This window comes from Lepisosteus platostomus, chromosome 13, assembly GCF_059453375.1.
Source record: "Lepisosteus platostomus isolate fLepPlt1 chromosome 13, fLepPlt1.hap1, whole genome shotgun sequence".
NCBI lineage: Eukaryota > Metazoa > Chordata > Actinopteri > Semionotiformes > Lepisosteidae > Lepisosteus > Lepisosteus platostomus.
The window spans coordinates 37459719-37748076 of record NC_142623.1 but is presented as its reverse complement, the minus strand read 5'-3'; the positions used below and the strand labels follow the sequence as shown (position 1 = coordinate 37748076).

The window sequence follows — 288358 nt, the reverse complement described above, 5'->3', positions numbered from 1 at the left end:
ATGGATGCTTTTTCTCTGCACAGTTTTCAGATAAGATGGTTTCTGCAAATTTCACACCACAGATGTCCCTTTGGGTTTCAGGTGAACTTGCAGTATTAACAATTTTCGAAAGTCTGATTTACTGTTGAAGGATTTAGAATTAACAACCTATGTGGTGTAAAACCTTGACTTTTTTGCTAAGCTTTGTTTCTTCTTTTTACAGTTCTGTTCTCCACCGAAAACTACCGTGGCTGCAAAGCTTTTTTGTTTCTGGCTACTAGGTTTTTGGGAAGAACCGTTTTCTGTTACATAGCAGAACATCCTTGTTATTTGTCTGAATGTTTTCCTTCCCTAAAAAGTAATAATAATATGTACAGTATATCAATGATATTTACAGTACATAAAACATAATCATCGTTTTTGAATCACACAGATGTTCTTATTAAAATTTTTGCATACGTAAGGTCAAATGCAGCAGTTAGGAGAAGTTAGTACCCTGCTAGCTTTGTATTCATACCTGTATATCCAATGCAGGCAGAAATGGATGTCATGAGACCCAGGTTTCTTCCACAAAAGAGCTCAATAAAACTCTTAATTTTTATTATTCTTTAGCTCGTAGCAATCAAACAGGCTAGACAGTCTAAATTGCCTCCTCTTAGTTTGCAACCTTTCTTTATATTCTTATGCCTCCAATATCATGAGACAAGATAATTAATATTCATACCAATTCAGACTCCATGCTCTTAACACTTTCCCTAACCTGGAAGGTTGTTCCTTCATAAATAAATATACAGGCAGAGAGCATGCAAGATACATGCATACCATCTATATTTTTTTTCAGTTAAAAAGATTTTCGGCTTGTTCAAGTATACAGTATGTCACAGACTAGTTATCTTAGTATTTTAATGTTCTGCAGGGATATCCTTCTCTATTCAGCAATGACAAAGACTGACATTGTCTAACTCAGCCAGGGTATTTATTATTCTTCCTATATGCTGTGCTTAGTTTTTATCTGGTATTTAAAAATAATGAAAGAAGAGGGACAAGATAACCTGAAAAGGCTCATTAAGAAAGACTGCATCTAACATGTGTTTGCAACTGGACTCATTCCCTGCAGCAGTCTAATTATTTTTCCAATATGCTGACCAAAGCGACTCTTATTCTTGCCTGTGATTTCAAACACTTAACAGCTTTTACTGGGGCTCTACTTCTACTGAAAAGCAGGGTTTGCAAAAACAACAGCCTCACAAAAAAGAGCTGGATGCTTGTTAGCTTCTAGAAGTGTTTATATTAAAACAGAAAAAAGAGATGTAAAGGATGGAAACCAGCTACAGTACTTTTCAGGCAGTGAAATGCTATCTTGGTACACTTGAAACAATGGGCACATTAATTAGATTGCAGGTCTACTGAAGTTAAAACTTCTTCCAAATTATAACATATTATACAAACTATTTAACATTTCCAGATATTAGAAATAGCTTTATACTGTACAATTATCTGGTTGTGTAGAGTCCACTGATAAATCTCTTAAAAATAAAGCTGTGTCATGAATAACCCTGTTCTGAAGAAATTGTTTCAAAGAAATTGTTTTTTCTAAAAGAGATTTGGAAACTATAGTTATGTGCAAAAGTATGGTTTGAACACAAGAGAGCTTAGTTGTAGCAAAATGTGTTCTTATTTCACAGCATTATCATTTTAGCACTTTGAGCAGTGTTTGCAAAAATTTAATATAACCATCTGTCTCTTTACACTAAAATTGTATTGTGAGGAATATGGGCAGTGTTTCGGAGGCAGTGTCACCCTATTTTTCAGGAGTTACATTAGTTGCCAGATTTGAATGGAACCATCCACCATATCATGGGTTCTATTTTATAGAATCACCATTATATATCATAGAGAGTCTGTGGAAGATAATACTCAAAAACACTTACTCAGCTTTTGAGTTGAGTGCTCAATTGGATTGAGTATCAATGGTAAGAGAACTAGCATTGTTCCCAATGGTATATCAAAGAAAGGAAAACTACTACTTGGGCATTGCTAATGTGGTGTAGTTTCCCTATGTACTTTTTCAGTGTCTGCAAACAGCATGGTCCAGCCCAAACAAATAGCATTTCATCTATGAGTGGACAAATTGAAATCACTACCGCCTGCCACAGACTGCCACACTCCCATGGTGCTTTTTTTTGCTGTATCTGTCTGCTCATTGATGGGCTATCTCTTCTTGTTAGGTGCCAGAGATCTATTTCTAGAAAGTAGATCCTTGGAGTATTAAACAAACATTACCAGAGAATAGAATATGAGTCAAGGGGTTGATAGGAAAAGAGATAGAGGAGAATGGAAAGTGTTTTAAACTCAGACAAAGAGAAAAGTAATTCAGTGTCAATTTTCCTGAAGAGACTATTCCTCTCCTTCTGCCTTCAAAGCACCCACTGTGACGGACTCTGTCAGAACAAAATATATTTCACAAGAGGAAGAATCTCATGTCATTTTGACAAAGCTTTTGTGGTAGAAAATAAAAATTATAGTGTACAATAACTAGCCCTTTTCCCCAAGCTCTTCTTTACTTAATCAAAACATTTTTTCTACTTTTTCTACTAAAAAAATTGTTTGCAGACATAAATTGATATTGATAAAGACATCCTTAATGTTGGCAGAATATATTTACTTGGACTAACTATACTATAAGAAATTTATTTCAAGTGAAATAGAGGCTATTAACTTCCAAAAATCTGTTCTTTTCAAATTCTGTATTTTGTACCCATTATACTATATACAGTATGTCACACATTTTCATGCTCAGCCCATTGCTGTCTGACCAATGACATAATTCTTAAACAGAAATTAAAGTGAGAAGCAGCATCCATGTGTGCACTGCAAATGGGAATGCAGAGGTTAATTCCATATTGAAAGCTAAAAGAAAACAAATGTGTAAAAAAAGACAGAGAAAGGGCAGGAATAAGAAGGAGAGAAGTGAGAATAGGGAAAAGGATAAAAAACAAAAAATTAGAATGACTGGAATGTACTAGAAAAGAACAGTGAGACAAAATCCAAGAGAAAGTGTGAAAAGCAGCAATCTGTGAAATGAAAATTTAAGACATTAATTGAAGGAAGAATGTGTAATCCCAGTCTAACAATGATTTTGATCTTTGATCTCTATCTTGCACAATAGCCATCGAGCCGCTGTGAAAGACACTGAGAGGCGAGTGTAATCATGATTAGGGATGGTAAAATACTGGATTATTCTTTGATAATCAGTGTTGTGAAATGCAAATACTGTAAATTTATGAAACATTATAATCTTAAAATGTCCAATTAGAGCATTCCATTTACAGAATGAATTTATGTTTTTTCTGGGCAACTTGGTAATATAGCACTTAGCACTTCAAGGTCCTGGGATGCGTTTTGGCCTGGGTAACTGTATGTAAAGGATTTGGAAGGTCTGTCTGTGTTCATGTGGGTTTTTCACTGGATTTTCAAGGTTAGATTGTATTGACAATTACAATTGTCTCCCGATTACCTACAGTACTGTATGAGAAAGGAGTTACAGGTTATCTGAGCTATATTCCCTATTGGTTAGCCCATTCAGGACTTGGTCTGAGCCTTTGAGCTACATGTTTAGGTTTGACTATGATTGGGTTAGAATGTGATATTTACCAACATATCCCCAGAGTAACTGCTTAGAAAATTAATTTAAGCAACCATCAAAATTCCAGCAGCACCTACTACAAATGTCCTATTAATATAGTTGTATTGTGAGTTGTTCTCTTGTCACATTGTAGGATTTATCCCTTATAAATTATTTAAGTAAATTATACTTTTTTTTCTTTTTAACTACTAAATGTCAGACATCAAATTACTTTGAAATGTAGGAAAAGCAAAAATAAACTTCCCATTTTTAAAATGATGAAATTCGTTGCTTATTTTTCTTATTCATGTTCAGTTCCATTTAAAGAATATGCTTATAGTATTTCTCTGTACATTTGTACTTCCTGTCAAATACTGCTTGAATAATTCCAATGCAGTATCACTTCTCACAAGTTATTAACACACATCCTGAAACCAAACAATGTAATTTGTCATAATCAGTTCAGCTGGGCTTCAGCAGCTCTTCAACACTTTGAAATGTTCTCCTTTCCAATATCCTCCAAAGAATCAAAAAGTGTTTATCATACCAGCATGGTTTGTGTATATACCCAAATGTTCACTATTCACTATAGTCTTCAGAATATAGGCAAAAACGAGACTACCTGGAAAAAATCCTGACAGGAATAATATGCCCATTTCACTTAGAAAAGAACCTATTCCTGTCTGAAATCAAAGCCGAAATCTAAGAGCTGAGAGACCGCAGTGATAAACACCATGACCCATATTTCCCAAATCACAATATGTGTGCATCTATTAATCCTGATCATCTCAGCTTGACTAAATATTGAGTCCATATTAGTGCAGGTCTGTAAGTTGAGTAAAAAATGCAATAACAAAATGCAACTACAAAAAAACATAACTCAGTACAATGTTAGAGTAGCTTCTTATTTGCAGTTTGCTCTTATTACAAGTCAAGTACAGATGTACAAGACAAAAAAAGTAAACAGTAAAAGGATAATGCCATTATATGAAGAACAAAAGTATTTTATTTCTGAGACACACAATATTAATGATATAAGTATTTTTTGCAGTGAAATAAGTTACTTATAACTGTTATAAAAAAGGAGAAAAACTTTTTTTTATTCAAAACAAACACGGCACTGAAAAGGAATTTCAAATCCAAAAACTGGTTACCAATATGTACAAGAGTGCTGCTTGTACAATATTTACAAAATCTTCAAGAAAACACTGATTACTTTATTATTTACATATTTATGCAGCTGTAAAAAAACACTTCACGATGGCACATTGAAGAAGCAAATAATGTTGTTTACGCCATCCATGTCAACTTTGATTTGACAGTTTTTAAGACGACAGCCTATATAACAGAGTAGAATTATTTCAAATTGTTATACTGTACAATTTGGGAACAGATGGCTTGGCTTCTTTGATCTCAAATTCAGAATTTCTTTGACTTTTTTGAGTGGATTTGTTAAAGACAAAGTGTACAGAAATACCCTATATTCAAAAATTCACAGTTGAAATGATTAATGTTGGCATAAAACAACATTCTAAAGCACTTTTCCTTTAACGTTCTCAATGTCTCAAGTCCTCGGTGGTCAAAATATTTCAAAGTAGAGGTGTATTTTATATATAAAAATATCTAAAATACACAAACATAAGGTTTATATATCTTGAAATGTTTGAAAATATATAAATCTTTGTTAATGAACAATATATGTAAAATACAATGATGAATTTAGCAAAAACCCAGTGTATAACAATTCACCATTGTCTTTACACTTCATTTACATTATTGGCAAAAATGAATAATATTCAGCAAAAATAAATTCTTTCAGCACATTGCGTGCCAGAAGCAGAGATTTTCTTGGATCTTCAGATGAATGCTTCTGAATGCAGTTAAAGGAACAAATCTGATCAGTATCCACTAATCTTTGCATACTATCAGAAGAAATAGAAATGCCTGAAATGTGCTTTGGGTCTGATTTTAACTCAGGATGTTGGCTGTTAAGGCAGAATTGAAAGATTCAATGTGGGTTTTCTTCCTCTTCTTTGTTATCCCTCAGTCCTTCAGGATTTATTAACACTTTTTCGCTGCCAAGCTCTAAAGACTATATAACACTACCAGCCAAAACACTGAAACTGTATCAAATCAGAAAATGGGAACGACAGTTTGCAACATGTACTTTAGCTATGATCTTGCTGCCAAAATATACTGAGATTTCTATCCAATTTATTTAGCACATTTTAGTACTGTGTATATAATAGCATGCATTATAAATAAAACAGATAACTGATTTTGAAAAATAAATAGCATAATAAAAGCATCACCAAAAGCTGCTTTTGGAAATTTCACATAAACAAAAAACTTGAGTTCTGGTAAATAAGGGAAAACAAACACTGAGTGAAGATCTGCAATGAATTAATGCAATTTTTACTATGGGCTCACTTTTAATTTTTTTCCTTGTTGAATAACATATACTGTTATACTAGACATGCGTGGCGTTCAAAGCTAGGCAGTAAATGTAGTTCATAAGCACAAGTGTTGCATTTCCATCTACATTAAGTACTGTCCTGTTGTAACACAATTCAGCATAGTACTGTACTGTAAAGTTAAATGGATATTTTTCAGTAGACATTTTTTTAAATAATTTCCACTTATTTCAATGATTCAATGAAAAAAAAAATGAATTATGAAAGCTTTTCACTAGTGCGTTGAAAGTGAGGCAGCCCTGTCAGAAAACAAAATCACATAGAAAGCCTTTGGCTTAATAGAAAAATAAAAAAAAAGTACATGAGAAAAGTTTTACAGTACTCACAGTACCTCCATTTTACTTTGGTACAAGTAACACTGTATTTCTATTACTGTGAAAGAACTCAAAGAAAATCTTGGAAGTAATTTTAACAATTCAATCATAAACACACTGATTACACATGGCAGCTAATACCTAACAGCAAATGACCTGGGCATAATGCAAAGATATACTTTGTGTATCACATTCAAATGCTGCACAAGATGCAAAAACATAAATCAACTTCATTCTATTTGTCAGAATTGGCATATATAATCCTGGTTTCAGGAACAATCACAGACTTGAGAAAAACCATGTCATTTTCCTTCACAGTTTCTCAAGTGCATGTTGTTCTACATAAAGTTAATTTTATTAAATTTAATTTTTAAACCTCAAATTTCTGCAACAAGGGTCAATATTTCTGCAACAAGAGTCAAACGATTTTCTCATATTTGTATTTTATTTTTAGCTTTGAAAATTTTTTTCACCACTCAAACACATACATTTTGCAAACAAGCGCCCATTCAGCCCAGCAAACTCGGCAAACTTTGGTTTTAAGAAGTAATTCATCTGAGGATCCTATTCAGCCACTTTCTGAAAGAAGCAATACTTTCAGCTTCAACACGTTACATAGGCAACTTATGATAAATAAGATATACATGATGTGTCAACACCTAAGTTGTTTTTAATGTTCTCACATTTAGTGTTTGACTTCATATTTTATTATTACATTATTTTATTTTATTTTTTTATATTGTTCAACAAATGCTGTTTTATTTTGTTTTTCTTGTTGATAGTATAGCAACGTTTCATTTTTTTGTTGAAAAGGCAGAGCCATTTCATTTGTAGCAACCTGTCAAATAATGGAATTCCTAGAGATGTGATGGAGTGGCTATTTATAATTTTAGCACTTTTAAAGTCATAGTATGAGGGCTGTTTCTAAAGCATTTGCACACAATTCCACACCACTGTCTAATCCATTTTATGCTGTGCAATATTTCATGGGTGTTAAGTGATTTAAATCATGCATGTGTGGATTCCTTGTAAGATTTATGCATTTTAATCTAGGTAATGTTTTAATGTTTCATTAGTCAAATTATTGTTTTATTGCATGCGGTGTAGTTGAATTTGAGGCTTGCAAAGAAGACATTTCAGTTAATCTGTTTGTATAGCCCTGGAATGTATTGTGCTGAAATCTTTACATTGTCTTCCATAGCATAATTTTTTCCCTAAATCTAAGGATTGAGAATTCCATCTCAATAAAACCTACTGAACACATTTTTTGGTTAGAAGAGTAGATTGTTTTATGCAGAAGTGTTTTCTGCATAAAAGTCCATAATGAAGAAATTCGCCCAAGGCAACTGACATTAAGGCTCTGGCTCACCGGAAAGTTACTAGTGGAAATAATTGTACAGTAGTTCTTTTTTTACAGTTTAAAAGACTAGAAGCCATTTCTGGGTTAGAACCTGGTACAGGGAAGGTTAATACATTATGATATTTGAAAGATATAGTCAAAAGAGGTTTGGAATCAACCAAATGAGCCTAAAAGGCTGTTTCATAGGTTGCAAGCCCAGAAAATGTTGAGTCAAAGAACTACAGGAAATTCCAAAAGGTTGAATCCTTTTTTCCAGAAGGATCCCAGAGGAAATCTGGACGCTTATCAATTAAGACTGTTCTTCATCAAAAGACAATGAATTATTTCAGAAATCATAATACTTCAGTTTCACTTTTAACATGAGAATGACCAGCTCTGCACGTTCATGCTTACCATTGTAGTTCAACAAAGGTCATTAATGACACTATGCCTTAAAACATAAATAATGACACTGTTTAGCCTGTGGACAATGGTTCTGGAGAGTGACAAGGATGTTAAATGCACTGACAATTCAGTAAGGAAACAATCCATTGACAAATTTGGAAAATATGGACACAGTGGGGCAGAGGTCATGCCCTGGACTTTCTCTATACAAATAAAACCATAATTCCTTATTACTTTCAGCATGGTTTTGGACAAACAATCAAAACAGGTATTACAAAGCCTAACCCACAGGTCATACTTCAGAAATAACCAACACAAACCGATTCAGAAGGAAGCTTTCATACTAACATAATTCTCAGTTTACAAGTAAATGAAGAAGTGACCTTGTATTTGTAAGGGCTTGAGCTTTGTTTCCATGACTTTGACTACAGAGAATAAGAAGTTTAAAGTGTATTTTGCTGGTCTGTTTTTATATTTCCCAAGAAAAAGTATCCATCTAAACATTTCACAACAGCTTGTGTAATTTAATTCGAATTAAATGCCACTTCATTTAAAAAGTTTAATGCCAAAAACATTTTGCTGTAATGCTGAAAACATTATTTGCTCAAATAGTCACTTTTTCCTGAAACAAAACAGGACTAAATCTGTTTTATTGTAATGAAATACTAAATTAAATATGATTTTTTGTATCATTGCACGTTTTGTTTGGATAATTATACATGCTAAGCAAATAAATCATATTAATATTAGTGTCTCCTGTAAAATAAGTTGATTGTTAAATCTCGGCAAATACTTTTAGAGAACAACTCAACAACTCATATTTAGAGTATTTGTTATTTTTGTTTAGTGCAAGTTGTACAGTGAAGTTAAAATTGTTTGACCAGACTGCTATGAATGTGTGTATTCAAATGTCTTCCATATTTCAAGCCAGTTCAACACTATTCATTGACAATGGACAGAAAATGTCCATGTTTTTTGTTTATACAAAAAAAAAACCCAAAAATTAGAAAGTGTCAAAATGAGAGGATGACATTCAACTTATCCTTTGCATTAGTTTCTTTTCCTCTATAGTCTTATATCCAGATCTTACTGTACTGTGAACAAACATCTCAAATATCAAGCCCTCTTGAAGAAAGAGAGAATTTAGAATAGCCAATCAAACCTAAACCTGTATGTCTTGAGGAGGTGGGTAGGAAATTGGACAACCTGTACACATGTGAGCATGAAAACTTCACACAGTTGGACAACCCAACTGGAATCGAATCCTTACACTATGCCACTCCAAAAAACTTTTTAGGAATACAATTAAAATAATTTTGTGGATTAAGTTATTTATTTTCAAAGCTTTTGCTACATTTCATGTAAAATGTAAAATGAAAGTACAGTACCATCTGTTTTGAAGGATTTAAATATGCTCTAGCCTTCATCAGTGAAGTTCAAGGGTACTGACCATGAAGTATAGGCCAGATGTCTCTAGGCAACATCACAAACTCATCCCAGCATGCAGACAGACCCACCAGGAAATAAACATGCATTTTCATAAACATCATCCTCAATGACTGACTTCAGAATTAAAGTGTTAAATACAAATTTGCTCAGTAAGTGAAGCTTGTGTTAAAAACGTTAAACAAGAAAAATGCTATAAATACTGTAGAAGCAAACCATTTTCCATCAATTACAAAAAAACAAGCTAGAAAATACAAAGCAAAATCTATTTTAATTCCTATTAGATTGAAAAGCAGTACAATATTCCTATTATGTTTAAAAAGGGTAAGCACTGCACAGTATATCAGCTCTGTTTTTTGACCTGCTCTGAAACTGTACTGATTGAGATTGAGATTACAATGCTTGTAATCAATCTAGTCTTCAGTTCCTGAGTGTAAGCATCACTATGTTTTTCTCACTGGTATGCAACACCATCGTGTGCACCTCAGAGTGTCAAATCCATCTGTCTTCACATCAGAAGCAATCAGCCTGATTGGCAAATTACATTATTAGGTTGATCTGCTTCTGAAGTATTTGGCACATGATGATGGAATTTTATGTTACAGTAGTTTTTACAATTCAACAATATTCGCAATAGGAACACACTGCAGCTTCAATACACATGTATCATCTGTATAAGCAAGTTTGTTTTTAAGCAACAGTTTCCATATTACATATGCTTATTTCATTCCAGAGCCATCAGGTTGTATCGTTTATACCAACGTGTGTACTATTGACAAATATTTTTATAGTAAGTTATGACAGAGTGCCAAGACCTGACAGCAATGAGAGCAGAAGCAGAGTTTGAACTGTCAAGTCCCTGAGGAGCATATATCATAGAAAGGGTGAAAAGATATGAACCCTTTTTTAAATTCAAAGTCAATAGGATTTGTAGAAAACAGAGCTGCAGTAAAATAAGGTTAGAAAATGTCTAATACAATAAACTATCAATGTTACACTACTTCTGAAAAGGAACAAAGTGTAATATTTTATCAGTTATTGGTCAATCTACAAGACAAACTGCCCTCCCACACAAAATTAATTATAGTGCATTTTTTAGTTTGTAAGCAATTTTAATCACTGTTAAAGGTAAAGAGTACGCATATCTATATTCTAAATTTCTGTTTCAGTTATATAGTGTTCTTCATCTCTTTTTTTGTTAATCTTAAACATCAATTCCAGAAGGATATTCTGAGTATTATAGCATATGTGGGGAATCACCGGTGAAAATCCTGCAGTCCCTAGAAAGGTGTACGATACCTTGGATTTACAGTACCTACTTCCCCTAGGATGAATTTTATAGTTAAGATATTATCAGAACATACTGTAATGTAGCTTCATAAACACCCTGTGTAGAATAGTTAATTTCAATAGAAACACATTTTCCATATGCTTCTGTATCCTAGAAGGGCAAGTTCTATTAAAATAACATAACATTGATGGTGGGTGTATTAAGTGACAATCTTCCCCAATGGGGACATTCAGCCTACTTAACCACACTAAGCACATGACATATACTGTACAGAAACAAGTGGAGGTTAATTCTGTACGGAAACAGAGAAAGTAAAAAGCCTTCTTTAGGTTTGAATTGACCTGAAGAAGTCTCCAAAATTTAAACATCTCTACTCTTCAGGGGGGGAATTAATCTCTGTTAGTTGTTCTGCAGCTCAACATTGTTCCCAGGTTTAACCTATCAAGAAGTGTATCGTTAATGAATAACATAAAACTTAGTGAACTTGTAACACTGTGCCAAACTTGTGCCTCATTTTCTAATTTTGAAAATGTTCCATCTCATGCCATTATCACGTTGTAGGAGAAGTGATCCTTATGCAATATATGCTTGCTGTTTAATTTATGAAAATTGATCTATCTAATATAAATGAAGTATTTAGCCAATATGTCTGGTGATGATACATTAAGGTCACATAACACTATAAAAGTAAAAGTTAACTCAATGCTAAAGACGGTTTTTATATATGCAGTATAAATTAAAAAATCAAACTCTGTAGCAGGACCTCAGAAACAAATGTTGAAGAAAACATACCCTAAATTATCTGCTAAGGTGTAATGACAGACAACAAGATCTTTCTTCCCAGTGCCCTGCTGATGTGCATCCCTTCCACCAGGTCCATCTGTCTGCTACTCTCGGATACCTTAAGAAGGTCCAGCTGCCTTGTCTTCATTGCTAGAATCCTGTTCATTAACACAAGAAGATTCAGCCTCTCTTTGTAATTACTTTAATTATGCACCAACAGATCACTAAAATTAATTAAGTAATAGTGTCTTGTATCTCTTGAAAAAATATTTTGATAAAGCAACATTCATTCAAAAGTGTTTTTTTTTCTTCTCACTTTTTTACAGAATTAATCTGTCTTGCTGGCATCCCCAAAAGCATGGAAGCAATCAACTTGGAACCTACTGAAAGACTCAAACAGGTCTCCTTATACTTATGTAAAGTACTTTACATCTTGGCAAATAACATTTTAGTCTTAAATATAATTAGGGTGTATTCTATGATGTGGTGAAAATGATTTTGCCAATTGAGATTTACAAGGAAAACACAAGTTCAATCAAGATGGAATTGCAAAGTAACACTTCCTAGAAAGCATCCATAAATTACACCATCTGTATCTCAGAAATTGTATTTAATTTGAATATTGAACAGCTATGTCTAATTAAAACCAAAGGTTGAATACCAAACAATGTGTACTTATGCTTCCTGTAAAATCCTGATGATAATACAAGAATATTAAATGTGATCAAAAAATAGTTTTTATTGGTTTATGATATATACAATTATTTACATTACCTGTAGATGCGTGATTATTTAAAAACTTACTACTCAATTTTTTACCATTGAACTCAATTATTATTGAATTTAAAGAGCTCAATACACAAGTAAAGCTCTCATAGTGGTTATGCAATAGCCCTGAGGTGCAATCTGACTGAATTATGGGTCAGCTTCAAGAAGCAATGTTGAATTTTCAAGGAATAATGAAGCCCCACTAAAACTATTTGTCATGGCGCTTACACCCATACTCGGTAAGAGAGAGCACTCTGCTGCATTTGTATATACAGGAGATCAATACACCTCATGGTCACTGATCCTCTTCAAACATTATTTGTCATCTAATCCAAGTCGGGAAAGGCCCAACGGGAGCAATAGTGCTTGCAATTAAAGGGACAATTAGGTTTCCCAGCTCATAATACAATGTTCTGTCACACTGAGTGCAGAGATACACTTAAACAGCATTAATCTTTCAGATGAATGTCAGTAATATGAGGGCCTGTCAGGGAACACAATCGTATTTATGAAGAAAATTACAGCATGTTCACAGTAATGATCTCTGGAAGATGAACCCTCTGCAAAAACTAACCTACTGCCTAGAAAACATCAGTCATGCAAAGCAATCATGCAGCATGTAAGACTCCCCTCATGAAAGTACATTTAGAGGAAATATCCTCACAGTTCCTTTTTTTCCCTTCAAGCTGATTTGCTCCTATAATGAAATTAATGTTTTGCAGTTTGTAGCACAGTATCTTTTTCAAATGTAAAACTTCTTATCGGTTTAATATTGCAAAATAATGATGAAGAATAAGCCTTGCTTCATGTGATATTCCTTTTGTCAAATTGCGCTATTTTTGGAAAATAGTACAATTAAGACTGCAGAACAAAGCCCTAAATGAGGCCAATATTTTCCAACTAGCTGAACACTATTTGCCGACAATTATACTTCATTGCGTAAATATTATGCTTAAAAAAAAACTAGCCAGTTCATTAGATATGTTACCATGCCAGACCCGTTTGAAGCGCAAAAGGAATCAGAAACTTGCTGGTTTACATAATGACCTTTTTAAATTCTCAGGTTTGTCCACCTCTCCATGCACTGTGTAACACTGGTGTCAGGTATGGGGTGGCGATGGTGGAACTTGGCAGAAAAACAGGGGATTGAATCCTTATCAGGAGTCAAGCCATCCATGTGCCTCTTGTGGCACGAGTCACATCACCATGACTAATGTTTGCAATTCAGGTATCTCAGTGAAGAAACAAATTAGAGAGAGAATGCAAGAGAGAGGGCTTATTTAGTGTGGGCCTGCTGTGGTGGTGTAGCCCACTGGGAGTTGAAAGGTCACTGGTATGTCAATGGACTGGTTATTTGGCTTGCCTGTTTTTGCACCATATGGTTTTGCATGCTGGGAGACAGTGGATCAAATCTAACCCATGAAGAAATCACATGTAGAAGCAGCAATGAGTCCTAGTTTAAATCAAATTCAAGCCTATTGGATGTCAGGAAGTGAGAAAATTGAGTGGACAAAAAAGCATGGCGCAATTAGATTACATCTAATTTCAAATCCAAAGCACATTCACTTTTACAGTACTTTTCATCTCCCATTTCATCTCAGGGTATCTTATTAAGCTGTATCTCCAAATACTCAAGTTTCAACAATTTCCCATTAAATGTTCAGTCATTTAAATGCTTCTAATTTCACAATGATGAGACCGCAACACATATCTTTGTAGCTTAAAAACCAAATAACAGAAACTGTTTTCATCAGTGCTTTCTGTATTTAATGAATGTGGGGGTGTACAGGATGCTAGTCTAGTCCTCCCGTAGGCATCCTCTAATAGCAGCAATGGAAATACTGTATCTTCTAAACTGTTTTCAAGCTACTGATCTAGTGGAATTTTATATTGATTTAGTCAGAAGTCAATATAATGTACTGTAGATATGCAACATTTCTTTTTGTGGGTGGTTTGAGTGCTAGTAGATATTAAATACAGTAACTTCTGCTAAACATAAAAATGAAAGTAAAAAAAAACACCAATTAAACTTTGCTCTGACACATAATAGAATATATAGTGTGGTGCATTTGTTAGTTTGACAAAAATGTGATTATATACTGTACTGATCAACCCCAAGGATTTAAAAGACAACTGCATATGAAATTTAATATTTTATACATCACACTTAGAAATTTCATGACATGGACAAGATGTACTGTATCAATTTTGTGTTATGGACCTTTTTACAGGAAGGGTGCAATATATGAATGTGTATGAGAAACTCTATATATTCTGACGAAAGAGAAGAATTACAATCAATTAAATCCACTTTAGCTGTCAACGGCTTTTTGTATGCTTCTGTGTCAATTAAATTTTGGAAGAGAGCCTGGTGCACGTTTTAAACTTAGCCTTAAGATGAGGCAGGTCTTTGTTTTCTGAAACTACTGTATGTATAGTATAGTGTATATGTATACTGTATGTATATGTATATGTATATGTATATGTAACATTTGTATACACTATGTATAGTGTATATAAATGTTTTATGTGCAATCTCATTATGGTGACATTCTGCTATCTTATCCTAAAATATGACAGTAGTGTATAGCTTTCACTTATTTTCACTTCATAAAACACCAATATTAATTTATTAAAATGTTCTATTCCTTGGATTCAATTAAGGTATTTTCATAAAGACTTATCTGTCCACAATTGTGTCTAGTCCAATTGTCCTTGGACCTCAAGCAGCTTTTGACAAATGTTGGCCAGGTTCAGAATAAAAATTAACACATGTACTTAAAATGATTTAATTTTATTCCTAACCATGTAAAGACACAGCAAAAAACTTTAAAAAACAGTAGCTAACAATATATTATTTATATAAAAATGTTAACATATTATGTAGTATTTGTTTATAGATCTGATTTTACAGTATACGGTATGCTGTATATACAGTATACATACTCCTTCAACTAGACATCCTGCAGAGCTTTCCTTGTTTGACACACGGCATGCTCCACAGGCAGAGCAGCATTTCTCACGAGCCTGTAGGTGCTCAGCAAGTCTGAGAAAGTTTATCAGAAAGCCAAGAGAACCCTGGTCAACTAATCCCAGCAACCTATGACAGCACTGCCATGTCAGCTGTGCTTTGCCACTTAGTCACAGCTTGATATACAGGAACATAAAAAAAGGTTTCATGTAGTTTTCAATACAATATTAAAACAGTTTCATATAGGTATAGTTGCAATATTAATCCAATAACTTGAAAATGTCCTGCCATGCATTTAAATAAAACCATGCATTAAAATAGATATCTAAATAAAAATGTGTAAATAAAAGGAGAAAAGGTCATGCTCATTTTCTCTAAGAAGAAAGAGGTACAGTATATAAATTAAGGAAGACCATTATAATATTCGAAATCTGCTGTGACATCAAAGAAGTCCAGTTATTAAAACTGATTAAGATTTTTTTTTAATCAGTCATAATGGGAAACGAAATAAATATAGGTCCAAATAATAACAAAGGTCAACTTTTCTATTGCATTAAATAAAAAAATATTCCTTATTATGTATTAGTTTGATTGCAGCTATGTTTTAGCAGTATGTATATTATTATGCATTCTTCTCCCTCAACAAGAGACTCCACTATTTTTGCAGTAATTTTAATGTTAATATTTCCTTTCTTACTATTCAGAACTATTCCAATCATGCAAGTTACCTGTTTGGAATACAGTACACAGTAATCAGAATATCAGCATTCAGCATAAGATATTAAAGATACTTTTCTGAATATTAATATTCTGATTATATGTTCATTGAAACACCTTTTTTTTCTGGAACACTGCCCATGCTTATTACTAAGTGTTTATGATTCTTGCCGAGTTTTCAGTATGCGGCCATATTTTATTTTGCCCTGCCCATCGACTTATTAAATAGAATACATTTCTCAAACCTACATTAATAAGCCAGACCTTCATCATTAAAATGTCCTGTTTTTCTTCTTAATATGTGTCAAGCCTGTTAAGCTGTTCTGTTAAACTCAGTAAACCTTGTGTTCATTCAACAATAACAGTATAAAACTAGCATCAGTAGTAAATTTGACAATTAAGTTTTCATATCACTTTTGCAAAAAATCAGTTTGTGTGCTTGGTCTAAGCCTATTTTTTGCAATACAACAAAGTTAAATATACTTTAACCAGTTAGATTAAGTTTTTACATCCTTTAAAACAAGATGGAATCTAATTTTTAGAAGCTGAATTTCAGGTAAAATTTTATAAATCCTCTCAACTCAGCTTTTTTTCTGGTCAAAAGATTCACTTCTACAGTATGTGAAAAACAATATGAGTAAAGAAAACCCCAAATCAGCATCTAACATCTAACCTCTGTTAACTGCAAATGAAAGAAAGGCAGAACATGACTATACTGTATACAATACAGTATATAACTTTCAACATTGATTAAAATAAGCATACAAAGATTTGAACCAGTGCAGTGAAGTACAGTTCACTTTTTCTTGTACACAATATTTACAATTGTCATCTTATTGGATAGATATTACTACCACGTAAAACCTTAAATCTTTCTTTATTGGTATGCTCCTTTACAAGAACAGTGGCTGAATGGTTCATTAAAAAGGTGATGGCAGGAAATGATGGAATCATATTATTTATATAATTCTCATTTTAGTTAAGAAACCAAAATAACCTAAGAGTGGTTAATTTCTCATTTATTAATAGACATTTATGGAAAAATTCTGGAAACAGAAACAATACAAAAATATATTTAGCCAGTGATATTTTTGGAAGAAAAGTGCCAAGTCTATATTTAGATTCATATTCAGGTCAATAAACTTGTATTTCCTTACCCTAGTTTTTGTGACATATATAATAGAAGCCGCAAATTAATGATTGAACTGAGTTAATTAATACAGGGTATATTAAATGGGTATAATAGATATTAAAATTTGACTTAGGTACAATTTATTAAGAAAACAATGTTTTCTCATTACAGTGCAATTAGTTTAAGTGACACACAAATAAATAGTTCCAAAAGAAACTTTTATTAACTACAAAAAATTCCCATTCAATGTTATCACCACAAAAAGACAACGCAGCAGGAGCAGTGACACTGTTTTGAACAGACATGACATAGGTGATTTCATTATCCGGATTAACATTTGGCATCAACAAGGTCTACTCTGAAAGTTACAGGCTATTGGCCGTTTTGAAGTAGAACATGCTTTACATCTGTGATACATGCTTCACTTCAGGTTGTAGATACCATTTTGTGGGATTCCGCCCCTTCCCTTTATAAAGACGCGACAAATATGTACAGTACCTCCTCTCTAGCCTTGGAGCTCTCCAATTATTACTGCTGGTCACCCACAATGTGATCATATTCCATCATGCAACAAAGTCAGGACAGGAGGCATGAGGACATGCACTACCCTGCTGGAACATTGTTATGTCAGGGTGAGTCAGCAGAAACTGAGTTCCCATGACTTGATCAGTGTTCTGCAGTGATTAAACACTCTTGTCAAAACCAACATACTTTGATCTCCTCATTGATTAGTCTGCTGTACATAATTATCATATAGGTCTTTCTGTCTGAGCCATACCTTCCAACTTCGACCAGGGTGGCCTGCACAAAACTCTGGTGGTCTTTTAAACACTTAGAAACCTTAGATGAGTCTATGGTCAAATGTGATTGTGGTGTGATCATTTTTGTCAGTTTATTCTGTCAAAAACTGGGTAATATTTACAGTCAAACTGCATCTAGGTATTGTTCATATCAGAACTATTTATGTATTCTTAAGCTTAGTAAATATCACCTTGCAGAGTTCCAAGCAGATTCTCTTTAGCAACTATCTGAAATCAAAATTAATGCCAACCTCCTAATTCTAACCTCCTTGTTCTGCTCATATTTTACAGTATTCTACCATATTGTCATGTACGGTATATCATTAACATCTGGAACTGCACCTTCAACCCATAAACTTGGAAGCAGAACAGAATCCAGGCTGCTCAGTAATTACCAGCTGATACCTTTTTGGCAAAGGCTCTAGAATGGGTTTCTGTTCAGCATCAAGATGACTAGTCTGCAAATAGAGTGTGCCATTTCTCTCTTTGTTCAAAGTGAAGGATAGTACAGAAACATATCTTCTTATGGATGTGAATGATCTGCTGATAACAGCTTATTTTAATATTTTATCCATTCTTGACTTGCTCTTTTTGCTACTGTTAATCATATCATTTTTGTGAACAGGTTAGAAAATGCTATTGATTTTCTGTGGTTTAAATCATGTGAAAGAGAAAAAAAGTTAATCACACATTGTTGGTTGTTTCAATATCTGTGCTGATGACACTCAAATGAAAGTTTGCACAAAACCTGAAATTAATCAAGCACTATAATCCTTTTCCTGCAGTTCAGGTTATGTTGAAAAAGGGATGCAATTAAACCTTTTTATATTGGAAATCAAGTCTGAGATCATACAGTAGCTTTATGTTCTTTTGTTCAAAGGCTCTGGAATGATCTCCCAGAACATATCACTTTCAAATCAAATTTTATCAGCTTTTACTTGTGTTTTAACTTTATATATACCTGTTTCTTTCACTGATTTGTTTTATTGCAACATGCCTTAGGATGATGTATCATGAAAAGCAGTGTATAACATTACTAAGAGTAGTATCCTTATTAAAGCATTGATCAAAGTTAAAGAGGACTTGCCTCCAATGCTTGTAAATCAACCTGAAGTGACTTAACCCAGCCCCCAACATATCAATGAGTCAGGTGCATTGTCCTGCTGATTCACAAGGCATATCTGTTCTGTGTTTTTTGCTTAATTTTCACTAGAACTGACATTTCTAAAGGTTAAATCACTTCATCACCTGTGCCCATTCGACTCTTACTAAATGGTATCAGGTTCTTATGCAATAGTCAAATAATCAATTAACAAAAATGATACCAAAAAAGTCATCAATATCCAAAATCCAAATACTTATTTTAAGTATTAAAATATTTTCCTAAACACAAATGCACATATGTTTTTTTTTAGATTCAATATATTTTAGATATTTTTGGTACGAAACATTACAATATAATAGTTCCCACTGAGACAATAAAAGATAAATATAACTACAATTTTCAAAGAGTTGATATCTGTTTTAATCTCACAATACAATTATGCAGATGAATGTTTATTATAAATATCAACATCTAAAGACGAAAAGCAAAGTTTTTTTTTTCCGCCTTTCAAGGAGAATACAAGTAGTAAACAAGAACAAAAATGAGCAGTAATACATTTGTAACATCAATTGACCGCATTTTATTCCTTGGATGGATTGATTGGATCAATATGTCTGACCCAGTTCCATATTAAATAGACTATAGGTTGTAAATTGTATCATTAATGTACGTAAATACTGTGTTTGTGTTGATGTGGATATAGCAGGGTGAAAAAGAAACAATCCATTTGTTCCAAACCCAAGGTGAGAGCCAGAAAAAAAAAGAAGTACAGTATATCTTCTGCTCATTTTAATTTCACTGAGTGAAATGGTCTGCCATGACAAAATCCAGAGAAATTTCCTCAATCTTTAATATATACAGTGTAAACTACTGTATATAAAATATTTTCTGCACATGATTAATGATCTTGATGTTGCAGTTTATAAAGGTGCAGGATCTATGGATTACAGAGTCACTGGAACAGAACAAAAGTGCAGAATGTGTAACTTCTAGGTTGATGCTTGCAGCATATTTAAAGATGCCAATATCCCTATTTCAGTTACTAGGTAATCTACATCCAAGAGTCAAAATTTCAAGTGTGATTTACAATAGCAATTGACAGGTTATGGAGACATACAACTGATCCCAAGACAAGAGGAAAAAAAACATTTGTTACTTTATCTTGTAAATAATTCAGGGCAATTAGGAACATTGACATAAATTTAAATGGTATGCTCTTATTAAATATTTAATAGTTCACTCCTTTTCAAATTGATTAACACAACATATTAAAAAGAGAGAAAATTGAAAATGCTTGTACTATGAAATTATCGTCCTGCCTCCAACAAACTAAATTCTGTCAAGTATGCCATACAGTAAGTTGAGCCCTCTGTCTTTTTGTAAAATGATACAGCATCAAAATTTATGAGATATTATGCTGAAAATGATTCAAATAAAATACAAGCATTTTAAATTTCTATCTCCATCTCAAAAAATCATAAAGCACAAAGGAACAGATTAAAAATATTAGAAAGGCTGCCCATCAGTATGTGACATCTATTCCAGACATGTACTGTACTTTCTAAATACTTTCCTTCATTTAAGAATGAGTTTTCCAATGTCCTGATAGTTGTGAACTGGTATTGACAATGCTTCTAAATGAAAAAAATGAATCACAATTCTGAGTTATTTCGACATATCAATTTTTCCACGCAGGAAATAGTGTATACAGTATGTTTTGCCATCCTAGTATACTGTATATTGCTTAGCATTCCTTCTTAAAACATAGGCCATAGATAGCGCTGCTTACAAAAAAGTGTTTTCCTTTAACAGTTATATACAGTCTTGCTGTAAAACACAAATTACAAAATAAACAGATTACAAGAACATCCACTCCACACCTCCTTCTCCAACACACACACACCCATTCCAGTGAGCTTCTCATCTGCGTACAGCAACTCACTTTGGCTTGATGTCAAAGCACAAGCAGCCCCCCTTAACAATCAATATGCAATTTCCCATCTATATAAAAGATGTGTTCACTTAGAGGCCATCCCACTGATATGAGTAATGGGCCATTTATGTGAAGCACAGCTATAATTTTCATAACAGCACCAACAGATTCTAAATTGTGATAAAAGGTTTTCATCTTGTAGGAAGATGCATACAGAAAAGGGCCTTGGCTGATTTATTACCATTCTTATTGTTTTATCTCACGGCACTTGGTGCACAAAATGTTCTCTGATAAAAGTCATATTTTGTATTTTATTATAATCCTTTTCAGCATAATGCCCCACAATCTGAGACCTTTTCTCAACAGAAAAAGTATACAACACATATGTGGTTTCTTTCATGTATTGGCACCTCTGGCATATAACTTTAAACTACATTTGTTTTAATCAAGGTTGAAAATATTATTTTAACGACATAAGAACAACAGATCCTGTCCAACTGTTCCATATTAAAACCTTTATGTACACAAAAACACATACACAAATTAAATCTGATGTCTAGGTGGTGACAAAACTATGTAGAAATACAATCACAAAAAGAAAAAAATGAAAAAGTGCCCTTCTGTTGTATTGAGTTAACAACTAATAGAAGTTAAATGATGAGACCTAATTATTAATCTGTCACAAACACCATGCAATTAAGGGATAGATTAAGCCCTAGTGCTTCTTTATTTCCCTAATCACTTGTGAAATAGAATCACATTTCTATTATTTATACAGGCATAGTTTTAAAAAAGTTATTACTTTTAATGAGTTAAAGCAATATCTTTATTCAAATTCTTTGTTTTATCTTTAGCAATTTACCCATGTTATTTAAACGTTTTTTGGAGGGTGGGGTAATTAGTGTAGCCTGTTGATATAAACTCTATCTCTGTTCTACATACTGCAAAAATGTGAAAAATCTTATTTTTATAAAAATGTGCTTTAAAATTCTATAGTCTACAACATTTGAATTTCTATCCATGCTTAGAACTACTTTCATTTAGCAGCCATTCAAAAGATTCTGAGTGACAGATCACCTAAAAGCCATAAGGCTGATCTGCCATGACCTCACTTTGAAAACAAAGAAACATTAATAATGTCCTAATGTTGCATTATTATCTATTGTGCAGAAATGATTGCTGCTTTTATTTTCTGGTTATTAGCCTTCACATACAGAGGGAAATGTAGACCCCTACAGTTTTCTCACTTGGGATTCAAAAGGAAATAGAGCAAAAAGGTGCAGGCTAGGAAAGATGGGGTATTACTTAATGAAAAAAAAACTCAGGGCTTTTTTATTTGCATTTTTATTTAACTCAGTGTTATACACAATGCACATCTGAAAGAGTTCTGATTTATTTGAATATAATTATGTGCTTCTGCCAAAAAATTATGATAATGCTCATTCAGGAAAACAATGGTGGGTTTAACTGACAATGAACTTAGAATCAATCCATAGGCCAAAAAGTCCTAAAGCAAATAGCTGAGAATTTAGTACGCTATGACTTTGAAGCTCTGAACTGAGTCTTGCTAAAACGAACAAAACAACTGGCTGTGATTTACAGAGGATTTGGGGATCTGTAGGGCATGTCTGTTGAGTAAATATAAACTCTTATAGCAGAATAATATCAAGAGTGAGTCACTTCTGTCTCTAGCAAGTCAGAATTAAAGTTGGTTAATTATTTTTTTGTTCTTCTGTAGCTTCTTTTTTTACTATGCTTGAATTTGGAATTTGGGTATTTCAAGGTAAAAACTGATTTAAAAAAACCCTGCAATAATAGTATTAGTAAAGTAGGATTTTTATTATGGCTTGAAAAAAACGTAAAAAACATTATTGTCCAGCTTTTTAGTTTACTGCGTTTATACCACAGAACAAGTCCTTGTTAACCATACATTAAAGAAACAGCAAAGTCTGCTACATCTAATTGTGAAATCTAATCCATTTAAAAACCTACTGGATTCTCAAATAAAAACATCGGATTCTATTTGATATCTGCAGGTATCATAAGCTTTATCATTTGTCATTCATTAGTCTGGCAAATGTATACATTATGCATTAAAAGTATGAGATTTGTCCAGGTTCAAGATTTAAAATATACTGAAAGACAAATGAGGCACATGTACTCTGATCATGTTTTGAAAGCCTTCCAGATTTCCCAAGACTTTGAAGCAATAAAAAAAGAAAACTATTACAGAGCTCCTGATTTGGAAACAGCACTGGAAGATATAGCAGTAATTCTAGGGTTTTTTTCCAAGAAGCATCTGTTGGTATTTGGATGGATTTATCCATCAGCCTTTCTGAGTGATGGCTGAGGCCTTTAAAAAGTTAATTTCCTAGTCCAGCTTTCCTGTTACCGCTGCCAGGCAGTAAAATCCTAAGAGAATTTAGTCTCGCTATCTCAAATACAGCATTGTATTGGAAATCTCCCCAAAAAGATTTAGATGATGTGTGTCCTTTGCTGATAAAATACTCTATACATACAGATTTTAAAGGGGAAAAGGGCGGTGTAATCTATTCATCTTCATATGGGTTACCTCAAGTGGCCAGCAATGCTGGCTAAAAGAAATTTTCTTTGCTTTGATTTACACTTATATCAAACAAAATATGCATGCGTGCACAAAAAATAAGCCACAAAGCTGATAAGCTTGAATGATTGTGTTATATTCAGGCAGGCACCTTAACAAACTGTTGCTTCAAATGTCTCAGGTCTATTAAAATAGAGGGCTGTCGACCTACTGTATTTGCAGTGTCTACTTTCCCATTTCATCAAATTTTATTGGGAATTGAACTGATGTTTGAGTTTACATTAAATCTGTGCTAATGCTATTTTTAAAGAAATCACCCAAATGACTGCTGTATATTTTACAGCCAACTATAATCTATATGCTACCAGTTTTTATAAACAAAACCATATAAGTTCATGTTTTTGGAATGCACACAACTAACATACATGTGTCATCTGGGAAACTTGCATAAATGTTAAGTGACTAATAAAAACATGTTTCCTGCAGCTAGCAGTTTTTGTCAAAGCGATTCAGTTGATATAGCAAACAATTTATCCCTATCTTTCCCCACAGGGACTTCTCATTGCTTTTAGCGTTTCTCAAGCTCAGGAACTTCTTGGCCCAACCAGAGAGTTCCTGCTGAGATTAAACTATTACGACATCTGAGACGTACTCATTTCAGAGCCTCTTCAATAATTTATATTTCTCAGATATCAAGCTTTAAAACATGACGTGACATACAAATAATCTCACACAACATATTAAAGCAATTCTGTTCCCTAAAATCCCAAACCTAAGAAGATGTGAACAGAATTCCACATTGTAATGCTGTATTTTACTGGTATTTTTATATTTGTAAGAATAGTAACCAATAAAATATATTTTTGCACTCTACAGGCATACATTCAACAATCTTCTGCACCTCTTATTCCAGTGCATATACAGCAAATTTGTAAATTTTTTCAGCATGTAAAATTCAAAATGGATTTGTTGTTCCCATTTGTATCAACCCTTTAGCAATTTCTAGGTTTCAGAACTGCCTTAATTCATGTACCTCTACAGAAACAAAAAAAACATGGGGAAATGTGATGCAATTACTGAACCTGTGTGTTTATCAGTTGATCATATAGTAAGAGCCTTTAGTCAGACATAACGGTAACCAAGTTAAGGAGAGCTTGCATAATGTTCTGTGTGCTGATCTTACAGGATTTTACAGAAAAAAGTATTGGGGAAGTAGGATATTTTTGACACTCAGGACTGACAGAAGCAAAACAAAAAACAAGGCAGATCAATTCGGTCATCAATTAACCAACACATTTGGCAACTTGGCTGGAATGAAAGCCAGCAGACAAAGTGTTCCTCTAGGACCACTAATAATGCTGGACACTACTGTTCAGAATTATGTGCTCTATGCAGATCACAGATATTTTATAAGTACCTTTGATGTGGCAATATATTTAATTCATTAAGAAAATGAGAAGCATATACTGTACTAAAAAAAGGTGGAGGGAATGAAAACATTCTAAGCATCATTTATGCTTCTACCCCTCAAATGAGAAAATAAAGCTAAACATAAAATTACTTTATGAGTCTAAACCACCAATAATAAATTACACCTTGAGAAAAAACATTTTGGCTTGTGACACCATTATGTTTAAATATAAGATTTTGTATTAATTATTTTTATGAAATACTTTCATATTATCCAGACTCGCTTAATTTCAGATAAAATGCTATTTGCCATTCATTAATCCTCACAATTTACATATTATACATGATAGTTTTCAAGTGATAAAAAGTTTAAGTGTCTTTAAAAGTTTAAGACAGCTAACTTATCATATCAAATTATATCAAGCTTCTTCTAGGTTGAAACATTTACTCAACACCCAAATATTCACAAGAACTTAATTCATGTCACCGTGTTCTTTTAAGTAATTCTGACACTTTCAGTACTTCTATACCACATGATTGTTTGGAGTGTCTATGTGTGATTAATGAACATACCAGTGTTTGCCATCAACCCTTTTGAGGTAACAAGTGCTTTTGCAATTGAAGGACTAGCTGTCTGTTTAATGGAAAGGTAGAGATTGCAGGGTAGGTACTGTCAAGTTAGTCCCAACGGTTCAGATGGCCCTGAAAATACTAAATTATATAAGCCTATTTGCTAATGATGGTGACAATCAATTGATGCTACAGTATTATTTTCTGTTGAAAAACGTAGGTTGCCAACAACTTGTATTGTAGAAACATGCAAAACAATTGCCACCATTTCCTACAGGGCTAAACAAGAAAAAAAATGTTGTACTGTGTCTATGAAGCTTTGCACTTCTCTTCCAACAAGCCTAGAATCCCCATCCAAAAAAACTGTACACCAGCTGTATTCACTCTCAACATTATCTCAAAACGTATGCAACCTCTCAAATGAGTTTCCAAATTAAGATCACTTCATTTCTTAGCCCAGCTTGCCAGTAGAGCCCTATAGGTAATTCAAATTGGGTTTTGCCATAGCTGGTATTATGGACCCTATAGGGATTCACATATTGTGGATCCTTCTTACACATTCTACTGACAGGATTGGTGCAAACCATTGTACCTGCTCATACGACCTGAGCGTCAGTCAGTATTTAATCTTACAACACTGAAAGGTCTTACATTCGGAGATCAGAGTTCAGCAAGGACCTAGAGTTGCAGTTTCTTGAAATCTTTTGAAATTAAATTATATATAAAGAACTCACAACAACTGAGAGATGCATTCTGCAATTCATACACAGTTCATTTACATTTTGCATTATATTTGTTTGGTGTTTTTCACTTGAGTGAATCTTTTACTCAGGTACTCTAGCTGTGTAGGAAACAGAATAGTTCATCTTCAGAATATCTCAGTGTCCTTCCTAGAACACAAATGTAAATGGATTCCAGTGCTCATTATTATTAGTCCAAAACATAATTTATTTATTTCCTATATTCTATCTTCAGTCTAAATTAAGGTCTCAGAATTCTTCCAACAGAGCCCTTGTTAAATTAAATACTTGCAGTATTCCCCTGCTTAATTTTCATACTTGTGTGCATATCTGAAAATTTTAGTTGTTAAAGCAATTGATCCCAATCAGTCTGAGACACTCAGAGGACAAAGCAGAAAAAACAGGTCTGTGGCAAGAATACAAAGGAATTTCTTACCTCCTCTTCCAAAAGACTTTACACCTTTTCATCGGAAATTCTGCTATGTTGTGGCTCTGACACTGTCTTAGGTAATATGGAATATGGTCATTCTGCAATGATAACAAAGCTCCCTTTGGTGTTGATTGATCTGCATCTCTGGGACCTGAAATTTATGAGACGCTGTAGGGTTAGTGAAAAGTATAGACAAGACGCAATCTCCTGTTGAGGATCAGTCATTTCCCAAGGAACTGTCACGAACATGTCACGACTGAAATCCGTGTCAAATCTTGTAGAAGACCCTATGCGATGTGGTAAGAGCTGGAGAAAACAGGAGGCATGGTAATAGGGAACACACAGGGGTTTAATAGTGCACAAAATAATAGTGACAATCCGGGAGACAGTGTACGGGGAAGACAAAACGGCATCCAAATCCAAACGGGTCCAAGGGCAGGTCAAAGCACAGTCCGAGAGTCCATCAACAAGGAATCCATCCTGGGACGCGACAAAGTTAAAATCCCCAGGAGGGGGAAGCACAAACAAAACATGGAGGTCAAAGGGTGACGGGGTGAGATCCTCCAGACCCCGGGCTCAGGAAGCGGGAGATGTCGGAGATGAGGCCTATGCCCTCAGGAGACGGACGTAGGGTTTCCTGGTGCTAGACGGGCCTCGCGACATCTTACCCTAATGATGAGCCCCGAGGACTGGAGGAGCTGGTCTTTAAGTAATAACGCTAAAAGGGTACACCTGGAGAGCTTAATCACACGGACAAAAGTGGGAGCAGTGGAGCGCCCTCTAGGGAGGGATGTCGGGTGTGACAGGAACATCCTTATGTAAAGAGAACTTGAGCACCATAAGAAGCCACTGTCATGGTGTAAGGTACTGTAAAAGCAAGGAAGTCTGCTGTTTATCATAAGTGACAGGTGACACAATTTTTCTACATTAACAACAGTAGTCATAAATGTGACTGCATGCAAAGGGCACAGATACTGGTATTTTTTAAATTCACAATTCAGACTTTAATAACAGAGAGAAATATTCACAGTTTAAGGACATTATAATGATGCTCACAGAGAAACACAACCAGTTTTATATATAAATATACTCAAATTTTAATTACACAGAAATATAAATATTAAAAATTAAATTCTGAATAAATGCAGTGAACAGCTCACATACTGTATAGTGCAGAGCTAATTTCTAATAAGAGTAAGACAGTTTTTCTCTGTCCACTCAGTCTTTGTTAAACAAGCCTCAAACTCAATTACAAACTACCAAGTACTGTCAATTTATTAAGATCATAGCTCCAGAGTCCCAGTGCTGCCATCTTAAGAGGGTTTATAGAGCATCCTCTTTGATGTACATCAAAGAAAGATTACTCTAAAAAAATAGATTTTTTGTAAATGACTTTTAATTGCTTTTCTTTCAGGTCACAGGATTTTCTGCAACATTTCTGTGCCAGTTCTTTTTTTAGTTTGAATCATTACATTACTCTCCCCCTATTCTCGCTCCGAACCTGCACTATTCAGTAATGCCAACTATACCGAAACAATCACAAGAAAAAACACAGTTTGGTTCACAATGGTAAAGGCAATTTTCAAGCCTTGTAACGCTCAATCAATTCCATTTGACTGCCACAATACTTCTAATCAACAGTCCTCATATTTTTAATAGTGCTTCACTGGAAGGCCAACATATGTGGTCTTTCATTAACTTAACAGCATTGAATTTTTGGAAGAATAGATCTTTCATAAACTACAAATTTTAAAGACAACATAAACAAGTTAGAAATGAACTCAAAGAATATTAAAGAATACTAAAGATCAGAATTTATTTGCCAAATATTATATGCCAAACAACAGAGAATGGAAACTTGTATTGTTATAATCAATGTAGTTTTTTGCTTAGTGCGTGGCCTTATCCAAAGAGTCTTAGCCTTTTGCTAAGTTTTACATTAGGTGTAGACACAACATACTGATGTAATGATATACGAAATGATACGACATGATATACTAGATACACTGTATGTCAGCGCATCTATCCACTTGCACTTGGCAAGCCCTGGTGAGATCACAATAATACTGGTAAGGAAAATGCAGAGCAAGTGCCCCACAAAAACCAAACAAGAAATGAAGCAGTAAGTTCCAAATCAACAGCAAGTATTGTATATACAGGTAGTGTGGATAGGAGCAGGATTTTAGACAATTTGCTGGCATGTCTTCTACATTTCCAGTGAATAACTGCAGTAAGTAAATAACAAAGATGAGAATTAAAAACATAAGTGTAACGCAGTGCAAGAGTTACTGGAGGATGTACTTGAGAGGTGAGATGTCATAGGGATTTTATTAATTTTATTAAAACGTTTATATATACCCCAAAAGACACTGTAATGCATATTAACTGTGAATTTGTGTCAGTACATCTAATTCTTTATTGCTGTATTCTTTATTAAATTTTAAAAGGCTGCCAGTTTAACAATTTTCAATTGTTAAAAGAAACTCTGAAAACAACAAAAAATAGTTATTGTAGCTTTAAATACTTTGCAAAATGAAAAGGGAGACCAGAATTAACTGCAATGTTGAACAGTCATGGTGACACAATTATTGACACTTGCTGAAGCCTGAGAAGAAATATCAAGAGGTCACTGTATAAGACAAAACAAAGCTTATTCTAGGATCATATTGCACATTATTTACACGTCACATGCAAATTTTACTTCACTTAACAGCATTAAAGAAAAAAAAATTGAGTTTCCATAGTCCTCATGTATCACAATTATCAGTTGAGGGTTTATCAGCCATTGACATAAGCATTGAACAGCATCTGTGGAAAATCACATTTGTTTTGCTGCATAGCCCAAAATCCCTTACCATCAATCTCACATGCTGGAAAAGCAGTACACATTGTATTGCTAAAGCACAGAGCCGTAGAAGAGGTGAAAATCACAGCAGACATTGATCATTGAATAAGGCATAGGCTGTTTAAAGGAACAAACTTCACCATAATGTATTTTTCCTCTTTATGCTTCTAAAATAATTCATATGCTCTCTGTAAAGGTCTGGTAAGGAAAAGGAATCAATGCCAACATGCATAAATGAAAGGTTAATGTACATAACTTTCCACAAATAAAGTAAGACTTGTAGTCTTGTTACTGTCTTCTCAAAATTTATCACTTGCAGACATATTCTTCAGGATACAAATATTTATTTCATTTCCAGTTTTCTACACATAATTTATTACCATTGTTACCCAACAAAATAAACACCACTATTCCAACCATTTCTCTAAATTCCATACCCCCAGATGAGCCTGATTTATAAAATTGTAAAAAATAAATGTGCATGAAAAAGAGCAGGCGTGGCATTTAGTCATGATGCCTCACACTCAGATTAACTGGGTTCAATTTGGACACTTGTCTGTGTGGTGTTTGCATGTTTCTTCCATGCTTGAGTGGATTTTCTCCAGGTAATCATGTTTCTTCCCAAAGACATACTAGGTAGGCTTGATTGGTTGATTGAAATTGTCACTTTATTCCTGACTCTATGATGGGCTGACATCCAATTTACAGTGGTGGTGGTGGTGGGGGGGGGTCATATCAACTCGCTCCAGGATAATCAGCTTTCTGATAATGGATAGATGGAAAGTGTCAAATTATGTGAAATGGTGTCTGGGCATTTTTCTAATAACTTCTGCTTTCTAAAATCTGATGCTGCTGGTACTGAGACCTTTTATTATTATTTAGAATCCGAGTATCAGAGAAGACACTCTGTGCATGCATTTTATTTTTCTTCTCCATATTGGTGTCTGCGGTATAGATTATACAATGCTAAAATGAGAAAGAAATACCTAGGGCTCTCCTGTTGTTAGTGATTGATGGCTTATTCTGCTGTTTACCAGGGGAAGGAGATAGGCTATGGAACACTGAAGCATGGCAGGGTATAATCTTCATTTGATTAAGCCCTATTAACTGAAAACCTCAACTGGGAAGGATCTTTATCCATTTATCAGGACTGAAGCTTCCATGGAGATTGTATATCACCTATATCATATGAGACAACGGGAAGCATTTCAACAGCAGCTAATTCTTATCAAACCTAAGACAGCATGATCAAGAACATAGCAAGTCTGAGTATGAGAATGTTGTTCATGTTGAGTAGGAGAATGTTCTCAACTATTCATTCTCAACAGATGAGAATATGTACACATCAGAATAAGTACAATTTGAGGTACCAATGAAAGTTTATTTTAAATACTATTTTAATCTGAAATTATTTTCCATATTCTCATTAATGCAGAGTCAGATCTAAAATAAATAGGATTATTCTTTCACAAGCATTTCATTTAATGGTAATCAGAATGGTTTTTCTTTATTGTTGACCGGCTATTAATAAAACCTTTATCAGCGTGCTGATTTTGCAAAAATAAACGTGAAGGATGGCAAACTCTAAGAGTCACACAAACATACAGTATATTTACATTCAAACTTCACATTTTACTGACTTCGGATGCAAGTGGTATTTTTCTAGTGTCAAGTATTTAAAAAGCTGTTATTAATTGGCAGTTGTTTCGAAATCCATCAATAAATATCCACATATTTCAACTGCACTGTGAATCAGTCATGCATAAATTACACTGCTACTCATCTTACAGCAACTGGGAGCATTCAGTTTGTCACTGGCACCAACAATTTGCTAATCAACTCAGGAACGCTTATGAACAGCACAGCAGCAGCTGTTCAGTGGAAAAGTTAATGTCTTAAATGAGAACAGAAAAACTGAAGTCTTACTCAAAGCTGCAAGTTTTCAGTTCTTACTGGTATCAGAGACATTTTGGGAAAAGAATAAAATTTTCATGAAATGATTGCTCAGCTGTAGGTACATTATAACAAGGAGTATATACAGCTGATCAAGAGTACTGTTCAGTGTTTAATGCATGTGCTGTTTGGTGTTGACATGGTACAAAATTAGCATCTGAGATACTTCCATACTTGAAAGAAATATACTATGCATGATGACTTTTAAAATTATAACACCATTTACTGTGATGTGTCAAAAACTTCATACTTCATACTTTTTTCATACTAAAATGAATAGAGCTGTTAATCAGAGCTTAGTATTTTTATTCTAACACAATGTAGGTTTTATGCTAAGTCTATAATAAAGCATGCCATGTTTCTTGTGTGAATGGTATTCATTGAATGGATTTCAGTCTCATGATTTCACCCTTTGTTGCTTGGCTGTAAGTTAAGTCTCAAGGTCTATAAAGCATCTACAAATAGCTGTTTTTAAAAGACCAAGAAATATAAACTCAGACAACAGTTTCCTTTTAGAACCTTTGTGTTCACAGAGTATTACAATACATTAAATTTATAAGGCACTTACATTAGTAATATGCATTTATATGCATTACATATTCTTATGCAATAGTTTTACAGATTTTTATGTATCTACCATACTTTTGAGAAAGAAAAAAAAGTGTTTTTCTAAAGGGGAAAAAGTTACATTAAAAATAACTTTTACTAAAGAAAAATAACCGACTATCCCATGAAAGTCATAGAAGATTGTTTAGCAAGGGGAGGCAGTAAAAACACATCAGCAGATCAAACAGACCCTTGTGTTAAAAAGAACAAAACCTGCTACTATGTTCACTCAGATGGGAAGCCTGTGAAAATCAATGGAACAGAGAGGTAGACTCTCCTGCACTCTAATAATGAGACTTTGTCTAGGATCTCTTACAATCTAAACTGTGTTCCTTGTTCCATCTAATTCATAGAGATGTAATTAGTTACTTCATATAATGGCTTTTTCCCTAAATAGGCGGATAGTTTACTCATTAAGAGATAGGAGATAAGATTTGAGAGTATTGTGTTTCACAGGGTCTTGTACTGCATCTGTTCATGATAAAATACAAGGGAGCTTTATTTTACCCAGCATATCACCATTATCTGTTTTTCTTAACAAAAGTTGGGTTGTCACAGAGAGTTGTAAATGGATCAAAAGTAATCAGTCAACTCCAAGGCTGTACCAATACTAGACGTTACAGTTCTCCCTTTCTACAGAGCTTTGACAACTATGGGTCTTAATTGCATCACACTCTTTAATCAGCAAAAGAATTATCATAGAACTCTGCTACTTTTTTAGTTAAGGGTTCACAGATTGTTCACTTGATATTGCTGTGCATGAAATCAATAAAAAAACAACTATCACAATTTAAAACTATAAACATTTCTCGATAAGAGTAGGGCATTATCCCGGTGTCTGAGCCAAATTTCCCCCCTCGGCTTTTACTGTGTCCTCCAAAGTGTCCCCATGTATGACTGGCTCGCACTTGCCCTGCGATGAACTGGCATCCCACTCAGGGTGTACCCTGCCTTGCGCTTGTTGCTTGCCGGGTAGGCTCTGGCTTCCCTCAACAATGTATGGTATAAAGTGATTTGGTAAATGACATGACATAATGATCAGATTTATTCATACCTTACAAAATGCTGAAAATACATTAAAACTGGAAAATTAAATGTACACCTCAACAGCTCAACTCACGGACAGACTGCTTGATATTCTCTTCCAGAATATGTCTGGTATGACTCTGAAATCCTAGTTCCCTCAATGATGGTGAATCATCCAGGTCCATGGGCCCCAGACCATGACAGTCCCACCATCACTCTTGAAAGTGTCGGATAAGATTATTCTGGTGGTGGTTTTCACCAAAATTGCATTTTTTCTGTTGTGATCAATTTTAGACTCATTTGTCCAGAGAACATTTCTTCGAAAAATCTACATGCTCATCCAGTTGGTCTTTCGCAAATTTAAGACTTACAGTGCAATGTTCTTTTTTCTTTTGAGAGCCAAGTTTTTCTCCTGGCTACTTCCCCATTGCTATGCAGCTTGCATAATATTGCTGAGATATAAACATGGACATCAGGTGCAGTAAGAGAGGCCTGGAGATCCTTGCATGAGGTCTTTTTGACCTTTTGGACATCTTGTTGCTCTGTGGGATCGATTTAAAACACATACATATCTAGATAAAATCACCACGGTATTAAACTTTCTCCATTTGTAAACTATTTGTCTTATAATAGACTGATGAATTCCAAAACAATCGCTATCGTTTTATAACCCTCTCCAGACTTATGAACACACAACACTTTTCTTGAGGTCATCTGTGGTCTCTGTAGATTGATGCATGGTGTATTCCACTAACCTGTATGGGTAAGACAAATTGGCTGGGTTTCTTACCTTTGTATAACGTAAGAGAAGGCCTCACAAACATTTTCCTACCGATTTGCTCATTGATTGGTTACCTTAGTACCCAATTATTTTAGCACCTGGTTACACTTACTTTCAGAAACTTTCAAACAGCACTGTATTTAACCAGATACATTTCGATTTTGCTTCGTGAAATAAAAAATCTAGACCTTGATGGTGGTGGCTTTGTCAAATCTGAAGAACAGAAGGATTCCAAAGTTTCATGATACTTCAACCAAACATGATGTCTGCCTTTATGAATATTCTGCTTATTTAAAAATGAATGTAGATCAGGATTAAAATATACAGTATATAAAGCATGTGTCAGGCTCAATAACCAAAAGATAAACAAAGCATAAAAATCGGTGCTCTTGGTTATTTATCAAAGTGTTTACCAGACCATTTATCACATGAGCTGAAGACCAGAGGCATATGCTGCTAAACCTGGAGGAACTGAAAAGGTTTAAGATGAGGTTCACAAAATACTTATTGACAGCATATAATAAATCTGAACTGTAGGCATTACTAAATACATCTGTTCTTCATAGATGTTCATTTAAAAAATACAATTGAAAATTGTTTCTCTCATAAAATACTAATCAACATTGATTTTCATATTAAATCTTTGTACCTTTAGTTCCAAGTGTATGAATAACGTTGGTGGGTATATATATTTATTTTTGCTCTGGATTTTAAGGATTTAACAAGTGATAGAATGTTTTTCCATTCATTTTCAAAGAATACTAAGACTTTTGTTTTCTTTTTATTATCATTACTATTGGAAGATTGTTGTCTTGAGCTTTTTGTTGATTATTCCTTTATCTTTTTGGGGTTCTGTGTAGTATTTATTTATCTATTTATTTTTCGATAAAATATATCTTGCTTCAGAAATGCAGAATGATATTTTATAATGATATTTTATAAAGTGTTGCTACACCCTTTTGTGAATCCTCTATTTGTTCCCCTCTCAGAAAACTACATTAGCAAGTTGTACAAGAAAACTGAACTTGCCTTAAATGTAATTAGATACATTGGTGACATTTCTGAATTAATTCCAAAGTAGCCAATGATTGATTATACATGGGAAGAAGCAACAGAAGCCTTTCTATTTCATGCAAATCTCTCTTCATGAAAGAAGACTGCTTAGATAAACCACTTTAATTGCATCTTGCATCCAAGTTTTCCCTTGAGACATTGTGTGTTTTGAAGCTGCAGGAAGAATACTCTGTCTCCTAAGCTCTGTATCGCTATTGAACCAAATTGGAAATGAACTTCCAGTCTTGAGGTAGGTAAAAAGCCTTAGCATTAACAAAATTCTAACTGACAGATGCCACAACTGTGCATAGTCCAACCAAAATAATCACATTACCTCTTGCTCTAATCCAGCAGGCTACAAGTGTCATGCTCACTAGTTTAAACTCTCTGAGCTTCAGTATTGGGGTGCAAATGTGAGCCCCTTAACTGTCCACATGTTTCACAAGCCATCATAGTGGAAGGAAACACTTGGAGAACTGAACTGCAGGAATCAAAATTACAGTCTTTAGAACCCTGTGTAAGGATCTGCTGGGAAGATATCCAAAGCGCACATACCATCTGGATGGCTATAATAGCCAGTATTCTGATAGCCAACAAGCATGGTAATTTAGTTACACAATTGCTATAGAGATCCTAGAAAGGTTTGTATCCAAGTTTTTAGAAAATGCTTAAATGAATCCTGACATTTTTACATTACTGATGTTGGCTTGGTATTCATATATGGACATTGATATTTCGCTAGGCTCATAAGAAAGAAACCTCTGGGTGGATTAATCCTAGATCTTCATAGTACACAAAATTACTGCAGACACAATAAAAGTCTGTCTTGGTATCATCCAATAACGTAAATAAAAGACAAAAAGTTAATTTATCTTTCAGTTCATTCTCATAACAGTTTCAACTCTGAAGTGAGCCTTGGTTAGAGCCCTGGCTATGAATAGGGTAGAACATGTTTTCAACTGCTGAAAAATGTGGTAAACAGATAGTTACAAACATCTCTATGTGCATTGCTGTTTACAAAGTTGTTTATATGGTTTATAAACTGTGTAAAGTTGTGAATATGGGTTATTCCCATTGCCTTATTTTGGGGACAATGGGATATTGTTTTGAAAAACTAAAACGTCTCATAATAAGAAGTATAATTATCACAAATGAGAAAAAGTGAAATATTCCTCCCTGAAATCTGAGATAATTTCTATAGCTCAGAGAAGTCTTGATTTACTTTCATGATTTTTATTAAAATGCCCCGTCTACCCAGCATGTTCAAGCTCAATGGAATTTCATCTGCAGTGAGCTGTGCATATAATTGCAAAGAGTTTACAGGTTACAGATGGGTGCATCCGTCTATTGGCAGTGCTTCTTATTCTGACTTAAACCATGGTTTTCAGTCAAGGCTGGAACCTTAAATATGAATAAAATATTACACATGGTAAAGTGAACTTTCAGGAAATTACAAAGCACATACAGTACAAAAGAGACTACACAACAGGAATCTTTTCTGGGAGTTTAGTTCTTAAGATGAGTTGTGTTCTAAAATCAGGTGTTCTAACTGAATAGTGACTTAACTGACGTTTTAATGAAGCACACTTAAACACTGGAGTTCAGTGATACAAAGAAGCAAAGACAACACAACAAACTTTTGTTTTTGTTGTATTAGCTATTGTTTCCTGAAATCTGTCAGATGAACAAAATCTATAACTTTTCAATGGATCTTACACACAATAGCCAATTTAGGAGGCAGCAATACAACAAAACTCACCAAATCATCACATACTGTATCAACATCACAATTTAAAACCAGAAATACAAGGAAAAGAGACACTATTGTGAAGGCACACAAAAGAAAACGTCTTGAGAATTTCTACACTAGCTGCATGAAATGATAGCTTGAGTGATTAAGAACACAGTTATTCAACTCCGTGCAGAATTGTACTCAGTCTCCATCAGGGGATTAGTACTGTAAGCATACTACAAAAAAGTTGTGTTTTTCTTGTGTATGCGTACATGGAAAAAACAGAACACATTTAACTTTATCTTATATATAAAGCAAATTTAAGAGTTACCATTAATTAAGTATTAATTGTGTTATTAATTCACTCCATTACAAGTAAATGTATTGCTTTATTCCACAAAAGCTCCATTGGCACACACTGTAATATGAAATGTATAGCCTAAACTACTGATGTAAATCTGTGCTGGCCTGGAAGTTACTAATAAACAACACAGAGATATATCCCGACACCTGTTGTCACCAGTGGGCCATCAGTGATAACACATGATCCAGAGGCACAGTGGGCCAGATTTCTGGTTAGCTTGCCGTAAACCAACTCAGCTGGATTGGTCCCACAAAATGTTACTAGTGATCAGCACGGTAACCAACACATTTTAAAAATAGTAAAACAATTTTTCACTTACAAAATAGTTTTTCACTGTTTTTTCCCCCAGAGATTTGGATTCTTTCTAATTAAGTGTTGCATTGCACAGTTTTTTTTAATACTGTTTAGCAACTTTTACATTTTCCACATATACTTCCACTCTGCTTCAAGAAATAGTTTTTTTTTCTACAGGATAGACTGAAGGTCACATTATCTAAGTACAAAAAAGAAATAAGAAATCTAATAAAACATACAAAGGCAGGAGTGTAAGCAGTAAGAAATAATGAAAAGTTACAATTAAAATTGCTCTTTACGTAATTTTCTAAATGTACAGTATGTTTGAATTTTGTCATTCTAGATACTGAGATGCTGAGTAATCTGCATGTTTACTCAGTTCTAAGACTAATTTGACATTGACATCATTCTGTAAAAAGGAAAATGTTCATCAAAACCCTTCCATGTTTTCTTATACCAAATGTGAATCCTACAGCTCTTTTCCTAATTCATGTGTACTTCTCACATCTAGGGTTTTATATCTTTCATCAAATGTGTTACTTTTTAAATACCATATTTATTCCCTGATCCCCTTTAGAACACAATGCACAAAATGTAATATATACTGTATAAAGTGAGTTTCATATGTTCTAAAGATGTATGAACAAACAGGGCAAAACACTATCCTAACTATTTATAAGCAAAAAGGCCTTACCTGTAAGTTATTTAGCATGAAATATTAGACCTAATTATATTAGCGAACATAAAGAATTAACTGGGTGTTGGCCTGAAAAGCCCCTTGATTTTAAATATCAAGACATACAATAAGTTGAATGTTAATCAAATATGTTTGTTCTTGAAAATCATCACTCTGCTTCAGGCTATGCCCCTTATTTATACAAATAAGGGTAGAAAGAGCTGCCTTTTCAGCGGCATTAGTTGTTGCATCAAAGTAGTTTCTTTGAACAAGCATGATATGTGTATATCTCCACTTCTAACTGCTCTTAGGAGTCATTTTTCATAAAGGATGGTGCAATAAAATAAATGTTTCAATACCCTACTGTACAATTTCCATGCATTGTTTCTGCTTCTTTTCCTTTATGTAATGTAGATATATAAAATACAGTGCAGAGGCTGTCAGCACTTTTTAATTTAATTTTTTGACATTTTAGAGATGGGGACCCCATGTGATCAGTGACATAGATCTCCATCTCAGGAAAGCTAACAGGGTCTCAATCTTCAGAGAGCAGTTCCAAATGCACTTCCACTGTTAATTTAAAAAAAATCTCTGATTTATAAGGTGGAGAAACCAAAGTGCATTCGTGGCCTGTACACTTTTTTTTTAATCAGCTGTTATATCTGCTCAACCCTGCTGCTGTGCTTGTAAGTAATAAAACACATTGTTAAAGTGACATGTAATTACTAAGGCTGCCTTCTGAGTAATTAAGTCAGTAATACCTATTTTGTGGAAATATACAAGGAAGTCTAGTGATCAATAACAGTAAGAAAACAGACAGGCAATTTTTTTCCACTGTTTGGCTCACTGATTCAAAAAACTTTTTTGCAGGTAATAGAACTAAAAGCATTTACATAAATGGGGATAAGTCCCAAAGCAACGACAAAAGGCTGACTGCTCAAAGGACTTTTAGAAATTGATCATTTCTAGGAAGCATTCAGTATCACCCAACTGCCTTTTGCATTTCAAAATCAGGTGGACACAAATGTCCATTGTTTTATTTTTTCATTTCATTTTGATCTCTGCGAAAAAAAAAGTTTAGCAACCTATTTGATGGCTTTTTTTCAGTCACTGCAATTTTTGAAACTGGAATTTCAGGCTGAAAAGTAAGGACTGAGTGGAGGAGAAATGAGAAAAGAAATACACCTTGTGTGTTTTTTAAATGAAAATCCAATTTCGAAAGGCATTTGGAGTTTATGAGAAAAAAAGCAAACAAAAAATTGAGCAAAATTGGTTAGATGGCTGAAAACACTAGCACAGATGAGCTCTTGTAAAGAAATTGCAGATCCTCGGGGCCTGAGCAGAGACAATGATCTTCAATTACTATCCGCTCTGTTCTCAATTTTAGACAAGAGAGAAAGAGAGCGCAGCAGAGAAGGGTGATTTTTATTCATTTCTTCATATGAAACAGAGAAGTCTGAAAAGATTCTCCTTTCCCCTTTTTACTGCCCACTACTTGAGGGTGAAACTGTCAGCTGAGCAATCTTTCTTGCTGCAACTATACAATAATGCAATACTGTATGTAAACTAATTTGATTCTATAATGAATATAGATTACACATGCATACAATACATTTTATAAAAGAGACAGGTAAAAATTAGGTATAGAGCGTATATCTCATGAACTGTTGTGGAAGTCATCTATATAGCAAAATGTCTGGTTACTAGGTGCACTACCCAGCTTCTCTGGGCAGATACCAATATTACTCTGGCATAATGCCAGACAGACTTTTCTGTACCTAGTTTGGCATCTAACTAGAGCATCTGGCTATTTTGCTAAATGCCTACCTGTAATGTGTATATATATAGTATATAATAGACTGGTAAATGTACTGTATATCTGAATTTATGTACAAATTCACAAAGCCTTTCTTTTTACACAGCTGAAAAGGGAATTCTTCTTCAGTGTTACGTATCAGTTATTTAACCCTTGTACACATGCTTTGGACCTTGAATCTAAAATACTAAGGTACTTAAATCTAAAGTACTAAATACTTAGGCACTTGAATATAGAGTCCTTTACCTTTTTATTCTTTATTTTGTACACTGCTAGATTTCCAACTGGGGAACCACAATGACAGCTGACTGATTATAAGACTTTACGAAAGCCAGCTATGTGGAAGACTGGGTCAGCTGCAGATGATAGAGCAATGTTACACTGTGGGGAATAGTAGATTTTCCATTATGCAAAAATATAAATCCTGTCTTTAGTAGGATTTTTTTCCCAGTTTCATATTCAATGGAACTGCACAACAGCAGTCAGACTTGACATGTCAATAAGGTGTCATTTTTCTGATGTGTTAATGACATTAATAACATTTTTTCTGAATTCTCTATGGTTAGTATGCATAAGTGTTAATGAAAAAGTACAAATTTTACCTTGCATCTTCTAAGGCTCCAAATTGGTCCATGCAATGGAATATGGGAACATCCAACAAGAGTATATACTAAAATGTTCACGTAGTATTGTACTTATGATGCCCTGTTCAATTAGAAAACTGTTCATTAAGAAAAAAAACACTTTTTTTATTTTACCCAGACAATTTTGAACTGCCATCCAGGTAACCAAGAAGCACTGGTTCGTATTGTCCCAACATCAATTTTGTTGTGTATTTTTTTCTCATAAGTCTAATTCTGGCCCAACACTGTGGGTTTAAGTAGCATGCCAATTTAAAATATAAAGAATTTCATAAATATGTATGTGTACACAATTTTCTGGAGCCAAACCATCACAAGAAGCCCTTGGCTCCAACATACTGTAGACTCATTTCAGTTTTTAATATCTTACCCCTCAACATTTCAAATCACTCTGTAAAATCCTTCATTCTTATATCACTAGTCTCAAAATCAATATACTAAAAGAAACAGATCTGCAGCTTACTTACTTGTCCTTTTCTTTGAAAATGGGCCATTTCAAATTTATACTGTACCATGGCCATTGGTAGCTCAACTGCCATCAATATCTAACCACACTAGATTACTCCCATCATTGTCCCAAAGGTTGTATGCACAAGTGTTTCTTTATGTTTTGGTTCACGACTATAATAGTCGCTAGGATAGCTTAAGGAATGACACTGAGGCTTCTCTGACTTGTCCATTCAACAGTACCACTTGAATAGAATACAGGGGGTTCCCGTTTAACGTCATTAATGGAGACCCTTTTCCCCTATTATTAAAGAAATAATGGAAATTGGGGTTAAAGACCACTGGAAGGATGGAAATATTTTCCGGAGGAGGTTAAATTGCAACATATTCCTCCATAAGAATCAATGCATTTCAACTGTACTAGTGACAAGGACGTGACGACGTAAGTCTACAGTAATTTGCATTCATTGTTTTATGTGTAAATAGAATGATTACATTAATGAACCGTCAAGTTAAGGAGGAGTGAAATTTAATGTCATGTTGTTTGAAACATTTCAGAAAAAGAATTTGAAAATTATCAATGAATAGGGGCTTTTATGTATGTGAGAGAGATGAGCTTGTGGAGTATGTGTATGTAATAAATTACATTTTTTAAACGGACTAATTTAAACATTAAAATTGTCATTTTAACGCGAAGTGTATTGTGTACCAACGGTACACACAGCAAATTACATTGAAATCCAGCTACTGTACAGAATGATACTGTCATTAATGATAAAACAGTAGTAATGTGTTATGAATACACCGCGGTTTACAGTAACAATAACGGTAACAAATAGTAACGACAGGTAGCGAACAGTTATTGCATAAACGCATGCGTGCAGCCAACGGTTTTTTTTAGGGGGGGGGTTCCTTTCGTTTGTTTCTGTAAAATTAAGTTTTCTTTCTCGGACTGGAGTCTTTTAACATAACAATTTCTGCAAAAAGCTACATTAAGTCGTGGACATGAGATAATCATTGACAACTAATGCTGTACAGAGTATCATTACAATAATTTTCACTTACCTACAGGTAGCAACGTAGTCCGCTTGCCCTTCTCAACGTTTCTCACTGTAGAAGTTACATAAACGTCTCAATCACAGTTATAAAATACAGCAATATTTTTAGAACTGTATAGATCTATAATCATTTATATAATACAAAGCTATTTTACATGGTTGTAATAGAACAGTGCCATTTTCTACGCTCCATAGTCTGTTTTTACGGTGTCGTTTACTGATCGTCTTTAGACGTAAAGCAAGGGTTTTTTTTTTACTTCCAGTTGGAAAAGGTCTGACGCGGGTAGACGTTAGGTGGGGACCCCTGTACAATAATTTCAAAGCAATCAAGGTTTCATTATTTCCCTAACAGAATGAGCTTCTATGTTTCTAAACAATACAAATTAAACAGTAAACTAACTTAAGGTGCCTGACAATTCGCTGTTACAGAAGGTTAAGGTGATGTTTTCACTGCATTTCCTCTGCGATATTGCAATCTTCTCAGTATGTGAAAAAACCGGTTTCATTTCAAATCGCATATGTTAATCGTTTTATATGGAGGTCAAACAGGGCATTTAATTCACAAACACATTTTCAGTAGATATTGGAAAGCTACTGAACTTCCTTACATTTCTGATACATTTTTGAATACACAGTTATTTTGATGAGTTATTTATACACACCCATTTTCACCAACTTGCAAACATTGTTACCAGCACATATTAAAAACAGCTTCAGAATACACTAAGGATTAGAAAAGCAGTACTGTACATATGAAATGATTGTTTTTTAACCCTGAAAAAGCCTTGGGTCATTATTGCCCTAATTAAATCTGGAATATTTTTAGATTTATTTCTCAAGTCAGATAAGGAATGGTATTTATTTATTTTTTGCATCCACAGGGGTACAAACAATACTTAAGATTCATTCCCAACTGTCATTTTGTTTTCCCCCCATCTCTTTGAAACTGGTGCCTGAGGGCTTCCTTTGTACAAAAGTTCCATTTGTAGATTACTTTAATTAGTCTGTGAATGTATCAATATCCCTACATGACTAGTAACAGGTGGATGATGGAATGCAGATATTTGAAACTCACACCTAAAAATGCAGCATAATTGAAAACCCCTCATAATGTAAACCTCATTTACTGAAGGTAACTTAAACCTTGATTGGATACCTGGGCATAATAAATAATGCTCTCCACTGAAAAGCTGTGCAGATGGTATTTTAGGTTATTAAAAACATACAGTACTGTACATACAAGATGACCATGATTTTCTATTACACCACACTTTCGTACGGAAGCGCATTGCTGCCATCAAGGAAAAAAAATCCCCACCCTAATCTCGTAATTACGAGGAAAGTATCTCGTAATGAGGAGATAGTAATTCTTGCGTAGTTTGTGTGATCATGCGATAGCACCATTGTCATATAATACCTAGATCTCTAGGTATTTAGCGTTCCTGGGTTCACGTGGGTATGTGCCCTCGCTGCTGCCACCTCAGGTCGGCCACCCACCGCTGGGGACTCGAACCCAGGCCTCCGGCGTCACTGAACAGGGACCCAGCCAGTTGAGCTAAAGGGAAATCTCCCATCAGCCCAGCAGCTGCGGTCCCTCGTATTCAAAGGGAAGGGCGGTGACGTCACCACGCTGGTAAGCTGGCTTGCACAACATCTAATGTCGGCCGTATGCATTACAGTATTATATGACTTACAGTTTTAAGCAGTGGAACTGATTGCACGTAAAACTGTTCATAATGGAATCATCATTGCTTTTATCTGTAAATCCCACAAAACTGGTCCTCTTGCTTATGATTCTGTTCATACAGTATGTGTTAAAAATTGCAATATTTCATTATGACTATACCCCAGTCGAAAAGTAAATCCGTACAAATGCTGCAGCGCTGGACATTGACACAATCATTAAACCGAAAGTTCACGGCAGCTTCTAGATGAGTTCAGTGCACAGCGTAACAGATTGTACGGTACAAACACTGAAGTAATCATTGCTATCTCGTAATTACGAGATTATCCGTTACCTCGTAATTATGAAATGCTTTCCTCGTAATGATGAGATAAGGGGGGGATTTGTTTCTCTTGGTGGTAGTAATGCGCTTCCGTACTCTTATATGTGTATGATTTTCCTCATATTGTTTTGAAGACATACTCAGTGTAAATTAGGTTATTTTTGCAACAGCATATTAATAACAGAGCAATGGAGGCAAATTTAGGGAATGTTACTTTTTAGAAAATAAATCCATTACAGTTTATTGTTTTAAGCTTTATTTTATAAATTATATTTATTTTATAAAATTTTAATAACATTGTATTTTGTAAAGTGCTTTTAAGTATAAGTTCAGTTTTTATTAGAAAAAATAATCCTTTTGCCAATTAATATGTACTGTAACTGTAATGGGTTTCTTTTTCAAAACACCTCAATTTAATATAATGACATTAACACCTTTCCCCAACATTGTCTGTGTATATCTCATATAGTATGAGAGTTTTTTTTTTAAACTTGGATTAGTAAACTGACACTTTCAACTAACACTGCTTCATCTAGACTGATGTCTATTACTCTTAATGATGATATTTCCTTTGATAAAACCATAATGCACTACATCAAGTAGATGACTAACATACTGTGCTAGTTTATATTGTATAGAAATTGTGTGAATATTTATAAATCAAACCTTTCAGGAATAATAAAATATTTTGTAAACATCTGAATTATGATCTTGGTGAACATGTGCTATATGACTGGAAATCTGGCCAAATCAGTAAAATTTGCTAAAGTGTCCATGGGTATCGATTGAATAGGTCATTATCTCACTTTGTATCACAGTTTATTACACTTCCTTTTTAAGAATGTGCTTAAAAGATTGATGAAAGACTGAAAGTCTAAAGATCCTGGGATTAAATCCAAGTTTGTGTGGATAAAGAACAGTTGTAATTATACATTGTAGGTCTCGGAGTGTCATTTTATGAGCCACAATAAAAATGTAGTAATGACAACCAAGAGAACATGCAGTGTTTTGCTTATAGAAAGAGCTTAGGTTTTGAAGCATTTACCTTTCAGCATTATCCATTGTGATCTTAAAAACAACAGGCCACAGGTTCTAATATGTCCAGTAGAACTTGGGCAGGCCTAGTCATACATGATACATCACCATGTGCTGTGAGTCTCAGGGACTGTACTAATGTCTTGTGCTGTAATGTGACTTAACTTCAGTAGCAGTCATAGAATAAGAATGATCATATACTGCAAGGCAAGATGCCCACTGCTTTTGTTTGAATTTTAACACTGCAGCAGTGTAACAACATGAACATTGGACTGAAAGGACAGGTCAAAAAAGATATTTATAAAGACAGAGTTAGATATAGGGAAGAACACCATAATTGAAGGCATAATAAAGTAATTGATTTTTTGCATGTACTGCAGCAGCAAAAGTGCAGTAAAATGTGATCTATGTCTTAGAGATCATAATTGAAAATGTTTAGAAGATGAAAAAATGGCTAATATATTAAATTGATATTTCACTAAGGTGTTTACTAATGAAAAATTCATCACGCTCATACTAAGAAAAAGTGATACGTTGTTTCAATTAATACTAGTATAGGCATAGGCTCTGTGCTCACCAAATGGACAATGCAAAAAATGCATTTAAAAGTCAAACAGTATGTTAAATCAAGGGACGTTATGTTAAAATACACAAACACAAGTAAAATCTTAGTTTGGATATTGTGTAAAATTTTGGTCACCATGTTGCAAAAATAGAATATGCTGGTCTACAATCAGTTTGAAGAACCAGTTACATACATTCCCATGTTCAAAGAAACATTCTACTTCGACAGGTTGAAAAGCAAGATTTTGAGGCAATGGTGTTCCCATGTTCAGAATCATAGGCATTGACAAACTTAAGACAAAAAACAAAGTGTACACAAGTGGAAACCACAGGGTACTGCATTTAAGACAGATCAGGACATACATTTTATTCAGTCATGTTATCTACAGTGATATACTTCTTCTTTCAAGTAAGCTGGTTGGGATTCTTGGATCAATTAAGGTACAGGCTGAATAGGCTCCTCTCCTTTATAACTTTTCTTATGTTCTTTTTACAGCACATAAGCTTGCAGCTTGAGATGTCAAAGTTAACAGGACGAGTACATGCTTCCACGTGGTAAGATGTCACTAGACCTTGTGTGCAAAGTGTGCAAATTAAAAAAAAAAGTTTGACTAGGAAAGTGTTTAGTTCTTCCTTCACAAAGTGACTGCATTACAAAGTGTAAGTATTATACCACTCCAAAAATACTGCATAGACTAGATGAAAATGTTTATTCAATTGAAATCTGATGCACTCTGGGTGTGTCACTCAGGATTCAGAGTGAGACAGTGCATGAGTAGAGAAAATATTTTATACTGTATCTACAGTATTTAATTGTACAAATCACAGTGTTTGCTATTTTCAGGTTAATTTTATTCTTGAAATATGTTAATTACTTTTTTGTTTCTCTCAGCTTTCAAAAGTTCATACTGTACACTCATATACTCAAGTATTCTCATTATTCTAAAAATGCCATACCTTTTTTTGTCCTTTCTTTCAATAAGACACAGTATGAATGAGATGACTTGCTGTTGATAAAGACAGTCCCCATGATAACTGAGGAGCTAGGCATCTGCCTTAATGAAACACAGGAGATTTTCATCAATCTTCTCTGTTTTTTTTCTGGTGTCTGAGTGCAATACCATGGCTTACAGCATATTGACTCCATTAGTGTTCAAACTCTTTCAGAAAATATTTCTTACGCTACAGTGCTCTGGTTTGCGTAGAATATAAAAAAATATAGTCTTCTTCTATAGACCAAAAAAGTATAAATCAGACACAAAAAGCTATAACTGTAAGTAACTGACCAATAGAAAAAAAACAAATGAAAAATACTAACAGCAGGGACACAGTAACTAGTATTATGATGCTACTTCCTTTTTGGCCGTTTTTGGCTAATGTCCCTCTCCTAATGGGGGCAAGTAGTCACTGCTCTCAATCTGAAAGAACATTACTTCATCCAGACAAGATTTGCTAAGAAGGAAGGCTGCAAGGTGAAATTTCTTACTGGAAAAAAACTGGAAGCCAGCAACTGGAGGAAGTGTTAAGACAGACCATTTGGCTATTGAATACTTTTCACATCAAAATCAAAAAGCAAATATACATAAGCAATGGTGAAATACACTGGATAATATTGTCATTGATAAATCTTAAATCTTATAAATCTTTGTACCCTTAAAGACATCCAGTTGTATGTGTTTTACACACACACCTATTACAACCAAAACTTTTGCAGCCATGAGGTCATTAAAAAAAACTCTCAGCTTGTATTTCTTAAAATATCAGTGAGAAAATTATACTTTCAGACATTAAAGTATACAGATTTTCTGTCTGTGCAACTATACTTTATTACTTACTGATTAAAATGATTTTCATCTTTGAGATATACCAATTCCTTGAAATCATCTCATTCATATAAAGATATATATTTACAGTATGAATGAGTGCTTGTAACAGTTTTACGATCCCATATTCACTTTTTGATTGTTAACGTATTTCTATGTTTTAAAGTGCTGTTGCTCTTTAGATCAATGAGCTAAGCAAGCTTATTTTAAGGACTATATGCTCCTTTCAGCACTACAGTCGGGTTTTCAAAAAATATAACTTCCATATAAAATGGAAAAAGAGAATATACTGCCAATATCTTGTTGTAGAAACTCGAATTACTGATAATAGAGCTTGATGCTATTTTAGAACAATCTACAGTGTACATGAATGTTTCAACTTTTGTGTATTATATTTACTTAAAACATAAGGTTTCTAATGAGAAAAAAATAACAGCGAGAGATTGAATGTGTTCAGTGCTGGTCTCTTTAAGACGTTTTGCCTGCTTGTGGTGCTTTGTACTGTGCTAATACATTACTTTCCCTTTGCTGTGGAATTCACCATCAAGACACGTCTGCTCTGCTGGGAATTACCCCCATCAGCCACTGCCTTTTAAATTAGAATTCATACTCCACTCAATCATGTTGGATGGCTGGCATAGCCTTCAGGAGACCTGCCACTTCGGTGTTTTTCCATAGAAGAGACAAATCAATCCTATAAAAGAATGTATTGCATTCATAGCTTATTATTGCTCCTCCTTTACTTTCCTTGTTCTCCCTGTTCCTTCATGAAAGACTCATACGGTTTGTACTAGAGAACCTGGTGGGCAAGGATAGCAATTTTGGTAGTCTGTGAGAGGGTGTCTTATACAGTACGTCATAGCTTCACTGACTTCAATAAATCACTTCTAAAGGGGTCGACATGCTAAAAATTTCTGACATTATGGAGTACAGAGTTCCACTGGCAAGTATATCATGTCCTGTACAGAAACAAACGAGAGACCACAGAAGAAGGTAAAACAACTCCAGTTTAGTGGCTATTTCTATCTGTAACAATGCATGCATTCCACATTTATATTACTCAGCAGATTCAATGGATTTTATGTAGCTCTGAAGGATGATCATTTACTATCTATGCTTTAAAAGGTTTGGATCTCCCTATTATCTTAATACCACTGCACAAGACCTTAAGTATAATAAAGTGTATTTCATGGGCATGTAGTAGTTTATTGATAAACTACAGTAATTACATTACTGTTTTTTTTTTTCAGATCATTTTCAGTAGTGATAATGAAAACATGAGCTGGTTGTTTCTAGAGTATAATCTGAAATAAGTACTGTATAAACTTCATTGTGTTTAATCTTCCTAATTTTATTTATTTTAATATTACTGGTGGTTATTATTACCTCAAAGCCTTAAAATTGTGCATGATGAAGATACAATATTAAATCTATACATTTAGTGTTTAATTTACAGGATTTCACTGGCACATGAGCTTTCCTTTTTTTTACATTAGTCTGTAGTCCTAATACTAAACCTGACTCAGGTTTCCTTGCCATTAAAACTACTTAAAGAATTTTAGTAATCAAAGCGCATATTCAACATCATTTAACAGCAAAACAATCTAAAAGTTGTAAGTAAAGGTCAGGATTGGGGGGTAAAGGATCAATGTAAGATATCAACTGTTAGAATGCCTAGGTACAATATTCATATGATTTTTTACCTTCATTTTGGCTTTATTAAATTATAATATCAGTAAGGGAAGCCTTACAGCCATACAGTATACACAGTCACTTCTGTCACTTCAATGACAGAAGTACTGCCAAAATGTATTTGAAACAATGTAATTCACTGAATTCCTAATAATTTACTGAAAATAATCTGTTTATTAATCTTCTAATGATTACTGACTTACCAGTGCGAGTAGTAGTGAAATTCCAGAAGTCATAGCATTTTCTGTATTATTATTAAAGATAATAATGCAGTGAGACCTTGTACATTTTAAATTAAATTTCACTTGCGGCTATGATTAAAGAGCACTTTAGCACCACCATCACCTTCATAAGGAGCAACTTCTCTGGTTATCATTTGAAATGTAGCACATTGAGCAAATATGGTCCAACACTGTGGTACAAAGTATGATTTGATTTCTGCTTGCAGACTGCACCACACCAGCTCATAAAGGTGAACAACATGTCATGTTAGGTGGTTGGTCCTGCAACTCCCACCTGGTATCAGTGGTTTTCAACTCTTCAGTTCCTTTAGAAAATTCTGTCCAGCAAGCCAAAAGCAAGCAAAGGTGAAATACAGTAGACAGCTACATCTGTGCTCCAGGAGCTTCTCCTCTACCACATTCAATCCACTTGTGTTCTGATGGGACACATGAACAGGACTAAATATGTGGAAAACTGATGTGTACTATTGTCTTTGAAAATATAATGTAATATGCATGAATATGCATACCATTGTGTATGAATAAATGCATTACTACAGGAACTTCTGTTACTTTATTTATTTAAATATATATAGTCAATATACTGGATAGCTACCACTTGCTACAATGAACAATGAATTTAAAAAAAACTTGAAAGGGATATTTTTGTCAAACAAGCACACTTTCTGAACAATAAATTAGTGAATAACAATACTAAAGATAGAGGATGACAATACTTATGTCAAGAATTGCTAATTTTCATAGAGCTAATCATAAATTAGTTGAGGAGTGCCAGAAGGAAAATAATTAATGAAGAGAGAGCTTCTCTATATTTTTCCTCCTCACAGTCTGTAAATCACTATTGCTACAAAATCTAAACACACACGTTAAAACAACAGTTTTCATTTGCAATAATAAAAAGAAGATTCTCTCTGCACTTACATTTTACATATACCTGGACATTTGTTAGTTCCCTGTAGAGGAACATATTCTTAGGTAGAGGAACGTTAAGGTTGGTCTGCTTATACAGTATATGACCTATGACCACAGAAAATCCTAAATTATGAGAACTCCTCTGCAATTTTACAGAAGAGAGATGTTGATGTCTGTGAGCTTACATCTTCAATTCTTAATAACATCCATAAGTATAAAACCTTGAAAAGCCAGAATCTGTTCCTGGGAAACAGGAACTTTGTAAGTAAAGTTTACAAATAAGCACTGTAAATACTGTAAGTCATACTTTTTATATACTGTACATGTACCAGTTAAATTTGAACTTGTCCCATCACTATACAATACACTATATATGTATTGTAAGGTGCTTAGACTTAGTTCTTAATATAGCAATGTAATACTGTAAAAATTAGCAGAAATTGACTTTTATAATTAAATAAAAAGCAATCCACTAAGGAAGCAGACTAAGTGAATATAAAAAATAGTTTTTCATAATTTAAATTAATATTCTGATGAATATCACTGTCACATTAGGAATTTTGTGGCTCAAAGCGGTTAGCATAGTTAACTCTGGATCAAAAGGTCACCAATTACCATGCTGTGAAACAAAATACAGTTATAATGAGCTCTCAAGGGATATCTGGCATTGAACACTTTTGTTTTGACATGTTCAGGTAGATTCTGGTCTATAGCTGAATTCACTTCACACAGTATTTGCACAAACCAATAAGAAAACCAGTTGTTACCAAACTAATCACCTATCTTTAATTAAAATCTAAACGTTCAACAAAGTATAATTCTGTAGATCCCAATTGTTTTAAAAAATAACGAAAGTGAAAATAAAGTCATAGAGTGGAGTCTTCTAAAGCAGAGTACATATTGAGTAGAAACCCTTTCACACAGATGAAAAGCTGTGAGATCGCTTACTCTGATCAATAGTTCCTGTTAAATTTTGAATGTCTGCAATTCAAAGGGGTTTTGCAAAATATTAAAAAGTATTAAATTATCTGCCCTTATTTGTGCATTGGACATGTTCCATTAGATTCTTTTTTGTCGGATTAGGAAGTCAAATGCAGGAAAACTATATTTCCTTTCCATTTTCTTAACATATTTCCAGAACTCTTTTTAAAAGCTTTTTTCAGTTTTAGAAAATTCTAGTATTTTTCTAATAAATACTATTAATCAGACAGAAGAGACTTTTAATCAAGTGCCTTCAATAAAAAAGATGGTCAAAAACAGATTTCACTGAATGATAAGTAACTGAAACAAGAAATTGTTTTTGATACCATATTTTGCTTATTTTTTTGGACCAGTGCTAACTCAAATGCACTTTATTTTTCAGTCTGTAAATATGCAGTACTGAATGCAGACTAATTTTTAGAAAAGAAGGAGTGGACTTTTTACAGTACAGCTCAGTTGGAATTAGAAATATACAGATCAGTTATACTTCTTTTCTTAGGGGAAAGTTGAACAAAGCTCCTCAGAAATTATTTTCTTTCTGAAATTAAGTCACGAGAAAATAATATACAGTACAGTCTTTTAATGTTGTCTTCAAAGTGACATCTGCATTTTGTCACTCAATGACAACTATATATTTTGTCACCTTTCTCTTCATGTTAAGGGGTTTGATAAGTAGTAAGACGTTAACTACAAAATAAGAGAAAAAAACATTCTTAGGCAGCAGAAGATAACATCTATCTAGTCATTCATCTGTTTGTCATCTTGTCTTTACAACAGATTTTAGGTTTCACACCATTATTGGCTAATCTTCTCTAACAAAGACAAAGCCAGTCAGAAAAATGTATATAAACCATCATCAGAGTCAGACGATCAGTGTCGCACATAGATGCACAACACACTATCTACAGTATGTACTGTATATGGTCAGATAATTATAATAAATATGAAGTTTTAATACTAGCATATTTAATTTAGACTGAACATTTAGCGTTTTATGTAAACTGAACAGACCATACTGTATGTCACTTAAAATGTATATGCCATTATTTAAAGGAAAACATATTACTTCATAAAATGTATTCCACAGCTCTACCTTGTGATGTGAATATGTATCTTATTCAGATCATGCTGGAACTTGGTTGCTGATTCACAGCATCACTCAGCACACTTTTTAGTGTACTGTTATCTTCTCATAAAACTTATTGAGCAGGGTGTACTAATAGACTTGAGTGAAACTTATATGATAGCAAATCAGCGCAAAGTGGCTGTTTTTCTCCCCATTCCCATGTCTTCAGAAAACACTGGGGAATTCTTTGCTGCTTGCAATGCCACTTTTTGCATTTGATTAAACAAAACCTGGTTCTCAAAAGGCAGCCTCAAGGAGTCAAGCACTCGGTTATTAACCTTTCTGCCAGATGGGTGTCTATTTTTCGACAGCGAGGTGCGCAACTCCAGTAAGATGTGTGCTGAGAAATAAAGCAGGGCGAAGATGGAATATTAAAGGAAAGATCTGACTTTCACGCAACCGTGACTCTTTGATTAACAAAATGGACTCCTACTCCTTATCAGAAAATTAATTTTCCTAGCCAAGATATGAATGTCTGCCATTGCTGTGTGGTTCAAGTAAGACAGCTATATATACACAAAAAAAATATTGGCACTAGTTCAAAGTTTTATAATGGGACGTGAGAAGAAAATCACACAAGGCAAGACAGGAAACAAGGCACATTAATTGAATAATTTAACAATAGTTTATTTTGAATATATGTTGCATTTGTCTTAATTAGCCATTTCTATTGTGTATATTGTTTACATGTTGAAATATACGACTTTTGAGAAAAAAATAATGTTTAAAATACCCAAATAACGTTTGTATACAACCCATATTCAATCATTTACAACACTGATAGCTCCCTTATGTATAAATTAGAGCAAACTCCGTACCTTTTAATTAGGCTATTAACATTCAGTTTGTCTTTAAAGGCCGAGGTGAAGGTGTATCTAGAATAATTGAAAGAATCGACTTCAATAATCACACTCCTAGACTTTTAATATGGCCAGTAATTGCCTATTAAAAATTAAGACAATACTATAGCATTGTTTGCAGTTGTTCAAGTCGATTTCCTATGAAGGATCCCAGCAACTAACTTTCCAACCTAAAACTAGTTTCCTAATGCACACCAACAATATTTCTCATCTAACGATGAAGGTTACAGACTTTAATCCAAGACATTACACACATGGATCAGCTTAACTAGAAAATTAATATTGACATCTGAAATAAATCATTAGAGTTTATGTTCTTTATTTATACAAATGCAAGATGTTTCAGGTTTGGTGTTCTCATTAAATATTTGGAATCTAGGAATTACTATTAGAAATGTGCATGTCTTTTTTCAATGTATGTTTTTTTCTCCTTTAGTAGAGTCACAAGATTACAATGGAATATTAATTTAAGTTAGGGGCCCTTATTATGAATTAATATCACCAAAAACAAACCATGATATTTAAAAGCAAAGCATAGAATTTTCCAAAGCAATGCCATAGTACACCAAGTTGATAACTCACTTGTTGACTGGAGTTAACCTGCAGGACCTGCACCCTTGTCATGCCCTGTACTATGCATTAGTTAAACATAAGGTGATAAATAAAGAAGAGTCAAAAACTGTTGTATCAACTCAAAAATTCATGGATGAAACCCTTATAATATAATATATAAAAACATGGATACAGTCAAAATAACATTATAGTTAATTGTACAGCTACTAACAGCAGTCAGGTTTGTCATTTATAACTACTTTATTAGTGACTATTTTATGGTTAACAACTGTTCTACCGTAAAGTGTGATATGCTCCTCATTATATAATCATGACTTCTTGTCAAGTTTCTGATCACAATGTCAATAACTAAAAGTACAGCCACAAAAGCAATCCACTATTTTCATTTCTTTGAAAAAGTGCCCTTTATTCTTCCCCTCACTAGAACTTCGTGGTGTTAATTGGCTCTCTTTTTGTCAGTATAAGTCAATGCTCTGACAGCGTGCCGCAACTCCAGTTCAGATTGAAAGGTCTGGCACTCTTGACTTGCACATAGGGGCTCCAATGGCTCAGATGTATTTTTGGAATCAGTTAATGCTTGGAAGATTTAGTTCAGGTGTGAGCTAATTGACTGTTAAATGAGTCTCGGAGAGCTTTCACAGCATTTGCCGTGTTACAGCTGCAGCTGTGGCAGGAGCAAGGCTCTTACCCTTTAACGTGAGTTGATAATGAGTTTGTTTTTCTCAACACAAGTGTAAAGGAAAGCATGACTGTGGAATGTAAAATAGCCAATAAAACTCAAGGGAAAAAAAGCCCTCAGTCCTGCTTTTGGTCAGAGATGACAAGACTGTATCTGTTGTGAATTAGACAACACTAAATTCAAAATCTAGAATTTCCTACTGTAGGTCTCAGATGCTTACAAAAATGCCTTTATGAAAGCCTCATGCAATTAGAACTATTTTAGCAAAAGTCCATCACCACTGCACTTTATTTTGACTTTCTGTGCATCAGCTGACTGAGTGCTTAACCATGTATTAGTTCCATAAAGGGCTCTGTTCCTCTCTAAGTGAAAGCACAACTTGCACCAGAAACTGTAAAACAGAAGTTAAATTGTTTGTATTACAAATCCAGTAGCAAGCAATTACTTTTGAATTTGAGTCCATCATTGTGTAGCAAGAGTCTTTAAAGCCTTACAGAGACACATTAAGAAGTGTTGTTTTCTGTAGTGTCTTTTTACAAATAAAATTGAATGCTAATATTTTATGATTATAATAAGTAGGCTTTATATTGATTAAAATTTAGAAACATAATGACAGTTTCCCTTGAGAATCATTAAACATTCATTAATATGACTTTGTTAATATTTATTAATATTGATAAACATTAATTTCTTTGTACATATTAATCACTGGAAAACTTTTTCTGTTTCATAAAAAACAGAAAAAACGTTGTTTCTTGAATATAATCCTGTCTCTTAATGCAGAGGTCCAGTATAAAATTACATAGTGAAATGTTATGAAAACAGGCAAAGAGGTATGCCACAATGAAATGTGTAGTTGCTGCTGTATGTCTATTGCTTTTGTTTTCAGATTAGGTTGGAAGCTTTTTAATTGCATTGCATGTCACTGTACAGTTGTTGTACGAGGACTTAAGTTGCAATAGAATTCTTAATTGCTCCATTCACCATACCACTGACAACATAATTAAAATGTAAACAAATGACAAAATATATCTAAATGGGGTAGCCATGGTGCTAAAGTTTGGATTAAAACTAGACACCAACAATGGATGTATTAATATTTACTTTTTGTGTGTAAGATTACAACACATGTAAATCAGTTATGAGGTGACCTAAAGTACTGTATACTATACACAAAATTTGATCATTTAGTGAGATATCATCAAACAGTGAAATAATGCAAAGGTTAGAAACAACAGGAATCCAATTTTCTGTGATAAGTGCTTTGTCTTTTTTTCCAGCTGATACTTTGGTTTTGAGAACTACACACACTTTTCAGACCTCATTGTGGCTCATGTTGCCAATCACAAGGAGATGTTAGACACTGAGAACACGAGAAAATGCTTATTAACTTTTATCAGCATCGACAGAGCTACTGAATCCATAGGCCTTACTCTAACTTCAGCCAATCCATCTGTCTTGAAGACTAGATATCCACTTTATTTCTTGATTTCTATTCATTGTACATAGTAGACATAATACAAGCTAACCTGCCGGCATGAAAATGAATTAGTTACATTTGAAACCTTAATAAGGTCACTTAGAATTACTGAGTTGGGTGGTTTGTAGTACATTGCATGAAGCTACTTGGCAGGAATGCATCTGGATAAACTGCTTCAATGAATCTTAAGTGGTACTGAGGTGTGCAGGGGATCTTCTGCTTATGTATTCAAGGCAGTCATGCTCTAATTTTTCCCATTTCTGCCCAATCACCCTTTTTCATATTATTTTTGTAACTCAATGCACTGTAATGTTATCCTAACCATCACTCTCCTCTGGTCCCTCCTCCCTAGAGGCATAAAGACAGGAGGTTTCTGAGCAGGACAAAGTCACCAGCACTGTAGGGCCATCTGTGGCTGGTGCTGTGACTGCAGATCTGTGCAAGTTGTAAGCATGGAAAAATATGATTCCCACCCTTAGGCAGCCAAGACTCAGCTGTGCCTAACATCTCTGTTCTGCTATGTTAAAGTGACAGACGGTGGACAAAAGGATCTAAATATAAGGAATATTTCTAAGTCTTTATTTAGCCAGAAAGAGTCAAGGGGATGTATATATTATTTTTCAATAGATTTTTTTACATTGCTCAATTATCTTAATTTTACTACTTTTCATAAAAACATCCTTTTAGGTTCAGTGCAGGTTCATAGAATTAGCATAGTTCTGTATGATTCAAATTTTGTATTGCTATTCATTTTAAAATACAGCCAAAATTTTATTTTAAAAAAAGACATCTGACCTTGAATCCAGTAAGCTAACAACTGAGCCAAAATTCCTTACTACTGCACTAAAACATTGATCGTTGCTGGCTACTTTGTTTAGCTGTCTGCAGTTATTACTGTAGGTTGGTCAAAATTCAATAATAAGGGGGAAGAGGTCAAACTAAATTGCAATTTATTGTTTTATGAAATATAACAGGCAGGCGTTTTGCCTTCAGAGACATTTTTTTCAGTGTTCCATTAAAACTGATATAGATGTTACAGAGGCATCACATTATACTAATGATTGTAGCATACAAATAATGACAAATAGGTCACCAGAGGAAAAGAGAAAAATGCCCACAAAAAGAAAATCACACACATTTTTAATCAGCACATATTAATCGTCTTGAAAGTATATAGTGCAATGTTGCAAGTGGTTCCATTAAGAATCAGCAAGAAAAACATTTCAAAACGATGCATAACGTTTGCAGATATTCCCTAAGCAATTTACTTTATATGCACAGACAATGATATTAACTCATGTAATCAGATTAAACAGACTATCAAAACACACCTCCATATATGTTTTCAGAAAAATAAAGTATATGGACATTATTTTTTTGCCATGCAAGTGGATTCATCCTAATGTGACAACATTTCAGTAGAACAATGCAGTCTTTCTGCTCATGTAACTGGCTTTCTTGAAAGATGAGAAAGTGACCTAATGCCATGGATGTCCTCCTTCCAAAACATGAGCCCCATTTTTGGGATGATTTTGGTTGACAGGGTATTTAAGGCTCACAGTTCAGTGAACAGTCTGGACAAGCATGTGCCTAGGAGAAGAATAGGACAGAATCCCACAAGAGAGCATCTGCAGCTTGGTGCAAAGCATATGCTGCAGATGTACAGCTTGTAATGCATCCAGCTGTACCTACAGTACACATGACTCTGGCCTGCAACTTTCACAATGGGCACAGTTGATGAACCCTGTCGATGACAAATGTAAATTAGCATAATGGATTTACCCATGACATGTTTGTTCAATAAAATTTCAGTGCACCTGAGACAGCTAAGATCAGGAAAATGAAAATATTAACTTTGTGAAATGTTTGCAGTTATGAGTGATAAGTTCCTTGTGATGCTCAGACTATTAAGCAAAACTGAGCAATATGCAAAATCAACAAGACCAGATTTTTTTCTAATTTTGCATTTTATCTGGTACATTTGCTTGACAAATATTTACAAATTTTGTAACTCAATGCACTCTGTTCCATAAGATAATCATATCGTGTAATAATAAGGTATACTGGCATTTACTCAGTTGTAACAAGTGTAATCACATGGTCCATCGATTTCAGCCCTACTGAGTAGACAAGACTGTGACTAGACCTCTTTTTATTTGAAAAGGACTAATAAAATTGACATGAGCTTAACATTTGCACCACAAGTAGGATTATATTAAAGTTGAATTTATTCTAAATACAGTACCTTTACTACCTTACTTACCACAGTACTATCACTACCTTAGTGAGAAACACAATTAGTTGAGTGGATTCTGTATACAATGATAGTGGTCCACATAATTTCAGAATAAATATACCTATTTTCATAATACTCCTCAGTCAGGCAGTTAAGCAAATATTCAACCATAAAGACCAAGAAGCTTTCAAAATAACTCAGGCATAAAGTTGTTTTACAAAGGCACAGATCAGAAGAGGGGTATGAAAACATATTTCTTTGAGAATTGTGAAGTTGATAATTAACAAGTGAAAGGCACCCAGACATTGCCTAGCTCAGGCTGTCTCTTCAAATTGAGCAGCTTGTCAAGGAAGAAATTTGTTAGGGAGGCCACCGTGAGGCCAACTGCAACTTTGAAAGAGTTACATAGTTCACTAGCTGAGATGGAAAAAATCCTGTATTGTTGATCCATGGGTCAACAATATCCCAGTCATTCTACAAAGGGGTCTTGTATGAAATTAAAAAAAAACCATCCTTGCATCCTTGTTAACAATCAGCATGCATACAGGAAAGTAGAAGGCAAATATGATGGAACAAGTTCTGAGCCTCTGCATGTGCATAAATGTAAATCAATGAAACACAAAAGATGGTAGACACTGCACTTGATGTATGAACAGAATGCTTACGTGTTTTATTATTTATAGGTGCTTTAATACTCTGAGGAAACTGCAGTTTGGAAAAAAACTTCAAGGATATTCTTAAAATGACATTGAAGGTCATACTGGGTTCATTGATGCATATAAAAATGCTTGTTTATGCAAGATTTCCTTCAGCAGATTATCCAAGGTGTTGGCAATAACTTTAATAGTAAACGGTCCTCACTATAACATGATTTAAACTGCAGTATTGATTTTAATATAATGTTTTCACATATTTATGCAAGCAAATGTTATTTCTCTGCCCCATTAATAGCTATATACATGATCTTCAATAATTAGAATCTGAAATGCACTAATTCCTTTAAATAAAAGTGATATATCAGTTACATATACCGTAAGTGTCTGCTCTTTTTACTAGTTTTAATATTGTCCAAACAATATACTATATGCATATTTAGTAAGGTGTTTCATCACCTCATCATAAAGCATACATGTATCATTAATGTCATGAACATGAAATGCTACAATTTAAAATGTGCTGAAGTATTCAGGAAGAACTCCAAATAACATTACACTCAGATATTAAAGCAAATCCTAATACCTATAAATAATGTGGTCTGATATTTGTTTACTTCCTGGGTAAATTCAATGAATTCGGGAGCAACATTTGAAAGGTTCAAAAAGCAATTAATCTTAGTTATAGATTAACTGTTTTAAAAAATGTCAATGCGTTACTGCAAAATATAGTACAGAGAAAAAGTATGTGAACCACCTTGGGTGGTTTGTATTCTTGCATATTTTAGAAAATGTACTCTGATCTTCATACAAATCTTAATAAAGATAAGGATAACCTGATTAAATGTATAACAAATACATATATGGATTATTTAATTAACAAAATAAATGACCTTAGTAAATAGTAAATATCCTTGTTTGAATTAGTACTGTATATGAATCCTTGAGTAGCAATGATTTCATGTTTACTTTAACTAAATTTCATATTGGCTTTTACAAATTTTCGCCCATTGTTCCTTAAACTGCTTCAGCCCAAGTGATATGATCATACCCTTGCACGAACAGCTTGCTTGTTCAATTCCAATGGAGTTTATGTACAGACTTTGAATTGGCCAGTAGAAAATGCAAAATGTCTGCTTCAACCATTCTTAGATCTGCATGTAGATTGTGAATTATTTTGAAAGTGGCTACATTACCTATTTTCAACTTGCCATCCATTCATCAGCAGATAAATGGATGGTCTGACATTCTCCTCCTTCAACAATGGCAAGCCATCCAGGTCCTAAGGCAGCAAAGCTGCCCGAAATTGTGATACTCCAACCATCATGTTTGACAATCAGGATATTGTGTTTTATGTTTGCCAAACAAACATTACTCATTGAACATTTAACTTGTCTGTCCACAGTACATTCTTTCAGTTATCTTGTGGAGCTTTCCTATGTCCTGGTGCTCTTTGATGAACAATGCTCTTTTTAAGAGCAAGTGTTTATTCCTGGTTATCCTTCCATGTTACCATACTGTATAACTCATGAGCATCAAATAACCTTTTTCTGAGGTCCTCCAAAAATCTCTTTTCATCATGGCTCCACATGTTTCCAATGTATTTTGTATGGTAAAAATAAAACTCCCAAAGTTTCTGACCATTATGTAAGACAAGGGTTCCCATACTGAGTCATTATTTACTAAGTACCCAATTATTTAACCATATGATTCTTATTATCCTCTTAATTACATAAACTTAGCTACATAAACTAGGTTCAAATATTATTTCGCATACACTCATTCATAATATGTGCATCTTAAGTGCATTTAAGATGTACTTAAGATGCACACAACACTTTACAATCACCTGCTTAATCTGTGATCTCTGATTAGTTTGCTTTATGTATCAAATTGGTCATCTTGTTTGCCAATATAATATATTAAATACTTGAGCTTTATATTCTTCATTTGTGCATGCAGGGCTCACTTGGTTATTTCTTGCTTTGTCCTCAAGCCTGAAATGGCATATTTGTTATCAATAAGTTTCATTTTGCAAATTGAAATTGGGATTTGTCTGACATTACTGAATCAAAAAATACTTCTGCTAAGCCATAAAAATTAAATAACTTTTTTAGCAAATCTTAATTCAGACATTTATGTCTGCCTTTATAGAACACTATTCACATTTGTCAGCTGATAAAGCTTTGTTTTGACACCTCTGGTCTTTCATAATCTCCCGTGACAAATCCTGCATCACAAATATCCCCTTTGCCTGTAGTGTAATTTTGTTTGGAAGTAAGAATCCCCTGATTGCTGTAGTATATTTTTCATATGGCCTCACAGATCTGTTTAATATACTCTGTTGACTTTGATAAAGTGTTCTGTAGAAACCCAGGCATATTACCAGCTTCCCCTTTTAAATTCATGATATGCCTATTCAGCAGAATTACATGGTGAGCCTTCAGAAAAGCCCACTGGCACACTTGCAAAATGTAAGTTTAACAATGCTATAGCTGGTGTGATTTAAAGTCCTAATGTCCCCCACGTGGCCCAGATTGCATAGTTAATGCTAACATGCTTATACATTCAAACTAGCAATGGACACTCTCACATGTTTTGTGCTCTATTGTATCATCAAATACACACAGAATGTCAAGCCTCTACAGGACATCACCAAGCTGTTTACTCTAATATTCCTTTAAGCTCAGATCCTCAGATTGCATTTTGGTTAATGTTTTTTTTTTAGTTTCCCAATAAAAGGAAAAAAATAAAAAGTGTTAGCAATGTTAAATTAGTCTTTCAATAATTCCTTTCTGTAAGTCAATCATCTCTAGAATTTTAACTATTGTTATTCCCCTTTAAATTCAAATGCTATCTCTCTTCATTATATCTATATTGAGTTTTTATTCTATGCCAGCAAACAGGAGTCTGCACCCACGTGAGAAGACATCATCCTCATGACACACTTATTTAATTAAACATATAAGAGATAAAGTCTATTTAAAAATAGAAACAGCAGCACATTTGGAACATGAACATGCTACTGAGTTTCTTTGATAGTAGCATTGAAAGAAAGGGTGTTGATGAAATCCTAACACAACTGAGCAAATTCCATTCTGCCGGAAGACATTATAAGTAGAATGTGATTAAGTCATGTGAGACTGCAGTAAAAGCCATGTGTTAAAGTCAGTTCTTCCATTTCCTGTGCCTGTGGTTAACACCACAAGATAGACTTACAAAGTAAAAAAAAATAATAATATGTGCAGACGTTAGTTGAAATGATATCGCAATTGCACAATTGTTATTTCTACTCCAGACACTTTATTAGATTACACCTGTAACTCAAATGCCTGATAACTCATTTTGTCTGGAGTAAAATCATTACTGCTTTTGTAAATGTTCGCAAAATATTGGTTTTATGGAATTTAGCACTATACGCCTGTTTATAAAAAAAACATAAGTTAATTTACTATAAAACATTAAGATGCAGACAAGGATTGATCTACAAAAAATCGTTGAACAAATGACCTTATTATTAAAGTTTTGGCACCTTTAGTTCACTGGTTAAAAACATCTTCTGGAATGAGTCCTGATGACATTAGTCTTGTTGACAGTGAAAGTGTGTTGATAAGTAGTTTATTTTACAATTTTGTGAGTTACAAAATACACTTAATTATTCAGAGTGAGATATTATTATCACCTAGGACAGAAAAGAGGAAATGTGGTGTAATAATTTCTTTGCCACACAGTTTTTAAGTGCTGTACCTTTTTTAAAGAACATGAAACTAAAGTTGCATTGTTTGCACTGTGGTGCTGTTGGACCTTCATATATACAGTACGTAAGCATTTTCTGATCATTAGTGACCAATTCTAAACTGTTGGCAGACTAACAACTGGATTTAAGCAATTCTAGATTAAAGCTATTTCTATAAATATTAACTAGTCAAGCATCTATGGGACAGGTGAATTTAAGGTCTGAAATCTTAAGTCAGTTTCAAATTCTGTACACCAAACCACAACAGAGAAGCAGTGGATGAAGCAGTGCGTCTGAAAATATTGAGGACCCTGATTAACAGCATGTGGTCTCCCTGGAGATAAGGTGGCTAACATTGTTCAAAGAGTAGACAGGGTCCAATCAGGTGTTGTTGATGTTGGGACAAAAGATCTCAGCATTAACTTAATTCTTTTTCAATACAAAACAAGATCGTGGGAACAAACTGATCAGAAGGTCAAATCAGTAGTTTTCTCTTGAGTGGAATCTCTTTGCAACATGCAAAGAGAAACAACTGGAAATGTTAATCTATAAACACAACGCAGTGTGCTAAACAAGGCTTTCCTATGGTAAAGGCTAAATATATGTAAAGATACATGGAATGTTTTCAAATGAAATGGACACCAACTGTCTTGGGGCAAGGACCGAGACAGAGATCCTTCCCACAATAGAATTTAAAAAGATTGAAACTAGAAAAGAATGGGGGAATAAAAAGAGAATCTGTAAGGGTAAAACACTAGGGAGTAGTCAAAGAGAACCCAGGGGGAAAATAAAATGTCAAAGAACAAGGTAATTAAATCATTATACCTAAATACCAGGACTAAGAGGAAAAAAAACATTAGAAGTAGATGCCACTGCACTGGCAGGAGATTATGATGCAATTAGAATCACTGAAACATGGAGAGTAATGATGACAAATACATTAATGGATACACAACATGCCAAAGAAACAAGAAATATTGAAGAGATGGAAGTGTAGACTATACATCAAGAAGAGCACTTAGGAACATAGAGGTAACTACGATAAATCAGGGGCTCCACAGTCTATCGGTCAGACCCCAAAAAATCTTTCAGAGGACAGTGTTAGGAGTATGCTACAAGGTTTCAATTTACAGTAAGTTATAATTCAGCCTTATGATAACAAAATCATTGATGTATGCATAAAGGAAAAATGGCTATTGTGGGAGATTTTAATTTACCTCACATATATTGAAAAAACCATTAGAGATGTCAGCAAATGAAACTAAATTAAAAAAGCTAATAATTGTGTCTTTTACACATAAAGTATTGGAGTGAATTCCTGTATTGATCTAGTCTTTGCAAGCAATTAAGATAGAGTAAAGAAAACAAAGGTCAGAAATCCATTAGACAGCTGTTATAAAATTGTAAGGTTTGGAAATATATATTTTTTAGTCTTAAAGGGAAACTGCAAGGAAATGTTAAGGTGAGAAAGAATCGGTATTGATTAGTGCATTCCGAACCACAATGAAAGTAAAATGTACACAGTAATATGTAACCATATTCTGCAATTCAGAACAAGGCAACAAAACTACCAGTGATGTGAAGCAGTCCTATTACATTTTAAACAAGCAGGCTTGTAAATACATCTCTTTTAATCCAATAGAAATATTGTTCGCAATTTCGAGATGGTTTTGCCCACAAATACAACTTGTTAACTCTGCATGCTGATCAAATTGGACTATTTCTGTGGTGAAGTTTCTGTTGCACAAACTGTACTTGTTCACTGGTACATCAATTTACATTAAGCATTACAGTGACTAGTGAACAGGAAGGGCCACTTCACATCACGTTTTGTGGGAACCTTCGCTCTCGCCCATGGCGAGACCAACGATTTGCGACATCATGGCAACACTACGGTACTTTCAGAAAGGTCACAATTTTGTGCTTAATTCGAAATTTGAAAAATGTTTCTATACCGTCAATGCACTTATTTTGTTACCTAGATTTAATAACCAGTCTGAGAAATTGAGACGGCAATTCCCCTTTAAATAGAGAAAGGACTACAAGGTTATAAAGTAGACCAAATAAACATCTTAAGAATCAACAGTAAAACTATCAAATACAATCAAATACAAATCTACAAGGAGTGCATTTAAAATGTAAAATAAGATACATTTTTACTCAAATGGTTGTCTGGAACTATATACCCACCCAATATCCTGAGTTAAGAAGCTGATGAATGTGATCTTTAGATCAATTAGTTGCTAGCAACCAAACAAGTAAACAAGTAAATAGTCTATTGGACAGTTTCATCCCTCACAATCCCAATTAAGAAGGACGAATACCAACAGGATTAGTGGTTTACGTTTGAGGGTATGACTGTTGGCAGAGCTTCTCGTGGGAGATAGATGGAGACACTCGGGTAAAAATCTAACTAATTTTAAGTCACTACTGGTTAGGTCAGCTGAGAGGCTGGCTGAAATTATGAAGAGATTTGTTGTACAATGTTTGTGCTTTATACATTCTAATGTGTACATAACTATAGCTGTGAACAAACTCTGGAAAATTTAAACATTAAACTCAGGCACTTTAGGCTCCTGTTAGAAAATAAATGGAAAAGCCTATTTCTCAAGGTTATAAAATCAATTCTGAAAAAGCTAATTTTCCTTTCCTCTCTTTTCACTTCTTAAAACTAAGACTCCGAGAATGTTTGCACATTTATAAAAGCAAATACAGAACTTAAAAAAAATATTTTGTTCAATGGCATATCCTTGTTTAATAAAAAAAGATGTTTACATAATTCTTGATGTCATTTGATGTATTTACTAGTATTAGGAAAATAAAAACCATCTTAGATGTGAGATGTCTAAGGTGATCAAAGTAGATGTGTCCTCATTTAGGGTAAAACAGGTCACTTATGCATAAACTGACACAGATCGGAATAAATTATTCACTTGACAGAGCCTTGCCAACATGTAGGATAGGTGTAATAAGCTACAGTACATACATAATTTGATATTGAATATTCTGAATCAGCTGAATCAAAGCTATTTTCAGTAATTAAGGTGAAAATGTAAGTATAAAAATATTGCTTAAAATAAAATTGCCTAAAACTCATGCATAGTCTATAAAAAAAGGTTAAAGACAACAATCAGACCACAGACATCAAAATTAAAACTACAGTACAAGTAAAGAAAATTGACTTTCATTTACATTGACAGAATAAACTATTAAATATACTGAATGATTTAACTCTAAAATACTAATTACAGTTTTAAATATGAGTAATTTATGAAAAGTCACATGATGTCTATCTACATGAAAGAAAAAAAACTAACATCCCATTGACGACCCAGAGACACATCTGGAAGTCAAGAACTGTAAATAATACATAATATGAGCATGAACAAACAATGACAATGTGAATCAATAAGATTCAAAGTGGTTTTCTCTATTATATTTCTGATAAATCCTAGTAGAAGAAGGATATTGTAAATCGCTGATGCTCAAAACTGGTTATCTGTTTTAGTTTTAATAAAATATGAATGAGTGTTTTCTCAAATATTCACTAAAACAATTAGGCAAAATCTAGTGGAGTGATTATTTTGACAAAATGTTCTGATATATGCTCCTTATGTAATCTCTGTAAGAGTTACAATTACTTGTAGTTGCTGATTTATTTTTCCTATCTCACTCAGGTCTCAAAAATATCAATTTTGAATCTTCTCCAAAGCACGTTACATCAAGAATAACATACTTTGACTACTCTACTATAGAAAATTGCAAAAGAACAGTTATTGTTTGTCTTGGTTACAGTCAGTACAACGATGGCAGAAATCTATATACAGATCATGGAATAGGACAATGACAATTCTCATTATAATTTCACATCTAGTAAGACCTGAACGTCTTAAATGTTCCTCTGACATAGCTATCTTGTTGAGGGATACAATCTCATTATCTACCTAATTTTGATTATCTCAAAATATTCCCATTTTAAAAACAAATCAGAATTCCACATACTGTAAATACATTAAGACCCCTGAAAGAAGGTGAGTCTATTAATGAAGTCCATTGTTCCATACATGCATGCTTTTAATAAGACATTAATTCATACCTTAAGTCTTAATTTACATCACTCCATGAGTCTACACATCTCTAATGAAAATGATTCTTGTAACCTACATTAGGAAATTAAAATCCTATAATTATCTCTAACTAATGAGAAGGGAGCATCCAGTGATTAAGGGAATAAAGTGAGGGTTTTTTATAATAATTTGATTCTGCATTTCTTAACTTTCACCTTTAAACTTGCAGAATGCTAATATGGTAGACTATTTTTAATTAACCTTTTAATATTTCAGCTGTGATTTTTCTAGCTGCCTAAGAAGGTTGTTCGGTGAAACAACCTCTAAAATATGCAATATTTAACAATTGCCTTGTTTTGGTCTCACCTTCACCCATACAGCAGTGAATTTATTGAGTAGCTGAGCAATGATCAAGTCAAAACATCAGATGGTTGTATTTGCAGCTGACCTGCCAAATTAACTTTATAAATATTTTGGGCTTTTTGGCCAAGTGCAGACGATATTCAGATCCTGAGGGGGATAAAGGAGTCATTGTCATCTACAGTATAAGAAAACCATTGGAATCCTCCCATTAGATTTTTTTGAATGAACCGAAGTGCTGATGCACAGTCAATGATGAAAAGGGTGGAAGAGTGAAAAGTGATGCTTTCAAATTGTTCCAAACTCCAGTTAAAAGGAAAAAGAATGCACCTTGCATGTTTTTCTTTTGTTTGAGATTGAGAAGCAGTGGAATAACAGTAGCAATTACAATGTTGCAGGATTTCAATAAAAACAGCAGAAATGAAATGACTTTGCATGCCATCACGATTAAGAATATAATAAAATATAACATACAAAATAATTATACAAAACAAGATGGTAATAAATTGTAGCAAATGTTTATTACTGTAGATCTAATGAGTCAGTGCTATTACTTCATGCTGAAAACAGAAAGAAGAAACAACAGTTATTTCCATGTTGAAAGACAGAAAAAAGAAATGAAGAAAGAAAAGAAGAAAAGCCTTCTTTCACCTCTACAGCCAAAATGTTTTTTCTTCTTTCTACTTTTCAGCGTGGGATTAACCTTTTAATTCCGAGTCAGTCTCCCATCGAAACCAGTCCTACTTTGTTTCTCAAAACTAAGTGTTGTGAACAATTTTGTTCAGACTTTCAATTTCTTTTGTTGTTAAAACAGAGAGGTGTATCTAGCCAATGGGACTGGACAGAATATCCAGCTGCTTATATTTAATTTCAGTTGTACATTTGATCCATTTTCAAAGATCCTTCCCTCAGATGTGTTGTACAAAAACACTGGGCCCTAGAAAAGCACAATGCATGATATTTTTTTTGTCTTTACGCTTGAGGCTAAGCTTATCTCTTGCTTTCCCACATGGAAAGTCCATCTGAATCTGAGGAAAGCAATGCGCAAAAGGTTAAATCCTCCCCATCATTGTGGATTGGAAGAGATCTGGCCTATGTTGCTTTCCAAACCAATATGGATGTGATGGCAACATTTTTATGTGTAGGATAAGCCCTAAAACCTAATGAATTATGTAAAACCACAATGTTGTGTGAAAGATGCAAACAAATGGTGTTGCCTTTAAGCTTAGTTGCAGATCAAACTGTTGACTTCATTAGCAAATCGAAATGCATTCAAATCAATAGAGAGTGCTGTATTTCAATAAATAACTGACTTTTAAAAATAAGAGACTTTCGTGTTGCTTAACATTCAATGCAACACTCATTTTGTATGACTGAGGACATAGGTGGATGCTGAACATTGGTGGTGGTGGAGGGGATCCCCATTACCTGTAAAGTGCTTTGAGTGGAGTGTCCAGAAAAGCGCTATGTAAGTGTAAGCAATGATTATTATTATTATTATTATTATTATTATTATTATTATTATTATTATTATTATTATTATTATAGGGTAATAATATACTACAGTAGCTATACTATACATTTTAGGATTTTTCTGGGCCTTGACAGTTTTTCAATGAAAATTAATCTGAATTGAACAGCAGCATCCAGAAAGAGGTTATATTTTGTGGCATGTTTCTTTATGTATTTATGAAACAACATTGGCTATTTATGAAAAGACAGTTTTCATAATAATTAGCAATACTTGAGGCTATGTGTTTAAGATTCCTTGGTTGACGTGTCTGTGTCTTTTCAAATATTTTCTTCCTTTACTCCTTGTGGGTAAAATGGATCATGAGAAGGATTGGGATTTGTTGAAAATCTGTTTTAACACCAACTCAGACCCAAAAGCAGCTTTGTGAGAAGCTTCTTCTCTAATAGTTCTACTATTTCCAATAGTAGGGCAAGCTTAAGCAAGATGGTAGCTCCAGGCATTGCCTCAGGGAAGAAAAAGCCACGGAAATCTTGCTGACTAGAATCCACCCTTAAAATTAATTGACAAAATTGAATTATGATGTACACTAGTTAATTGAGTTTATATAGCAAAACACATCTTCAAATCAGGTATTTTGTACAAAATCTGTGTTCATAATTTTGTGTATCATAACATGTGCATGTGTTGAGGAAAAGGTGTAAATCTTGTAAAGGAATGTCTGTAGTATCATCAAAGACTAAAGAGACTTGGTCTGTAGAAAATACTGATGGTCTAACTCCTTCCATGGTCTCTGGGTGTACTTTTCAAGGATTAGTATATGTGACTCCAGTCAGAAATACTTATTCAGTTAGTTACAATACTGCACAATACTACTTATAATTTTCTTTTCCTATCTGTAATAGTTTTGCAAATCTGCCACAAAAATATATCCTATACAGTATGATTTAGAGATAAAAAATGCATTGTTTATGCACTACATCAATGCCACCTGTCACTGCAATGTCACCCCTATGCAAAGATGGAGTTTGAGGCTTGAAGCAGTGCATAATGTTCATGTTTGTGATGACACACAAATACCTTCAGGATGTAGAAAAAGAGGAAGACAGACAGAAAAACCATTCACATTACCAAACTAAAACTCTTGCAATACCACTGATGACAAATAAATTACCCTGCTATCTCTCTTGAGCAGAATGGTTACTCCAGTCATTCTGTGGATTTCATATGGTAATTCAGTTCTGTTGACATGTGGTATTAATGACTGCTGCTGAAGCATTCATTTATTTCAACAGAAAAAGACAACATTGAAACATGCTTCTCATATTGTTGCACCAAATGTTAATAGGAATGCTTTGAACACAGTTCACTGCATTATTAAACCATTCTGAAAAATATGTGAACACAGATATGCCTCAATTCAACCACTTCTGCATAGCCTCCCCCATTTTGGCTATCAACATCAACCTAAACTCAAATTCTCTCACATTCTTTTCAATCTGAGAAAAGAAAATTGGAAATTAAGAAAACATTATAATTACATCTAATCATCATACACATAACATTGTTAAATTATTGATATTACATAGTTGAATGTTTTTAGCCTTTGCATTCAGACTCGGATACTGTGTTTAAAACCTTCAGGTGGAATTCGGGATTTTATCAGTTTTGAGAACATAGCTATTTTTTAGTATTGGCTGTATACTAAATCATGACTCACATATTTTGGTTTCTTTCAAGAAATGGTTGGATTAGATCCTTGGATCAATTAGCTATTATCCACCAATCAAGATAGATGGGCCAACTGACCTCCTCTCATGTGTAACCTTATGTTCTTATGAAGAGACTTGATCACCTTTAGCCTAGGTGTGAGCCTGGTCAGTACCTGGATGGGAGACCTCCTGGGAAAAACTAAGGTTGCTGCTGGAAGAGGCGTTAGGGGGGCCAGCAGGGGGTGCTCACCCTGCGGCTCATGTGGGTACTAATGCCCCAGTGTAGTGACGGGGACACTATACTGTAAACAGGCGCCGTCCTTCGGATGAGACGTAAAACCGAGGTCCTGACTCTCCGTGGTCATTAAAAATCCCAGGGTGTTTCTCGAAAAGAGTAGGGGTGTAACCCCGGCATCCTGGCCAAATTTCCCCATCGGCTGTTATCAATCATGGCCTCCTAACAATCCCCCTCTGTGAATTGGCTTCATTACTCTGCTCTCCTCCCCACTGATAGCTGATGTGTGGTGAGCGTTCTGGCGCACTATGGCTGCCGTCGCATCATCCAGGTGGATGCTGCACATTGGTGGTGGTGGAGGGGAGTCCCCATTACCTGTAAAGCGCTTTGAGTGGAGTGTCCAGAAAAAGCGCTATATAAGTGTAAGCAATTATTATTATTATTATTATTATTAATGTCTCTGAAGCAATTCTCTGTAGGAAGAGAGGGGAAATCCAAGGCCAAGCTTTTTACATAATATCTACTCCTTCTCAGTTTGTCTAACATACTGCAGTGAATTTTCTGTCACTCCAGTGGCCTTACACACCTTAACATGGTGTACCTATTTTTAAAAGCTAATTTTGCGCTTTGAAGGCCACTAGTTGATTTAAAAAATGTTTTTTAAAATGTGGATAGGAACACTTCTCTGCTATCAGAAATACTCCTTAAATAAACACATCCTTTCTAATCCCTAAATCTGTTGTTTCAATGGAATTAATGTGACACCTAACAAACACTTTTTGTGGACAAATTGTATTAGAATAAAATGAATGATAACAATGAAAAAAAGTATCCAGCACATACACTGAACTGAGTCAATATGCTTCTGTAAATTGCTTAATCCTTTTCATAATTTTAAAAATGTTGTAAGAAGATTCTGAAACCTGTAATATATGGTAGCTAGGCCAGCCCTAAAGCTATAGTCCAGCAAGGATAACCTTTACTTGTAAGAGACACATTCTAAATATCAGAGGGACTTAACTAAATATATTTGTTGTATTTTTTTAGCCTTTGACAGGCACATTCTGGAACATGATTGCTAAACAGTTAAGACCTATGTCCATCCATTCATTTTCTCACTGCTTTACCCAATACAGGGTTGACAGGGAGCTGGAGCCTATCCCAGCAAACAATGGGTGCAAGATGCCAACCCATTGCAGGGCACACATAGACATGCACACACTCACACCCAGGCCAATTTTCCCAGAAGCCAATTAACCTGCCAGCAAGTCTTTTGACTGTGGAAGGAAACTGGAGCACCCAAGGAAACCCACATGGACACTTGAAGAACATACAAACACCATGTAGATTGCAGCCCAGGAACTGAACCCAAGATTCAAGCACTGTGAGTGTAATGCTACACGTTGTAGTTCGAATGAAGAACCCTATGCAGAGTCGGGGAACCAAGACAGTAGAGACTTCTGGTGATTCCAAAACATTAGGCAGAGACGTAGTCAAGGGCGAGTTCTGGGTTCAATACCAAAGATTATCCAGGAGAAGAAAGGCAGACAAATCCAAGTGCCAAGATCAAGGTCAAAAGTAAGTTCCGGGTTTGAATATCCAAAAGCAAGATCCAATGGTTTATCGAAGCGAGGCAAGAAGTTCCAAAGAAGCTAACAATACCGAGCGATGTTCAATTAAATTGAGTTGTGTGTTAGCAAGTGAGGCGCTCTCATTGGATGAAGGGTTAGATCAGCGACGTTTGAGGGGATTGCCTCCAGCTGGTGGTTGATTGGGGTGAGATTGTTTGTGTGGAGGATTCCTATTAGTAAGTTCCGGGTTTGAATATCCAAAAGCAAGATCCAATGGTTTATCGAAGCGAGGCAAGAAGTTCCAAAGAAGCTAACAATACCGAGCGATGTTCAATTAAATTGAGTTGTGTGTTAGCAAGTGAGGCGCTCTCATTGGATGAAGGGTTAGATCAGCGACGTTTGAGGGGATTGCCTCCAGCTGGTGGTTGATTGGGGTGAGATTGTTTGTGTGGAGGATTCCTATTAGCAGCGGATGTGACAGTGAGGCAACAGTGCATACCATTGTACCATCATGCTGCCCTGAGACTTAGATCTCATTCTGAATTAAAATATTTTAAAACTGGGTGTGCTTGAGGGGCCAGCTGTGAATCACATTCAATTAAAACTAGTGGAGAAGTGGTTTGGCTAGAAACTGCATCTTTTACAATAGGAGGATAAGCCACCCACTACGCAACAGTAGAATAAAGAAAATATCTACAGTCGATCCTGCCCATGGAAAGGCTTCATGCCAAGTTTAAGAGTTCATAAAGAATCATTTCACATTTTGTGGGAATCAATAGTTAATCACTTTCTAAATGATTTGGCCAATTTTGTTGGACATTGGAGATTTCCAAACAAATGTAGCACAACCTTGTCAATCTGGAACAAAGAGTTGAAAGGGGGTCACATAGCACTTTTTATATTTTATTGCCAAAAATATGTTAACAGACCTATCTATTTGAGCTGTGATTCTCTGATTCCACTTATACAGTATTCTTACATACATTATATACTATCATTTTGTATATACTATGCATTTGTTTTCTGGATATTATTATACATACTTTTGCATGTGATGCATACACCTGTATGAATAACTAAGCCATGTAAAAATTCTCATAACATTATATCATTAAAACTTCATGATTTAATCTGCATGACAAAATGTTACCATCCTGCAAAAAAACTGACCCCAGTGAATACTACCATTATGGAAATTCAAAGTGCCATGACTTTCACAAATACAAAATAGCAAAACTTCTCATCTGCTTCAAGGCTTCATGATAACAGATCTACTATACTACAGTACATTACTATTTTTAAAACCTCCAATTAGCCATTTTAATTTATGTCATTGCTCCACAATGATAACTTACCACATGGGGTTAGAGACTTTTAGAAAGAATCTCATATCCTTTTAGTTTTTAACTAATTATAGACTTATGATTGAACTGTTATTTAGACATGATTGTCGCAATTACCCTTCAGAATTCAAAGAGCACTGTTTATTTTTGTACATTCTTTAAAAAGGTGGCAAACAGTCATAGTGCAACCACACAGTACATGCTGTACTGTACATGATCCAGTTAATTGAAAAATGTCTAGTTTTAATGGCTCCATAAATTTAGAGCCAAATGAATGCATCAAGTTTCTCATATGATACTGAGTTTTAAATGAGACATACAGTATGGGAGTCTGTGCTATACTGAAGAAGTGTGCTCAAATTAAAACACTTCAAGCACAATACTAAATTTATCTTGCTAAATTTACCAGGATGTTGCACATTATGTTAAGTCTGAAAGTTATGTAATCTATCTGAAACTCTCAGACTATTTCAGGCATAAGCATTACTGATATCTACACACATCCAAATGACTACGTTAGAACTGTGAAGAAGTTGGATGAGTCTGGCAAATTCTAATCTAATTGTTTTGTAAAATAGTAGTGTAAAATTTTGAATATAAATAAAACTTATTTTTATATATTCATATTTGAATACAAATTACTAACTGTAAGAAATAAGTGTCTGCTAATGCAATTACCATGGATAAAATATAGTAAATATACTGTACGCTTATGACAGAATATGTATTAGCAGAAAAACTAGAGTGGAAGAGAATAACTGGTCACTTATACTGAACTGAGAGCAAAAATGCCATTTTGATTGCATTTAAATTTTGGGAAACATTCCTTTTAAATAAAAAGTAAATTGTGTACGCAGTGAAACCAACATATTTATTGTACAAGTAGTAAAGTATATCTTAAGTACTATCCATTACAAAAGCTTTCATGGGAAAATAAGAAACATATTACACAAGATGGTTTCTCAGATCTTCAAATTCAACACTGCTCATGGTGTTGCATTAATCCAACATATCTTAGGCTTTCTGCTTGAGTTTCTCTGAATCACTAAATACATTCCTGCTTAGGAAGCTTTTTTTTCAATAATGCTATCTCTTCCTTCATGTTTTGCCTTGTCAGCTTCCCCACAAATCATAGATGGCCATTTTAATGAATCCATCCATAAGTATTTTTCTCCCCATCTGTAGCAACAGCACACTGTGGAAACAAATATGTGTTATCAGTTATCATCTTGAGTCCTTTACAAATTTTCAGCTTGTGCAGACATTTTTGTATATAGAATATCTTTACAATTGTAAAATGCATACATACTGTAGTTCAATAATTCTAGTATTGGAGGCTTATTGCATTAAATGCCTCTTTTTCCATGTCATTCTAGGTTACACATTCAATCCCTGCCAACATTTTATGCACTAAAACCAAGGTGTACACAATTTAAAAGTAATTGATGCATGACTAGCTGCCAATTATGAAAACAACAAAGCACGACAGTTATGAAGAAAGAATGCTTGGTGAATTACACATTACTGGCACAATTCATCTTCCAGGTGCCTAAACCGACATATACAGAATAGGATCATTATTTTTTAAAATATCCTTCTGTTTTATTGGGACTGGGAAAATACACACTATAGCTGAATACAGACTATAATGTTTTTCACTGCCTGCTTTGTGTTTTCCTGCAGTGATAAACTCAGGGATTTGGACAGGTCTTTTGTTAATGTTTCTGCTTAAATTGTTCATCAAGATACCTAACTGTTGTGAAGGAAACTTTAAATTCTCATTTTTTAAAAACAAATATGAGAAAAATTATATTACACAGGTTTTTAGTGAAGTATTGTACAAGAAGTCTGTCCACAAAGATTTACTTTGGTGTTTTCCTTATATTGAGGACTGATTGTTCTGTACTTAGAAAAATGCAAATAATTAACCAGAAGAAAGCCATTTAATATGCAGGATAAATGTAAAAAAAATGGGAAAATGAGAAAACAGGAGTATTTTAGGCTCTTATTTATATAACAAATGTCAAAGATTTCAGAATCTTCTACAATTCCTAGAAAACTTTTAAAAGTTACTGTAGTCTGATTACAATTGGTCTTCAAATAAGTGTCATTGTAATTGTAATTACACCCAAAATATCTGTGGATTCATTACATTTAGCCAGTCTCATCAATGTCCAATTTCCCAATGTTTTCATGTATGCTGTTTTCATTTTCTGAGTTTTACAGAAAAAGCAATTTTTTAATAAAAAAAAACTATGCCCAAAAGTAAGTATTAGATATTCAAATTCATGTACATAACTAGATTTTTATGTTCCAGTATTACCAGATGCATCATTTACAAAGGAAGATGTGGATAGCTATAGTTACAACCCAATATCTGAAAAGTCATTTAAAAAATGTGTCAAGTACTTCTAGAAATATGTGTGTGGCCTAGTGCTTAGAAAATGTTTTGTTTTTATGCACAGGACATTTTGAACCAGAAAATCTTCTTCGGGATAAAGCAACTAATTTTGAGTGGATGTTACTAGAATATATACATGTACTGTAGTCAATAGAAAATGAGAAAAATGTTGGAGACTTTGATTCATCCTGGGGGAAACGTATAGCATTAATAATTAATTTTCAAAGCATTCCCTTCATTCTCCTGGGTTTCTGCCCTATTCAACTCTAGTTTTTCTGTTAGAGGCAATATTTAATATTTATTGTGTATTGCTTATTTATTACAAGAAATATATTTATACAGATACATTGTCAGAGTTCATTTCATTCCTCTGTTTTATGTAGCTGCTTTATATGTACTGTTCTATTAAATCTGAGATTGTTTATCTCAAAATTGTTTACCTAAGAAAAAAATGAAAAAGTGTGTGGCAGAAATACATTTTCCTTCTTTTATTTTCATCTTTGCATTTTTCCCTACAGAGTACTGATCAGGTGAAGCTCCTCCTTTCCTTTGAGCAGATGCCAGGTTTTGTCAGCTCTCCATTAGCATCTGGCCATACTAATAATCCTGTGCTTCATAACCACAGACATGCTTGAAGATATAGAGGTATGCAAACATGAAAAGTGGTTAAAAAGCCTCTAGAAGACTCTTCTTAGAAGATGACTTTCATACCTATCCACTCTTATCCCTATACACTTAGAAATAAAGTGACAAAATTATAGTTGTCAAAATATCCCTCAATACACACAATGTGATTTTTATGAAGTCTATTTATTGATAAGTCTTGCACATATACACTTTTGAGGTTTTTTAAAGAATTTTAATAATAATTGCTTACATTTATATAACGCTTTTCTGGACACTCCACTCAAAGCACTTTACAGGTAATGGGGATCCCCTCCACCACCACCAATGTGCAGCATCCACCTGTTTTTTTCCAAACTATACACACACAAGTAACTATTTAAGCATTTCTAGACAGCTGGAATGTAATGCAACTCTGGGGTTTCATAGAAACCTTCTTTATTAAAGAATAGAATTTGATGTGTTAGAACTATGTGGAAAACTAAAGATGAACAAACTGTAAAACTAATTTCCCTACACACCTTGGCATTAATCACATTTTTGCAGATATTCATTGTATTAATCTTTGAAACATTATTTTTACATTACAATCAGAACTGCTTTCAAAGCAAATTAGTTTCAAAGCAAACTCAAGGAAACAGGCTGCATGAATTTCCCTTATTGCAAAACATTTGTCAAGGTTTTAGCTTTTAGATTTTCTGTATCATCCCAATGTGATAAAAACAAAGAATCCTTTTTGTCTCTTATTGTTTTAAGAAAACATTTTTACTGTATATAGTACCTTCCATTACTTCCATTTGTATTTCCTTCAGAAAACACAAAGGCTACAGTATACATTAATCTATTTGGGCTTCACAATGTTCAGCAGGCACTGGACAAACACTTCACTTAGTCTGAACCACAGTGATAAAAATAAGCAAAAAAAAGGTTAATAGTAGGTGCCACATGAAGTTTATGAAAAAATATATGTTCCTTGATAGTTAAAACAGTAGGTGTTGAAAAGGTGGTATTTGACACCTGGCTATTTTTTGAAGTAATTATGTAGTTGGAATGCAAAGTACTGATTCATTCAGACTTCTGCATAGTGGAGTGCACAACTATAACTTTCAATTAAACCATTACTTCCTAATGTTCAGTGTTTTTAGCCAGAACCTTCTTTTGTCAGGTGCATTTGTTAGATTCTTCTCATTAAACAGCTTACAGTGGCAGACTGTTACAGAAATTGCATCATGTACTTCCACCAGCTTTCACTAGATGTCAGTATCATGAGCTTTGACTACTTTTTTTTGGACTCACACCAACTTGAGTTTTCAAATATTTATCTCCATCCTTCCATCACATGTCAGTCGTATATAAAATATGGCAAAACAGTTGGCAATACTGAATCCTTATTTTATAGAAACAAGTAGCAAGAAAGGAAAATTTGCCTTGGATAAAGCAAATGAGATAATATTTTCTACATTTTATTCCTATGGTTGTAGATTTAATGAGGCTACTAACTTAATGTTCAGACTTTTTAATAGCAAAACTTTTTTTCCTGAGTGTCTTTCTGATCTCTTGAATTGTGCAAAATCACTTACCCATTTTGTTTTACCAAAGCAATACTCCTGATGCTTTGCTATCATTAAACTCTACATGCAATTGAATCCACTACTATCTGTCACCTTAAGCAGGTGTAGATTGCACTTTCCTGTGATAAATAGGTTCTACTCTGATGAAAACATACTGTACATGATATGTCAGTTATGTAAAGAGCTATTAACAAAAATGGCACAGAATTTAAACAAATTAACAAAGACGTAAGCAAGTCATTCAGTACAAAGTCCTGTTGAAATGCCCTAACAGGCATGTCACATGCTGTTTAAGAAATGATGATGACATGTCGTTACTTAAATTTGTGTATTAATCTGTGCTATTTCAGCAGGTTAACAGTCTAATAGTTACAGTATATTCACTGGATTTGTATGCACTAAAGCATACGTTTAACTAAAATGTTAACAAAAACTTGCTGTTCCTAAATCTGGAAAGGTTTCTACAATTCAAAGGAATTAATATACAGTAATACATATTCACACATTTTTATTTTCTTTGAAGTGTTGACTTCAATTAGACAGTTGACTTCAGGCCACTGTCTAGTTCTTTAATTTTTATGTTGTCTTAAGTTATGTTATCAACGAAACATGCCCTGCTGCTACAAGACATTTCTTTTTGCTGCAGGATCAGGGTGGAGAAAGTACTGTATATACACCTAATCAATGATGCCGGTTAGCATTTTCTAAAACCAATAAAGCTGATGTCTGTGCACAGTGGCATTATATGGGGTTTGCTTGCATTCAAAGTACAATGGAAATACTCAATGAAGTAATTGCAATGCTTTTTATTTTCACCTGAAAGCATATTATTTTGAGATTTTTGAGATTTTTTGAGACACTCTGCTTTAACAGTACAGCTTCACCTTTATAAGACTAGTAATTTAATTAGCTTTTTTCCCCCAAGTATCATAAAAGGTATAAAAAGATGCCAGTTCACACGAATGATTAACCTGAGGTACTGTATAAAGTGTGCCAGATATGGTTTACTGTTCTCCTTTCTTTATATACATAAAACCAGTTTTGAACAGCTACATAGTATACCCAGGGCAATTTACTTTAAAGTGAACTGACAATTATATATATATACACTGTGTAGATAAGGTCACATATACCTTTTATTAATAATAAAATGGGTTTTGATGCCTAATATACAAAACATACTTTTTTGATAGGAAAACAGTCACCAAGTCACCTGATTTCAGGGAAAATAAAACACCTCAAGTCATTCTTATATGATAAATTGATATTAAGCAAAGACAATTTTAAAATATTTTATGTAAACAACTATGCTTCTCATTAACCAGCACAATGAAAACAAAAAAAAATTAATGTTAAAATTAATGTAATTAAAAATAATAAATACATCTTAAATATTGATAGAAAAGATAAACAAGCTCTCAAAATACATTTTTTTCCAGTGGTGGCAAGATAATAAAATATTCATTAATAAAATAAAATATTAATTCAGTCCATTGTAACTGATCACATCATGGAATAATTTTAAAGTTACTGTTAAAGCTATTGGATGTGGTTATTGAGGTGTCATAAAAAAATTTAAAACAGTGTTCAACATCTAGTTAGTGTCCACATTTGCAGTTCTATGGAGCTTCAAAGCAAGAAGGGGAACTGAGATGTTTACTGCATATTACTGCATACTGTTTACTGCATACTGCAAAGGGTCTGAGACCCATTGATCATAGGAATCCTCTGATTTACCTTGGTTAATCAAGTTCTTAGTAAATCACTAAGACTCGTCAACAGTCCAGAAACACAGGATAAAAAGAAACGATAAGAGGCAAACAGAGGAGAAGAAAGCACGCAGGGTGGACAGACAGGGTGGTGGTCCTTGTACTGATGAGACTTTAAGATGAGATCTAAGTTAATTATTTGAGCCTTGTTAAGAGAGCTTGCCATTCTGTTGTTTTTAGCAAACTCTGATTTCCTTTATAAAGAATCCCTAGATTAAAAACGGTCTCTTCCGACTAGTGGATGCATTTTTAGAATAGGGAGATAGATTTTTCCATTCACTTTGCAGCATTCAGATTTATATAGAGAGATTCAACTACAGGTCATATTCTGTTTGGTTTATAGGACAGGTTTATCTTTCTTTTTGGCCTGTTAAGTTATATAGGATTTGAATGCTTGGTAACAGTGTGTGTTTCTTGGTTGATCAGGACATAGGCATCCCAGATGCCTTGTTTGTAAATTGAGTAACTTTTATGTTGTATTTTGTGTTTTATGTTGTATGTTCTTTGTGTTATTGTCATTATTAATAAATATTTGTTAAATCAAGCGTGCCTGATTTATTATGATTCATTACTCTTTTTTACCTAAACTGTGCCAAAGAACAAAGAACTCCAGTGCCTCTAATTATACCATCCACTCTGGGATGTTCTTGGTGTAAGTTTTACAATTCTACACTTTTTGAGGGTTAGGATTATTTATTTTAATTATTGATTATTGATTAAAACTTCCAGTCAATTTCTGCATTCTCTATTTTTGTAACCCCCTATTTGTAACATTATATTATGACCCTTTAAATACATCAATATAAGGTAATTGTAATAAACCTAATAGAGAGAACATTTTGCAAATGGTCTGCATCAGGTTCGTGTTCTGTTCTACAAATACTTTGGTATTCTAGATGAATTACTCTAGCTTATGCTTCATACATCCAGCCTGTCTGCTATAATGGAATCCGCTGACAGCAAATTGCTCACCTGCCCATTTCAAAAAGGCAACATTTCCTCTGAAATTCCACCATATGCTACAGTATATGCAGGTGTCCTTTTTGATTGAATGAATGGTTTAGATAATTGCTGTCATTATATATATTACAGCAAAAAAGTCTTGGATGTTTTGTGTTGTTATAGCCTTTTCATTCAAAGTTTTTCCCTCATCATGCCAAAAAAATATTTTAAGCTTAGTTAGGACTGATTATATTTATTTAGAGAGAAATAAATGGTGTTAATACACCTGACAAGCAGTAAATTAGAAATCATTTGATTGGTAAATGTGATAAATTAGCTAGTATAACACTTGTAGTTTTGGTCGATTATATGTAGTTTACCTTTAATTGTCATGATCTTTTGGAAGATTCTGCTCAATGTGAAACAAAGATTGCTAGAAGACAAGAGCGGTTTCTTTCTCATCCAGTCAAAGGTGTTATAATCGTAGAAGCTTTAAGTACAGTAAATAACTGATATGCATAAAAGGTAGATATTCAAAAATCTAATTTTATCTATGACACCTAAGACTTTTGCATGGCAGTCTATTATTTTAAATGTTCAGATCAAATAAAAAATCATTTTTCTGATATGTTTGATTTTCCTGTTGCTGGACATACACACAGTATTTTTTACTTTCACGATATATGAATAAATCAATCCGTAAGGGTCAAGACAGAATAGATGATTAATGAAAAGATCCTGCATTCGTTGGAACAACATCAAGGATTTTCAGATCACACGCAGCCTTCCCACTTAGGAAGTGGAAATTCTTTTAATTACTTCAACAGCTTCAGTGTCCTAATTAAACCAGAAGTGTATGGAAACTGCCGTGTCTAAAGAAAGTAAAAACTTTAAAGTCTAACATAGAAAAACGACTAAATAAAGGATACTGGAAAAGAAAAGTGAAGGGAATATGCAAAAACTAATTCTGAATTTCAAAACTGTATTTAGAAATATCAAGATTTTGCACAATTTTATTGAAATTTATTTTGAGGAACAACTTTAGCGTTCTTCTCTCATAATTAACTGTGAAGAGTTATGTTGACAGGGCTTTAATGAAACGTCACTAAATAAAATACATAGATAAGATACTGAGCAAACACCTCCCTAACACAATGAGTATAATTAATATCCAGCGAGATTTACATCTGTTAGGAAATGGGTGTTTCTTATGCTGCTTATATTCGCCTTGATAGAATCAAGAATAATAATGAAGTTATAAATTAATTTCTAATCCATTTGCCACAACAATGGAAGTGTAATAATCAGGACTATACCAACACTATAAGGTATAGGATATTCATTATAATTTAATAAATGTAATAAGCAATGATTTTAGTTTGAACAAAAGTACAGATTATGTTTCAAAACTGCAGTACAGAATAAAATTTATTTTTCTGTGATGTCAATTGTTGTCATTTCCTTTGTTAATATCACAGTATGCCATTTTTTATCTCATCTGTTATGTCATTTGTCATGTGAGGAAAACATGCAAGTAAGCATAAACTCAGATACATACAGTATGATAATAAACTTGAAGAAGGTGATCTCTTCTCTGTACCTCTAGTTTTAGGATGCTGCTTCCTTAACCTTCTGTACAGTAATTACAAAGACTAAAGGGATTGCTATGCCTATAGGTAGCATTGTACATCTGTACATTGATATCTGTAGTCATCAAACCTACAATAACTCAAATACCATAATATACCAAGAAAAAATACAACAAGCTGGCTTTACATAGGAGAATGCCTATATAAAAAAGACTTCAGACTGAAAGCAATTTCCTGACTGTAACATGAATGAGCTTTATCTACAGTAACTACAGAATGTGCTGGAAGGCATTTTCCAAAGTTTTGCTTTGCTGCTCATGTTGATTGTAAAAAAAAAACAGTAATGTAATTCTCTTGTCAGATCATACATATTTGATGACACTTGAGAAATTCAGTTTTTATTGTCATCCTTTAAAAATGTTCATGCGATTCCTAGGTTTCAGGTCTAGCTAAGAAAAAAAAACTTATTCCACTCTTCCTCTGTTGTCTTACTAATGGACCACAATATAATTGATTGCATTCCAGTTGGCAGCCTGCATAAATTCCATCTGCATTATTAGGCTTCCAATCATGCTAGAAGCCTACAGTGATACTAAGGATTTTTATTTACCAAATTTTAAACTGGCCCTGGGCAAATATTGTGCAACTAATCACCTACTGGATAAACGTGTTAACCTGGGACAGAAAATAAAAACCGTGGTCCTGCATCAACCAAGATGGAAGTCTGATACATGCTCCAAAACCTTTTCAAAACCATCATCTTGAAAACTGTTATTGTTTGAAATAAAATTGATCAAACTTCATCAAAAGACAAAGATGCTACCATATGCACATGTCAAACTCAGGCCCAGCATTGGAGCTCATTAACTCCAATTTTGTTGGGCATGATTCTAGTGTTGATAGTGTTAAACCTGATGGCCATTTCTTTGTGGACTATGTTCACTATGAGGAGTAAACTGACAACTGTTCCTATTCAAGATCTTTATGGCAAATTAACTTCAATCACATTTGTTAGGTATCATTCAAGTGACAAGATTACACATGGCAATCAAAATGCCTCTATGCAAAGCGGTTTAAGTACTTAACTCGAGTTTTGGCAGGCATCATCCCTGGCATAAAAATATACATTTTTTCCAACCGTTGTGACTCAGCATAACACAACAATGGCATTGAAATCAGACCAAATCTTAGCATTGACATCAAACTGCTTTGTATAAATATGTTATCCAGAATATATAGATCTCACGCTGGTGAAAATGTAATTTATGTAATTTCAAAAATGCCATTGCAGTATAGAATTCTAAACATTCCAAACAATCACTCATGGTCAAACACTGGTAAGAAAGGTGCAGTGTTGTATGTAGGTAGTAAAAATAAAACATTGGAAACACTGAGCTTGAAGAGTCTACTTATGAAAAAGACTTAGGTGTTTATGTTGCCAAAGATATATTTTCTAGACAACATTTGAAACTGTGTACATTTGGTCCATGTGTTTTTTCCTTTATGATTCCCCACAATAAACATTTAAAAAAGCAGAATCAAGCCATGTGTGAATTTCAACATATGTTCGCACATTTTTCTGAATTAAAATATCATCCAGAATGGGAATTTTTTTACATTTTCAAATGGTCACATTCTTAAAAATAAACTTACGATTCTTTCTTCACAGTTTTTACAATGTCATAATTACAGTTTATAGAAGATCAAATTAAATCCATTAGACTTGAAAGCTGCGTTTCTTTTGTTCATGGGCATACTTTAGCATAGTTGTAAATCATTCAGCATCTCTGTTTCCAACAAGCTTTTAACTTCTGTCAAAGTAAAGCTCCACAACATACTGAGAGGTGCTGTCATTAATGTTTTCCAAAATATCCCAAGACCATGTAGCTCCTTCAGCAATAGTTTCAGCAATAGCCTTCTTTCACTCAAAGGCCAAATGAAGGTTTTATATCTGACAGAGGAGCACAGAGGGAGCATATGGCTTCTGTTTATTTGGGACTTTTTGTGATCCAATTTCTTTAATCATAAATAGATAAGATGAAGATATGAAGAAGCAAAACTTTTGTGTTTCATTCTAGGTTACTCTTTAAAAATAGTAAAACTTTATACTCCGGATTTGTGCAAATGAAAATTCCTATCGTAATCACAGAACTTAGAACTTAACACAGACGATAAAATAAAGAAATAAAAGATGTGTAGACCCCATAGACAGAACTCTCTCGGAGTAAAAAAGATTAACAAAAATGGAAAAGTATGTATCTTTTCATATACAGCATTTGCATCTAGTTTCAAAAGGATTACTTTAATGTGCTCCTCATCCTCTAATATGGTAATAGTGCCAGCACATGAATTAAGATTTGGCTTAGTTTACTTTTTAGATGAAAATACAAGTCCTTCTTGGAGGTTTTTGTTGAGAGATTATTTTTTCGTTAAAGTAAAAACCTTAGAAAAATTATATAGTGCACCATAGTATAAGCATATTAAAATGTGCTTCCTTGTACCAATTGTAGGCTAGTGTGTATAGAAGACACAACAAGCAAAGAACAGAGAAAATACAAGTCAGCAACTGGTAGCTGGTCCTTCTCCATTATGCATGAAAAGGGGATATGCAGTATGAAAAGGGATATGCAGTAGGTGTATATTTATACCAAAGATGTAAGAATTGCAGGGAAAATCTGTCAGCTACACAATTCATGTTGCTACTTATTTTAAATGGGCAGGATTCTGTACAAGCCTGGCAGCCTGCCCCACCTCCCACCACCACCAATACTGGGAATAGCAGACCTTCTCCTCCATCACTTCATACAGTACATCACATCACATGTAAGGGGGATGCTTCCACAGGAGATGGAAAACATAAGATTTCATCCCTATCCCCAAAAGCCAGTTGGTTCCTTATTTGTTTGCTGCTGCAATCTAATGCTCATGCTGTAACTTTCTTTGTAAGTGAAAGCTTAAAATACCCCCCCCCCCCCGGCTTTTACCAATATCTTATATACAATTCGCATGGTTCTGTAATATATAGACACAATTATAACTCTAAATGAAACTTATTTTTGTGTATGTTGTGTATTTTTGTGGATGAGGCGGCACAGATGCATACAGTACCTTCCATCATCATCAGACAGCTGGTTATTTTTGGCCAGGGTTATGGCAACCCTGGCAACCTCCAGCTTATTCCAGATGCACAGGACAGATGTCAGGAGTATACCCTGGATGGGACATTTGTACGTTGTAGGGCATGTGCATAAACAGGGACATCTTAAAGAAACTAATAAGAAACTAATTAATTTAGCCATTACAGTATGTTACAGTATGTACTGTATGGGTACTCCAGGCAAGAATTGGATCCAGCACTGGCCACCATTCCACACTGCATTATACAAGTTTGAAAACTAAAGATAGAATTTAAAAATAGAATGATCATCAGGAGAGAAAAATGTGTGACAAAGATTGAGATTTTGATATCCTTTTGAGTCACCCTGGAGCATATAGTGGTTACAAGACTGCCCACAAAATGATTGATATGAAATGGGGCCAGAGAATGCCACTAGGGAATGTGGTGAATATACACGGTCTGCAATCCCTTACAATCCTCGTTTACTTTACTTTTAGCCACCCTGTTTCCTCTGGCAGACAGTGATGTAGCACACTTTAATACAGAACATAAAGGATCTAAAAGAAAAGACTAGATTCTAAAAACAAAATGGAACACTATGAAAATCTATTAAAGGCACATACCTATATAATGGTCTCAGTATGGCTCGTAGCATTCAAGAATGATGGAAAACACACTACAGCTTCACAGCACCTAAACCTGCCTTAAGAATTGGAAGAAGTAAATAAGACAAAAATTCCAAAACCCACCAAGCAGTCTTTTCTGGGGAAGAGCTGATGAAATGATAGCAATAACCCAAAATGCCCTAAAACCAAGTGAACACCAGATATGAAACCAGGTTAATAAAGACAAATAAGGTCCCTATATTACAAAGTATAATCCTTTTAGAAATGCTGAACTCAAGTTTCAAACTGCAAAAGTCATAAAATTTATATAGACCTAGGCTGTATATATTTGTTTTGTACATTAAATGGATAATTTACGAGGACACCTAAATAAAAACTTGCCTCTTTTTTCCCTAAATAAATCCTATTTATTGACAGGTTGCTCTGCAAACATAAAATCCAGTTGCTTTTTTGTGTCTTAGAATATTCATACAATATTTTGTTGAAATAATAATAATGAAAAATGTTAGAAGTATGCACTACTTTTGGGCAATTTAAAGAAACATAAATACATTTTTAAATACTAAAATTAAGTACATTCCAGCTTGATAAACCAAAAAGGTTATTAAACAAGTGTCAGACAACTGTCAGCACATATTTGTTTTTTATTTAAAATGAATCATTTAATTAAAGTCTTGAAAAGTGAATATTTAAGTAAGTGAAAACATACTAGCAATTTTCATCAGCATCAATAGTCTACTCAACCCTAGTAATCTTTTTCTTGATATAAAATGGGTTGCCTGTGGTTAATGATTTAGTTTAAATGCAATGTAGGCAGAGGGATTTGGAAACACTCTAGATGTTCTGTGCTACATCCCTCTGTTTGCTTACAAAGTGTTCCTTTCCTGTACCTTCCGTTTATAAAAACACACAGTGTAAATTACCTTCATATATCATCACTCATATGAGATACCTGAGGTATAAAGTATAATATAAGCTAGTCCTAAACCACATCTTTAATGGCTAAAACATGCTTTTTACAATATAAATTGCTAAGTAAAGAAATCCTTGCTTCCCAACCTGGGGTCCACGATTCCCATGAGTTGTCACCAAAAACACAAGGGGGTCGCTGGTCTTTTAGAGATTTGAGGTAATTGATATTTCAAATATCTTTTACTGAAGTGTTCCATGCAATTTGCAAATTCATATTCTAATTACAGTTTGGATTGAACATTAGTCCTAGTTTTCTTCATTTACTTTCGATCGATGTCGCAATCATATCACACCTCAGGTTTCAGACAAAATGTACAACGAATCACTGCGCAATTACTGAGATTGTGTGATCTTAAGCAACAATAAATGTGTTGCAAGGTGACTTGGATCTTAAAGCTTTCTTCAGTCAGCGTAAAATTGTCGAAACAGCATGGGGAATATAGCACATCTGGCAAAAAAAAGGAGGTGTTACCAGAAGAGCTACCTCGATTTTGGTTTTAAAGAAATTGCAGATAGGAGTCGACCAGAATGTGTGATATTTGGGGAAAAAGGGGGAAAAACTGCTGTAAGCAATATGCAGAAAGCCACTGAGGCTTCTTTTGAGTGCTCATTCTTAATTGCAAAGTTGAAAAAATAACATTGGTGAACAACTCTTTAAACCTGCTGGTATTAAAATGGCCAAGAGAATGTGCAGGCCGCAGGTAGCTGCTAAACTGAAGGCAACACAGCTAGGAAATATCATAGTCAAAGATGGAATTGACATGATGGCACATTACTGTGAGAGCATTTTAATAAACAAATTGAAACATGGGCCATTTTCAGTTCAGTTGGATGAGACAACAGTTGCTGATAACGCAGCATTGATTGTGTACATGCAATGCATTGATGAAACTAAGCTAAAACAAGGCAATCTCATGTCTGTTAGCCTTGTGACCACAACGAGAGAAGTGAACATTTTCAAAGAATTTGACTCCTGCATTAGCGGACAATAAAGCATCTTCAAGACTTAGAGACAAACATCCTATAGGCAGTCCACAATCTGACTCCAAATATTCTGTCATTATCAAAGTCAAGGATCTCATTAAAAGCGAATGTTGTCAGTGGCACTGGAGTAAGAGCTTTATGGTTTCTTTTTATTTAATGTAAGCAAAAAGCCTCACAAACACTGTTGTTATTTTTATTGTAGTCTTAAAATGGCTTTGCTAGCACTACAGATTGGTGTCTGGGAGGGTACAGTAGGTGAATATATAAATGGGGTAGGGGATTACATATTTTGGAGTGTGTTTTAAAAAGGGTTGTTACTTTCAAAAGATTGGCCACCCTTGCTTTAAGTGAAGCTTAAATGATTTGTTACACTGGCCCACTGTTTACTATACTTCTGTGTGTAGCTGCTGTTAAGATTTTTGAATAATTCTCTTAACAAAAGCTTCTGAATCTAATCTGAATTATCTGAAAATCTGAATGTTCTAAATCAACAAGTGATAAACACCAAAGCTTCAATAAAAATAAACTAAGGATTGAAGTTGTGCAAGAGTTTGATAGGTAAAAAAGATTGCTTGTCTCAATTTGAGTTTTTTTCTGATCGGTTGTGTATAATAAGAATATAAGCAATGATGTAAATTTTTGCAAACATCCAACAAGAAAGGACAGTGGTTGAGGAGGAGTATATGATGACTTGCAACTGACATGTTTCTTAGCCAGAATTTCTCATCTAGGATTGCTTCCAATATGAAGCAGTTTGAAGCACCACAATGATGCTGTTCGATATAGATGGGAATTTTTTTCTGATTTGTTTGGCATTAAGTGACAGTCCTGGAGATGAAAGAATGTAATAGTCATATATGCAGGAGGTTCTTGCTAAGGAAATATAAAAAAGCTTTCACAAGCTGATGTACTGTAAAAAGGTTCTGATCAAGAAGGACAGGCTATAAAGGTGAGAAATTATAAAACTGTCTGCACTTACATCCTTATCTCATAGATGCATTTCATATTTTTTACTTTAACAAATCCTTTTTTAAAAGTTGACCTTTTCAGAATACCCACTGGCTAGCGGGATTGATTTTTCATCCTGTATTTTCTTTAAAATATTCCTTAAAGTTTTCTTTATTCTGCAGTACTGATTACAACCACTGCATGAACAAAATATATATATATGTCACAAACTTTCACCATGCACTCTTGTAGTTTCATCCCTATCTTCTTGCCCTCTGTACACTGATTTTCTCTTTTTTTCATCTTGTATGAAATACATCAGTGTATAAAATTTAAATAGCTCATATAAATCCCATGATCTGAAATAAAATTTTATCTACTGATCACAATGACAGCTGGGTTTAATTACTCTGATTTTTAATTATAACATTGCATTCTGTAGTTCAATTTTATTGATGAATAATTCAGAACAACACACAGTATAAAGCACCTTCTAGTTACCTGCCTGCACTGTAATGTTCTTTATGACCAATTTAGTGTACAATATTTCTACTAAAAAAACCCATTAAAAATGAAACAAATGCACTACATCATCATAGTGATGATTGCTTATGTTTATATTGTCTCATGTCTCATATAAGAGCTTAAGAAAGGTTACAATAATGGGAGGCACTTTGGCCTTTTAGATCTTTTGGATGTCAGTAGGTAATTGATCCAAGAAACTCATTCGCCTCTTTCTTGAAAGAAGATATGGTATTGGCTTCAACAACAAGATTGGGCATCTCATTCTGTAATCCCTAAACCCTCTGGGTAAAGAAGTGCCTCCTATTTCCCGTTTTAGATACACTCCTACATAGATTGCATGTGTGCCCTTATTCCTAATGTTCCCCCTTACTTTAATTGGTGAAGCAATTTCTCATTCCTTCACTGATCTGCTGTGGAATGGAGCTCCTGACAGATAATAGTTACTGCAGGTCACCAGAGTGGGTGCTGCATTTCAGTGGTGGATTATGTGCATCCCCTCCTATACGTAAAAGGGTATGTATGTGCATTTTCTGCAAAATATATAATGTGCTCATTATTCAAATTAGACATTAGGATTAAATTATTATTTGGGGCATTGTCTTGACTAATTCAGTTCTCAAAAGAGAAAGTACCAGTGTTACAGTACAAAGCAAAATCAGAACACATATCCACGCTCTGGCTTTCTCATAACCATTTGCATTTATCATAAGGACTCTAAATAATTGGTCATATGCGAACCCTTTGTGCTTTGTGCCTAGAAGGCTATCCTATGCTTTCTTTAACTCTCCTTAGATTTTTAACAATCTTGCTATAAATAAATGTCTTTTGTTATTCAAAATAACTGTTATCCTTTACTCCCACGGCTATTAACCCACTAAATATGGACAATTGTTTGTATATTTCACTTTTTTGTTCATTCTCATCATACATGTATGTCTCCTATTTGTTAATGGGTTCATGTTGGGTTAATGGGTTACATTGTATATTGGTTTTACCTGCCTGCAAAGCAAATTTTCTATATAGGACAATAAAATGAAGTAAGTAATCATTTATCCTTTAGTTATTAGTTGTATGAAAATTACTTTCTATTAAATGTCTCCTTTACTTGGTCACACGTTAGAGTATGTGAATTTAATAGATATTTAATGATCAATTGACTAAAAACCAAGGTTCTGTAGAATCTTAATGAAGCACCCATAGATAAACAGTAATTATAGTATACCCTCATAGCTAATATATTCAGATGCTTAACATTCTACAGAACATTGACCATTAATTACTCAAATTACCTATTAAACCCTTACTTATACAACAATATAAACCATGACCTTTTACTGATAGAAATTTGCAACTTGACTTTTTGAGATGGTTCTCACCATTAAGTGCACAATATAAAAAAGCGACCCATCAGTAGCAATCTTATGATACTCCAAGAAGCACAATGCCTACATTGCATTTTTAGGACTGTAAAATTAATGTACATTTTAAGGTTATTTTGTGGTTGCTATTTTTAAATAAACAGAAACATTCTTCAAAAACCACTGTTCTGCCTTAGACTACATAGGGGTTACACTGAAATTAAAACATATCTCTGTCACGGATGTCAGAAAGCACTTGCCATAGAATGGCCAGAAGAGCAAAAAAGACCCTATGCATAGCTGCAAAACGGGGTTTAGCCCAGGCTCAGGAGGTCAGATGATGTCAGCTAGAAACCTATGCCCTCAGGCCGCAGAGGAGACGACCTGGTGCTAGGCGGGTCTCAAGACATCTGATCCCTCAATGCTGAGTGAGGAGGAAAGGATGACCCAGAACTATATAGCCCCACACAAAGACACACCGGAAGGATGAGCAAAGCACAGGGAAACTAGGAACAGAACAGAGTAGGAGCTCCCTCTAGCTATAGAGTGACAATCTCCCTTGCTGTTTAGACATTTTTTAATAATGCCATTTCAGAACACCTGAATAAATGCACATTGTCAATGTGCCAGATAATCATCATCAGGGCAACCACCTCAGCATTCACAGATTTCTATTGGAGATTGGTGCAAACAGACATGGCTTGACTTTTGTCTAATGGGTTGCTGAACATATCTACAGTCAACACTATAAAATCCCAGTGGAAAAACATGAAATGTAAATACTGGTATAAAAGATTAATAGGTGATGGATGGAAAAATTAGGATTTTAAAAATCCTCATTGCTACTGTATATGCATTTCATTTATGATTTTTTTTCTTATTCTGATTTCCAGGCTGATGCTACAGTATTTATGTTGCTGATCAATGAAGCATGGCTGACTTCAGTAACATTCTTCTTTTCAGTAGGTTCAAAACCCCACTTTTTACGCTACCTAAAACAAAAATGTTTTCGATGCTATATTTGTTTCTATTTTTACATGCACATAACCAGATGTACTATAAAACAAAATCTGTTCTATATCCACTGGTTACTAATTACCGTCCAAGTTCCTTGACCAAATCACTTGACAGGTACATGGTGTGAAAATTCATCATATTGATATCATAAAACATCTTAGCCTTGCATAGAAACTAACCTCTTTAGATTTATTGACCAAACACAATGTTCTTTATCCATAAATTCAATAACCTAAGCTTAATATTAAGCTCACGAATCAATTGAAACTGCCAATATGACCAAATCTCATTTCAGAAGAGCACACATGGAGTGGAGAACCACTGGGGGCTGGAAAATGTGTAGAAAGCATTTGCAGCACGTTATGTGTATTGATCCTACACTCAAAAACAAATTATTACTGGCTTGTGAAAGGGTGGGAAATAAAACCTAAAGCTTACTTTGCCCTATGCAAGTAGGTGATCTCCAGTAACCAGTGCACTGCACATTGCAGGTGTGAAGAGACAAGGTTCCTAGCATGACTGTGCTGTTATAACAATGACATTTAATGTAATTTAGGGAGTACTGAGCCCAAGTCCTGGATCCAATTAATCTTATAGGTCAACTCTATCTAAAGATTGGCAACACCTGTGTATGATTGTTGAATTAAGAAATTAATCTGTCCAATTAACAGAGTGTTGGTCCTTGAGGACTGAAGGGCACTCAAATTGTGGTCCCGTATGATCTCTAAATGACTTCATTTAACAAATCACTTGCTTAATGGGTCACGCTTCAATTGCTCCACACCTTTAGAAATTGTTGATTTAGTGGTGATCTATCAAACCTGATGCATTGGTTCTCTTCAAGACCAGTGATGGAGACACTTGAAATAGGGTATAGTGCCAGTGTAAAGGTTAATTACCTGCTGACTTAAACATCAGGAACACTCACTGAAATTAATACATTCTCACTCAGTCCATGGATGGCTGGAAGGGCGTTATATGGAGTTTTATCATCAAAATAATAATAATCCCCAGATCTCAGACAAAGTGAAAACTTCCACAACTAGTGCAATTCAATGTCACACAATGTTACCTCCTTTGCAACCTCATTTTAAGGTGATCTTGCTAGAATGGGGTGGGATTGAGTCGCAAATGTTTCAAAACCTAGAGGAACTCATACTCTTGCTAAATCTTGCTTCTGGCAGGGGATCACCATGTTGTTTGGAGTTAGTTCCTAGTATTTTGTCCATAGAGATTTTTCAGCATTTAAGGACAGAGCTCTGTACACTCACTGCAGATATTTTGTCCTTTTCCAGAAGAGACAGCAATGTATTTCAGTACAATTTAGTATAAATACAGAGACTATGTAATGAACTATGATTAAAACAAAATCAAAAATATCAAGTCAAACATTTAAAAAAAACAATGATCAAAAACTTTACCAAGTAAAAAAGAAGTAAAGATTCAGTGCGGGTCTGTATGGTGACCTGGCAGTTGGCACAGTTATCTCACTGCTCTTGGGGCCTGTGTTTGATTCCAGCCTGGTGTGCCTTCTGTGTGACTTTACACTTATCCTGTGATCACATGTGATCTCCGGATGCTCTGGATTTCTCCCAACTTCCAATGACATGCTGGCTAAATGAATTTGTGTCTTTTAATTCTTCCAATGTGTGTTTGTCCTGTGATGGACTGGCATCCTCTCCAGAGTGACCCATTAGCAAGAATTAGTTACTTTTGGACCATGGATGGCTGTTTTAGAGTAGTGTCACTAACTATAACAGTATCTGAATTTGCATTTACAGAACATATCTTTTTGAACCAAGCTTGTGCTAGCCTGTACATTTACTCTGAAAAATAGCTAACAAATTGAGGTAAAATGTAAAATAAAGAAACCAGTCTGCACTTTTTTAAATATTTTTTTATTGTAAAGCTTTAAGGTAGGACTAATTACAAGGGTTTCTCTGTTTGATTTGCTTAGCAAAAATAAAAGACCACAATTAGTTTTCCAACATGCGTATACTGATCAGGACAAAATGGAACAAATGGAAGAAAAAAAAACTAAGAAAAAAGACAAATAGCCCATGTTTCTGGGAACTCACCGTTTGCAATTAACATAAAACAAAAGATAAAACCTCAAAAGAGACAAGAAGCAAGTGAATAATTACAGTAAATGCTTTACAGAGCCGCTTCCACACAAAATAAACAAGAACCTGTCCAATCACACCCTAATGAACCCTATCTTAAAAACAGTTTACAATTTTAATTTGCCATAGGATTTTTTTCATAAATTTTAAAAAAGCTACACTTGCATGTACATAAAACTGTACAAAAAACAAGGCATCACAAGCAATTTTCCTATATAAATAGAACCGACATTTAGGCTACAAACTTGTATTTCCCGCAAAGACATACTTCTGCAGCAGTCATTTTTCTTTTTTTTTTCCTTTGTTTCCTGGTGAACCCTGACACAGCTTTCAATAGATTGTGGAGAAAAATATTCAATGTGGTGTTATGTACTAAACATGGAGTGGAATGCATGAAATTTAATCATGTTTCTATTTTTGGAAAGAATGCAACGTTTCACCCTTGAACAATGGTGTCAACAGTTACGAACATCTTGCCATAGACCCAACACAAATCTGCAATGGGTAGCAGACTAGACTATTAACCATGTCTGGATATGTCCTATCTGAAGAACAAGAGTGTGCAACCACTCCTTTTGATTTGGACATGTAACAAAAGGCAGTTACTTTCCTTTCCTCTTACCACGTTTTCTGACTAACATGAAGTAGTATGTTCATATTAAAGCTGGAACATACTACTAAGCTAAAATTAAAGCTTTTTACCATCCGGAACCACTGGGCTATTTTGTAGGAGAGGGATTTTGCAAGCTCAGGGATTTTTCCAGTTTTCTTTGGGATTGAAGTTGTGAAGAACAAACTATTAAAAGGCCAGCAGGAAAAAAAGAGTGCATCATAACATGTGCATTCACAGATATTCAACATGCATGAATAATGAGAACGCCTGGAATCATGCAAACTTATTAATTAGAATCAATGAGGGAAAGAATCTGCAATGTGCTCATTTTCTCCGCTTTTCCTAATTGTGCTCCACAAACCATGGCAAAAGGAAAAAAAAAAGACTGGCTTGCATGTACATTAACGTCATTTACAAATCCAGATCCAAGATCTCTTGTAAAAAATAGCAATGACAATTCACATTTATATGTATATAACAATGTTGTTTTTGACTATTAAGAAACCAACAATAACAACAAAAAATGTATATATTTATAAAACTGGCTTTTATTCATGCTGTACCAGGACTTTTTAGTCATCTGGATGCGTGTGATAAAATGCATCCTACTATATACTTGTGGACAGGAGACTGAGAAGAATGAACAAAAAGAACACATCTGGCAGTTTTGGGGGTTAGGTAGTGTGTTTCATACACTCCACCATCACCCTTTGTTTCCCTGTGCGAACTGTTCTGAAACCTTATGGAGGCCAAAACAGGGAAATCATGTCTCTGCACACTGTCAAACCCTGCAGATGAACCTTAGGCATACTTGTGAACTGCGTACACATCAACAGAAGGAGCTAACGAATCTGCCAAGTAATTTGGGTTTATAATTCCTCAAGGAAAGCATTCATCTTTGTTTTGGACAGTTTTTTTGTATTTATTTACAACAATCACTGTACTGGAAAAAAAAAATAGAATGAGCAAATGCCTTTATACTGTACATCTTTGTTTTAATTAATAGACAAACCACAAGTTTCCCCACTGAGCCCGTGTCTTAAACCACAATTGTCCATCATTTAACTATTCAGTAGAACCTAATCACTGAACAGTTAAATGTTTCTAAAACATTAATATGAATGCAGAACCTTATTCATGAGGTCAAAATTTTATTTTTTTCCCTAAATTATTTGAAAAATAATAATGTTGACACATTGCAATAAGACGTAAATGAAGGATCATGTGTGAGTTGAACTCGGCATTGCTTTTTTGACAGTTGAAAGAGACAAAAGCACAATGATACTTTTAATGTGAAATGGACAAAATATCCTCTTGTACAAGAAATGGAACTCTAAACAAAAATGACCTCAGTTCTTCCTTTATAAAGTTATTCTGTTTCTTTTCCATCAATCCACAGTACCTACAAAACTGACCTGAAAGGTACATCAGCTGTATCTAATGGCTCATTTAAACTCTAAGTTACCACACAAAGTTACCAGAAAAATGAAGCAATATACATGTTTTCTGCCTTCAACATGAAGGTTAATAAGCAAAAATATATTTCAATATAATTTTTCTATGTATTCCTATCCCCAAGATTTGCAATTTATTTTACAAAAAAACACCTAATGTATTAAACTGTCAAGGCCCAGTGATAATGCAAATAAGCATGCTTTACAAATGGTCACATCCATGGAAAAGGTTCCAAAATCTCTCCTGAAATGTGAAAGCTACTTTCACAGTAAAGATGTCAGCTTAATGAGCCTATATAATATATTCCAATAGCTTTTTCTGAATGAGTAATATTATCAAGAAGCTATACCATTGATATGAAGTACAGTGACAAGCTAACTGCTCCCCTCAGTTTCAAATATGTATATATATATTGTCCTACAATAAAAAGCAGATAAGAGCATTTGGCGGAGCCTAGGAATATTGCAATAAGACATATAAAATCAACTATCCTAGTAAAAAAAATCCTGCTTGCATCACGTCTGAATTACAGACTATGGGGGGGAAGAGCGTTTCATAACTCTTTTACTCATCATTGATTTATTTCAGTCTGCAACTTGCAATTATCTGGAATTCTGTCTTCCTGATGTTTTAGATTGAAGCACTTAGTGGTGAAACATCAAGCTCCAGAGTCATTTGCTGAGCAGGAATCTGAGGGCAAGATTTTCAGGCACAGAGATTACAAATGTAGCTTCTAGGTCAAGCTGAGTATGCAATGAAGAGAAGGAAAGGGTAAAAGGGAGACAAACAGAGCTCCTGATTCATTTATTGTTTTTTCTCAATATGTCATTTTAAACACTTTCTTTGAGTTCTCAGGTTGGGTATCAGTGTTGTCAAGTTAAGAGACACAGCATGAAGCCTATTTTCCCAGCACTGTAGTTCAAATAAACTAAGGCAGGGAGTTGAGGTGTACTGTTGGGGAGTTGTGGAGCTACACCCCTGTCAATTTAAAAAAATGTCCCATTGGCTATGTTTGTTGTCTCACTGAAAAATGAAAGCATAATGCGGACATCATAAAATGAAATGGGAGAGTTAAACTTAACAAAAGAACATTTTCTTAGTGTTCAGTAACAATGAAAAAATACAAAACTACAAGAATAATACAACTATATTAAATTGTATACCAACAAACAGGGAATAGAAACATGTTAATAATGCTAATGCAGCACAAAACTTGAACTTGGGTGAGTGCACTGATTAAAAATTAATTAAAGTAATAAAATGTCAAGAGCACAGAAAATTACTAAATTCATGGTTTAAAGATGGCATACGTCCAGAAAGCATAAGCATGCTTGACTGCAATTTTCCTTGTGCGTTAGGCTAACTGTTAAATTCGAACAATTTTAAAGGCTGAGACAGAGTTTTGTTTTGGTAAACAGCAGCCTTCAGCTGATTGTAAATGACTAAAATGACTGTTTGACATAGTGAGCTGCCTTTTTTAAAAGCACCAGACGAAGACATTCTGCAAATCTTTTTGAAACTATGGTCCGGGTTCAACTCGCATTTCAGCACCAAACTGTGTACATTCAAAACCTGATTTTCGAACTCAGAAATGTATTTTAGTGGAGACCATAGACTGCAAGTTTGTCTTTTCTATGGCAGACCTCCTGAAACTGACATGGGCAACATGAGTGTTATAAAGCCTCTGAGAGATGAAATACAAAGAAAAAGCAATCGAGCACAGAAATGGACTAAGCTTAAATGCAATTACAATGGATTATGGTTTTTGCTGTATTTTATCATAGCCATTAAATAGCTTAAAAATAATTGAAGAATGTGCTTTGTATGTGCTCATGGCTGGACATTTAATTGGCTTATTCAAATTGATTGTCTTTCTAATGAACATAGGCAATTCTTCACTTAAACTAATAGCCAGGACCATCTTTAAACACAAAACAATGATTTTCCATTATCCATTATGCATAGTACTCTGCTACTCCCTATTTTTCCTACAAAGTTTGAATATCTATTTAAAATTACACTAATTTATTATGAACAAATTATTTTACCCACATATCTTTCACAATGTATTAATGCCAATGACAACCTTAATAATTATGATTTTTTTTTTTAATTTGAAAGTGAAACCAAATCCCAGGCTTTTGAAATGCATCTGATTTTTTTTTAATTACATGTTTTTAAATCGGTTAAGAACAAGAAGTGTCTTTGGAAAGTTGCAACTTTTGGAAAAGAAGACAACTTACAAAACATATTTCTTACCAACATTTTAGTTTCCAAAATACTGTATTTTTGTGCTTGAAGTTATAGATGGCATTATCCCATGGAATGAGTTGAACAGAGGGATTTATGAGGTCTTTATAAAATAAGTTAAACGTATGGGTATTTACTTATCAGTGCAGGTGGAGACCAGTTGAATGTGGTATACAAACAAAGGAGATAACTAGACTACCAAAATTTCTTCTGTGTTTTTACAAACAGTTTATACATAATAATCAAGAACAGAAGAGCAGGGAAACGTGTGAGTAACAAGCAACACTGAGATTCACAGTGTGCTTACATTTAAGATACTGTACCAAAACCTAGTGAAGCAAGTCATACACTTATTTGTTGCTGCTACCTTGTTTAATCTCTATTTTCATGCAAAAAATGTTGACTATCTGGAAAGGTACTGTATTTCAACATCATATAAGACAACGTCAGTTAAATAGATGCATCATGTATACAATTAAAACGACTGCAATTAAATGGCTCTGACAGAATATGAAGAAGCATTTTGAATTGCCAATTTCCAATATTAGGAATCTTTTACTGAAAAGCACTCTGCAAAACTCTAGTTTCAAAAGTAAACATAGGGTCACAACAGTATCAAATAAATGCCTGAAGAATCTTTACTTCACTCATTGTCTTCTACCTATAAATAACTAAGATTCCCAAAACATACATTTTAAAATGTCAATATTAACTGAATGTAAAATATTCATTACAACACAGAAAAGACGAGCAAGAGTAAAATTGCCATTTTCGTATTACAAGACTTTGTAATGGATAAGTACTGTATGAACAATGAGAAAAGGGGCTTTACAATCCTGGTCCTGGAGTGAAAGTGTATCTGCAAGTAGTCATTATAACTCACCTGACCTACTTATTGGCTGCACTGGACTGGTTTTACAGCTTCTCCAAACTCTTTGGGTGGTGCTTCTTTAAAAAGACCCAGAGACTTGCAGACATACTAACATGCCAGATCCAGGACTGAATAGTCTTGGTATGCTTTCACATTTCACATGCCAACATCTCTTGTGAAAAAACAACTCCCTATATACTATATACTATATACTTTATCCTATATACTTCAAAAGCAAACTGTTTTCATTCTGGATGTGTATACAGTCACTTTTAACAGCACTTTGGTCATATAGGCTACTGCGTACACCATTTTTAATCTCATTATCATGGACATATTTTGCCAGAGTTTAAACTTCTTTTCTAGTCACCAACTATTAATAATATCTTCCTCAAAACTATCTTTAAACAAGAAACTCAGTTTACTCTGTGTATGAAATTATGACAGTTACCACAGGCAATTAGTGGGATGCCCATGCTTTCTACCATTTAATAACATTTGTCTTAATTATACTGTAGTGCTGCAGACTGCACTTCAAATCAGATGACTAAAGGCTCCAGCAGTACGTAACTTACAATATTTAACAAGAGCAATGAAAATGTCCCTGGTACACTGTTGATCCTAGTCATATACACCAGGTGCTTCTGTTTGTTTCAAACTTCATTTCTTTCTGCTGAATTATATTGGAACACAGATACCAGTATTGCCAAAATCAAGCCAAAACAATGAACATGTTTAAATAGATAAATGGCACCAAGTCATTGTGTACATTTCCACAACTATGATCAAACACAATGCTTTTTTGTAGACCACTGTGTGCTGTATTTGGCCATGACCAGAAGCTATTTAGGTAAACATTACATAATCAACAAGGAGATGGAGAGGTATGCAATTAATGAGAAAGCAAAAAATACAGTGCTGACACGGTAACGCACCAGACCCTTCAAAATACAGATATTTAACACCACTGACAAATCAAAGTTCATCTTTTCCTCTCCTACGAACTTCCAGAGAGCAGAGGGCAAAGATCATAGAAGGACGGCAGATGTCTCCCAGGCTTTGAATGTAGCGTTACAAAGTACCAGTTTCTCCACTGCAATGACATTATTTTCACCCTAGTTATGTCATCTGCTTCCAGCTTTGTTTGGAAACCATTTCTATGTACAAAGGTGAAAATTCTATGCGATTTAATAGCTTCTTTTCATTTCACTGTAAAACAACAAAAAGGCTAGAATTTCAAAAGCTCTTTACAGCAGAAGAAAAATTACTGAAGTCAGACAGACATATGCACACGAACCAAATGTATTTACAGCACTGTACAGTAATAGAGACCTCTCTTCTTTTTTACCATTTCCTGCTGCGTAGAAGACTTCTTTCCAGGTGAATGTTATCTGTTTATGATGAAACCTTGGGTGATAGCACTACAGCATTGATTGTACCTTTGGAATTCTTTGAACCAAGAGATTCAAAGAAATAAACGCTCCACAAGCAGGTAAATCAAGCAGCCAGACATTTAAAAAAGAAAAAAAAAGAAATAGTATTGGTATTTTTGTTTTATGTTCCTTGTTGTTTCTATTTTTAAATTTGACAGTGTTCTTATCTTTTTTAAAAAAAGAAAAAAAAGTTAATCAGTAAACTGTATTCCCATAAATCATACAAACATCTGAATGATAGTTTTGTGTACATTCCTTCAATATACTGGATTTTTAAAAATTCTTCATTTCAATTTTATTTGTTCTCCCTTTTGGATTCTAAAGCCTTCTTTAAATCATTTTGTGTTTTTTTTTCTTTTCTTCAGTGGCAAACAGGCACAGGAAGTATTCTCCTCACAGGTAGATCTCTCTTTTGGAACTCTGGGTAGAAGGAGTAGTTGCCGGTTGGAACTCTGAAGCCTGGGTGAGGGGGATTTCTTCCATTGTAGAGTCCTTGCTGGGCTCATGGCTAGTACTGGAGAAGGCACTGTATGGAGGCAGGAAGCGAAGCTTGGCATTGCGTTCCTCCACAAGCCTTGGGCTCCCATTGGTCAGCCTATCCTGGCTCCCTCTCTCTTGGTAAGGCACAAAGGTTGAGAGTTTGGGGGTGTTCTTGGTCACCTTGCGGTTTGGGGAAGGCTGTCCTGGCATCCAACAGGCATCTGAATGTCCAAATTCAGTGCATTCCCTAGTACAATTTCCAGTCATAGCAACGTCAGGTAGAGATCTGAGATCTGGAAATAGAAAAACAATAATAAGAAGTCATTCCTGAAATAGGAATTTACCTCAAACAAGTGTGAACTGAGCAAAAATATAAAAGAACTGAAAGCAGTCTCTGTATCCACTGTACTTTTTTATTTAAAATTATCACTATGTACATTTTTCTTTGATCTCCCTGCTGATATTCCAGTATGTTCAGTGTTACTCCATTTATGTCTGTCCAGCCTGTGTTTGGCCATTCCAAAGAACCATGGACAATAAACCACAAATCTCCCACAATCAACAAAAAAAGTAAAAAAGTTAATTATAGTTTTTTTTATGGCAAACATACAAGAACGTGTGGCTTCACAGACAAACTGTCAAAGAATTTAGTAAGCAAGCAAAGGGCTAATAGTGCATTGAAAGCTGCTCCAAACCATTATCACTGTTGAGAAAACAGCACCCGTTTTCACCATATTCATTAAAGCCCTCTGCCGTTCTCCAAAATGTTACAGGAGGTTTGCTTTAAGACCTCTCATTATTTTTCTACAAAGGTCACACCCCTATGGAAGCCTGACAATCCCCATGTGTTAGTGGAAATTACAGACTGTCAAATCTCAATTGCATTTCTTTAGCATACACAATTCAAATATAATGAGAGCCTGACTACTTGCTGTGAGATCTGTGGTTTTAGTGAAACAGTACAGAGAATAGTCAACAGTCATATCCACTATTATATAAAATGGAAAACATGCACCCATTTATTATTGTTGTTAGTTTTCAAACACAGTTCTAAAGTGGTGATATAACTGAAAAAAAGAATGTGTTTAGTAATGGCTACAATCAGGTAATCCAATCTTCTAACAGTTCAAGAATGTTGTTCACACAATCCACGCTGAGTCATTTAACACCTTTTCTAACTTTTCAAAGAAAAGGCATTCCATGTAGTTATAAATTGCTCGCTTTGACTAATGTTGCAGGTCTTGCACATCAAAAATGAATTCAGGTTTCGGGAATACAAGATAATCAAGCAGATATAATTATATCATGGTCTAGCATTACAATTTTATTTACTCAGCAAGCAGCACCTGTGGTGTAATTGTCTACTTAAATGTTTTAAGGAAAATGTTAAGCACAAGTACCTCAAAATTGTAGTTCAGGTAGTATAACAAACAATGAATGAGGTCCACACACATAATATTGCTTTTCACTGTATGTTCAGTAAACATTGTGTCAGTTAATCTCATGGTAATTGTATACAAATGTAGAGTCTTCTTGATGGAAGATTCTTGTACATGTCTATAAATGTGAATCACAGATTAATCTCAGAAGGTCAGAATCTTTAGGTTAAAATATCAATGTATATGCGGAAAATAACCTTTCTTCCTTATGCATGACATTAGATTATTCTTTGGTTCTAGGGGGGAAAACCAGACATTTTGGAAAGCAGTTATTTCCCAAACGTACAAAATGCCCTGACTTCATGAATAATTTAAATTCATTACCTGGTACCTAAGGACTGACTCTTTAGGCAAAGAATCCCTACTTGAGTTTAAAATACACATCCAGCATAAAAGAGGTACCATGTCTCTTTTGTTGAATATAAGCAGTAAATGTAAAATAAAATGAGACTTTCATCAACTTTGAAGGTTAAATCTTTGGCAGACTGATTTAAGCTTGAGTTCAAAAAGTTTAATTTTAATATAATAGGTGTGAGGTGCTCACACCTGAAGAAGGCTCCACGTCCAAAATGTTGTGTTTTCTTTCTTCTCTGTTCAGCATGGAATAAACCTATTACTTGTTCATATATCATGTGATAACATTTGTATCAATATCACATATCAAAGCCATGTTATAGCAAGCTGAGAATGAACATAAACTGACTTTAAATCAGTTATAATATCATTAATGTCTCCAGGGAAGACACAAGTAAATAACAACTAAGATTAAATTCAAGAAAATATATGCAAAAAAAAGGTAAAACACAAAAATATAAAATATCAATAAAATTGGAATTTTCTAGTATACACATGTAGCCATAGCTACATATATTGACTGAAATGTATCTTACATAAGACATTTTTATAAAAACATTTTGCTCTTAACAACATTGCAATGCAAGTACAAAACTTTTTAAAATCAGATTTGTAGTATTAAATACACATATAGACAAATTTACAAAAATACAAAACTCAGCACCCCAGTGGCTACATCATAACGCTAACAAATACAGGAACTCTTTATTAAACACATAAGCAAGGGATATAACAATAGTGTGTTGCAATAAATGCAAATAGATAACAGATTTAAATTAAAGAGGCATGCACACTGGTGATGTTGAAATTGTTTTTATTATGATAGGCAATATTGTGCCACAATTATTTGGCTGGATCTCTGACAGGTAACTATTACAATGTTTGGGTGCAAGGGGATTACTATCTGAGAATAATGGGTAACGATATAAGAATTACAATTCCCCAAGCTATTTTATGTCCTGTATAATGTCAAACCCAAAGGCACTTTAAGTTTAAGCAGCAAAAAAACTCACGTAATTCTAAGCTCACTGAAGAGAAAAAGTCACCTGACCCTTTATTCAAGAGGCAGAATAAACACTCATTTTCAATGGAGAACTGATTAATTCAGCCCCAAGTAAGATAGGATGTGATTTTTTTTATAATCTAAAGCTATTTTGAATCACTGGTAAAAAGACAAAAACTGAAGTCACTAAAGTCAGTAAAGATTGATTTTAGATAAATTATCAGTACATTTCCATAAATGTTGTTGTGTTTTCATTGTGTGTGCATTTCTATGACAGTTGGTGTGCAGAGTATGCATTTTGTATCCACAAATAGGCTTATCTCTGCACCCGAGTGCAAACTGTCAGTTTCAAGTCCCATTCCTGAATTCAGAAAGGGTTTTTAGTATCCCAGTTATTTCATAATATTACATGCATTCTTAATGTCATATATCGCTGAATTGCCATGTCTGATCAAGGAGACCTCTGAGAAAAACCAGCCTATGGTTAATAACATCAGAGATGAGCCACAAAAAACAAAATACACATTGGGTTAAAAAAACATGGCGTGCACAACATCCCTGAAAGTTTAAATTTCAACCACTAGCTTAAATGAGTTTTAAAAACATTCTTAGAGGGATCTGAGTCACTGAACTAGTAAATGGATTCACTCAGAGTTCAGGTTGATTCCTATGAGCCTGGGTCATGTCACTAGCGACTTCCCAGTTGGTGGTGCCCATCTGGCACAGAGCAGCTAGTGCAAGAGTGGAAGCATTATTCGGCAAGGGGATTTTCACCTTTTATCTCCTACAACTCGTCACAACCAGCGAGAGACACAATGCTCCTCCAGTTGATAATATACCTTGTTCAGTACTGTGCACTGTGCAGCATGTCAAACAATCAATGGCTCTGACAAGTGGGTATGCCAAAGGAACATGGCTATATGGTTCTCAGTATCCACATGTAATACAGACATTTTAGCTGCCATTTAAATCTTAAACAATTGTTAAATATATTCTCCAAAATGATAAAATATTATCTCTAGTAATTAAAGACTACTCTCTGCCCAAGTGTTTTCATCCCTTATTTGTAATCTAAACTGGCAATTCTGTTCTAATTGTTTTAGAAGTCCTAATGATTTACATATGTTCTTTGTGATCTAATAATTCAAACACTCATCATAGTGCTCAGCTCCTGAAAATAAAGCTATCAAATGACTTTAATATACATGTGGTTGTTATTCATAAACCAAAAAAGGAACCAAAATTCATTTTTGTGGGACATCTGGAGGTCTGCAGTGCTTCTGTCTTTTAATGCACCACTTACTGCCGATGAACAGCAGTTAACCATTGATTAATCCTGCTAAGTTTAACAACAACAGTGGAAGTTTGCATATTAGGTCCTACCAATTCAGTTTCTGTATACTAGTCAAGAAAAAACAGCTTCTTATCACATTGATTCCATTCTTACCTCTAACTGAATTTACCTAATTAGCACAGAACGTAAATGTTCCCCAGTTTTGTACAGTAGAACCCCCAACATGAACGTCTCCTAGAATGATAGGTTGTAATAAAATGATTACAAGGGATAGCACGTTAATTAGAGCCTTTATCTTCAGAGTTTATTAAAAGGTGTCCGAGTTGATAACACCACGCTGATAGATGTGATGCTAATAATGTAATTTTATTGGATTTTGCCATGGTGATAAGCAGAATGTTTCAAAATTGCTATTTCATTTCTGGAAGCCTTAGGTGCACATAAGAATTAATATATTCACTGGAAAGTTCAGATTCATATATTGCAGAAACTGCAGCTTAGGATGTGCTGATGAAATCTCACAAATTTATAAACATTAAAAAATATATGACTACAAGAAATTTAAGATTATCAGTTGTTGCACGCTGCCATGCCATAGAGGGTAAATTGCTACATACTCTAAAATAACAGGAGCTTTAGTTTCAGTTATGTGAAAATATATTCCTCTTTGGGTTGTATTATTTCTGTACTCCACTGGTTTCACATTTTAGAAGATATTCATCAATGTGTAATCAGCTGTTTCTATTTTCAGATCAAAGAAACATTTTGTTTGTAGTATGAATGCTGTTGTTTAACTGACAGCAAAAAACAGCAAAAAAAGACCATGGTACAATAGGAGGAAAATGGGAGGGAAAAAAAGGACCACTGCAGGTCACTGGAGGGTGGCAATATCTAAAGTAAACTGACGTTACATTAATTGTTAGTTATACAAACCATGAACTTAATTCAAAACAAAATAAACTCAATATCAATTAAACATTGGAAGCACAGCCTTAATACTCAATTTACTTTCCTAAGCCTGAACTGTTTAATAGTATGAGAGCTTGCTGGTGCATGGACTATGATTCCATTTTAAACGATTATGAATGAACATTAAACAATTCCTTAAATATAACAGAACAAAAATTCAATAGTGTATGTAAGAAGTACCAAAGATATGAAAAGTCAGATTCTAATTGTCTTTTTTGCAGGAAAATTAATAAAGGGGGACGCAGACACCCACAGAAGGATTGTAGAGACCCAATTCTGTATCCTGTTTAAATAAAAAAACATTAATTTCGCAGTTCACTCTTCTGTTACTACACCCAATTTAAAGATTCTCCTGGCAAAGAACCGCACAGCACTTGTTCAGACGACAGTGAGTCCTGCTTTTTCCACAAGGCAAGTCTTTCATCACGAGTGAATCCAATCTAATTGTGCTGAACTGTATGTAATTGTACTTAATTTGTATTTTTTATGTTTTATTTTATATATTTTTATATATAGACCTTCTGGAACTTCCTAGAACTTAACTTTCCAAGTGATTGCTACATATCATTGCCTTTAGATGAAAAGCTGGATTTTGAACTTGCATAAACCTTTCCCATTGGAGCTTAAGATCCAATTTCAGAAATAAAAAAACAATTTTATTTTGTCTTCACAACATAGGGGGACCATTTCAGGACCTAGGAGATGTTTTTACAGGACTTTTATAGCGTGTTTGGGAATTTGGCAAAAGTCAGTATGCATCAGGTTCTGTCAGTACATTGCGAGGCACACCAAAATGCACACATCTGAAGCTGATGCTTTGTTTGAAACATTGGCAGTGTGGAGAAATAAATAAACAAATGTATTTTGAACAGCAAGGTAAGTAATTACATGTTTTCCTCTGAATGTTGTCACATACAGTATTTGGTCACTCCATTAATGGAGTTTTTCCGTTATGGAATTCCAACACAAAGAATTTTTGCACTGGACAGCACAGAGTATCTGAATTTTCAAAAAAAATTGGGTCACATTTAAAATTTTCAAAACTCAATGTGTTGTTTATTTTCAAAATAAATGTTAATTGTTTATAGTGGGTTTTAACAACAGGATTTAAAATTTCTCCCCAGTTTCAATCATGGTCCAATTGAATTACTGCAAGTCACATTCACATGGCCATGAGACTTTTTTCTTCCTTATTTTTGTCTAGTTAAACTCCTGTTGTGCTCATCTTGCATCTTCAGTAAATGCTGCACAAAGTCTTCGTTTCATACAGCCCTACCAGACCTTTGATCGTACCTAAATCACTCCAGAAACCTGAAGTTCAATTATAGATCCTCTTATATGCACCTAAGTCTCAGCTGGGTTTATGCTTGTTAAGTATGGAGTTCCTGGCTTAGACAACTATGTTGTGGAGGGCAGAAATTATACTCCACAGTGGGAAAAATGGAGTCTGGTATGGTGAGAGAAGATACTCCATATTCAAGGATAGCTTATTAGCCGGCAAAGGCTTTTAAGTGGATGGGGCCTTCTGCTCTTAATTTAACAGTTTTATCTTTACTTCCAAGTAGTTCCAGTTAACCTCAGGGGTTCTTCCTGGATTTAAGGGAAACACTTTTTTAAAGCTAATTGGATTTCTGCAGACCCTGCTTGGAAAGATGACGGAGTAATAAAATGGAAATGATTTCAAGATGGTATCTGACACATTCTGCAGTAGTCCTGTGTAAAGAGGGGAGACTATTAGGCATGTTTTACTCCTTCAGTTGGAATATGGTGTACCTTATTGAGACTGTAAGAAATTTTGAATTTTAAACACCACTGATAAAGTATCTAAAAAAATCTTCAGTGATTATTATGCTATTAGTATATTATTTCTTTAAATTTGAATTAATATTTTGTAAAGCTGACTGCTTGATATTCTCTAAAATGCATTTCAAGTGTTGTATTAAATACATATTTGTAGATTTAAGTTGTTGTTTTTGTGCTTTCTAGTATTTATGTAGATATGGTGACACTGGTTTATACGCATTTCTGACAGATTTCTACATCTGACTCTCTACTAAGACACATCATTTAGTCAGTTTTCTCCTTTCTTACCTTTACAAGAATATATACAAGTCTGGCATCTGCTTGAAAATAAAAAGCTTCAGAGAAGAAACCGTAGTAAGACTCAAACTGAAAAAGGAAGCACTGCAGAATCCTGTATGCATTTTGTACATGGTATTTTTATCTTTATATTATTTCATGTTTTATATTACACATTTCATAGTACAGGGCACTGTTGTATTAAAACATGCAGCCTTAAAATAAGAGATACTTATTTTAAGTGTGTACCATAAAACCAGACACACACAAAAAAAAGACAAACATGAATCTGTTAACAAGGCCTTGTGCATCATCATTTTGATTTACATCCAAAATTTAAAAATTAATCAGTCTAATTTTGGATCTAAGTTATTAAAATCATTCACAACACCTCATCTCATCATCATGTGCTGGTGAATTAATAAAGAGCATTAGTTATGTAAAGAAATTTGCATTGCGGATCATGACCAAAAAAAATTAATGCTTTCAGACCTTAGCCTCCTGATAATGCGCTCCTAGAATTGATTTCAAACAGCGAGCTTTAAACACAAGGGTAAAAAAAGCTAAGTCCTCAATTACCTGAAAATGACAGGTGTTGTGTAGCTCATGGGGAGTGAGCTCGGCCTCTCAACACATGACAGGCACGTTTGTTTTAGTGCGAAGTGGACAGCTGTCCAGTCTGGACCAGCACCCTTGACTTCAACAAACAGGCAATCTGCCCTGTGCATCCCCCCCACTCCTCTGACCCAGGTCTGCTGTTAGAAAAACCTTGCTGAGTCTAATTAAACTTTGGGCAGATTAGAACTTTGCCTTGTCAGTCTTTATTCACGCTTAAACAAGTTATTACTTTTTTGGAAATTAAATTAGCTGGCGATTAATTAATCGACACGCTGCTTTGAAAGCAAGGAGAGGAATGCTCTTCACTGGGTGAGCTAAAAACAGGGCTGTGCATTCCTCCAGGATGATAATTACACTAAATTATTAGATAGGCACGTTTGCATTACAGAATTTGATCGAGGAATCCTGGTGTGAGAGATCAAGCTGTAGTCCCATTACTGCAATGTTAAGTTCTCAAACAAGCTGGATCACAAACTTTGGTCTAGATGAAATCCTTGTGGAATAGCAGTGGAAAATGAAACAGAAATGGCTCCATAGCTTAATAAGGTGGGGAGATGAAAAGAATAGTACATAAAAACTTGCAGGGAAGGCACCATTGCACAGGAGGGCTTTAGGAACATGGTTTCAAGCTAGACAAATACATACAGTCTTTGTTTGTGCATAAGCTGAAACTCATATGTTTTGAACAGTTGCAACCATTGGTTATCTGTTTTCAGCTTAGTGAAAAACCTTCTTCCAAACTTCTGGAATAGTTTCCCCAATTCCCTCAGCAATATATAGGAAAATTGGTGTTTGTTTTGAACTGATCCTTTTTGTAAGGCACTTTCTGTTGTTGTAGTGTGAGGTAAATATATAAGGTGCTAACCCTCTGGTGTTTCTGTGCATAAATCACATGCCACTGAGAGCTTTCTGCTTTTGTACAGTTTGTGAATAAAATCTGGGTTTATGACAGCACAATTTTATATATGAAAAGCTCGAACTGCAGAACTATTTTCCTGTTTGAATTACAGCAGATCCTCATGTGTGAACTCTTTTTTTTTTAAATCAGCACCATGGACAGATCACAAAAGCAAAAGCAGACACTTTTTGAATCTGAGCACTTTTTAGTAGTAGCAACCTACACAGGCTAAGCTAATCAAAAATCCCTTTACATTATACATGCCACAGTGCTTTTTATTTAAAACGTAGCAGGCTTATCAAGCTCATCAGATCATGCCTAATTTTATTGGCAAGATAGTTGTGGCATTGTACAGACTGTGAAATAGTCAATTTGTGACCCCTTGATTGTCCACGTGCCTGCTTATATGCAGCTTTGCAGAAGTCCATATAAACTGTTACTGTGGTCTAAATCACTAGGTCAGATGACCAATGTTTTTCATGGTTTGCATCTAAATGAATCTTTAAATAAATAAATATCATACTTTACCTTGATTAAAATAACATTGCAATCTCTCAGATGACACCTACATACCGTAAGTATATCGCACACAGTACAGAAATACCTTAACCACTAATAATCTGGATTGCAAAAGAAGTCAGGGGCCATTTTGGCCATTTTATGTGGATTTAAAATTAATTATTCTAATAAAAAGACTTCCAGCTATTTGAAACACCTTTATTTATTACAATGCTCAAATGAGATGAAAAGGCTAGAATCCAACAGTGATCAGGATATTCTAGCAGCCATGGGCATTCCAGGGTAATAATTTGAGGATCCCAACTATAGCAAACAATGATGTGTTTCATGTAACATTTACATGTGCAAGTTTTAACAGTGCTGTAACTCCTGAAAGTCAATTTTAATAGCTAGAGGGTGATCTGGGAACTGTGCGGATGGGCCAAGCATCTTGAAAATCAATAACAGTTTCCAACAACTAGTACAGCCTTTCTCTTACAACTTGCATTATACAGGCCAAATGGCCCCGGGAGCCCTATGGTGTTGCCTGCACATCACTTTGTAAGGGAAAGGTACTATAAATGTAAAAGGTAAGAATCTATAAACTGTATAGCTAAGATAAAGGGAAGATCTGCTTCTATAATGGGTAAACAGTAACCTGTCAACCTATTGACATCCAACCTAGGCATGGACACATGTAATCTTCCCCAAATAAGATGATAAACAGAAGTGCAAGTATAAACATTTAATTTTTTTGTATATAAAATGCTTTAAAAGTGTAAAATACTTCAGTGCTCTAAGAGGCACCTGGTGGTTCTATGTGGTAAATGCACCTCTGTTCATTCAGTGATGATTCATACAGGAAGCTGAGTACCAACTATGCACCGATTTGATCAACCACTCACATTCCTCACGGCCCATACGGAAACTTGAAGAAACTGCACGGGCCATGAAAAGACTCCAGAAGGATTTATACGCTAGACTGCATTTGTGCATTTCAGATTTGGGCATCATCCAGATACATTTTTATATTAAGTGCTCAAATTAATTATAATCAGCAAAGTTTGGGAAAAATGCTCAAAGTTTCACCTACTAGCTTATCATAATCTTTCATGACAAAGTTTGCAATAAGCAACCCAGCCATGCTGTTGAAGCTGATACCCTGCCTTCCTTCAAGAAACATCTGGATGAGATCCGCAGATTAATTAGCTACTAACTACCAAACAAGCTGGATGGACCAAATAGCCTCCTCTCGTTTGCAATTGTTCAGTTTCCTATTAACGTTAAAAAAACATTCTACAATGAGAACTCCTCGCACAGGCCCCTATACAGTATATCCCTTTGAAGAATCTGTATAGATGAAAACTATTTATCACATGAACAATTAAAAACTGCAAGCATAAACCTGTTATAAATTTCAGTCATTTAAGGGTTAAAGAAAAAAAAATCTTTTTGGCTTCCAATTTATCACCATCCCTCTGGAATGCAATACAGGAAAAATTCAATTATATTGCAAAAGTGAATAAATGTATAAATGTACTGCTAGGCCTGAGGCCCTTACTCTTATTATTTCCCAGGTTGCTCTTGGGGGCACTGTAAAAATTGAAGCTTATTAGCTGTCGATCTGAATCTTTAAAAATATTTCAAGAGGATCTAATACCATTTAGAAAGACAAAATGTGGAAACCTAAATACATTTACTTGAACTTGTTCAAAACAAGTTTCATATACCATAAAAAATAAATGTTCTCTTGAAATGGCAAAAAAATGATTCTATTATATAAAAACGTATAAAATAAAATAAGAAAAATATATAAATCAAACATGTATAATGTTAAAAAGGAATTATTCTCTAAAGTAGCCACATTGCTACTGTATGTGATTAATGAAATTGTTTTATCTAGATAGACAGCAAACTACATAGATAGACACAGATAATATATTTGACAATTTCATTGAAACATGACAAAAATCTGCCCTACCTCTGATCTAGAAGGGGTGACTGTTCTGCACATCTGCAAGCATTCCCTTAGAAAGATCCAGATATGTACAGTGCTGTATCATTTGGTTTGTGCACTGTAAGCAATTCTCTCTCTTGGAAGCATATGTCTTGCATTGCAAAGCCAAAGTGCAGAAGTAAAGCATTTTTCACAGCTAAATTATGACTGTTAGCAGCCAGTTTGCCCACCTTTTGCACTCTGATTACATCCTTGTCCCTGCATTTCTCATTTAAAACTGCTGCACCACATAAATTGTACACTTTATGGGGCCAATTTCATTACTGTAATGCTGCTCTACTGGCAAGAAGGAAGCTTGCTTTCACTGAGATGTCAGCCTGCTCTCTGTATTCTATTTTATTAGTTTTGCAATAATATACAGTAGTCTAAGAAGGTAGCCGAGGAACATGTACTTTTCCGTAAACATCAAAATTCAAGGAATTCTCTGTGCAGAATTTCAAGAAGAAAAAATAGCAAATAAGCTATGAGGGTACTCATAACCTTCTCTTACATAAGTTGAAGGTGTATACTCCAGTGACTCCAAATATGGTCATCAGTATAAGTGGTTCAATTAGGTAGCTGCATCAGCATGCAAAGGCTGCAAAGGACCAAGCACAGGTTTATTCTATGCTGAAAAGAGAAGAAAAGAAGCACAACTTTTCAGCTGTGGAGCCACTTTCGGGTGTCTGGTTGGTGTTCAGGCCTGTGTACAAAAAGCACCCGTGTACAAAAGATCTTAAACACCACAGCAGTGTAGAATTTAGCTGGAACAAACCATTTTCTTAAAGTAACGTGTTCTGGACAGTGACCTGCATGTTACAGTACATGTAGTAGACTGTTACATATACATATATTAAGGACTGTTTCTCAACTACTACTACTAATAACAACAATATTTGGTTATAGAGCATATACTCAATTTATGGGATAATATAACCACATACATACTTTTACAAGGATTCAAAAGTTGCTGTTGTTTATTTAAAACATTGTTTCTCCATTCTTTAAATTGAGATTTCATATGTTCGAAAGGTGCTCCCAATCATGAACATTTATTCAAAAACTCTATCATATGCACTCTTTTTTCCAGCAGAAATACATCTAAAAGACATAAAAAAACACACAGCTTTGCCTGGAAAGGAACTGAAGTTAATTGCCAGTTGCAGACTTGTCTTGAAGCCTTCAGTTCTTTCCCTTCTGAGCAAGCTCTCTTTAATGAGCAGACAGTGCTCTATGTGTTCCCTTCCTCATAATCTCATCGATTTTAGCTTAGAAAAAATAAGTTAAAAAAAAACAAGTAAAGAAGGCCTTGCAAGGTGTAAACATACTGTATATCAGCTCCAGTCAATTACCGCAACAAACTGAGCAAGTGGTGACCTCAGATGCAACATTTGACACCTGCTCAACTGGGAACAGAGGTTTCCCAAACTAAACCGAGAACAAAAGCAGCATCATGCTTTGTTTCTAGAGCTCTCTGCCAATTAGGATATGTAATAAAATTCACACAAGTGCAGCCCTGTTTTGTGATGGAAATATATATAACATTTATAAGAATGTTTTCTCTGTTGATCTGCTTGCTGTTCATAAAGCCACTCTACTGAGTCGTGGTGTCCACTGGGATAGATGGGATAGCAGCAGCTGTGAGGTCACATCTCTAGAGCAGGCTCCTAATACCTCCTACAGTGATGGCAGCCAGCAGCGGTCTTAACCCTGCAGTGTATCGTGAGTCACAGATTCCCCAGTGGCTTACTGCTACTGCTACCTTACAGACACATGATCCATCAATGAAATGCAGTGCATGCAGATTTGCTAGGCTTCGTATGCAAAGCTGGCTTTTAATAACATTCGCTTAGTGAGATTTTTTGTGAGTGTGCTAACAACGTATCCTGTGAGGTCTATTTTTATACTAAAGGAAAACTGTTTGACATATACATTTTTAATTGTCAAACCTCAGAAGGTCACTGGGCTTCACTAAAATGTTATACTACAGATGCAAAATGGGTAGGAATAGAATGAAGGCCTTATGTATCATGTTGCAGTGTTAGAATTCAACTGGTAAAAAAAAATAAATGAGGATCAATCTCTATAGATGTTAGTTCTTCAAAGTGGACAACACTGGCATATGTTTTTTTTTTTGTGCTTAGGCTACACCTGTTCCAGAGTTAGACAGAAGGCTTCTGTCAGGTCTTGACAGTTAACAAGCACTCAATTCATCAAAAAAACATAATTTCACCAGTAAGTTTTCAATTCTGGCATCAGGCCCAGAGACTGGAGTGCTTTGGTAACTCATCATATCCCCAGTGCTGGATTTTCTACCCTGCAGTAACCTTCCTCTAAACTGCATTGGAACTAATGAACGGTGGTAGAAACTCAAGAACTTATGAATGGAACAAACGCCATGTTTATTTATAACATTCATGCAGAATGCTGTAACATGTTGTTCACAGAGGTACCATATGTTTTCTCTTGGAGGGAAATGTGGAGTCACTTCAAATACCCAGTGTGACATCAGTGTGTGATATAGGGATTACTTGTCTCCATAACACACATAACACACATTTTCAACTAAGTCCCCCAAAAATGTTTTATATTTCTGATATTTCAGAAAACTTTTATTTTGTGAAGAATAAATAAAATCACAGGTTTTCCCTGTTACGCACAGTTTAATCATTCAAAGAACACAGAATACAATAATTCCTACTGCTTCTGCATTGCAATCACTTATAAATACCCATTTCTTTTCCATAACGGGCTTGTGAGTGGAGCTTAGCAGTTGAAGGATCTGAAGGAAAACCAAACAAAACAAAGTTGTTTTTGCATCAATACAATATTTTGACCCATGGATTCAGCCTTATATTGGGCAGGTTGATGCCTCTGTTATCGGCAAGTAACAGGAACTGTGCTGTGATAACACGCTATACCATTCAGTGTATTAGCTTCGTATTGATTTGGCTTCTTCTCTTCACAGCTCTGATCAACTGCCAGCTATCTTGCAAACTAGTATCAATACAGATGGTCTCTACTGATAATAGATAGTAATGTGAAAACTTAGTGCATTTACAGCCAGCTCTCTATTCTGTGCCTTGAAAGAGACAAGCAAGTCTGAGCATATCTCACAAAGCAAAGCACAATGTCAGCACACACAAGGCCGCTAGACTATGTGCGGCTGGCTCATGTGACAGGGGGTTTGGTTTCAGAAGCTGTCGTATGATGCAGAAGTGCCTGAGATGGCTGAGTCAACATTATCCTGGGGGGAGAAAAATCTGCAATGTGCCTTGTTATCATCATTCAGAAGAGGTAAAAACTTTGCTCTGCAGCATTCGTGACATTCTCACAAAGCAAGTCTGAGCTTACTGTGTATAGGTAAATTACGTGTCATTATATTCCTGTAGGCTACAAGGTTAAAATGTCATATGGTCCATATGGTCATTGGAAAAGTGGGACGTCTATTTGCAGAGACTTAACTGCACAAACAGCAATTAAATATTCAATTTACAGCATAGCTGACATTTTATTCTGAACACAGAAACTCTGAAGAAAGGACACAATGCTGTGAATATCAGTTGTGAATGTGGATGCAGATGACTTGTTACATGCAAAATGAGGACTTCATAGAAGTATGAAAAACACACAACTGAAATGGATATGAATCCAGCAAAACTGGAATGAAGAAGAATCATGCGCTGATCAAAAGCAAATGAAAAATATCAAATGATTAAACCTGTAATAGGTTTGTAAAATGTGTTTACTTCCACCACTGATAACACATTAAAAGTGCAAAACACATTTAGACAGCCTCAAAATAACACAAAGAAAGAAGAAAGAAACAGAAAGAATCATTGGGGGATTGAGACTTTTGTCGGATCCAAGAAAGATAGCAAGAAAGCAATCACAAAATAGGTTAAACTTCAAGCACTGCTAACAGGAAAACAGGGATTCCTTAAACCACACCTGCAAAACGAATAACCTCAACTACAGAGGAGAATAAATTCAGGTAAAGACTATCTACATCTTTTAATATAGGCATTCTGAAGAGAAAAACATGATACGACAATGCAAAGCCTGTGATTAACAAATGAAGTTACTGTTGTGAGGATAGTGCGTATTGTAGGTTTGTAATTAAATGATGTACAATACTATTTTATTTTTATTTTATTCTATTTAAAAAAAAAGAAAGACTGCCCATATGGTATAGACTAAGTACTGTCACTGACCTTGGGAAATAGTTCCCAAAGTACCCTGTAGTTGCACTGGCATTTTATTTCTACAGAACAATGCATCAGATACACTAGGGGTAAAATAGTTCCTTCTAAAATCTAGTGACAGTTCTGATAAATGATACATTGAGAAGCTAATTGTTAACGTAGCTTTTAGCTTTAAAGTAATTATAGAAATAGAAAAATGCATTCCAGCAAAGTGTCTTTAGTATGCATTACTGTTTTAAGTTTTTAATATTTTCACATTTTTACATTTGCTCATGCAGATGCATAGAGAAATAATGTACATGCACATAGAAATCATTTGATGACATAACTTGAAATTCAGCACAATTTTTCCCTCTTTTTTTGATTCTGCAGTGGTAGGAAGTCTACGTTCTTTTTAGCCCTGTGTACAGCTTAAGAGCTTCATTAGTTTTCAGACCTCCTCTGCAACCCCAGGGGACACAAGGTAAAAGATTAACCACTCTATTATACCCAATGCAGTGCTAAAAGAACAAATATCACTCGGTTTTTAAAAGCATTTGTGTCTGTGCTTACAATGTTATTAGGGCAAGCCAGAGCCCATTTATCAGGGACTGTGGCTCAAAATGGAATACCAAAACATTCCAACTTACAGGAAAATCCTACAATTGACATGATACAATGATAATTAATAATAATTCCTTACAACGACTGCTATAGTGTGCCAGTACGCTCACCATACATCAGCTATCAGATGGGAGGAGAAGAGTGATGAAGTCAATTCATAGATGGGGATTATTAGAAGGCCATGATTGGTAAAGGCCCATGGGAAATTTGGCCAGAATGTTTCTTTTCGAGAAACGCTCTGGGATTTTTAATGACTGCAGAGGGTCAGGACCTCAGTTTTACATCTCATGCCTAGGATGGCGCCTTTCTACAGTATAGTGTCCCCGTCACTATACTGGGGCATTAGGACCCACACAGTCTGCCAGATAAGCACCCCCAAGTGGCCCAACTAACACCTCTTCCAGCAGGAATGTTTGCTTTCCCACAAGGTCTTCCATCCAGGTACTGCCCAGACTCACACCTGCTGAGCCTCAGTGGGCTGCCAGTTATGAGCTGTAAGGTGATATAGCTGCTGGCTATTGAGATACTATAGGCATTCTGAAGACATTTACCACCATTATATAAATCACTTGGGAATTTGTGATTTATGTTATTGCCACAGTATGTCACATCATTCATATCTTCATAGATACTTATCGTATCTAAACGAAATGTTCTCAGAAAGGATCTTTCCAAACAAAATGCATTTCTAAAACTGTACACATTGAAACAATGACATTTGGTAAACACAAATGAACAGTGAAACTTAAACTGGAAACTACAAGGAAATACATTAAAAAAACAAGAATTGGACAGAATCTTTTACCAAATGTCTTGTAAGAGTATCAGACAAGCTACCCAGTAATGTGGTTTAAGCTGACAACCTGACCCAGCCTGGAAGAGTTGGGATGAATATGCTACTACCAATTGAGCCAAATGGACCAAAAAGCCTCGTCTTGTTTATCACCTTTCTTATGCTCTTACATATAAATTTAACTGGAGGGTAGGTTTTCCATGGCTAGTTCCTCTCCACATTAGAGAATCACAAATGGGTTTAATTTGATCACCATCTGGGTCTATGATGCACTACATCCAATAATGGATTTAGTATCATAAACAGCTGCATGAAGCATGAAGCAGTTCATGCAGTCCTCTATGAACTTTTTCCAAGGAAAAATTTACTCTGTGGTCCCATTTGTTTGAACAGGCTAGGTAATGTCTTAAGCACCCTAAATACAGTATCTTTATAAGAAAAAAGCCACACGTATACTAGTGGGCTTGTAATTACGAATTCCTACACCAAAATGTAATGACTGCTACTTGGTACAACCTTAATGACTTTATCACTTGCTCAGAGGGCAAACTGCCAGGGGCTGTACCATGCTTATGTAAGAGATAGAAAACTGATACTTGTGAAAAAGGTTAAAACAAAAGGTTTATATGTTGTCTCTGAAAGAAAATAGCAGTTACCTAGAATTTTCTGCTTGAATGCTGACCACAGCATTTATGATGCTCCCATAGGCTTTCAAGCCTACAGTATTAAGTGTCAAAGAGTGTAGCAGCAGAGACAAAAGATTGCTCATTACCAGCTCCCACATTCTCGTTACTGATTTCCAACGTGTGGGTGAAAACAAAACACCTTGGGTCCTAAATAGACCTTTTCAATGTGCATCACATGTTTTGCTAATAAACACAGCTTTGTGCAATTGACCCAAGGGATTTTAGTTAAATACAGCTGTAAGAATTTAAGAAAAATCTTTCCTGTTCAGAGAATAATACTTTATTGTTTTAGATTTCAATAGGAGATGCAAAACAAGAGTCAAGTACTTGATAAAATAAAAATGTGATCCATAGAGAGATGTCAGCTGACAAATATAAAAGATATTTGGTTAACCAAATTATCATGAAAAAAATGAGTCATTAATGTTAGTTGTAACCTTTCTTTTACAGAGTTAGTGAAAAGTATTTATAACATTTGTAACAAACGTGTGGCATTTTTCTGTCAAACTAATAACAACTTCAAAAAATCGAATTTAATCAGTGATTTACTTAAACTTTCTTCAGGAAGTGATCTCAACCCCTTTGAGATGGTATTGAATGAAACTTGTTACTTTATAAAACGTACACATTTTGAAAGTATCCATTATTCTAAACAAGCATATTCTCGACTAGAACATTTGCTAAATTATAACTTCAGTTAGGCAGATTTTAATGGCTGGTCTCACTGTGCCTGAAAAGATGCAGATGCTGATGGAGACTCTGGGCTCCTTCCTTCAGTACTGGGATCACTCTGTCCTACTCTAGTGCATGAGTCCTTGGTGCATCAGGGGAGCTGGACAGAGGATTATGCTGATGACATGGTCAAATTATATTTTAAGGGCTCTTTTATTAAAATTTGGAGCGTGGTAACAAATGGTGGGCGTAGGTGGGCAGTGTGTGTGTGGGGTGTTGTATTGTCCTGTTTTTGACATTTTTAAATCCAATAAAAATTATTTCACAAATAATACACAGAGCTTGTATCGTGACTAGGATTCCCAATGAGTAAAGATCAGATCACTTTATTAGCCATATACAATTTCTTGCATTAAGAATTCGTCTTTTCGCATACCCCAGCTTGCTCTCCATGAGACACGGTTAAGGGCAGCAGTTGCGGTTAAGGGGCCCAACGGAGTAGGATTCCTCTGCCAGCCGTGGGATTTGAACCGGCAACCTTCCAGCCACAGGCACAGATCCTTAGCAACAGGGCCACCGCTCTGCCCTGATCTTATCTTTTCTCAATGAGTTAAGAACCATTGCCTTAGGGTACATATTAGCAGCCTAGGGTCTTCTTGGCACAACAGTGACTCTTGCAGGTTACCTGGGCACCTGCAGACATGCATCTTGCCATGACACCAGTGAGTGACACAACACTTCTAACTGGTGCTGTCTCTTGTCTGGCGGAGCTTGCAGTGTGTCAAAAAATGAAAGGATCTGGCAGGCAAACATGTCAGAGTAACACAGGTAATGAGCTGAATCTTAACATATAATTGGTGAATCCAGATTGTGTGAGTATATACAATGCAAAATTAAATCTAGACCTTGTAGAAAGTGCACCACACTTAGAGAATGATACTAACGCTATGAGCTGTAGTTTATCATATACAGCTGGAATCCAGCCAAATCAAGCCAATGTAGTAAAGCAGGGTAAATATCGTCAAACTGAATTAAGGTCACCACTTGTTACTGGCTTTATTGCTGTTTCAACACACTTCATCATCTTTTATGTGCAATAATACAAGAGTTTTTTTTTTCCTCATTTTGTATCCAAGCAAAGCAAATGTTCATAGTTCTCAAGAAATCACAGTTGACCTCTGCTTTAGAATTCTTGAGTCTATGCCTAAGGGAATGTGTATTGAAATAACAAGCATGAAACACAGAAAAAAGCAGAAAAGTATTTTCGAACTGGGAAATGTATATTTATCTTAGCTGTGTTCTCTTGTATCTTATAAAGACATTTGAAATCATTCTTTGCTTTGTTTAACCCTTGTCATTTTTGTGCAAAGATACAGAAATTCTAAAGATTTTAAACATTGATTTCATAAAAACTACAGACCTGTTTTATTTGCAGTCGATAACAGACAGCTTTGGGCTTTCACACTCCTGAAAATTATAAATTGAAAGTTTAGCCTGTTATGTCTGCCTTTTCTTAAGAAGCCTGTCTGTGAAACAATAAATGTGTTGTGGTTTTGTCAGAAAAGTCATTTAATTCATTCAGCTTGCTATGTGAGGCAGGATGCTATTCAGTCCTTGACAAGCTTTTGTACTGGAACAGAGGGTTAGTACCCTGACTTTCTTTGAAAATGCTTTGAGCTCTTAAAAAACAAGCAACGCAGATGGGAATTTGGTTTGTAACTCACCAGAATGAGGACAAGTGAAAGAGGACAGTGCCCCAACACATAATGTCTGGGTGGAAGTTCTTGGATCAGTTTCTTGGTCTCTCCAGGCTGGATTTCAACACGCCCTTTCATCTTAAATGCAATCACGTTACCTCACAGCTAGGAAGGAAACATTCTGGGGAACAAATGTTGATCCATATCTAAAATCATGAACACAGTCCCTGATTGAAGTTTAAAATACCCATGTTGGAAAGATTTCAAATAAAATAAACTAACAAAAATCAAGCTTTGTTGCAGATGTAAATGAGATTCTCTTGTTCACTTAAAGCAATCCCCCAAGCCAAGCCAAGAATTTTGGCACAGTCCCATTAGAAACTGGGCCACTAGTGAGGACGTGGTATTACATAGGCAATATTGTAAAAGTACAACATAAAAGCATTAGACTGGCTCTGGCAATAGTGTCTGCTATTGATCATCATCATCAGAACACCTCTGAGACCATCACTGCAGTAGCTAGATGCTGCTCTGCTAATTAAGGAAGCAGACGGTAAGAATTAGAGTAAACAGTGCAACACTATCTACCTTCTGTGCATTACCCTTTAAGGGCCAAGCGCTATACATCTATGACAGCACATAGCCTCACATGTGAATCTGGAAAGGAAACAAAGATTTAGTCCAAGACTCACTATTGCTCAAAGTCATTATTTTGTTCTTTTCTTGCCCTGTTCCATCTTTTAAGCAAGTTATGATTTAAGTGATTTAGCGATTCTAAGTTATTCATTTATGTTTAAATTACTTTTTAAGTACACAAACTATACCCCTAGTTCATATTTCTGTATAATGATCACTGAAATAAGAAATTAACATTAAAATGCTCAATGTTTTAGACTCTACAAGGCTTCTGGAAATTAGTCACGTGAAAACATGACAAAGAAAAAAGACTTGAACCCAGATAGGAAAGAAGCAGTGTCCCTAAGTAAGAATCTTCTTTTAAAATGTTGTCTGCTCCTCTTCAACTTCATTATTGACTGCATCTGTAATTCTAGCTAGATTTAGTTTACAGATGAGTTCAGGATTAAAAATGCAACTGATGTTTAATACAATGTCTGAAATAATAATTTCTTTAACAGTGTATGTCGAGCTGAAGAAAAACACAACTCATATGTGATCAAACTTGATACCATCTTTCAGAATCTGCAACATCATCTGGCAATTTCTCCAAGAGAAATGCTGCGCTTTTAAACACAAAATATGCGTTCAACACAAAGCACGTAAAATTAAGCAGTATGTGGTAGCTTGGCCTTATGCATCATGCAGATCCTGATGTAGGTGCTAAGATCATAAGGAATATGCATTTACAACTATAAGAAAATTGAACTAATCCACCGTTTGGGGAAATGTATTTAAAATGGCAGGTCTATATATACTAAGCACTTTTCCAATATTTATGAAAAGGCTTATTCCTTGTACCACATTTTGTATAAATGCACGCATATTATAACTGGTAATGACTGGTAAGGAATCTGAATGCTCCTATATAAAGGTATAGTATCATAGTGTTAAATAGCTAAATCACATTTGCTTTAATAAAGGATTGCTTATTTTGATTTACTAGCAAAAAAAGTCAAAGGAGCAAACCAGGTTAATTGACTGCAGCGGCTATAAAATTCATTCTCTGAAATACAATCACTTTCATTTTGTGTCCCTTGATAACTAACACTAGAGCGAAGGCTTGTGTGGATTGCTCTCCTATCAAGCTAATAGAAGAACAACATTTTTTTTAAATGTAGATTTCCTATTACTTTTACTTCAAAAGATATATGAGGAATATTTAGTACAGTTTAATGTTATTATACGAAACCACTGACAGAAATAGGACTGTTCATTCCTTCTTTCATAACAGTGTAAGAGATGATGGAGGAATACCGAATTCCAACACGACTTCAATGTCTTTCATGCCAAAATGACTTCTCTCGCGCTTTTCGCTCTGCATTCTACTTAACTTACAGTTCATCTTATTCCACACTTAAGCAAAGCAACGACAATAACGGCAATCAAGAGGAGCTCAGTGCTAAGGGATCAGCATCAGATCACCAGTTCTCCCAGATCCCAGTCCTAAACTTCACATGATACACATGGGCTGCACATCTTTGTCAACAGGACTGGTCACCTTTTCCTCATCACCTCAGTGTAAGGGCCCCTGTTTACAAGCTTCCAAAGAGTTAATTTCAGAGGACCCTGTGATAGCTGGCATGAAATACTGCAATCAATTTTTGTAACAGGTACTGGCCTTGCACTGCTCGCTGCCATCTGTCTGTGCAAACTCACGGGCACCTCCGCCAGCACCCGCTGGCAAACGATCTGGCACCCGAAAGAAAAACAAGAGCCCCCCTCTCTCCCCACTCGAGACGGGACTTGCTCCCTCTTGGGTTATCTGCAGCCAATCCCTGTTTTATGTGCCGTGCAACATTTCTGAAGTAGTAAATGGCAATGAATGTTAGAAAGGATGTACTGGTGGGATGATGAATAAAGTAGAATTATTTCACAGCTGGAGCTTCCTTTCAAATTCTTAACGCTCAAGTCTAGAACATGGTAGTGCAGTAAACAGATTTCAAACTGAAATCAGCTCTTGATAAATATGCACATTTCTCCATTATTAACACTTCAATAAAAGTAAAAAATGGTACTTGGTGTCAATTCAAACGAGACCTTTGGGTGAGCATTGAGTTCTTGCTATTCTATCTAGCATATTTTCAAAACTATTTATGTTTAAAAACTTTATTACTAACTGTTCAATTTTAGCCACTTTGGATTTTCACATATCATTATAAAAGTCAAGACCAAATTCACTGAAGTGAGTTGCATGTTCAGAGAACCTCTTTTCAACTGAAGGAAATATATCCACATTTTCAAAGGAAAACCTGACACTCAGCCCAACAATTCACTGCGTGAGAAGTAAGGAGATTATAACTGCTGTTGAATGTGAGCTCCAGACAGAGGCCTTGGCATTATGAAGTTATTCATGGACCTAAAAAACACTTCTTTAGAGCAGAGGAAGGATTTACACTGAATAACTTATCAAGTGCCAAAACAACTCCAATGATTCACTTTATTTTTAAACAACAACAGCAAAAAAAGAATTCAGCGATTGTTTTTTTTTTCCCTTTTGCTTCTGGTGTATATTACAAGTGTGTCAAAATACAGCACCTTGAGTTTCTTAGAAAGCATTTAAAGCTGTATTATTATTATCATCATATGTACTGCTTATGTATATCACAATTAATGGAATTCAGTTACAATTACATATAATATATGTAATATATTGTAATATACTACACATACTTGATCAGATCAGAAACAGAATATTGATTATGCATTTATTCTTCAGAGCTTCTTCTCTAGGTAATTTGATACACAAGCTTGGCAACTGAGAGTTACAAAATTTGGTACTGCTGTTCTTTTCCTAGTTATGGGCACATTGGTTGTATAGGTATTGGCCAGTAAACAGTTAAATATACTTTCAGTAAAATGCATTAAAGCCTTGATTTAAGATCTGTTAAGTCACAGCAGGTGTGAGCCTGGCCAGTACCTGGATGGGAGACCACCTGAACGTTAAGCTTGCTGCTGTAAGAGGTGTAAGTGGGGCCAGCAGGGGGTGCTCACCCTGTGGTCTCCTTCAGATGAGACATGAATCCGAGGTCCTGACTCTCTGTGGTCATTAAAAGCCCAGGGCATTTCTTTAAAAGAGTAAAGGTGTTATCCTGACCAAATTTCCCATTGGCCTTTACCGATCATGGCCTCCTAATAATCCCCATCTATGAACTGGCTTCATCACTCTGTTCTCCTCCCCGCTCACAGCTGATGTGTACTGAAAATACTGGTGCACTATGGCTGCCGTCTCTTCATCCAGGTGGGTGCTGCACATTGGAGGTGGTGGATGGGAGTCCCCATTACCACTGTAATGTAAATGTAAAGCGCTTTGAGTGGAGTGTTCAGAAAAGCACTATATAAGTGTAAGAAATTATTATTATTATAATATCCATGTGAAATCAAAGTAATTGCCGCCCCACCACCACCACCTCTTTTTACAATTAATATAATCACCTTTCCAGAACAAAAAAACAGCAACTAAGAAACAACTAACACCACCTTATCATGCCTCATTGAAAGAAATGCATGGAATTTAAATTTTGACAGAGAAAACTGGATTTTCATTGTAAATTTACAAACTTATTAAGGGTTTACATTTTTATGTGCATTAGTTTAACATTTTGTTTACATAAAATTATTCTATTAGTACACTAAATTTATAATCTTAAATAATGATACCACTTATTCTTACAGCATTATCAAAGTTCATCTCCTTATCTGCAACATTAGCACTATAAAACTAAATTTTTTGTACATATTGCATACATTTGCATCAAAAGCAATACACATTTATACAAACACATTTTAATAGTTATACTGAATTATATATGTGAATACAATTTTGTTTTAAAATTTGGAATGTACTTTATTCCTTAAAAATGTGTATTAAGAAAAATAGTGAATGGTTAACTGCCCTTCAGTTCTTATATATAAATCCCAGACTATAGAAAATTTAGTTCTAAAGCTATGTACATTGCATAAAAGCATTAGAGGCACAGATCTCATCAAACATTTATTTAATTCTCAGACCCAATGTTGCAAATACTGAATCAAAGATATTCCCTACACTGTCCACCAATGCTAGCAGAAGTATGTTTGTACAATGCCACATGTAGAAGGGGTAAAAATAACCAAGAGTTTCCTAGAGATACTTTAGGTACAGGCAGGAAAGAAACCCTAAATCAATTATTTAATATTGGTATCTCCTGTTCTGCTGAACACCATGCAATGCCATTTAATTCTGTACAACCCTGTCGGTGTCTCCACTACACAAAATTGCTTTTACTTCCCTGAAATAGGTTTTCCCACATCTGAGAGCCTTCTCACATGAAGACATACCTCACTCACTGCTGGAGACTTGAATCTGCCCTATTATAAAGTTTTTAAGAGAGACATGTGAAAGTTTATCCTGTCAGATATGTTAATTATTTACTAAATATAGAGAGCTAAAACACTGGTAGTCTTTCATTTGGTCACTAGAGCTTTTATTGAATGTTACAATTAGAAAGTGAGAAGAGGAAGGTAATATCTGCAGAGTGTTATCCCATAACATGACATCAATGCAACAAAATGGAAGCTCTCAAGTAAAAAAAACTGAAAGTACCAATAAATTCTATATTGAAACCTAAAATTCCATTAGCGAAAAGTAATGTTAACATGTAACATAAAGCAAAATTTATTTAAAGACTTTTTTTCCAGAAATTGCTGAGTGGAGAAGTGCTGAGTACTCTGGATGTTCATCAGATTCGCCAAATAATTTATTACTATATACTGACCCAATTTTGAACTTTATCGCCGATTGTATCTCTATGTTAGCTTCTTGTGCCTCCTCCTGCACTAATACAGTGAGACTTGGGATGTAAGGTCCTCTCTAACGTGCCCATTCATCAAGCCATTTGGCTTTTGGCACGCATACAGCAGATTCAATACTGACTGCAGCCGAGGCACATCCCTCACTGATGCCACCAAGAACCTGCAGATGTCCGGGAAGTTGCGAAGATCAAGAGTTTCACTGGAAGCCAAGGCAGGCCAGGCTAACTAATCCCTTCCTTAACCTTGGCAACAGTCAGCCAACTATGCACTGTAGCTTGGTCACAGTCAGCTAGTGAGAGGATCGAACTTGCAACATCTGGATGATAAGGCTCAGATTGCACTCAGCAAATGCCTTGTGAGGTAAGACAATCAGTAGTTGTTACGACCCCAAGTGTCTAGGGGTAAAGGGGTGTAGCATTTAGGATAATTTTTGGAAGCAGGTGGGTTCTGGTGAGGGACTAGGAAGGGTCGGTGCAAAAGTGATGATTTTAAGTTGAATAAGTTACTGGTTTGTAATTGGACACAATAACACACAGGGTAAGGGAACTAGAGTGGTGCCAAAGAAAAGAAAATAACAAACAAAATGGAGCTGGCTAAGAAAGTGAGGGAAAGCTAACCTGACTACAAAAGAAAACCCAAAACACACGGTCTTCGGTGTCTTCAACACCCTAGCTAACCTCCACTGACTACCCAAAACCATACAAGACAAACGGCACTCACCCGTACTAAACTAGTGTGACTAGTACAAGAATCAACTACGTGTGTGCAAAATGTACCCAACAACCTGAACTAACTCTATACACAAAAGTTCACACAAATACACGAGTGAACTACGAATACAAACGGGAGTAGACAAGTAACAGGGTACAAAAGAACACAGAGGTTGATACAATAACAAGTTTGGGCAAGGTAATGGCAAAATAAGGATAACACAAACAAATGAAAGTACAACGAGACGAACAAAAACCAACAAAACAACAAAGCCGAAGCTATACGAAAACACACACACAAAGCAAAACAACAAACCAACAAAGCCGAAGCAAAACCAAAAGCGAAGCAAAGCGAAAATCAAAAGCGAAGCCGAGCGGGACCGAAGTCAAACGAAGGGCCTCTTCCTTAGGAAAGCCTCCATGTTTTATACTGAACAAGATGATGTCATACGGAAACAATAGTGTAATGGTGGGCCAATGGGGAAGGGAGAACAAAGTCAGAAGTGTGGAACATAACAACAAACACACATAGACTACGCACTGGGACATAACAGTAGTCCTTAATGTAAAAACATCTTTAAAAAATGAGTACCGTATACATTTTCTGACATACAGAATAGACCTATGAGATAGTAAGAGTTCAGTAAACTAAACGATCTTCAGTAGTTTTGTAAACCAATCGTCTAAATTATAGTATTTAAGTCCCTTTAATAAAGTCAAGCTCTTCTGAGATCAGCTTTTTTATCTTCAATATACAGTACATGGAACAGCAAGTGAGGTTATATTGTTAATAGGAAGAAAAGTGCTTCTACTGAGCAGAACCTGGTGACATATACTGTAAACAACACTGTTCATACAAAACCTATGCATTGGTATTTGATTGATGTGTTTTGCAGTATCTCTTTATTGAATCTATCACTTTCCAAAACACTCTATTCATAGCCTTTTATCTATGGTCATGTCTGGAGCTTGACTTGATCAAAGGGGAACTTAGCCAGGCTGATTGATCTGCTGTAGTCTGCATTCAGCTTTGAAGGAGGAAGGGAAGGACCACAAGGACTGGCTGTTTTCAGAAATGGCGACTGTAAAAGAACAGGATCTGGTAAGAACTCTGCACTGCTTATGTGCCTGCTGCTAGCTTGGCAGGAGCTGCAGCTTTATCTTGATAGACTGGTGTGGGAAAACAAACCATTACATTCCCAAAGTCCTCCATCATACAGCATTTGTAAGCAGAGTTTCAGAGAAATTATTTGAAAGTGGACAAGAAATCTCAAGAGCAAGGTCAGTGAGCTGTTAATTTACAGGACTAACTTGGATGCACTCCATCAACCATCAACACTGCAGGTAATACCTGAGGTTGCCTCTCTCAGATGGGAATATGGGAGTTTGCCAAGGTCAGCATATCTTCGTACTTAATTTAGTAATGCCCAAAATTATCTCACAGCAGCATTAACACAGAGTCACGTGTCTCGGCAGTTTTCTGCAGTGCTTCCAACAGTTTATTATAAAAGCAAGGATTTTTTGCAATGCTAGACTAGCTTGGAGCCAAGATCTATTGCATTTGCACATGAATGCATGCGTATATTTGTCATCTGAAAGTAATGTTAATCATGGCTATACCTTGTACATAGCAATTTAATCTATTCTTGTCAACAATATATGAGTGTACGACTCTTCTTCTCCTCCTAGTTTTCCATATTGGCACATCATAGAGAGTGAAAACATCTGGATGGGCACCCATTCAGACAATGCAAGTCAGAAGGTAGGAAGTAGAAGTGAAAATAAGAGTTCTAGGACATCTTAAGCAGCAAAAGGCGAATTTCCCTCAGTACTAAAATATTTTACAAAATTTACAAAACAGCAAACATTTTTTTTGTCTGAAGGATACCAACAATAGTGCACATAAAAAGCAGGAATGTCATGGTGCGTACCCATACTGATTTAGAGAGAATTCATAGGAATGTTGCATCACACTGACCTTTAATCTCTTTCACGTGTGTAGCTATAGTTCTAGCCTTGTAAAGCACTTTAAAAGACCTTCAAGCACAAAGGAGTCGCTCTATATAAATATCAGCATATAATGTTATTTCCTGCTGAATGGACTGAAGTGGTTGTCCTCACTTGCAAGCATGCAATATAATGATGTCTTACTGATGTTTAAGTGTAAGCATAACCTCTGCCCTCCCTACTTAAGGCACAGCCTCTCTGACAGCACTGAAGGCACTCAGTTTGGAACTTCATGATGGGCGACAGGGAGTAGTGAAAATCTAGGCCTTGAATATTCAACATTCTTTCCTCCATGGGGAGTTCTACAGAATACAGCGCATCCTACTCAAAATAAGCATTCGGGATCAGTTACTCCAAAATATGACATTGCATATCTTATTTAGGCTGTATAGTTTGTATTTAATTTGTACCCCTCTGAAACTGGGGTATCCCCCAGAGAATTCTCTTCACTTCCCATTTGCTGAACAGCCTGTGTGGAAGGTACAGGGAGTGCAATTTCCACCCTTGAGACTGTGGCCTTCTGCAAGCTGGTATTGTGTCACAAGCCCCTGCATGAATATTAATTCACCATGAAACATCTTATTAATTATTAATACATGATTGCTTTGGTATAACATTACATTTAAGTGATTTGCACTTTCAGCACTTTGAGTTTGTTGAAAATGCTCATAAATAAAATTGCAAGCTTATTATGTAGAAAGAAGAAAAGTGCTAAAAATAAATTGTCCACGTCACCTAATGCCCAGACACTTTGCGTTCTATTTTAAACTTGATTTTAAACTGCAGCGCAGCCTTTTTTTCCAGGGAAACGCTGATGCCACTTGACGTCAGTATTTCCTTTTAGTGATCAGCAGATTTGTCCAATCACAAGGCTATTTATCAGTTCTGAAGAAGGAGAGTTTAGCTTGAAAGAAAATCACATATTCTTCAAAACTAGTCATCTCTTTTTCAAAACACTTTATTGTATTAGAACAAAATGTAATCAAATTTAAAATGACTGACATATCCTTTCGACTTTTATAGTATATGTGGATACATTTATCCTTGGTATTTATTAGCAGAACAGTGTATAGCATGATTAAATTAGCTAAACATAAGACCAAAATAATTAATTTGGTATTTTAATTAACTCTATTATAGGCCTTTTTTATTTTTTTTAAAGAATATGAAGCATATAAGTGACTGGTTTACAAAAAATGTGTACTCTTGTTGATGTTGTTGATGACAAGTACAATTCCCTCTTGGCTTGTAATATCAATTTATAGTAGCATTAAAACATTTAAATATGACAAAAAAGGAGTAGATAGATGGTTTTCAATTTCCAGGCTTTGAATTCAAAATTCAAATGCAGTTCCAAACCAATTGTACCAGCTCAGACAAAACAGTTCAGCAAACTTTAAATTACTGTCCTCTGGAGCCAGCTCTTCACAAGTGGCTACGTATCTATTTACTATCTTGGAAACCTGGTTCAACTCTCTCCTGGCGTATTTGAAGCAGTTATTTTGCTAAGCAGTAAATTTTCTTTGACACTTTCATGTTAAAAACTAAGTATTTTCACTGACTAACTTTTGAAGCCAACAAGACTATAATCTAAACTCAGTTTTTTAACTTGCTTTTTGAGCATTTAGGTTTATTCGATAAGAAACAGGCAGATCAGGAATTAGGCTAACTTTGGCCGATTTTCATTTTGGGTTACACAGCTGTATTAAGTGATCAATAATGATTTTCTTTGTAAATGTGAACATACTGGACAGCAGCCAAGACAGGGAAAAAAACCTACCTGTCAACGACTGCAGATTATTTGGACTGTCATTCAATGAAGTCCTTTCCATAGAATGCCATACAAAGAGTAAAATATAATAAGGAATCCATGACAGTTCTAGTCCAGAAATGTACAGTCTTCCTCATGTATCCCCAGTGTGTTATGAATGAAAACCTCAGCACAAAAAAGGGTCTGAAAAGGACCAAAGATCCAGTGCACAAAACAAAATCCATGAGATATTAACAGTATCCATATGGGGAATGCTGAAATATCCACAAGGAAACAGTTGCCCTCAGAAAGTTTAATTTCCTTGCAAAAAATGTACTTAAAAATGTGATGCAACTGTTGACTCCATCCTTGGAAAACCGACATACTCCTTTTCCAAGGAACTACAGTAGTTTTCATTTTTTTATTTTCCCAACAAAGAACATTTTCACAAGACAACTGTGCACCACTCACTTATATTTTATAAAACATGGAGCAATAATGCTGATCACAATCACAGGCATAAGATGGAAAAAAGTGTTCCTTTGAAATCACAGCAGCGAAGAAGCATGTGCACTCAGACCAAATTATCGCCATTTCACAAATGTAGTTCTAAGGCAGTCTTTTATGTCCGGCCCCCTTCTCTTGGACAGCCTTCGCTACTGCACCTACAGAGGGATAAATACGACTCACATAATGGAACTTAGGACACTCCATTGTGCACAAAATCTATAAAGCCCTGCTGTATTAAATGAGCAGCTTTGAAAGTATATATATGCGAGACAACACCAAGCACAAAACAAAGCAGACATAAACACAGCAGTACCTGGCAGCTAATTGCTTTGTATCATGCAAGGCCTGACACAGACAAACATGCAAGAGACGTTTAGCATGTTGTTAGAAAATGTACAAAGTGCTATGCTCACTCTTGCACTCTCAATTTTATTAACTATAAAATAGTAAAATACAGAACTGGAAATGGACTTCCCCGATATATACTCCGATACCTCAGATATGGGATTCTTTTAGAAAGTAAACTGCATATAATGAAAGTAATTTAATTATTGCTATGGTGTTTCCGAAATATGGTGTGTTGCATAAAATGTTATTTATGCACATACACATATATACATAAAACTGAAAAGGTTTTTATGTTGTACTTAAAATTTAAATGATTAAAATAAATATATGTAATCATTTAAATGTTGCATGGAACAAAAAAAACGTTGGCTTTTCTCAGTCTCATTTATACACTGCACTTCAGCCTCCACTAAAACTATATATTTGTAGAGAGACTCAGACTGAATATTGGTACTTAATCGCTGAGCAGCCCACAAGAATGATAAACAAGACTAGACTTTAGACTGACCTCTCAATGAAAGAACTGGTTGTTGCTGTTGCTCTGACAAGAAAATCATTTTAAAGACTGCTTTTGGGGGGCACTCAATTTCCTGAATATTCTTGTAGTACAAGATGTTACAATGTCTAGATGGATTCACAGACCTTCTCCAGATAGCAGAGAGCTGTGATTTTTTTCCCATAACAGGGAGGGTCAAAGTGTCAGTAATACAGTGCAATGGGCCATGGGGCTGGACCACAGACAATCTGTTTTTTTATCATCTGAACAAGATGAGGGCATTGAAGCCTCCACAAATCCGGGGCATCACCTCTGTCTACAGACATCTGTCAGGGAACAAACAGCCAGCCCCTCCAGCATCTGTGCTAATGAGCTCTGAAGCTGCATGTTTTACTAATTTATTACCTCCTTGGCATACCTGTGAAAGGTTACCTCCTCACAGATCAGTGTGCATTAGGTTGTGATATAAGTTTTATAATAGTGTTACCTTCCTTCGCATTAAGATTAAAAGGATTTCTCCATCGTACACTGCGTTGGAGAATACAACCCAAGACATTTTCCTTTCATACAGTATGCTCTATTTGTTTAGTCAAACATAACAAATTGAGGTCACGCCTTAAGTAAACTGAAGAAACCTTAGCATGTCCCACTGTGTCTCTTTGTGATTCCACAGCATGGCTCAAAAAATCTAAAAACACAAATTCATATAAACCAATTAGAGAAGAAATAAAAAAGTATCAGTCTTCAACTCAGACTACAGTGTTTTGGAGAAAACGATACATGCCATACAAGGAAGAAACATTTCTCTGTTCTGTGACTGAGGCAACATCATTATTTTTATAAAAAAGAGTGTTTCGGTTGAGGAATCTGGATCTCACGAGGAGAGGATCATCTGTGATTATGTTTTAGAGTTCAGAAACTACATCCCTTCTTCAAAATATCAATGTAAAACAATTAACCACAGCACTGATTATATACTGTATGTACATAGTATACAGCAAAAGGGACTATCTGACTGTTTGTACCAACAGTGTCTTGTTTTTGAAAACTGTCAGATTTGTCTTACATTTGGTCTAAAATGCAGTCTGGCCTTGAGAAAATAAGCAGCATTCGCATAGAAGTGATTACAACATTGTAAGTGAAAAAAACACCAAACGTGAGACAAGCAGATACTATCACAGCACTATGTGGTAGCTTGGGCTTGTGTGTTACATGAGACCTGATGCAGACGTTCATGCTAAAGGCTGATATTAATAGCTAGGATGCGGATGTGTTAGATAATTTAAATACTTTTAATTGTAGTACTAAAATACTTACACTATACTGTATGCAATTATACTACAAATGACACAAGATAATCTATACAGAATATCGTAAATGGAAGAAACAGTTGCTAGCATGGAGGTCGCAAAAGAAAGCATAAAATGCAGTTTGCGGATGCAGTTTGCAAATAAATAACAGTTGGCTTGATTCCCACCACCCTAGAACTGCTCAATGAATCAACTAATCTTCTCAGTCACTGGACCTGTGACTTCCATGACATAATGACGCTTCCCTGGTGACATAAGGAAAGGTCCAATACCCATGGCATACTCTTCACAAAAGCAAGTAAAGATAACAACATGGTCATTTTATAGCACTGCAATTATTTTGCTATATACCTAGTAATAATACTTTCAAAATGTGTAGAACAGCAATTCTGAGTATTTAATAAATATATAAATAAAACACATGTAACTCATTCCCAAATAAACAAAAACACATCCAATCAACAAAAGATGTTAATTTAAAACATTTTCATGGAACAAAATGTAACAGAACGTAACGTAATCACAACATATACAGAGATAACAAAAGGTGAAAAGAAATGTTTAACTTTCTCAAAAGTTCTTAAAAAAGGAATCATTTTGACTATGGGATAAGATCATCCTGAGCTACACTTTCAGCCAGTTCCTTCAAATGAGGAGTTATTGCAAGTTTGACTATATCCAACTTTAATTTGCACTGTAGGAATGCTGGGTGTCAAGAAAAACTGATTTCCTATTTACTGTCTGTGAACCGACAGAAATGTGACGAGGTTGTGAAAGTGTAGGCAGCAGTGTAGGGCAGTGGTTAGAAACTATAACTGTAAGGTTGGGGGTTCAAATCCCAGGAGCAGAGCTGCTGTTGTAGCCCCAAGCAAGATACTTCACCCAAATGCATACATGTTTGCAAATATAAGTCGCTTTGGATAAAACATGGGGCAAATTAATTAATAATACAAGAAGCCCTGCAGGAAGCACTGACTAGTTTTAACTCATAGACACCATAGATCTCAAAACATACTTTTCCAGCATGAAGCTCTTCTTCTGTGCACACGTTATCTCTAATTTAAATCATACTTAACATTATTTCTATGACACAGCGTATATCAGTTGTATAGCATTACAGTCATGGACTTATTGCAAGCATTCACACATGTACATAGAAACAGCCTTGAAATTCACCTTAAAAGGCATGATTAACAATGCATAAATAAACAGAGAGCATTATAACATTAATTTTATGCTTTTTCATAACCTATTATGCTAGAGGATGAAAGGTGCCAAAATGTTAATACTGCTCTTTTTGCTTGCTACTTGACAAAAATATAATCTTGGCAACAAAACAATATATTTTACCTAATGTCTGTCTTCTTTTTACCTCTTTTTTATAAACCATTTTTTGTGCTGCTTTATTTAGAAATATCGAACTCAATCACAAATGGTAGTCTTTCATAAAGTGATGGGTGTTGTACAGCACGTTCATCACTTAGTCTTTATAGGATATAGCTACTTCAAATGATAACCCAAGTTTCTGGCAGCTGTCCCATTTTTGCTATCCATACCCATAAATGACTAACCTCTCCATTTAAAAGACTGAAGTTTTTAAGGAAACCTTGGCACAAAATTTACCAGCAAACAAAAGTAGAATGTACGCTGGACAGAGTAGGTTTGTCTTCTATCGATGGAAAAAGAAAAAAAGAAACTAAGATATGAACTAAAAAAAAGTATTTTTTCCCATGGATTGGAGAAAAAAGCTTCAATATTTTTTTTTTCTCTGCTGCAGTACCTGTGTTAGCTTACTACATTTTTTATTTAAATATCTGAATGATGACTCTTTTTTCTGTTTACCTCTCAAACCCAGCACAACAATATCATTACACTTCAATACAAAGTCATACACTTCATAAGATCAAATTTAAAAAATCCATTCTAGGCACATGTTTAACAAGAAGTCACAAGTATATTTTTTGCCACACGAGCAGAAAAAAATGATCTGCTGATTAATTACATATGGATTTCCTACTTTGTCTTCAACACTACAATCCAGAAATAAAGATTCAAATGGTTAATAAATAATTCCCAACGCTTATATATATATAATGGTAAAACACCTTTCATGAGAAGGTCTAATAGATGTCATTCTTTTTGTGAAGGAGAAAAGAAAAAATGTCACATACGTTTGTGAAGGTGAAGCTATTAAAGGTTATTTTTTCCCTTTTGTTTTCTTCCTGTATATCCCTACAGGGTTCAATGCTGGGAAGACACACACGTCAGTACTTTACACCCCTTCCTCGGCTAATTAGTACAGAGGAAAGCAGATGTACAATTCCTGCCCTGTGTTTAGAGTGTGGTCAAAATGTTGTTTTCATATCCAGTGACCTTTGACACATAGCCTTTGCTGAATAGCTGAATAGCTGCCTTTGTTAGTCATTTGTGTGTCCATTATCTTTTAAAATGCTAGCGTCTTTATAATTAAAAACCAGTAAGAAAACAGCAATACCACATCTAGGTTAGTACTGAAAATGTGTATGTGTTCAGATAATTAAAACTGATCAAAAGTGTAATTATACAGGGAAAGGTCAGCTTTAAAAATCATGGGTGCCTTTCACAGTGGGTTTCTCTCTCAAGCTTTATTTTCTCTTCTTCTCTCTCTCAAACATATTGTATGCAGAGAGGGAGCTGTGCCAGCATCAATTCCACTAGTGAAGGCTCAGGGCTAACAGCAGGATTTCTTTTCGTTATTATCTCTCTGTGGTGATGCTTTGCAGGAGACAGGGGACTTGGTCCTGTTTACCTGCTATATGGTATTGTTCTTATGCTGCCTGCAGTGTTCAGCTCTGTCCTGCGATCAAATCCTTGTGCTGGGTGGTCTCCAGAGACTTACAGAAGACCAGGGCGACTAACTCAAGCATGTTTATGCAATTTTTTTTTTATAGAAACACATGCCAAAGGACAGCGACCAATTATTTAGCTATAGGCAGTGATGTTTACAAGTGATTTGCTTGGGAAATGTACTGCACATTTTTTTTTTAATCTACACTTCACTATTATACATTTCTACCATGTTAGGACTTGTTCTGTGTGATACATCTGAGAGACAAAACTGCTTATGGTTGCAGAATATTCTTTGATCTTGTCTACTCTCTGAAGAAAGAAAATAAAGTCTTTTTAGCAAAAAAGCAACACCGATGACAATCTTTAGCATTAAATAACTCTAAATCTGATCTTTATGTGAATGTATTGTAAATTTCTTGTCATTCTAGGGGGAATTAAGCAGTAGGTGTCCCAAACACTTAATTAAAAAATGTTAAACACCATCAGATATAGGAACACTATAAGCAAATACGATTGCATAATCCTGATCATGCAGAACAAGAATGTTGTGGTGACTTGCTAACTGTAAAGCCATCATAAAAGCCATAAAGAAAAGGACATATCTGGATTAAGGACTAAAATGAAGGAGACCCTAGTTTTTAATCCCGTCTCAGACTCAGACGAGTACATGCCTTAGGGGGAGCCCTTATCCTCTTGATGGTTTGTCCTTATCGAGATGTAAAAAAAAAACACTAGACCAGAAAGCACTAAGACTCCCACCCTACAGATATAATCTGAAAAGGGCAAAGCACAATGATCTGTAAGGCAATATTAGACTCTTCTCTCTGTTAAGAGCTTGGAAGAGTATGGTATACAAAAAAGGATCACAACAATGTACAAAAAATAACTACAGAAACTTAACTTAATCATTTAAAATGCATTCAGTACAGCTGCCCATTGACAAGCCAAACCCACTCTGTACAACAAAAAGGCCATTCCATACCTTTTCTTTACTGCTCTGAAGTTTGGAAATGATTTAAGGGTCTACAGATAAACTTAAATCAAGCGTGCTAATCATGGCATTACAAGGTTCTCCTCAGTGTGAAAGCTTAGCAGTTCCTACAGATACTCTTTCAAGCCATCTTTTCAAAATGAACACAGTGAAGCTTTTTCCCTTCACTTTTTCATAGACAGCCATGCTTCAGAAGTTAAATCTATTCAATAAAATAGCAAGGTTTGTTTCCTGACAGACTGTGGGCCAAGTTTCCATGCCAACCACTTTCAATTAATCCTCTTAACGAGATTCTTCTTCCTTTTGCTCTCAAGTGGGTACTTGTTGACATCTTTAATGCTTTTGAGCTGGCAGCACCCCCACCTATTGCTTTGTTCCATCTTACCTCACCCACCTCTCTTGCTCTAATGTACCGCAAACAGATACAAGCCCCAGCCTTGATAAAACAGAACTCACGTCCACGATATTCTCAGCAGGCACAGTTTATCAGGACTTTAAGAATGAGAGAGGCAGACAATTAAGAAGACCCCACACATTATAAAGGTCATGTTGTTGCTTGTCTAGTGCTGGTATTTGTCTGCCTGTTTATTTCCAAGTGTTGTGGTTTGTAGGTGTATGAAACAAGCAAATCAGTCATGTTGTCAAAACTGATACTTTGGCTTCTTTCAAGACAAGGCTGGATGAGATCTTTGCGATTAGCAGCTACCAAATGGGCTAGATGGGTTGAATGGCCTCCTCTTCTTTGTAAGCTTTCATGTGTTTTTGATAAAACTGGATCATGAGAATTATATTTTCTTTTCAAGAATTATATTTACATTTAATTCTGAACATATTATGAATTAGCAGCAGATAAAATTTTATGCAACATGTCATGCTTTGCTTTTAAACTGTGTTGCTCTAAGTATAATTTCTATTATTACTAGCAATAGAAAAACAATGACAGAACAAAAGAATAACTATTTGACAACTTAAAAGTTTGCTATTTAAGTGAACAGAAATAAATTGTATTCATAATTAATATGGAACAACAAGGTGATTCCTACTTCTGTCACAGAAACTGTTGTATTAATTAGCTTAGTATAACCTTCACTTACAAAAACATTAAATGTTTTTTTTTTGTACGATATACTGAAATAGCAGCAGGCATGCATTCAGTATTAATGTGGACTAAATTCTTAATTTCACTTCAGATGACAGGAGGGGGTAGCTATCTGCCACAAAATGCAATAAAAGCTGGAAGGGTTGGTACATAACGTCCCATGCATTCAAAATCTGGCAGACTACAATAGCATCAGCATTGCCAATGCGCTGAGGCACAGGCTGGGAATGACCATACATAACATAAGTCACATGGTATGACTTATTCATCCTGCCCAATGTCAGTGCAAGGGGATTTTAATTGAAAACGTTAGCTCAAAACATGAGAGGAAACACAGGAAGCTCTCACCAAACATCTATTCCTGGCACAAGCACATTTCTAAACCAAGGAATAAGGGAAGACTGACCATTGATAAAAGAAAAGGATTTAGCAAAATTCACCAACTGCTGCACATACTATAGGACCAGGGTACGCAGTCTTATTTACTTTTTATCAACTACTGTACCATCCACAGCTGCTTCCACTAAACCCACAATAATAAATAATTTCAACAAAAAATAACAATCACAGCATAACAAGAAATAAAGACTTCAAAGATTCAATATTCAAGAGAAGAATTTTGAGTAAAAATGAGAACATACACACTGAAGTTAGGATCAGAGCTTAAAATTATGTTTATTGGTTTTGACAGGATGAAAAAAATAGAAAAGCTCTGCTTAATTCGTTGGAAGTACAGTCTTGCACAGCTGACCTAAACTGACCTACTTTGTCAACTGTCTCCCCTAAAGGTCCCTTATACTGTAAAAGACACACAACCCAGTCAGCCCTTGAGGAAAAAGTCAGCATCCACATTCCTCTTTATGCAAGGTAAGCATGTATTTGCTGCAGCCCTTTGCCAATAACAGGTCACGCACATTTTCTACAATTTTAAAGCAACACTTTTACAACACATTTTACAAGTACATGACCATCATCACTATCAGAAAGAAATTGTGTCCCTTTTCTGATATAGATCTAATGGAGGGAATCTTCATACCAATGTACGCCAAATGTAAACAGACTTTCACCATTCTTATTTATGTTGTGAGCTTATCATTGAGCTTTTAAAAAAATCATTACTTAAAAGTGTTATCACCAGGAATCCAGGTAACATAAAATGGAGATTTAGATCTATTGACCTATATCTATATGTGCATATGTATCCATGAATACATCTGTCCTTTTTATGCAATAACACAAAGGTTCTGTGAATGAGAAGCTCAGGAAGCCACACAAAAATAGTTATTATTCAGGCAGTTGCGGAATGCCTTTTGGATATAATTAGGCACAGAACAATGGAGTATGAGCAGAGGTCATGTGGACATCCTGCTACTATATAACACTTGTGCTTCGAACACACCACCAAGAGAGGATGAGGATGCCCCCTTTCCTCCCTTCTTGAGTGGCCCTACTGTAGAACATGAAACCTCCTGCTGATAGAACAGCGAAGAGACAACGAAAGCTTGCTTTGTCCTGCTGTGACCCTTCATGCAAACCCTGCTGTTTTCTTGTGGACACCCTGACGGTTCACTAGCTCTATGCTTTTTGGAGCAGTATATGCCTCAGTTTGAAACTTGCTTTTAGCTCTCCCTACAAGAAGCAGTGCACATTTTTTTGCAAGTTGAATCCTGGTGACTCCTGTGTTTTGAATACAGATATGTGACTGCCTATATACAGCATTTATTGCTTTTCAAATTGTCACGTTAATGCACTTAACTTGAGATTTAACAGAAGGATATCATGATGGGTACTGGGCTAGGATGAATGCCTGGATAAAGGAAATCAAACAAAAACCCTATATTGCCAACAAAGACAATATATACTGTGAACAGAATGACAGAAATATAAACAATGTTTTACCAATACAAATTAATCCTTCTCCCAGGGTTATCACTCTTAGAAAAGGAACACACAAAGAAGTTGAAGGGAGAACACTGAAGATGTAAAATGAACTTGCAGAAATAGTCTTTGAAAGTAAGATTGTGTTAGTTCAGGTGGGTAGCTGCGCCAGCATGGGTAGGCTGCAAAGGAACAAGTAAAGGTATATTCCATGTTGAAAAGAGAAGAAAAGAAGCACAACATTTCGGCTGTGGAGCCTTCTTCGGACACCCGACACCCAAAGACTCCCGACAGACACCTGAAGAAGGCTCTACAGCTGAAACGTTATGCTTCCTTTCTTCTCTTTTCAGCATGGAATAAACCTTTACTTGTTAGATTGTGTTAGATACCTCTCCATAATGTACCAGCTTCAACCAGTTTTGCGGGTGACTGAATAGTCAATTAAAATGCATTCTATAATTATAAATGTACGCATTTGTTGTAGTTGTCTCTGTGGCTACTTCCATAACCTACATATTAGGTTTTAAGTCAAATCGTTAGACATGCCTGACATTGCCCAGATATGAGCCTGATGATGAAATCTGGGGCAAGCCATCTATCTGCAGGGTAGGTGAATCCAGCTTGGTGAGAACAGAAATGGCCACTGGCAGCCAGTGTCCCCTAGTTTCCATGACCTATAGAACCTGCACTGTAATCAGTTTTTGAACCGTGAGGCCTTGTGATGTGCCATGGCACACTGACCCAGAGCAAATCATTCAGCTGGAAATCAGGACACCGATTTCATTTTAAAAGGACGTGCACAGAGTGATGTAACAAGTACTGCCACTTGTACTGAAGAACTGACTTTGTGGAGGACAATTGTGAGCATCTCCATATAAAGTAAATGTCTAATGTCATCTGTTCAATGGATACTCGGCACTTCATTCAATACTCATTAGTTTTCTGTCTGAAACTGACCTTTTGAGTGCAGTCACTATTTTTCTTCAGATGTTCTAGACTGTTTATTGTGCACTACTACCCACTCACTTGGTTCACTCTCCAAGGACAGTTATTAATATGCCTTTGTTGCTTAAGAAAACAAGAAATTAAAATCATGACAATCCTGTGCGGATACTGTACTCACAGGCTAGAGCACATGGGTATGATATTCACAGGACAAACAACAAACTTTATGAGCCTTGAGCTAGTAAAGTGCTCACTATCCATGCATGCTGAAAGGAAATCACAGCTTTTTTTCCAAAAGACAAAGACTAAAAGTAGTATCAGACTCAAAATGAAGAAAATATATATTTTTTAAAGTTAATACACAATGCAAAGACAACATCCATCATACTGCTTAAACCAAAGAAAAACTAAAAGAATATACATCATTTTGAAGCTTAAAAAAGCTTAATTTACATTAAGTCATAAATGTAAAGTATAATATAACATCTAATGAAAAAAAAGATATATAATTCTGGTGGATAGTACTAAGCAAAACCCAAAAAGTATCAACATGACATACCACATCAACCTCAGAAAAACACAAAAGTAAGGCACCATGTAGTTTAGTGAACACTATATTTGCACATAGTCTGTTTCCAGTTTAGGCTGAAGGGGATAATGGTTGAATGAGCAAGCAATGGGGCACTGCATTATTATCAACTTCTGAAAATCACAACATCCATCTCGTGGCTACCACATTAAGCCCTCCCTTGCCTCCATGTTGGATGGACACCACTAAATAAAAAAACCCTGTTTCTAATCCTGTAATCCCGTCTTTCTTTTAGGCTGACTGATCCCCTCCCAGTCATAGAAGGGTTTTGCAAGTTGGGAGACTAAGCTTCTTCTCAAGCCACGACAACTTTAAAACTCAGCAGGAGCTAAACTTCATGAAAAAAAAAAACTCTGGCCACCTGGTTACTGGGGTTTCAGAAACCATATTGTTTTTCTTTAACTATTTAATTTTGCCGAACAATTTATAATATTTTTATTGTTAAATATTGTCACTTAGTTCTAAATTTGTACATATGATTTACTGAAAGATCTATTATAATTTTTTTTTTTACTACCCCAAACTTACCTTTTAGTCGCCAAACAGTAAATTGTGACGTGTGGAGGCACACAGTCCAGACAGCACCTGTTAGGGTTTTGGCTATATCAGTAGTAACTGCAACTGTGAGTCCCCAGGCAGGAGCCACTGGGTTTGGGTGAGCTTCAGTTGGCCAGGGCATTCTTGGCTTAAGCACACAGCAGTGAACCCTATGGTTTCCGAGTGCTTTTGAACTTGCAGTGCTGCCAACAAGAATTGCTTACTGTCCTGTTTATGCTAAACCACGGTCACTCTGTGGGTCACAGTGTGAAAAGTGGTTGACAGTACTAACAAGTGCATGTTTCTGAGGAAAGAATGCCTGGTTCTTATCCCTTTCATGCTATTACAAAGTTTTAGCAGAAAGAGAATTAAGAATGTATGATCCAAAGTTTCATGGCAGTAGAAAACCAATTGGCAATTCTGAACTGCAGAAATATATTAACTGCTAGTAGTGCTACTGCCATCTTAAATAATTATTACACCTGTCCCTTTTCACCAAAAGAGAATTGTAGTTCCTTCTCTCACACAAGACTGAGATCCATTGCTTAAAATAATTTTTAATTCTTAGTCTATAGTGAAGTTATATTAAGCATTTTAGAAACCCTTTAAAAAAACCCTCTAGATTACTATGCTTTTAAGATTTAAAATTTAATTTCTGCCTTTGGATATACTCATTCTAAATTCCATATGCAAAGAATAGAAGCAAAGTAAAACTACTACTTAATACCTGTTTAACACCGATTTAATTATGTCGAATTAAATTCCATAGTTGATCTCCTTGCTTTCTGTCATTTTTTAATTTTACATGCTAGACATCTAAATTTACCCTTATTAAACCCTTATTTTCTAATGCTTATTTGTAACAATAACTGAATGTCATTTATAACTGAGGGTTTGTTATTCTAAAGTTAAATTTGTAGCATGTACAACAGTATAAAGAAGAACCCAATCCTGGTCACAGAAAGCCAGCATGTCATTTTAAAGTACCAGCACATGAAGTAGCTAACTTGCTGATTGTTCATTTAGAGATGGAATGAAAATCTGAAAATGAGAACCAGAACTGGATACCTCTGAATGAAAAAAGAACATTTTTTATGGCTTAGCTGTTCTAAACATGACCTGTTTTTTAACTTTTTAAAAGGATCAAATGTGCAGTGTGTTGGAATTTCTGTTTTCAAATCTCATTTTAAAACGCCTGTCTTTTTATATACACAACAAGAAAAAAAAACGATTTATTATTTTGATGCTAACTGTATCCATCTGCTAGAAATGAAGACATTTTGCTAACATTTAATACTACTATGTCTTTGTGCCTGTACAATACTTACACCTGTTCATCATTTTTTGTTGGGGATACACGGGTTTCACTATACTAATACTGGGGTCTGATATACTGGGGATACTTTATGAGTTGTATTTAAACAAACAAACCTCCATCTGTAGAAGATTTGTGCAAAGTCAATTCATATTTTACCTTCAGCACTCTACCAACTCGATGGAGCTTAAAGGAGAGACATGAGTAAGTGAAAAAGAGGTGCTTGGAATTCACATGGGAGACAACAGCGAGAAATGGCCCTAGGTAAAACAAAAGTGAAAAAAGAGCCTTAGCCTATCTTTCTTTTTTATTTCCTCTCCCCCTAAAAATACTACTAGAAATCAATAGATATAGACACCGTAATATCAGAATCAAATATCACACATCCTAGGAATGCTGTCTCAACCTTTTTCTTAAGCAAAAATGCCTTAAGCAACAGAAAGAAAGAGAATGGGTTACAGATTCCCACAGTCTCAAATTAAAGAAAGAGAAAATAAGTGCACACCCATCTAGAAACCAGTTAAATTGCCCCCTTAGGAACAACAAGGCCTGTTCTGAATGCAACCTACAGGCAGTTCTGATCCTTGAAAATGAGAGGGCAAACAGAGAAATCAGACACCTAGAGAGTAGGGTACAACATTTGAGCAAGAGTTTATGATTAAATATTTATTTCTAAAGGAGAAAAGGAGAAACCCAATTCCCCTTTGTATCATGAAATGAGTCTTTCCATGTTTTGTAATGAACACAGGAAATGCTTATTTCAGAAAACACAGTTCAAGACTATGTACTGAAAACTGTTTGGAAATATGAACTTCCGCCATTTTAATGCATGTTTTTAATGACATTATAGACATGGTTTTGTATTTTTTTAAAAACAACAATCCTCAATTGTTAAAAAAACAGTAGGAAAAATACCAAAAACATAAACTACATGGACATTAAATCAATAATCAACAAGCTTATTATAAACTTTTTTTTTCCCTCTAAACTTTAAACATCTTGTGATGTCACTGGGTGTCACATTTCCAGTGGTCAAAAACGATTTGGTTTGTATGTGAATCTAGTTATATGTGTTCTCAGGTATCAGTGGATATAAATCCACATTAGAAACTCAATCCAGTTCCTAGCAATTATCAAATCATCTGGAGTGGTGTGAGGTTAATTTATAAAGTGCACTTAGTAGTGAAAGGAAGCTGTTACGCCTGTCACCAGCACCCTCTTCATGAGAACGAATGTTGGTAATGTTGGTATTTTCTAGTAGCATCAGAATGTTAGATGCATTCTGGATGTGGAACACGCAAAGCAAAATCTGAAAGTATTCTCCTGGAATGCTTTGAGTGACAAAGCCATGACTTCTCCATGCTGCATGTCACTCAAAGAAATTCTTACACAGCAAATCCCTTCACCAGAATAACATCCCACTCTATTTAAAAAAAGAAAAGCCTTTTGATACATTTTTAGTCATCCTTAAAATACAGGCTTTCTCCATAAGCTCCTTGTAGTGCAAATCGCATTTTAATTAGGTCTATCTCCTACTAACAATCTCCTTCCCTGACTGAGTCCTACAGGATTACCTTTTGGGGTCATGTCCACATAAGCAGCTCAACTTGAGCTTTTTAACTCTCCACTTGCTGGACTGGTCCCCAGTAGGACCTTATCCAAAATGGGCAACTAAATCTCATTTGTCCTGCCTATTTCTTTTCATAAGAATCCAAACAATTGGTTCATTTACTTCTAGTGACAACAAACAAGAAGCCAGAGAGCTTGTTGACATCACATACGTCTTCCATGCTTAGACTTACCCCGTTTTAAAAGGAGGCATTTATGTCAAATAAAATATCTACCAAATGTAGATTGACACATAGATAATGCAGATTTTAGAGAAGCGCCTTTGGAACAAACATTTACATAGAAAAAAGAGGTGAACAGATAGGTTCTACTCAAATATAAAACAGGACATGCATGTTTGTCATTTGCTCTGCAATTGAATGAATACACACATGACTATGACATTTTAACATGGAATGTTACTGTGCACAGTGTCTCATTATAATATGCAAAAGATGAAAGCCATCTTCTGCACATGGATGGCTAGAAGATAAAGAAGCATCCAATTCCATATATGAAATACAGTAGAAGCATGGCTTGACAGACAGATAAACTGATTTGCAATGTCAGGCATATCTTCTGCCGCCCACCCATTCCCTGAATCTCTTCCCAGGGAGCGAGGTTCAGTGCTACCTGCACATTTGCCTTCTCTGCTCAATCTCTCCTGCTGTCAGTTTTGTGCAAGAGAGTGGACAGTGAGGATAAAAGCTTGTACGAAGACCGAGGAGTGAGTTTTTGCATGGGTCATTGCCTTCTGTTAACAACATGTCCAACTTCTCCAAGAAACTGCCCACACTTCTCCTTTCCGTAATGGAGAAAGAGCATGAAACTTGGCAAAGAATTTGCAGAGCAGTGGTCTGCCTGCACTAGAGTCTGCTATAAAACGCTTGACTTGACTGGGAACTAATCTTTTTTGAAAAAGCTCTTTCATGAAAGCAGGAAGTCTAACTGCTGTTGTTTTACTTTGTGTCATCTTTATTTTCAAAGCCGGCAGCTGCTTCTGACTTCATCTTTCAACGGTGTTTCTGATATCTGTCTTTTCTAGCATTATGACAACACAATCAATGCATATCAAGCCTAGCTACAATCAGTCAGCTGGTACTGTTCTGCACAACTCCAGGAATCCTAGCAGTTCTAATTCAAACAAACAAAACTGATAAATTAATACATGGTATGTTCACAAAATGAAAAACATCAACATTCAAGTTATTTTACCATTTTGATTCAAGACAGTGATACAATTTACTTTAAAACTGCATGATATACATGCATTTTAACTAACATTATAGGCCAAATCAAATATTTGTTATTTGAGTCAATCACCAACATGGTATTTGATGTTCAGTCTCTTCGCTTTTTATTAGTCTCAATGTGTTTGCATTAGCCACAGTGTGAAAGAGGTAGGGTCCTCTTTCATTTGGATTTGCTGTGTTAATTTAAATAAATCTTAGACAAACAATGACTGCAAATACCTACAAGAGTCTCACTTTTAATAAAGGACTGCTACACTAAAACTTCACAAACATTGGATTATTTTCAGGTCAAGTTGAATTAGTTCTTGCTTTTGTAAAATCCAGGGGTCCCCTGACATCTGATCCCCTTAAAAGTCTTTAATTAAAGAGAGCTCTAGCTTGAAACTAGAAGAACTCCAAGTAGGATATACCTCAATGCTCTTTTACCCAAATGCACTTTAAAGATAGCCAGGCTTAATGATAATGAACATCTTTCCTGTTTATCTCCCTGTTGACTTAGTTGATCATTTAGGCCAGGGGTTCTTAACGTTTTCGAGACTGCAACCATTTTTTGGGGTTAAAAATATTTCGCACCCCCCCCCCCACACAGAGATTTAAAAATTGTAAGCCTACTCACTTAATAATAATGTTTTTTATTTATATAGCACCTTTCATACAATGTTTTGCAACTCAAAGTGCTTGTTACAACAAAATAAGTAAAAAAAAACTTTTAGCAACTTAAAGCAACAATAACAAATTTAAAGAACCATGCACAAACAGTACAAACAGCACTGACATTATGCAAGAAAAATCTAGTAAAAGCCAGAGTAAAAAAACAAGTTTTGAGCTGCCATTTAAAAATATCCACCCAGTTTGGGTGCGTAGTATCAAAAGGCTGGCTCTCTAGTCATCCTATCCTTAGTTTTTGAAATAATCTTTAAAAGTCATGCACCTGTTGCACTGGTCTTGATTGAATTTATAGTATGAACAGCTTCATCCATTACTTATTTGGGTTTGGGGGGCATTTTCTTAGCCACGTGGGCTTGTCTATGAATCATGCAATGCGTCCACAAAGCGAACAGAGAAACGGTCTGTACTGTGTTTTGCCACTGTGTTTGCCAGTCATAGCTCATGCACCATCTGAGCAGATTCCCACACACTTGTTCCACTCGATTTCATGCTCACGTACGTATGTGTCCAGCAAAACGAAAAGTTGATCGCCAGTGGCATGCTCAGGAAGAGGATGACAGAACAAAAAATCCTCGTTGATTTCTCCCTCTTCGACAAATCTGGCATAAACAAGCATTTGTGCATCTCCGGAGACATCAGTGATCTTGTCGAGTTGTTAAGAAAAATACACACTAGATTTTATCTTAGCGATCACCTGCTCTTCCACGTCTCTTGCCATACGCCCAATGCGGTTAGACACGACATCGTTTGACACTGTTATCAATGCAAGCTGCTCTGGAGCGCTTTTCCCCACACATGATTGAAACCGTTTCCTTTGCGCACAGTAAGAAAAAAGTCTCACCTAACGTGTGTGGCTTCCCAGTTTCGGCAATCTAGTTAGCTATGATGGATGGAGCCCGAAGAGCCTTCTGGCTCACAGTGGTGGCTTTTTGGAGGGTAGATTGTTCGCCTCTTAGCTCCTGTAGCTTACTTCAAAAAATGTCGTATTTCTCGTTTTCTTCATTTTTTTCTGTTTGGAGTTTTCTTCTGTGCGTTTCTCCACATTATCTTTAGCTCTCACTCTTCCAGTGCCATCTATTAAAAAATGCTCCATTGCTAGGCTAATCACGACTACCATGCGCAAAAGAAAAAAGTGCTACAAATATAAATACAATCGTGGCTCACCCAATAGAAATTAATGTAGTGCCCTCACCGGGGACACTGCAGAGCAGACTGGGAATTGTAGCTGAGGGAGGGTCTGTGGGCTCACAGAGTGACCACTAAGTCACCCTGCTAATGTAAATAGTCTTAACCGTGCAGGTGTATAGAATAGTTAATTGTTTACCTCTGTTTTTGTCCTTTGATGTGTAACCAACCTGACCCGGCATACTGTACGTGTCCTATTTTACATGTACTGTTTACCGCCCTAGTGTGTGTGTTAACCTTTGGTTGATTCTTTCCGTGATGTCTATTGCGCGAACCCCCTGGTACTACGTCGCGACCCCTAGGTTAATAACCTCAGGTTTCGGCCTCCAATTGTTCTCTCTCTTTTCTGATCCTCACCTGACAATTGCATGGGTCATCAATGCCATGAAGGCCACTGCAGTTTCCACAGAGCCACTAAATATGTCCTATGAAGTCATTAAACTTGCATTTTACAGTACTCAAAAATATAAGAAAAGCAGACTCATCAGAAAAAAGACATGATATTTCTCTTTACGTGGACCAGGAAGCAGAGAATCTAATTTCCGAGAATTAACAGTAGGAAAAGATGGGTAAGTAGTAGTAGTAAGTAGATGTTCATGCATGGTTTTAACCAGCAGACGCTCCAATGAGGCCACGCATCACTTCCCTCAAACAAATTGTAAAGCAATTTAAAAATTAAGGTATGAAATACCTCTTGAAAAACAATGACAAATACATTTTCTCAAACGTGACCACATATTAGCTTTTCCCTATGTCTCTCAGCAAGGGCTCAGTGTTTTGGTCTACAACAGCATTTAATCTGAGAGAAACTCAGAGACTGAGAGAAAAAAAAATGTCTGACTGGATAAACTTATCCTAAAATGTAAGCTGAGTCACAGTTTAATTTTTTAACATATTTGTATTTTGGCACAATACAAAAGCAGCCCTTTATAATCTGCAAAAAAACCTCAACAATAGTAAAACAGGATGATGTACAAATTGCAGAGATTGCTGTGTAAAACCAAAGAAAATTGAATGTTTCTGATTATGCTGCCATGCCTACAGTCTTTTGATATCCATGGAAACATTTTTTTAGCTGTCAGAAGAATAGAACTCACTTTTTTAGTTTTAAGAGTTTTTAATACATGACATTTTTCAGATTTTTCTTCCATATTTACAGTTACTTTAGCTGTTTCCTCGGCATGGAGGGTGCCTGCTATCTGAGGATTTTAAAATAATTGCTTTCCAGTGCAACCACAGTAGCTGCCTGTTTTTTTTTTTGCTGGCTGAGAATTTAAATACTCTTACCACAGAAACTTCAAGTTATCCAAATATTTGGCTGATTCTGCTGAAGTTTATCAGTCTTGTATGAAGACATTGAAATCAAGCAAAAATTTCCATCTTCTGCAAAAAATCAGAATTTAAAAGTAATTTTATGCAACATCTGTGAGACATCTGTTTTCTTGACTGGATTAAGACACACATTCTGTGAATCCTTAACCTAAGTTAACAAGTAATTTTATGTGCAACTTCTGTCTTTTTAGGTTTGGTGTTTTGTGATCTTATCTTGCTTTAGATAAGGATCTTGCCCTTGAGATGTGCTGTCCTGTGAATTATGTGAAGGAAGTATCAGCCTTGAGAGCTTTTAACTAAATCTTTCATTAACAATTTCTCACCCCATTTAAGTATTCTGAGCTAACCTCACTGCACTTCTAGCTGGACTTCCGAGCTCATTTGCGTATTGCTGTGTTTTCAAATCCCTTTTTAATTGGTCTGTCAGATGGGAAACATTGCACATCAGAATCAGTCCTGAGCCCCGTTACTATGGAGCTCTCAGCTCCACTGTCCTCCTGTGAAGCAGCAGGCTGGAGTGAGACCTATGCAAAAAACAGCCTCAGTAGACTCCATGAAAAACACAACAGTGGACAAGCCTGAAGGGGGAACCTGCAGCCCTCAGGCCCAGGAGACGTTTCCTGCCTTTGCATGCAACTCCTTCATCCTCCCTGGGACATAAACACCATGAGAAATCCAAGAGGGACTGGCTAAAACCATGCAACAACAGATTATGTTATTCCCTTTGATAGCTACTATAACTCCCATTTCCCAACAAAGCTAAAATGACCCTAATGATGAAGCAACTTCAGCACTTAATTCCTGCAATATGGAGGCATGTTAAAATGATCAAAGTATTATGCTTTTTAATATTAATAATAATGAATATAAGTCCATGGAAAAATAGGGTAAAATAGATCCTGTAACATACAAGGAGAGATATAAAGATATATATACCTAAAAGAGTATTTACCCTCTAAACAATGGGTACATCATGTGTGTCTCATGGCTTCAAGAATACGAAGAAAAAATGAAAAATCAATTGAGTGAAATGATTGCAGGCAGTTATGCCAAAAATAGAAAGTGAGTATTGGAAAAAAAAGTGCTGCATAATCTGTGGATGAAACAGAATAAATCATTTCTTAACTAGAGAGATAAGCTTTACACACACAGAGAAATAAATTAACGGAATGCATTAAGATGTTTTCATGTTTTACCTTTTTCAAAGAAAACATATTCCATCTAAAAGAGATGGAAGCAAAAGAAAATCCTAGAGACATGTGCGGTTAGATAAATTACTTTGATGCAGAATATTGGTACACTAAGTCAACAGGATGGGCTGGTTGAAAATCATTTGCACTTGGCCACTAGCCTGTGATTCAGCTGAAACCTCCCACTGACAGTCTAGTTGTTTTTTTCATTTTTGATGTTTTTCCAGGTACTCTTCTGAGCATTAATTGAAGGGTGTTGCTCCAGCTTCCTCCCACCCACCCTGAGGACTCAGGAGGACAAAAATCAATCCCTTGATGGTTAGAAGCTGGCAGTGGAGAAGGAACTAATAGACAAATCATCCAGTTTACTACTTTCCTGTGCTTTTAACCATTTTCCTTAAAGCAGGTCCACTAATGATAGTACAGTACATCTCCTGCCTTCTTTAATTTTCACATTTCCTTTTTACTGGGTTGTCAAAATAGCTTTGATTTCTAAATTTGAGCTTTTGCCCTTATACCATCTATGATCAATTTTGGCATGCAGCTGCAGATTATTTTTGTTCTGGAATAGTTCTACCCTGAGCTGAGAGAAATGCAAATCTGTTTCAGCTTTAACACTTTTATCAATCAATGCTCTCTAGATCGAAGGAGCTATGTCAAAGATTAGGCCACATTGTACATATCACTGCATTGCATTAGGATGATCATGTAATGACTATGATTCAATAAGCTTCACTCCTTGCAAGCTGTTAAAATAATCAAATTACAAAGGGCACAACAAAAGATTTGTTGCTGTAGTCACTGGAAAGTTGTGTTCGTTAATATCACATTTATTGTCCAGTACATGAGAAGGCATTTTTATTGTTGAAATAAACTTTGACTTGGTACCTTTTGGTATTTAAATATAAAGATCATTTTACTCAGAAACATACTTTTCCCTGGACATCAAGCAAATAAAGAGGGGAGATAATATTCTGATAGTGCTTACATGTACAGATAACTGTTTCATGAGAGATAATAAATGTTAACAGCACTGTTTTGCTGACTGTGCCTGTTTTTTTCCCCAATACATTGTTAACAACTAAGCAACTTCTAATAATAATTTAGCATCTTTGGAAGAAAAATAAATTGTACTTAGCAATAGTACTAATTGTTCAAGAGTGAGGGTAGAGAGGACCGGTAGAGGCAGGTGAAGCAGGAGCTGAGATTCCAGACAAAGCTCTCGGTTTTCTGCTTGGTCCATGTCTCCATCCTCACCTAGAGTATGGTCACAGGCTTTGCGTGGTGCCTAAAAGAATGAGATTGCGGGTGCAAGCAGCAGAAATGAGGTTTCTCCGTGGGGCTGCTGGGCTCCATCTTCATGATTGTTTGGAACTGGGCAGAAAGCCAGGAAGGATCTGAGAGGAACTTTGAGCAAATGGCCAATTAATGTGGCTCTTAGGCAGGCCTGGGACATGCTGGAGGGATTATATCTCTCAGCTGGCCTGGAAGTACATAGGAATCCCCCAGGAGGAGCTGGCAACTATAGATGGGGAAAGGGAAGTCTGGTCTGCCCTGCACAGCCCGTTACCACCAGGACCCTCACATGACTAAGCAGTGAGAAAATGAATTGACAATAGTAAAAGTCAAAACATAGTCTTAAGGTAGACAGACACAGGCTAGTTGGTATGGTATATTCGTCCAATAAGAAAATATATTGCCAACATAAAATTATCTGCTCTAATCTTTGGTCCATGATTACTTTTTGATCCCAATGGATTTAATGCTGACAAACTGAACACACTGATTAGCAAATATGGCTAGCTTTTTGACATGAAACCGGTATTTAGAGTTATAGACAATCATTCGTTTCATCAGCATTTTCCTATATTTCATGTGAAATGTCAATTCCCATGAAAGTACTAAAGCTGCTTTTTGAGTTGTGTCACACATTTTCACCCCACCCATGCACACACATTGCTGACTCACGTGAGAAAAACGACTCATGTAAACTGATCTAGTGTTCTTAAAAGTGGTACTGCAGAGTCAAGGTTATGCTTCCTTAATGATTATTCACAATGGGTCACTTCTTCAGCTCAAAAGGAACAAGTTAGCCAACCCTATTACAGCAAACAGGAATAAGGAGCATGCGGAGGACCATGAATACTTGTTGGACACACTTTGTTGTTACTCAATGTGTGGCCAATTTTATTTCAGCTTTTGAGCTTCTGCTGTATGGTCTGCTTTGTGCTAGGGGCAGGCTACATTCCAACAGGATCAAGTACTCAAGCTGAAATTTAAATGATGCTTTACTGCTGAATTTCCAGTGGAACCGAATTTAAGTGTTGTAGATGCTTCTCTTTGTTTCACAGCTCCCAGAAGCGGCTTAGATTCACATTTATGTGGCTAAAATTAGCTAGAAGATAAATACCATACACTGGTATCCATCTTATGAAACTTAGTTGGGTGTGACCAGCAGACAAACCCCTGTAAAGACTGCATTCCTGCTGCCACTAAGCCATGAGAAATGCAGAACTCAGCACAATCACTCCCATTGTACATCACACAGCAGTTTTGCCTGCAGCAGGACAATTTACTGCTGTAACTTCGAGGGAGGCTGGAACAGACCAGGGGTCTTTACTCACCAAGACAGGAGTGCAGCAAGGTATTGCCGATAAGGGGAAATAAACAACAGTAGAAGGCTAAATAAATTCCCTTCCAGACCTGGGAGAGACAGTGGGAGTCAACATCCTCCTTAGAATAGTCAGTAAATACTCTGCATGAATGCTTCCAAAGCAAAATGAACCATGCATATATAAAACCTTTATGTGGGTGCTATACTTCCTGGTGGATGAGGTGGGTCCCCACCTGTATGTGAATTGCTTTGGGATACCATGGAATGAATACAAATACTAAAAAAAATTATTAATTATTATTACTATTTTGACCACCTTAGTGTACTGTAAGTAAATGTCAGGAAGGCATGGCTTTCAGGTTTATTTAATTAGATCTGTAATGTTTAAAATTTATTTTGCTAGACATTGATTTCAATGTACTGAAATAAGCCAGAAGATGAACCTATGTGCTCTTGCTTTATAGCTGGATGAAGCTATTACTTTTATTTATGTTTTTGAGAAAGTTAAGGGGCACTTTGGTCTAGCAAAACAGCAAAACAGGTTCTCCAGGTTAAGGTAACAAAGATGCTAATATTTAATCAAAATAACCAGCAGAAACGTTTTCTGAAGTAAAACGAAATTGCTGCAAACACAAAAGAACTGAGCCTTGCTACGAGAAGACGCAATGTTCAAAGGTAGGGATGTTTTTCAAGGCAGCACAGTGCCATGGCTCGTTCCTGCATCAGCAAAATGAACCAGAAGGTCATCCTTTCCAGCAGACACTTGATCAGCCATCAGTCAGCTCAAAGGATTGGGTTACACCACGTCACCAAGCTTAGCTGTTTTAGCACAAGTATCTTAAAGCCTGCCAAGCAGAATTCACTATTTGGAAGGAAAAGGCAGCACTTAAACCCACATACTTTTCCCTGATGTCTGTGTATTTTTATCAGCTAATTAAGGAGGTGCATGCACACTGAAGATAGTTATTTTCAAGAATGTCCTCCCTTCATAAATATAAGATGTTTACGATATGCTGCCAGTGAAACACTTAGTGCAATATAAAGATGATAATGGATGTTAGGCAGTAAACATGCTCTTTAAAAATAAAATAACATGTTTTGTGTGCACTGCACCTACTGACAAGCAAAAGTATTGTTAAAAAAATTAAGTACTGCAAAAATGTTACAACGAAGGCCAGGATTTGTGTTTTATTTCTACTCAACTATAAAGAACTTTGTTACCCAGTATTCTAACTCCCAATCCCTCATAACTGAAGTATTATAAGTAAGGATAATAACATGTACAAAACAATTTATCCTTTTTCCTTGAGAGCTCCAGATAGTGGGCGAAAAATGGAAATATCTGGGTAAATGAGATGTAAAATTAGAAGGCAAGGGCAATGCTAATCACTTCTTAATAGTTCCAAATGATCATCTTCACACTATGTTGGAGCATTTCTTTCCTGCTGGGATGGGTGTCTTCTAAGCTGGTAATGCGCACATACAAAGAGCATCTGTAGTTGTCCAGTGGTTTGATGGACACATCAAACAGCCACCAGATCTGAAACCAGCTGAGCATTTATGGGATATTCTGGAATGACACCAGAGATAGCCTTTTCCACCTCCATCAACTAGGTGTGAGTTGACTGACTTTCTCATGAAAGAATGGTGCAACACCCCATCTGCAGAATTCCAGTTGATGGCAGATACTATGCCACAGTGCACACAGACTGTATGGGCTCCACATGGTGGCCCAACGCCCCATTAAATGACCTTACAATGGTGTTTTAATTGTTATGTTCACTACCTGTATATACTATTTTAAATTATCATAATTTATTATGCACAGAATAAATAGAAATATGAATGCGCTTATTAATATTTAATAATATTAATATAATATTAATGCAATGGAGGGTAAAATGTGGTTGAACATAGTTAACTAGATTGATGCAAAAGGAGGGACTATCTCTGGTATAAAAAAATCCAAAAAAGCAAATAATTAGTTTTTTTTAAGTCTTAGTAGATGTATAGTTGTATTTCAAAAGACTCCTGCAGCACTTTTTACAATATGGATTAACAGCTTATTTGGCATGCGGCTGCATTTCAAATGATCTTCTTAATGGCCAGCAGACTTAATGATCACCGCATTGTAGGCTGCTGCAATAAGTTGTGATGCATACTGATATGTGATCGATTTTTTTTTCTTTTCTGCCGGTTACCTGTTGAGAAGCAGAAAAACACTTCCCTTTGCAGAGACAAAACTCTATACTCTTCGAGGGGCATTTCCAAAGGGATTCTGTGCCTGCTCTCTGCTACCCTGACAGCTGCAAGGAACCAGGCACTGACCCAGCGCCAGAAACCATCATTGGTATTCATTTTAACGAGAATCTAGAGCCACCCCCCGAGAGGTTCATAAAAGAGTTGGGGTAGGCGGGGAGCATAAGGAATATGGAGGCACAAAGCATTCGCATTGCCTTCTCCTGCAGCGCAAGCAAAGAACATGTCTGTCTTAGCACTGCCGAAGCAGAACCAAGCTGCTACTGCTTTCTTTTTGTGTTTTCTTTTTCTGAAGATGTAAAAAAATTGATTGTGATGTAAGCCTGTAGTAATTGGTATTCACACAAGAGGCAGTGTTCTATTAACCATTGTGTCTACTTAGAAGAGTATTCTATTCCCAGTCCAGGTGAGAACTTATCTTTTTTGATCAGCATCTAACTATGTGCTGTTAGATTTTGACGTTTTCTTTTGCACAAAGAAAAAGGAGCAGACAAAGTCTGGAAAGGCTGAGACCCCTCAATGCAGATTTTAAAACCAGCCAACACAAAAAAAATTAATGGGTAAATACTGTATGTGCATTTTTTCCGATACATTTATTTCATTTACATTTCTTCAGTACTGAAATACACAATTTTTTCTGTGAGGTTCTGTGAAAAATCAGATCCCAGAAGACAACAGCTCAACAGGAAGTGGACGTGTGGAGCAAATTAGCATTACACAATGCTAGAAAAATAGTCCATTCACAGGCATTGTGTCTAGAAGGGATTCACTTCATTTCCTCCCATTCAGTTTGAAATATGTTTTTAGAAGGTACATTGTGCTGGAAATAACTAGGAAACATCAGTAGTGATCTGTCCTCTGATGATGTTTTTTTTGTACAGATTTAAAATGACCAGCTGTTATTTAATGAAACAAGTTCACTAAACTCAAGTTTTGATTTTAACCAGCAAAGGGTGTATTGTTAGAGATGGAAAATCCCAACTGAAACTTCCTATTTCATCATTTGAATACTGAGTGGTCTGTTTTCCATAATGTTTTTAATTTGGAAAACAGGCTATACAAACCTGCCAATTACACATTTTGTGAAGCTATAGTCTCGTAAAATGGCACCATACTTGATATTTAATCAGCCGTTTTTCTTAACAAAATGAGAAATGCACTGCGACAATAGCACAGATGTTCTGTGTTCATTTGTTTTGTTTTTCCATTTGCCAAAATCATTATGAGAACCCATTCCAGCCCTGCAGAAATACAGATCTTACTTCAGGGAAAACTTGTAGGAGGTGGTACTAGTTTAGTTTTTCACTTATGATCAGAAGACAATCTACAACAAGCAAGAAGGTTCAAATATGCTTCGCAATAACTACATATGCAAAACACTGCAAAGCCCCCAGTTAGTGATTTGCACAAACCATAAATATGTACTATGTTATATAAAGAGATTATTTACAAAAACAGATTTGAAAATCCTGATTGTTGGCTAAAAAGCTTCTTTTTCAAAGTACTCTTCCACAAAAAAGGGATCTGTGATGTATAATTCAATTTTAGATTTTTAGTTTACACTAAAACTGCCAAGAAAACAACCATTGTTATTAAGCAGGCTTCGTAGGTGTGGAGTCCTATGTGAATGTTCAGCACAATAAATTTAGAAGGCTTAATCTTGACAACAGAGATTGTTTCAGTGCCTCATAATTATCTATAAATGTACTCTACACAGAACGCAAGGTTATTTATGATGCCATTTTCTTACAACTCAGAGCAATTAACCAATGCAATCTGCAGGAAGATACCACATCACAATATTTAAAATATTTGGAAAGTAATAACAAGCAGAGCTACAGCTTTCTTTTTTTCAGCATTGGAGTAACTTATCATTATCTTTTTTTCAACTACCAAGCGTTTAATACATATTGTTCTATCTCCCATATAAATGTCTTGGTTGTTTTTGCCAAGGAGCATTAATGAACATAGGCAGGTGTCATAGAATTAAGCATTCAAGATATTACAGTAAAATGGAGTAAATTGCGTATATCCTAAGACACCTTGATAAAATCAGCAGACTGACTGAAAGGAACTGCAGATTAACATGCAATGCTAAACTCATGAAAATACTTAAACACAACAAGCTTCCACACACAAGGACATGTATTTCATTTGCCACAACAAACCGTAATGATTAACAAACAGTACATACTGTACGGGGTCAGGCTTGCACCTCATTCAGGGACAATGCTAAAAAAGATAAATACAAGAATGACTTTATATTTCTTTTGATTATAATTAAATTTAGATTTTATTGCTAAATATTTTCATCTACACCTCTCTCTGGCCAAACAGCTAGACTTTCAAAATGTGCCCAGCCATCTGAAAACGTTATCCTTCGCAGTCAATGACGAAAGGTGAGAACTGAATTCCTAGTATTTTGCAAAGCGGACCCCAAAACAGGATGACACCAAGAGGATTGGGAATGCTAATAACTATATCACATCCCATTTACTGTTCACAAACCCTATTTTCTTAAAAATGTTTCTTCACCACAATTTAAAGTGAGCGTTATTCGGAGTTTAAAGCTTTTTTGCTCTTCTCCCCTTAATCGGCACTTAACTAAGTGAGCCCAGATACACCCAACTTTAAGTGCCAATCGCTGAATGAATGAATGGTGAGACGCAAATAAACATATTTCAGTGTCACACTACTTTAAATGGAAAAGCATGTAAATTCTAGGATGAGTTGCTCCCTGCCTTTTATTTTTTGTAATGCTTTTCACATGCTTCTGCACACAATGTGCTATAATTACATTATATCAAGATGCATTATGTCTTGCGGGCTGCATCGGCCTATTTGGATGAAAAACAGAACACTCATCATTCATATACTGAAGTTACCAATTGCTCGACAGTAACATGTGACCTTTCTTGATTTAAGTAGCTGCCTAAATAACAGGGCCTGCATTGGAAAACTAAACTGATCCATTTCTATTATGTGCAGGAAATTGGGCAATTAGGGAAGGGAAAAGGGTGTCTGGAGGAAGAACTGAGATCTGCCACAAGGAGGATCATATGCAGGACTAATGGAATTATACTCCATTATCTGGGAAGCTTTATTCAATTTAAAGGGAAGGGAGAAAAAAAAAAGAAAAAACAGAAAAAGGCTCAAGTTTTGTTCCACAATTCTGAATTGTTCTGTCTGTAATGAGCTCTTAATCTTAATGTAACTGGAATAATCTCATAACTACCTCCTGATTGACTTCATGACTGAATTCAATTAGGTGCCTTGGTCTCTGTTTTTTCCCTGTTTTAATGATTAGCATCCTTAGCCAGCACTGTGAGACTGTGTTTTCTGACACCCAGCTGATTTATAACTGCTGTATGCACCACTCTCATTATGAGGCTCTCTATTCCAACACTGGCATAATATAAAGCTCCTGTGCTTTTCAATCGCACTGTAATGGTCTGTGATTTAAGACTAGTAGTTACGTAAGACTGCAGTAACCACCCATCCTTCAAAAGAAGCATCTTTCAGAGGTTCCTTGCTGGAAACAATATGCTCTCAGATTTATGAGCGTGCAGGGATGCTTAGTAAGAGAAACCAGAGTAAGAGTAGGGGTGTTGATCAACTTCTGAGATCTAATGGGATCAGGTTTTAAGGTGCTAATGCTGCTGTGTACTGGGGCAGCTGGCATATAACTGCGCGACCCAGGTGGTTGGTGCAATTCAGTGGTGTGCCTCCTCCTATACGTGAAGCTCTTCAGAATCATTTGGGATAAAAACTGATATGTAAATACAATCAACAACAACTACTACAGTAATCACCACATGACAGGTCAGGTAGAGACGTGAGAAACGAAATAGAGGGGGAAGTTTAGATTGATCAAATGGTATAAAACCAGAGTGGAATTCAACTACAAAATAGTATTGAGCACCTCTGCTCTTAAAAACTGTACCATGAGACCTTTAATAACCATGTAGTCACTTTAATGGAAAGGATAGTACCTCCTTCAGCAGTCACCATGTTCACCATACTCGGGTATTGGTTTTGCAAATTTTGGTCCAGTGGAAACAGTGCCACCTACTGGCTCACTCACACCACTTACAACAGCAACTTCTCCCCGGAGATTTCACAACCCAGTACTGCCAGGCCAATCCTTGTTTAACCTAGAGATCCTAGAAGATCAGGCTAGAAGGTGGTAATGCTGCTGTCAGTAAATATTACTAACATTGCAACAAATTAACCACATGAAAATGTCTCAACCCTGGTGAGCAAGTGAGCTGTCTACACAGAAATTCCATAGTGAGACCAGATAAGAAAAAGATTATTAAATGTCTGAATGTGCAATAAACTCCTAGGATTACTGAAAGAAAGGAAAGCTAATTTACAAAAACAATGTTTTATTCTTCCGCAGAAAAAGGCCCGACTCCATCAACATCAATTTAGCATGTGGGCTCTGTATACCTCACACCCACACCACCACTTCCTTAGGAAATACCTGCAGGCAAATGAGTTCAGCCGCTGTTTGGAAGAACTCCCTCTAACTGCGACCTCCTTCCTACACACAAGGGACCGTGTATGATCCGTAGGAATCAAAGGAAGAACACAAGTATTTTTTTCCTCCAGATGGAGGAATTGGCCTCAGGCTACACAGTGCGAGTACAGTAATTGTCTTTACAGATGCCATACGTGAGATCTATACAAAACAACTTATATGGAGCAGTTTCAGGGTTTTTCTTCGCTTCTCATCCTGATTGGAAGGGACAATCTTAGTATTTAGTTGGATTTTCAAATCTGATTAGATCCTTGCTGCTCTATAGTTCTTTCTCCTTTTTACACATTACATATTTATTTTTCTCAACGTCAGTACACAAATGCTAAACCAAAATAATGGAAGAAAATCAGGACAAAAAGTATAATGTATTTTTATTTCTGAAAGATTATCACAGTTTAAAACAAAAGGTTAATATCACTTTACATTTCTTTGAGGATATTGTTTGCCATTTTCACTTTTTTAAAAATAATCCTAAAAAATAACATATTCTAGGAACAAGTAAGATCTTTCAAAACATAGCAAAAATAACTATGACCAAGCAATCCTACTGGCAGTATTTTGGAACTTTCCACTCCTTGAACTGCTTCTATAACATTCCTTGTGTTCAGCTACCTAACTAAAGCAATGCATTGCTGTTTGCACAGACGTCAATACACAGGGATTAATTTGTCTACATGCTTCATTAATTCCAAGTTTTAATTTGTGTACTTCTGTGGCAATATCATTAAGACTTAAAAATGTGATTGGTTGCTTTTTAGCACTGTTGAGCAATACTGAAAGCTATAAACAATCGCACAGCACCCACACGGATCACTGTGAACACAATGAGTTTCAACCAAGCTTGAAAGACAGCTTCTTCTGTAAAATAACCCCTCATACCTAGTTCTGCTTGTGAGGCAGATCAGAAGATATTTAATTAAGGATGAATTATGAGTCTAATTAGAGGATCTTTAAGCAAAATCACAAAAGAAAAATCTCCTTTTATCTTTTTTTTTCTTTATACCAGTGTTACATTTTTGTCTAGCTTTCAGGGGTAGACCACTCATTGTTCATCAAAATGTGAGAGCAGAATAAGTGTATTTAAATAGGAATAGGAACTCTACAAAGCTTTAGCCACTCCATTTTTTTTTACACTTAAGGATGATTAGTTAGTCTAATTAAATGATTGTCAAAGTAACCGAGCAAAATCTGCTTTGGCTCATTGTTTTAATGTCATTACTACTCTTTTTATCTTGCTATCAGAGGTTTATCACTTATAATTCTTCAGAACTTGAGTGCCGAAGAGATGAATTTGAATAAGAAGCGCCTCTATAAAAGGTTCCTCTTCTCCTTGTTTGTTCTCAGTGAAAATATTTTTAATAAGCACATCTTTAATCTTGCTCAAATAAATTAATACTCAATACTAGATGACTATTGCTGCTACACTACATACTACACTAAGCAATGTACGTGTCCGGCTCTAACTATGATATAAGGTGGCACACTTGAGTTGAAAATGTTGACCTTACCGTTTTCAGGGTGCTCCATTTCGCCAATACTGCCATCAGGGGTGGTTCTCTCATAGTGGTCTTCTGGGAGAGCCAGTGGTCCAATCCGAGGCCCTGAGGAGGACTTGCTGCTTGGAGTCTCCGATTCCTCCAACCCGCTGTCATAATAATTGTGCTGGGAGGGATCCTGGAGATCCTGAGCTTGATTGGCTGTAGAGAAGGTCACTCGTCGATGAGGCAGCTGTATCAAAAAAAAAGAGGGAAACAAGCAGTTTGTTAAAACAAATTTCTAATGAAAACACCATTAATTAGTATCATATAGATACAAATAGAAATACCTTGTCCATAATGAGACACATTATAAAGCCATCCAAACATTTTATGTAATCACAATACTAAAGATTTGCTTTGTCACATCTTTATTGAAAAAGCCTTTAACATTAGTACCTTTACAGGCAAGGCACACAGAACAGTTAATTAAACTTGTCTCAGGCTACACAAGCAAGAAACAAAGATATATGTATTTTTTCTCCACTTGTTATTTTTTCTGTCCCAAGAGAAATGGTGAATATACTAGAGAGGACTCTCAATCACTATTGAAGGAGACAGGAAACAAATTGGTGGCTGAAAGACAAGAAAATGCTGTCAACAATCAGCATTCACTAGGCCCTGTTTAATTTTAATAGCTGCCTTAAAAACTTAGAAACTTACTGAAGCTCTGACAAAAAAAAAGCCAATTCAACTTTCTCACTCTGCTCACCAAGCGTGGTGTATCAATAATGCAAGAGTTTGCTTCAACAAAGTGTATTTCTCTCATTTGTTTTTCTTCTACATGGTAAATGGATTCATTTTAACAGATGAATTAAAGCCATTAGGCATAGGTGTTATCTGTTCAAGTGAAGATCTAGATAGTTAAAGCAATTCTATTTTTATGATCTTTGAAACAAACTTTCTGAGGTGGCTTAATTTACTTTATGAACCACTTTTTTCAAAATATTTCCACTTGAGCACCTTCAACATAAGCTTTCTCCGACTGTTTTTTTTTTAAACTGGTCTTCTTAGTGTTGCTTTAGAAAAATAGGGAAAAACAATTTGAAAACAATGATAACTACAGCTTTATTTTCTCCAAATGCATGACAACTCACACTTCTATTGATCATTGAAACACTGCTTTAGTGTTTACCTTGGAAAGCCCATGTTAGGTAGTTCAGGTGTTTAAATGCAGCGCAGTATTATGTTTTAGTGTTATGTACAGTGGTATATTCTGTTGTTCCATAAGAACTTACAGTACCAAATTGAACATTTGCAGACCAGAGTACCTAATGCTTGCTAAATAACCTTTAAATATAAATGAATAAGAAAATGAAAATAAGGTACAAGTTAAATTTATAATTTTTAATGAGACACAGCATGGAAACAAATGCTTTGTGTTGTACAACATGCTTAATGCCAAAGCACTTCAGAGTGCTTTACAGAATTACAAAGACATAGGGTCCATGAGTACAATGCAGTCAAGTTACAAACCAGGAACAAAAAGCAACATAATTATACCTGCAAAACCAGAAGAACTGTAATTACAAGTTCCTACAACTACAGGAAACAGGCAATAATGTAGGCCTTTTAAGCTGAACTTAAAGGAAAATACAACATTTTAGGAAATCTGTACCTTTTGGGAAAATTTAAATAAATGTGATCAACCAAATAGAGAAAATATAAAGCACAAACAAATCTGGGCTAGAATACTTTTTGAAAATAAAGTATGGTTTCAAAAGAGAAATTGTCTTTAAGATTCTAAAAAGGAAGTCTTAAGCCATTTTGGTGCATTTATTATCAAACTGATATCCGAAAACTACACATGATCCAAAGAAGATGTGCAAAAGATGTATGCTAGGAAGAACAAAAAGGGAAAGAACAAGGGCATCATTATGGGACTCAAGATGTTAAAATAGCAATGGGCAGCAGATACAGAAGACGTTACTGATGGACCATGGAAATACTAGATTAGACACAGTAGACGACACAAAAACAACCATTAGAAAACCTATAAGACTGTAAAGAGAAATCAAGTCATTTGCTTGCACAATGGATACGTTTAACCCCACAATTTGTGGAAGACATGTGAAGGACTTTCTTCCATTGGCCGAGATGTTTTCTTCATTATGACGAAAGCTGAAAAGGGGCTTACTCTGTATTAAACTGGCTTAATAGAAACCTTTCAGAAGTCCCTGCCACAATTTTTTTTGTATGAACACGTCAACAGAGAATACAGGGCTCATCAAGTGAATTTCTATAAAAAGAATCAAACAAAAGACTATTAAAAACTATTCCTGTGTTTACTGGTAAAGGAGATAACACATCAAAACTCTTCTGTGCCGACTAAAGCTAAAACATCACTGAAGGCATGCATATCCTCAGGACCGTAGGTCAGCTTATTCGCAGATTTAAATATCCATGCAAATATCAGAGATTTGGTTGTTCTAGCAAAAAAAGAAGAAAATGTTAGGTATGCTTTCACCTGGGGACCTGTTTGCATCTAGTAAGTAAAATCTGCCTTACTGTTTTTCAATATGTTAACCCAGCAGGTAAAATAATCTTACAAAGTATTGCCATTTTTTGCCATTTTATTTGTACTCATTTGTTGTTTTTGTTTTTGCCAAATCGGATGGAGGTCTAACTGATGCCTGATGAAGGGAGGGATTGGGAATGAGAAGCTGGCACAGGCCAAGAACTGGATTGATTTTAAATGCTCTTGGTTCAAATAGAGATAGCAGAGATAATTAGACAGCTGTCTCAAACTAATCACAGGAGGGGGCAAGTGGGTGGAGAACCTGCAAGACAAATAGATACCTTCCATCTCATTAAGAGATTAAGTATGCCACTAATGGTATATGGGGTTAGATGTTTGTTTGATCCCTTTCTGATAGTCTGTCGCCCCCTCATCATCCTGTCATACCCTTTACAATTAGACAGTGACCTCAAGACTCTTGAGCAACTTTTCAATGAGCTCTGATGCACTTTTCTCTCTTCTTTCCAGATCAGACACTCTGACAGACATGCTGCACACATCTGAACACTCTAATTTAGAAATAAAAATGGACTCAGGCTTTTTGGACAATTCTTTGCTTTGCAATCACTTAAAAAATGTTAAAGGCACTAAGGCACTAAAAGGTTTTTGAAAAACAAAACACATATGCTGTAGATGTTGCAACAGAGGAAATCAACAACCCCTATGAAAAGCAACGAGCACCTGTTGAATAATTGGTGTCCCTGTAGGTAGCCTAATATTTTTGGAGCAGCAAAGAAAAATAAGCAGAACTTTTGTAAAGATAAATCTCAATTTCTGTGAAAAGACACTGATACACATTGTTTTATAAAAAAAAGTACATCTCCACTTATTAGGCCAGTGAGTATTCTGATTGTACATTCTCATTTCACAGTTATAACACTGCAAGAGCGTGCTGTAATGTAAAAGAACAGTGGCCTTTGTTAAGCTTTGCAATGACCTTAACTGAAATCCAGTTCAGATTATTTAAATTGGATTTGAATGCGTCTTCAGAACACACATATTAAAAACATATGAAAATGTTGTTGATTTTTCTTCTTCCCTGTGATTAGCCATGAGAGAAATGTTTACTCCTAATGAAGAATGAATGGTGTGTTCAGAATGGCCTGAGACTGAGACTGATTTCCTACCATTTACTAAGACAAAGGCTTGTCTGAATAATCAGCTATCTGGTTGACAGTATTTGTGTATCAAAACATACGAAAGAGATGACTAGTACCCATTTGAAATTGCTAGTACCTAGGATACATACATACAGGAATATTAGGACTAACCACTCCTGAAATAGAATCATTCAGAGACAACGTCATTTGCTTCCACCAGAATAAAATTAAGGCAGCCATCTTGACTACAGAGTCTTAAATCTAATTGAAAAAAAACAAACATTTTATGATGACGATCTATCCCGTGCCTAGAATTTCCATTATCTACCCCACTGGCACACCTTTGACATTAGACCAAGATAGACTGAGGCAATCATAAATCAAGTGTTTGAATTATGCTGAAAATATAGCAATTTTATTTATGGTTGAATGCACAAAATCACAGTCAATAACTTAGAATAAAGAACATCCCAGTGACTGCATTCACTCCCCTCGGATACTTTACTGAAATTAAGTCTGACAATAGAATGAGAAGCTACAAATGGTACCTTTCCCATTGTTCGCACTCTGCCAGGAATCTCTTTTGTTCCTAAGGAAACAAGCTATAAAAATAACAAACTGACAAAAAATGTAAAATTGACAAAAGTGTAGAACTGACAAACAATAAACTGAAATTTTATCCCTCTTTTGATTGAGAAAACACTTGTTTAAATCAATTCAGACTTTTGGATACTATTTACAAAATTTTAGAATTTTAAACATAAATAGGGAGATATATTTCTCTTGTTATGGTGATAATGAAGATACAATTCCCCAAAGGCTATTCAATAGAAAAGGTGACAACAGCAATTGCCATCTTCTCCCTCCTTTTTAAGGAAAACACAGAGGTAAGGCAACAGACTGCATTTTCTCTGTGTTCCGGATTAGCATGCGTTGTGTAATCAATGTACCCCAAGCATAATTGCTAAAGGTGAATCCTATGTCTTTTTATTTTTTCTGCCAGAAAACTGAAGTTCATCTGACTGCCAATATTCAAAATTGAAATGCAGTTGAACATCGGGTGTTTAAACAACCAGAAAAGAACATTGTTCTGATGAGCATGAAATAAAAATAAATTGTAGGCATTATCCCCTTATTTTCTCAACAGTTTCCAAATTAGCTCATCTAATTAAATCTGAAAAACAAGGCCTAGCATGCTTGCTTTCCATATTAAGCAGATCCTATGGTCGTTTGGGAGTGAGATCTGGATTTAATATGTGAAATGAATTAATTGTCTCTCAGTATCTGCATCTGGGGTGACATATGGAGGAAATGGACTCCATTACTCCTCCAGAGAGACTGCAAAACCCTTTATCAGTATCATGAGTATGAACAACTAGAGCATTGAAACCCAGGTAATTTCTGCAATGCAAAGCCATTCCTTTGTCTCCATTTGTACTGTGGTAGACGTTTGACTAACTAGAAGACACTGGCTGAGTTCAGAGGAGTGCTCCTGTTAGGACAAGGCATCTCACACAGCATCAGCATCCTACAAATATGGTTTCTCCCCCTCGCCTTCTGTTCTTTCCAGTCTCTTCTCTTCCTTGTGTTCTATATCAAAGAAGTGCCTATATCATAGGGTAACACATTTTTAAATTGAATCATCTAGTCTGATGCCCAAAAAGTACGAATCATAATACTTTTATACAGATGTCTTCTGCATACAGTACATTAGAAACTAACAGAAGACCATGTTATTCCCACAAAACCAGAATCAGTTAGTTGCATTTCAGAATTTCAGAAATGTTCCAGAGAGTAGAAAAATAAGAGGTGTTTTTCATTTATTTAGCTGCACAATAGGTTTATGTAATTATTCTTATTGGTGGTGGTGTTGTGTTTGGTGCACTTGTTTTGAATCCTTAGTGTTGCTCCACCTCAGAGAGAACTCAAGGAAAACAAATTCAAGCAAATCATCTTAAAGAGCCACATTATTATTTAAATGTAAAAGAACATTAAGTTACTTAAATATGTATTCTTGCTTAAATAGTTCCTCTGGGCATGCCTCCAAAGTGCCAACATTTTCAGATCAGGGCATGAAATTATAAGCAGCTCACTGACAAAGACCCAGTTTTTCAGCACAGTTTGGGTTCTTTCTTATTCTCTTTAACAACCTGCTTACGGTTTTCTCATTTCATCATATTTGTGGTATATAATTGGTATGTATTTTGTCTTTCTTCAAGGAAAATTGTGATTGACGGCACACAGCAAACCTTCATTACAACACAGCTCAGTATACTGAAGCACACGTTTCCTCAGCATGTTCTAAAAGAGCCTTCTAGAAGTGTGAGGGACATAAGCTCAGTCATTATACCACTCTGCTTCCAGGTACTGCAGTCCTAGCTTACTTTTCAGGTTCCTTTATTGAAAAAAAACTAAGAACTCTTGAAACCTGTGACTTGCTGTCTAACAGTGGGGAGAGCTTTCCTTTCATTTTAAGAAGAAATAGCGAGAACTACACTGGAATTTTTGTACTTCTGACATACAAAGTGACATGTATGCATAAACCCACTGCCACCGAAAAATACTAGGAACTTTCATCTAAAAACATGTCGGGCCTCTGCAAGCACCAAGAACTGTGTGAACAGAATGTGATGTGTAGCTTTTCCACAAGGTATTGAAATGTCTGCAGCCCAATCCTATTCCATTCATACATGAGGATCTCCTTCAGCTGGGGTTGTGAGAAGGATAATGATATGTGAGGCAGAATGTTCTGCAGTTCCATTGGTTTCCAGCAGGACTGAGCTCAAGAGACTGCCACTCATGCTCCTCAAGTAAACCATGCACTGTCAATCACAGAAATATTAATGAATTTGACAGGGGGTGTCCAACATTTTTACCGGTAGATACATATGCTGACACATGATTTTACTATACTAATTAATATAGCCTTGGACATTTAATATGCCATCACCATATAGCATACTTTTATGTGCAGAGCGTTACAAGTGTTAAAATGCTAGTATAACCCTCATGCAGGTTGTTTCGGATGACAGTAAACCTAAAGGTCATTCTTTTTTGTACGTTTTACTTCTGTCCCACACCAGTTTCCCCTTGGAAGTCTCTGTTCAGCATTCTCCAGTTTTAATTGAGTCTTAGTAGATGGAAAAAATGAAAGTCGTTAATCACCTGGAAAATGCAGAAAGAACCAGCAGGGAAACACGAGTGTTTTCTTGCAAAGCCCAGTAGTCCCGCAGTAATAGAGGTGTGAACCCAAACCTTGCATAGTTAGAAGCTATCAGAAGCACATTCCCCCCCTCTAACACTATTCATTTGAAGCCTGTTTGAGGTGTGCATGAGTCTCACTCCTGGGACTCAACACAAGCTAAGACTGGGAGCTTTTATTTTCACTTCACCCACACCTCACACAGACTCAAATAACATTAAGAGTAAGCTTTTAAAGACAAAATATTAAGAAATACATATATGTAAAATGTTAAGAAATGGCAGGTTATAATGTTTTTAACACCTACAAATACTATTTCAGCAGAGCTAGGTGCTGCTTTGGAGTCGGTAGATAACCCCATGGTCAGGTCAGTCCACTTTTCTGATCGCTGCTGCAAAGCTAAAGAGAAGCCAGTTACCAGGAATGACAGAATCAAAGCAAAACTGTGAAATTCACCAAATTTCTGTAGATCTCAAAGCAGCAGCTAAGGTTTTTGACCTGCTGTTGCCACCACTTTAATTCAAGCCCTTAAATATTGACCTAAAATTAAACATCTGAATTAATAATAACTAAAGAATGCTAAACTGTAATACCAGGATTTCTTTTATGTACTATGATCCAAGCCCTGTTAACATTACTGGCAAGCATGCAACAACTATTGATTTTAATCTACTGTATATTATTACAATTGCTGTGAAAAGTTGTATTAGTTGAACTGTGGTTTAGTGCATGTATCTTTACCCACTGGGAGATAAAATAAAGCAGTGTGTAATAAATTAAATATAATGAAGATGCTGAATAAGACACATACAAACATGCAACGAAAGCATAACATGCACTAATCATTACAGCATATGACAAAATATGATATTTTTTGGTGAAAACATCTGAATCCTGTTAACCAGAGGAAATGCAAAACTCTTAAATATTCCACAGTATAACGACTTGCCTTACAAGTAAGCCACAGGGCAAGGTGTGTATATGTATTTAGAAAATTAAAACACCAGCTTAGCACAATGATCATTTTCCACTGGGATACAACACATAATTCTGAACAAAAAAAACATTTCACATCCACTGTTAAATGAGACATCTGACGTCCCTTCATAGTGAATACATGTTGTAAACTGGTCAGTAACGAGTGTAAGTTAAAATTATCCAGCAGAGTAATTCTCTCTAAGAATAATAAGCATTCAAAGTGCAGATTGCTTTTGACCTTGTACATGATGAAACTTTCAATGCAGACTCATGCATTCTCGCAGGATAGAAAAGCATTATACCACCTGTTACTGTCAAAACACTACCAGTAACAAAATCTTGACCTCAAAAGGAAAGCGTTTGTTATTATTTATCTATCACAGCTCTCTGTATACTGAATACTTGAGCCCCTAGTCACTTTGTTGCTTGTAGTCACTCTGTCATCTAAAAAAATCTGTTTAACCTTTTGAGAAAACAAGAAAGATTACAAAGCTGATGCAACCATTTAACCCACTATTGCCTGGAAGTGACCTCATGGGACTTTTCCATGTTTACAATGGTTTAATATCTACTTTCTACACACACCATATTCCAACTTGAAGTGAAATAGTTACCCTAGGAAAGTGAATAAAAAGAGGCAAAAATGTATCTATCTCTCTAATACACTTTTAAATTAATGAATATAAGGTAACAAAAAAAGTCAAGACATTTTATTAAGATCCATTCTTAGGGAAGATGAGCAGCCCGTTAGATAGATAGATAATACTTTATTAATCCTGTAGGGAAATTGATGAAAAAATATGGAACGCTTCACGAATTTGCGTGTTACATTCCCACAGCATGCACTGAGATTTTGGTATTCTGCCACCATTAATCCATCCAAGCTATCATCAATACACTACCTTTAAATAACCTCAAGTTTCGTCAATCTTCCATGCATATACTTGAAGACATAATCAATTTGTCTGGTGTAGACTTGAGTGATATTCCTGAATTATATGAACATTTGTAGCAACTGTTTGAAGGATTAATGCTAATAAATGCTAACTTAAGTCATGTGAAAGACTGTGACAAGAAAAATGACAAGTATTTTAAGAACTCTATTGCATTCAACTCTCTGGAGCTTGTGATAAATTTGTAAAAGGCAAAAAATGACTGCTCAAAAATATATCCAACTACATCCTGAAGTGCACAAGACAATGCTAAAGAACAAAAAGATACTAAACTGTTGACAGCAAAGTTTTTTTTTACATAGAAGGTAAGGAAGATGAATGGTAGCCCCCAAGAGCATTTAATCCTTCTAATGATATGTGTGAGCCTGGTGAATACGCTACATTTTGAAATAATTGAAAAACAGATTAGAGGTTAAAAATAATTTTGCGTGCTATTTTTCTGTCAAGCTATTTGAACATTGGTAATATGGTTATTTTTAAACAATTAGAGAGGTGAGCTGAAAGGGGAATATTGCAATGCATTTTAATCTTGCACAATTTAGGTTATCATCCAGTTTCTGAAAGAGAGATTTTCTTTTAAAAAACTGATGGACCTATTCCAGTTTTCATGAGCCAGCTGGTCTTCACAAGCCTTGAATGACACACCTACTGCTCATCAGATATATAATACTCAGGTAGAACTAGGAATATAACATTAAATTTTGAAAATGAGAACTACCAAAATAGTTTCTGATTTACTTTTATCAAACACATACTATCTGCACAACATTTCTAAGGATGCATCTTCACCTATACAAGATGGAATGATTTAGTTCTCTCTCACGTCAAGTGACATTTGCAAGAACATAAATGGCATTGACAGAAACTGCAATTTTATTCAATGTGAATAAATGCATCACATCTGCGTAATTCTCTATAAAATAATAACCATACTCTATATGCAGAAATGGTATTTTCTTTTTTTCTGAACTAGTCTGACAATCATAGCATATGACAGAAGTGGAATATTTTATTAAAAAAAGGACTGACATTGATGGCTTACTGCTTTTACTCATAGGCTTAGTGTAAACAATGGTATGTATTAACATCTTATTAATGGAATAGGATAAGAGAAGCTAACTCCACAAAGGCTCAAAGATCCTTGAAACCCCAATGTAGTAGAGAGATACTTTGCAAACAGTAGTGTCTGACCCAGACGACCAAAGTGCTCTTCCTGATATTCATCTGAGTGTACACTTACTTATCAAATACAGAAGTTCATGCTGAACAGAAAGACCCTGCTGTGGACTTTTCCTAAGGGTTTATTTAAGAGGGAGTCTAACTCTCATCTCATGTGAGTGTGCGTGGCCTTGCATTCTCCGCCAGGCTTTTCATTCTCCACCTTGTGCTTCCAAGGCTGCTGTGTCTCTCCGATAAGCCCAAATGCCTTTGCATACTTGAGCACTTCTGACACAGTGGCTACCTCTCAGCTATTCCCACCATTGCACCTGAAAGACAATGCTAGAGAAGGAAAAAGAGCTCCATATGCATTTTTTTCTCCACTTCACTTTTCATTATTTTATGCTTGCTGCGTCTTTTTAAAGGTGCACTTCTTCTTAGTCACTTTTCTCCCTCCTCCTCATTTTTTTTAGTGTGTGTTCCTTATAGGAGGCCAGTTTGTTCCTGCTCAATAGATGCCTAGAGCAGCACCTGCTGAGAGCATTAGGTTGGATGAAACGCAGGAACTAAATATAGCTCATACTCATCACATGAGTCTGTGTGTACGTATTCCGTATTTTGTTCTACAATGAAAACTAAGTGTTACTGCTTGTACTGAAACACTCTCCACTCCCCCTGATTTTAATGAAGCCTTTGGAGAGTATGCATGCATGTCATGGGTTGCATAAGTTACACTAAATCTGACTGCATCGCATTTGAACAATTTGAAATCGAAAAAAGCAAAAAACAAAACTGTTAGGTGTCAGCACACACATTCCCATGTTTGAAATGAATAACATCACTGTGACACTTCTAGTTGTTTGGTTTTGGCACACTATGGGTGGCTCCAGGTATGTCCTCCTGGAGAATTATTTTTTTTGCTTTCCCTTATGAGTAACTTATTTATGGTCAAGTGGGCAAGCAGCCTTCAGATTTTGGGCTGAAGTATGCTTGTCTAAACAAGATGAAAAGAGTCCATCTCAACATCAAAAAAAGTACAGATAATTTCTATCCTGTCTTTCTCATCGTTGTTTGAAAATTGCCAGTTATTATTTCAAAGACAAAAACAAAAACAAATTTCTACTGGACTACTAGATGTGGGTCAGCCATTATTAAAGACAGCAGTTTCTTCTTAGTGTTTACAAAAATTGTGCGTATACTAATTTTTCCACATCATTTAAAATGCGTCAGATTTGATCTAAACCTAACAAACTGCCAACTTTGCATTTTCTTTGTTTGCAGAACTGCACTAAATCTGTCAACACACAAAATGTGCACAAAGTTCCCACATGGAATAAAAAGTAAATCCTGCTAGATTCTCTAAACCAGACGTTTGCCTAAGAAGTTACTGTGTTGAACAATAACAATAACTGAACTGCCAAACTGCATTTTGGAGCCCAAGATTACACTGCCATAATAATTTTGTTAGGACACATAATTTTCCAAAAGTGTAATGTGGCCTCAGAAACATGAGGTGGTACATCAGAGAAAATTAATACCTTTGAGTTTTTTCTTTTCACTTTTACTACTACTCCTTTCTCTTTGGAAAACAGAGAGACTAACAGAGTCAAGGCATTATAGAGTTCACTTCCACCTTGGTAAAAGAGGCATAAACTGAGTCACACTGTCTGTCTACAGGGAAATAAAAAAAACAAGGTTACAAAGACAAAATAAGAAAAAAAGAAATCAGCATTTTAGAAAAGCATGAGCACATGGATCAACTACAAAGTTTTTTTTTTTCAGATGCACCTGGCAGTACTTTATCAACTAAACTGGAGTGGAGGTCAGGCTCAGCCCTTACGAGATTGTTTGCAGGGTGCTTGTGTGTCCTGCTTGCTTGCCCTATGTTGAGAACTCTTACAAAACAAGGGTTATTCATTAAAAGGCCCTTTGTCCTTTAAGGATACCTCAGACAATAAGGGGTGAAGACGAAAACAAGTGACAAGTAAAAGATGAAGAGATGTTTAAACAGTCATGGGAATCAGAATCTCTGCCCTCAGAGGCATTTTAAGAATGTGTTTATTTGCTGTGAAAAATCAAGGGGCCTATGGGATATTTAACAGAAAAACATTTAACATTTCTGGAGTTTTCCCATACAAAAACCTATTACCACTGTTGGAAGTAGATTACTGCTGCGCTGAACTTTTAGCATTGTTAAAATGACTAAAAATTACTATTAATACTGATATTACCATTATAAGTACTCATAAAACTAATAGTAATAATATAGTTTTCATTTTAAAAAAGACATGGCAGGTTTGAAGACTAGAATTATATCTTCCTTTATAGCTTGTCTTATTAACATTTTAGTCTCTGAATATAGCTGACAAAAGCAATCTATCTATTCCAGGGAACGGTGTGTGTATGAATGTTCATATGTATGTGCATAGTGTCCCTGTTCAAGTAAGAGCCTCACAAAAAGTCATTTAAATAGTTCCCAACAGGAAGAGATACATCTATCTGCCTCATACCCATCAATCAGGCAGTCTCTATGAGAAAAAAAAATAAGCACACTCCAAAACATCTCCTGCCATGATCACTGTAGTCGTGCTGCTGTAACACGTTCCCATTCTTTATTAGTCATAGCAGCTGCCACTGGGCTTTGAAGGAAATTGAATTGAATTATAGAAGAATTCACTGTTCCTTGAATGCCATCATTTTCCCCATCAGAATATAATAACAGTCTCACATCCCTTTATGTAGGTAAAGAAAACACAGCTCATAAGAAAATCATGCTTGACGGTTCTTTTTTATCATTTTAAATTAAATTGATCATATCTTCCAGTCACATAGACATCTGGAGTTTCCTTGCAGTTTGCAAAAAACGAATATTTCAGCCATTTGCAAAACACATAGTTTATCTGTCTATTACTATAAGGTTCCATTTCTAATGACCAAAAGGGAAAATCACAGATTTTATGCATGTATCCTATAGCTGTTAAAGGCTAAAATGAATTTAACTAAATAATTAATAGACTAAAACATTCTGCTATGCAACATACAGTAGATACAGCAAGAGGAAGACAAACGTATATGCCTACTTTTATATTCCTCTTGCTACATTTTAAAATCTTGGATTATGAGAACAAGAATTCTTGTGTCAAAACTAACCCCTATGTGCAGTACAATCCCAGCAAGCCTGTCTACCTACCAAATTTTCCGTTATTGTCAGACACTTCTTCTAACTAAAAGATTTGTTTCTTCTCACAGGCAATTCTCTTCCCTCATACACTTTTTCTGCTGTATAAGGATAATGGTCTGTCTGCATTTATTTGTTACTTATTCTGTCCTTTTTCAGAACTTGTACTTGACGTGTGAACACGTCAGTGTTTGACTCAATGAAACTGCTCTAATGAGATCCAGTCACCTTCCTGCTTCATATTACAAAAAAACAAAGCCTGGGCAAAAGAGAGAGAGTAACAGAGACTGAAAGAGAGCGAGGATGAGAAAGAGTGTGAGTAACGAGCAGGGTGATCGAGAGGAAAGGAGAATGAGTACAAGAAGAGGGGATGGAAAAGAGAGGGATAAATCAATGACCAGGCTGCTGTCTGATGTCTTTCTTCGTGGGTGCAGGCTCAGGGATATATGCTGATACACAATTTTTAGAGCACTTACATGTGCAGCTGAAGAAATGGGGTAGCAATCAGGAATCAAACGGAAGCTCCTGTGCTTGCCTGTTCTGTTCTGTCAAGAGCAACACATATAGTCAGGCAGCCTGGGGCACTGTGTGCACAGTCACCCCCCTTTGGAGATCACAGAGCTGGTGACTATGGCCACAGTACTACTGGGGATTCATTAGTCAAGCTCAAAGGTCAAGCACATTATCCTGCTTATGGGTACATCATGCACACTTTCTCTTATTGGATGCAGATTGCCTGCTGAATGCTGGGCATTTAACCTTTTCTCTTCTGGAAACCAATGACAGAGCCTTTAGAATACTTTGCAACACAATTCTCTACACAGCCATTAGACTTGTTTTAGCCACTTTTCACAATTAATTTTCCTTTGTGCATCATAAATATTTCACTCTTTTACCAACGGAAAAAAGACATGAAGTTGGTTTGTCATAAAAAGAGGTTAAATGTGGGCTACAACTAGAAAATAGCTATTAATGAACCAATATGTCTCCCAACATGAAAGACATGAATCTGTTATATTTTGTCTGCCCTTTCTTCTGAAATACTGAAGCGAATAGTTGTCAGGAAAGCATAGGTCAATCTGAATACTCCACTCCCACAGTCCATTGACGCTGAAATCTGAAACCTGAATGTTGGAACACACTTATATTAAGGGGATACGAATGGATAAAAACTTCATAAACCATTACAGGTCTATATCTATATCATATGATTATATGCAGATCCTTAATGTAGATCTCTCAAACCATATCCCAAAGTGTTACTTTGCGAGGAACATAAAAGACAACGCTTACAGAACAACTCACCTTCTTACATATTATTTCCATGTTTTATACTATGTATAGAAAGAAACAAGCACTGAATCAGACCCAAAAACCTGATAAATCATCAACGTCTGTGACTAAATTTAATTAAAGGTTTGTTCATAATTGACACACGAAGGAAAACAAGAGCATGAACCGTAACTGTGTGCCTCAGAAACAATGCAAAGAGAACCATACAGTTGTAAGGAAGAAGCAAACATATCTCCCAATATGGAGTAAGCGGTAGATCTGTCATTTCTAATTGAGGGAGCCACATGCCATTTGAAGAAAAGCCTGGATATGCTGCATGTACCATGTTTGGAGTCCCCCTGTGATGTAGGCTTAAAACAGGCAAGGAATTACAAACAACATCTGTGTTCAATTTGCCTTGCTTTCTCCTTAGCCATTCCTGGCGCTGCTACATCATCAGTGCTCAGTGCTGACACTGGCTGGAGCAGCCAAAGAAAGGTCACCAGTAAGTGATCCCAAGGCTGGATACCTTCTCATCTCTGGCCAACAGGATACTCTGCCCTGCTATATTTCTCCATATCTCCACACCCCAGAACACTTAACCGCCAGGTCGCTCCACTCAAACGCCATTAATATTGCACAGACTGTGTATTGACATGTTAACATTCATAAAGCAAACAGACATTTAAGACTGCCCACCAGGGCTTTCAGAAATTGTGGCCTATTTCTAAATGCACAGTTACTGAACTCACACACATATTTTTAATACCGTTTGCTTGTATTGCTACTACTGGAACTTTGTGTTCAAGAAGTATTCACCTGTTAAAATACAAAACACTTTTGAATGCAACAGTGATAAAACTAGTGAGAATATGTGAATGTCAAGGATCCTTTGGTGATATCTCAGATGCTTTACTTTTGAGTGCATTAAAATCATTGGCCAATAGAAGGTCTGTTGAGACATATACATATTTCCTGGGGTTTATACAAGCATGATATTCAAAAGAAGTCCTGGTAATCATATTGGTTTATTAGCACATAACAGAACAGATATATTTATGCAACATGTAGAATAAAAATGTTTCTTTTGGAAATGCTTATAATCTTATATGTTTCTATCATAACGTTTAAGCTTTTTTTAATTTGCTTAATTACCACATTAATAAAGGTTACTCAGTTTTTAAGTACAATTAACCTCCTTGTTAAGGCTAGGATAAACAGAATACAAACTGCATATGAGAAAAGAATACATTTCAAATTTATTCTCAAGTGTAACTGGGGATATAAAGACACTGTAATGAACAAGCTCTGATTGACAGTTCCACTTTCCTGAGTGCCGACTTTAGAAGGACTCCTACAGACCAAAACTCGCATTATTAAGATTACCCTTCTACATCAAAAGGGGCTCTTGAGGGACTAGAAGATCTGATTCCCATTTAATTGGGGCTTTTATTAATAGAAAAAAAAATGAAAAATGTGCAAGGGCCTTACTTTGAAAAAAAGAAAGACAAGAAATGTCTGCGGGACTAAATCTAACCTAGGGCTAAGATAGGCAGTGGATTTTTATCAACAAGAAAGGGAAGGATCAAGAATCAGATTTTAGCTGCTGTAACGGCATGTTCACGTCTTTAAATGCGCTCTTCCTGTTTCTCATGAGCACGGATGCATGGAGCTCAGCTGCTCTTAAACATTCATTTCCACTCTTACCCAACAACCCCCCCCCCCTCCCCTCAGTCTCTCACGGCACTAATTGTATCAGTGTGGATTAGGGTCGATTCCTCAATCCGCAGATGATCCCCATTCAAGACTCCAGGTGAATGATGAAACAGGCAACATTGACGGGTGGCGCACGCACTCTCTCATTTCATATTGATTTCAGCGTGTTTCCACTTGAGTGGGTGATTAATCGCTGCTTATTTCCTGCATTAGCATCTAACCACTTCCTAAAGGTGGAAAAATGAGGGTGAAACCTCCTTCTCCTCATCCTCTCTGCTCTAAGGTTGAACAGAAGAACAAATCAAACTCAGTGAGCCACACGACTGCCTTGATCGTACAGTAATGTTTTATTTACTTGCCATTGTTCTCCTGTTTTTTTTTTATAGCTACCCAAGCTACACCACCTCCATTCTAACAAACTTTATTTAAAAGAATCCAACCTCGTTAAAAGGTCCCGTCGTGGACATCATTTACCATGCACTGCACTGTGTAGTAATGAAGTATATTGTTAAACATGTACTTAAAAATATTATACACCGGGTCAACAACATCTTTAAAGAGATCAATTCCAAGAAACAAGTTAGACAGTTTCAACAAAAGTAGAAGTAATTTTCAAGAATTTAATTTGTGCTTTAACATGATTTAATCAGAATAACTACCATGTACAAACTGCGGTTTTGGGGCCTGTAACTAATGAGAGGAATGTCTGCAGATTTCAAATGGATATTTAGGTTATGTCCTCTATAACAAAAGTTTTTAGGTCACTGGGTAAATCAAATACCAGGACTCGTTACTGCCAGCACATACCACAGCTCAAAAACCCTTATCGCAATCTCTATGTTGCCCACAGTGGATGTATTTGGAAGAAACACTCACACAATACTCTTTTACCTTCTGTCATTTTAAAATGAACAATTTAATTGTGTGACAGGCAATTTTTTTAGCAAAAGCAGTGGCAATTGAATGAAAGGAAATGATTTATATCACTATTATTTATGTACACTTTGAAGTTAAAAGTAAAAGATGCTAACTTTATGAGCTATAATAATTTTATACCACTTCTGTATTAAAAACAAAGGTCAAGCCACAGTGAGATTCATTTCTTCTTTCAGAACATCTGTAGTGGTGCCACAATTCTAGAAGGAAATTAAAAAGGAAAGTTCTACAAAGAAAAGTTAAGAATAAATTGTATCTGTATTCAAGATAGTAAAAGCATCACATGAAACAAATGTATTACTTCTTTTGAAAAAGAAAAAGTATTTTGGTTAAGCTAAACATTGGCAATAGCATAAAGACCGGTCTCTCCTCGCTATTCAATTCCATCCATCCATTCTCTGATCACTATATCCAATTCAGGATTGTAGGGAAGGTGGAGCCTATCCTGGCAAACAACAGGCACAAGGCAGGATACATCCTGTATGGGATGTCAGTTATTCGTAATGCAGACACAGACATGCACACACTCACACCAGGGTCAATCTTCCCAGAAGCCAATTAACCTATCAGTATGTGTTTGGACTGTGGGAGGAAACAGAAGCATCCAGAGGAAACCTATGGGAGAACAGACAAACTCCACACAGATAGCACCCCAGGGCCAGAATTGAACCGAGAGACCCAGCTCTGCGAGCAGCACCTTCTAAATATAACGATCCTGCTGAACAAATGTACAAAGTTCACTAATTTGTCAGCGCCCTTCAAAAATAAATGTACCAAAAAATGTATTTTACAAACTAAGCCATCATGTGATTTCAACTCCATTAATGCAGACACAGAGGAAAGGCATAGAAATGCACTGTGAAATTCCCCACAGCCCATCAAAACAAGAATGCACACATCACACATACATAAACAGGACAAGGCATGCGCAATGGCCACAGACATTATCTTTTAAGCAATGAACATAATCAATGTATTGAACTGCACCCTGTCTGCTTGTAAAATAAAAACACAGTCTGTTCCATTTACACATTGAGAATAACGGAAGAGACACTAACCCCAGCATACTTTATTTAGTATGGTAAACATACAAATCAGCCCTTATTAATATTCCAGCAAACAATACTAAGTGTTTACACAAAGGGACCGAAATGAGACACTGATTGAAGATCGACCCTGCACTGAAGCCAACTTCCATCCTTTCAATTACTCGAATGCATGATTAATACATCAGACGGTATTAGCTTCTGTGTTTCTGGGCTGATGTAGGGAGCTCTGACAAGGATCAGCGTGGCAGACCAAGAGGATGATAGATTGTCTCCTAATTTCGTTCTCTTCCTCTCACTTTGCTTTGGTGTTGTTGCCTGGAATATTACATCTCTTAATTTCTTACCTGTCATTTAACCATTTTGTAATCATAAGTGTACTTAAGTCATCCCTTTGTATTTCTTAATCACTTAGAATCAGTACAGGACTGTACTGTATTTTCTATACAATACAACAGCATCCACTTGCACCCTTTAAAAACTCCAAATACCATAGAGCATATTACCATAAATACACATTAGCACCCATCTCATTATCGTGACTTTACATCACAAACCAGAAAAGGAAAATGTTTTTTTCCCCTATTTGTAGGAAATGCATTCAGGAAGTTCTTAATAATATTTGCAGCAGTGCTTTCAGCTGTTTATAGTATTATGGATTATCCATTGTCCATTGTGCAGCGTGTTTATTGTTTCGTGATATACGGCATGCCTTCACTTTACATCAGTTGAGAACAGGAACTGTCTGTGACGTATTATGTATGAACAAGAATTTCCTTTTTTACTAACTCAAACATTGCACGTACAGAATTTGGTTTTGATGAGCTACTGTACAGTTTGATAGGATTCACTTTGTTTTCTTGATCCTTATTTTATACTCTTATCTTCTAACATGTAATATTTAACAGAAATGTTTACCCCAGGCTTGAGAAAAGTGAGACTATCTGGTCATTTATAGGTCTTCTCTTCCGTCACTAGAAAACCAAACAAACAGAGCTTTCCGGAATAATTAGGTGGTTAGAAGTCTTAAGGCAGCATGTTTTTTGCTTAAAAGCTGTAGGAAAGGCTAAGCAAAAACAAACAAAATAAACTCCCTATGAGGTTGAATATCTCAGTATTGTGCTACTCAATAACTACAATGCAGCTACAGACAAGACTTTACTCTTCTTCTCTTTTTTTTCTATTTATTAACGGAACGTAAGGATTATACTAAACTTTGAAGTAAACACATTCATCCGTTTTCTAACCTCTTTATCCAATACAGGGATGCAGGAGAGCTGGAGCAAACATGGGGAGAACATACAATTTGCAGACAGCACCCCAGGAAAAGAACTCAAGACCTTAGCACTGCAACGCAGTAATGCTAACTAGTGTGCCACCATCCCACCTGAAATAAACACATAGAAAAAAAAACTACAAAATTACCAGGCTGTGTCTAAATGATGTATTGTTGTGTCAAAAGTATGCAAAATGCCTGCTCCTAATTCTTGAGATATTGACAGACACCTTTCCTTTGACTGAACCCCCATATTCCTTACTTTTGATTGTACAGTTACTGTCAGAGGGCAGGGTTCGAATTGCATCCAAAGTATCCGTATGAGAAAAGGTATTTGGCACAAAACAAACGGCTTTTGAAGCCCTAACCCATCAGGGAAAGACATTCTGAGAAATGCAAAGCAAACGAACAAACAAAAAAATCTGGGCAATGTTCTCAAGCCCCCCTCTCCTCCCCTCCTTACTTCAAAGCAGGTGTATGCAACCATGGAAATGGCGATGACAGTCACAACCTCATTGCCTGATGCCGGTGTGATCAGGTGCATGCTTGAACATGTTCTTGTTCAAACCACAATTAAAAATAACCTCAGCTTACCCACAGCTTTTAACTAGCAGGGTTGTTTTCATGGAAATATAGTTAAAGATAAAATTTGGGTATCCGGAAGAAAGGTGCCCAAGATAGTTGCCGGTCACTTCCTAATGTAACCTCTTCCACAATTTGCAGCTGCAGCAATAATGCTGTTGCTGTTTTCAATAGATTACAGTACAAATCTTACTCATTATTACCAGATGAGAACACTGCACTAGTTAAAACAGAAATGGCCTGTTAAAGCACACTCAGTGGAAAACAAGACTACTTGTGGAAGTAAACAGAAGAAAGTGACTAAACTGCCTTTTGTATACTTAAACTAGAGCATAGCCTTTCCAGGTGTAAATATCTCAATTACACTTGCAGCTTCAACATCACATGTTAAAAAGTGGGCCGCTATTAGTTTAACCCTAAATACATATTACTCTCCATAAACAACAAAAGTCTCTCAGGTTTCAAATAAATGGGTTCCATGTGACCTCCCTGCTCTGTTTCATTCCTGCTTGACTGCCCCTTAACATGTTTCAATCAATTAGCATCCACCCCGCCCCCTCACCCTTGCCTTTTTTTCTCAATGAACAGCAGAACCTTTCAGTACAAATGAGGGAAAGCATTATAATTCAGATGCTGTAGTTAGTCTGCTTCAGCATGACTTAGACAAATCACCAGCACAAACAGCACACACGCTGTTGTCTTAACAATCTAATCAGGGGCTGGAAACTTGGGTTCCAAGCTGCACAGCTACAGTTTGCTGCACAATCAATGCGACCATCACTCCTGCAACTCAGCAGGCTTGCTCGCTGGATTCTGAAAGTCAACGTTATTTTTCCACTTTCATACTTTGTGGTATTTTTTACAGGAATCACTACCGTGTATGCAGCAAAAAATGCAACACATAACAGAGACACGGTCCTGCAATCACTTATTTTTTTCACTAACATGAAATGTTTGTTATTGATATCAACTGATGTTAATACATTATGTAGAAAGCCAGTTTATACATACGCTGAAATGCTTCAGTCTATTTTTCCTTCCTTGTCAACCTTCGGTATTTTGTTTTTTTAAAAAACACTGCAGTATGTAAATCAATACTAGCATGCAAAACAGTAAGCAGTACTCACTCAAGCCATACAAACACTACTTAACACAATTTACCAACACGAACAAGCACTGCCAAAAAAACAGGCAAAGGCTGCATAATAATCTTTTAGCATTTTTGTTGTGATTCTATATCTCTGATGAGTCACAAATAATAGCTGGTCCTGTGTCTTATATTTGCAGAGAAGTGAAAGAGAAATTGGACAGCAGGTTCATGCCTATTCAAAAAAGGTTGGTGCTAACACTTTATTTAAAAGAAATATGTGAACCAGGAAAGCAGTGGACAAATGATGTAGTTTGTGAACCAGGAAGGCAGTGGACAAATGATATAAGACCCTATGTGTAAGGGTATACATTATTTTGCTTAATATAATGAGTAAACAGACAAATAAATGAGGCGTTGCTTCAGACAACAATGGGTCACTAAACTCATTGAAGCTTGAAAAAAAGCACATTTCCGTTCTGTTGGAGGCTCTGTTGCAATGGGGATGTAAGAACAGCTGGAGATAACAGATTCAGTAAACAACAGCTCTATAATGGGAAGCTAGTACACCTGAATAACTCCTTGCCTCAGGCCAGAGGAAATGGTAGCAAGATAGAAAAAACAACAGTAATTGAACAAGAGATCAAGCGACTTTATTGATTAGATTAAAAGACGAACAAAAAAAGAGAAAAAAAAACTGAAAAGAGAAAAAAAACTTCCCTTTGACCAATCAGGTTCAAATGAAAAACTCTGCACATGACTGAGGGCTAGAGGGCTGAAAGCTGGATTGGATTCACGACTCTCCTGGAAAACAAGCACACAAGCATAAAAACAAGCTACAGATAAACCTCTCAACAGGTGCCTTTCCCCAAATCAGGGAAAAGCAGGAGCTTTTTGAGGAAGCTCTATAACTAAATAGCCATTCAAAATTGACATGCACCATACTGAAGCATGGCCAGTTTCAATAACTTTTTTAAATCGTGGATGTGCCCTAAAACCTAGCGAATTCCAGCTGAATTAAAGCTATCTTATCACGGTAGCATGTTCTAACATTTTGCAGATGTTGTCTGCAATTTATGTAAGGTTATAATGTGGTCCAAATGTATTTTCTCTTAAAGTCACAAATTGTGAGGGGAAATATCCATGGCTTAGTGGATTTATTTTCCACTGCTCCCCCAGAGGCTGGATTGAGTACTGCAATGCATCACAGTAAAGCTGTACTCAGAGTTTCAAAATCTAAGACGAATTTGGAAATATTAACCTACTAATAGTGCAGCCAGAGGCATGACAGCATATTGAAAATTAAAATACAAAAAAATCATGCTTTTATCCTAGGTTTTATGTTCTAGTTCACTATTGTCTTATCAGCACAATGTCCATTTTTATCCAGTGAGTAACACATTTCCCCTTAACTAAATGCAATTTTTTTTTGTAAAGCAGTTCAGACTGAAGTTTATAATATGTGAAATCAGCAAATCAACAGTGGGAACATTTTCAGCCTATTCCAGCTCTGTTGCAGGGGTTGTAGTGGTGAGTAGAGTCAATTACCAGAATCTGGAATCCTGAAAACTGGTTCTGTTATTTACCCCTTTGCTCCTACCATATTTAGTACCCTCATCTATTGTCTCCTATCAATGTGTATTTTCATTGTGCATATCTTGTGTATTTTTTGTTGTTGTTGTCTGTATAGCGCTTTGAGAAGCCACCTTTAAAGGTGCTATATAAAATAAAGTTTCTTAATATAAGTTACAGTTTCAAATTAGAACAGTTGAAAACAAAAACAAATGGGGACTGCACCTTATTCTTTTCTAAAAGAAATCAACTTTGAAAACAGATTAAGTTGTTGTTGTGTATATATCAGAAAAAAACTCCTAATAAAAGCCAACTCTTTGTACATGCAAGAGAAGCATAACTAAGGCACCTTGCATAGGTCCTTGTTTTCCTGAGGGACTAATACTGGCTTTCCTGGGCTCAGGGCTTCCTGTAACACTGGCCTGGTATGTCCAGATCCCAGTGGATGGTCAGTAAGATACCTCAATAACCCAATTTGCTAAAACAGTATTTAAAAAAAAACTAGCAGTTTAAGCTATGCCCATTTTTTTTGACTGTATCAATTTCAAGTTTTCTGAAAGTATAGCCTGAGTTTTTCAGGCATTTTGTACTTATTCATGGGAAAATTCACGATAAAACGTGTTGAAAACAAATATTATTTGTCCTGAAAAGTGCAATAAAACTGGAAACAAAAACATTTCACTCTGCTTTGATTTACTATAGTTGTTTTATTCTTTCTTCCATTTTCCACTGTACTGTGCGGTTGAAATGTCACATGTAGCAGAAGAAAGCAAACAGACAAAGAAACCACTGTTTTTAGTTTTAGTTTAGATCGTTCTTCTTGAAATAAAATCTTGCAATCATTCCACAAATTCACTAACTATGAAGCAGGTGAGCATTACGATATTATCTTAAAATACAGTAAGGCTTGTTATAAAGCATTTCAGCTTTGTGAGAACAAATTAAATAAAATAGTGAAACTACAGTTTTTACAGTTTATGTGCATGCACAAAAGCGGAACCAAAATGAACAAAAATGCATCAACAATATTGTTCTTTTTTATTCAATGTCTACCACTAGATTCTCAAGATACAAATCATTAGTTTAGAAATAGAAATTGTAATAAATGTAATGAACGAATTAAAAGAAATACGTTTTTCTGTTGCTTCACCTGTGGTTTTTAAGCTGTGAAGAGAAATGTGTCACTTGCAAGTACTGCTAATTTATTTTAAAAAATGTTGTATCCCCACATTAAAATAAATAATCGCCTAAATAATTACAAGCAAATAAAGCGTAGGAATGCAATTAACCTAATTTTTGGTAAATGTGCATGTCACTGGGTAGACGAAAGACAAAGTGCAATTAGCAAAATAGTGCTGGGGATCAATTAAACCATTAAAAGATTAAAGGAAATAGGGTGCATTTCAAACACTGTAGCTATTTACTCGTAGGTGTGATTATTTAATGTGATTGTAAGCAACGTTCTGTAACAAGAAATGTGATGATAATCCCATTTGAAGGATAAAATGACTGTGCCTAAAATCTAGAAAAAAATGACACCGACTTTTAATTTGTGGTCACAAAATTAGGTCTCAGTATAAGCACATTTATCACAGCAAAAGAAGAGTTGCCAAAAAAATCACTTATCATTTCTTCAAACCCTCTTTTCCAACTTAAACTGATGCAATACCCTACATTTAACACTTATGTACCTTAGCTGTTTGAAAGTAAATAATCAAAAATGCACACTGAAAACAATGTACCTGAACAAATGTGACCAAACTGCAAGTTCTGAACTGCTCAGTAACAGTTATGACAGACTTTTCTTTTAAAAAACAGATCGACAAAATTAGCAGTGGGTGATCTCTAACACTGAAATTATTTAGGATGATTAACAAAATTTCTTAAATACTTAGGACCTACATACATTTTGCAACAGAATTATAATCACAAGTCAAGCTACAATGTTAAAAGGCATTTTGCTCATAATTGTGTTGGTTAAAGTGTTTTTATTATGGCAATAACTAACTTTCTCTGCTTCATGACTGTGCTGATGTGATTGAGACCCAGAGGAGGAACGCTGTGGAAATGGATTCCATTTTTCATTTTATTATAATTGCAAAGAGAACACCGAAGTGTGAGCAAACACAGGCCAAGAACAGAAGAACAAATCACAAAAGTATGGCCTATTCTTAATTAATCTGCTGTGTCCAATATTTCCAAAAAGAAGCATTTTATTTCTATGAACCACTAAATATGCCTTGAAAATTTAAGCCCAATTAAAGTGCTACTGTATTATTAAAGTTGACATAGTAATATCTAGAGATTGAAGTTGTATAACATTTTCAATTACCCTCATTCATTTTCAAACAAAAGAACAGTTCATCTGTGAAATGATGTTAGATTAGAAGATTGCAAAAAAGGATTTTAAGCTTCCTTTCCTATACTTTGTAAGTTAATATTGGACATATTTTTAATTGCTTTCTATCCCATTTTCTGTTAAAAATGACATTTACACATAACAAGATACCAATTTTCTCAAAATAAAATAAAATCCATTAGCATTTGTGTGGTCTTTGAAGAACAGTGCCCCTTAATCTGTCACTCTATAAATAGTCTAAAGAGATTGGTTTCATTAAATATCACACATACTGTAACTTTAAGACCAAAAAAAGACAAAATGAACTCAAGTGAGGACTGGTATTCCATGGGATTGCATTCCTGTGAACCTTTGCTGACAAGTTTCACTCTCATATCTAAGTCTAAGCACACGCAGGTTTCAAATCATTTTTCTGTAGCAAAGCAAGGCTAATTCAAAGTTTATTAAACAGTGCAGCCGAGGGTGAAGAGGCAACAATTCGGTATTTAAATAAAGATAATCTTGGTTTCATCAAGGGTCACATTTTTCGATCTTGAGTTTGTCAGACAAACACAAGTGGTTAGACTTTTAATGAGAAGTACTTCTTTATTGTTTTCCACTGCTGATGCCTATGGAGATTATACTCTGACTTCAGAGTGGACCGACGAGAAACTAGAGCAGGTCTCATTTTAAAATTATAAGTGGACACACATACAGTACATGGTCATTCAGTGACGCAGTGACCTCTTCTTACATTACTTGTGGGGTTTTCTGTACTGACAGTATATTTGCAAATAAAGGATTGTCAAGATCCTAATGAGACTTTCCTTTTGTCCTTAGTTTTTTATTTTTTGACGTATTTACTTGTAACTCTATGGCAGTTGTTCAAATTATTAACAAAAAATATTGTGATGGAACTCAAATCTTCACCCTGTCTAATTCTTTAGATGAACAAACTAGTTCTTTGCAATTATGAATTTGTGACAGATGAGCAGACCCAAAGTCCCTGACATATGGCTTTCCTTTCCCCTATTCTTAGTAATTAAGGATTACAATCTGCATTACTCTAGTTTAATAGAGCTTGCTTTGCATGTGCCTACATCTCAACATCAATTACTTGTGTCTTCATTACAAGAAAAAGCTCATTATCATAGAACAACTCATTATCAAGAACCAACCTCACACTCACATTTTACCTAGAAAGTCTGGATACCTAATTGAAAGAACAAACAGAAAAACACTTAACATTCTGAATTAATAAATATGATCTTCAAATAGCAAATGAATGCTCTAGCCCAATTACAAATGGAAAAGAAAACATCTGGTAGCTAACTGAAGATTTTCAAATTTTCTAAGAATGAAGAGAGAGGAACTCTGAGGTTAGGAGCTTTGCTGTGGGGCCATTAAAGATTAACCAAAATACTTTGGCTTAATCTGTTTTCAGCATTTCCACAGTTGTTACCAATTCCCACAAAAAGGACTATTTTGGTGAGAGTTAACTAATTTTCAATACTTAAATCCTTTTATGGTTACATCCTTTCAAAAGATATGTAATTTGTAAACTCCTGGTTTCTACCCACAGAGAATACCAGAATGCCTAGCTTAGTATTTCCTTAAAAAGAAAAAACAGTTCAGTAAACATATTGCTTTGCATATAGTTCTGCAAGCCCTACCATCCTCAGGCTCTTCTAGTTTCTGAGAAGCAGCTCCCAACTAATTAGTGGGTACTGCTAAGCAAGTGAAAATTATGCAGTGTTTTTCAATACTGACATGGGCAATTCTCCTGCCTTTAACAATGAACTGCATATTGGCTACAAAAAACAGAATCAGGTAAGGGGGATGGGTGACCATGTTTTCATTTCATGATATGTAATGAAGGAAAGACTGCACTTTCTGACTCAGTATGACAAGAAGCTTTGTTAGGAAATGCCGAAATTATCCATGTACAGACCTTTTCCTAAAAAAACATCTCACATAAAGGTTAGGTCACAAATGCACAGATACATTTACATCAGGGTAGCATGTGAATTTTTTCTGATAATTTAACCAAGGTACCTCACAAACGAAATCCAAATTGACCCCTTCAGTCGATGAACTCATGTCATGTACTATTAATATTAAAGCTGAAGAAATCTATGATTATTCACCATCCCATTGCACCCAAGCCCCCAGTTTTATTTGAAATTACAGTCTCTGCTAGTGTTCCTGCTTTTGACTGTAATTATTCAGCACTGTTTTTCTTAGATTAACTCTATTTACCCTTCAGATTTATACTGCAAACACTCCAGTATCGAATTTAAAACAGGTTAGGTTTAATTCTCTCCCCTGCAAGTCAACTGTGAATGACACATTCTAGTATAGTCTTTAGCATTCAGTTAATGCAGCCAGAAGACCCATGAAATCATTATGCAGCATATAAATCCACTGAGGCTGTCTCTCTTTTGCCTTCCTGTGTGCAGCAGTGGAGGAGAAACAGAAACAAAATGGGTTAATCTTTGAAGATATTATTGAAGACAGAATAAAGGTCCAGGTTGAACAGTTCTTTGATTTGAAAAAAAAAACTATCCACATTACGATAACATTTTTGTTCTAAAATGAAAAACACGTATTCCACAATGCTAATACCATAATTGCTACGGTATGTCAGTGACAATACACTACACCCTTCCAAGAGTGTCACCGAGTTCACCTCTCTTTCAGAAACCAACAAAAAAAAGTAATTCATAAACATAAGGTTTGGTATGCAGCTTAAAATTCATAAAGCATGAATAAAAGGAATTATGGCCAATTGTTTAAATGGCAGTTCCTTCCTTTACAGCGTGGAATTTAATTACTTCCTGCTGTTTTGTTTTTAATAAAACACTAATACAGTTAAGCTTATGGAATGTAGAAACTCAAAGAAGCACCTGCTGATTAAGTTAGTGCTTGCAAGATCACTCCAAGCCTCACAAAAAAGGCTGATTCACTTACTGTACACTGTACGAATGCTGCACAGATGCCTAACGCAAATCTGCTACTGAATCACAACTAGATGTGCTTAGCAGAAGCTGTAAGAGGTGTTTCAAATTGCAGTATATGGCTAGTTATTTGACTCCGTAGGGGACTCCATCTGGTTCAAAGGGGTGCTTCTCTCTGACGAATAAAATTGTGCTTTGTAGTGAAGAAACTGTGATATTAGCTTTTAAAGGTTTGCTCCCTGTTGTCATTTGTAACATTGGGATGCAGTCTAGAGTACAAAACAGTTTTGAAATACGAGAGAAAAGGAAATAGTATACATTGTGAATGCCATCCTCAGAAAAGCAAAGTAGCTAACAGCTATGTTTTGTTGATGTTAACCACTGTTACTGCAGCAATTATCTTCATTTAGTACATGAAAAGATCTCAGATTTAATTAAAAAATATTACTTCTGAAAAACTGTATTTATTACTTTACAAGTCGACTACATTAACATTTGTAGCATACCAACGTGATGCATACAAGCCAGAGCAGACATAAACGATGGAAGTGCCAACTTCTATGTGCTGCTGTTGTCTGTAGTCTCATTTGTATGTAAACCAAATCTCTCTCTTCCACAGAACTCATTTTTATAATGCATTTGTTTGACTATACCAAGCACTCTGTATATTATAAAGTTTAAGACAATTTATGTAGCATGTCCAAGGTAGATATGCCATAGTAAAATCTCTTGTTTTATTTCAAAAGTTAAAATCCATGTTTGGAGTTTAAATAAAAAATAATTGATTCTGAAGCAAAGAGAACTGTCATAAACTGTAGGCCACATTTGTCCCCCAAGTCCATATTTTTCATTTTCATTTTTCATCATCCCCAACTTTTTCAAAAAACAAATATTAGTTATTCATATTGTTACACATATATATGACTAAGAAGGTCTCAGAGTTTAGATAAATTGTGTGACACATGGAAGAGTAAACACTTCCAGCTTCAAAGCAGAGAGGAAGCTTGCTGAGATGTTGTGGGTCGCCTGATTAAAAACAATTGCAAAGTTTACATTAGTTGACCTAGTTAATTAAGTTGTGGGTAAACGATTGACAATGAGCAATCCTGAAACACACCGTATAAGATCACCACCACAGAAAAGAGAAAAGGGAAAGGAGAAGCAGAGAGACTAAGAGAAGACAGAAGGGAGAGAAGGCAGAAGGAGTTAGAACTTGAAGCTTGTGCCAGGCGAGGCCCCTACTTTGTGATCATCCGGACAAAACCTGAGTGTACTGAAGTATCTGACCCTTGCTCTCTCTCATCCTAGCGTTAATCCCGCATCAGCAGGGTCCACTTGTCGGCACACCGTCTCCATTTGGTGGTTTGAACCAATGGTTTCTAAATTCATAGAGGAGGATTATTAGGAGGCATAAGAAATTTGGCCAGGACGCTGGGGTTACACACCTACTCTTTTCGAGAAACACCCTGGGATTTTTAATGACCATAGAGAGTCAGGACCTCGGTTTTACGTCTCATCCAAAAGATGGCACTTTTTTACAGTATATTGTCCCCGTCACTATACTGGGGCATTAGGCATTAGGGTGAGCGCCCCCTGCTGGCCTCACTAGCACCTTTTCCAGCCGCAACCTTAATTTTTCCCAGGAGGTCTCCCATCCAGGTACTGACCAGGCTCACACCTGCTTAGCTTCAGTGGGCTGCCAATTGTATCTGAACCTTGCTAGAGAGAGTAAAAGATACCTTAGAGACATCTTTCCTGCTTGTGGGTATATTTTTAGAATAGGGAGATAAGCACCCATTTATTTGTGGGATCCAGGTTTGCAGAGAGAGAGATTTATCTGCAAGTTGTAGTGCATTTATTAAGGCAACTTATCTCTTATTGTGGTCTCTGTGGACATTATTTAAGAGTGCAATACTTAGCAACTGTCTGGCGTTTTCTGAGTGATTAGGATGTTAGGCCTCTACGCCTTGTCTGTAAATACTATATACATAGAGTAACTTGTGTGCTGTTGTTGTCTGTAGCATAGCGTTTGTCTTTTCATTGTTAATAAACATTCGTTTAGCCAAGTGTGTCTGAATTATTACTCTTTTTACCAAAGCTGTGCCAGAGAATAAAAAAAGCACATGCCTCTAATTATACTAACTGCTTAGGTATATTCTGGAGAAATCACTTACAAAGTAGGGGTTATGAATATTTATTTTACTTATTGACTAAACCGCAGTCAATTCCTGATTTTCACAATTTTCATAACCCCCCATTTGTAACAATATTAATAATAATTTTGAACCATGAGTCATCAATACCACCAGTTAAAAATGAACCTGTGAACTAAGAACAGTCTGTTAGATAAGAATCTTAGGTATGCAGTTTGTCTCAAAGTGGCTTTGTGTGGGACTAAACGATGTTAAGCGAATCCAACTGAAATACAAAACAGCCAGAACATTCTTAACCCTTTGCTGTATCAATCAGGTTTCCTAGGTGGAAATATTTGTTTTCTGATTTAAGAACATAAGGGCTTCAAAAGAATGCCATTAAACTTTTGAGAAGGAGAGGGACAGATTCACCTACACATTGAAGCAAGAATACACCGCCCTGCCTCTTTGCCTGAGCCCAATAGATCTCTCCAGTTCATCAACTTATACAAACAAAACTGCAAAACACTGTCGCATTTCGATAATTTCATCTACTGTGATTTTTAATCTCACACTCCATTAACATTGGATTGTCTCTCTCAAATGGCTGCACGGACCAGAACTCCCAGCTACAAAGGGCTGCAGCCTAGGTAGTGTCACTATCTCCTCCTCAAGATTTGTTGCAGGGTTCATAAACTCTATCTGGGGAGGGGGCTACTATAACATACCTGCTGTAGTACTTCAATCCCATCCTTTCAATGATATTGTGCCTAGGCTAATTTCGAGCAGAAATCACACATATTCAAACTTATTATCGGTAAATGAGACCTTTTAGATTCATTCCTTTGATCTACAAAGTGCTCTGAATTCTTCGTTTAAGCCTGCAGAACCTCACTAATGACAAAAAATGTACTTTGCTCTATAGTCATGGATTTGTATTATAAATAGAATAAATATATTACCATCATTTTGCTTAGATATCAGTTTTCAGTATCAACAAAGCTGTAGTCTGTAGTAATTTGATTTAAATTCCTTTTAAGATGACTTTTCATTCCTCTCAAATGTTGAATTAAAATAAAAAATGTTTTCTGAAAATTATCCTTATTGGCCATGCATTTTCTTGATTATATTGATGGCATCCCCTCCCGTGTTTTAAAAGCACGTGGAGCACAGCTGGCCCTACTTCACTGTAATATTTAACATGTCACTATCCCTGTCTACTGTCCCACTGTGCTTCAAGAGGACTACTATCGTCTTACTGCCTAAAGCAACCAAAGAGTCATGTCTGAATGATTACTCCCATGGCACTCATGGAGTGCATGGAGAAACTGGTGATGGGACACATCAACAGTATTGTCCCGGACTCCCTGGACCCCCTGCAATTTGCTTATAGGAATAATAGGTCTGTGGACGATGCTGTCTCACTGGCCTTTCACAACACTCTTGAGGACCTGGACAAAAGGAACACCTATGCCAGGATGTTATTTATGGACTTCAGCTCAGCCTTCAACACAATTGTGCGAGGCAGGCTGGTGGTCAAGCTCAGGGGTCTGGGCCGCAGCAACTCCATCTGCAACTGGGTCCTGGACTTCCTGACAGGCAGACCCCAAGTGGTGAGGATTGGAAACAAAACCTCATCCCCTCTGATCCTCAACACAGGGGGCCCCCAGGGCTGCTGCCTGAGCCCATGGCTGTATTCTCTATTTACACATGGCTGTGTGGCTAGATTTAACAGCAAGTGCATGATCAAGTTTGCTGATGACTCCACAGTAATTGCTCTTATTAGCAACAATGATGAAACCACTTACAGGAGAGAGGTAGCAGAGCTGGTGGAGTGATGCCACAACAACAACCTCACACTTATCATCGGCAAAACAAAAGAGATTATTCACCTGACACCCGAAGAAGGCTTAGCAGCCGAAAAGTTGTGTTTTCTCTCTTCTCTTTTCAGCATGAAAGAAACCTATTACTTGTTCCTTTCCAATACACGTTGCATATGGCAAATAAAAAATCTTGAATCTTGAATCTAAATTATATATTAATATTACACTTTTATACAAAACTTTTAAAGCAGTCGCCTCATATCCCTTACAAATTCATAAAGTACATTTCATTGTCTGGAATTGTTTCTAAGATGAAAAATTGATACATTTAGAATATTCTAGATTGAATTGAAGCTTGCACCAAAATTCTTTATTCTGGATCAAAATTTCAGCACAGTGCCATCAGATAACAAGGTGAATGCACTGGTTTCATTTAATGGATGACAGGAACCCAACAACATAACCTCAGTCTTACCACAATTAAGATGACGAACAACTGTGTCATCTAAACACACCTATATCAGAAATGTAATCAGAGAGTACCGAACTGAACAGACTCCTTTGAAGAGATTTAGTGAGGACATAGACTGGAGTATCATCAGCAAAGGATAATTCAGACCATGGAAGTTTAGCACTTAACATGTAATATTGAATAATAGAAGGATCAATGCGGAGCCCTTTGAAACAACAGAGGTAAAAACATTTAAGGACAGTAACAGAGATATTTAATAAACTTTCTGAGCAAGTAAAATGTGAAATACCACACTGAGATTTAAGAAAATTAAGGAAGTGTACTCAAATCAACTGCCATGAGGTGACCATTAGAAATGTTAATGAGCAGCTTTAGTGCTATGTAATTGTCTATAGCCATATTGAAATGGTTTGATGAGTTAATTTACATTTAGATGCCTAATTGCACTGCATCAACATTATATGACATCTTCAAAAGAAAAAGTAAATTGATACATGCACTGATAATTACTTAGATTATCCAAAGTCATGTTAAGATTTTTTAAGCGTGAGCATAACTGTAGCACTTTGTATGGAGTTTGCATGTTCATGTCATGTTCACATGGGTTTTATCCAGGTGTGACAGTTTCCTCTCACTTGGAAAAGTTCTCCCAATTGTCCATGTGTGCTTCTATGTACCTTGTGATGAACTGGTGGCTCTTCCAGGGTTTAGTTCCAGCTAACATCCTGTGCTTCCAGGATTTGTTTTGGTTGTTGCGACCCTTACCAGACACAACTGCCTTTCTGATCATGGCCAGATGCTTTGCATGTTGCCTCAATATGCATTACAGTTTTGGAAATTAATGTAACCAAGAGCACAGGCCTAGCTAAAACAGCTAATGCGTTTGAGACATCTTTTCATTTAAAAACTAATGAACATTTTAAATACACATTTTAAATGAAAATATGTGCAAACAACGTTAGTAGCTTGCTTATGTGCCACAAAGTCTGAAAATGAAAAACTCAATATAAAATAAGAAAGCAAACTGCTTCTATTCTGTGTATGGACAGAACTATTTTAGGATTAATTATTTTTAGCAAAAGAGGTAATTTATACGGACTGTTGTATACGTAACACATAAAGCCTAAAGTACTGCCAAGGGACTCAAAGAACGTGTAAATGGAAGAAAAAAATTATCTACTGAAAGTGTTTAAACTACATGTTTGCCTTTATCTCTCAAAAACGGTGGAAAAATTGCATGCTAACAATGAAATAACTGTGCAAACTACTTACTAGCAAATGCATTAAACAGTCAGTTTAAAATGTATGGTTTTCCTCTGAATACGAAATTACAATACTATAAAAGCAAAACAACTCATACTGCACCTACTTTGAGTTCAAACACTGAAGTCTATTAGTTCACTAGGTGTGTGCAGGAACTATTATCGCTAAGCAACAGAAGTCTCCTCCCTGTTCAGGGTAATCACATGCAAACATTGCAAGGTCAAGGAAAACACTGAAACAGACAATAAAGGCCACCTGTTTTTTTTCTCCAGCTCATTTTCTACCGGAAAGATCTTCAAGGCATTCAACAACAAATATGAGCCCCAAGCCTACAGCAGAGCAAGCACAGTCTATTGAATGTCGGTTTGTATATACACACTCAAACACGAATGGTAATCATTTATCCCTCCAACATGCAATGTGAGAGTATTAAACACAGTGGTTCCAAAACCTGCTATACTTCTACACATACCTTACTGTGAAGGTATATTTATGAAGTGAAAAAGACATGGAAAACCACCCATAAATATTGCATTCTGAAAGGTTCCTGAGCAGCCCCTATATAAAGAATTTATGAGTTTGTGGGTCAGCCTTTGGAGTTGGAACAGGATAATTGAATCCTAAAAGCCAGCATTTAAAAAAAAAAAACTTCTGCTTCCACAGCATTTTCTTTTTACAAGGTCAATAATAAACTCTGATTACATTTAATAGAACAAAATGACCCATTGCCTGTAGACCTTTTTGAGAAGGAAAGCATTTCATCAGCATGATGGTTCAATGACCACGCCTGAGATGATAGCTACATTACTGCAGTTTACAAAGTAAACATCAAGCCTTACACACCGGCTGTGTAAGGAAATATAACTTCCTCCTTTGTCATATTTTAATTACCTAAAAAACAAAAAATACCATAGGAAATCAAACAACGGGCCTAACGGGGTTTCCAATTCCATTTTTGGCATTGAATTGTAGGGCAATTTAAAGATAACTAGCTTTTTCAACAAAACTAAAATGCTTTTCACCACAATAAGGCATTTTGTTTAATTAAACAATTCAAACAACCTGATTTAAATCACAATAAATTAAAATGTTCATTTGTTGTTTTTTGTTGTTGTTTGTTATACTTTTGTAGGCTATTTATTGTAGACATTACTGAATTGGCGAAATGTCTGAAACTACCTGGTTTGATAAAAAAATGTTTTACTGATCAAAATAATCGTCTATAAAAACCTTAAATTAATTTCTTAACTTGCATATGGCTCCTGCATAAACACTGTAAGGTTGTCACTGAAACCTTTGCTAACTGAAAGTGTTTTATTGACTCCTGCAGTTGGATAAAACAAGGTAAGAGACTCAGTACATGCTGCATAAATACCTGCTGGATCCAAACTGAACCAGTTCTGCTACTAAGAGATCAGGGATGTAATGCAGGCAGAAGTCGAAAGCTGATTTTATCTTTTCTGTTGCTGTTTTTACATGAGCTAATTTCCACATATTACAACAGTACTGAGCAAAAAGAAATGGAATGACACATAATGCCTAAAAAAAGACATATCCGTAAACAAATAAGCCTGTGTATATATACATGGGATTTTGAAATGTAACAGCAATTAGCAGAAAGTGTTAAGGTCAGGAATGAAAAAAAAAACAGGATCCACTGTCACCAAGTAAAACTATTAACAGCTATCTCATTTAAAGATCTAGCACATGTGGATATATAACTGAATTTATAGAAAGATCACTTACCAGTAGTGTTGTAATACTTTTTTCCCTTAATGTTTACACATATCTCATTTATTTTATTTTATTTATGATGTTTTCTGTTGTTACAATGCGCAGAAACTCTCACAACCTTTCAATGCAAACGTCTTTTTTCTTTTAACAGGGAAAAGATCAATGAGGTTTCAGTTAAGAGGCCATCATCAGTAGTTGTTGCCAAAAGAGTATCCCCTCATGTCTACATGAATATATTATCCTATCCATACCAAACTGAAAATAAGAAGGTCATAGCACGGGGTGCACAGAAATTATTTGACCCAACTGTGTCAGCCAATATTACAATATGGTATGGGGGCAAGAGAATGCCTGTTGACAAGATGCAAAACAGCTGCCATCAAATTTGAGGTTATTACTGCACCTGTCCTATATCTAATTGCATCTTCATGGGATTTAATCACTATCTGAAGCAATGGCTCATGTCTAATTTCCCTGTGTTCCTGCTTGGCATAGAGTTAGCTCTCACTCCCAGGAGGGTACTACCCTTTGAGAAACAATACCATAGCACAGGTGGACAGGGGGCATTGGGTGAACTGGAGTATTTATACTACAAAAGGGCAATATAAATGATTTTATACCAGGGAAACTGACCTGTTAATGTCTGTGTGCAAAGCCCTCAAAACACCTGTTCCCTGCTGTTTGGACATTAAATAAACTTACAAAAAATGATGGCCAGTGCTACACACCAGTAAGTGTCCTTGGAGTGAAATTAAGACACAGAAAAGGAATGCTACAACTGGCAATGAATTGTGCATCCAGCCATCCAGAGCACCACATATTTATTTGCAGTATCATGTGTAGTAGAGATCCTGGAGAACTCTGAAGGAAGTTACAACCATCATTACAATTAGCACCAAAGAATAGTACCTCTACAAAGAACTGCACTTATTCCTTTACAGCAGTGATTATTTTTCAAGTAACTAGACTTTATTAGAATAAAGTGAAGTATACATCTTCACTTTGAATGCATTTGTAGTTCCAAGAGTATACTTCCAATTATTAATCACCACTATTAATACTGCTGTTGCCATATTCTGATAAAAAGCAACATACTGTAATTCCTCACTGAAAATCAAAATCTGTGAACTAGCCTTTCTGTAGAGCTCTTCCAGATCATTAAATTCTTTAAATTTTAAGACTTTACAGTTGAGAGCAAAATGACTACTGTCTGTAGACTTTTTACAGGTACTCCAATATGCAGCTGAGTAGCTCAAACCTACCCTTGCAATTCAGTCACTGTGGCAGCTTCATTCTTTATTTACAAGTGCTTTTTTCACAGCTGAAGTGATTCATGTACCATGAGGATAACACATATTTTAATGGAATGCTGGTATCAAGATCTTCCACAGATGTTTCACTTTAAAGTTTGTGTTATAAATCTATATTTGAAGCTAGCATGCTTGCACAACTAACATTGAAAAAAAAAACTAACTATGCAGTGAATTCAGGTACAATAACATAGGTAAAATCCTGTCCATTAAGAAAAATAAGATGAAATGAAGAATTCCTTGCAGTACAGAAAGAGTCTCATTTTCAAATATGTGTATGCATATATATATATAAGTTCTTCAAATAGACAAAGTTGCATATTTTGATCTGGCAATGCATAGAAGCCTTACTTCTTACCAGTGAGATAGTGCTCATCAACTAATACAAAAACTTCAAAAGCATGATAACATATACTTTTACATTAGAAATATTGAAAATACCAATTCATGACACTGAATACAAATAAACCAATTCATGACACTGAACACAAATAAATCTATTGGCAAGATAAGGGGTAAAATGTGGTTTCAGTTCAGGTCTGTTTCAATACTTGTCCAATCCTATATTTAGGAAAAATACAAAGAAAGTGGTGAAATAGTTCACTGAATCTTTAATGGCTAAAAAAAGGACATGATTCTTCAATGGACTCTGTGAGCACAAAGGCAAGAACAGTTTATAGTTGCCTTTCTCAGAAGCTAGTTGTTTTCTTAAAATCCTGACCTATAAAAAAAGTCTGACCTATAAGACAAAAAATATTCAGCTTTTAAAAAGACTACTTTGATCTAATTTACAATGAATGTTTTCACACCATCATGACACCAATAAAAATAACCCACTGAAGTAGCATTTTTTTAAATGGAAACTGTTTCTAGTTTCTCTGTTTAATGAATAACATGAAGGTTACAGGATCTCTGCTAAGAAAATGAAATGCTTTTTAACCTTATTTGGATCCTCACTTTCTTCTACTCCATTGGGAAGTTTTCAGATACTCAGGTTCTCTCTGAAAGTCTAAGTAATTTTTCAAAAACGTTGAAAGGTATTAATCGAATACCTTTGGGACAACAAGAACATCACTTGGCTGTTATGTCATTTTTTTATCTTTGACAGCACATTTTAGATTGGATTAATATGTGATTCTGAACAAAAAGTTGTCTCTTTCCGATAACAGCACATTCCAAGATCTGACCATTGTCTCACACCACCCCATTTGACAACTTCGTCATCTCCTTTCGCAGAGGTCTTAAGGGAAAGGTCAGCATTCTACTCATCTCACAAAGAATGTGGTATTTTTACCCCAGTGCTATCCATATTAAGTATTTATACTCTACAACTGAAGAATTTCTTAATTTCTTAAAAATCCCTTTAGCATTCTTCTAAAATAAAAAGCAAACGCAACCTCCAAGGGGAAAATATACAACTTGGTAAAAGATGCACAGTAAAATCAGTTTATATCAGCCGTCCCCATTATACATAGCCCCACTATACATTGTTTCGCACTTATGTCATCAATAAATCGAGGAACTGGACATTTCACAATTACATATCTTTTCAGGCCACTAACAGCCAGCAACATAGGTGGTTCATGTATTATTTTGTTAGGAAATATAAACATATAATTAAGAGTAAAATTAAAAATCTTGAATTGTTATGCCTCAATATTAAAGTTGATGTCTTATCACCACACAATACTTCACTGATCTAATCAATGGATCAAGGTATGATCGCTAACTTTAAATGCATGAACGGTGTGTTTCTCTGAAGCTGCAAATAACTTTGTGGTTTCAATGAGAACATGATTCAAAAGGAACTGGTGACACTATTGTTTTAAATTTTGTTTTGTTTCAAGTCGTTTATAGGTAGATTAAATTAATATAACCGAGTCTGAACTTTATGTTGGGATATATCTCAAGATAATTACATTATTTCCTATGTATAGTAATTCCCCTAAGTAATTTTGCTATAAGTTTTGGAAATCTAACGACCACTTAAAATGATACCCTCTGTCAAGCACAGGTGAAACATACACTCAATCGAATTTATTTGCATGGGCCAAGCTTGTGCCCTTATTGTCCTGAACCTTCCATATTCACATTGTGCTTATGAGAAACAATTCCCCTTTGTACATTCTTTTGATATATGTCGCAACTTTCTGGACCCTAACCCTGTATATGGGTGACTGCTAGTATTTATAATTTTAAAGTTGAGGTGTAATTGCAGTTTTAAAATGGTATTGGAACTTGCCTTTTGTTATCTGGGTACTTACCTTCTTACCAAAATATATGAATAATATACTTACACTTTGTCTTCTGTCAGATCATGATGCTTTTATAAATGACATGACAGCAAAGAAATAAACACATTTTTCTCCACAAACAAATGAGTACTGACAGAATCACTGCACGTACCCTATCCATGAGAGAAAACTCAGCCATGTTGAAAATTAATTACTTAGTATTTCTTTGGAAGTATGTGTGGAGGAGCTGGATGAAGTTTCTGCCAATGGTCTGTTTTGCCTGCAAGGCATTATCTTTCATCACAATCTAAATATGCAGCCTCAGTTAATTATGAGTTATCTTACTTGCTGAAAACCAGCAAAACCAGTTTTGCACTCAAAGAAATGCAGAGCCACTGAGTTGGTTTACAGACATTTTTCATGCAAATTAGATCATTAGGCATGACTAAAAATAGAGGTGGTGCTCAATACCTGTGTGGGCTTTGCTAGGTAACACAAAACTAATGCGAAACCTGACCGAGGTGAACAGGAAATTAGTCACAAACTAAACAGGCAGGTTTATGACAGCTAGGCTATTAAAAGAGATAAATATCCACATAAAACATCACCAATCAGAAGTAAGACAGCAGAGTAACTACAGTATCTCCCATGCCCAGTAGCGACAAGAAGTGGCAGGACTAGAAAGGTTAGCAGAACAGGAGTAAAGCATGAAATGTGACATCTTAATTCATGCTGCCAAGATAATTCTCTCGCAGATCATCAGAACATCTGTCCTTTACTGGGGGATCACTTAAAGTACATCCAATAGACTGTCATTAAAGAAACAACTGTTCAATTCTCTTAACTCATGATGTCTCTGTTGAGCCAATTACTGTTGCATTCTTGTCCTAAATAATGCATAAGCAGCACAGTTTTATTTAATGACTCTTTGGTACAACACCATATTCTGGTGTTATCAGGTTTAATTGTGCTCTGTGAAAACAGAGCTACAGATGCAAAAAAAAGTCACTAATGCGCTTTCTAAAATTTTGCAATGTTTTTATTTTTCCTGCTGGATACTGGTAATTGCATGAACCAATATAAGGTCCAAAAGTAGGTACCTTAAATTAAGTGTTGTCTTCACAGTTAGGAAAATGGATTGGCTTTACATTGTTTCCACCAAACCAGATCTTAAGAAACAATCTTAAGTCCAGTCTGATACTACATTTGGTTTGCCTACTCTTATGTCTTACTCTACTGACAAGCAGGAGATAGACCGACCAATACACAGACAGACCAACAGACAGCATCACAGGAATGCCTGTACCATCGATATAAAGTGTACTTCACACTTACCCAGTTCCCAGTTTTTACCGCAGGGTTCTAACGCTTTATACCCCTGTCCTGCTGTGCCTTTGTGACTTAAACCACACACAGCTGGCTCTTTGACTCATAGATGTCTGCCATCCAGATCTATCTGCATGTGTCTGAGCGCCCAGCCACAGGTGATGTCATTCAGTCAGTTCCGGAACCACAAACCACTGGCTGGTGGCTCTGCTTACCAAGCACAAAGACTATTCTGCTTCTGCTTTTGCCTGCATGCTTTTAATTTAAAGGTCTCTGCTCTTTACTTACATGTAAGGAAGGAACAAGGGAAGCCCATGTGGAAGATCAAAGCCAATTCTGAAGAAATTATGCCCCAGAAGCTTGTTTCGTCTCTAGGCAGCAGCAACAATGCTGTTTGGATGGTAATTATTTTTGCAAGTTAAATCAAGGGGAATTAATTCAATTAAGCACATTTCATGAGGGTCCCGTAGGTAATGTATTTCTCTGTGAGCAAGTGTTGCTTACAGTATTTCCTGCAAGGCGAGCTTCACAGAGAAGGAGAAAGCCCTTTTCTCTGACATGCTAGTTCTTCATCACAGGACAACACTATGTTCCTCATAGTAGATTTTGCTGCCTTTTGCTATTTACCCAGATTCATGAGTGTTAGAAAGGGATGATATGAATTCTATTCTGAGGAATAAAAGTCATATTACAAATGAAGTGTGCCTCAGTCTTTTCATTTAAATCACTTCCACTTTCACAAATTATTTAATGTCTATAACTCGACAATTTAATTTTCTTTGTTTCCAAAATTAAAGCATTTCTACTGAACCTTGCCTACTAGAGAGAAATTCTATTTCTCCAGTGTGAATTTACACAACGGGTATTCCCAGATTCTAATAATAATGCATCATGCTCCCTTTAATATCCCAGCAATCAATGCACACTACCATTAATCAGTGCAAAAAAAGTCCCTAAGCAGACTCCTGAGGTATCTTTGATTGATGACATTTTGCTGTAGACACATTCTCTTCACATAACTGTGTCCAGTGAGATGCAGAAATAGAATGTTTTATTTACAAAGACCTTTAACAGAGAGAAATAAGTAACCATTTTAAAATTGTTAAAAAACAGAAGCTTTTCACACTTTAAAAAAGCTAGAGATATTTGCTTCACACAAAAAAGAAATAACCAGAAATTACCAAACATTCAAATGATTCATTAGTAACAGACATTTCCAAGACTCTGCACTCAAATACACTGGGTAAACCATCTTTTATTACTTTAAAGTAATGAGTCCCATGTCAGTTTAATATATAAACAATGCTGAAGTTCTCAATTCTGCTATTCTGAATTGCACAATAACTCACAAGATAAATGTAAAATATGCAAAATATGGCAAAAGGAACAGACTATAATTTCAACAGTACACAGAAGACTTAGTGATAAGTGACCAGCATCTCATTTGCAAGAGCACAGCATTGTGGTCAGTGACAACCTAGATATACTGTAGATGTGGAAGAACAAATCATCTTCTGTGTGTATTTGAAAGTTCAATGTCCAACTCTGATAACAGGTATCTAACATGCTGATGTAGACTTAGGACTCATCCTAAACACACATCTGTCTATAAATGATTCATGCACTCATGAGCTCTACTTATTCAAACTGGAAAATAGCACAGAATAATTATGGTGGACTTCTGTACAATAAGCCTTCCAGAAAATAACAGATTAAATATTACACCTTGCAGGTAAACGGTGACTAACAAGAACCATACTTTTGACTGCATATCACTATATCCTATGGCAAAAGAGATAGACATAACATAGTTCAAATCAATATCATTTAGGACAATATAATGCGATATAAGGCTGGACAATAAAATGCATCTTTCAGATTGCAAAGGAACAAGTAATAGGTTTATTCCATGCTGAAAAAAAGAAGAAAGAAAACACAATGTTACGGCCGTGGAGTCTTCTTCAGGTGTGAGAAAGACAGGGCGGTAAGCAAAGGTAATGTAGTGGGAGAAGAACGGCTGGGAGAGAGGAGGAGCGAGAGGCAGGAGCAGGGGACAGAAAAAGAGGCCAATCAAGAGGTGGGAATTCAGAATAGGTGTAGAAATGAGGTGTGAAATGAAACCTTCAATAAATGGAGAAAATTTAGAAGAAAAGTAGTCTGTCGTTAAGAGAAGGGGGAAGATGTGATCGTAGCTGCAGGATAACTTTGTTTTCTGTAGTCTTTCTAATGTATGAGTTCGGAAAACCGTGAGATTAGAGTGGTCATGGCCGTCAGAGGTGAAATGGGAAACAATGGGCTTGGAGAGATCTTTAATCATGTTCTCTGAAGCAATCTCGGAGTCTCCTTCCTGTTTCTCCAATGTAAATGGCTGGGCATTTATTGCAAGAGATATAGTAAATAAGGTTGCTGGAGGTACAAGATGCCATCTGGGTGATCCGGAATTGTCCTGAGGGGCCTTGAATGAGTGTGGTGTTAGATGTGTACTTGCAGGTGATACAGCGAGCTCTGTTGCAAGGGAAAGTGCCTGGTGTGGATGGTTGCTGAGGGCGGTCAAGGGAGCTGTTAACAAGAAGGTTGCGCAGATTAGGTGGTCGGCAATATGAGATGATTGGGTAGTGGGAAAAGAAGGCCCCAATGGAGGGATCATCCTGTAGGATGGAAAAGTTGTCGTTAATAGTCCTGGGGATAGGAAGTATGCTGGAGTGGTTGGAAACACCAAAGGAATGTGGTTGTTACGGTGGGGGTTCCTGATTGAGTTGATGGGCCGAAACGTTGTGTTTTTCTTTCTTTCTTCATTTTTTCAGCATGGAATAAACCTATTACTTGTTCCTTTGCAGCCTACGTATGCTGACGCAGCTACCCACCTGAACATCTTTAAGATTGTTCATTTCCGGCATCTAACTACATTAATCAAATTGCTTATTGGTACCTGCCATGACTTTGGTCATAGGTATTTATATCTGAACTGACAAATTAAGAAATCCAGAAGTTGATGCACATAAAATTCAGAAAACAAAATACATAGATCATTTAACATCTTATTCTAAGATGGCTTGATGAGATGCATGCTATAGTGGTCTTTTGACATTTTTATATAATTCTAAGCTTTCTTTAAGTGGCTGTTGAATTAGCATCACATGCTTGCAAAGATAAAACACTGTATCTTGTTATACAGATCCCAATTAAAATAAAAAACATAAAAGAGTGAGAAATAAGGTAAGTAGTCATGCCATGAAGAGCTCTCTTCTCTCCTATTCTGGACTTTTATCTTATCTTTGCCTTCCTTTACTGTGCCGCATTTCAAGTGATCCTTTTTTTTAAATAATGAACCCAGATTGCAACATGACACAAATGAAGCATTATTGCCTGGACAACTATTCAAAGAAGGCTCATTACAGATCAATTACAAAAAAAGATATCCAGAACTTTTACAGCAATTAGGTCCATGCTGAAACCTAATGGACACTTCAAGGGAGGGAGATAAAAAAAAACCTTTGTGCAACCATTCAACGTGCAGCTATCAAAACCGTTGATGGAAGGAGGGGAGCCATTCAACAAGAGTGGAAGAGGAAGCCTAAGTACTCCCTCTCGCACTGTTGAAAAGTAAATTGATTTCTTAGAAGACAATTCCTACTTTGAGCAGCAATCCTTGATTTCAAGGCCATACAGGGAATTAGAGAGAAAGATGATCATTATTTATAAAGTGTGCAAGACCTTGCAAGACATGCAACAAAAACTGTTTTGCTCATGAGTAGTGCAGTAGTGATTAAATGAACATAAACTATACAATAAGTGTAGAAAATCGCAATCCAAAACAAAAATTAAAATTAAAATAAAAACCCATTTAAATATCTTTTACACTTTAGTATATATTACTGCAATTTAGCACAGGATGGCTGATGATGCCAGTCTCCTTTATCTCGGACTGAATTATTGGTGCTGTAGAACAAGTAAAATACCGCAGGTCAGAATATTCTAGTATGTTTCTTGAATTTAACTGCAAGACAAACTGTATTGTGAGCTAGTATCTTAAGATCCTTCCTTGTACCAAACAAAACAGGCAAAGCTGGTTTTGTAGCTTCAAACAATGAGATGAGCTTTTATGGGTGGAGAGTGTCTATCAAACCTATCATAAAGACACAAGCTTTTCTTCCTGATATACCAGTCTTTTTATTTGGTTAAAAGAAAACAAAGCTCCTGTGGTGGCAATTACCAGGACTGTCACTTTGTCTTTCAATAAGAGGAGATAGGAAAGGAGGGAAGGAGGGTCTCTTTGTCGCCCAAAGGAGCTTTAGACCTCTGAGAGGGAGAAACGTTTCTTGAAGGGATATAAATGAAGGCAAAACAAATCATCAGTAAACAAAACGCTTTAGCTCTCCATCAAAATCAAGGAGCTGTTGCCAAGTGGCCTGAATGAGTATGAAGCCTAAATAAAGGTTACAACACTAAGCCAGTTAGAAGCAACAACATTAGTATGGGAAGACACAGCTATGCATGACTTAAAACGTGTGCTTCACAGAATGCAAGGAGAGCTTGTTTCTCTTAGCCATTATCTGTCTTGAGGCCTCAGTTTGAAAAAAAATAGAAGAAAAAAGAAATCACAAGGAAAAAAAGCAATTAATTGTCTCCTGTGCCTTGCATCTCATTTCAGCACTCAAGCAAAGAAAGTCTATTACAGGAGCAGTGGAAATAATTAAACCTGAACACCAATCACTCTGATAAAAATCTCTCTCATCCACCTTCCCCTCGTTCCTCTGCCCCATCGTTCTTTCATTTTTTATTTAAATTAAAAATGTGCTGTACTGCTTTCTTGATATACACTAAGACAGCATTTTCTACTAAATGCAATGGGTGCTATTGACACTTAGATTGTTGCACACTTCTAGATAAAAAAAAACGTTGCAGTTACGACTTTTGACTCCTAATTAAAACATATGTTGGACTGGGTGATCCCAACCACCCTGAACCTTTCTCTGATCACAGAGACTAAGAAAGGAGAGAATGTCAAATCTCTGCACAAAAAGAGAAAAAAAAAGTTATGTTTGCTTCAACATCAATGGAAGTGGCTACCATTGACAACTCTTGGAACTGTCCAGAGATCAAAGCTAAAATTGTATAATACCATCTTTAAAAAAGATACAAATCACTCTGGTAAAAACTCTTTGTCAGCTGGCTTGTAAGTACTATATATTTTACTTCCAAAACCAAAATGTTCACCATGTAAGTGCCCTGTGCAATAGGACAGAACAGTATCAGCTTTCCATAGAAAAGTACCAGTTTGCTAGCACTTGTTACAGCATAGAAATTCCACAACTACTTAACAAAATGTATTTCCATTAAGCTGTAGTATTAATTTCAAAGAAACATGAATATCCCCATATTTAATATTAAGAATATTAGGAAAATTTGATTTTTCTTTGACACATAATCTGTATTAATTGTAACACTTTCACAAAATTAGTCTTTTGAAAACAATCACCATGTACCAAAAAAGCAATAAAAATGATTAAAACTAGAATTTGTTTAGGTAATCATCAGATTCATGAACTAATAGAAGAAGAAAATATTGTGTACACAGCCACAAAGAAAGCTAATGTTGAGGAAGAATCTCAGGGCTCAAGTTTCTGTTTGAACTGAATAATTAAGAAAAAAGGTTATAGAGGGCTTTTCTGAATAATAACTACAAATAGCAAAGATGAAATGGTTGCCTACCAACCAAGGTTTAATACAAATACTTTTAACACAAGACAAATACAACAAATGCCTTTAATGTGAACAATCATAGCAAAGCAGAAGCAATTTGACCAGAACACTGGTGACTGGATATTCACCTCCATCTCTAGATTTCACAGCAAACATAAAGTACAACACATCATCAAAGCTGGATAACATTTACACTTTTTAACACAATAAAAAACAAAGCATATAATAATTGTTCAAGACTGTAATTTGCCACAGGAACCCAAGCCCTTGCAAAGATGCCCATTACAATCTACAACAGTTGTTCTCAAACTGTGGTACGCGTACCACTGAAGGTACGCGAAGCACCCCGAAAATGTGTTGTATGCACTGAAAAATTGGGAATTAAAAACTGAACAATTAAAAATAATGCAAATTTTTAATGTGTGATTTACTTAATCCGTTTCATATTTTCTAATTTAATAAAATAAGTTTGTGTCAAATACACAGCCTACGTACTTAGCTATGTTGATAGAACACGAGCTAATACTTGAGTGTTCAGACTCGTCTCGAGCTCTCAGAGCTCAGCTCCACATTCGTCAACAGAACAAGTGATTGAAAATAAATACCTCGCAAAAATCAAGTATCATGTAATGGCTGAAAGGAATAGACACGAAGAGTACTGATGCCAGCTCCGATAGATCACGCACACCTGTTGAGAATGAGGAGGATTATACATTGGCCACTAAGGTTTTACCATATTTGAACGTCATAAAAAAGAGGACACTCTGAGGAACTTTCCTATTGCCTTGTCTGGGAAGGGGGTCGGGAAGGAGAGGGTTTTCAAATATCCCACATTTTATGTTCATTGGTAACTGTGAAAATAAACTGTGATGATTTTTAACTGTGTGAAGTCCCCTCTGCTGCAATAACAGTATCCTCTGTTTTGCTGCCAGTTGTTACAAAATAATCTGTTAATTTGGTTGACGGACTCTCTCCTCGAATTGCCTTTTTGTGTTTGTCTGAGTCAACATGAGCTTGCAAGTCAAGTACACCTTTATTTGCCACAGAGACAAAAGTACCAGGCTTATTACACACCAAACATTCAGCTTCCCAGTCTTCTCTGCCACTTCGAAAACACAGAAATGTATTTAGTTCTGCTGTGAATTTACACTTTCGCTTTGGCATTGTTTTTGAGGGTAGGAAAACAAGAAACAAAATACCGAGCCTTTTGAGGGAATGCTTCTGCACTGCACAGACTGGGTAAAGACACTGATATTGGCACCCAATTTCGCTCTTTCATGACATAATCTTACACGTACAGGACGAAAACTGAATGACGACGTAGGACACGAAGCGAACTAGATATGTTAAATAATTATCTCACTCTCTTTCCAACCTCATCTACTATCTTTAAAACTTTTGTTAATTATTCTTCATGGTGAAAATAAAGTGGTCGAAATCCCAGACATTTTTGGATATTTGAAAATTCCCCCCGGACAGAGATATAAGGATCAAAATAGAGGACATATCCGGGAAAATCTGGACATATGGTAACCCTATCCACGTCCGAAACTAGCTCTGCTGCTGAACCTAACACAGACAGCACTGCTAATGTTACAAAGCGTTGGAAAACGCTACAAGGCGGTACAACCCAAATGATCTAAGTGCTCAGTGCTATTTTTATTATATGTGTGAGTGTGTGTGTGCGCGCACGCGCTCATGTTGGTCATTGAGATTTTTTGTGGTTCCTATGAAAAGATGACCTGTAGGTGGTACTTGGATGCTTTAGTTTGATCAGGGGTGGTACTTGGTCCAAAAGGTTTGAGAACCACTGGCTAAATGGATACTCCTTTTAATATCGAACTGCTAAATCCTTTTTGATTTGAATATGATATATTATTACTACTTTGGTAGTTGTGCTACCATTTTACCAACCTCTTAATGGTATGAACTGCTTTTGTTATTGATGTAAGCAAACTGAATCATGATTTATAGATTTTCTGCTACAGTTATCAAATGCCAGAGAAGGACATGGCACTATGGACTTCCCATAGGGTTGGCAGATCAAGTTCAGCTACATTGTAACAATTAATTAAAGGCAAAGCCTGGCAGCACAAGGGTTTATTGTGAGTATCACTTCAGCTCGTTTCCTTTGACTGCAATCTGCTGTGTTGTAAGAATCAAAGCCATTGCAATATGCCCCAGTGCAACATTACATTTTTTTTATTTTGTTTTTGACTACAAAAATTTTGAAACCCTTAATATTACTTAAATATACCTGGCATCATCAACTGAAACACTTCTTGCAGAAGTAGCAATAGCCTTAAATTTAAAAATACTTCACAAAAAAAGTGAAAGGTATTTGAAATATAACCTTTCTGTTTCAGCTAGCATTTATTTTGTTGGGGTACTGTTATGTAACACAGCTACTAGCTGGTTCAGTTTAAGTCATATCAGAACCTTATTTATAATTGAAGAAAGTATCTTTATCGACTCAAGGGTCATTTATTTAAAGTATCTAGTGCTGAAGTGCCTACACAAAATGTTTCAAATGCTCTGCTGCCTGCTGACATCTATCCACTTTCACAGTGACACCTAGACACACTGTCTTATCTACATTAAAGAAATTGTGACTAACTAGCTAGAAGAAAAGCATATTATTCCTGAATTAACAATTCCACTCTTATTCTGTCAGGTAACAAACCTAATTAACAACCAAAGGGGTATTAGGTCAGACAAGACTGTGGTCACATATTTGCCATTTGAAGCTCTATAAAGAAGCCTGCTCAACCACCCCTTTCCATCCCTCTAGGATAAAGTGTATAACAATCAAAGGCACTTATACATACTAAAGAATATACATATTAATGCTGGGGGTGAATCTATATTCAGATTAATCAAATTCAGACATTTTGAACTTAAAATGGAAGGGAGGATAATAAAAAGAAACTCTGGCAGTCAAAAAAGAGAAGCCAAAAGAAAAACAAAAATTTGCAGATCACGTAAACATGGCTTGCATACAGTTATGCTAACAAATGCAAAATCAATGCACACACAGTATTTTGAAGAGACAGCAAAGATGGAAAAGGGGGAGGTGTAATTTTGTATACTATACAAAAAAGAGCATTCAGTGTCTGGAATTTAACCTAGTTTAAGGGTCAAAGAATCTACATGGGTGAGGGTTATAAAAGGGCTTAGTGTTAGGAGTATACTACAATGCACCAAAACAAGATATCAATTATTGAGCAGTCTTACATAATGAAATAAGGAGTGTATGTTTAAAGAAAGAACTGACAATCATAGCACATTTCAATTTTCCTCACAAAGATGGGAAAAAACATCCAATCAGGAATGTTATTAACTGAAATGAAAAGGTACATATTGCTGTCTTACTCAATTTGTCAGTACACCTACAAGAGGGAAAGCTTGCACTTAGTCTTTTCACAACCATGAAAAAGACAGAGTCCAAAAAATTCTTTGTAAATTAAAGAAAATGACCACTAAGGAACTAGGCACAGTTTAAGAAAAGCAGGATTAGATAAGATGGATGCAAAATCAGTACATAAATACATGACAGGATTATTAACATATTCACCTTGAAGCACAAAATTCCAAGACTAAATGAATTAAATGCTAGAAAGCAGTGGCCCAAATGGCTTAATACAAGACTAAAGCAAAATAAGGAGAAAGAAAGCACTCCATAAAAAAAAAAATAGAGCAGATCTAATTTTGGGAAATGTCACGACAGTTGATTTTTCACACTTTTTTTTTCAGCTGAATTCCGTATTCTCTACCATGGGTTTATGCACCCTCATTACAAATATTGGTCTGTGGTCTGTGTGTTACTCACTTGCACATTCTTGACCTGGGCATTTTAGATCTAGCCATTTGTTGTGATCTGAAGGACTTAATAATTACTAAAACTGAACTAAAACATTCAACTAGAGAGAATGTTCACATCTGGTTGTGTTTGTCAACAAAGCTGCACAAACCTGGAGTTGTATTGGTCTCTGTTCTCAGCCTCATTCTTTTTAGTGTTGATATGTTGCCATTGGGTCATATTTTTCATAAATATGGCCTTGTATGTTTGTAGGAAATCGGATGTTAAACAAGTATTGTCTGCATGTCAAACTACCTGGGTGATTTTAAAAACGGATGCCAGAGAATAACAATCAGGAAAATTGGCAGGTTTAAATGAATGCCAACATTGACAGGGCTTAAAGAACTTATTGGTTTTAGTCTTTAACAAAGAAGACTACAGGGAGAACTTATTCAAGTAATTAATATCCTGAAATGCTTTGTCAAAATCAGCCAAAATTCTTCATAATCAAAATTGAAACATGAATCTGAAGACAGAAATGAAAAGTATGGGGAATTAAAATTATGTCTAACGAAAAGGAGACACTTTTTTATACAAAGGGTTGTAGAAGTCTGGCTACCGTGGCTTCTTTAATGAAAAAGATAGACATGATCCTCAGATCAATTAGCTACAAGCAACAAAATTAGCTGTGTGAGCTGAATGTGTCCATCTCATTTGTAACCTTTCTAATGATGTTCTTATGTTCACCAATAAAGCTTGTAAGGAGGTGTCCTTCAGAGACTGTAACGATAGCATACCTGCCCCACAGGGATATGATACGTTTAGGTTTATCACTGTTTATAGGCAAACTGCACTTGAACCTTGCAAGGAACCACCTGTCTTTTTAAGTATAAAACCAGTTACTGTTACTAGTTGGGGCATCAAATTTATTAAGCCTCCCAATGAAAGAAAAAGGAAATGTGCTCCAAATTTAAGGCAAAGGAACATTTCCATCATGTCCCATAAAATCCTTAAGCACACATGGCAAAAACTAGGACTCATTTGCAGAGCTTAGCGCTATGACGCATGTCACACAAGAGGCTGGACTTGTAGATGCAGGATTAGTTCAAGATGGTGATTTTTAGATTAAAGAATTCAAATTGCGATTGGAGTATTTTATATTACTACCCAGTCTCCAGCAATAAAAGCCCCAATTAAAGGGCAGTATGCAAGAGCAACCGTGTTGTACACATTAATGCAAAGTGATTTTACATGTACAAAATTCAGTCAGGAATGACTTTCACTCATGTATGTTGCAAGTATTTTTGATTTATGCGCAAGGCATCAACATTTTTAGATTTTTACCCAGCCTGGCAAGCAGAAACCCAAAGGTATTTTGCTGCCATGTGTTGCACTTGTGATTTCTTTTTATTTTGCAATCCTCATGCAAACCATGGGATTAACCACCTGACACCACCGAGAAGCATCTCTACAAACAAACTGTTCCAGGGTCCTAGTGGACGACTGAGAGAAAAAGAACTGCAATTTAATAATTAGTGTAAACCTTTATGAGATTTTGTAGTCGAGTTAGGCTGCATTTCTTCTTCTCTGATGTTAGTTGGCATTTCAGTAACTCCAACCCCAAGCCTTGCAGATGAATCCAATTTTCTCCTTGTGGAAAAGAGGATGTCTGTCCTCTTTTGCCAAAACAGAATCCATACATTTAAGCTTTGAAAACACTCAGACCTTCTCAATGTTTAATCCTTCACAACAATAATTTGACTTTATTTTTCTATTCACATCTTTTTTCCATGCCATAAAAAATTAACAGCAGGTCACCCCAGCTTCATGAACTATGGGGCAGGAATTCTGTAGACAGTTTATTGATTGTTTTTTTCTTTAAAAAGACTCAAACTGCTGGAGTTTGAAGTCATTACCGGCAGATAAAGCTAGCAAGAAAAGGTCCTTTAACTGGAATATTGATCTGACTTTCACTTTAAAATGGTGGTATTGGAGTAAGTAGGTAGGCAAAATTGCATACATGTCTCTGTTAATAGCCAGAGTTAGACATTCCTAAGCGCATTGCACCCATTTATACATTACTCTTCAAAAGTATTCAGTCCCTTCCTTCCTATTGTGTCCTGTTATGTAAAATTACCAAATGATGCATGAATATCTTTTTTTAAATTTATTTTTTTCAAAAAAAGAATGTTCAAACTGAAGACTTCTAAGGGCAAGATAAGTTGCAGTAATCTCAGAAAAAAAATAAAAGAAGGCTGCAATATGTTTATTACAAATGTTCTCAAACCCACAAGCTCAATATGTAGTAGAAGTACCTATAGCATCAATTAAAGCTGCAAGTCTTCTTGGGTAGGTTTCAAGGTAGGTGTTTTTGGGTGTTTCTACAGATTATCTATAGGATTCATGTCATGACTTGAGTTGCTCAAGAACATTCACTTTCTTATTCTTAAACTACATTAGTATACCTCTGGCCTTTTGTTTTGTAACATTGTCCAGCTGAAAGGTGAATTTTTGTCCCAGTATTAGGTTTGAAGCAAGCAGGTTTTCCACTAAGATTTGCCAGTACTTTGCTTCATCTATGTTTTCATGAGTCTTACCAAGCTTCCCATTCCCTTAAGAGACAATACTGCTAGCATGCTGCACACTAGAAATTGTGTTTGCTTAGTGATGCACTATGTTAGGTTTTGTGTCGGATGTAAAAAATTGTATTTAGATTGAAAAGATTCAATTTTATGCCTGACAAAAAAAGCATTTGCCATATTCTGCAATGCCACTTAAATCCTTTGTTGTAAAATCCATGCAGGATTTGAAAGGGGGTTTGCACTCTGACATACAGACCAACTTTGCAGAGTCGCTGGGACATCACTGACCCACAGACATATTCTCTCATCTCAACTGCTGAACTTTCAAAGGCTCCATTGGCCTCACGGTGGCCTCCCTAGCCAGTTTTTTCCTTGTCTGGGTGCTCACTTTGGAGGAACAGGCTGAACTAGGCTGTACCTGGGTGCCTTCCATTTCTTAATAATTGACTTCACCATGGTCAAGGAGATACAGGACTTTGAAATGTTTCTGTACCACTCTTCTAATCTGTGGCCTTTATATAACTTTATCCCTGAGTTGTTTTGAAAGCTTCATGGTTTTCATACTTTTTATTGAAATTCACTAATGACTCTCTGCAGAGATATGTGTATTTATTCTGAAATCAGGTGAACCACTATTGCTGTACAAAGACAGAGGCCATCAACTAATTGTGGGTTTCATTAAGGTAATTTTGAGTGTCTAAATTAATGTAAATTTGTCAGTGATTGAGTCTTTCATTATTCTTTCATGTAATTGCGTATTTGCTTTTTTATTTTCCTTTTGCTTTGAATGTGTGGAGATATGTTGGTTGTGCATATAACAAATATTAGTTTCTACTTTGAAGAGCCATGACTGCAAGCTTTTAAGCAATAAAATGTTAAAACTGCAGGAGCTTTATCAAGGCACTGCACTTACAAAAAGGAAGAACACTCTATCTCCACATTAACCAAACATCACATTTTTGCTTTGTAGAATCATGTGACAGACTTTGCTATCACAATGCCTTGTGTATAACCACATGTAGCAAGGTTCATTGCACTCAGCATGTTACATAAGTGATGTCACACCCTTGAAACCAAGATGTAGAGCTTTGATCTAAAATGTAGACGAAGAATATAAGATATAGATCTACATCACATTTTCTAACTGCTTGTTTTAATTAAAGGTCACAAGGGGAGCTGAAGCCTATCATGGCTAGCAAAATGTGCCAGTCCATTACAGGGTACACAAAGACACACAGAAACGCACACACTCATACCTAAGGCTAATTTTAATAGACACTTATTAACCTACCAGTATGTTTTTGTCACGCCCTGTACACCTTGAGGGCTCTCCACCTTTGTCCTGTTCCTTGTTCCCTGGGATTATTCATGTCTTTCCGGTGTGTCCTGTTGTGTAGCCTATTTACTTCCTGTGTCTGCTCTGCTCCTGGCTCAGCATGAGGGTACGGATGTCTTGAGACCCACCTAGTACCAGGTCACCTCTTCCACGGCCTGAGGGCATAGGTTTCTACCCTGATATCACTTATCCCCTGAGCTCGGACTAACCTCTGTGTTGCCCCTTTGGCCGCTACGCATAGGGTCTCTACTGCTCTCTTTGTCATTCCACGGCATGACCTTCTGACATCTGTGACAGAATGCTGAGCCGTTCTTTGACCCCGCGAGTGGCATTTGTTTTTCGATTTTTGCTTCCCACATTGCTTGGGGCTCTTTTTTTTTCAGCTCTCCTATTCCTGTTGCGGGATGGCACTACCGTGCTTGTGAGTGGGTCATTCAGCGGCATGCCTTCCCAACATCTGCGTTCGAATACCTTGCTTTCCACGGGATGTCACACCCGGCACCCGTGACAGAATGTTGAGCTTATTTTTGTCCCTGCGATCAGAGTTTTTGATTTTTTTTCCCCCAGGTTTTTTGTTGTTACTTTTTTTTTATTCCTGTTCTTTTTTTATTCCTGAGTCCTGGTTTCCGGGCTCCCCAGCTCTCTGGTCTCCCTGGTTCCAGGCTCCCATGCCTTCTGGTCTCCCTATTTGTTGTGAGTTATTTTTTATGTGTTGTGTGTTCCCCTGTTCCGTCAGGGTTTTTTTCTGTTGTGTGTGATTTTTTACGTGTTTTTGTCTCGCTCCTCCGGAGCCCAGCCCAGCCCCACCTTCCTCTACTCAATAAAGGTTTTTACCCAGGAGGAAGGGGCAGCTCTCAGCCTTGGATTCGTGGAGGTTTCCTTTCAGTTAAAAGAGGTTTTTCCTCCCCCCAGTGCTGCGTAGCTCTTGGGCATCAGTAGCCAACCTTGTCACGCCCTGTACACCTAGAGGGCTCTCCACCTTTGCCCTGTTCCTTGTTCCCTGTGATTATTCTTGTCTTTCCTGTGTGTCTTGTTGTGTAGCCTTACTTCTTGTGTCTGCTCTGCTCCTGGTTCAGCATGAGGGTACGGATGTCTTAAGACCCACCTAGTACCGGGTCACCTCTTCCGTGGCCTGAGGGCATAGGTTTCCACACCGACATCACTGATCCCCTGAACCCGGGCTAACCTCCATGTTGCCCCTTTTGCCACTACACATAGGGTCTCTACTGCTCTCTTTGTCATTCCACGGCTTGCCCTTCCAACATCTGTGAGGATATATCTAGTGTAGAGTTCTGCTGTGGCTGATGATCTGGTACTTTCACCTTTGACGTAGCAAAGGCTGCCACTGTGAAGGGAGTGGAGCTGTGCGTGTTCTGAACCCATAAGCAATTATGATAGACTCCTGGCAGGGGCAGAGCACAACACAAATATTCTAACTTGCTATTTGCTTAACATGGATGGTGATGATGGGGATTTCCACATACAGTATCTGGGTCCAGAAACAGTCGAAGACCTTTAGGTCAGCTGAACCCTAGAAACTTTTATGCCCACATCAATTTTTCACCTCGTATAACTTTCAGGTCACTTTATGCTCTGGAAATCCCTGTTATTGCTTTGGACTGGAAGTGGGCACCAGAAAAGGCATGTGAGTAGCTCAACGTGCCTGTCTGCTGTGGTACAGGAACTGAAGCAAAGATACACTACAACTAGAAACTGTAGCCATGTGAAAAAGAGAGTCAGTGTTGGATGAAACACCAGTTTCTCATTTGTCACTGTCAACTCCTGTTGCATCTCTCTCATAACCACAGAAAACAGGCCTTGCTCTGTTACCCATAGTGCCTACACCTCCAGATGAGATTAAATCAGCTCTTCAGGGGATAACAAGGAAGTTTATAGCAGGAAATTTTGAATCATCTACAATATCAGAAGCAAAAAAAAAAGAAAAAGGATGCTTGTTAACATAAAAAGAAAGGATACAAATGAGAGGAAGCCCCATGATTTAATTGCATAATTCAAATATAAGACCTGAAACATTTTCAGTTTAGTCAATAATGCCATTGCAGAATTCATATGACCACAAAAAAAGGGTTTTCAACTATCTGCAGAGGGAGACTGAAATCTCATGAATACCTCCTTCGCATGTATTGATAAGGCAAAGTCATAAACTGTAATGTATCTCCTTTTTTTCACTTTCTTGAATGCATGTGCTGTCAGCTGCCAATATTCGGTCTTTCCTATTCACTAATATATTGGCATTATGTTCCTTCATAGTAACCACACTTTAATGAATGGTCCACCACTACTGACACATTAAAAAGTATTTAGCAACAAACTGTAAGCCTGGATATATTGCTTATGGGACACATCTGCCCTTGATCTACTACACCAGGGTTACTAAACGTTTCAACTTGTTCTATTTGAGAAGTTTTCTGTTTGAGACTGCGCCACTTTTGCACAAGAGATGTTAGCTGGATCACCACAGAAGACCGTGGAAGGAACCCCTCTCACAGGCCCATTTTTACACCTATCAGTTTACAAATCCAATCCCTGAAGAATCCAATCTTCACATCTCTTCTCTTTTCAGTTAATTTGAACTGTTGTGTTAAAATGCCTAAATTAAACTTCATCATCAGAAAAATCCATCGCTTTTGGACAGATAATTATCACAGAGAATCTTTCTATCTCGATCTCTTGCCCTCCATTTTTACCAAGGTTTCTGTAATGAGACAAGAGGACGGGACTGGCATAAAAATTCAGTTCCGGAAATAAAAGCTTCTGACATGGCATTCTGACATTAAGAAAGACTTTTACCACTGCCATTTGGGAGAAATTTTTAAAAATATTGATTAAAATTATTTTAGAAATATTTCTCAAAATAGTTATGTTTCATAGGGGCTACCATATGAAAATAAATATTATGTTATAAATGTACAACTTTTGATGCAAATTCTGCACTGTAGTAAAGCAAGCACAGTATTCCACTGTACCAAATGCAGAGGAAGAAACAATTAAAAATTCTAGAGTTTCAAATTTCTCCGATAAATTAACCGAGTCTGAAAATATGTTGGATTTTAACTTAATACTAGGGAACATATTTTTGGATGGTCTCCTTTTCCACTTTAAATGATACAACTTTTTTTTTTGTAAATGATACAACTGTTTTCTCTGCTGATGAAATGTTATGCCAAGTGAATGCAACAGCCTAAAAGCACCTCCACTGAGGATAACAAATCATCAGGCTTTCATTTTAATAATTGATAGGAAGCCATTATAAACATGATCTTCGCTTTGACTAAATGTCACAACAGAATGTTTAAGTAATACCAGTACAATTATACCTTGACTAAATCATTACGTAAAAGAACAATGCAAAAATAATAATAGAATAATATACCAATTTCTGTCTCTGAACTCTAAAAAATTGTTTTTTCTTTTGAGAGTAATGTAGTTCACATGGATTTATAGTGAAGAAAGCCTATGCAATTTTATTTTTGTAAGTGATACAAGTTAAATTTTATATGACCACTGATTACAACTATATATGTTCTGAAAATAAGACATTTGGATGGAGGAATTCTAAATGTTTCAGTGACATTCTAAGCAGTGTTTTAACCATCCACAGTTTTATTTATGATTAGTTATTTTATTTTTTAGTTATGTTAGCTTGAATATAGCTTCACAAAACAATCAGACAGATGTGGCTGGTTTCATGCATTTTATTTTTTTCCTCCTGAAGAAAACTGAGTGCTTGCCTCTGTGCTGCAGTCCCAGCCCTTGTCAAAGTTGTGCAGTATACAAATAATCATCAAATAAAACATAAATTACACTGAGAACAGACAGCTTTCAAAAACCAAGAAGCTGATATGAGTACTCAAGGGGCTCCCTACTGAATTTCCCACAGCTAGCAAAAGCTTCAATGGACAGATGTGTTGTGCTTTTATGTGAAATATACTTGGGTTCAGGTGGCAGTGATATACAAATAAGCTGATGCAAGCACTCAGAGCATGCTTACTTCAACTTAATCAGGCTCAATCTCTCCCATAATGCTAAGCCCTCCTTAATGAAAAAAACACTACATTAGGCTGCCATATGTGCCTTTTAATTTGAAGGAACGGGACAAAATAAGTTCAAGCAAACATTTAATTGTATCTGTACAGTCCACAAATATAATGGGCAGCAAAATTGCACAATAAAAGGACAAAATGAAAGCTCTTCTGTTCTCTCATCTGATAACAGTGCTTCAAAAATGTTGCTTATGAGTTTGCTAAAAACAACATAAAGGAATGCAAAACATCAATCTTTTGGCAACATCAGAATGCAGGTAGCGCAGAGATCACTGGAAATTATCAGTTCATAAATACATTGGGGGAAAAAATACACTTCCAAAACAGTAATGTGTTGCAACAACACACACATAATAATTGCCAGTTATTGCTGTTAGCTAAAAGAAAGAGATTTTCTTATATTACAACAATGCTTTTCTCACAGTCAAGAAACCCTACAGAAAACCAACATGTGACAACAACATCAAAGCTTACAAGAAGTTCCTTTTGATATACAGCAAAAGAGGTATAAATGCTATCTCGGGCAATCTCTGGTATGAATGTACTGATGGATGGTGATAGAGACTCACACAAGACCAGTGCAGGCTCTATAGATATTTCTAAATATTTCTCAATGCTGTTTAACCACAACCCCCTGTCAACATTTATGTATCTACTGCAGCAATTTGCAACAATCAATATATCTCCATTAACAACAAAAAAACAGCTATAATACACAAATTTCTGAGAAGCAGAAAGATAAAAGCTAATATAATGTAAGGTTTTAATTTTTAGGTTTAGAAGAAATGAAACGCAACATTTCTGCAGTGGAGCCTTCTTCAGGTGCCAAAACATTTCTTTTCTTCTCTTTTTAGCATGGAATAAACCTTTACTTGTTCCTCTGTAGCCTACGCATGCTGACACAGCTACCTACTTTAACCAGTATATGCAGTACAATAATAACGCAAACGTTGTAAGTGCCTCTGTTAATGACTGTGAATGTATTTTCAGCATATTAAAGTTTCTCAGGATGTATTCTAAGAAGTGGATAGCACCAGCCAAAGTCCTATATCAGTCTTTTAACAAAATTGAAAACATACAAAGCTGTTTTTGTTCAGTTTTCAAAATGACATACCCAGTAAGATCCTTAAAAAATCATCTAAATATATGTTTTCATGGGAATGTGAGTAGAGTTTACATTGGTGAAATGACATCAGTTAGATATGAATCAGAAGATAAACAGTGACACCAAATTGACTGTTCCCCTACTTTCCCAGTTGTGCAAATAGGCTGAGCCCTTACAACTTTGCCAATTTTGTTTCATCAAAACATCAAGGACACGGACAACTTTTGAGTCTAGAAACTACACTTCTGCTAAAAAAAATACATACGTCACTATTAAAAAGTATTAAGCCAACTGTTCCCACCTTTCGAGGCCAATTCTACAAGTCCATTAATGCCGCATAATACAGCCATACACTACATCTACTGATATGTTTTAAAATGTAAAATGGTCTCACAGAGCAGAGAATAACTAATTCCAGGGTGGGACAAACAGAGAATATTCATCTTTTTATTGTGTCTGAGACAATCTTGGAGTCTTTAAACCAAAATAATGCAGTTGTACATACTAGACTGATATGAATACACATTTTTTTATAAATCTTTACTGCTGGTTGATATGGGGAATGAAAGAACACCAGCTATTCTCGTAAAAAGTTTGCCTCCTTTGAGGAATGCCGTAAAAAAAGATTCCTTATGCTTCTTGTGAAAATAAGACCACCCAACTGCTACTAATAAAGAAATACATTATAATATGCACTCCATCTACTAAATGGATCCTAGAAGCCTTTTCGTTTAGCCTGTGGAACAATTTCCAGGTACGACACACATTAAAAAGTTCCAAGATTTAAGGTTATGTTAAAAAAGAATGTTAAATTACTCAGTAAAAACTAGTCACACTCCAACCAGAGAACACAAAACACTACAGCACATAGCCAGCCGTTTCTGGTATCTTCAAACCTAATCAAGCAGAACTAAAATAGAACAAGCTACTACCAACAAAAGACATGAGAAGACCAAAGAAAAATTCTCCCTATCCAATCTCGGCACTTTTCTACTTCTACATGATTAGTTGATTTATCACAACGTTAGAACGTTAGATGTTAAGGGTTTTAACTGACCACAACTTTGTCAAATGTGGACAGCATCATTAGATCAATCATCTCAATAACAATGTGCGCACTTAGTTTACAGTGAACAGAACACAGACCATTGCCATTCTCCCTGATCAATGCAGAATTCAAAAAAACTTTTACAATTATTTACTTTTTGTTTTTCACTAAATGTATTCACATTACAGAAAGGATCTACTGATTACTACTAATATCGCCAAAAAAAATTGTAATTGTAATATTGTAATATCTACCATTTAAAAAAAACATGTAAACATGTAAGGTAAACAACAGCTATGGATTTGGTTTATATAATGTTTCATGGCATTGTTAATGCTATTAATGGGTATTTAGGTAATAATTCTAGCTTGATTTTAGGAAAGGAGGCCATGGGTTTATGTTTTATGTATAGTAAATGCATATTACATTAATAGGATGTCTTTAAGATCAAAAGTGAAATATTAACCAGAAGACTCACATAGAAATTAAGGGGATGCTTATTAAGATGAGAATGCCGTTCTTTTTATGGTTGTAAGAATTCCAAAGTCTAAATAAACCAGGTGGATGCTGCACATTGGTGGTGGTGGAGGGGAGTCTTTGAGTGGAGTGTCCAGAAAAGCGCTATATAAGTGTAAGCAATTATTAATTAATTATTATTAAACACCTTCACACTTATTAGGCCAGCTTCTGGCCAAGTTAAGTCAGTGATTATTTCTTCAACACCCCTCATTAACACCTGAAATTTATTGTGGCTTACAGTCTTAATAACTGTGACTGAAATGCCAGTCTAAATTTTGTAAACAGCTTTGTAAATGTTATGCAAACATTGAAATACCCAATGGTAAAATGACATAACGTTCACTCCCTTTAAACTTTCTTGCAGTAAAATTTTCTAATTTAATGCTGACAAGGAGCACTTAAAAACAGACGCAAACCTAAAAAAAAATATAGTAAGTGCCAGATAAGACCGAATGCTTTTTTGATCATCTTCTCATGACATCTTGAATGAAATCATGTCGGTGCCAATTTTTACACATTTCCTCTGTGTAATGTTAACTAAATTACATGACAGGGTATATAGGAACCAGTAATAGGTTTATTCCATGCTGAAAAGAGAAGAAAGAAAACACGTTTCGGCTGTGGAGCCTACTGAAGAATCCACAGCCAAAACATTGTGTTGGAATGTTTTGGAATAAACCATTACTTGTTCCTTTACAGCCTATGCATGCTGACACAGCTACCCACCTGAACTACAGGCTAAATATGTTTTACTACATGTTCTATGTTACATAATAGGTCTACCATCAAAATCAAAAGAAACTTATAACTACACAAAGTCATGCAAAGTCACAAAGTTATTATGATATATTATCATACAATATATCAGTCGGGCAGCACAGTTGTTAGCATTGCTGCCCTGGGTTAAATTCCAGACCTAGGGTGCTATCTGCATGCGTTTGTATGTTCTCTCCGCATTTGCATGGGTTTTCTCTGGGTGCTCCGAGCTCATCCCATGGTCTAAAAACATACAGGTAGGTTAACAGGTTTCTGGGAGAGAACCTGGCTTCTTGGCCTTAGATGTGAAAGTTTGTGCAAGTCTGTGTCTGCCCTGTGATGGACTGGTATCCCATCATCCTGCCTTGCTCCCGTTGCTTGCTGTTCAAGGTTCCAGCTCCCATGTGACTGAATTGGAAGAAGCAGTACGAAAATGGATGTAAATCCATTACTCTGATTAATAACCATAATGAACCGAGCAGAACAATGAGGGTGCACCATTGCTGAGTGATACCACAGAGACTTGTGCTTTGTGTTCACATGAGGTGTTGCTCCAACATGCCAATGTCACGAAGACAAAGTTCGCATGATAAACGTTTTTTTTATTTTCACTAGACTCAACATTTAATGGGATAAACCACCAGCTGTGCCCAATCAAACCTCCCACCTATGAAGTGATTTAGTAGTTATGTGACAGAATCACTTGTGTATTACAGTCATTAGTTATTAATTATCAATTAATGACACTATATGTGGATATTATATTGGAAAAATTACAACAAAAACTCTAATGACAAAATCCATACTTTGTATAAAACCATACATGTTTGAATGACAATTTTTTGGTGCTCAGTAAAAAGATCTTATAACTTATCTTTCAGTCTAACTAAAATCATCTCAGAATGATTTTTTCATAAGGGCTGTACTTATTTATTGCTGGATTTAAAAAATAGATCTATCAACACTTGTTTTAAAAAGAGTTTGCTACCCCCGTGTTCTCTCTAGTAATATGATACAAAAAAGTCACCTAGAGTAGTGCCTTTGGTGAACTACACCAGAACTTTTATAGATCTGGCACATAACACAAACAAATGTGAAAGGTGTCTTTTGGCATAATGTTGAAGCTCACTGACTGGCATCTTTCCTAAAAAAAGGCTGGACAAGATCCTCAGATAAATCACTTACTAGCAACCCAACAAACTATAGAAGGGCTGAATGGGTTCATCTTGGCTGTAATAATCTAATGAAAAATTAAAGGATTAGAACCAGTAATATTAGTATATACATATAACAAACAAAATGGGACAATGTTAAATTGCATTATTTCAGATACTGATACTTCAGTACACTAAATAGGTTGGCAGTTACCATCCCCAAGGCACAGTATCAAAACCTATTTTGTATTCATAGGTAGCCATTGCAAAAGTTTAGACATGTCGCAATCAGGTGTAATTATTGACCGTTCTGCAAAAGCTTTATCAAGACAAGGTCCCATGAGTTAAATTATTCCAATATGGTCAAAATGTTAAGGCCATTAGGTTCTTTAATTATCTTCAATGAAAATCATTTTAAACGCTGTTTAAAAATCCATGCATGTTGTTGAACTAGAATGTGTACAGATTGACTGCCTAGCTTCCTGCCGGAAGACATACATATATTGTTGCCCTTGAGAAAGCTCTGTGTTGTGCCACAGATTAAAATGTATCAAATTGTCTTTTCAAAAAGCTTATTATCTAGGATGACATAAAGTAAAACAAATATGCAACATCTTAAATCAAGACAATTACATTGACTTCAGCAATGCATGAACAGTGACTGCCATCTGTGCTTTTATAAACCCCTATCTAAACATGATATTTTAAAACAAAAGTAGTAAAAAACAGACCTAGTCATCCTTAAACACTGAAACCTGCAGAATGATAACAGTGCAATAGTTCCTGAAACATATATCATTTACATACAGTATTGTGATACATAACTATAGGACATGATTTATTTAACCCTCCTGATGGAGAGATACCAAATGGATCACAATAATCATGACAGTTATGCAGTAGTGTTTTATTTTAAAACAAAGTATAGTTTGTTTATCCGAGATGAGTATTTCAAAAGCCTGCAGCATTGAATTGGAGCTCTAAATGCAGCATGAATAGTGATGCTTAAAAAGATGTTGCTTGTAATATTAAGGTTATAGCCACTGTGAACTTAAAGCCACTCTCGAGAATAGGATACCAAAGGACCCTAATTACAGAGAAACAAAATTTGTGAAGGAAACCATTTCATAAAAAAGACAAGTATATTAAAGTTTCTGGCACCAAGATCCAGTTTTCATCACTCTGAAATTCAATTTTCTTCTTTTCATCCATTAGATATATTGTCGCAGTTAATTGTAGTGCTGCTCTCAGACTATGATGAGGTATAAGGGATGTCATGATACACTACTGTGTTAAACACTTTAATTCTCATTCTCTAAGGCTCCTCAAGCAATTCATTCATTAAAGAGAAGCACAGATTGATCAGAGCAGAAGTGTCAAGTGACGGGGAGTAAAAGGTACCACATATTGTCGCACAATAACTATATTCACCACTTCAACGAGTCGGACTGCAACAGAACTGGAAAATATACACCAGAGCACATCTAAGGACAGAGACAATGATTAACGTTTCCAGAGCAGAACATTCCAGAATCTTTTTTGTCAACTTGTAAACTGGTCCTACATGAGGAGGTGGCATAATTTTGCTACATGAATAATTCTAAATTCTCAGCCTGTGTAAACTACACCCAGTGAATCTTTAGTTGCTGATACACAATTAACCAACAACCCTAAAAACACTGATTCTAACACTGTTACATGACTGTTACCCTCCATTTCAGAACCAGAAAAAAAGGCCAGAAAATAATGAATTCCACATTATCTATGGTGACAGTAGATAAGATCCTTGTCTTTCAACTGACACAAGAAAAGAAAGACACAAAGCCTGGAATTTTCCACACAAAACTTCTAATACGTCTTCTATCTTAAGCAGATGGCAAGCCTAAGGAATTATTGTGGACAACATTGATGCAATGACATTTTTCCTACTGTTTGAAAATTCAAAACTAAGCACGAGGGCTTTAAAAATATTTTTTTTGTTTCAGAATTCTTTTTATTTGCCTAAGATGAAGATGTATCCTGGTAATAATTCATCCCTGTAATTGTAAAACATATAAATTAATGGGCAGGTAGGAAAATTAAATATTGCAGCTCTGATTACGCACAGCTGGTAAGTAATCTCGAAAGATCCCTGACAGACAATACTAGTCGCATAGCAAAACAGTGCAGCTCTTGGATAAACCATCCCAATTGTAAAAAGAAAAACAAACATGTGACGTATACAAACACAAATATCTCACTTTTATTGATTATTTTTATTTTACAGAGAATGCAGTTTTGTTTTCAGTTATTAAAAAGACAAAATAATATTTTTAATCATTTTTTTCTAGATTAACATAAATACATTGAAAAATAATAATAATCATTAATAATTGCTTACACTTATATAGCGCTTTTCTGGACAATGCACTCAAAGTGCTTAACAGGTAATAGAGACTCCCCTCCACCACCACCAATGTGCAGCTTCCACCAGGATGATACCAAGGCAGCCATAGTGCGCCAGAATGCTCACCACACACCAGCTATCAGTGGGGAGGAGAGCAGAGTAATGACTGGTAAGGGCCAATGGGAAATTTGGCCAGGATTCTGGGGTTACACTCCTACTCTTCAAGAAACAGAGAGGCAGGACTTTGGTATTACGTCTCATCTGAAGGATGTCACCTTTTTTACAGTATAGTGTCCCCGTCACTATACTGGGGCATTAGGACCCACAAAGACCGCAGGGTTAGCGCCCCCTGCAGGCCCCACTAACACCTCTTCCAGCAGCAAACTTAGTTTTTCCCAGGAAGTCTCCCATCCAGGTACTGACCAGGCTCACACCTGATTAGCTTCAGTGGGTTGCCAGTTATGAGTTGCAGGGTGATTAGGCTGCTGGCCATATACTACAGACTTGAGTCATTAAAATTCCAGAATTCACTTGGCTATACTGGCAGGTGAGCCATCATTGGAGAGAATTAAAAGATTTTTACTTTTTGCCAGCCAACACCATCCATCTCTTTGTATCAGTATTTTATTTTATTTTGTTCAGGCTGAGAGATGCTGGAGGAGAAAGTGTGAGTTCAAAGATGGTGCATCATGGGTTCAAGGCTTCTCACACCAAGGGAAGTGTGAATAAGGACTATTCTCGCAATACCTTCTAAGAAATGGCTGATACTGACAGCTGGCGCGCTGGCGTGCTGCTGTTTTCCCTTTCATATATTTTTTTAAGGTTTTCTTGCCTAAGGCTGATTACAACGTGATCACTTGATCCAAATTAGTGGCCACACAAAAAATAAATAAATAAATGGCATCAACCCTAAAGCAGAATTTTGTTGAATGGAGGAGATGACACCTTTAGTTCTCACCTTTAGTTCCATATAGCCCACCATGATGTCACCTGAAGCTTTAGCTTTTCAATAAATACTACAGCCAATGTGGTATAGGGTTGAGAAACAAGAGGAATGGACCAATGAAATGCAATTTCAGAGACAACAGTGACGTTAGACAAGTGCAATATTTTCATATTCAGTGTCACAATGAAGTACTATAAATCAGCCTATTCAACCCACAGAAATATTGGGTGGCAAAGGGGCCCACTGCATAGAACTGGCTATTAATAACTAGCAATTCTGGCAAAGAATGGTAAGTGGTGAGGGATATAGCTTTCATTTTCTTGCTCGATATGATGTCTACCAACATCTGTTAGGCTTCCCAATCCATTATTTAGATAAACTGTGTGCTAGCTTTACCTGTTTGAGTGAGCAAGTTAGCCAAATAAAGTTATCTTCTTCAACAGAGCTATTGTGTCAATCAACTAACTCAAGAAGAGGGAAAAATGAGCAGGTTTGTCCCAGTCATGTCAGATGATAAGGTTTAAATACACGTAAAATCATTGCCAAATGAGCAGGTGACATTTATTAATTCCTTACATTTATATAGCTCATTTCTGGACACTCAACTCCACTTTACAGGTAACTCTGGACTCCCCTCCACCACCACCAATGTGCAGCCCCACCTGGATGATATGACGGCAGCCATTGTGCGTCACTGAGCTGGGTGCTGCACTTCAGTGGAGGAAGAAGTGTGTCTCCTTCTACATGTAAAGCACTTTAAGATCCATTGGGATGAAAACACTATATGAAAGCAAGGAATTATTATCATTATTAAGCATTTAGCTTTACATACTGGAATAAATTATATTAAAAAGTGATTTGCATGAGCAAATGTGCACAGCTGCATGATAAAAAATTAATAGCTAAAGAAAAGCATCAGAACTGCTAACTTTACAAAATGGAAAATAATATTACAACATCTGTTAACATGCAAGCCACAGGTATACATTTTTTGCACTTTATCAATATCTTTTCTAATGTGACTGCAAGTGATGACCATTATTTAGTATTCCTTTTTGTAAAACAAGGCTGCAATGAACTATGAAAACTCCACAAATAAAACCAAATTTATGGCAGAATATTTCAATATTTATGAAACAGACTATTATGCTGCCTCTTCCCCCAGTGACATGAATAATGAGTAGAAAAGTATAATTATTTTACACAAATGCTGATATGGGTTGGCATGGGAATGGGTATTATACAACAACTTATTTTGTTATTGAATAATGATTCAAATAAATGTTTTTCTATTACACAACAAGCAATGTCAGGGAACAAATCTTGAAGAACTCAAGGTTTCAAACATGTTTCCCTCTATCAGATTTAAAAACCACCACTCATGCTGGCTGTCTACAAGCTTTTTAAAATAAAAGTCAATCTATTTTTAATAGCACATTCTAATGTGATAAAAGGCTACTGCATCTGTTCACAAGAAGGGCACACACAAACCAAGGTAATTAATACCAGATGTGTGCTAGGTACTACTGACATTTTCTAGTGGGTTCCAGTAACTTGTTAAATGACACAATGTCACAGTGTAACTCAAAGATTATTTATGGAGAGCAAAAAAATTACTCAGTGACTTCTTGGACTTTTGAGTCCAGGAAGTTTGTTCAAATAGATTCATTCACTAATCAATCAAGAAGCGTAAATGTTCTTTTGAAGCCACAGAGTGTGAGCCACAGCACCTATGTGATATAAATCATCCCATGGAACCATGAGAAAGACTCCTAGGGTGGGTGGGTCCTTTGCTTTCTCATTTTTGTCAACCTTGTTGTTCTTTATAGGCACTGTAAATCTAGCAGTAAGACTGATTCTGGAAAGAAAGCTGCAATAGGAGGTATATGCTCCTTTTTTCCTCTTTTCAGATGAAATACATTTTCCTCAGTCTTTATCACTGTTGTCTGACAACACTTGGAAGCCGGAAGAAAAAACAACACTTTTTGACAACATCTTAACACCACTGCAGTCTGTCTTTTTAAAGCTGGCCCATTGTGACTATTTTATAAACGGGGGTGTCTATCGATTCTGAAAACTTGGGATACCCAAGCTTTGAGGCTAGGGTTAGAGGAAGACAAGGTGACCTTTAACCCTCGAAAAGCAGGGACTTGCAAACAAGAGGTGGCAGTCAGAGAAACAGCCATTTTATGTCAAGAGAATAAAACGTTATCGTATTTCTCTAGCACAGTAAAAAAAGAAAACGAAATACACAAGTATTCCATATAAAATAGTATGCATAAAAAATAAGTTACATATTTATTAAAACTTTAAAGGTTGCATATATTTTACTAAATAAGGTAACTGAATAGGCGTTCTTGGAGTTCCTGTGGCAAGTATTCATGGCAATTCCATAGGCAATTTCTGTAACTTTCCACACTGCGGCATGCACTACCACTTCTATAGGCAGCCAGCCTTTAACCTCAAAAGACTGGGAATGATTGGACCTTTCTTTGGCTTAGTTCCTACTCCTTTTCAAGACCTCTCGGAAAGATCCTCTGTCTTTTCACTTGGCGGATGGACCCGGGTGAGCGATGCAGTTCTGCAATACGAAGCAACTATTTGCCTCTAAAAACGTGCTGCTAAATCAAACAGTTCCTGTAAACCATGAGCACCAGAGTACCCAACCCCCATTACTCATGCTGCTTGTGACTGAACACAATGCGAAGTCATTGCACAAAGCAAACATGACTAAACACTGCATTTGTCACCTATATTTACAAATTTGTTCTAGTTATACACAAGCTATTTCACAGGATCAGAATGTGGCTTGGAACAGTAGTTTGTGATAACATATCTAAATTACTTAGTAACAAAATATTTAATGTTTGCATTTCTATGTGGGGGAAAAAAATTAATTGCAGCTGTTACTGCTTGCTGTCAGGAATAGTGACCATTCATATTCATTAACTATCCTGCAAATCAGAAACAAATTAACTATTGCTGTTTATTAAGCTTTAGATATATTCAATTGTGCTCTATTGTAAAAGGTTGTTTTTGGACAAATTAAAAAGTGAGTTCTCTTTAATATTATCATTCCATTCACTTCCATTGATTAACAGCTGGGACATTTGACTAATGATGTAATGACTGATTACAGAGATGACAACTTCTAGTGTAATGCTTAGGCAAACAGAATAGTCTGCTGTCCTTGGGGGACAAGCAGTCACACCCAGAGGTGTGAATGAGTGCGCCATTGTCTCCCATTAGAAGGACTGAAACAAAAGGATCATTCTAAATATCCTCCAGTCTTTTGTTTCTAAGTCAGTCGAAGCTTTTATTTCTACCATTTGTATTACTTGGGGGGATGCCAAGTAACATCTGCCATCAGCTCTAATGTGGGTGTTGAACTCTTCAACACATGGGCTAGTACATACAATTATCAGCCTTCAGTAAAACTGTAAAATCACAGTCTTTATGTCATAAGTCATATGTCTTTAAGAAAACCTTCTCTCATTTGGAAGGTTACAAGTGTTTCTTTTTGTGACAAAGAATACCGTACTTTAGCCAAACCTGATACACAACACAACAAGTCCCTTACAAATGTTTCAGTGTAATGTTTATGCGCAACAATATATAACTTAAAAGCTATGATCTATATCTACCAACTTTGTAGTGTATATTCTATGAGGTGAAATATATGTATTAGTGCACAGTTTTTAGGTTTAAAAATGAATATCATAACGACATCTATAATCAATTTCCAACAATGGCCTAGAAGCGTGTGAGCTTTGATTTAAATGTTTAGAGTAATTATGAGTGGCTGGGTCAATGTGGGCTTATCATTCTGCATTTTAAGTTTCTTTCATATCTGCTAAAAGGGTGATTTATCACTTGGTCATGAACTGAAAAGGCGGCCCCTCGGTTAGCTCCACTTCTCTGCCAGCTGAGTAATAAGATCAACTGTCTGGCGCCATTTCTGCATCCAGAAAGACATTTGCCTTTTAATGATGCTCACCTTTCTCACATTTTCCCTAGGTGGTCTCCCAAAGATATGCAAGGAGGTGGGTGTGAAAATGCAGAAAATGTAAAGGCCTGCATCATGAATAGAGGCTGTTTTAAGCTGCTTACTGATAAGACCACTAATCTGCTGCACATAAGGTAGTAGGTTTGAAATGCTATTACAGCACAAGGAAATACCTTTGAGGAGCTTAGTATGACAAAGTTATGTACATGTAGAGGGTTATATTTAATTTTCCTATAGATGTACATTTTTTTTCATATAAACACAATGAAAAATATACTTTACTCAAAACTGACAACATAAAAAATAGGAAAATCAAGATTTTGTAGTCTTAATACCTAAACTGGTCGTACTACGCCATTTTAATTATATGGTCCGAAAATAAGGCCAACAGGCAGTTATACAGTGTACAAATTAAAGATGAAAAATATGAATTAGAAATGAAATCCCATGGCGATGATAGAAAAAAAGAGCAAAAATGCATGAACTAATCAGTACCCATCACTTCAGGCCATTAATTCGATGGCCATTTTTGACACAGAGCCAGTGCTTTTCCTGCCAATCTGGAGTGAGCATGATAGGCTGTCTTCCCATGAGACAAATTCCTGCTTTCAGAGCTCTCTTCAGCCACTGTGCCCTTTGCCTGCTGCTACTCCACTGCTTCTTCGCAGCTCCTGGGGATGAAAGTCTTAGAATGCCCCCGAGCAGTCAGACCTTGCCAGTGTGCCATCACAGACCGATGACAAAAGGCACAATTAAACCACCGGAAAAGCAACTGCACTGACGGAGAAAGAGCCAGACACACAATTAATTAAGCAACTCTTTGCTGTACTATCATAGCACGGTCTGGGGAAAAAAAAATCAAAGTTAAGATTCAGGGAATTAAACAGAGATGGGGAAAATTGTGTGACCCTGCACAGTGGGACTGTTAAAAAAGAGTAATAAAATCAGAAGGCAATGTAGTCAAGAAATGAGTTGAGATTTAAAACAGAAGCACTAGGACTGTGGAGTCTGGATAATGTTGACTAACGTGATAAGATTGTCACATGGTACACTTCTGTCAAATCTATTTAAGACAATTTTCAACTCTGAGCTACCAGTTAATGTAGAAAATAAGTGTAATTCGATTAACCAGCCAAAAGAATGTGAAACATTTCACTCAGAAATTAGTATTTCAGTTAAAAACATGCAAGGAAAGGGGACAGGGAATAAGATGCATATAAAAAATGCATCACTGGTTAATGTGAAAATCAATTAATTTCCCTTTTTCTTTTTTGTATCAGAAAGCAGTAGAAAAGGGAAAAAAAACATGAAAGCTAAATTCCTCCCAGAACCCCTTATGCCATACGATTTTGTGGGAGACTGGATGAGTAGTGGATTTTTTCTTATTTTGCAAGAAAGGCTTTTTGCAGATGCTTAACCACCCACTCTGGAGAATGAGAAAAAAAATTTGAATTGAAACTCGTTTAAGCCATTCGGTTATAAGACTTTTCTGATGTGTTTCATGCTCTTCTGGTTTTCTTCATTTGAAGAAAACAGCTGCAAGCAAGGACTGGAAGAGGAAACGTGTTACTCTTTCTTTTTTGTTCCCTTACTGTTAAGAGAATATTCTACAGAAAACAACGTGCAACCTGATGATCACTATTTTCCTTTCTTTAACCATGTGTAAATGTCCATATTAAATAAAAATACACATAGATATGCAAAAGAGTAACATTCATTTCACATAATGCTTTTCTGTATATCTTTTCTGGAAGCAAACAAAAAATACTGTTTTATTATTTTAAATCTTACAGATCATGTATTCCATGGCTTCAGAAACTGGGGGCAAATGTGCATAAACTCTCTGGCATCAACATCAAATGCTAAGGAAAACAGATTAGAAAGGCATTCAGCCAGACATACTGTAGCTGACTCTCCTGCTAAGCTACTAAAGAATGACAAGGTTGGTATTTCCTACCAGGCTGCTACTTTAGAAATACCTACAGGTTTTTAAAAAAATCAGGGAAAGGATTATATGTAAGTGGTGAGTAAAGGTTGCTCAATGTAGAGGACATTTTAGGACTTTTTTTTCCAAACAGCAGAGCAATTTAGGAGTTAAACCTCATATACGTCTGACTTTTTTCCGTCTGGGTGTTTCATCTTCCACATCGGCCTGCAATTTCACCAGAGGGCAATCCGCTGCCACTCCAGGACGATGCCTCATCAGATATTGCTTCCCTGTGTGATGAACTCAGTTGCTGTTGCGAGGTCTGTCAATCATCTACCAAACTCTCAGTTACACATTAGTGTGGAGACAGCAAAGTAGAGCCATTCTCATTGTTCCAGCTGAACAGCTTTCCACTGATCCCTCCATTACACCAGGTTTAACTCTTGAGCATCTACTCCCTACAAATGAAACCTTCAGTCCCAGCAAAGATCAGGTATCCTTCCTCTGTCAGCAAATGTTGGACCTCATTTAAATTGCATTCCAGATAACACTATTGACCACAATTAACACACATGCAAATGTGAGACAAGATGGAACATCTTCATTCTTGTTTGCAATTGCAGCAGTACTGTCTCTCAACATTAAACATAGCAAAAACAGCCAAAGGTCCTTAGATTAATTAATACAATGTGCTACAGATGCAGCTCACAAGACTAGATAATCATTGCCTAGCTTACACTTAATTGTGTTTTCATAAGAGAGTTATGACAAAAATAAACAGAAGCAAGAAAGACTATTTGGTAATATACATAGTATTTAATGATCTAAATGAAAATTATGATGTGTATCAGAGCTCAAAACTAGACCTTACCTGGAATTATCTATGTAGGTGTGTCTGTTTTGTGTTCTAAGTGTGTGGAAGACATAAATGGGTTTAATGCAAATGGGAAAACCAAGACAAGGAACATAATAAGATTACCACCTCCCATTTTGGATTAACTATGAACTTGAATTGATATCTTATGTTTAAAGCTTCTTATTTCAGAAAAGACTTCTATGAGAAATTTATGACTTTTTAACTTTACAGTGTTCATGTGGCTAATGTCACCTAAAAGTTTAAACACATACGGGTTCTATCCATAAAATCAAAATCAAAGATTCATATAGTAACTCATTTATAACACTGAATAACTAACAAAATAATGAATTATCTGGGTCCAGGAAAGATCTATACAATTAAACTCAGTGTGCTAAGGGAAGATTTAACCAGTTATCGAATATAAACTTGTCCTTGCTTAAACTGCAGTTTCTGAAGATGAATTAAATTTGTGTGGATATACCTATGTATTGCATTTTGTCACTATGTCTGTGAAACTGCTAAAGCCACATTTGTGAATTTGTTTCAAAAAGCTTAGTTTCCATACATAATGACCAGCCACCTAATCCTTCAAAACTGTAAATCTGATGCAAAGTCAGAAAAACAACTTGCAGGACTACATACACTGCATTCACTTAAGGGCAGTATGGAAGAGAGAGGGGATTTGCATTGGACATTAGAATCAATCTGGATAAGTTTAATTCCTAGAGACTAACCCTCAATCACAACCCAGGCATTTCAGGATGACACGAAACTGACTTATTCATGAAAGTCGTCATTAGTCCTTGTCCATCTGTGTGTCTTTTTTACTGAGGATTTATAAAAACTTCCTCCACGGGTTGAAAATTTTAGAATTACAAGCAAACAAGTGGGAGAGACCTAAAATATTTAATACAAATTATGATTAAAGGCTTAATTAAGGATAAAGATTTGAAAACATGTTTTCTTTTTAAATCCAGTACAAGTATCACTAAAACCTCTTACAGTATACAAGTTTAATACACTACTGTGCGATGTTGGGGTTTAGTTCCATATTGTGACAAACAACATTCTTTAAACACTACTGTGCTTCAAATCTAAAAAACACTTTGCACAGAAATGAAGGACCTATTTTCTACTTATTTTTAGAAAATCATATACGCACCTTTTTGGATTAAATACTTGCGAACATCATTTGACTATTGCATAAATCACCTCATTAGTAACTGAACATAAGTGATGGGGTGATTTAACCTGTTGAAGTCTGGTGGGAAAAAAAAGACTGCATAAATGGAGCAATATGATGTATATCAAGAGATATGGTATAACAGGTTAGACTAACTCACCCCACTGTCACTTGCCATTTGGATTGTTCATAACTACCAGTATCTAACTTGGCAAGAATTTTACAGCCAAAGACAGTCCTTCAATAACAGGCCATAACCCAGGAAACAAACAGTACGACACCTTGCCAATATTGATGAGGAGGTCGAAGCGTGATGATGTGGGCAGGAGTGCCTAGTCACTATGGAACTCTAATTGGAGTGATTGATGGTAACCTGTCTGCAAGGCATTGCATTGATCAAGTTCTGAAGCCTCATTGTCTGCCCCTTTTATGTTTATCCTGACATAACAGCATTGCAGCAGGACAATGTGTGTTCTCATAATGCTTATGGCTTGCTTTCTTGATGTTGACAGTTACCTAGTGAAGCCCTGTTTGTCAGATTCTGAGCCTCACCTAATATTTGTGGGATGATGTTCAGCATTTAGGGCTCAGAAACCATCCAACATCCGACTTCTCTGGGCTCTGTGAGAGGAGTGGGACAGGATCTCACAAGATAGCATTTACAATAGAGCTCACTATGAGTCACAAAGGACATCTTGTAATGCTTCCAATAGTGGCCACACCCACTGCTGATGAAAGCTGTGCCACTGCCATTATAAGTGAGTTACATGTTGACTTGTTTCTTTTTTATACACAGTACAGTTACTTTAAGGCACAAGTATAAATTAATTCCATACTGATAAGTATAAAAAAGAAAAAAAAACGTCAGTTGTCCAGCCTTCTTAATTAGAGCGTATGACTTTTCAGCATGGTATTAACCTCTACTTGTCTATGCAGCTCACATGCTTCCACAGCTCCCCTTTGAAAGTTCTTTAGTAACTTTCAAAATGCCAAATAAAAAAACTGGTTAGAGGTTTAATATTACGCAAAAAAAACTACTTACTAACTACTTCAATACTGACCAAAGATATCAGTTCAAGAATATCTTATACCTTCACAATATTCGTTATTGGAATAACATAAAACATTTCAATCAGATTCCATGTTCTTTATTTTGAGGAGAAATCACACTCTGAAAAATGTCATTTTGTTCCAAAGAACATTGTGAATTCCCACCATGAATTGTTCCAAGGGTGAGTCATAAGCGCCCTAATATATATCTGAAAAGCATATGTGCAAGACAGTTAATATATTAAAAGAAAATATTTTCTGTTTATTAGCAATTGGCAGACTTCTCTGTAAGCATTCACAATGTCAAATGAACAGCTGAAACAGGATTCAAAATTAATTTGAGAAAGCACTAGTGAATTCAGCAATCTATCTCCTGTGCTTTACTTCCTGTGATCTTAATTATATAAACCTTTTTCTTTATTACTAACAAACTATAATTTAAGAATGAAACATTGGATAATCTATACAGAAGAAACATATTTAAAATACATCAATTGTCAAATTGCCAAAGACCTTTCATTCCTTAGCTTATAGTGAATTTCTGAAATTTACAAAAGAAAGGAAATGAAGAAAGAAATAGAAGAAATAAGGATCAGATCAGGTCAAGCAGAGGATTGGAAAAGGAAGATTTGTGGGACTAAGAGCCTCAGAGAGAAACAGTGGAGAGTTCCACTAGGATCCGCCCACTGTAGCATCTCTTATCAAGAGTGCAGTCACTGCCCTTATCTCTGTGAAATGGAATTTGCTCAATAACCTGGAAACCATAATTTAAAAAGGATAAGGAGAACTGCTTCTGCCACTCTCCTAGTTTCTTCTTTCCTTCCGATCCTTGTATCGCTTACACAACAGTCAGTAGTTAAAAAATGCAGCATTTCAAAACTGCAGGGAGACAAAAAATATGATATGGGCCACTTAGCTAAACAAGACATGTTCTAATGGGAGAAAATACTTAGGGACAGATTTGTGAGATTATCATGTCACAGAAATACTTGCAACGACTTGAAAACAAATATGAGGCGGACTGAATTTGTTTCGCTTTATATATTTTAAACTAATTTCTATTGTTCTCTATTTTATAAAGTTCACAGGAAAAATGATGCACTACTTATGCAAGAGACCACCAAATTATCCGTCATATTGTTAGAAGGTACTATTTAAACACCTCCCTTCAAGATTGCTAGGCTGAAAACCAGTCTGAAAAAAGTATTCCTTCAGTTTTATAAGTTGTTTACAGATGAGCAAAAAATATATTAAAACAAAACTTAATAATAGGAACACCTCAAGAATGCATTTGGAAACTAAGCTGCTGATACAAACTTACTAGCTCTAATAACTGTTATTGTCTCTTTCTCATTGGTTTATAAGGGCCTCAGAAAATTTAAATCAATCATGACAACCATGATAAGAAATACATTCCAAGTAAAGTGTATTCTTTTTTTCATGTGTCCACAGAACACATTAAATTAAAGTTTAAATTAAAGTTTGGAGATGCTATGCAGTGTTATGTGACATTTTGATTATGAAAAGATGATTTTAGGCACGGTTTTTGAAGGGATCTCTCTTTCTGCAATTCCAAGGAGGAAATATCAGAGCAAAAAGAGATCTTTTTAGTCAAGCCTGTGTGGTGGCCTAATGCAAAAAATCGCATTCGCCCTCGTTGCCTTGATCAGTCTTGTAATTTAAGCCATGAAGCCATCTGTGCAAATTGACAAATGGTGGCAATGACCAAATAACATTTCAATAAAGTTGTTAATCAGTAGGGCTCCTGACTTCTGCCTTTCTTGAGCTGTTAATTAGACAATTAATGCACCCACTCCAATTTTGTGCCAGGCAGTCCCTTCACTATCTTAATGTAGACTCTTTCTTGTGGAAAGCAGAAAGGGCAAAGGGGTTTTTCGATTTCTACCACCCTTAAATCTGGTCTCTTTGAATATTTCCCATTCATTACTTCAAGTTCCAAGCTTTTGAAGTGCATATCCGTTATGCCTTCAGTTTCCTCCATCCCCCAACTCTAGCTCTATGGAGATTTATCTACAGTAGATAAGAACACTCATTGTTTACCTCACATATTGACACCTTCCCCTGCTGCCTAGAGTTCTGACAAACACAGACTGCTTTTAATTAGTGCTTAAACATTTGAGCAAAGCTAGGGAAAGAAAAACAGGGAATTTGAAATTGCCGACGAGATTTAAATCAATCATGACAACCATGATAAGAAATACATTCCAAGTAAAGTGTATTCCTTTTTTCATGTGTCCACAGAATGTGTTCACCACACTTACAAAACACAACAATGGCTTGTGTTACAAAATTGATTAACACATTCTTTCAGCAACAAACCAGAAAGGGCATTCTAATGTTCAATTTTGTAATATGGTGTTAGTTGAGTGTAAATATTAACAGTTTTGCATATGTTTTCTTCCATGTACAATGGTGCTGGGATGTACAACAGGAAACAAAACCAATAAGAGTATATACAGTACTTGTGAGACTGTCTAATAAAACAAATTAAAATGGAAACCTGATGCTTAATGCAAAGCATTTTATTCCTGTTAACATAAAAAGATCAGTCTATGCTAATTGTTTCACTCAAAGTCTACACACTTTAATTTTAAAGGTGTCTGGGAGGTATTTAAATTTCTGCTTGTGTAATTTCTTTTAGTACTTTCTTCCCCTTTAGAAATGTTTACCTTAAGCTCTAAAGAAAGGCTCTACTGGTTTAAACCAGTGAAACTGAAGTGGTACATAACAAATAGTGAGTAAATACTGTGAATGAGAGGTAGAGTGGCTTATTCTAAAAGCACTAATCTGCCAGAGAAATCCCACGTATCCAAAGTCCGTACATGCATACTAATTCTTTATGAAATTGACTCTGACGGACATGTAGAGATGGAAAGCAGAATTCCAGTGTCTGCATTCTAATTAAACTTTTAACTAAAAATATTTTTGGACAAGAGGATATAATGGCTATAAGCTTTTCTTCCAAGCTAATCTCCTAGGTTAATACATTAAATGCAGTATTAATTAATCTTCTTAAGACATAAAGCCCTCTTTTGCGGATCAGTTATGAGACGCCAAATCAAAATCTCCTGCCAAACGTGCTGCAAGAAGCAGACTGTAGTAGTACCTCTCTGGTATGTGTCACAGTCACAGATCAGACTGTGTGCATACTGATGAAAGCAACGCCCACCATCTCCCACAGAGCAACACGTGTAGCTGCAGAAGATTAGGATGCACCTCGCTTACAATATAATAAAGACCCGACTTGGCAGGTTGCCACAACTCTCTACCTCCCCTCCCACACACCCCTCTTTCCTTGTTTTAGTGGAAAGATTAGACCAGCTAAATATCATAAAGAGGATCTGGGATCATTTAATCTGTACTAATCTCCATTTCAGAGATGGGTGCACACCGCTGTTAAGACGATCACAAAGTAAATAACCAGTTTAGTACCTGGCTTGTCCGAATATCCTTTTTTTCCAAATGTAATCCAAGCCATGGCAGCTGCCAAGCACTTTGCGAGGTTATATGAATACAGATGATATGTATTCCCTGCTGGTAACCAGGAAAGGTTGTGACAAGGTTTCTCTTCATTAACAGACATGCTGCCTTGGTTATAATGTGTGAGACAAGCACAATGAGAAAAAAGTGATGAACACTAGGACTGCCGGGATGAGAGAAAAGCAAGGGAACTGTGTAGAGTTAATTGGGATATCCCATTTCTAACACCTTCCTCAATTTAAAAGAAAAAAGGATCAGTATTCTAAATATTATATTGTTTTTGTAAAACATGTCTCCAACACAAGTTCATTCCATGTATGTTCTTTGCCAAATGGATATAAGCAAAAACTAAAAGGTTTTCTAAAAGTAACTTGGTGTAAATGATGATAAAGTTCCTGAAGTACTTACTAAAAAAAGGAGGGGTAGGTACTGTATAATCAAATTTGTTCATGGCAATCTGTGTCCCAAGCATTATAGAAAAGAAATAAAATTTCTAGGGCATTCATTATCTTCAAATTCATCTGCCTACATAAAACCAACCATTTACTTTTTCTACCTCTAAAGCTCAGTGTAGCATATCCAGACACAAAGCCATCTAGTCTGAGCTCAGAGGCTTAACTGTTTGTTACATATTGGAGAAATGGAAGAGTATGCAGTGGCATCTGTCAGCTGCAGGAAAGCAGAAGCTTATTGTGGTCTTTATATATATATACAAATCGCATCTCATCTAGAGACTATTACACACTTAGCTATCCCTTTCGCCAAGTCATTGTAACCTTGTGATTAACTCATTGTGCGTATGACATACACTGTACTTCAGCCCAAACAGAAGCTGATACAGCACATTCTAGAACAGAATGCACAACGACATCTTCAATTTAACATGCTTCTAAAAATGTTTTTTTCTAAATTGCTATGTTGCACTTCAAACTAAAACACAACTGTACGTGTCCTCAGGCCAAAACAAAACTCACACTGCACACAAGGAAAAACTCTCTATACTGTAATACATCAGCTGAGTCAAAATGAAGTGACATGTTCTTCAAAACACATATATACATATAATGATTTTTTAACAAGTATCAAAATCTCAAGGGTGTCTGTAAATATTGCATTCTTATGAAAGATTATCTTCTGGAGTCAGTTCACTATGGCAATGCACACCTCAGGGTGAGAAACACATGCCAGCAAGTTTAAAAAAATAAGTCAGCAGGTATATAAGGGGTGATCAGACAAAAAATAAAGATGGGGCTCTTGTCATCCTGTCTCCGAAGTAACACAGCTCTTCTACAGCATTATCCAAATTATTACAAATAAAGAAAAAAAAACGTGAAGTTAAAACTAACATTAAAACAGTGAAGCAGAATTTTGAAGGCATAGTATTTTTATCTAAATGTATGTTTTAGTTACATTTAATAATATTCCAATTCTCCCTCTTTTCACTCATGCCATATTGAAACTGGAGTATTGTATAAAATATGTTTTTATGTGCAATGAAGATAAGACTCTGTGATAACAAACAGAAGTAAAATGACAATTCAATTCAAATTACAATATTATAATTATTAAGCAATGTACCACTACATGGGGCAGTATCATATTTCCATAAGTCAACTCAAATATAACATTTCTAGGGGTGTAACCCAGGTGTCCTGGCCAAATTTCCCAGTGGCCTCCTAATAATTGCCATCTATGAATTGGCCTCATCACTCTGTTCTCCTCCCCACTAATAGCTGATGTGAGTGAGTGTTCTGGCACACTATGGCTGCCGTCACATCATCCAGGTGGATGATGTACATTGGTGATGGTGGAGGGGAGTCCCCATTACCTGTAAAGCACTTTGAGTGGAGTGTCCAGGAATGCGCTATACAAGTGTAATTATTATTAATTATTTCTATAACACACAGCATGTATCTCTGATATCTGTTCTGGGCTGAGAATCATATATTACAATATTACTTTCCCTAGTTCAGTTAAACTTTACAAGTGATCTTTTTAAGTAGAAGGACTTTATAATCTCTGTGGGTTTATCCAAATAACTTCCTAGACAGAATGGGGCACTGACAGCTAGGTATATGACAGAGGAACTATTTTATACACAGCAACAGCCTGTTTGCTTTTGTTTGCTTTAGAATTTAGATCCCAGTTAACCTTAGGCAATCATTTACTTAAGCAAAATGTCAAGGAGAGGTGCATAAGGCTTGTGTGTGACAGCAGTCTTCAGATAGCAAGTGGAATTCCATAAAACACACCTTAAAGCCTTACCATTATAGCAAGAACCAAATTTTATTCATGTCCACCTATAGGGAAAAAAAAATCAGATATGTCTTCACCAAGTTACTGTAGACAAGGTTTTTTGATGGCATGTATGCATGTCAAAAAAAAAATAAAGAAACATTATTACATTATTATTATGTTTTCTGGTCTGCTTAAGCTTATTCTTAAAAATCAAGCCTGAGGTCTTAATATTAACTTCAGCTCTAACTGTGCCTGAAGATACACCTACCCCTTTAATTTCAAAATGTGACTGAAGAAATTTGACATCCATTTCCAGGAATAAATTGGGTAATCCCAAACTGTAATGTCATGTTAAAAAAACACTCAGACCCCCTGAACAATCTCATGCTTGGCTCACCCAGCCTGTCAATCCCTGAGTTTTCTGCATCGCTTATACATTCTGAATCCTTGTTCTCTCAATCCTCTCCCTGGTTTGCCTGAGGCCTAAATACAAGCAGAAGTGCACGATAGGATGGTATATGAAGTATGATTTAGACAAGCTATAACTAATGTCAGAGTACAGTGCAGCGAAAGGTAAGCCAACCACTCATGTTTTTTTAGGATATTGTGTCACATATTTAAATATAAAATATGACCTAATATGACTCACCTCGAAGACTTGCAACATGTATCAGAAGATGGACAGGGTGCGTCGTTTCAGAATTGAATTCTACATTTTGATAGTAAACACCACTTGACCCTTATTTACATGCATGGCTTTATCTTTAAGGTTACACTTTTAAAACCTTTGGTACCTCAATAACCAGAAGTTGATGTTATCTCTTTTATTGGTTTAATATTTAACTATTGGAAGCAGAACTATAATAAAAAGTACAGGAGTTCTAAAGAAGAAACTTTTCAGACACACTGAAAAGTAATAACACCGTGATCTCCATGTCAAAAGCTAGTGCACATACTCAATAAATATCTGTGTTATTCTATAAGGATATATATATAAGTTTCAGAAAATAATGTCAAAATATCACCAATTAGTATACTGAGCTAGTAGTAACACTTTTTAAAAGTAAAAACATTAAAAGAAAACAAATCTTCCCCAAGGACAGAACACCAAGATGCTCAATGCATTCTACCTATTTCATTGTGTTTGTTAAGCCTGGTATATACCCCTAGATTTAAACAATAGTAACCTTCTGCAATTCTCATTCCTTTAGTCCTCCTTTTCATGGCTGTCCAAAAACCAGGACGCAAATCACTTCCGTGACCCAGCCTGAGTGCTACTACACCACCTTTAGGAGGTGTAGTAGTTGTGGTTTTAACAACCTGCTATAAGGAGTGCCAACAGGAACTGTATTATATTTTGCTGCTATGAAAGTCAGACAGAAAGAATTTACAATTGTGCAATGAGCACAGGATCTCTTTCTCTACAGGTTAGAAATAATGCTATAAACTTAGGTATCTTTCAGAAAACTTTATTACTCTTCCTCTTTTGCACAGTATGTACAGATTCCTTTTAACCATTTTGTATAAAGCCTGTAAAATACTCAGCCAAGATTTTTTTAATTTGTAAGCTATATCTTGTGTACGTTTGTGCTTCTTGGCCTGGCCCATTTTAACTTTCAGGTTAAATAAAGAAGGTTCCATACATTTTAGAATGTTGTTGATGCTAAGTAGCTGCTGAATGCACATGGTATACTGAGGGTCACGGAACACATCTCTCTATATTACCAGCTTGCTGTGCGATTGTAATATTATTAACAGTATATATCATATATATATTCAATATATGACTGACAGTAAATTCTGGATGGGTTTTCATAATAGGTTTACTTATAAACCAAAGCAACAGGAGACAAAACAGGACAACAACAGGAGGAAAAACAGTCAAACCCAAGGAAAGGAGATAAATCTCAGCTAGTCTCAGTGTCAGCAGCAGTGCCAGGAAATAGTTAAAACCTTTTGTTACAGACATAAGAGGCTGCTCCTGCTTGGAAAAGACAATCTGAGCTTGAATATCTGCTAAAAGACTTTTCAAGCTTCATTTCACACAGCAGAGGAAACCACAAGCTAACTGAAACTGAACTGTCCCTATAAGCCACCAGTATCCAGTTAAAAATGTAGGCTGTGCTCATTAAAACTGCTCTGAGAACAAAACTGCAAACTTTTCCATGTGGCTGTCACCACGTTCCTGGGGCTTGTTTGGTCAATCTGCTCACTCTAGATAAGTGGGACGTAACTAGTAACGTAACTTAACAGCTGTTCCGCTCTGCTTCCTCACTGCCTATTACATCTACATATGGTCACAACATCTGACAGGGAGCTGTGCTTTTTTATTAACTGTAGGTGCACTGCTGATCCCAAACGCCCATGGAATTGACAATCAATTAAAGCTAAAATATGACTGCATTTGACTTACCGCCTGAATAAACCACTAGTCTCAAAGTCCAAATAATACAAAAGTTCACAGAATAAATGTTTAACTTTAAAAACTACATTTGCAATAGAGTCATGTTCAAAGGATGAAGGACCTTGTATTTTCACCTTGTACACTGATCATCTGATATGGTATAGGCATAACGTCTTTACCATACAGTGAGAAATGGTATCTAGAGTGTTACACAGCATACTTACTGAATGTTGTTCTCTTGCAAGAAATTTAAGTCCGACAAAAAACAGTGCCAAAGCCAAACATACAGTACCTGAAACAAAGTTAAGAGCCTACTGACATACTCTTTATACATCTATCAAGTGTAGCCACAATATTTTTGTATACAGCTAATTTATGTTGCATCTCTGGAACTGAAAAATTAACTGGTTAAAAGCACAATACATAAATACAAAATAAATACTGCTTAACAGCATTTTTGTATACTACCTTGGGTTGGGGGAGGGTCTATAAAACTATCAGATTTAAGGTCGTTACAAAATGCTTCTTACAGCTAAATTTTGTCCTTCTTTTAACGGTTTCCTTTTTCTGTTAACCTTTTTGTTTTTCAATCTGCCGGGGTTGGGTGCTGAATATGCATATACGCCAATGTCAAGATGCATAAACCTCACAGCCACACAGATGAGATGCCATTTTGTTCAAGAAGCAAAATAATATAATTTTAGCAGATGTTAGCTGACAATTGAAGTGGGCTGAAGCCCTCTGGGTAGCCTAAAAATTCTGTTGACGTAGCCAGGAGAGCGCAGCTATGTGTGAAACGTGCCAAGAGCCACAATAAAACATAGGCTACAACAGTCAGACTGACTGATAGGAAACAGGAAGAGCATGACAGTGTCGAGGCCTTCAGAGTGACAGACGTGTTTGTAGGAATGTGGTAAATGTCACTCAGGTCTTTTTCATACGGCACTGATATCTTCTTCAACTGAGTTTAGCACTCCACTTTTTGTTTTTCTTTAAACTAACAGAAACTCCAGGTCTTTGTGTGTAAGAATTCACCTGCCTATCTTTCATCACTCAGACCCGATAAGACTTCTGTCTTCACTAGATTTACTGGCTTTCCATCTTTCTGCTGGTACCAGGGCCCTCTGGCAGTGATGTTGTAAACCACATGGTATGTGGTTGTGTATAAGTCTGCACACATGCTGCTTTGCTCCATGGGCAACAAGACAGATCCTCAAAAGGCAAAGACAATCTCGGTGTCAGGGCTTCCAAAGCCTGATCTGCAGGTTTCCAGTGTCTTCAGGTTATTCTCCAGCTGAGCTACGTTACAAAACAAAGTTGTTGTTTTTTTTACTCGAGCTTTCTTGATTACCTGCCAACTGCCGAAAAAGCCACTTACATAAAATGTTATATGCAGCATAAAATCTAAAACTTCTTACAGAAAATGTATATGAAAAGTTCAAATTTGCAAAGGAATTAAACAGAAAATGGATCCATGGATTAGGTGCAGAAAGTCATATTACCCTGTTCATACGTTTAACAATCTTCTCATGTTTTGATGAACACGATGAATATCCCAATGTGACTTAAAGAAGTTAATGTTATAAGGGTGTCAACATGGCTTTTAAAACACCCTCACATCACTGATTTCCAAGTCAGAAAACATCTCTTTAAGTAGAGGCCACATATGTTTCTGTACTTCTGTTATCCATCTGTTATGAGAAATCCTCTTCCTTCCTAGAAAGTGTTGTGGCCCATTCCAGAAACAGGGGGCAAAGGTAGGACTGCAAATAAATGACTGCTCTTGCCCTAGACAGGGCTGCAAAGAAAGAGGGAACTTAGAATAGCCAACACAGCCAGCACATCAAACAGCCAGTATGTCTTAAGGTGGGGGAAGGAAATTGTAGCATGGTGATGAACCCAAATGACCATGGGAAGGCCATGCATTTCTCACACAGAAAGCAAACCAGTCTGCAAGGGAACCTAGGACCCAGGAGAGGCTAAGAATCAGCACTAATGATCACAGCGCTATGTACCCAGCTTTGATGTCATATCCTGTTGTACACATAAAAATGTAAACAATTTTGAGAAAACAAGCGTTTAAACATTTGGAAGTATACGATTGCTGTAGGTCTTTGACTTTACCCAAGTTTCACTAACAGGAACTTCCCTGATCAGTGCTCTGAAATGTTTGTGAATTAAAGGTCCAGTGAATTTGACAATTTGTTTTCAGTTATGAGAAACTGAAAGTCACATTCCATCTGTTATAACAGTTGCAATTGACCATTTAAAAATGTTACAATCTTTAAAGAGCATTCTTAAAATAAGCACTTAAGAGTTTCCCTGTTGAAGATAGACAGGTTATAAAGAAAAACGTAGGCGACACAAACTTCAGTGGGAGCTAATCATTGGCTCAAGGCCAAACCCATCAGTAACAATTAGACTTGGTGATGACAGTGGGAGGTACCACACAGGAAACAATAGTACAGTTAAGATTATGCAATACAGAAATTGGCATTTGTCTAATTCATTTATCAGCATAATAAAATGTTTATAAGATCTTAGTGTAATATCCAGAACAGAGAAAGAAATAAGAGGCATGAAAAGAAGAAAGGCAGAAAAAGGGAAACGGTTAGGCAGCAATTTACCTATAATGGTATTTGTACTCGGACTATGGCACAGGTGGCTATGCCAGACTTATGTCTTGGTTTATCCAACTTCAGACGTAATTTTCAGAAAAGCCTCTTTGCCTCTGAGGGTATGCGTGCAGAACACGTACTCCAAACGCCTTAGATTAAAGGTATTTAATCTTAATCAAATCAAACGCAGCTGATGCGGCTGTATCAAGCACATGTCAAAATGCTGTTCTTGTGAATGTTATAACTGTATGTCTCCCTTCCAAATGGACACAATTTTTAAAAATGTCATTCTTCAACCTTCACTGCAGTCCACCCCTTTCACTTTTTACTGCAAGAAACATCTCCATGGTAAGAACTAAGCAAAACAGAATATATTGATATTTTAAGCAGCTCCCTTGAAAAACATCAAAATTAAATTCCATCAAATATAAAGGCATATTTTAATACAAGAAGTCCTGAAATAACATAACTACACAAAGAGAGTGCTGCAAAAAATCTTAACTTCAATAAAGTTTCTTGCTCTCATTTTTTTAAATCTGCAGTATCCCTTTTCTGCATAAAATATCCTTTATGAGGCTCACATTTCATTCCTGTAAGGTACAGTATTCTCCTTCTAGAGCACCACATTAAAAGAAAGGATTTTGCAATACAATAGATTAATAAAATGGCAACTTCATATACTGGACTCAGAAAAACTATACAATTTTGGAAGAAAATAAGATATTTTGACCTGAAACTAAGGATATTGTTTGTAAGAGAATTCATGACATTTAATCAGGGAATTCAAAACACTGGCTCAGATTGAAATTGGCAGCCACTTTCAAACTTGTCCACCTGCGAGCTCATTCTCCTTCACTGAAGGCAGTGACTCAGCAAGGAAAGAACTGGTCATTTTGTTTCCATGGCAACAGCAGAAGCTGAGGGCACATCTAGCTTTGCTCACAATGATGCTGAAGGAATATTAATGTCAACAGAGGGCGCAGTAATAGAGCCGCTTGTATCTGAGGGACATTTAGACATGGGGAAAATGTAAACACCGCTAAAATGTTTTATGATGTGTTCTCACAATTTCTAACTGCTGTGACGATAAACCTCCCACCCCCTTTCCACATTTCCTTGTGAATAGTTAGTGTGGCTTCAGTTTCTTATTGTCACTTTTTAGACAATGTCAATACCTGCAAACCTAGGCGTGAGCTGTCGAGACTTGAAGAAAACCTAAGCCAAGTCTTCCTGGAATGTCGTTTCCTTTTGCTCAGGGTAAAAAAACAAAACTTGGCAACGCTGACGAAAATGTGAGACTGTCAAAGTAACATTATACTACAGTGACACCAGGAGTGCGGTAAAGACCCAATCGGAAAGAACTGAACTCTTCCAAAACATTAAGCGCTTAAAGGACAAAGAAAAGCAGCTTTATTAAGTGCCTTAAAAGTATTTAGAACAGAAAGGAAAGGAAGGCTGAAAAGAAGAGGGGATAAATATCATAACTTAAAAATGGACCAGACCAGAATCTTTAAAGAAAATGTTGATAAACGGTTAAAGGAAAAATGAAAGAGAATACTGTACCTTCAGTACTTCTAAGTCCTATTTTCAGATTCAAGCCCAGGCCACCCCTAATCCAACCATATTTAGCGTGGGGGACAAGCCCAAAACCAGGCTACAAATGGACAACCAGTGAAATCCAAATTTTTAAAAAACAACTTTATTGAAATTAAATTTGTATTAATTATAAAAAAGTACACAATTGTACAGTTACATTATTTTGCATATGATTGAAATAGGAAAGCAATCTCAATGTCATTAGAAGGGGATAACTGCAGTTTTAAATACAAATTAACTCCATTATGAAAATGAGACAACATATCAATACAGGGGTCACATTTAACAGCATTTAAAATTAACTGCCAAAATATTCATTAAACACATTTCATTATGGATAAACTATAAAAGTCCTCTTAAAAAACTTTAATTACATATGTAAAGTGAGATACCCTGACAGCATGCAGTCTTTCATCACACAGGTTAGAAGTTCCAAGCACCATCAGCTCTATTGAAAATGGTAAACAAATGCTGTCTGTTAATTCACAGCTACTTTGCAATTTTAATGTAGCTTATCAATTTTTAATTTGTATCAAATGAACCTCTGAATTCTGACACACAGCTTCTTACACAAATCAGACTAATGGATTCTGTCCTTTTGCGAGTCATAGCACAAGTAAACTAGAAAATTAAATAAAAACATTTTAAAATCGGGGAACTGTTCTCAACACATCAGACTTCAGTCAGAAGCAGAAGTAAACTGTACTACTATGCTGGTTTATATGACAAGGGGCTAAAAAGTTTTATTTGCTTTTTTATACACCACTGTGGATTTTTCACTACAAACCTTAGACTAGGAGTATGATATCAAATCATTTGTTATACAAAGTAGAACAGGGCGGTGGTTACAGCACATTCCAAAATAAAAATACAAATTGTTCAACTTTAAAAGGAGATTTTGACCCCCCCCCCCCCAAAGACTATATATATTACTGAAAGCTAATATTCAGTTTCATGTTTGATATTTTAAGTTTAAAACTGCAATCAAGAAATTACTGACGACTGAAAAGCTGTTGGGATTCATATTGAAACACTTTCGACTTGAAAAGAATCAATTAAAAAAAATAAACTGAACATTTTATGACTCATGCTAAATATTGGCGTCGGGATCAAAAAATAAAACAGCATATGCTAATAAATTTTAAGATTTTTGCATCAAGAAAAACTTACGAGAAAATAATAAATATAAATAAATAAGTACAAGAATTACATGAACAACCAGGATGCACATATAATGCACACTGAGCCTTTTCTTCAAAAACTAGTTAAAGATCACTTTCCCAGCACAAGAATATCAAGCACTGTATTTAGACTGGTAATAGTTTAACCTAAAACAGTTACTGGAAACACCTAAGACAGAGAAAAATACCAGAAGTAAACAGCAACTCCAATGGAGCAACGAAATCAGAACCCTGCATACTTCCAAAAAGAGTGTAGTTAAAATGTGACCCTTTGTTGAATGAAAGCACAAACACACATATACTTAGCCACCAATAATATAAACCTTCTGAAGCTGAATCATTCATCGTAAAAACGAAAAAATTAATTATTAACACATGTACAAATGTAAATTCAATTAAACTGCAATTATTTCTTAAATGGCTTAAGAGATCAAAGGAAATTACCGTTTAGTTTGGTTTGCTTTGCGCTCATGAAGATGGAATGCAGTCCTACTTGCTCAGTGCTGCAGGCTTCTCACCTTTAAATTAGATATGTTGTAGAGCAAAGTGTTGATCTAAACCACCCCTCTCAACCTTTGCTTTTTAAATGTGCTATACAAGTTTCGTGACTCCGAAACCTCATTATACGCAGGTATTTAACAGCCCCAAGAACATAGATTAGGCACTTTCTACAAAAGGGATGGGATGAAATTACCTGCTATTAATCTTTGAAAATAATTTACTCAAGCCACAGTAAATGAAAATGGTATAATTTAAATCATTTTTCATTTGCTTGTCATAAGGTTAAGACGTAGGAATTGAAAATTATTTGGAGCATGATCGCAGGGAAAAACGTATTCCTATATATTGCATTTTGCTTAACATCTCCAGTGTTAGCATGTTCGTCCATGGTCAAGAAATCAGTCTCTCCAAACTTTACCCAGTCAAAAGGAGGATTTCTAATTAGCCCAATTTTAGCTCAATCTTTTAAGCATGTACTGAGAATGTTTTAAAATATTCAGATGTATCATACGAAAAAAATAATAACCATGTTTTATACATGAAAAAATCTGACAAATATAATAAACTCTTCTTTTAATTAAAGAGATTTTACTTTTCAGTATGTCTAGAAATTAACACAAAGTTCAACTTGTGAAATGTGTGCCCTCTGCTCTATTACACATTCAAATAAGGAGTCTGCATAGATCTTTTTCTTCCTTCACAGCTGAAGCAAATGCAAAGAAGCCACAGCAACTAGAAACACTTCCTTCAGTCAAAGGTAAAACAAAAGTAGTGAAATATCCATTCTGTACATTCTGTAGTATATATTTTTTTTTAAATTACTGAGCAAATAAAAAAAAATCTTTGGTTTCAGACAAGTCCATTCCTACCACACCTCATTAGTCCACATTATGTTCCTGTCCAACCCTGCTGTGTTTAGGAAGTCATCTCCTACCTGTTTGTTGCTGTATTTCGGAGGATTGGCCTTGTAGCTGTAATCCGAATACTGGTCGGAGCCTGTGGAATTGTTGTCTCCAGTCCCGACAAAGGTGTTGGTTGCTGGGAGGTCTTGCACAGCTTGGTGCTTCTTAGATGCAGAGGGAGACTGCGGTTGAAGTTGGATGGAAGGAAGGGGGGAATTTGAGCGGTAGTGACGGCCAAGATCAGGGCTGCCAGGGGGGTAATTGAGGGGTAAGTGGATTCTGGGGCTGTCAGTGACTCCATCATTTATTAGATTGAATTTTAAAGTCTTTTGAAGACTGGCTTCCTCATCCTCTTCTATAGGCTTTGCTGGTTTGGGGGCTTTACCTTTTTTCCCCTTTTTTCCTTTGCTGCTCTTCGGGCCCTGTTTTGGTGCATACAAATCCTTGGTCTCTTTCTTGCCAGCTTGGTAGCCACTCTTAGCCTCTTTTTGCAGGTAGTAGCGAATGACCACGACAATCACAATGACCAAGATGACCCCAGCAATCCCTGCAAGGCTGCCGTATAGAATGTTGCTGCGTTGGGCAGCATGTCTGTAATCAGGATCACCAGCAATGTCTGTATCTAAAGGAGTGTATAGACTGTGCCCCACAAGCGACTCCACTAATGTGACATTGTTGATTGTCTCATTCACAAAGATGTGCACCAAAGCCGTTGTATGCCTTGGAGGTTTCCCTTTGTCACTCACTTTCACAACTAATCTATGAAGTCCATTATGCTTCCGGAGGAACTCTTTAGCTAAAGTGATCTCGCCTCCAGAAGGAGAAATGCGAAAAAGCTCATGGGGATTGCCACCTGTGATACTAAATACCAGCTCTGCGTTAGGGCCAGTATCGATGTCTTCAGCCTCAACTTTCTCAACTGTTGTATCAGGGCTGGTTGAAGGGGACAGGTGCTTGTAAGAGGAGTTTGAAGGTTTGGTGACAAAAGGTGCATTGTCATTTTCATCAAGCACATTAATGGTCACACCAACATAGGAGGATCTTGGTGGATCTCCACCATCTACGGCCTTTAGACGAAAAGTGTAGGTGCTTTCCTTCTCCCGGTCAAAAGAGATGCTGGAGAGGATAGTCCCAGTGCCATTTTGAATGACAAACTTCCCATTATCTGGCTCCACAGAAAGACGCACTCGAGCATTCTCGCCTTTGTCTGCATCAATGACAGTGACCATGCCGACTGGACTGAGCGGCGGCATGTTTTCCGAAACAGAGAAGCTATAGCCATTCAGCATGAATTTAGGGTCATTATCATTGCGGTCCAGCACTTTGACTATTACCGTGGCTGTCCCTCGAAGACTGGGAACACCTTTGTCAGAAGCAGAAACATGAAATTCATAGCGGTCCCTATGTTCACGGTCAAGCTGATTTCTCACCCGCACTTCTCCACTTTTTGAGTCTATTTCAAAAAGACCTTTGGTTGAGGAGTCCAGGACAATGCTGTAAGTTAGTTCTGCATTAGTTCCACTATCTGCATCTGTTGCCACAACATCCACAACCTTGTCACCAGGCTGATTTTCTTCAGCAAAATCCACTTCAAACACACTTGGAGAAAAGATGGGGGAGTTATCATTCACATCTGTAACCTGGACTTTCAAGGAGTTTGTGCTGGACAGAGCTGGGTTTCCAGAATCTACAGCTACAATCTCAATTCGGTAATCCTTGACACGCTCGTAATCTAATAAGGTTGCAGTCTGAAGAAAGAACTTCTTCTTCTTGTCACTTCCAGATTCACTAGCTGGCTTCAACTGGAAAGGGGCATCACCAGCAACCACACAAGTGACTACTGCATTCTCTCCTTCATCACGGTCTGAGACCTGGACCACAGCTACTGGGGTTCCAATGGGCATGTCTTCAGAAATATTGGCTACCCCATCTTGGTGAGTTACCAGACCAATTCCACGGATCTCAATGGAGGGAGCATTATCATTCTGATCCTTTACATTGATGGAAACAAAGACTTTTGAACTCTTCGGTGTGGGTCCTTTGTCCCTTGCAATCACATAGAACTTAAGCACACTTACTTCTTCCCTGTCCACAAGCCCCTTCACATATATTACACCACTAGATCGATCAATCCGCAACAACCTCTGAACAACCTCATTGGCTTGATGCAAAGTGTACTCGATCTCTCCATTGGGCCCCATATCGGAATCAGTTGCTTTCACCTGCAAACAGAGAAGCAAGATTTAAACCTGCACTGAAAAGTAATGCAGAGATCCTACCAGCAGACACATCAGACATCTGATTGAATAAGAAAATTCACAAAAGGATTATTTAAAAATGTATATATCCAGCTTGCATAAAACTCATTCATAGTTTGGACCTGTCAAATAGTACAGAAGTTAAATAATTCTTTGAGTTTAAAAGTTCTAATGAAAATAGCATATACTAAACATCAGAAAGGTAACAGATTAAAAAAAGCTATCTGCCACATCATGCTCATCTGGTTCGATTTCTCTATAGGACCATAATCGGGAGTGGCTGTGTTTGGGAACAGAGACCCTCCATGTATGAAATCCAATTTGGACAATTTAGAATAGCCAGTTGACCAAACATGAATGTTTTTGGGAGGTAGGAGGAAACTGGCAAAACCCACATCTTCTATACAGTCAGGCTCCTCAGGCCCAAATCAAACCAAGGACTCTGGATCTGTGAGGCTGTAATGATATTCATAGCATAACTATTTTTAATTTGGCATATTCCTGATAAAACAAAATGAGCCCACACCTTGGCATAATGAATTACATGTGTTCATCCAGTGCTTTAACATAAAATCATTTCATTGTATAATGTTTACTTCCAGCCCGTAACCTTATTTAACAAAAAAAGCATGAGAGGATCTGAAATGCAGAGATTTACTTTACCAGTAAAAGTTACCACTCAACTTAATATCATATTGAAAAAACCTTTCAGTTGAAAATCATATGGTTAAGTGGATTAATTGCTTACTGTTAGTCCTTGGAGCATTATAAAAGACTGACCTCATGTCTGGACATTAGTCTCAATCTGCTGCTGGATTTCCTCCAGTACCATACATATCAGTCCCCAATCGTTGCAACTGTTACCTTTCCCAGAATGCTTTAAAACACATATTTAACCAAAGCAAAAAAAAAAAATACCTCTCTAAAAATATTATTACTTTTCCCAGTTTCCTTAACCCTAACCCGGTTACCTTGGAACTGTGCCCAGGGCCCACAGAGAAATATGAGTACTCCTGGTAAGAGCCTGCTTGTCAGGCAGCTTTTCAGAGCTCAAGTGCACTTGTGGAAAAGCACCACAGTTCAGCAGTTCCAGTTTCACTCTGTATCTCAAAGCTTCCATTTGTTAATTGCTTTTAATATGCATGTTTATACACACCATCCGAACTTAAGACCTTATCTTGAACAGACAAACAGAAATGAAATAGGACAAGACCTTACATTTACTAGAAGTTTCACAAACAACTGTTTCACAAAACAGTTTAAGCTATGAGGATGACATATACAATCTATAGCCTAGAAATCTTCATGTAATTTTACCTGAAGAACAGAATGTCCCACAGGGCTGTTCTCGGGCAGCTGGGCCTCATAACTCCCCTTTTCAAATTTTGGGAAATTGTCATTGGCATCATTGATGGTGACCCTCAGCAAGGCACTGCTGTAACGAGGTGGGTTTCCACCATCCACCACCTTGATGGTAAGGTCGTACGAGTCCTTCTGCTCCCTGTCCAGGTTCCCCATCACAATTAGCTGCGGCAGCTTCTCACCTTGATCCTCTGCCACCTGTAACCCAAAAAGATTCTGTGCATCGGGGCTCACGGTCAGCTCATAGTTAGCAACTCCGTTGCGTCCTGAGTCCCTGTCATTTGCCACAGGAATTGAAAAAAGTGCCCCTATGTGAGTGTTCTCTGGGATTGACAGAGTCAGGATGGGGGAGGAAAATTGTGGTGTGTTGTCATTTATGTCTTGCACCTCAATTTTACCTTCTATGAGACGAGGCCCCTGATTCAGAATGAGGTCTGTAATGGACACCTCAAATTCCAAAATGCAAGGCTCTCCTTCAAAAAGGTTCTGACAGTCTTTCAGGGTCTCTCGGTCAATGGGTATCTCAGTGGTGTATATATCTCCAGTTTTGCCATCTACACGAAGGTAAGGGGCTCCAACTTCTAGCTTGTAAAGATGGCCAGAGTCTGGCAGGCCTTGGTCAGATGCTAAGCTTCCAATCAGTGTGTTGGGTGGCTGCTCTTCAGGTACTTTGTAGATGATACTCCCCAGAGTCCTGTTGCAGAAGACCAGTAACATGGTCCACAAGAGAAGAGGTCCAAGAGACAGATCCATCGCCACAAACAAGACTTCAGCCTAGAATAACAACCAAAAAAAAAAAAATCGAAAGTCAGAGCTGAAATGTCACTGGAACATGCAAATGTTAAAAAAAAACAATATATTCCGTTATGGAAAAATCAAAATGTTCTTCCTGTCGGTGTATAATTCTGTTTGTGTATAATTCCTTAACAGAATAACTGTGAAAAGGTTTATGAGAAAAGTCTTACAAGAACAATACACATTCTGTAATCTTGTAGTTTTATAAATCATGTGTGTATTGTGTGCATATGAAAGTGTGTAAAGCTAAAAGATCGAGGAATATCATAAATACTGTGTGTCCACCACAGCTGCCGGTATGATCTCACCGCCACAAACAGACAGGGTGAAGCCAGAAAACTCCAGCACGTTCCACCCCTTCAAAGATTTTGTGCAAAAAAATCTATTGTGGTGCAGGGGTAATTAAGTTTAATAACAGACTCAGAAGCTGCTGCAGGTTACCCCCCACCCCAACTGCATCATAAATATTTCTGCGCACTCAAAAACTAGGGAAAAAAAAAAGATTTCCTATTCTGCTGAGAGACTTGCCAGACCACTAGTTGTGCTACTTAAAATATGGTTTCTTAGTGTTTCTTTAACACCGTCGCTTAATACTTAATTCCTGAGAGTCTTGCAATAATGCATCCCCTTTATTAAATGAAGGACTCATTAACAAGCACATATGAAGCGCATCCCATTAAATTAGTAAAATTCAAGATACACTGCACACATTTTCCCTGCCATAATTTATTTCTAATATTGAAAATGATGTACCTTAATTAATGTATTTATTTTAACATTTTTATTTTATTTCCATCAAGGTTAGAGTGCCTTCTTTGATGTTCTTGTATTTGAGTAATTGCAGAGGCATGCTTACATTTGGGAAACAACTGCCTATTATTGTCATCCTAATGAGAGACTTTCCAAAAGGTGGGACTAGACTGATCCCTGACCTTCAGACTTCATTTTAAATCACTGCAGCTCATGTTTTATTTTAACTAATGCCTTAAGGTTTTAAAGGATATATTAATATTAAGAGGATTAAACTATATCCAATCCCTGCTATGCCAGTGTTTTTGGAGTTTGTCAGGGCACTAAAGGTGCCATGTACATAGGAAAGACACACAAGACATTGTGCATACCAGGCTAATGTTAAGCCATTGAAGTCTTTGAAAATAGCAAAACTGCTCGCACCCTGTTCACTGTTAAATTGATCCATATTTTTTAGAAGCTGCAGTTTAACTATAGATTCTAATTATGTCAAAGATGCTCTCATAACTATTAATATTAATAACTATTTGACATTTCTGCAGATATAGAGGATCTAATTAAAATCTGAAATAACAAAATGATGGGTTTGGAATACATCTCCAGACTTATCCTTTGTATCCTCCACAGTGCACTGCCAAATATCTTTCAGACAGCCAAGCTGATCTACTTTTGTTGTCTGTAACAGGCTCAATAGAACTGAAGCAATCCTCTCGGTATTTCACAATGTGCTGATGAAGGAGTGAGCAATCACTTGAAGCATTTTTACCTCCAATGAAAAAGGTAAGTAATTTCAACTATTTGTAGCTAAGATGAGATGACTCACCTCCCATCTGTGTTAAGAAAAAGAAGGATGTATTTTACTGCCTAAATTGTATGAGGTTTACTGGAAACTGTGTAAAGATACATTAGATAGCTTTATAAGGGGACATTTTTATAATGTTATTTAATAACTAAAAGGCACTGTATTCTAAGTGAAGAAGTTCAACTTAATTTTACAATCACTTTTCTACAATTATTTTCACAAACAGAATGTCATAACTTGTGGTATTGACAAAACTAAATTGGAAACTTTATAAAAGAAATATAATTTTAAAGTGAAATCTCTAAATGTACAGATCTGAAAAGGCTATAATAAATGAGTAATGAATACTGAAACGGATGGATGGGCAAGTATTAATATAGTCATATTTCATTGAAACACTGGCCCACTGGCCAAAATGTTTTATTTAAAATTCGATTTAGTAGTCAAACATCAGAATATAATCTGCATGTTTGCCATTTTAAATAATCACGCCGTGTTCAAAGAGCTTTTTATAGCTGAAAGCTTCTGCACAACTACCACCAAGCCGAAAAATACAGTATACTGTCTGGTTAGAGAAGCAACGCTACTGGTCACAGTGACAACAGTCTACAATACAATAGAATTATACATGTGCCATATGGACATCAGCAACATTAGGAATATCGTACTCAAACTGAAGCAGGATTCAAAATGAACTAATTAAAAAACACACACCTAATAATCAGCCCCTTCAGCAGGCTCAATGGAGCCATAATGAACGTGAGGGGACAGTTATTTTTTACGTCTACAGAATCTGTCCCCTTTTGAGTTTGCAGCTTCTGTCATCTTGTGGAGAGCGACATCTCCTAGGACATGCTTTCAGAAACAGAAAGCAAAACCATTAATTCATAAGGCAAAAGAATGGAGGCATTAGCCATGGCAACATTTCATTGAAGTTTTTTTGCCATTTTTATGTGCTGCTGTGTAGAGTAAAGTTTTAGAAAAAGATCCAGTTAGCAAGACACTTGAACTGCATTCCTCTGTATTTATAGAATGCTTGGTTGAAGTCACGTTTTCATCCAACACTGCTACCCTCCCAAAAATGTCAACATTCTTGTTTTCAACTCAGTGTTGTTACCATCCTTTCTGCTGTTTTAACCTAAACAAAAGGGGCTTAAAGCCTTGTAAAAGAATAATTGATATTCTGACAAACACCTACCCTTCTGACATACCAGTAATGTATTAAATATGTACAGCAAGCTGTTTATCACTCATCCATGCCACCTGGCACAAAAAGCTTTTAAATATCAGAGTTTTAACAGTAAAGAATAGTGAAAATAATCTGAAGTTCACAATGCAGGATGCCTTGCTGCCTGCCACAAAAGTATAAGCCAGGTGATTCAATGGAATTATCAAGCTTTTTTCTTTGTCGATGCTTTTAAATACAATAGATTGTTGAAGATAATAAGGTTTGTCTAGCTGTGCCACTGAAAATCCATTTGTCAACACTGACTTCCAGCAAAAGACAAATACAGTAGGAGCTAAATAGAATGTAATCAGTAACAATATTTTGTGGGTTTAAAGAAGCTCTGTAATTACAGTATAAAACATATTCATGGAAGGGATTTAAGGTCACAGTGTTCTACACATTTTCAACTTTGGCACAAATCTCTAAGGACTAGGATAGACCTTAGGTTGACCAAGATTGAAAATTTCCCCTTTGGGGAATGTATACAAATGGAAAACTACCAGGAATAATCTGTTGGTGTTAACAGAAAAAAACAGTGTTATATTTGTGATGGAAATATAAGTCTCACCTTTGACTTTCTGACCTTCTGTGCTCAAAGCTGACCCCATCAAATTCAACACCCTCATGCAAACCCTTAAGAGATCATCCACTGGAAAGCTTTTGATTGGTCACTGACTGAAAGGTGTGATGTTTAACTGCTTCTCAGAGTGACTAGGCAATGGGCAGTTTATGGTTAGATTAATTGCCTTATCCCGAGAGGCCCAGTGCTTACAAAATCACTAAATGTCCTCATCCGTCACAACACAGTGCACTTAACTCTTGCAAAACATCTGTAGCATTAGTATTTTATTGAATTCTTAGTTGTAATTGGATGTAGTTATGTATTGCATTTATATTGTGCAAAAACTAAAGCAAGTACGGAGAAATCTGTGGGCCTGCATATTGCAGGATATGGTCATTTTTATTCAGTGCAGTTATTGTATTCAAGAGTCATCTAGGGAATACAGGGTTTGTGTCTCAAGAGGCTAAAATCAAGAACAACATGCTTGAACGTGGGTGGTCTAGGGTCCCCCTGGAGATAAAGAGGATTATTTTAATTATTTCTTTTAGACTGTGTTTGGCTAGATTAGTCCTAAATGAGATGCTGGTAACTGTTGCCTTTTCGGTCTACTTTAACAGTCTCATAGCCAGGGCAAATTGAGATGCAGAGCATGTGGGTTAACATAGTTAGAACTAAGCACTGTAACAAAACACAGCTTCGTTAGGTAGTAGGTAGTGCTTTCATTTGTTCTTTAGGTTTAGATGGCATTTAAAAGCTACCACTTAAGCAGTAAGCTAATCACCTGCTAGAAAGTCACCTAAGAGAAAGTCTAATGAAATAGTGAAACATAGCACAAAGAACAATAAACGGTAAAAGGTCATCTACTCGTCTTCTTTAGGGAACTGCACTTTCAGGTAGATCTGCACTATCCCATTATACAACAAACCGCTTCCACTAAAAGAGCACAGATAATGTCATCTGTTGTATGTTGCACTGTTTGTTTCTCTACACTTTTCCAGCAATCTGTGACAACAGCAATAAATGCTTAATGCTGTTATTCTTAGTAAAATATTTGCGTGAACTGTGTTTATGTATAATGGAAAATGGAAATTTTGCTCTAGATAAAAGATGACATATTAATAAATGACTGTCATTATTAATTAATTAAATTATTGATGTTAATTCTCCCTTTGACTTTTATAGTTGTCAAAAGATGTTTCTGTTTAGATGTGGGATCACCAGCATTAGAACAAGTGAAACATTCTCCAAACAACTGGAATATTCCCTATCCTCTGGCATCAGGGCTGCCAACATGATGCAAACCACATGGGCTGATGGAAATTAAATGGCATCTTAACAAGTAAATCAAAGAAATGTGATGTTTTGGCCAATCTGTAATAAAAGGGAAGGCAACACAAGGAGAAAGAAATTCAGTTTTAAGCTCTCGTCTTACCGTCTCAGCCATTTGCCTTAATAAATAACAACACATTTGCCATATGATAAATGGTCATGCTGAATGTTTTAGCATGTATTAAGTGAGCAGGTTAACACAATTTCAGTTTTTGTATGATGCAAAAAACCATGAAGATTTTATCTTTAATTCTTTTATCCATCTATTTCCTATCCACCTTATCCAATACTGGGTTGCACGGGAGCTGGAGTTTATCTATGCAAGCAATGGGAGCAAAGTGCGATACACCTGGACAGAAGCCAGCCACAACACAGGGCACACTGACATACACTTAAACCAAGGACAGTTTTCACAGAAGACAATCTACCTTTTCCTTCCACCTTTGGACTGTGGGAAGAAACCGGAGCACCCGGAAGAAACCCATGCAAACACTGGGTGAGCTAGGAAGCAATGCCGCCCAGCTATGTTGTTTGCTATTAACAGTGACATCAGCAGACAAAACAGGAGCTTGTCCACAACAGCAAAATACATCTCACATCTTTTCTGAAGACTACCTACATCACAGCACTATTCACAACAGACTCAGAAAATACATAAGCCATGCTTATGTATTTTTATTTTTTTTATTTAAATGTGCAGTGTTGAGCTTTCATATAAAAGGTTGAGCCCACCAGGCTAATTTAAGATACAGATCATATATATGAGACAGATAATCCAACATCAAAAAACACTAGAAATAATAATGGCATTAAGAAGCAGTTACACACAAATGTGTAATTATATTAAAGAATCTGCATGCATATTGCATATTACACACATCACCAATTTGCAAGCTTTTAGAGAAATGTGCATTTATTTTCACTACATTAAAATCACTTAGATTTTGCATGGATTTCAAAATAAATTTTAAAACCAATCTGATTCCAGCAAGGAGGTGGAAGCAGAATGGAGACGAGACAAAAATGGTGTTAATATGACAACACTTCATAAAACATTAGGAGCACATGTTGATACGGCTACATTACTCTGCTCTCCTCCCCACTGATAGCTGATGTGTGGTGAGCGTTCTGGCGCACTATGGCTGCCGTCGCATCATCCAGGTGGATGCTGCACATTGGTGGTGGTGGAGGGGAGTCCCCATTACCTGTAAAGCGCTTTGAGTGGAGTGTCCAGAAAAGCGCTATATAAGTGTAAGCAATTATTATTATTATTATTATACACAAAATAAAGAAAATTTATGACTATTTTAAAATTAACATTGATCGAAGCACTGCAGACTTTGTAGGTGACCATTTGCAATTTTACTTACTACAGTGAAAATCGACAACATGTAGCAATTCACTAGGCAAGGGTGTGGGAATATGGAACAAGCTACCCAGCGATATTGTAGAAGCCAATACCCAGGAGTTATGAAGCCAACTTTATACAGTCTAGATATACCAAATGGCCTTTTCTCTCCTTTAAAATTGTTCTTACACTTCTGTGCAGCATAAATATATCTGCAGCTTTTAACACACCTTGAACATCCCATGTCATTTGCCAAAGTGTTTTTAATCCCAACAAAATGTAATCTAGCTTTGATAAACGCAAGTTCGTCCTTCAGCATCCTGCATTTTCCCCATTTATTTTTTTATGTATGTGCTTCAGTTTTCTCCATTCATACTTCATACAAAACTAGAATGCCATCTCATGTAGAGTTCTTTGCTGAACATCTCCGCATTCTTTGCTGGTGTGCCATCGCATATACTGCATTTTAATTAGTTATCAGCGGGATTTTTGCATACAGTCATTTTTAAAACACCCCAAGAAAGTACAACTAAAAGCTAAAACTGAAGACAACAAACAGCTTTGTTAAACAAATCTGAAATGCACTGCTTAAGCTGTATTGCAGGAAACAGAATTAGAAAACTAACTATAAAAGAAAACAAAACTAAACTAACAAAGACATTGGTATTAAATACATGTCTTCTGCCAGAGACACGAGGGGAATTTTCACTTACCAAAGTGAAAACATGCAACATAAAAAGATGAATGGTTTTCATCATTTCAAATCATTAGTGTCTGCATATTTGTATGTTATTTTAAATCAACATGCATCTGTGTAATATTCAGTTTACTAATATCCTGAAGTGGCACATTAAAGAAAGTATGATAAAAGCTTTTGCCGAAACCATCAGTTTATACTTCTACCCAGAAGTAATGTCACCTGAAATGTCACTCATTCTAGTTCTGCTAAAACCAAGGAAAGATAAATGATGTTAGAACTAGGCACCCTAATTTAAAACAAACCACAAAATCCCCCACCACACACACTCTCCTCCCACTTCAAAGCAAAACACCATTTCCATATGACCACAAATGCATCTAATAACGTCAGTGGTAAAATGCTAAATCATGCAGAACGATCTGTAGCTTCAAACATGGGAAGTAGTTTGTTACTGTCACAATTATGTTAACATCAAACTCTCTAGATCTCACATTTTATTCCATTCAAATAGCAGTTTAAAACTATTTTGACACATGAAATTACTCTCAAAAAGCTATAAGAACACTGGCCCCGGTCATCTGCGACAAATGCATAGTTCACATTAAACTGACAAGTGTAAATTATAGGACACATTCCTTGAGTCATTACAAAATATGCAACTTTTTAAAACACATTTTTTCCCGTGTAATTAAAAATGAATTCAGATAATAGTTTCCATACTTCTTTAACATTGCAATGTCATTTTAAGACATATCATTCTAAAAACTGCACATTAAGTTGAAATAATCTATCGGCGTTCTATAATTGTCCTGCACTTTGACCTTTTGGGTGCAGGGCATTACACTATATAATTTTGAAATCTCTATTTTTATGTCTCATCATAATTTTAACGTTGAATGCAGCAGAAATACGCCTGGACTCACTTAAAGACAACCGCTTTCATTAATAACTATACGTGAAAATAATGTTGATCATTGCTGTAGTTAAACACTACTTTTGGAATGTAAGACTATCGTAATCACGGTCAAGACATAAAAATGTTTCGCCAGACATTTAAAACTGCCCTATTTTAAAATCGCTGTACATATCATGACGTATGGCTGCTAGACACTTATTAATCGCTCTGTTTTAACAATTCAAAATCAATATCTGACTTTAGTGAGAATCATGTCCAGTCCATGATAGTGCTCAAAAAGATTTCCAGACACCAGCCTCGGCTTTCGTCCAAATCCAGAATTACACTTTCCAGATTAATTAATGACTACCTCGGAAAAACAGGGTCAAACCGGAGAGTGGAGAACGTATTAATGAGGAACAAAATCCTTCTGCTTGCAAATATTATTCTCTACTACAACAGATCTCCCCGCTCCTTTCATTTTCAGCTTAACCTTTCGGAGAGCAACTGACTGCATTGCCTATTCAGTGGCGCTCAACAGAACAATGTTCGTATTCTTTCTACGTAAACTGATAAGTAAAAAAAATCAAATAAATTGCTCTGTCATCTTAAATCAATCCATTTTTAATTGGGCTAAACCCAGAATGTAAATGAATTAGCAGGGCACTTCAAACTGAAAGGCAGAGTACCTGATTTCGAATATGTATAATTTGTACGTGAAGCAAGGTAGTAGCACCCTAACAAGAGTTTCTTTCAAGGCTCGTTCACTTTGGGTGAGCAGCAGAACAAGTCTGATGATGCTGCATTCTCCCTCTCATGACACTGTTGCTCCTTGGCTCACAAACTGCATTTAATCCTATTAAAACCACCGCCGTTAGATCCACCGTCTCATTACCAAAATCCGATTCACTACTCCTCCTTAACCGTGTTATTTCAAATACATCATTATTTTGTGTAAACCACAGCTCTTCATAAAATCAAACCCTTCCGTTCAACTTTTTTTTACATTGTTTTAATGTGTCAGTGTACGCGGTATTCATTAGCTTCTAAATGAGTTTACGGTACGATGCAGGTACAAGTGTAGTTGGAATAAATATTTGGTTTCAGCAGTAATGTAGCTTATAACACAGTATAAAAAAGATTTCCTAAATTTCAGAATGCAGGAGATTTACAGCCCTGAAACTTTCGATGTGCACTGGTCACCAAATGGGTATTTACACACTTCAACGAGTCGGCATTTTCACACGTTTTTCCTAAGGTGGAACAAAAGGCTATTAGGATGTAAAACATTCCCTAAAGATCGCACCTCTGGTGCACAACCTCGAATAACAGGTTTAAACCACACCGTGAAAACTGTGGCAACCAGAAGAAGCTGTAAAACCGGAATCTCCAGTTACGACAACAGCAAGTGAACTGTCTGCTAAATTGCACGGGGAGCGGAAGACTGGTAGACTACTAAAATAAAGCAAAATATAATCAGATAGGAAGTCAACAAAGATTTAGTTAACTCTATCAATTATACATCACATTTATGGTTTTCTTCGCAGAGAATGGTACGTCTTGACGACTAATGTCGAAATCAACCGCTGACTGCGCTTTCCTAATGAGCTACAGGTGTTCATCGGAGAACACCGTGGATTACATTAAACTTGAAAAACACAAAAACGTGCAAACCACAATATATTTAAAATTCTGGTCACCGATGCTTTTGCGCAAGAAAACCTCACCACCAGCGAAATGTTAATAAACTACACTACAACATTCTAATTGACAACACTTGTGAACAGACATTTTATAGTCTGCGCTTTATTTCATTGATAGCGAAGATATTGTGCGTAGATTAACAGGTTCCATTGTTATTTTATCTAGAAAAAATTGGGAAACTATGCATTAGGCATCAGGCACAGTGAAGCCTAACAGTAATATTATACCATGCTGTATTTGCGTTATGCGCTGTATTTCCTTGGTTTTTTAAGCGCTTTCATATCTGTTATCTAGAGCCGTGCATTTAAAAAATATTGTCAGAGCGTCTATACCATCGGTATAGCCTGAACCACAGACACAGCACAGGGAAGTAGTAGGGGTAAAAAATAGATCAATACGTGTTTCATGAGAGCAGCAAGCTCTTCAAAAAAGACTAGCTCACAGCTTGGCGGTCCCGTGTGGTATGATGGATATATGAATGGAAAATATTTCTAAATAAGTGGAAGCAACATGCACTGTATATTGCTACAGTCGGAGTTGAAATAGTTTACAAAGATTGTTTTTTATATAAATTATAATAGAGATCAGAATTCAAACCATTCGGTGAATAAAAATGTTATAATTGTGGGGAAGACAACAAGTGTTCCCTTCATATACATTTGAGTCTTTAACGCCGCGACACTTTTTTTATACCTAATAATTCGCTGACTGTTTCATGCGAAGCCATTATTATTTAAATAGTGCTTTCAATTTGAAAGCTCAAGAGCTAATGTTTGAACGCATTATGTATTCAAGTTGTGAGTAAATGCTTTTGAATAAGAATCGCCCCGTTTCCTACAATACACGTACATTAACTTACAAACTTAAAAGAATAGGAACACTTAAGACTAGTGGATGTGTGCTGTGAGTACATCATAAAACATGCTAAGTGAATGCGGAATCATTTATATTTCTGAACGCGAATAATACAACATATGATGAAATACACTGCAATGAGGTTTCACTTGTGTGTTATTAAGTTACAAATAATGTTTCACTTTCAATTGTATTTTTATTTGTAACCTTCTGAATCTCCTACCTTAGCGGGCGAGAACTCCTCTAAGCCGGCTCCGTGCGCTTGTGCCGGGCTAGGAGCGGCGCTCTCTCTCGGTTCTCTAAGGCAGCCACTTCAGCCCACAAACTCCCACGTTTAAAAAAAAAATCCAGCTTTTAAGAAAACGCCATCCGCAGAGGAGCAAAAAACCCCCAAAGAATCCTCTATACCATCGGTGAAAGCTATTCCACAAATCCTTCTAAAGGTCCACACGGTTTTTGCTGCCGTCTATTTCAGTAAACACTGCGATGGATGGAAACGTATCAGTCCGACAAAATCTTGATTGCAGTAATGCCCACGTGATTTTCCCCCTACAGAAAGCAGCCCAAAGTGTCTGAAACTCCGAACTGGTCTTACTGCATTCCGTTGCTCGGGCTACAACGCTGTGTCACTGCCACTAAGCTCATAATATATCGTCATCTTAATGCATTTTCACTCTTATGGGTTTTCCCATTCGATATGAATTATACAGAATAAAGTGACGAGTTCTGGTCAACGGCTTCCAAACCACGTACACTTTCTACCCTTTTTAATCTTTTTTGGCACTCTGCAATCTTAGGATGCCCCAGACTCGTTCACACAGCAGCACACCTTGCACGGCTCGGGCAATGCATATGAGTGTGAAGCAATTTCCAATCCCTCTTCTCTTCTCTCTCTGTGTACGAGGCTCGCAGGAGAGGAGACACGGGAGGTGGAGCTATTCGGGAACTCTTCAGCTTTATCAGATTTGTTAGTACTTAACCATCACCTGCTACACAGGGATTATTTTAGTGAGAAGTATCTTACTCTTTAAAAAACATTATTTTATCAATAAGAATCAGACAATACTACGGATCTTAGAACGGATTAGATATTATAGTGGTGAAATAAGACGCATAGCCCTATTCGTATCAAATTAAAGAGACGTATTGACAAACAATTTTTGGTATCAGTTATCAGTAATTTTTAAAATATTCCGTCTGGCAGAGCCTCAGTTCCCATTTCCTTGAAGTTTTGTAACGCTTTTCTCATATGACATTTCAAAACGCATTAGCTTTCAAGCACCAATGTGAAGACAGGTCGCCAGAAAATCACGCATTAGCCAACGATTTTCCACTCATTGGAAGACCGTTGTTAATCAGTTTTCTCTGATAGGCCATACAGAAAGGGTCAACAGAAATACTTGCCGTTTTCAATGAGGGAGTAGGGTGTTCAGTCGAGGTTTTTACAGATTTATGTTTCGCTATTGCAATGGGAAATGGAATAAGTATAAGGAAAAAAAGGTCCCCTAGCTCTTGACCAAGTATCGAAACCTACAATAATACAAGGATAGGGTTCTGTGAATGTTGTTTGTTGAGAGAAGATAATACGCTAGTAAATGGGCTTTTTACTCGCTCGGTTTAGAGATGCATTTCAATCGCCCCCTTGCACAATCCTAACCTCTCGCGGAAAATTGCTTCTGATAAGGAGGATGAGTGTTTCAAATCTACATTTCTTAGTGAGATATGCTATGAAAGCATACATTTGCGTGTCTTGTGTTTTGTTCCGAAAATTGTTTTGGTTTGTTTATAATAACTACACAAGAAATCCCTTTTCAAAAGCAATACCACGTCCAAGGTGTATATGAACTGTGGTTAGAACCAATAGCGGCGGTTAAAGTCGATAATGTAAAACTGCAGGACGGTAAGAGGAATAAATAATGTTCAATAATCCATCATCACTTGTTGCCATTTTCCATTATGATAGCAATGAGAGTGCTTGTAAAATATGAAGTAATGTCCATGCTTTCGTAGATGCTGTGTTTGATATGTAAGAAATTATTAATTTCATTCTGAAACGACTGTTTCGTTCACTAAAATATGAAACGTGTCCATCCTTGATAAATAATCTGCAATTGACTCGAGTCACTTTAAGACCAGAAAATACGTTCATGTGAAAACCTATGCGGTACAATCAAGCACAGTATGATGTAGTCAGTACTGGTGATTTTTTGTGAAGATATATGTGAATGCTACGTTATATTGTAACGTTAATTTAACGTGTAATATCTGCTTTCCGCCAGACACACACTGTAAGATACCAAGACCTAAAATGAAAAAAAAATCTGAATTGCTGTCAATTGTCCAGCACTACCCAGCGGGAAGCTTTCTTTGTTCTAATGGCGCCACCTTCAGGTATTTATACGAATCTCTAAGAAGAAAAAATATGCAGCACCCCCGTTATCATGTTGTGAAGACAGTCGAGAGGTTTTCGTTCTAAGGCACAATAGTGAGTTTTATGACCTGTTTGTCATATATTGTAACAGTGCCTACAACAAGGTTTTAGAAACGCGTGGAAAATCAGAATACAATGTTTTTAAAACAAAGGTTCAAATGTCAGCTTCAGTATGTTGTTGCAACAAGTACAGGTTAATTCATCCCGTCACTCCTAATGCATAGCCGAAACGTTTTTTTCTTAAAAAAAAAACTATTTTTGATAATTTGCTGGCCACTTGCTGTTCTAGCTCCCTACTCGAACTGTACAGTATGTTATTTTAGGCCTCACGTTAAACTTATGATTAAAGTTGTTATTAACTTTGAATTCAAGCATTTGTGTTTTCGTAAAAGACTTTAAATGTATTTTAATTGACTTTTTGCTATTATACTTGCATTAAACACATTAATTATGAAATACAATATATTGCAAATTATTCAGAAATTCAGAGCATTTTACATGGTTTATTACTGGCAAACATATCGGATAAAACACATTTAAATATGTATGAAGACTATTTTGTCTAGTATAAATATCTTCAAACACTCAACACAAACACACATCATACATTATATTACTGCAATTAGTAATTACTGCAGCAAGCTTAGTTTTAAGACAAATTTATTTTCAACAGAAAACTCATTTGCTGTTGAGATATAACCAGTGCTGCCATGATTTTTTTGGCCTGAGGCCACTACTTTAAAGAATGACCACCATACCAGAACAGAGATTCAGACTGTATATCTTGTGAGCTGAACAGTGAGATTCAGAATTGTAAAAAGGGTAACAGAACCATATATTAATGAGCTCATCAAAGACATTTGTCAGAAGCGGGTTAAGGCCTATAGGTTCTTCATTAGACACTGAATTAAACTCTTATCTTGCCCCTGAGCAGGATGAAAGGTTGAGCAAACACTGAGATCAGGATCAAAGCTGAGTGATTCACAATGGTATAAAACAGCCCCCAATCAAGACAGAAGTCAGGAATATGAAACAGATGACTTTTAGGTTAGGTTAGAGAACACTGTCATTGTTGTAAAGTGTCATGAAAGTCAACTACATGAAAGCACTGTATTCAATTATGAACTTTGAGATTTGTTATATTCAATACAATACTTGCAATATTGTCTTATCTTGCTCTTAATTTTGCTTTTTTTTTCAAAGTTGAAAAGAAGGAATTTCTTTTATGACCATATGGCACACAGCTAAATAAACCAACAGTTGGTCCATTTTTAGTGCCTTTAACTATTTGGGTCTTACAGAAACAGTTTACAGAACAGTCTGTTACATTGAGGGAGGTAAAACTTCATTTCCTTTCATACAGAATCCAGTTATCTAAAGGTGACTCACAATAAGCAAAAAATTCAGTAATATTGTTCTACAAGATTTTGCCTTGCAAACAAAAATATTACCATTGATTTTTTCAGCATATACTAAATCATAGAAATATATGAGAATCCAAAGTACACATAAAACATGTATTTTCTAGAGCTGTCAAACTATAAAGAACTAACTTCAGTGACATTTTCTTCTTTAACATTTCATCATATATGCTGTACATATGCAAAAAACATTGTTTATGTAATTCTGAAATTTTTGGTCTGATATCTTCACTGTCTGGAAAGTATTTGATGAGATCAGAAACACTTTAAAATGTATATTACAATTTCTTTCTTTCTTTTAAGTCTTTTCCCTTCAATACAGTACAGGTCTGGAATTTTTTTATGAAGTACATGATACCAAATGTCTTCCTTGCTGTCCTGTTTAAATAATTTGTCTCACTTTACTAATGTTACCAGCTATTCCGAATCTAAGTAATCAATTACATTTGTAATTCCAATTATATTTTACCCTTGCTGTACTTAGCATTATGGAGCATGTTTTCAAGGAAATCAAAATGAACATGCCTTTTTTATTGAATCAAGTAAGATCATTTTTACAGATGTACTATCTAACCACAGAAGCATCTAAAACCCTTTAGAAGGTTAAAAAAATGAATATAGATGCTCAAAAAGCAACGTAGTTTTCAGAGCAACAGATTAGTTAACCTTTTGTGTATAGAAATAACTAGGAAGTGATGTCTTGTTCAGCTGTTGACAAATATATACACCCATTGCTTGTACCTATTTCAAGAGAATTGACCATTTTCTATGTCATTAGGTACTTTGAAAATATATAGGTTGCATCTGCAAAGCAGTAAGCACTACCATAGAAAATGTAACACTATATATAAACTGGTGTCTATGAAAACCATAACGCTACCTCTATAGTGTGAGCTGCTTGAATGAGTACAATATTAACATTTTTTAAAATAATGATGTTATGCCTTGGCCGGTGGCCGCGCACTGCTGTGGTGGAAAAGACAAGCTGGGATCTAACTACAGGACTCAGATTTCTCTGTGGAGCTTTGTGAAGACCAGAGGGTGAGAGGAGCAAAGTAAGCTGGCAGAGGCAGACTGACAGGTAAGCAGACTTACAAGAAAAGACTGATGGGTTGATGGCTGACAGAAAAGCCTGGTGAGTCGAGGCTGACAGCGGAAGCCTGTTGAGTCAAGGTATGACAGGGAGAGTTTGGCAAGTTGAGGATGACAGGGAAAAACTCCCCACTGGATCAGTGCCGACAATGGGTGATGATCTGAAAGGAGAAATAGGATGGTGTTTCTGGGATTCAGGGTTCTGCAAAAGCAGGTTTCCCAAAGCAGGCCGGATGCTACACTACCCTAGGATATCTCAATTTTAGAGCACTGATCCAGTGTGGTTTTCGGGCTTAAATGTGGTGCCTAATTGGAGGGCAGAATGGACGATTGGGTGGCTTATTGGAAGAGAGAGAGAGGCAAACAGATAAGCACCCCAACCTGGTCCTCACAGGCTCGGGAGGTATGCAAGTGCTTATGGGAATACTGAGGCTTCCCTTGGCAATCTCAGCTACTCCCAGCTAAGGTGTAACAGATAAGTGATAAGATAAGATACTTTATTTAAATAGTGGTATGGAATATATGAACACTGTCTTGTGTATATATTTATATGAACACATATATGTCTATGTGTAAGTTTGTGTAATTAATTATAACAATTATAACAGATTCTGACTAATTCTTTTTTCAGTTTTGCTATAAACAGTGTATTAAATTTCCTTTCAATACATTGTTATCACATTCTATTTCATATCTATTGAACACATTACATATGCACTTGAAAATACATTTGATATGAACATAAGAAATAGAAAACCCAAAATAATATACACCCCCTGTCCTGTTTTCCCTCCATGTGTGGGAGCACTGTTATGGGCACTGAAAATAAAGCCACAGTATACGGCTGCAGGAGAAGTAAAATGCTTCAAGGCTTTGACTGCATCAACAGCTGCACTCCATGCATACTCCTTCAAACGCTCACTGGCAACATGGATCCAAGAAGAAGAGAGATCTTAAAACTCTATACTCTGCAGTTCAGCTTTTATTTTTGTTTAATTTATGTATACCTGTCTCTTATGTTTGAAACTTTTATTGTACAATACCTTGTTATACACTGAAATGAACTGTATAAAATAAAGGCTATTATTATACATTATATTAATATAGACCAGGATCTATCTTTCTGGCTGCACACAGTCCAGCCAGCCATGTCCATTTCTACCTACAGAACGTGAGAAGTGAATGAATTAATCGCATTGATTAGGATTTTTGGATGTACAGTTAATAATATTCCAAATATTGTCCCAGGAAATAATTTCATCTGTGACTATCAAGTGAAACATTAACCCAAACCAACAGCATCCACAACTGACAGCAAATATTTAGTTGCATATATAATGAGGAGATGGCTGTAAATATAATCTTTCTATTACTTTCAGAATTCACTCTACTGCTGCCATCATTAGTTACATCATACTAAAAGATGAGCGAGCCAGTTGAAGAAGGTGTCAGGCATACCCAAGCCATCACATTACCCCCATCATTCTTCACAGATGAGGTGGTGTTATTTGAAGGATGTGTAGTTCCTTTCATTCTCCATGTTTTAACCTTTTCATCACTTTGGTAAAGATTTATCTTGGTCTCATCATTCCATATAACCCCCCTATCATCTTTGCACTTTGTACCTAGCAACTTATGTTCAGAATTTTGCTTTCTTTTGACTTATGTTTCCTTTTATATTGTTTGTGCCATATTCTTGATTTTATGTCTCTTCTGTTGAGTCCATTTTCATATGCTCTTCCCAGTTTAGTTTTGCTTGAAAAAAATGCTTCTGCTGGTCTATAATCAAAGCTCTTTTCCATCTGCCAAGTGAAAAGGACTGGATTTTTTACTTTCCTTCAAAAAAGGCCTAAATGTAACTAACAAACATAAAAATGAACACATGGGGCTTGTTGTGGGCTCAAGAAGAGCAGTTCCATATATCCTGTTCTCTTTCTAAACAATAAGTGCCATTATGCTCTCATTAGAGGAATCACTTGGGTATATCCTGAGTCATCACAAATTTGAAACATTCTACCGTAGGCATCTCCAGTCAGCTTCTTGGAGAGCCCTATTCAGCATGTTTTAAACCATAGCCTCACAATTTTCTCTCACCATTTTCAGAAAAAAAATAAAATACTTTTGATCAATTGCAGGTGATTCCTTAATGAAGTAATTTGAAGACTAGGAAGAAGAAGAAGAAATTAGTCCTGAAGGACAAGAGTTAACTTTATTGAACAAAGTTTCTAGCTTTAATTGATCAATAACTTTAACAGATGTTCCCAATCTTTAGCAACAAGAGATTTTAGGTGACCAGTTAAATTTTCTGGATTGGCGATCTTCAGAACCAGGGTGGAAGAATCCTATTCTACAATGTTTTCATCTAGTAAGCTGCACATTGTCAATTTTTCGTAAGGTTATTTGCTAGATGAATGGTAGGTTTGTTACAAAGAAATCACAAGAAGGACCATCAAGAAGCACAAATGTTATTAATAATGCAGGCCACAATTCTACACCTTAACGTTACTAACAATTATAATTTTGTTCAACATAAACTGTTTAGATTTTCTTCATGAATTAATGGGGAAATTGATTGCCATGATTGCCATGGAAGTTCTTCCCTTTTTAGAAACTACATAGGTAGGTTTAAATGTTAGGAATCTCATTTCTGTTATCTTGACTGATACTGTTTAAAAACCCTTACTGTTAGTTCATTGAAACAGGAGTTGGAGTGTTCCTGCAGATGCAGGGATTTAATTTATTAAAGTATTAACATAAACAATCAAAATCAAAAATGTACTTTGGGTATTACACATTAATTATGCGATACCCAAAGTACATTTTAGACAGACATAACTTGGTTATGAAGTATCCTTAAGTCAAAGAGTTAGAATTCTGATCCCTTGTGCAGTGTTACAGTTCCTGACGGTGTGCAAAAAAGGTGCCCAGTCTACTGAATAATGCATTTAGTCTGTGTGGGTTTTCTCCCAAAGCAATTTGACACAGAACTCCCAATTTGATAACATACTGTAATTAAAGTTGTGTAACATCCTTTTGTCTGGCTGAGGAAAGAAGACAAGATTTAGATCTATTCAAAAACACCTAATTTAGTGCTGCCTTTTGAGATAACAACATCCACTAGCTTATCACAGAGCAAACAAGGATCTGACCAGATCCCCAGATACTCTGAGTTATTAACTGGAGCAGGAGATGAATTATTCATTGTACTAATGACAAAAGCAATCCTCAGCAAGTTCAGGTTGGAGGTACTGTATGTAATAAATAGAAGGATGTGTACATTTATTATATGGAATGTTGTCTGCATGTTTCTGTTTGTACAGCACTATGAATTTAGTTCCTTCTGATCTTGAAGAACACTGTTTGGTGATTTGTAAAACTTAATAATGCAAATCCTGCATTTACTACGCAATGCATGCATGCATAATTTCAAACATTAAATTGTCATTTATTCTGAATGAAACTGAGTCAGATTACAAATAGCTCTTTTCAAGTCTTAATCAACACTAAACGAAATATATTTCCCCAAATTCAGTTCTAACTCTTTTATACTGTGAAGTTGACTTATAACAGTAATGGTGAAGTTCACCAGTTATAATAATTGTACTAAGAAAGCAGAGCATAATAAGACCTCATTTAAATTAATTTATAATAGCTTGCCCTTCATAGATATAAATGTAGCTTGTCCATTGATTTAGTCAAATTCAGGATATTCTTCAATAATAATATTTTTTGACTGTGAATTTTTATGTTTTTATGGTTTTCAAAATTGCAAACATATTGCTCACATATCATGTTGTAATGATATTTGTTTGACGTGTACAGCATGGGATTTTAATGAGGTTATTTTCATTCCAAAAGTTTGATTGTTGCTGAAACCTGCATTTACAACATGCTTGGACCTCAAACAGAATATTCTGTATGCTAACACTTTTATGCACAAATCTTATACATCACACACCCTCAGTGTACATGCTCATATTTTACATCAAGAAGTATTGTAGATGTTGTAATTATGCTTTTAGTTTTCATGTGATACAGCCTACGTGGTTTGAGAAGGATTAATAAATAAGAGAAGAATACAAAACATGAATAATAAAAATCAAAATAACATAGTCCAGCCTGTTACTTAATATACATTGACGACTCTGTGTCTTTTGTATTTTTAACTACACATCATCATTGGAGATTCTTCATGCTGCAACTTAAAAAAAAGTGAAAGGAAGGACTTCTACCAAGAAACTACTTCATAAGCAACAGTTCCAGCTCAAGTTTCCATTTTCAGACATGGGAATAAAACCTCCCCAACAGCATTCAACTGTTTTTGAAGAATCAGACTTTTGCTTTCTGGCACACTTTTAAAGGTTATCTGTTTTTCCCCTGTCAGACACATTGGCAGTTTATTTACTTGGCTACACAACTCTGCAGTCCACTGAATAGCACTGCTGTTGCTGGTGTGCAAAAGATCAGCCCTCCCAGCTGTACCAGTATCTATTTATTACTGTACTGGTACTATAAATGCTTGTCTAGAGACTGTTTAGAGCCACTGATGACTTTCCGGTTATTAAATAAAAGCCTAAACATAACAAAAGAAGCATAGTAGTCAAGAGCTTTTATTCTCCCATAATTAAATAGTTTTAATCTCAATGACTGACAAATGAAAACAAATCTCAGGAGTACTATGGGTTTTATACCAATTTATCTTTATCTGTCTGGTATTAAGGGGACCAGTTATGATTAAAGGAAATATTCTGAAATAAAATGTTAGAATTGTTTTAAAGCATTACAGATTAATAAAATCAGAAATGTAGCAAACATAAGCTTTGATGCATAAGAATGAACCTGTAATAGTATAGGTGAATTAAATTAGTATTGTTTCAAATGGCAAGTCGGCCCAATTAATTGATACATACTAAAAACGTCCACATATTCTCTTGAAATATTTGTTCAGACTTTGTTCAGACATCTGATATGAATGTGTTAATTTTAATAAGCCTGTAGAATAAAATATTGACATTGAGCACGTTTGGAGCTAGATGCTCCTTGAAGATAAGTCTTATCTGCTGCTTCTCACAGTGTGGTGAATTGTTAAACATAGATGCAAGAACAATTTTAGAATAGATTCCATCAAGAAAACCTAAGAAGACAAAAATGGAACAGTGTTAGGTAAGTGGAAATGAATGAGGCTAAATCACTCTAAAATAGCTGTAAGTGCATCAGCAAGGTTAGAAACACGAGGTGGTCATTTGGAGCACTAAGGTTGTTTGGCTACTAATGGTTATTAGTCCAAAGATCTCATCCATTCTTGAAAGAAGCCAGGGTCAAAAACATGGCTAGGTAGCTTGTTCAGAACGCAAAGCTCCTCCTGATCACAGTTTTAAATGCGTTTCCACCTATGTCCACTAGTTCATGTATCACTGTTAATTATATAAGAAGTGCATTGGATTGACTTTGCCAATGCTTCTGAGGTATTGAAGACACATAAGCATGAAAAATATTTGCTAAAAAGAGTTTTAAATACATATGAAGAAAAGACTTTGAATACTTTAGTTCGATTCCCTGGTCTTCTTTATTCCAAACTAAAAATTGCATTCTTTTGCGTGTCATAGTAAGGCATTTTTTCAAGCCCAGGGATGTATCTGGGGGCTCATTTCTGACCTGATTCCAGAGCAAAAATAATGTACAATACAAGTGTAATATAGTGACTGAAGTGGTACACGAGATTTTAAATGATGTATTAGGAATGCATTCCAGATTTCCAGGGAGAGAGACAGACAGAAAGCACAGAAAGAGAGAGATAGACTCTGAGGTCATAGAAAAACATTTTTTCCCCAGTAGTGTTTATCACACTCTGCTAATGAACACCAAAATCCATTACATCCCAACTACTCTTGCACACATTCAAACGCATACTCTCTAATTAGAAAATAATAGTAGGGAGTTGCCACTCTGAAAACACAGGAGGAAGCTGTCACAGTGGATAATGAGAATTCCAAGTCAGTTTCTTGTCAAACTCACTTGCTTGATCAAAATCTCAAAGATCCTAACAGATCATTTGCCTGTTTTTTTTTCTCACTTGAATACCAAACCACTCAAAAAGGAACCACTTGAGTAGAAAGGTCATCCATTCTGAACACAATGACATGTGGGCATGTAAATCATTCCACCATATGTGTGTGTGCATGCGCAACAGCGACTGAATGTATGAAGGATATTGCATTTTTGTATTGAAAACCCAGCTGTTGTCAAAAGCATTGAAAAGCAGGCAGCAAGAAAAATGTTTTTTTCATCCATATATAGTTTGATTGATTCAGTCAGTCTAAGAAGTGCAAGAAGGAAAAATGGAGCCTAGTGATGTGTAAATATCTTGGGGACTCTGCGTATATATATAAGTATCAACTATAAATTCTATTCTGTACAAAGAGAAAATGTCAAGAGATCTGTATTACATTTACAGCTCGCACAGCACTGACTAATGTGACCAAAAAAAACACGGAAAGTATTTGTACCACTCATTAAAAAAATACAGCACCATAAAGAATCATCACATTGAACTGGCAAAACAATACTAAGAATATTTCAGTCCCTGTATCAACAAAAAAAAAGAGTATTGCATGCTTTCCCTTCAAGAAAAAAGTGTCTTGGCAGAGTGAGCTGGAATGGCTACTTTTATTTTTAAAATGTTGCGGAAAGGCCACAGCTGTGCACATTGTGAAGCACAAGTGGAACAAACCATCATCAACCAATAACCTCAGACAGTCTGCTTTGTTTTGCTTTTGTGCATATAAAGCCATAATGTGAGCTAAACACATTGCTAATTTGCCAGCCCCCAACACCTGCCCCATAAGAGCTGAGACTTATCAGAGCACATGACATCAGAAAATGTACATAGGGCCATGGATGTCTTTACAGATATCCACCAACTTCCAGTGCAAGCTACTATAACAGTATTTATATCATTGTGCTTAGTTGTTACAATTACTATTATATGTTGAGCATATACATTATAGCATTTCTGAGAGAGAATATATTTGTTGGCACAATCCAGGAAAACAACTAGTTTTTTTAAAGTTTTCTGTGACCACTAATTGTGGAACAGTACTCCTAAAGCTCAGCAGTCTTTTGCATTGTATAATTCCTGTAGTTCCTAATTTTACAGAGGCATTATAATTATATATGGTATTATATATTTATAATAGATTTGTGAACCTATTTAGGAATGGACTTCTACAACTGTAAGATGAAAATGTTAGTGATGACAGAGTGTCCTAACAACTGGACTCTTCGAGGTTATATGTGGTTACTGCCACATTTCCAGTATTTCAGATAAAACAGTGCACAGTTGGTCATTTTGTTCGTTAAGATTGAACCGTTACCAGTTAAATGCATTACCCGTTTTGTAACATTTCACTAGATGGATGAGCAGATGTAGGAAGGGGACCAGAGCATGATCATTAACACGGCGTGGCTCTGTGTTTTCAGAGCATGGGGTCAATTCAACTCAGCCATGAATTTCTTTCCTAACAGTTTACCAGTCTCTACTGAAGGGTATGGTTGCAACTGCTCTTTGCTCTGATTTTGGGAGGTGTTTTCCATAAGAGTAAAGAGGTCAGCTGCCCCTTTTGCCATGGAATTTATTAGGTGAATTACTGAGCTGGCAATCTGATTTTTTTTTAAATTACAACCACATGCAGCATAAGTATAGCAGTGAGGTGACTACAGCTTTTTATAATTCTGCTAAAGTAGGGGTTACCTAGTAGTAATCAGGTTTGATGACAACTTCCTGTGTTAGCAATAATGAGCATTATGAATGAGCAAGAATGCTCAGAAGTGAAAGGGAATGAGGCTGTAAAAACAGGACGCAGTGTACTTTAGTTTATAACTTGGTTTATCACTAAGTGATTTAGTTTATAAGAGTTAAGTAATTGCATAAGTGATCTGCTACTTTGGTAAGAACAGGTCTTGCCAAACTGTTCTGACAACGTTTCAAGTTATCATGAACACCACTAATTTAAACTAACCTGAAATATAATAATTATAATACCATGACTCATAAGAAAATATCCATGACAACATATCAGGCATAATTACAATAAATGTATAACTTTTTAAACAAAAGCAAATATGCTTATTCAGTAATACTAGGCTCAGATATCTTTACAAAGAGGCATTTAAAACACAATAAATGATTTTCATTCCAATATTTATATTCAGATACACTGGTGTGCAGTAGCTGATAATATCACATCTACAGTCATGATACATTCAGAGGGGTCCAATATCAACTTGTCACTATTCCTGTGTCAGGGATGCGTTCTTTCCGGACCCTGTCCAGACAACACAATCCAGGGAAAGTTAAGAAAACACGGGGAAAAAGGCATGCAGGAGACGGGAATGAAAACAGGGGGGCGTGTCCATGGAGTGCTGGTGGTCATGGGATGTGTGGCCAAGGCAAACAATCCAGAGACGAGTCAACAAGAAAAGTCCAAAACAGGGCAAATTTCCAAGGCCAGGCGATCCATCCAAGACAGACAATTAAAACCAGAACCGGGTCGGGACCGGCGGGGGGTACAGGAACAGGAACAGAAACTAAAACCTTAACAGGGCCAGGCGCATCCAGGTCCCGGACTCGCTTGGTGCGGGAACCAATGCAGAGCCCGGAATAGCGTCAGTCTGGCTTTTAAGGGGAAACTGAAAAGGGGCTGGAACAGGGAGCAGGTCCGGGAGATGAGTGGAAAAACAAGGAAGAGCTGGAGCGCCCTTAAGAGGAGGGGTTTGCAATCGTGACATCCTATGGAAGATTAAGGCATCTCTAGGATAGATTTTGTCCTGTGTCCTAAGCTTTTCTGCTATAGACATAAATAAATCTGTATTTTATTCTTGTTTTTCAAAATTTGATGCTAAAGTAATTTGTTGCATTTTTAAGGTATCTCAGTATGTTGTGGTGCTGCATTCTTAGGCAGAATTTCTCTAATACAAACCAGCAACCAAATAAAATTATAAAATTTTTAGACCTTACAAATGTTAATAATGTCGGGTTAGTATCTAAAATCTTAAAGATAACTTGCACCAAACTTTCTTCCACTGATGAAAAGAAAATGTGTGGCTGTACAAAATCAAGCTATACTATATTTCTCAGTAAAAATAGTAATTGTCATCATTTTCTCTATATTATCACTCAAAAACTTGGCAATCATTGTAGTAATAGCAACATTAATGGAAAGTTGTTTTATTAAGAAATAATGCATTAAATAGCTGAACAATTAAATATTGGTCTTCGTCATGCTCAAATAAAAAAGTGTAAGAAAAAATTGTCCTTCTTTTTTTAACGCTTTAAGTGTTATAGAAGAGCAGAGGAATACCAAGGTTCATGCATTATAGCAATTATTAAAAAAACAGGGTTAAATAATAAGAACCATAAAAATACTTAAAGGTTTTTTTTTACATAAAACATGCAAACACAATTATGTGGGAAACAGATCCTAACCTGTAAATACCTGATGCTGTATTTTGATTATTTGTTTTGTTAAAATCTTTCAGTAGTGTTTGTGTTGGGTTATGTATTGTTCTGCCTGTATCTCCAAAAAGAAAAGCTCAGAACTAAAGAATATTTTGTTCTGGAGAAACAAGATAATAGTTGACAGATGGACTTGTTAAAGGTGTATATTACTTAATCTTACTGAAAGTTTTGTTGTGTACCCTGTGATATGATGTGTTCTGAGGCATTCTCTGTTGTCTCTGCTTAAATTATCTGCCATATCAACATCCATATGTGTTTCAAAATCAGCAAAACAAGCTTTAGAAGGATCTTCGCAGAGATGTTGTAAAAACCTAAAAGGGATGTGTCTTACACAAGTCTGCAGTTAAAAAATAATGCAGTCTGCGGTCTGTTACCTCCAAATATTTTCTCACATCAATTCTTCATCTGTGGTGTTTTTGAAATAACAGTACAATGGCATGGTAAAGAACTCAGAATAATGATGTAACACATAAACCAATATGAGTGACTTGGCAGTAACAGAAAGATATCTGTGTGTTGGAACCACTTTGTCCTACATGAGGCTAAGGAAAAGATTAGCTTTTATATCTGTGAAATGACCCTATTTAAACACTTAAGCCTCATAGCACTTGCAATTGCTTTATACAACATCTTTTACACAGTTGCATACTGAGTTCATTCCTGTAATTAACGAAACATTTCAAATAAAAAAAATGTGAAATTTGAAAACAAATTAATTAGCTTAAATCAAGCAACAAAAAGAGATTTAATTTTCCTGGCATTTATCAAGATATTGGAATATAACTATTTAGACATTAGGTTTCCAAGATTTCCAAAGAGTACTATAGGTCTCCACTTCCATAAATATAATCATTAGTATATACTTTATTTTTGTGTAATTTACATCTGTCAGTAAGCATAAACAATATGTATAGTCTAACTACTTCCACACCCAGCACTGTTATTTTTCCTACTGCTGTACAGAAGCAAATCCTTTAAGAGCATTGGTCATATCAGTCAACAAAGTGAGCATCTTTTCATTTGATGTTTTCGTTTTATCTTTGCCCTGGGCAGATCAAAACTTGGTGCCATTCGAGTTTTAAAACCCATGCCACCCAATCCCTGCTGAGCATTTTTTAGCACTTCAGACAAAGCTAAGCATCCATCAAAGTGACAGCCAACAGGTTCTTAGACCATATTTCAGAACTTAGCAGAAGAAGGCAAGAAAAAGTTCCTGTTCTCCTGGGAACAGAATATACTGACTTTAAAATGTTTTTCTTCCTCAACCAGTAAGGAATTGGTTCCTTAAAAATAGTCCATGGTAAATAAACCTTCTCTGAAAAGCACTCACCTATGCACCTGTGCAATGTGGTGCAATTATTATCTTTTGGTTATAACATACAAAACCTGTCTGTTCTTGTGTAATAGTATGAGGACTCTTCAGGAAAAGGACAAACATCAAGTCATATCATGCTAACCAAAATAAATGTTTAAGATTTAAGAATTATCAACAGGTTTGGAATGGCTTGTCTGCAAAGTAATATCGATTTCATTAGATCTGTGAAGAATATTTTACTTAACTCTACATAAACCTAAATCAAAGCAGTTTCAAGATAGATGTTTCAAAAAGTGGATTGTTACAAACGTTTACAGTTATTCAAACACTGGCCTTCCCATTCTAATCTTGTGTAGGTGTAGGTGCTAATTAACAATGTAACAAAATATTTATCAAATGTGTGAAAAGCCAGGTTGTGCATTGGAATTGATTGAAAGGGTGAGTGTGTGCATAAAATACAGTACATAAACAATTGATACAAAACATTCAATGAAACTCCAAGGAGGACCAGTTTAAAAAAAACGATCCCTTAATATTCTAAAGTCCATCTAAGTAACATTTTACAACTTCAGAACACAATTATCCACAGAATCCTCTCTTCACACTTTTTGTATTGCAATTGCAGTAGTTTCACTTAAGGCAACCAACAAAACAAAGAATTGTTGGGACTATATGCTTTGTGAAAGCTGTAGTAATGTTATCCTTTTGGCAAACTCAAGAGATTCATGTAGTTATTTAAGGATCATTTTGCTCAGAGATACAGATACAGAGAAATGTAAATGTAGGAATTGTTCAATATTTAAGGCGAAGAAAATGGCGCTTAGAGACATCTTTAAACTAAAAGTTTTACAGCTTCTACTTTGCCGTTCAATTTGTTTTCCACACTAACGGCTATATAGTTTCCTCTCATGGGTGCTCATTATTGTGTGCCACTCAGAGATACCTGCCAGCAGCCAATCAGAGCAGACCTGCCTCCTACACAGAACACACCCACACAAGCTTATTCCTGATCACAGGCATAAAGTTCAAGATGTCACCAATACCATATTCAGAACCAGAGTATACCTCAGGATAATCACTGGTTAGGTTCAATGAGCCAGGAAAACACAGCTAGGTGCATTGATTGCTGCTTTGTTTCATCACATTTAAAAGCAACCAGAATTTGATGAGTACTTTCTTCTCACCACTGTCTCACATTATTTGGCTTTAGGTATGTCAAATAATGCATACCATGTCAGATACATTATCTTATTTTTCTGGAAATATGACATGTCACATATATTTTTTTCCCACCTTAACAAGTAAATCGTACCCCGTTTTCTGACCAATTAAACATTTGTGACGAACTAATTACTGTGCATCTAAAACATTCAGTGCGGTTCTACAGCAGTTCAAAACATACACTTTCTCATGGCAAGTTTAAAACACACTATTCTTGGTATGGTAAATCATACGAAGAACAAAGAAAGCCTGAAGTAATGTGCATTAAGCATTTGAAGGTGCGTATGTTTTGAAGTGCATGTCTAGTATGAAAAGTAAGCAAAGAGGGATTTGCAAAACATTTCAGATCATTTTTAGCTGGAGGTGTGATATCAAAATTTATTTTATCTGTTGGTGTTGTGATCTTCAACAACTGTAATATACAATTACAGGATACTTTATTTTCTAAATCTACATTTAGTGTGTATTAAGTAATATACAGTAGATATTGTGCATGTGCTGAATAGACTTTAGTAGTCAGCACCATTGAAACCAATTTGTGTTTCAGTTCTTCTTCTTGTAGACTCTCAGAAAAAAAAGTCACATGGACAGTTTTTACAAGTTAGATTTTAAGGAGTGTGTGGGTATGCTGGAAGCATTTAAGATTAGAATTCTAAGGAAAAACATCTTTTGAAGTCTATCAGTGCTAAATTCTAAGGACAGAAGTAGTCCCTTGATTCAAAGATGAATCCTAAAAAGAAATTTAAAATGTTCTGTTTCTCTGAACACAGCAGGTAACATTATCTGTCATTTTGGTGAGGTCCATTTTTTAAAACGTATGAAAATGTAATAAGTATAAAAGCAGAATGTTAAATCAGCAAGATAGCTTATTATTTATTTATAATTCTATTGAAATTTCTAAAACCTTTAAATCATTGAGGTTTGAATTTTTTTGCATTTTTTTACAATTTTACAATTTCAAAGAGCAAAAGTAGCTAATAGCTAAATGAATACCAATTACTATTGTTATTCTGCACTGACATTTGGGCTTTGCAATGATTTGGAGGAGATAGTAAATACATTCAGAAAAGAAAAGAAACTTAATAGCTTTTTATAATATTTTATAATATTATATTTTCTGATGCTCTCAAATCAGAGTGTTCCTTCCGTTCTGTTTTTGACAGAAAACATCCCATGTTCCGTTTCAACATCCCATGACCTTTTCCGATTCCTGTTGACCTAACTTTTTGTTCTGTTGTTTGTGTATTTGCTCTGTATATTATATTTGCTCTTAGATAAAATGTGTAACCTCTCTGTATTAGCTCCGTAGAATGGCTGCTCTATATAAAGAAGTAACTCACAGAAACTTATGGACAGCAATTTTCATGTCTTCCTACAGATTCTTAATAAAATTCAAGTCAGGACTTTGAGTGACACCAGTGAAGGCTTGGCTATGGACTATGAAACTTTGTCCAAGTGAAAGGTGTTTTTTTTGCCCCAGTCTTAAGTCTGAAGTAGGTTTTCCTCATAAATTTGTCAGTACTTTGCTCCATCTATGTCTCCATCATTCTTGACAAGCTTTCCAGTCCATGCAGACAAGAATATTTCGTGTTTAGACTAAAAAGTTCAAATTTTGCCACAAACTTCTTTTGTTACATTTTTGCAATATCACTTAAGTTTGTTGTAAACACCTTGTGGGGTTTGAGATGTTTTTTTTTTCAGTTACATTTCAGCCCCCTTTGTGGAGTGACTGGAAAATTGCCAAGCAATTGACATTTTCTCTTATCTGAACTCTTTAACTTTTTCAAATTTACAAATGACCTCACAATGGCATCCCTAACAGTTTTCTCCTTGCCCTGCTGCTCAGTTTGTAGTAAAAGCCTGATCTAGGCAGTGTCTGTTTGACGTCCAATTCTGAATTCTCAACCTTACCATGCTCAAAGAGATATTAAAGGTCTTTAAAATTGTTGTATGCACTTTTCCTGACCTGTGTCTTTAGACCACTTTATCCCTGGGTTGTTTTCAAAAGCTCCTTGATCTGCATGGTTGAGTCTTTGTTTGTAACTCACTACCTGGCTGAGGGACCTTACAAAAATAGGTATATTTATTCTTACATCATGTGAACCATTAATTACTGCACAAAGGCAAAGGCCACTCAACTAATTGTGTAGGCCATTAAATTAATTTTGTGAACCTAACTCATTTTAATTGCCAGCAAAGCGTTTCAATACTTACATATTTATTTATTTAATTCCTTCTTTTTGTTGTTTGGTTTAAATATGTGAAGTAAGTTCTGTTTATAACACTTATTAACTGCTAGTTCAAAGTGTCATGATTGCAGGCTTTTAAGCAACAAAATGTGAAAACTGTACAAGGCACGCTGGATTAAGTGTCTGTTTTAACAAAGACACCACCTTTATAGAAGAAGACATCTATCCGTAAACTGGAGCTTCACCAAACATTCCAAGATAAAATATCAGTGGCCATATGACATTGTAGTAGTCTGTGTTCACCAAACTTGCTTTAGCAATCTGATTTTTTAAACTAACTCCCTACAATGTGTGAAATTACTCACAAAATCCTCACAAAACGTCTGGTGTTTCCACTTTTGTTTATTGTAAGTGCAACTGGGACTTTCTTGTTAGAAATTCCATTATTTTTTCTTCATGTGGATTCACATTAGAATTCTTATCTGCAGTACATTATCCAGTAACTTACTGCCAGTAAACCTAAGTGTTTTTGGCATATTTTGTACTTTTTCACAAAGCAGTGCAACATATTTTTTGTGCTAGAATTGGCAGCAGTGTCCATCAGTCGAATTTCTCCTCTTAGTCCATCAACTGCTAAAAACAATAACTTTGGTCTTTAGCCCAATAACTTTGTTTCCAAGCCAAGTCAAGCATCCCAATGTAGATTCTGTGACAAATAAATGGACAAGACACTGAAATTAGTTCAGGTGGGTAGCTGCGTCAGCATGCGTAGGCTGCAAAGGAACGAGTAATTGGTTTATTCCATGCTGAAAAAAAGAAGAAAGAGAACACAATGTTTGGGCCGTGGAGCCTTCTTCAGTGTTCTCAAAGACAGTTTTCCGAACTCATACATCAGAAAGACCACCAAAACCAAAATTATTCTGCAGCTAGGATCACACATTCTCCCTTCTCTTAATGACAGACTACTGTTCTTTTAAATTTTCTCCATTCATTGGAAGTTTCATTTCACACCTCTCTGCACCCATTCTGACTTCACACCTCTTGATTGGCCTCTCTTTCTGTCCCCTGCTCCTGTCTCTCACTCCTCCTCCCTTCCAACCTTTGTTCTCTCGCTACTTTACCTTTGCCTACTGTAACGAACAGTTCTTTCCGGACCCTATGCGGACGACACAGTCCGACGGAGTGGGGAAACACTGGGGAAACGTCATGCAGGAAAACGGGGCTGAAGACAAGGGTGTGTGTCCAAGGTGCGCTGGTGCACGGGGGAGGTGTGGCCGAGGTGAACAATCCCAAAGAGTAATCCATAGAGTATCCAAAACACGAAGGTAAATCCAAAACCAGGAGATCCATCAGAACTCGGAATTAAAACCACGAAGGCCGGGTCGGAACCGGCGGACGGGGAACGGGAACGGAGGTTAAAACCTTAACGGGACCAGGCGCTTCCAGGTCCCGGACTCGCATGATATGGAAATCAGATGCAGAGTCCGGATGAGCGTCAGCGCCTGGCTTTTAAGGTGGGCTGGGAATGGGAAACAGGTGCACAGAATGAAGTCTTGAGTGAAAGGGCTGGAGCACCCTTAAGGAGGGGAAACTAATATCGTGACACCTAGTGCCCTGTCTCTCTCACACCTGAAGAAGGCTCCACGGCCGAAACGTTGTGTTCTCTTTCTTATTTTTTTTCAGCATGAAATAAACCTATTACTTGTTCCAAGACACTGAAATTCCAAGTTTCCAATTTTCTATGGATATAGAATTACAGAACACCTATGTCCTCAATTGTCCTGCTTGGAGTAAGGGAAAAAAAATGAAGGCTTTTATCCAGGCAAACCTGGACAGACAGGAACACTGTTGTGAACTGCACAGCCAGCTAACCTCATCCTTTTCATCTCTTCATCAGCAAGTTCAAAGGCATGCAGGGCTCTTTGATTTTGTAGATGTGAGGGGTCTCTTGATGTGGAAATCTAAATTTTAGAGAAATTGAAAGGCTTAAAAAAAAGAAGGTGACATCTTTGCACACCATATGAAGTAATAAATGCCTCTTGAAGAGTTTTTAAAATTGTGTCTTAGAACATCTTCAGGTCTATATCAATGGCACAGGAAATATAATTAATTCAGTAAAAGGTTTAATTTGGGGGGATTAGACTACCAATTAGTTTAAGAGTATCATAACTCTTTTTACATTTATGTATTTATATGTACATGGGGACAGGGACAGACATACAATATCAATGTAAATATTCTAACAAAACTGAGGACTATAATTACTTTGGTGAAGGCAGCAGATCAGTTAACACTTTCAGGAAAAACTGCCTGAAGTCTGTACATTCTCTATGTGTTAATGTGGGTTTCCTCCATGTGCCCCAGTTTTCTCCCACAGTTCAAAGACATACTGATTGGTAATTGGCTTCTATGTATAAAAAAACTGTCCCTGCTGTGAGTGTGTGCGTTTGTATGTGCCCTGCGATGGACTGCCTTCCCATCTGGGTTGTATCCCAGCTTTCACTCGCTTGCTTTCTCGGTTGGGATCTGGCTCCCACCATGACCCTGTAATGGACAAAGTGCGTTAGAAAATGAATGGATGGATATTAAAATAAAGTCTCTTTATTTGCCATGCTACTAGAGTTACACTTCAGCCTACATGCTATTCCCTCCCAGAGAGAGATAGAAACTCCTACTAGAAGTGCAAATTACTTCAGGAATAACAAAATGTGGGAGGAGAGATGTGAAGATGCTCCTAGTCAGGCAAGTTTAACAATTATAATATAATGAAGGTTAAAAACGAGATGAGGAGTATTTCCCATTTTGCTAGTTTAATATCTACTTTAATATCTTTTTCTTAAATGATCCCTCATAGTCAGCATCAATCACTGTATTTGGGATTTTTCTCCAGGCTTCTACAACCCCTGTATAGTGGAGTGCCTTGTGTTTTCTGTCTTTAATGGTCCTGTATCTAATTTCTACTTGTGTGTCTTTCTGTTCCAAGATAATCCAGGCTAGATGAGCCAAATGGCTTTCTCTTGTTTGAACCTTTTATTGTTTTATTTACATGTTGTTATGTTATTGATACTTAAATAATATGTTTAATAATAACTTTAATTAGACTTTCCTTGATTTGAATTATGCAGTCTTAATAATATATCAAAGTATTTTCAGGATTTTTCATTATTTG

At 35.9% G+C, this 288358-nt stretch overlaps 1 protein-coding gene across 1 annotated transcript; it reads right to left on the bottom strand.

The window, feature by feature from the left end:
- Nucleotides 1–94293: 94293 nt before the first annotated feature.
- LOC148650563 (protocadherin-1-like) lies at nt 94294–260966 on the bottom strand. The gene is made up of 5 exons (XM_088604536.1): nt 260930–260966; nt 254991–255809; nt 251448–253637; nt 161862–162081; nt 94294–101406 (listed from the first exon to the last, which is right to left on the bottom strand). The coding sequence occupies exons 2-5, from the start codon at nt 255786–255788 to the stop codon at nt 101027–101029; spliced, it is 3588 nt and encodes a 1195-aa protein (XP_088460662.1). The 5' UTR covers nt 255789–255809; nt 260930–260966; the 3' UTR covers nt 94294–101026.
- Nucleotides 260967–288358: the final 27392 nt, after the last annotated feature.

What these genes read in the sequence shown, in the direction of transcription:
- LOC148650563 (XM_088604536.1), bottom strand. Translation starts at nt 255,788, where the DNA reads ATGGATCTGTCTCTTGGACCTCTTCTCTTGTGGACCATGTTACTGGTC. An exon ending in CGAAATACAGCAACAAACAG is followed by an intron (nt 162,082 to 251,447) that starts GTAGGAGATGAC and finishes TTTTTGATACAG; the next exon opens with CTGCCTCATCGACGAGTGAC. An exon ending in AATGGAGCACCCTGAAAACG is followed by an intron (nt 101,407 to 161,861) that starts GTAAGGTCAACA and finishes TTCTATTTCCAG; the next exon opens with ATCTCAGATCTCTACCTGAC.